At 43.7% G+C, this 286,549-nt stretch overlaps 14 protein-coding genes and 1 pseudogene across 19 annotated transcripts; 10 read left to right on the forward strand and 5 right to left on the reverse strand.

Annotated features, from left to right (window-relative positions):
- The first annotated feature begins 15,095 nt into the window (after positions 1–15,095).
- On the forward strand, positions 15,096–30,756 carry LOC121585097 (RING finger protein 122). 3 transcript variants are annotated; one of them, XM_041901456.2, is made up of 6 exons: positions 15,096–15,641; positions 22,623–22,723; positions 23,986–24,142; positions 27,700–27,787; positions 28,108–28,190; positions 29,906–30,756. In XM_041901456.2, exons 2-6 carry the CDS (start codon positions 22,711–22,713, stop codon positions 30,018–30,020), a joined length of 456 nt encoding a protein of 151 aa, XP_041757390.1. In that variant the 5' UTR covers positions 15,096–15,641; positions 22,623–22,710; the 3' UTR covers positions 30,021–30,756. The 3 variants fall into 3 exon arrangements, with proteins under 3 accessions (XP_041757390.1, XP_041757388.1, XP_041757389.1); XM_041901454.2 differs by lacking the exon at positions 22,623–22,723; XM_041901455.2 differs by lacking the exon at positions 22,623–22,723 and having other exon boundaries at positions 28,111–28,190.
- Positions 30,757–39,161: 8,405 nt separating this feature from the next.
- On the forward strand, positions 39,162–48,268 carry LOC121585099 (phospholipid phosphatase 1-like). Its single transcript, XM_041901457.1, has 7 exons — positions 39,162–39,309; positions 39,484–39,653; positions 45,307–45,458; positions 45,624–45,907; positions 46,067–46,124; positions 46,242–46,418; positions 47,446–48,268. The coding sequence occupies exons 1-7, from the start codon at positions 39,281–39,283 to the stop codon at positions 47,566–47,568; spliced, it is 993 nt and encodes a 330-aa protein (XP_041757391.1). The 5' UTR covers positions 39,162–39,280; the 3' UTR covers positions 47,569–48,268.
- Positions 48,269–52,459: 4,191 nt separating this feature from the next.
- LOC121585100 (ATP synthase subunit alpha, mitochondrial) lies at positions 52,460–63,959 on the reverse strand. The gene is made up of 11 exons (XM_041901458.2): positions 63,817–63,959; positions 63,014–63,092; positions 60,262–60,431; positions 59,961–60,134; positions 55,007–55,173; positions 54,363–54,663; positions 54,007–54,231; positions 53,784–53,891; positions 53,482–53,626; positions 53,216–53,366; positions 52,460–53,108 (listed from the first exon to the last, which is right to left on the reverse strand). Exons 1-11 carry the CDS (start codon positions 63,874–63,876, stop codon positions 53,030–53,032), a joined length of 1,659 nt encoding a protein of 552 aa, XP_041757392.1. The 5' UTR covers positions 63,877–63,959; the 3' UTR covers positions 52,460–53,029.
- An 87-nt stretch (positions 63,960–64,046) lies between these two features.
- Positions 64,047–73,554, forward strand: LOC121585101 (E3 ubiquitin-protein ligase RNF165-like). Of its 3 annotated transcripts, none has more exons than XM_045225781.1 (8): positions 64,047–64,358; positions 68,232–68,553; positions 68,816–68,947; positions 69,177–69,306; positions 69,584–69,688; positions 69,965–70,060; positions 70,622–70,725; positions 70,842–73,554. In XM_045225781.1, the coding sequence occupies exons 1-8, from the start codon at positions 64,298–64,300 to the stop codon at positions 70,957–70,959; spliced, it is 1,068 nt and encodes a 355-aa protein (XP_045081716.1). In that variant the 5' UTR covers positions 64,047–64,297; the 3' UTR covers positions 70,960–73,554. The 3 variants fall into 3 exon arrangements, with proteins under 3 accessions (XP_045081716.1, XP_041757393.1, XP_045081717.1); XM_041901459.2 differs by having other exon boundaries at positions 68,819–68,947; XM_045225782.1 differs by having other exon boundaries at positions 64,277–64,358; positions 65,224–68,553.
- Positions 73,555–75,628: 2,074 nt separating this feature from the next.
- On the reverse strand, positions 75,629–146,145 carry LOC121584004 (lipoxygenase homology domain-containing protein 1-like). Its single transcript, XM_041899839.2, has 42 exons — positions 145,860–146,145; positions 145,063–145,177; positions 141,548–141,628; positions 138,597–138,781; positions 138,342–138,440; positions 138,036–138,184; positions 127,065–127,188; positions 117,875–117,984; positions 117,594–117,734; positions 117,305–117,440; positions 116,762–116,922; positions 116,479–116,565; positions 116,193–116,328; positions 115,950–116,104; positions 115,596–115,756; positions 115,316–115,392; positions 114,796–114,992; positions 112,667–112,859; positions 112,238–112,398; positions 96,871–97,267; positions 96,559–96,710; positions 95,416–95,549; positions 86,927–87,075; positions 86,642–86,746; positions 86,353–86,481; positions 86,063–86,227; positions 85,599–85,780; positions 85,314–85,430; positions 84,894–85,056; positions 84,639–84,793; positions 82,949–83,161; positions 82,677–82,797; positions 82,376–82,584; positions 81,980–82,165; positions 81,667–81,794; positions 80,401–80,518; positions 77,920–78,097; positions 77,607–77,792; positions 77,178–77,348; positions 76,722–76,860; positions 76,331–76,486; positions 75,629–76,239 (listed from the first exon to the last, which is right to left on the reverse strand). Exons 1-42 carry the CDS (start codon positions 146,143–146,145, stop codon positions 75,759–75,761), a joined length of 6,888 nt encoding a protein of 2,295 aa, XP_041755773.2. The 3' UTR covers positions 75,629–75,758.
- A 1,442-nt stretch (positions 146,146–147,587) lies between these two features.
- LOC121585102 (60S ribosomal protein L37) lies at positions 147,588–149,799 on the forward strand. Its single transcript, XM_041901460.1, has 4 exons — positions 147,588–147,671; positions 148,150–148,285; positions 148,644–148,728; positions 149,693–149,799. Exons 1-4 carry the CDS (start codon positions 147,669–147,671, stop codon positions 149,760–149,762), a joined length of 294 nt encoding a protein of 97 aa, XP_041757394.1. The 5' UTR covers positions 147,588–147,668; the 3' UTR covers positions 149,763–149,799.
- A 20,481-nt stretch (positions 149,800–170,280) lies between these two features.
- On the reverse strand, positions 170,281–172,405 carry LOC121584225 (prostaglandin E2 receptor EP4 subtype-like). Its single transcript, XM_041900054.1, has 2 exons — positions 171,536–172,405; positions 170,281–170,986 (listed from the first exon to the last, which is right to left on the reverse strand). Exons 1-2 carry the CDS (start codon positions 172,313–172,315, stop codon positions 170,402–170,404), a joined length of 1,365 nt encoding a protein of 454 aa, XP_041755988.1. The 5' UTR covers positions 172,316–172,405; the 3' UTR covers positions 170,281–170,401.
- Positions 172,406–189,926: 17,521 nt separating this feature from the next.
- Positions 189,927–195,405, reverse strand: LOC121585103 (28S ribosomal protein S27, mitochondrial). The gene is made up of 11 exons (XM_041901461.2): positions 195,299–195,405; positions 194,890–194,967; positions 194,427–194,497; positions 194,157–194,215; positions 193,656–193,770; positions 193,122–193,200; positions 192,857–192,972; positions 192,254–192,356; positions 191,878–192,020; positions 191,106–191,270; positions 189,927–190,512 (listed from the first exon to the last, which is right to left on the reverse strand). Exons 1-11 carry the CDS (start codon positions 195,372–195,374, stop codon positions 190,264–190,266), a joined length of 1,254 nt encoding a protein of 417 aa, XP_041757395.1. The 5' UTR covers positions 195,375–195,405; the 3' UTR covers positions 189,927–190,263.
- An 8,905-nt stretch (positions 195,406–204,310) lies between these two features.
- LOC121584226 (zinc finger protein 366-like) lies at positions 204,311–212,421 on the reverse strand. The gene is made up of 7 exons (XM_041900055.1): positions 212,285–212,421; positions 209,925–210,968; positions 209,315–209,482; positions 208,033–208,183; positions 207,119–207,310; positions 205,754–205,928; positions 204,311–205,618 (listed from the first exon to the last, which is right to left on the reverse strand). The coding sequence occupies exons 2-7, from the start codon at positions 210,962–210,964 to the stop codon at positions 204,777–204,779; spliced, it is 2,568 nt and encodes an 855-aa protein (XP_041755989.1). The 5' UTR covers positions 210,965–210,968; positions 212,285–212,421; the 3' UTR covers positions 204,311–204,776.
- A 2,169-nt stretch (positions 212,422–214,590) lies between these two features.
- On the forward strand, positions 214,591–216,106 carry LOC121584227 (isotocin-neurophysin IT 2). 2 transcript variants are annotated; one of them, XM_041900057.1, is made up of 4 exons: positions 214,591–214,654; positions 214,885–215,006; positions 215,257–215,461; positions 215,600–216,106. In XM_041900057.1, the coding sequence occupies exons 2-4, from the start codon at positions 214,887–214,889 to the stop codon at positions 215,743–215,745; spliced, it is 471 nt and encodes a 156-aa protein (XP_041755991.1). In that variant the 5' UTR covers positions 214,591–214,654; positions 214,885–214,886; the 3' UTR covers positions 215,746–216,106. The 2 variants fall into 2 exon arrangements, with proteins under 2 accessions (XP_041755991.1, XP_041755990.1); XM_041900056.1 differs by having other exon boundaries at positions 214,592–214,654; positions 214,882–215,006.
- Positions 216,107–226,652: 10,546 nt separating this feature from the next.
- On the forward strand, positions 226,653–228,352 carry LOC121585117 (fatty acid-binding protein, liver-type-like). The gene is made up of 4 exons (XM_041901473.2): positions 226,653–226,757; positions 227,500–227,672; positions 228,058–228,150; positions 228,259–228,352. Exons 1-4 carry the CDS (start codon positions 226,691–226,693, stop codon positions 228,307–228,309), a joined length of 384 nt encoding a protein of 127 aa, XP_041757407.2. The 5' UTR covers positions 226,653–226,690; the 3' UTR covers positions 228,310–228,352.
- Positions 228,353–244,008: 15,656 nt separating this feature from the next.
- On the forward strand, positions 244,009–245,502 carry LOC121585108 (fatty acid binding protein 1-B.1-like). The gene is made up of 2 exons (XM_041901466.2): positions 244,009–244,101; positions 244,941–245,502. Exons 1-2 carry the CDS (start codon positions 244,035–244,037, stop codon positions 245,138–245,140), a joined length of 267 nt encoding a protein of 88 aa, XP_041757400.2. The 5' UTR covers positions 244,009–244,034; the 3' UTR covers positions 245,141–245,502.
- A 3,308-nt stretch (positions 245,503–248,810) lies between these two features.
- Positions 248,811–250,519, forward strand: LOC121585107 (fatty acid-binding protein, liver-type). The gene is made up of 4 exons (XM_041901465.2): positions 248,811–248,916; positions 249,657–249,829; positions 250,230–250,322; positions 250,431–250,519. The coding sequence occupies exons 1-4, from the start codon at positions 248,850–248,852 to the stop codon at positions 250,479–250,481; spliced, it is 384 nt and encodes a 127-aa protein (XP_041757399.1). The 5' UTR covers positions 248,811–248,849; the 3' UTR covers positions 250,482–250,519.
- Positions 250,520–258,609: 8,090 nt separating this feature from the next.
- Positions 258,610–259,469, forward strand: LOC121585110 (annotated as a pseudogene).
- A 4,535-nt stretch (positions 259,470–264,004) lies between these two features.
- LOC121585111 (fatty acid-binding protein, liver-type) lies at positions 264,005–265,696 on the forward strand. Its single transcript, XM_041901468.1, has 4 exons — positions 264,005–264,104; positions 264,850–265,022; positions 265,409–265,501; positions 265,608–265,696. Exons 1-4 carry the CDS (start codon positions 264,038–264,040, stop codon positions 265,656–265,658), a joined length of 384 nt encoding a protein of 127 aa, XP_041757402.1. The 5' UTR covers positions 264,005–264,037; the 3' UTR covers positions 265,659–265,696.
- The last annotated feature ends 20,853 nt before the right edge of the window (positions 265,697–286,549 follow it).

The following is a 286,549-nucleotide window of genomic DNA, read 5'->3' on the forward strand; positions in this document are numbered from 1 at the left end:
ATGCCAGTGTAATGTAGTGTCACCACGTTCCTTTCAAAGTAGGTAGATATTGCCCCTTAATCACTGATACAGGGTCAGATATATTTTCGGTTAGGATTCGGGGTAGGCTGATCTGATCCTAGATCTGCGGTCAAAGGCCACTTCTACCATGAGTGTTCCATTCACCATGTTTTCTTACATAATGTGAACCAATGGCAGTGCCATGAGATTTCCCCTTTATCACTCAGCCTAACATTTTCACCCACTTGTCATTGCAAGCAGAATGCAAGCAGGGTGCATTCACACACAGCCTTCCAAATCGGTACTGGGTAATGTTACACTGTATTCTGTTTATTTGACACTTTCCTTCAGTATATACAAAGGTAGGGTCAATAGCTTTTCAATGCAGTTGATGAAATATATTTATTGAAATTCTGTTAATGAATTGAAAAGTTGCTCAGTGAAAATATTTAGCAAGTTTCAATTCACATTCTGAATAGATGGAATTGATCCCAACCCTGGTATGTACTGTTTAGTAGTTGGTCTACAACTCCTTCACAATGCGATTGCCATTGACTGGTGGTAGACATTGTCCGTAAGTGCAGATCTAGGATCAGATTTTAGATGGATGAAAAGGAAAACTGACCTTAGATCCTGTCCCAGTCCTTCCTTCCTTTGGAGTAATCTCTGACCATTCTACCACATAGTTTGACCAATCCAGTCTCAGACCAGTGACTATTTTGAAGGAAGGATGCATTGTCAAAGTATTGGAAGAGGAGGTTGGATCAACAATTTCCTAGACTGTGATCAGTTCTTATAAATCACAAGTGCCATAATATCGGCAGGTGCTTTTTAAAATCGTAAAAAAATAAACAATCTCTAAAGCTTTGCATGGAACAAAATCTTATGTTTGTCATATATATATATTTTTTTTTTCGTGTGCTGGTTTGTTTTGTGTTAAAAGAGAGCATTGCATATTAGTTCATGATTGACATTTGTGTGTAACAGAAGACCGGTAACAAATACAGGGACCAAGGTCATGTCATGTTTCCAACACTAGATGGAAATATTTGCCTGACTGATTTAGAAATGACTTTGCTTATATACAGTGCCTTGCAAAAGTATTCATCCCCCTTGGCGTTTTTCCTATTTTGTTGCATTACAACCTGTAATTTAAATTGATTTTTATTTGGATTTCATATGATGGACATACACAAAATAGTCCAAATTGGTGAAGTGAAATGAAAAAAAAAACTTGTTTCAAAAAAATTAATAACGGAAAAGTGGTGCGTGCATATGTATTCACCACCTTTGCTATGAAGCTCCTAAATAAGATCTGGTGCAACCAATTACCTTCAGAAGTCACAGAATTAGTTAAATGAAGTCTACTTGGGTACAATCTAAGTGTCACATGATCTGTCACATGATCTCAGTGTATATATATACACCTGTTCTGAAAGGCCCCAGAGTCTGCAACACCACTAAGCAAGGGGCACCACGAAGCAAGCGGCACCATGAAGACCAAGCAGGTCAGGGTAAAAGTTGTGGAGAAGTACAGATCAGGGTTGGGTTACAAAATATAAAACAAATAACCGAAACTTTGAACATCCCACGGAACACCATTAAATCCATTATTAAAAAATGGAAAGAATATGGCACCACAACAAACCTGCCAAGAGAGGGCCGCCCACCAAAACTCACGGACCAGGCAAGGAGGGCATTAATCAGAGAGGCAACAAAGAGACCAAAGGTAACCCTGAAGGAGCTGCAAAGCTCCACAGTGGAGATTGGAGTATCTGTCCATAGGACCACTTTAAGCCGTATACTCCACAGAGCTGGGCTTTACGGAACAGTGGCCAGAAAAAAGCCATTGCTTAAAGAAAAAAATAAGCAAACACGTTTGGTGTTCGCCAAAATGCATGTAGGAGACTCCCCAAACGTATGGAAGAAGGTACTCTGGTCAGATGAGACTAAAACTGAGCTTTTTGGCCATCAAGGAAAACGCTATGTCTGGCGCAAACCCAACACCTCTCATCAACGTGAGAACACCATCCCCACAGTGAAGCATGGTGGTGGCAGCATTATGCTGTGGGGATGTTTTTCATTGGCAGGGACTGGGAAACTGGTCAGAATTGAAAGAATGATGGATGGCGCTAAATATACAGGGAAATTCTTGAGGAAAAACTGTTTCAGTCTTCCAGAGATTTGAGACTGGGACGGAGGTTCACCTTCCAGTAGGACAATGACCCTAAGCATACTGCTAAAGTAACACTCGAGTGGTTTAAGGGGAACCATTTAAATGTCTTGGAATGGCCTAGTCAAAGCCCAGACCTCAATCCAATTGAGAATCTGTGGTATGACTTAAAGGTTTCTGTACACCAGCGGAACCCATCCAACTTGAAGGAGCTGGAGCAGTTTTGCCTTGAAGAATGGGCATAAATCCCAGTGGCTTTTTTGTCTTTTTTTAAATTATTTTGTTTCACAAGAAAAAATATTCTGCATCTTCAAAGTGGTAGGCATGTTGTGTAAATCAAATGATACAAACCCCCCAAAAATTCATTTTAATTCCAGGTTCTAAGGCAACAAAATAGGAAAAATGCCAAGGGGGGTGAATACTTTTGCAAGCCACTGTAGCTCAAACTGAGGCCTTGCATTAAATGTCAGGACATTTTTTAAATATTTTGTATTCATACAATTGTAGTCTTTTAGGAAAAAATGCCATAAACACTCACAATTAACAAGAGTTCGTCATATGATAAAAATACCATAAACACTCACAATTAACAAGAGTTCGTCAAATGATAGGTGGGAGAGAGAAAATTAAAAGGTTTGAATGAAGTAAAGGGTGCTGATAGTGAGACAATCAGAACACTCACTGAATTTGATTTGTGGGACAGCGTCAGAAGGCTTTGAAGACTCACTGGAGCGAACAACTTTATTAATCCTACACCTGTTCATTCAATCCCTCTTCAGGATTCCTGTGAAACTAATCAACAATCAATCACTTTGCTGCTCTAAAGTATGGAGATATACAGTAGGCAGTCTGTGTCCCTTGCATGGTGATAGACAAGGGACCAGTTTCCCAAAAGCATAGGATCCTATGGTTCTAACGATGAACTTAGCCCTAAGATGCTTTTGGGAAACCAGGCCCTGATTCTTCATACAGTAGGGCTCATTTACACTACCCTTTCCAAAACCGGTTCCAGTGAAAGGCGGCAGCAGCAGCTGCAAAAAAGTGTCTAAACTGTCGGACCGGGCTTCAAACCACCAACTGATTTCTACGTAACCTACGGAGGTATTGTAGCAGAGATTTACCAGATATTTTAAAAGCAAAACAAATGTATTTTACCTCAACTTCCCCCGTCCTGGAACGGCAGACCCCCTCCTCGTAAGGTGGAGATTGACCTGAGTTCACCATGGCTGGCAGTGTTTGAGTTGGAATGACTGCTCTTCACTGGGAAAGCCATCATCTCCCATGCAGACGAAGTGTGGCGCAGACTTTAAATTGGAGACCAGTAAGTGCAGTGACACTACTTTTCCTTTTATATTGGTTGACACTGAAAAATATGGTCCAGATAAATGGACAAGAATTGTGTACATCAAGGGAACCACAGAGATTAATCCAAGGCATGTTTTGGACAAGGCTGAGGTGTGAGTGAGGGGAGCTGATTTGTAAATCAGTTTTTAAATGCCAGGGCCCTAAAGTAAAGTGTACTCTGAAGCAGAGTTCTGTATCGGGAAAGTGTATAGGTTAATCTGGTCACAGTTCCCAATGTAGGTCTAGCATCAACTTCAGGCTTCAGTGTCCAGAACTTCAAGTTTGTACACAACCCTGGAAATGACTTGTCCATTGTAGACTGCATTTATTTGTTTATTCTAGACCTGTCCTCAACATGTATAAACATCTACAGTATTTTCATAGTTGTGCGATATTATGTTTTTTTATACTTGAAACGTGTGGTTTTCATAGGGACAGTGCTATGAACGTCGCCCAGCTGACAAACCATCGTGTCACCCATGTCTTGGATGCAAACCAGAGTAAATGACGAGACTGGGCGGAGACATACCAGGGCACGAACATCAAGTACCTTGGCATCGAGGCCCACCACTCCTGTATATTTTACATGATTGTCAACTTCCAGACTGCTCTGAATTCATCCACTGGGCCCTCAGTGTTCAGCAAAGTGGAACGTTGCAAAAAAAGTGAGTTCAATAGTGATAAGTACTCTATCATTGTATGTACTAGCTTGTTACAGAGTAATACGTTGTTACACTAGGGAATGCCTGTATAATGTTAAGTGTGTTATGGCCAAGTGTATGATGAAATGTATATTGAAGAGTTGTTTCCTTTCCAAACATGACATTTCTAGCTGCAACGCACTGAAAGGTCACACTAAAAGGAGGCAAGTTAACACACTGCTTAGTGTGCAAAATCCATGTTCTCTCTCTCCCCCCCTCCCTCTTTCTACCCTCTACCCCCACCTTTCCCTCAGGTATAGTGCTGGTGCACTGTGCGGTGGGGGTGAGCCATTCAGCCACCCTGATTCTGGCCTACCTGATGCTGAAACAGAACCTGACCCGGTGGATGCCATCTGTGCCGTGAAGGACACCCATGGTGTGATCCCCAACAGAGGCTTCCTCAGACAGCTCATCAACTTGGACACCAAACTTTATGGCTGCCTCCGCAAAACCTCCTACACCTAGAAGTCTCTGATTATATCAGGTTCTGTTTTATTCAGTTCTTTTTGTGGGTCATACACTGAACAAAAATATAAATGCAACATGTAAAGTGTTGGTCCCATGTTTCATGAGCTGAAATAAGATCCAATACATTTTCCATATGCACAAAAAGCTTATTTCTCTCAAATTTTGTGCATACATTTGTTTACATCCCTGTTAATGAGCATTTCTCCTTTGACAAGATAATCCATCCACCTGACAGGTATGGCATATCAAGAAGCTGAATAAACAGCATGATTATTACACAGGTGCACCTTGTGCTGGGGACAATAAAAGGCCAGATGAATCACGTTTTAAGGGAGCGTGCAATTGGCATGCTGACTGCAGGAATGTCCACCAGAGCTGTTGCCAGATAATTTAATGTTAATTTCTCTACCATAAGCCGCCTCCAATGTCATTTTAGAGAATTTGGCAGTACGTCCAACCGGCCTCACAACCGCAAACCACAAGTATCGCGTCGTGTGGGTGAGCAGTTTGCTGATGTCAACGTTGTGTACAGAGTGCCCCACGGTGGCTGTGAGGTTATGGTATGGGCAGATACAGTGAGGGAAAAAAATATTTGATCCCCTGCCGATTTTGTACGTTTGCCCACTGACAAAGAAATGATCAGTCTATAATTTTAATGGTAGGTTTATTTGAACAGTGAGAGACAGAATAACAACAACAAAATCCAGAAAAACGCATGTCAAAAATGTTATAAATTGATTTGCATTTTAATGAGGGAAATAAGTATTTGACCCCTCTGCAAAACATGACTAAGTACTTGGTGGCAAAACCCTTGTTGGCAATCACAGAGGTGAGACGTTTCTTGTAGTTGGCCACCAGGTTTGCACACATCTCAGGAGGGATTTTGTCCCACTCCGCTTTGCAGATCTTCTCCAAGTCATTAAGGTTTCGAGGCTGACGTTTGGCAACTCGAACCTTCAGCTCCCTCCACAGATTTGTTATATATTTTTTTTCCTATGGGATTAAGGTCTGGAGACTGGCTAGGCCACTCCAGGACCTTAATGTGCTTCTTCTTGAGCCACTCCTTTGTTGCCTTGGCCGTGTGTTTTGGGTCATTGTCATGCTGGAATACCCATCCACGACCCATTTTCAATGCCCTGGCTGAGGGAAGGAGGTTCTCACCCAAGATTTGACGGTACATGGCCCTGTCCATCGTCCCTTTGATGCGGTGAAGTTGTCCTGTCCCCTTAGCAGAAAAACACCCCCAAAGCATAATGTTTCCACCTCCATGTTTGACGGTGGGGATGGTGTTCTTGGGGTCATAGGCAGCATTCCTCCTCCTTGAGTTGAGTTGATGCCAAAGAGCTCCATTTTGGTCTCATCTGACCACAACACTTTCACCCAGTTCTCCTCTGAATCATTCAGATGTTCATTGGCAAATTTCAGTAGGGCATGTATATGTGCTTTCTTGAGCAGGGGGACCTTGCGGGCGCTGCAGGATTTCAGTCCTTCATGGCGTAGTGTGTTACCAATTGTTTTCTTGGTGACTATGGTCCCAGCTGCCTTGAGATCATTGACAAGATCCTCCCGTGTAGTTCTGGGCTGATTCCTCACCGTTCTCATGATCATTGCAACTCCACGAGGTGAGATCTTGCATGGAGCCCCAGGCCGAGGGAGATTGACAGTCATTTTCTGTTTCTTCCATTTGCGATGAATCGCACCAACTGTTGTCACCTTCTCACCAAACTGCTTGGCGATGGTCTTGTAGCCCATTCCAGCCTTGTGTAGGTCTACAATCTTGTCCCTGACATCCTTGGAGAGCTCTTTGGTCTTGGCTATGGTGGAGAGTTTGGAATCTGATTGATTGATTGCTTCTGTGGACAGGTGTCTTTTATACAGGTAACAAACTGAGATTAGGAGCACTCCCTTTAAGAGTGTGCTCCTAATCTCAGCTCGTTAACTGTATAAAAGACACCTGGGAGCCAGAAATCTTTCTGATTGAGAGGGGGTCAAATACTTATTTCCCTCATTAAAATGCAAATCAATTTATAACATTTTTGACATGCGTTTTTCTGGATTTGTTTGTTGTTATTCTGTCTCTCACTGTTCAAATAAACCTACCATTAAAATTATAGACTGATCATTTCTTTGTCAGTGGGCAAACGTACAAAATCAGCAGGGGATCAAATATTTTTTTCCCTCACTGTATAAGCTACAGACAACGAACACAATTGTGTTTTATCTATGGTAATTTTAATGCACAGAAATACCGTGACAAGATCCCAAGGCCCATTTATTTTAAGGTATCTGTGACCAACAGATGCATATCTGTATTCCTAGTCATGTGAAATCCATAGATTAGGGCCTAATGTATTTATTTCAATTGTCTGATTTCCTCATATGAACTGTAACTCATTAAAATCTTTGATCATTTTTATTTGTACATCAATCAAATGTATTTATAAAGCCCTTTTTACATCGGCAGATGTAACAGCAAGCAATGCAGATGTTGAAGCATGGTGGCTAGGAAAAACTCACTGGAAAGGCAGGAACCTAGGAAGAAACCTAGAGGGACCAGGCTCTGAGGGGTGGCCAGTCCTCTTCTGGATGTGCCCGGGTGGAGATAGTACATGGCCATTAAGGCCAGATTGTTCTTCAAGATGTTCATACATTCCTAGATGACCAGCTGGGTGGGTGAGTGAGTGAGAGCCAAAAACATCAGGTCCGGGACAAGGTAGCACATCCGGTGAACAGGTCAGGGTTCCATAGCCGTAGAACAGTTGAACATCCCTTCAGGGATCTGAGACATCACTGATGGTTCGGAGGTCAAACTTCAGAAATCTGTCTTATTGGGAAGTAAATGACAATATGAAAGAGAGGGTGAAAAGCTTCAAGTGCCTCGGCATGCACATCACTGACAACCTGAAATGGTCCATCCACACAGACGGTGTGGTGAAGAAGGCGCAACAGCGCCTCTTCAACCTCAGGAGGCTGAAGAAATTCGTCTTGGCCCCTAAGAGCATCACAAACTTCTACAGGTGCACCATTGAGAGCATCCTGTCAGGCTGTATCAAGGCCTTGTACGGCAACTGCACCGTTCGCAAACGCAGGGCTCTCCAGATGGTGGTGCGGTCAACACAACGCATCACTGGGGGCTGACTGCCTGCCCTCCAGGACATCTACAGTACCCTGTGTCACAGGAAGGTCAAGAAGATGATCAAGGACATCAGCCACCCAAGCCATGGCCTTTTCACCCCGCTACCATCTAGAAGGCAGAGACAGTACAGGTGCATCAAAGCTCGGACCGAGAGACTGAAAAACAGCTTCTTTCTCCAGGCGACCAGACTGTTAAATAGTCACCACTAGCCGGCCTCCGCCCAGTACCCTTCCCTGAACTTTAGTCACTGTTACTAGCTGGCTACCACCCGGTTTTCAACCCTGCACCTTAGAGACTGCTGCCCTATGTACATAGTCATTGAACACTGGTCACTTTAATAATGTTTACATACAGTTTTACCCACTTCATATTAGAGCCCTTTACGGGCATGACATTTTTGCCTGAGCCCTACCCATGCCGTCGTGGTTCAGGCCCTACCCTACCCAGGCACAATTTGCTTCTGCCAAATTGAAGGCCTGGAATGACCGAAATCAGAAATAACTTCCTCCGTTGGAGAGGAGCAGCTAATGGATTTACTGTCTGTAACTCGCTCTCTGCGCACAGCTCGCTCTGCATGCGTTCTGCTCAGAGTCTGTGAGTATCCATAGGAATGGCTTCCGCTTGGGCTGCTCTTCTCAATGAAGAGACATGAGAGAGCAGTTAGCTGTTAGCTACTTTTCGTCACCTAATTCCGACAAAACTCAAGGAACCTTATTATTTTCTGTGAAATAATCTCTCCTGTCTTATATTTGCAGAGGTTGAAGCACATCTGCCACCATGTTATGATCTTAGTCAGATATGACTGTACTGGGCCTCCCGAGTGGCGCAGTGGTCTAAGGCACTGCATCGTAGTGCTAGCTGTGCCACTAGAGATCCTGGTTCGAGTCCAGGCTCTGTCGCAGCCAGCCGCGACCGGGAGACCCATGGGGCGGCGCACAATTGGCCTTGCGTCGTCCAGCAGGGATGTTCTTGTCCCATCGCGCACTAGCGACTCCTGTGGCGGCCCGGGCGCAGTGCACGCTGACACGGTCGCCAGGTGTACGGTGTTTCCTCTGACACATTGGTGCGGCTGGCTTCCGGGTTAAGCGGGCAAGAATCAGTGCGGCTTGGTTGGGTTGTGTTTCGGAGGACGCACGGCTCTCGACCTTCGCCTCTCCCGAGTCCGTACGGGAGTTGCAGCGATGGGACAAGACTGTAACTACCAATTGGATACCACGAAATTGGGGAGAAAAAGGGGTAAAAAAAAATTTATACAAAAAAAAGACATGACCGTACTGCGCAGCAGAGCACGAACAAATGGCTAAGCTTCAAAATGTTAGTGATCAATTTAGTGATACCTGAGTCCTGCCCGTATCCTATTTATTGATTAAAAAAAAGGTCCTACCCGGCCCTAACCCGATGTATAATGTCAGGGCCCATCGGGGTCAGGTAGCTGAGCTCTACTTCATATGTGTGTGTATATACTGTATTCTAGTCAAGACTCATACTATATAACTACTGCTGTACAGACTTGTTCTATTCATATACTGTCCATAATGTCTATACACACCATCATACATGCACACTCAGTAGAAGTCGGAAGTTTACATACACCTTAGCCAAATACATTTAAACTCAGTTTTTCAGAATTCCTGACATTTAATCCTAGTAAAAATTCCATGTCTTAGGTCAGTTAAGATCACCACTTTATTTTAAGAATGTGAAATGACAGAATAATAGTAAAGAGAATGATTTATTTCAGCTTTTATTTATTTCATCACATTCCCAGTGGGTCAGAAGTTTACATACTCAATTAGTATTTGGTAGCATTGCCTTTAAATTGTTTAACTTAGGTCAAACGTTTCGGGTAGCCTTCCATAAGCTTCCCCACAATAAGTTGGGTGAATTTTGGCCCATTCCTCCTGGCAGAGCTGGTGTATCTGAGTCAGGTTTGTAGGCCTCCTTGCTCGCACACGCTTTTTCAGTTCTACCCACAAATTCTCAATAGGATTGAGGTCAGGGCTTTGTGATGGCCACTCCAATACCTTGACTTTGTTGTCCTTAAACCATTTTGCCACAACTTTGGAAGTATGCTTTGGGTCATTGTCCATTTGAAAGACCCATTTGCGACCAAGCTTTAACTTCCTGACTAATGTCTTGAGATTTTGTGAAGTGCACCAGTCCCACCTGCAGCAAAGCACCCCCACAGCATGATGCTGCCACCCCTGTGCTTCACGGTTGGGATGGTGTTCCCACGGCTTGCAAGTCCCCCCTTTTTCCTCCAAACATAACGATGGTCATTATGGCCAAACAGTTCTATTTTTGTTTCATCAGACCAGAGGACATTTCTCCAAAAAGTATGCTTTGTCCCCATGTACAGTTGTAAACCATAGTCTGTATTTTTTATGGCGGTTTTGGAGCAGTGGCTTCTTCCTTGCTGAGCGGCCTTTCAGGTTATGTCGATATAGGACTCGTTTTACTGTGGATATAGATACTTTTGTACCTGTTTCCTCCAGCATCTTCACAAGGTCCTTTGCTGTTGTTCTGGGATTGATTTGCACTTTTCGCACCGAAGTACGTTAATCTCTAGGAGACAGAACGCATCTCCTTCCTGAGCGGTATGACGGCTGCGTGGTCCCATGGTGTTTATACTTCCGTACTGTTGTTCGTACAGATGAACGTGGTACCTTCAGGCATTTGGAAATTGCTCCCAAGGATGAACCAGACTTGTGGAGGTCTACAATTTATTTTCTGAGGTCTTGGCTGATTTCTTTTGATTTTCCCATGATGTCAAGCAAAGAGGCACTGAGTTTGAAGGTAGGCCTTGAAATACATCCACAGGTACACCTCCAGTTGACTCAAATGATGTCAATTAGCCTATCAGAAGCTTCTAAAACCATTACATCATTTTCTGGAATTTTCCAAGCTGTTTAAAGGCACAGTCAACTTAGTGTATGTAAACTTCTGACCCACTGGAATTGTGATACAGTGAATTATAAGTGAAATAATCTGTCTGTAAACAATTGTTGGAAAAATGACTTGTGTCATGCACAAAGTAGATGTCCTAACCGACTTGCCAAAACTATAGTTTGTTAACAAGAAATGTGTGGAGTGGTTGAAAAGCGAGTTTTAATGACTCCAACCTAAGTGTATGTAAACATCCGACATCAACTATATATAAAGCAGGCAGACGGGCATCGAGGCATTCAGTTACTGTTCGATTGAACGTTAGAATGGGCAAAATAAGTGACTTAAGCGACGTTGAGCATGGTATGATCCTCGGTGCCAGGCGCGCCGAATCTAGAAATGGCCGCCCTCCTGGGCTTTTCACGCACGACAGTGTCTAGGGTTTTACAAGAATGGTGCAACAAACAAAAATATCCAGTCAGCGGCAGACCTGTGGGGGCAAAAACAGCTCGTTGATGAGAGAGGTCAAAGGAGAATGGCAAGAATCTTGCAAGCTAACAGGTAGGCCACAAACAGAAAAATAACGGCGCAGTACAACAGTGGTGTGCAGAACAGCATCTCAGAAGTTACAACTTGTTGATCCTTGTCACGGATGGGCTATTGCAGCAGACGACCACATCGGGTTCCACCCCTATCAGCTAAAAACAGCAGCTCCAGTGGGCACACGATCACCAACCCTGGACAATTAAGGAGTGGAGAAACATCGCCTGGAATATGATAGAGAATTCAGTTTACTTGAGTGGCCTGTGCAGTCCCCAGACCTCAACCCAATACAGCGTATTTGGGATGAGATGGAACAGGCTGAATGTACCGCCATCCAATCTGTAGCAACTGCGGATGCCATCACTTCAGCATGGACCAACATCCCATTCCGACACCTTGTAAGATTCCCAAAATAATTTAAGGAAGTTCTGGAGGCAAAGTAGATGGGTGTACCTAATAAACTGTCCAGTGAGTGTTTACTGAATATACCAAACATTAGGAACACCTTCCTAATATTGAGTTGCAAGTGACATCAGTAAGGGATCATAGCTTTCACCTGGTCAGTCTATCATTTAAAGAGCAGGTGTCCTTAATGTTTTGTATACCAGTCCCCTTCTGGCTGTGCTGGGTGGAGATTATAACAGTACATTAAGGCAAGATTTTCCTCCAAGATGTTCAAACGTTCATAGATGACCAGCAGAGTCAAATAATAATCACAGTGGTTGTAGAGGTTGCAACAGGTCAGTACATCAGGAGTAAACGTCACTTGGCTTTTCATAGCCAGGCATTTAGAGGTTGAAATAGCAGGTGCGGTAGAGAGAGTTGAAAACAGCAGGTCTGGGACAAGGTAACACGTCCGGTGAACAGGTCAGGGTTCCATAGCCGCAGGCAGAAGAGTTGAAACTGGAGCAGCAGCACGACCAGGTGGACTGGGGACAGCAAGGAGTCATCAGGCCAGGTAGTCCTGAGGCATGATCCTAGGACTCAGGTCCTCTGGGAGGAGAGCGAGAGAGAATTAGAGGGAGCATACTTAAATTCACACAGGACACCGGAAAAGACAGGAGAATAACACCAGATATAACGGACTGACCCTAGCCCCCTGGCACATAGACTATTGCAGCATAGATACTGGAGGCTGGGGGGGGTCGGGAGACACTGTGGCCCCAGCCGTCGATACCCCTGGACAGGGCCAACCAGGCAGGTTTTAACCCCACCCACTTTGCCAAAGCACAGCCCCCATACCACCAGAGGGATATCAACAGACAACCAACCTACTACCCTGAGACAAGGCTGAGTATAGCCCACGATCTCCTCCACTGCCCGAGCCCGAGGGAGGCGACAAACCGGAGTCAAGGCATAAGGTCAAGGATACGGTTTGGGACTGGGTCTGAAGACTTCCACATGCTGCCCATTCTAAAATCCACCAATGGAGGGCAGGGAATACAAGCTTCAAGTTTAGATACGCTTGTGATCAAGACAGAACAAATAGTGGTTTTATGCCACAATCTCAGTGAAGCTCTTGAGGTAAACTACACCTTGACAACTCCCAACACTCATTGCAAAACAGTTTCCATCTTCATAAAGTGCATTTAGGACTGATGAATTCGCTCCCCATGGTTGTAACAAAAAAACTATATTGGAATGTCTCTTTCCCTGCAGAGGCCCATTCCAGTCGAATGTACAAGGGGTTCCCCAGTGATGTCAGAAAGGCATTATCCCAGGAAGCTTTGACAGAGAATCTTCACCATTATGGAGTGACCATGAAGGTGCAATTACATTTTAGTCAATTATCAGACGATCTTATCCAGAGCGACTTACAGTTAGTGAGTGCATACATTTTCATACTGGCCCCCCGTGGGAAACGAACCCACAACCCTGGCGTTGCAAGCGCCATGCTCTACCAACTGAGCTACAGGGGACTTCAAATGAATATTTCTAAGCGTACAGCTCTTTTGAATACAATATGACTGGTTTTGACTATCAACTCCCTTGCTTATGGCCTTTACTTACAGACATTCAAGGAAAATGAGAAGATGCAACATTTCTTGTCCACAAACACAGCTAAGAATGGTGCCATCTTTGTCTCAACCATGGGCCTTTAACGGATCATACATTGATTGACGTAGTTTTTTACATAAAGCAATGTGGGCTGCATAATCTGTACCAACTATGCTGTACAAGTTAATTGTTAGTATTACAATATTATAATAGTTTTATAATAGTGTAATAATATTATTGCTCTAATGGCTCACAAGGAAGGACATCTAAAGAAATAAGGTGTAGTCTGCTCACTGTCTTAAGCAGCCAGTTCACCCGTGATACAAATCAGTATTCGATGTCCATCCATGTCTGAGGACGTCGGGAGATGTGGAAAGCTGCCACTAGGGGCAACCGTGAGCGCTGTTACCTTCAAGTATTTTTCGGTTTTGCTGGGGCATTGTGGACAGGGATGGCGGATGGGCTTAAGCATCAAGGGCAGGACTGCCCAACCCTGTTCCTGGAGAGCTACCGTCCTGTAGGTTTTTGCTCCAACCCTAATCTAGCACACCTGATTCTAATAATTAGCAGGTTGATAAGATGAATCAGGTTAGTAAGACCTGGGGTTGGAGTGAAAACCTACAGGAGGGTAGCTCTCCAGGAACAGGGTTGGGCAACCCTGATCTAGGGTGTTGGGAATGGCGGATGGGCGTAAGCATCTGCCTCTGATTCCAAAGGTTGCAAGTTTGAATCCAGCAATAGAAAGTTGTTTTTGAGATTTTTGTTTTTAGCTTATCCCAAACCGTAACCCTTACCTTAACCATTCGGAGTTAATGCCTAACATCAAGATTTCAGAGTTGATGCGTAAACTTAACCTTAAACACTTTGAAATTTGACATTTGGAACAACTTTGAAGTTTGACGTTTCAGAAACATGGCTGAACGTCTAATTCTGACGTGAGACCGTGAGAGCTTGTTGGTCATAAGGTAATGTGAGCTCCTGTGTTGTTTGGACTGTGTTTCTCCCACCATTCTATGGGATCCAGTGGCATCCTGAGGTGAACCGTTTCCAGTGGGACCCCAACCTCAACTTCCCCACTCCTCAGACGCTGTATGCGTGGCCTCCTTCGTCAATGAAGGTGGGTAATCACACCTAATGAAGTTGTCTTTTACAGTCAGCCAGATACAGTGTATTGCACATGTTATTTCACGATAGTGTAGTTTTATCTTCTGAAGTGTAGTAAATAGCAAAATGTCGCCTTTGGATGCACAATAAAGTTATATTCTATGTTAAAGGCAGGAGAAGTTTGCATCACTTCCACCAGCCTGAGGAAGATGCCATGTCTTTCATATACAACTTAACACCAACCTACGCTGGCAACAGGATGAAAAATGTATGCACTCACTAACTGTAAGTCTCTCTGGATAAGAGCGTCTGCTAAATGACTAAAATGTGAACTTCACTGGATAAGAGCAGATCTACTTCTGAGATGTTGAAGTTCTGCCCTTACAACTGTATCATTAATCTAAATGTTATGGGATGTTAAAGAGAAGTTTACCATGTGCATGTGCTGTGACATGTTCATATATAGAGTTTTAGACGTGTCAAGTGATCCTTGCAATTTTCCTTTTGTATTTGCGTAATTGCACGGCATGAAATTATGATTTTCCTGTAGGCATAATAAAGCCCTAGCCTCAGGAATTCACTCACTGCATGGTGGTTTGTTTCACTTTTGGGAGGTAGGCTTACTTTGACATGAGATTGCTGACGGGAGTAATTGATCTTATTGTTGAAATTAATGCAACCTCCTGGCACAATCTTATAACATAGCATGTGAGCCTGCGATCCCATCCACCGTCACACAACACAACGACGCCAACAGACTGGGTTCAAACCGTGGTTCCCAACGGGACCAGGACATGTAGCGATTGGACCATCTGGATGTCTATCGCGTTTGGGTGGGGGTGTAGGAATAAATGATCCAGTGTTCTCTTCGCCACAGATGCTGGATCAGATTGAAGCCGCTTGCCAATAGATCCAATTCATGAAGGATACATCAGTGTTAGACTATTTAATTGAACTGTGGAAGGGTGGAATTTATTTTCGTAGATGGCAACAACACCATCTCAATGATGAACCGCCGCGTAAATTTTTTTTTAAATTTTTTTTTTTACGTCAACAACATTACAGATAGCCGGCATTTAGCGCAATAATGTGTTTTTTTGGATCTAGGTTAAATTGTCAATTTTTGCCTGAATACCGAATCATAAGGTGATTTGAAAACAGCTAACTGCAGATACTGCGGACAGGCCCCACGGCCACTGTAATATCAACCGTTTGTTGATGAACACGAATCCTTTCTCATCCAGGACCCCCTCCTGTGCATTAATGCACCCGTTTCAGTGGTGTAACGGTGAGCGTTCATTTCATTATGTAGCCTATCACTGGGCATCTGATGTTGACCGAACTCTGTGTTTAATGCGAATACCTAGGTATGCCACTGTTATTTCAAGGGTTTATTAGACCATTTTGGAAAATGAGATGAAAAAAAAAAATGCATTCTATTTGGGGTAGGTATTTGGATTTGACAAGAATGAATGAGATTGCAATATTATTTTGCAATACAAGGCATTGTCGTTTTCTTTCATTGTATTAGCCTACATGCAGGGGCGTCATTTCAGCTAAACCTATGGTATGGCAAAGTGACGGGAGTTGAGGGGGCAAGGAATTTGTATAAAATTTAAGCTCATTTACTGCATTTCTACACAATTTAAAAACATCAAAAATGCAATTTGGAGAACAGCAAAAACAAGAAAACTGTCCTCCAGCCATGATCACCTTGTTGCTGTAGCTTCATTCACCTCAGTCAATAGGGGATGTAACATTCTACAAACACCTCATACAGGAATGAGCTACTATGCACTAGCTCAGCCCATGGATTAAAACTAGTTTAATTTCCTGTCAAGTCAAAGAGTAGTTACCTAGCCAAAGCCATCTACTACAGTCATCTTTACCTCTGTACTGTTTTGAGAAGAAGTTACACTGTTCCCTGCAGCTGTGTAGATTCGCACTCCCTTCCCTCCCACTCCCAGGCTTCCTCATGGTCCCAAAACCTTAATCTGGATTGGAATTATTTTAGCAGCCTATTTTAAATTGTTGGTATTGAGATAGGGTATGGCCTGACATAACCAACTGACGCCCTGGCCCACAGTAGGCTATAGGCTGAATGGAAGATAGGCTATTTGTGTCACAATGGAATCCTATTGCTTCCAGTGGGATTGGTTCAATTTAAATGGCAAAATGTAAAGGTGCACTATGTAGAAATCGCTCCGCCATTTCCTGGTTGTAGTTCACCTAATTTCAGGTTATTTGACAAAACAAGCAAGTATAGTGTAGAGAATCATTATACCATTTTAAACCGCTGTGAAATATATTTTCCATAACCAAAGATATTGTATTTTCAGCTGTTTGAAGCTGGTGTACAAAACTGAAAGTAAAATACGCAAAAATGAAACTTAAGAATGGGAAGCATAGAAATAGCACACATAAAACAGATCTACTGCTTCTTAGACTTGCTTTCAATGACAATGAAACTGTGGTGGTCAGTGCCGTTTAAGATGAGGGAGGACGATTTTTTTTTCATGAGCATGGCCTTATTTCTATCACAGCATATTGGATGACTCTCATTCATATTCCATTCACCCAGTTCAATGTAACACCAATAGGTTTAGACTACTACATGATACTCAAATTTTCCCTATACCCATCATGAGGTTGCTACAACCTGGCCTATACAACGTAGGTGCACACAGGTCGAGAGACAAATTTGAGGTCACAGACAGTGACACATGGACAGACCGTGACATTCAATACCACCTTGCACACTCTTGCCTGCATCTAGCTGATATAGGGTGTGATCATTAGTCCAACATTGTAAACAGGAGTTTCTATTGGAAAATTTCAGGTATGTTTACCCACGTTTTGTTCCGTTTGCTTCCGTTTTAAGATTTTTTTTTCAACGGAATCGGTTGATCACACCCCTGATCACGCATAAACACAGTTCACTTTCATAGCAGCCACATTGTATTCCTTGTCGCATCTATGCGCTCTCCTCCTCCCACCTCTTCCCTTTGCTTGTCGACTTCAATGCACAACACATCAGCTGTATGTGACCAGGCGAAAAAACCTTTCCAAGCCAAACCGCTACACACAGCCTACATTGTTGTCACCATATTAGCTAAGGTAAAGTCATAGTCAACATAGCTATTATATCTAACGCGTTAGTAAACCTGCTACAATCATGCAGTAAGCAGTTACACCGGCGGACCCCGGTGGCAATAAATTAGTAATACCAAAAGCTTACCTTGGAAGAGTTCCAGTGTTGTGTTGGAAAGTCATAGCCAGCTAGCTATCATAGCATCCCTCTGTTTGAGCAGGGTGTTTCAGTAGGCTAAACTAGCTAGCTGCATTTGCTAGCTAAGTAGGTGAAACTGAAAGTGAAAATAAATGACTTTCTCTCTTGCTTTCCCTTTGTTTTGGAATAAATTAATTTGTTCAAAACTGTTAACTATTGTCTTTCTCTCTCTTTGAGTCAACTACTCACCACATTTTATACACTGCAGCACTAGCTAGCTGTAGTTTATGCTTTCAGTACTAGATTCATTCTCTGATCCTTTGATTGGGTGGACAACATGTCAGTTCATGCTGAAAGAGCTCTGATAGGCTGGAGGACGTCCTCTGGAAGTTGTCACAATTACTGTGTAAGTCTATGGAAGGGGGTGAGAACCATGGTGTTACCCTACGGAGTGCTGTTGAGGCTACTGTAGACCTTTGCAAAATAGTGTTTTCTAATCAATTATTTGGTGACGTGATTATATTTAGTATAGTTTTATCTAAAAAGGATCACTTTTTAAATGTTTTACAATTTTAATTTTTTGGAAATTCACTGAGGAGGATGGTCCTCCCCTTCCTCCTCTGAGGAGCCTCCACTGGAATGACAGATCTATAACTCACATTTCTATGTGAATTTGGTCAGGTCGCCCAAAAGGTTACATATTGCGGCTTTAAACTGGTAGTCATTTTACATGTTTAATCTATCAATCAATTATTTATTCACACACTCATATTATATTTATGCAGTGCACTTGCTATCGACTAAAGCTCTTACGGGGCAACTCAAGTTGGGTTTGACCTGCTATTGCTTTTTCAATAATTAACCCCTTCATTATGTGTCATGTAATCTCATTGCTTTCTTAATGCTGTTTGCTTGCTTATTCATGATCCTTGCCATAGCTCTGCAACTTTCATGTAATCTCCTTGATGCTCTTAGAAATAACTATCGTGGTGAAATTGAAAGTGGTTTGGTTGGAGAATGAAGATGCTTGGAATTCACACCCTTTCTTTAGACTCTCAGTGGTCCAGTGTTTGGCTAGTTCAAGTATTTGTACATTTTTTACATAAAATGTGCATTCTATTTTTTTGAATTTATAAAATATGTAACTATAGGTGTGCACATGTTATTCTGAGATATCTTGACTTAGACTGAATGTCATGCCTAGTTTGCCTACCAGACACTTGTTGGAAGTTTGGAAATGTTTTTTTTTTTCTTTAAAAAACAAACATGATTCTGATGTAAAGGCTCCATCAGGATGCAGACTAAGACAAGGTATGCCAGACCATTTGGCCTGCTCTGAATATAATGCCAAACACTCCTGACAATATCAGAGTTGTTTCACATGGCCTTGACATTACTTTAAGTGACGTTTACTGATGATTGAATTGCTGGAGGCGAATCTCCACACTCAGTAAGAGCTCCAGTTAAGGACTGTGATTGACTATCTTTTCAGGACACTATACAGTGGAGATTTGTATTCCTGGAGAGGTACTGTATTAGCCTGGCAGACGCGACACAGGGGGTATACAGCAAGAGAGAAGTCAGAGGACGTCGAGTTTGGTATCATCCAGACTAGTACTGTATCTCCAGAGCCATAATAACATGGCAATGCCAAAGAGCTGGAAGTGAAAACAGACTTGCAACGAGGCTAGTATATCCTCATTCTGTAGGTCAGGAGATCAGAATGACATGCAACTACAGGCCTACATTGCATCTGTGCACAAAATGTTACATGTGACCAGGAACGATAGGATACAGGAAAAACATATGCTATTAAATTGACGGCTACCATTACACATAGCTACTAGTATTCACCATCAGTAAATTATATATGTGGCGGTATACAGCTGGTTTAGAAATTCTAACATGCCCCTGAATTGAGAATACTTATGATCTGAAGATTTCTAAGAGCGGGTGCAGAGGGTGGACCTTTAGCATCCACCTTGTGTCTATGCTTGTGTCTGTATAGTGTCTAACGTACTCTACACAGACTGACCTGCATGTGGTTATTGATGTTTGGTGTCGTCCTTTTATTTTTCTTGACAACCAGCAGCTCAGATGAGTGCTTGTGTTCATGTGAGCTGATTAATATTTGATAGAAGCTTTGATTGTAAAAGGAGGCAGCAGTACAGGCTTTGTGTGAGCGTAGTCCTTAAACCTCTCCTTAAATGTACAAAAGCCATTACTACCCAGTACCCAAGCTTTTACCCTTTATGAAAATGTTAATGGTGTCTTGCACACTTACGGTTAATTGAGAAATCCGCTCAGTTCAGAATGAGAACATTAGTGCCAACGAGGGCACAGTTCTAGATTTAGAATGTTAGAATAGAGGAGTAGTTCTGGACTGTTGGAGCAGGGGGACAGTTTTAGAATGAGACTGTTCAAGCAGAGTTCTCTCTGCATCCGCTGGCTCTGGTGCCATGGCAATGGGGTGCCTCTGGAGAGTGGCAATATAGGTCAGTGATCATGGGGGGCTCCTCTCATAAAACAGTCATTTAGCTAGTGTGTACACACACACACACACACAGAGAGGCATTCATATGACCCACATTCAAGTCTGCGGAGGCGTCGCAGGTGATGTCATCAACTGTGAACAGATATGAATACACAGAAGAACTCTCTCTCTCTGTGAAGAGCTTTATCTCTCTCTCGCCCTTCATGAAACAACCTCTGTTACACACACACACACGCACACACAAACACGCACACACACACAGAGGGCCATGTCTAATAGACGTCCCCTAAACAGAGGAATAAGACCTTAGCCCTGTATTCACAGCCTTCTCTCTCCACACACACACTAATGATAGATGCTCTCATTCTCTGTTAGTAATGTGTGTGTGTCATCATTATACAGTTGAAGTCGGAAGTTTACATACACCTTAGCCAAATACATTTAAACTCAGTTTTTCACAATTCCTGACATTTAATCCTAGTAAAAATTCCCTGTCTTAGGTCAGTTAGGATCACCACTTTATTTTAAGAATGTGAAATGTCGGAATAATAGTAGAGAGAATTATTTATTTCAGCTTTTATTTATTTCACATTCCCAGTGGGTCAGAAGTTTACATACACTCAATTAGTATTTGGTAGCATTGCCTTTAAATTGTTTGACTTGGGTCAAACGTTTCGGGTAGCCTTCCACAAGTTTCCCACAATAAGTTGGGTGAATTTTGGCCCATTCTTCCTGACAGAGCTGGTGTAACTGAGTCAGGTTTGTAGGACTCCTTGCTCGCACACGCTTTTTCAGTTCTGCCCACACGCTTTTTCAGTTCTGCCCAGAGGACATTTCTCCAAAAAGTACGATCTTTGTCACCATGTGCAGTTGCAAACCATAGTCTGGCTTTTTTATGGCGGTTTTGGAGCAGTGGCTTCTTCCTTGCTGAGCGGCCTTTCAGGTTATGTCAATATAGGACTCGTTTTACTGTGGATATAGATACTTTTGTACCTGTTTCCTCCAGCATCTTCACAAGGTACTTTGCTGTTGTTCTGGGATTGATTTGCACTTTTCGCACCAAAGTACTTTCATCTCTAGGAGACAGAACGCGTCTCCTTCCTGAGCAGTATGACGGCTGCGTGGTCCCATGGTGTTTATACTTGCATACTATTGTTTGTACAGATGAACGTGGTACCTTCAGGCGTTTGGAAATTGCTCCCAAGGATGAACAAGACTTGTGGAGGTCTACCATTTTTTTTCTGAGGTCTTGGCTGATTTCTTTTGATTTTCCCATGATGTCAAGCAAAGAGGCACTGAGTTTGAAGGTAGGCCTTGAAATATATTCCACAGGTACACCTCCAATTGACTCAAATGATGTCAATTAGCCTATCAGAAGCTTCTAAATCCATGACATCATTTTCTGGATTTTTCCAAGCTGTTTAAAGGCACAGTCAACTTAGTTTATGTAAACTTCTGACCCACTTGCATTGTGATACAGTGAATTCTGAGTTAAATAATCTGTCTGTAAACAATTGTTGGAAAAATTATTTGTGTCATGCAGAAAGTAGATGTCCTAACCGACTTGCCAAAACTATAGTTTGTTAACAAGAAATGTGTGGAGTGGTTGAACAATGAGTTTTAATGACTCCAACCTAAGTGTATGTAAACTTACGACTTCAACTGTACATAGAGATGTAATGTATGATGGCTGGATGAGTCACTTTGTGTCTGTTCAGAACTAGAGCAACCTATAATTATCTCTATCCAGTTTATCATTGTTCCCTAACATTCTCCACTCTCCTTTTGACATGTCCACTCATGATGAGACTGCTATGACTACACAGAAACATTGTCACGAGACTAACCAAAAACAAAGACAATCAACCTGGTCTCATTCACGACACTAAGCCTAGTCCACCTAGAGTTCAGCTGTAGAGGAGTTACTGGAGCTGGTGTGCGAGTGAGTGAGTGAGTAAGGGAATGTGTGTGTGTGTGTGTGTGTGTGTGTGTGTGGAGGATTAGACAGACATCAGAGTGTCTGGTATTGATTGCTTCCAGCAGAGTCGAGTAATCTGACAGGAGGAAACAAACCTGAAACATCAAGCCTCTCAGTAAATGGAGGATCGCCTCTCATTCTGACTAAATGAAGCGAAGAGGCATGGATATTGATTCCTATCCATGGAAGTACTCTGAGGAAGAGAGGGGTAGAGAGAGAGATTTCATTGTTGTTTTATTTCGTTGATGAGTTATTAGAAATATCAGAGGTCAATTTTGTTCAAATTCAAGGAACAAAATGAAATCCCTGATTTAATTAAACTGCTAAAAATGATTCTGCACACAATTATGCTGAATGAATATGTACCTATTACATACTGACTTGAAATGGCTGTAGTTCAGACTTGCAGGCAGTGGTCATGTGACCTGGCTCACACAAAGACCTCTCTGTCAGCCTGCCCGTGTCTTATTCATTCTCCATGGTCAACCTTCCTCTCTCCCCCACAGTTACTCCTGTCTCCGCCTTCCTACTGTCTAACTCCCCCACCTCTCACCCCTCTACCTTTCAGCTGGTCATCGACTGGCTTGAATGCTACATACAACACACATTTTAGAAGCTGCAGAGAACACATACATGGGTGGACCAACCTTCTCTGCATGGATTTAACTGGTGAGAAGATGTGCATAAAAATATAATCAAAAAATCTCATTACTCTATTTCTATGTAGATGTGTGTCTTTGATGAGCAGGTGTGTAAGTAGTGATGGGTTATTGTGAGGAATGGGGGCATTGTAAAGGTCTTTGTGTTTCGTTAAAGGAAACCCCACTGTAGCAATTAACGGGGAAAGGCCAGAGCAGTTACCGGGCAAGCGCCATACATCCTCATTTGTTTTGAGCAAATTCATATTTTCCTTCGTCCTCTTGACATTCGTGTCTGGCAAGACTCATTTTTCATTGTTGATAAATCAGATTGTATATTTGCTTATTATATGGTTTATAATACTCGTCCTCCCGAGTGGCGCAGTGGTCTAAGGTTCGAATCCAGGCTCTGTTGTAGCCGGCCGCGACCGGGAGACCCATGGGGCGGCGTACAATTGGCCCAGGGTAGGGGAGGGAATGGCCGGCAGGGATGTAGCTCAATTGGTAGAGCAAGGCATTTGCAACGCCAGGGTTGTGGGTTCGATTCCAGTATAAAAAATGTAAAAAATGTATGCACTCACTAACTGTAAGTCGCTCTGGATAAGAGCGTCTGCTAGATGACTAAAATGTAATGTAAAAATGTTTATTTTATGGCAAAACAAGAAATGAATTTAAATTAATTGAGCAGCCTAAATTGCCTTTTCATCAATGCCATTATCTCTTCTGTTCTCTGTTTTTATCAAATGATCTGTTGTGAGTCTTAGAAATTAGGTTATGCCTTGTATAAAATAGACCAGTTGCCTAGATACCACTGTGTTGTGTATTATCTATGTAGTTATGTAGCCAGTCTCTTAACTTTGCCTCCAATAAAAACTTAGTAGAAAAACCTTGTTTCAGTCAGGGAATGGAACAGCTCAAGGTCTACTGTACCATTATATTGCAGCAGAGATGTCAGGAAACTGTTTGTCATGTTTTAGCCATGGTCTTTCTTGGAGCTGAGATGTGTTTCATTGTACTTCATTTGAGAGACAGTGAGGTGTGTGTGTACGTGCGTGCATGTGTGTATCTGTAGTTTCTCTGCTTGGCTTGTATCAGAGGCGGACACAGCTGCAACACTGGCAACCCTGACCCTCAGCTGGGATGGCAGGGTCTTCCGTGGGGGGGGGGGGGGTAGTCTAAACCCTGTGTTTATTCCCTCTTCAACATGCCTCTGAACTCTTGGCACTGTACATGTCACCTCTTAATCCTGAAAGTGCTTCTATGTTCTAAACCCTGTTCCCGTCCCCTGTGTAGGGTGCTTCTGTGGTCTGGGCCTGGTCTACTCCAACAAGTCGTGCACCATGCCTCCCATCACCTTCCAGGACCTGCCCCTCAACATCTACATGGTCATCTTCGGAACAGGCATCTTTGTCTTCATCCTCAGCCTCATCTTCTGCTGCTACTTCATCAGGTGAACTTGGTACAGAGGGGGATAGAATAGATCAGAATAGAATAGAATAGTGGGTCAGAGAGCCTGTTGGCAGCTAACAGCAGATGGGGGTAAGAGTGGGAGTCCAGATATGTACACAGACATGCTGCAGCTGCACAGAGCAGTCCACATGCTCACCTCTGTGATACCCTTTGAGAGAGAGAGAGAGAGAGGTGACAAGGACATTAAGGGAATACAGGGTTGAATACAGAGAGAGAGTGTGACCTTTTCTTCTGTTGACAATGAACTCCCTGATTTTTGAGCTGAGGGGACGATTGTGTCCGAAGGACAGGAAATAAGGTGGCAGGAAGCTGCCTGCCACAGTGTAAGGAAATACGTCACTGGAGCAAGGGGAGCAGGGTTCAACATAACGGTATTGTATTTTCTGTATTGTTTTATGGTGGTAGGCTAAAGTATATTACTGCCCAAATTAGCTTAATGGCTAACTCTGGTGCAGCAACACACAATAACAAATCAAATCAAATGTTATTGGCCACATGCGCCGAATACATCAGGTGCAGACATTACAGTGAAATGCTTACTTACAGCCCTTAACCAACAGTGCATTTATTTTTTATAAAAAAGTAAAATAAAACAAAAAAGTGTTGAGAAAAAAAGAGCAGAAGTAAAATAAAATAACAGTAGGGAGACTATATATACAGTGGGGTACTGGTGCAGAGTCAATGTGCGGGGGAACCGGCTAGTTGAGGTAGTTGAAGTAATATGTACATGTGGGTAGAGTTAAAGTGACTATGCATAAATAATTAACAGAGTAGTAGCAGCGTAAAAAGATGGGGGTGGGGGGGCAGTGCAAATAGTCCGGGTAGCCATGATTAGCTGTTCAGGAGTCTTATGGCTTGGGGGTAGAAGCTGTTGAGAAGTCTTTTGGACCTAGACTTGGCACTCCGGTACCGCTTGCCATGCGGTAGCAGAGAGAACAGTCTATGACTAGGGTGGCTGGAGTCTTTGACAATTTTGAGGGCCTTCCTCTGACACCGCCTGGTATAGAGGTCCTGGATGGCCTGCTTAAAAGTCTTACTCACATCGGCTACGGAGAGCGTGATCACATAGTCATCCGGAACAGCTGGTGCTCTCATGCATGCTTCAGTGTTGCTTGACTCGAAGCGAGCATAGAAGTGGTTTAGCTCGTCTGGAAGTCTTGTCACTGGGCAGCTCGCGGCTGTGCTTCCCTTTGTAGTCTGTAATAGTTTTCAAGCCCTGCCACATCCGACGAGCGTCAGAGCCGGTGTAGTACGATTCAATCTTAGTCCTGTATTGACTCTTTGCCTGTTTGATGGTTCATCGGAGGGCATAGCAGGATTTCTTATAAGCGTCCGGGTTAGAGTCCCGATCCTTGAAAGCGGCAGCTCTACCCTTTAGCTCAGTGCGGATGTTTCCTGTAATCCATGGCTTCTGGTTGGGGTATGTACGTACGGTCACTGTGGGGACGACATCATCAACGCACTTATAGATGAAGCCAGTGACTGATGTGGTGTACTCCTCAATGCTATCTGAAGAATCCCGGAACATGTTCCAGTCTGTGCTAGCAAAACAGTCCTGTAGCTTAGCATTTGCTGGTGTAAGTGCTGGGTCAGAATAAAAGCCTTAGAGAAAGAGAGGGAGAAGGAGAGAGAACATTCTCCACAGTGTCATCTAACACGAATGCTGCATGGCATCCAGGCTGAGGGTCCATCGTTATAAAAGCTGGGGTTCATTTAACAGCAAAACCAAATAGCTCTGACTGGAAGAATCAAGGGAGAATCATATACACTAGTTCCAGACTAATCACAGATATGGTATCTGTGGCATGGTATTTCATTTCACTTATGGTTGTAAATATACTGAACAAAATATAAATGCTACATGCAACAATTTCAACCATTTTAATGAGTTACAGATATCTAAGGAAATCAGTCAATTGAAATAAATCCATTAGGCCCTAATCTATGTATTTCACATGAATGGGCAGGAGCGCAGCCATGGGTGGGCCTGGGAAGGCATAGGCCCACCCACTGGCGAGCCAGGCCCACCCAATGGGGAGCCAGGCCCAGCCAATCAGAATTCGTTTTTCCCCCCAAAAGGGCTTTATTACAGACAGAAATACTCCTCAGTTTCATCAGCTGTCCGGGTGGCTGGTCTCAGATAATCCTGCAGGTGAAGAAGCCGGATGTGGAGGTCCTGGGCTGGTGTGGTTACACGTGGTCTGTGGTTGTCAGGCCGGTTGGACGTACTGCCAAATTCTCTAAAATGACGTTGGAGGCGGCTTATGGTAGAGAAATTAACATTCAATTCTTTGGCAACAGCTCTGGTGAACATTCCTGCAGTCAGCATGCCAATTGCATGCTCTCTCAAAACTTGAGACATCTGTGGCATTGTGTTGTGTGACAAAACTGCACCTTTTAGAGTGGCCTTTTATTATACCCAGCACAAGGTTAACCTGTGTAATGATCATGCTGTTTAATCAGCTTCTTGATATGCCACACCTGTCAGGTGGATGGATTATCTTGGCAAAGGAGAAATGTTCACTAACAGGGATGTAAACAATTGTGTGCACAAAATTTGAGCGAAATAAGCTTTTTGTGCGTATGGAAAGATTATGGGATCTTTTCATTCAGCTCATGAAACATGGGACCAACACTTTATATGTTGCTTTTATATTTTGTTCAGTATAGTTTGTAGATCTATTCATCAGAGGAGAAAGTGAGGGAGAGAGGGTAGTCAATAGAGAAGTGGTGATATTGTTATGAAAACGGTGTTAAAAATGTTGAGAACGTGTGAGCGATACTGTTAATTAACTGCCATTTTTAATATGAACTCAGAAGAATTCACATTGGGTATGTGATACTATGTATGGCCATGTAAATATTGACCTGTAGATATTGAATCACATTGTCAAAGCCAAATTGTTTACCACACACACACACACTTTTTCCAAACAGATCTTTATCATTTAGATTAACTGTGTCTGTTATGGTGGTTATTTTGTGGGTCCTTGTTATGGCTGTGTTTTTTTACACTTGTGCACGTGCCTGCATGTACATGTACAGCCCAGCGAAACACTAGTTGTTGTTTTGAGCAGTTTATTGTTATTGTTGATTACTGCTAACATTGTGCCATATAGAACAATGTGAGGATACTTGCGTTATCTGCATGGAGTTATCCCAAAATAATGTAGTGAACTGGGGGAAAGGGTGCATGAGGGGTCTTAGATATTTCTCAGGACCTAATTTACCTTCATGGCTAGAGTGTAAAGCCATACAGTCAAACCACAGGATGCATGGACCAGTGTTGTCCTTAGGTGGGATGCAAAGGCCTCAAGGCTACATTCAGGGATACCAATACCATCATTTGAAATGAAAACCAATTTAATTAATGTTCTATAGTGGGATTTAACCTTTACTGCTCCAACCAATAAAAGCACAGTGATTGATTTTAGTTCTGTGTCTTAAGGGGACTGGGACTGCTTGCGAAAAAGACTATTGCTAATTACATACAGTCATCCCTAAATGGTTGGTCATTGTGTGTTTGTTCACCCACAGTAAACTAAGACACCAAGCCCAGAGTGAGAGGTTTGGCTACAGAGAGGTTGTTTTAAAAGGAGATCCAAAGAAGTTGAATCTCCATGGGGTAAGAATACTATATCTAACTTATGTTATTGATTGTGACTATGTATGATGAAGTTTGTCTAAATCTTAGTAGTGGGACATAATCAAACATATCTTATGCCACCTCAACCTCTATACCGCTCCACCTCTCTTCTCTCACCATTTTTTTCTCTCTCACTCTCTCTTTCTCTCGCTCTCTGCCTCAATCTATCCTTTTTTCTGTCTCCTCTTTCTTCCCATTGTGCCACTCTCATTCTCTTGTTCTCTCTCTTGCTTTCTAAACCTATCCTTCCCTGTCTATTCTCTCCTCCGCCCGTGTCCCCCTCTCTGTCACTCTCACAGCAGACGTGTGCTGTCTGCCTGGAAGACTTCAAAGTCAAAGACGAGCTGGGTGTGTTGCCATGCCAACATGCCTTTCACAGGAAGTGAGTACCAAATTAGGAGGCAGGAGGTCACCACCATTCATTTCTACAGTCAGCACACAGATCTTGGGGGTTTTGAATGGAGTGATTTCACTGACATACCCACAGTTGTTAAATGTTTCCAGTTCACAGAATGACAGTACTTGCCTGACTGGAGAGGTATCTCTGGTAAAGATCGCTTTAGTGCAGGGATGGGCAACTGGCGGCCCGCCCCTTTTGAAGGTCCCTCGGATCAATTTCCCTAAAATGTGGAACTCAGTCGGAGTGTCAACTTACTGTTGCGAATTAGAATAGTAGAATACACAAGGTGCAATTTAGAAATTTGGTTGTGCATCAGTAGTTTTTATCTTCTTATGTCAGTCACTGATAGTCAGTCAATTAGCCCATGTCAGCTAACATTTTTAAGACTGCTAAGTTAGTTTAGCGGCCAGCTATCTAAACTTGTTATCATGGTCGAATTACCGGCTGGGGGGGCCCGCATTAATTTTGTTTGTCAGTCTCACTCAGATATCGTGCAAATGATGATGTGGGTACGCAGATCCGCGAGCAACTGCGGCCCCTCATAATGAGTTCAGATTGTTTGTGGCCCCCACCCCCGGCAAAGTTGCCCATCCCTGTTTTAGTGTATCCCATTTCAAGCCCTTTGATGTGAAACATTGTTTTTCTTTGACAGATATTCTCTATTTTTCTGGGATTCCCTTTGTGATGATCAGCTGCAACCTTTGTTGTGTAATTAATTACACAGAATTTTTCAAATGCACCCTTTGTGATGTCATCAATTAGACTGAATTTTACAGATGCAGCCTAGTCTCATAGACTAGACATAACGTTTTACATTTACATTTTAGTCATTCAGCAGACGCTCTTATCCAGAGCGACTTACAGTTAGTGAGTGCATATATTTTCATACTGGCCCCCCGTGGGAAAAGAACCCACAACCCTGGCATTGCAAGCGGCATGCTCTACCAACTGAGCTACAGGGGATTACATAACATAGTAAATGTAAATCCGGGACACTCAAATTAGTATGATATGTTACGTTTGGTATGGTTACATAAGACAGATGATTACTTAAGGCAAAAAACGAAAGTAGGGTGGTTGGTCAGGGTGGATGGGGGGGGCTTATAACGTGAACGTCTAGCAACCCAAAGTTTGCATATTCGATTCTCATTACGGACAACTTTTCAACTACTTACTACTTTTTAGCTACTTTGAAACTACTTAGAATGTTAGCTAACCCTTCCCCTAACCCTAACCTTAACCCTAACTCCTAAACTTAACCGTAACCTTAACCCTAACCCCTAGCCTAGCTAACGTTAGCCAGCTAGCTAACGTTAGCCACCTGGCTGGAATTCGTAACATAACATACGTCTAGCAAATTCATAACATATAGTAAGTTTTGCATATTCATAACATATTGTACGTTTTGCAAATTCGTAACATATAATACAAATTGTAATTCATACGAAATACGTGATGGAAATCCATAGATTTTATAGATATTATACTAAATGGAGTGTCTCGGATTTACGTACAGAATAATATGAAAAGCTCTGAGACCAGGTTGCTGTGTGATGTCATCAATTAGACTCAATATTATATATGTATCCTTTGTGATGTCATCGATTGTACTGACTTTTACAGATGTATCCTTTGTGATGTCAACAATTAGAATTACTTGGAATGTTTAACAAATACAATTTCGGTGTGTTTCTCAGGTGTCTGGTGAAATGGCTGGAGGTGCGATGTGTGTGCCCCATGTGTAACAAACTTATCGCAGGACCCCCAGAACAGCGCCACAGCATAGGAACACTACTGGACGAACTGGTGTAACCATAGCATCCAGCACGGAGGTGGCTCCGCGAGCCGGTGTAACCTAGCAACCAACAGGAAGAGGACACTGTTATCTGGTGTAACCTAGCAACCAACAGAAAGTGGACACTTATCTGGTGTATCCTAGAAACCATCCACAGATGACTGTGAAATGGTGTAACCTAGCTACCACCTGGAGAGGACTATAAGAACTGCTGTTACCTAGCAACCAACACAGAGCTACAGACAGGAGTCTACACCACACTAATCTAATCTCGTTCCCAGACACTTCCTCCTTAATGCGCGAAGAGTCTGGTGGACCAACGCGTCAAACTTAGCAAATAGAAAGGCCAGGAGAAACTCCCAGTGCATAGGCATTCGCTTAATCAGCTTAATCTACCAACCAATCATCTCCCACAGCACCTTCCCCCTAAACCTCCCTTGTATGTCTCTTCCATACGTGTCTTGCCTCCATTTGGAGTCACGCCTCGCAGTCGTGTGAATTGCTAAAATGAAATGATGACAAATACTTTACTCAGTAAGGTCACTCCCATAGAATTCTATGTCCACTCCCGCTAAGGCCGACTTTGAATCATTGATATCCGAGGCTTATATGCATTGTGCGCAATAGCCTGGGGACGAGGTTATACTCTCTGACATAATATCTCCATACCCACATGTCACTTTCTTTCTTTCTCTTTGTCTCTGACTCTCACTCTTCCTCCCTCTCCCTTTTTCTCTCACTCACCCTCTGTCTTTCTTTCTCCCTCTCTACTGTTGTCTCTATGCTCTCTCTCACTCTCACTCACTCACTCTCACTCTTTCTCACCTTCTCTCTTTCTCTCTTTTACTGCCTCAGAGGTGCATGCTAGTTCCAAAGTCAGAAAGAAGGAAAACCTCCAGACTCTCCACTTTGAAGAGGGGAGGAACAGGCAGTTGATATGAATGTGTGAAGACGAGTGGAACTATAAGAACCATGGGGTTGAGAAAATACACAGTGATGTTGTGTTTACCTGTGTGTTGTGTGTGTATTCTATGTCGCACAGAGGAGTCTGTTTGGATCACTTGCTATAGTTCTTGTTTATAACATATGTATACCATGTTTGTTTTCTATTGTTGTACGTGGATCGAGGGAATGTGAATAATGTGTATCACTCTCACACATTTTGTTTTGTTTAATGACTGAAACTTGTTATTTTTTGGTATGTAGACATGTTTTGCACTCTAACACTCTGACAAGTTTTTTTGTAAACCTATTACCATTCTACAGTACAGCAAATGTAGTAAAATACTATTCTCAACAACATATCTGTGGAGCGCAGGTTGTTTGGTGAACCATGCTCACATGTTTTATAACCGCCTGAAGACTTGTTTTAGCTCCCAGCATTAACACCTAAACTTTAGCTCAGTAGTCTATTGTGGTCCTGAGATATGCAGACAGCCTGGTTTTGATACCTAACCAATCACATTGATGGATTGAGGCATCTAAGAAATCAAAGGCACTATACCTGCTGTTTTCTTTCGTATTACTAGTGTAGTAAACCTGTAATGTGACTTTCATAAAGCAAAGGGTTCTTCACATTTCAATCAAGTTACAGTAGTTTAGAGAGTTTCATTGTTTTTGTGTGATTATATCTCAAGAACAGCTCAATCAGATGGAATACAGTGTATACTTTTGAATAATATGTTTTTACATTTCTTGATGGTGGCGTTCAATGGCTCCTTTTCACATATTTCTGTGGAGTAATCTGTATTTTAAAACTGTTTTACCAGTCGAACACAGACCAAGTAAGCACTGCCTACATTGAGCACAAAAGCACATTAACACTCCCCTGAAGTCTCTATTAAGAATGGACTGAAACATCGCTTTGTTTGATTGCACTTATGTAATGTGTGACTGTGCCAATGAAGTACAGCACAGTATTGACCAGGGGATAAAGAAAATGATAAACCGGGTAGTTTGGGTCCTGGATGCTGATTGGCTGAAACAGTATTTTAGCCATGTGTATATCAGACAATATGCCACAGGTATGACGCAAAAATACTTGTTTACTCTTCTATTTATGTTGGTAACCAGTTTATAATAGCAATAATGCACCGCAGGGTTTGTGATATATGGCCAATATACCAGGCTAACGGCTGTATCAAGGCACTCCGCTTCATGCCCAAGAACAGCAGTGGTATATTGGCAAATATACTACACCCCCTCAGACATTATTGCTTAAATATACCACACCCCATCGGGCCTTATTGCTTAAAGCTGGAATCCTTAATGGTGAAACTGCCCAAGTCCGTTTGGGATATTACAACGTGGAACACTTTTTTCCCCCCTCTCGGACATCATTGCACGCGCGATAGAACAGCAGAATAAGTACTGCCATTTTTTTTACCACACTGCTCGACACTTCTAACCTCCGTTTCATCCACAAAACAAAAACGAGAACAAAGGTGCTGGGGCGGACAGTGGCGCTGTTTCCCTGATGCGGATTCCATCTTTAACTATAGTACCCACTACAGCACCTACAGAGGTTTGCTTTTTCCCACACCAGCCACATTCCACGTTTTTGGTGTACATAAATATGACTTTAATAAATGGAGGGGTTTCCCCTTCATCTCAGTTTACTACTTTACAAGTTGTTTATTTCTTGACTACTTTGTGTGGTGTTGTCTGTGTGTGGGGACTGAGCACCACCCTCTGGTAAAACGGAAGAGTAACATCTGAAGTCTTATTTCTGTAGGCCACTCATGGCAACATGCAGTTCTGCTACTTTCCTATCCTACATGTAATCTCCAAATCTGAATATGTCTTTATTTGAACAAAAACTCTCTAATAATGGTCTTATCAAAATTAAACACATCTGTTGGACAAATATGTTTAATCCGGTAGAGCTCAATTGGAATGTAGATACTGCATGTAAGTTTTCATCCCACTTGATCCTACAGCTACCAATTATCTAGTAACGATTTTAGTATAGGGTGTCAGAACATTCTGAAGTCATTTCCCCATTTCCCACTACTAATTAGACTTCACAGTCAGAAAGACTGAATATTTATAAAGGGGGGTTTCAAAATGAAGAGTTGTGTCCAAATAGTCCTCTCTCCTCATCTCCTTTCCCAATCTCCTTTCATTCAGTACCATTATGGTGAGGTGAATTAACTGGGTAGGAAAGGAAGCCACTTCAGACTATTGATACACCCCCACACTAAAAAAACCCTGGCTCATGGTGAGAACGAGAGAGGAGAGGGAGGCTGAGACAGAGGGTGCACTCAGCAGCAGTGAGCTCAGCCAGACAGGGCCATTTCAGCTCACTCTTTCTCTCTCTCTCCCTCTCTCAGGGGTCCTAATGAGAGAGAGAGAGACAGAGTATGAGCAAGGGAGAGAGAGAGAAAGCTCTGCTGCAGGCTAATATGTGTTATTGAGGGTTTGTAGATTGCAGACTTGTTTGTCAGTTTCTCTGAGTAAAATCCGAAAGTTAATGTCAAACTGTGAATCTGAGACATATGTTAGTTAAATATGAATCTCAGTATCATTTTACTTATACGTGAGTAGATATGGTATTTCAGTTAAGATCCTTTCATTGGATAAAGATGCATATCTTCATTTAAATTAGAACCATTGTTCAGCTCTCTGGTAGCTGTCCTGCAACAGGATCAAAGCCAATTTCACTTCATTTACTAATTGTTATAGTGTTTTAATGCAAAGCTCAGCTCAACAAGATTGCAAGCATAAGCATAATAACTACAGCTTTTTATTCATAAATGCAGTGCACTGCACAGTACCAGCATAACAAGAGTATTCAGTAGCAGGTGTGACCACCATTTGCTTCATGCAGTGCAAATGGTCGGGCACTGATGTTGAACGAAACACAGTTCAACTGATGACCGAAGTCAGCCTGCAGGCGCCCAGCCCGCCACAAGGAGTCGCTAGAGCACGATGAGCCAAGTAAAGCCCCCCGGCCAAACCCTCCCCTAACCCAGACGACGCTTGGGCCAATTGTGCACTTCCCTATGGGACTCCTGGTCACAGCCGGTAATGACACAGCCTGAACACCAGGCTGTAGTGACGCCACAACACTGCGATGCAGTGCCTTAGACCGCTGCGCCACTCGGGAGGCCATTTGTTTGTTTTTCTAACTTTTGGTGACAAAGTCTTCTACCCACTGCTCTTCAGCCAGTACAATCACAGTCCCCTCTCTTCTATTCAACAACAACTGGTCAGTCCCCTTACCGCACATGTGTGTGGAAATCCCGTCAAAGGCTGTGTTTACACAAGCTACCTGTGTAAATGCAGCCAAAAAGGCATAATACATTACATTGTGTTCTTTATATGATACTTATATGTTATGTCTTTCTGCAACAAGTGATAACGAAGGATGCTGGATTCTGGAGAGATTTTGGGTTTGGAAAGTATAGGTCGGATTTAATCAACATAGGTAATATAACAATATGTTTTTTCATTGACCGACTGACTGACTGATTGATTTAATGATTGCTTTTGTCAATTTGTATTGCTGATCTGCATGGATGGGTTTGACCAGAACACCAAAGTTCTAAAAAAATTAATAACGGAAAAGTGGTGCGTGCATCTGTATTCACCCCCTTTGCTATGAAGCCCCTAAATAAGATCTGGTGCATACAATTACCTTCAGAAATCGCATAATTAGTTAGATTGCACACAGGTGGACTTTATTTAAGTGTCACATGATCTCAGTATATATACACCTGTTCTGAAAGGCCCCAGAGTCTGCAACACCACTAAGCAAGGGGCACCACCAAGCAAGCGGCACCATGAAGACCAAGGAGCTCTCCAAACAGGTCAGGGACAAAGTTGTGGAGAAGTACAGATCAGGGTTGGGTTATGTGACGTGTTTTTCTTTCTCCCCATTTTCCTGTGTGGTGTGTTTGTGTGTTCTGGGCATTACAGGTGTGCTGAGTTGCGGCTGACGATGGTGGGTGTGGCTTCGGTCCAGAGTCCTGGTAGCTGTAGCTGATTGACGAGAGTATACCTGTTTGTCGTGTGAGCTCGAAGAGGGAGGGAGAGGACACTTGTTGTTTGGGTATTGGTTGTGTTCATTTATCTTTGTTTGTGTTCCAGCCTGTCCTCCTGATGTACTCCACCCTACCTAGGTCCTGGAGAAGGGAAAGGTAGATATGCCCATGGGTGTACATTCCCACGTAGATAACCCATTGATTTATACACTAGGTTAGCCGGGCGGGTGTCACCCCTGTATTTTTTGGTAAACAGGCAGGAAAGTGGGTTAGGGTTAGAGTGTGATAGGAAGGATTAGGTGTGTAGAAGAGGAGGGACCTTTTGTTTATTTTCATTAATTGGACCCCGTTCCCAAATATTCCCTTCTCTTACCTTCCCTGGTTTGTTTGATTGATTTTTGTTTCATTACTGTTTCTTTAAGGGTGTTATATATTTTTAGTACCTTATTAAACGTCCCCCGAGGGCTAACCTTGAGATCTGGTTATTTTAGTTCATTACACCCCACATTTCTTCCCCATCCATCTAGTTTACCTTGTGTGTGCAGACACAGGCATTTACATCTCCTCCTCAGGCGAACTACACCCGAGGGGAGAACGTAACAGGTTATAAAAAAATATCAGAAACTTTGAACATCCCACAGAGCACCATTAAATCCATTATTGAAAGAATATGGCACCACAACAAACCTGCCAAGAGAGGGCCGCCCACCAAAACTCACGGACCAGGCAAGGAGGGCATTAATCAAAGAGACCAAAGTTAACCCTGAAGGAGCTGCAAAGCTCCACAGTGGAGATTGGAGTATCTGTCCATAGGACCACTTCAAGCCACAGAGCTGGGCTTTACGGAAGAGTGGCCAGAAAAAAAGCCATTCCTTAAAGGAAAAAAATAAGCAAACACGTTTGGTGTTTGCCAAAATCCATGTGAGAGACTCCCCAAACATATGGAAGAAGGTACTCTGGTCAGATGAGACTAAAATTGAGCTTTTTGGCCATCAAGGAAAATGTCTGGCACAAACCCAACACCTCTCATCACCTTGAGAACACCATCCACAGTGAAGCGTGGTGGCAGCATCATGCTGTGGGGATGTTTTTCATCAGCAGGGACTGGGAAACTGGTCAGAATTGAAGGAATGATAGTTGGCACTAAATACAGGGAAATTCTTGAGGGGAAACCTGTTTCAGTCTTCCAGAGATTTGAGACTGGGACGGAGGTTCACCTTCCAGTAGGACAATGACCCTAAGCATACTGCTAAAGCAACACTCGAGTGGTTTAAGGGGAAACATTTGAATGGCCTAGCCAAAGCCCAGACCTCAATCCAATTGAGAATCTGTGGTATGACTTAAAGATTGCTGTACACCAGCGGAACCCATCCAACTTGAAGGAGCTGGAGCAGTTTTGCCTTGAAGAATGGGCAAAAATCCCAGAGACTAGATGTGCCAAGCTTATAGAGACATACCTCAAGTATTGACTTTAGGGGGGTGAATAGTGCACGCTCAGGTTTTCAGTTTTTTTGTTTGTTTCACAAAAAAAAATATTTTGCATCTTCAAAGTGGTAGGCATGTTGTGTAAATCAAATGATACAAACCCCAAAAAAATCCATTTAAATTCCAGGTTGTAAGGCAACAAAATAGGAAAAATGCCAAGGGGGGTGAATACTTTTGCAAGCCACTGTATAAATGGAGGATGTTTTTGTTTTTGTGTTTATAACTGTATCTGAATATGTAATACCAGGTCATATTGCTTTAAAGGTTTTAGTTATATGAATTGAAATATGAATTATGAGAAACAGACTGTCGAAGCATATTCATATTTAGGCCTATGGTACTTCCCTCTTCTTCAAACTGGTAGACACTGTGTTACCCATCTAATAGATAAAACCATGTATGTAGCCACAACCCAAACTTTACCCACAAACCAAGAGGAACTGGCTGGGACCCAACCAACCGACCTGGAGCCCATAACTTGGATAGAAGGATCAAGTAGTTAAAATAATGCTGATTGCATGTACAGTGGGGGAAAAAAGTATTTAGTCAGCCACCAATTGTGCAAGTTCTCCCACTTAAAAAGATGAGAGAGGCCTGTAATTTTCATCATAGGTACACGTCAACTATGACAGACAAATTGAGAAAAAATAATCCAGAAAATCACATTGTAGGGTTTTTTATGAATTTATTTGCAAATTATGGTGGAAAATAAGTATTTGGTCACCTACAAACAAGCAAGATTTCTGGCTCTCACAGACCTGTAACTTCTTCTTTAAGAGGCTCCTCTGTCCTACACTCGTTACCTGTATTAATGGCACCTGTTTGAACTTGTTATCAGTATAAAAGACACCTGTCCACAACCTCAAACAGTCACACTCCAAACTCCACTATGGCCAAGACCAAAGAGCTGTCAAAGGACACCAGAAACAAAATTGTAGACCTGCACCAGGCTGGGATGACTGAATCTGCAATAGGTAAGCAGCTTGGTTTGAAGAAATCAACGGTGGGAGCAATTATTAGGAAATGGAAGACATACAAGACCACTGATAATCTCCTTCGATCTGGTGCTCCACGCAAGATCTCACCCCGTGGGGTCAAAATGGTCACATGAACGGTGAGCAAAAATCCCAGAACCACACGGGGGGACCTAGTGAATGACCTGCAGAGAGCTGGGACCAAAGTAACAAAGCCTACCATCAGTAACACACTACGCCGCCAGGGACTCAAATCCTGCAGTGCCAGACGTGTCCCCCTGCTTAAGCCAGTACATGTCCAGGCCCGTCTGAAGTTTGCTAGAGTGCATTTGGATGATCCAGAAGAGGATTGGGAGAATGTCATATGGTCAGATGAAACCAAAATAGAACATTTTGGTAAAAACTCAACTCGTCGTGTTTGGAGGACAAAGAATGCTGAGTTGCATCCAAAGAACACCATACCTACTGTGAAGCATGGGAGTGGAAACATCATGCTTTGGGGCTGTTTTTCTGCAAAGGGACCGGGACGACTGATGCATGTAAAGGAAAGAATGAATGGGGCCATGTATCATGAGATTTTGAGTGAAAACCTCCTTCCATCAGCAAGGGCATTGAAGATGAAACGTGGCTGGGTCTTTCAGCATGACAATGATCCCAAACACACCGCCCGGGCAACGAAGGAGTGGCTTCGTAAGAAGCATTTCAAGGTCCTGGAGTGGCCTAGCCAGTCTCCAGATCTCAACCCCATAGAAAATCTTTGGAGGGAGTTGAAAGTCCGTGTTGCCCAGCGACAGCCCCAAAACATCACTGCTCTAGAGGAGATCTGCATGGAGGAATGGGCCAAAATACCAGCAACAGTGTGTGAAAACCTTGTGAAGACTTACAGAAAACGTTTGACCTGTGTCATTGCCAACAAAGAGTATATAACAAAGTATTGAGAAACTTTTGTTATTGACCAAATACTTATTTTCCACCATAATTTGCAAATTAATTCATTAAAAATCCTACAATGTGATTTTCTGGATTTTTTTTCCTCATTTTGTCTGTCAGTTGACGTGTACCTATGATGAAAATTACAGGCCTCTCATCTTTTTAAGTGGGAGAACTTGCACAATTGGTGGCTGACTAAATACTTTTTTTCCCCACTGTATCATCATATCCTTTTATATGATTTGGGCGTAGATGAGCAATTGCAGGTATGTCAATATTTGTGGTCTTTCTGGTCTTGCATTAATAAATTGGGAGAGTCAATATTTCAAAACCATCTCTCTCTGTCTCTCCCTGTGTGTGTGTGCGTGTGTTGCTTCTTGCCCTGAGAGTGTTTTTGCAGGATGCACAGACATAACTACAGGGTGTGTACTCACCACTGCCAGTGTTCCATGGCCAGACATGTTTCGACAAAGGATAGAAGAAACACTGGCTTGGTAGAACCTCTATAAGAATGTATACTTGCCACATAGGCTATTGATAGATTGTTGCATCTCTATTGTCACCTTTATTGTCCTCTTCCTTCTAAGTGTCAATATAATCAGAGTAAATTAATTGATAATAGTTAGTGCTATTCCATTGAACACTTTCCCTACCCTCTAGCAGTGCAGTTTCCTGCAGTGACGTAACCTCAACATTGCATAGCGAGGATGAGGGGTGGAGCGTGTCGAGCATCGGGCGACGGCTGTCGTATTTCCTAGCAAGCACGCGATAGGCTCTTCACCTGAGCCCACCTCCCTATCATAATCACAACGCGAGGCCTGCCTGTTTTATTACTGGTGTATTTTACGGGAAGGGCCAGGAGATTATGAGTATCTTTTTTTTTGCTGAAGAATCAGTTATATTATGAAGTTGGGTTGTGCCAATTCTAAAGGGTAATGGGATTAAAACGTAGTGGTTTTAGGTATAGGCCTAGTTTGTTGACTAGACAGTAGCCCCCTTGATAAATAAAAAAAAAACACAAAAAACGTTGTTTTTTTGGTTTAGGCTTAGTAAGACCTACAATATTGATCGTTTTTGTATATATTTGTGTTGTTTTGAACAAATAGCGAGGCATGTTCCACCGATAGGCTTTCTCTCATCTCGCCGAAAAATAGCCGACCGCAGCTGGACGCTCCGGAGTCTACGGATTTGTCAAAAACAGAAGTCCAGAGACGCAACATGTTTGAGACTGGGGGAATCCCTCTCGTCCTTCTCGACGTAACCTGCCTTATCCTCGGTATGTAACCTACGTACTTACCATGTTGTTGGCAGTGTCAAGTCCTATAGAGTTCCTGTTCTGTGAGAAGTTATTCTGCACTAGTCTACTGTAGCCTATACACCAGTTCTATTGGAGGTATCTCTTTATTACGACTATTGTAGTCAGGCTACATTATGCCAATAGATGCATGGGTTACTTTTATCTAACAGTAAGTGTCTAAGTCTGTGAATGAATGGGTGTTATATTCCACTGCTGACCTATTCCACTGCTCACCCACTACTAGAGATGTTGTGGTCAATAACACTGTTATAATTAAGCAATAAGGCACGAGGGGGTGTGGTATATGGCCAATGTAGTACGGCTAGGGCTGTTCTTTAACACGACGCAACGCTGAGTGCCTGGATACAGCCCTTAGCCGTGGTATATTAGCCATACACCACAAACCCCCGAAGTGCCTTATTGCTATTATAAACTGGTTAACAACGTAATTAGAACAGACAGTAAAAATGACTTTTTTGTCATACCAAGGCTTTCAGCCAGTCAGCATTAGGGCTCTAACCACCCGGTTTATAATAGCATACAACACACAGTATGGATGTATATTATAAGAACTAGGGCCACAAGTTTTTCCTGACCATGTCTTGACCAGGTAATAACTTTGTGTTCTAGTTTTAGCTACAGTTGAAGTCGGAAGTTTACATACACCTTAGCCAAATACATTTAAACTCAGTTTTTCACAATTCCTGACATTTAATCCTAGTAAGAATTCCCTGTCTTAGGTCAGTTAGGATCACCACTTTATTTTAAGAATGTGAAATGTCAGAATAATAGTAGAGATAATGATTTATTTCAGTTTTTATTTCTTTTATCACATTCTCAGCGGGTCAGATGTTTACATACACTCAATTCGTATTTGGTAGCATTGCCTTTAAATTGTTTAAATTGGGTCAAACGTTTTGGGTAGCCTTCCACAAGCTTCCCACAATAAGTTGGGTGAATTTTGGCCCATTCCTCCTGACAGAGCTGGTGTAACTTAGTCAGGTTTGTAGGCCTCCTTGCTCGCACACGTTTTTTCAGTTCTGCCCACACATTTTCTATAGGATTGAGGTCAGGGCTATGTGATGGCCACTCCAATACCTTGACTTTGTTGTCCTTAAGCCATTTTGCCACAACTTTGGAAGTATGCTTGGGGTCATTGTCCATTTGGAAGACCCATTTGCGACCAAGCTTTAACTTCCTGACTGATGTCTTGAGATGTTGCTTCAATATATCCACATAATTTTCCTTCCTCATGATGCCATCTATTTTGTGAAGTGCACCAGTCCCTCCTGCAGCCAAGCACCCCCACAGCATGATGCTGCCACCCCCGTGCTTCACGGTTGGGATGGTGTTCTTCGGCTTGCAAGCCCCCCCCTTTTTCCTCCAAACATAACAATGGTCATTATGGCCAAACAGTTATATTTTTGTTTCATCAGACCAGAGGACATTTCTCCCAAAAGTACAATCTTTGTCCCCATGTGCAGTTGCAAACCGCAGTCTGGCTTTTTTATGGCGGTTTTGGAGCAGTGGCTTCTTCCTTGCCGAGCGGCCTTTCAGGTTATGTCGATATAGGACTCGTTTTACTGTGAATATAGATACATTTGTACCTGTTTCCTCCAGCATCTTCACAAGGTCCTTTGCTGTTGTATTGGGATTGATTTGCACTTTTCAAACCAAAGTACGTTCATCTCTAGGAGACAGAACGCGTCTCCTTCCTGAGCGGTATGACGGCTGCGTGGTCCCATGGTGTTTATACTTGCATACTATTGTTTGTACAGATGAACGTGGTACCTTCAGGCATTTGGAAATTGCTCCCAAGGATGAACAAGACTTGTGGAGGTCTACCATTTTTGTTTTGAGGTCTTGGCTGATTTCTTTTGATTTTCCCATGATGTCAAGCAAAGAGGCACTGAGTTTGAAGGTAGGCCTTGAAATATATTCCACAGGTACACCTCCAATTGACTCAAATGATGTCAATTAGCCTATCAGAAGCTTCTAAATCCATGACATCATTTTCTGGATTTTTCCAAGCTGTTTAAAGGCACAGTCAACTTAGTTTATGTAAACTTCTGACCCACTTGCATTGTGATACAGTGAATTCTGAGTTAAATAATCTGTCTGTAAACAATTGTTGGAAAAATTATTTGTGTCATGCAGAAAGTAGATGTCCTAACCGACTTGCCAAAACTATAGTTTGTTAACATTTACATTTTAGTCATTTAGCAGACGCTCTTATCCAGAGCGACTTACAGGAGCAATTAGGGTTAAGTGCCTTGCTTAAGGGCACATCGACAGATTTTTCACCTAGTCGGCTCGGGGATTAGAACCAGCAACCTTTCGGTTACTGGCACAACGCTCTTACCCACTAAGCTACCTGCCGCCCGTTAACAAGAAATGTGTGGAGTGGTTGAAAAACTAGTTTTAATGACTCCAACCTAAGTGTATGTAAACTTACGACTTCAGCTGTATAAGCTTATAACCTGTATCCTATATTGTATTTGATCATTCAGGCCCACAAGGTTTATTGTTGATTTGAATATAGCCTTCTGGTTGCATATTAAACAAGAGAGTCAGAGGGGTAGATATTGGGTTCAGTTATTACATTTTACCACAACATGATCATGCCATTATCCATAGTGTGTTTTCTAAAGTGTATGTGAGTAATTCTCAAATTGGGGTACATTTCCTATCCCTTGACAGCAGAGATGGAGTCTTGATCTCGTGGTCTTGATCTAAACGCAGTCTGGATCTGGGTCTGAATAGGCTTACTCTCAATGTAGGGATTTGACGAAAGGGTCATCACACCAAAGCACAGGGTTTTGGAGGTTTGGGTTGTTTTTGCCAATTTTTTTAGTGTAACTAAAGATGGTGCAGGATTTTGTGATTTTGTGTGATGAAAGACACAGGCAGGCTACAGTCGAGCAACGATGGAGTCAAAACCGGAACTCTGTGAAAAAAACAAGACCCAGACTAGACTCAGGCCAACCATCTTAAAACGTCATAAAAATGATTTTGTCCCTCCGGCTTCCATATTTTAAAAAGCAAGGTTCTCTAGCACTTTTGTGTTGTCTCACCTCTACTTAGTCAGATAACTCAGACAAGTCTTGTCAAGACATGGTACTCAGTGGCATTAACCACGTGAGTTGCCAGACCAAGACCCTGACCTAAATCAGGGTTTTAAGACTAACGCTAAACTGATCCTTATTCTGCCTAAGCGCAACTTGGAGTAAGTGTCTAGTGTAGCATATCCCACCTTTTGTGATCAATTAGAAGCAGTCAGAATGTTCAACAAAGGATGGCACATGGTGTCCATACTCCCCAACATGACAGGCTCTAATCAAAGACCTGTGACTGCTACACTCTTAGAAAAAAGGGTTCCACAAGGGTTCTTCAGATTTCACCATTGGATAACCATGTTTGGTTCCAGATAGAACCCTTTTTGGTTCTAGGAAGAACCCTTTTGGGTTCCATGTAGAACCCACTGTAGAAATAGTTCTATATGGATGCCAAAAGGGTTCTAGTATTGGGAGAGCCAAAGAACCCTTTAAGGTTCTAGAGAGCACCTTTTTTTCTAAGAGTGTAGTTAACTCATTTAGGCTGGAATCTGCCGACAGGGGTTGAATGTGCTTTACTGGCCAGAATCAAGATAGAGCAAGTCTGGTCGTGTAACCTGAGTGATTCAAATAGCAAATGAAGTTACAGTAGCTGTGAAGAGAGGAAGTGGGTTGAATAGAAGGGGAATTTAACAAACAACAAACCTAGTTCCAACTTACAACAAATGTAGTTGAACTTTGAAGCTGATGAAGACTAACACTGTACATTGGGAATAGTGGGTCATAGTATATGTAGCCTTCTGCTAGGCAGTGGTGTAAAGTACTTAAGTAAAAATACTTTCAAGTACTACTTAAGTTGTTTTTTGGGGTATCTGTACTTTACTTTACTATTTATATTTTTGACAACTTTTACTTTTACTCCACTACATTCTTAAAGAAAATCATGTACTTTTTACTCCATACATTTTCCCTGACACCCAAAAGTAGTCGTTACATTTTGAATGCTTAGCAGGACAGGAAAATTGTCCAATTCACGCAATCATCAAGAGAACATCCCTGGTCATCCCTACTGCCTCTGATCTGGCGGACTCACTAAACACAAATGCTTTGTTTGTAAATGATGTCTGAGTGTTGGAGTGTGCCGCTGGCTATCCGTAAATAAAAAATCATGCCATCTGGTTTGCTTAATATAAGGAATTTGAAATAATTTGTACTTTTACCTCTACTTTTGATACTTAAGTATATTTGAGCAATTACATTTACTTTTGATACTTAAGTATATTTAAAACCAAATACTGTTTGACTTTTACTCAAGTATTATTTTACTGGGTGACTTTCACTTTTACTTGAGTCATTTTCTATTAAGGTATCTTTACTTTTGCTCAAGTATGGAAATGGTGTACTTTTTCCACCATTGCTGCTAGGAGAGACTGAATGAGATATCAGGACACGGAATTCTACTGCCACACTTTTAAACTATTTATTTTAGCATTTGCTTTCACTGACCTGCATTCACTACTCCTGGGCCACAGCAGCACCCCCACATACTCTTCTATATCTTTCTGTTAGTGTTGTTGAGAATACCAGGCTTCTGACATTTTTTACCAATTGGTAATATCCCATTGGTATCCTATTGTATAGTTAGGCCTAGGTTTTCCATATTTCTCTTGGTAAAGGCCTAATTGTTGTGGACATGTTGTGGAGTGTGAGATAGACAGAAATCAGATGAGAGCAGAATAGCGTAAGAGAGAAATCCACTCTGTTACAGGTGAATTGGACTGTGTGCCTGAGTGAGTCAGACTGAGTGGCAGAAGCATTTAGACATCCATGCCAATGTAGCACATAGGGATGTGTGAAACTTACTCCTCAGCTTGAAGTGTCCCCACTTGTGCCACCGAATAGCTAGCTTTTCGCCAGCTGCCGACTGGTAAGACGCTTCAGGAACGCAGTCACGTGTGCTAGCAAGGCAGAGCTCCTGGGTTCGAGACTCGGTGTGAGCTGAATCAGGAGGAAGGGGTACTCGCTAAGCAAGCAGCGTGACATCTTTTACACCAGCATCTCCATCAAATCATGTTATCGCTAGTTAGATCAGCTAACCGACTAGCCTGGTTGCCAGTCTGTTTCAGAGAAGTAAGGCACGGCTCTCATTAATTTTAGAAACAGGTGTTGTCTGATTTTCCTATTGTTTTTGGCCACTTATGGTGGTTGATGTGCTGTCCACTTACTTCCTGGACTCTTATTATTTAGTAAATTGTTGTGTCCCTCCTTTATTGTATTGACTTTTACCTTTATTTGTTACCTTGGCCATGAGTGGGCTATTTGGGAAGGTGAGAGGGAGGTCAGGGCAGGAGAGAATGGTATAACCAAATCAAGTGAAAGCATGAACAAGCATGCCTTATTTGCATATTGATTTGTATCAGGTTTTGCCTACCAAGTTCCTTTCTCCTGTGAAGGTTTGGTCAACAGCGTGTTTTAAAGAATTACAGCAGAACCTTCAAAGTATGTTTACAAAAGCTAGTTTGAACTAGGAGACTATTGCTGATTATCTCTATCTTTTCTTTGTCTATCTCTCTCTCCAGTTGGACTTCCCTTTGTGATCCTCACCCCTCAGCACAATCCCTTCAAAAGGGGTTTCTTCTGTAATGATGAGTCCATCAGATACCCCCTGAAAGAGGACACTATATCCTACCAGTTACTGGGGGGAGTCATGATCCCTTTCACACTGATTGTGGTAAGTCATTACTTCTGCCCTTTTCTCAGATGTTCTCTTCAAAATATCATCGGAATATCAGGTAATTGTGTTTTAAATGTTTATGGTAAAAGTACAATTATATGAGACAATATGTAAGTATATTCGATTGACCTCAGTTAAAGATGACTTCTCTTGCTTTTACAGGTAGTCAGTGGTGAGTGCCTTGGCGTCTATATGAGTCGTATCAAGACCAAATCATCCTTGGGGACTAACTACGTGGCGCGCATCTACAAAGCAGTGGGCAGCTTCCTGTTCGGGGCTGCTGCTAGCCAATCACTGACGGACATTGCCAAGTACTCGATTGGTCGTCTGCGTCCCCACTTCCTGGCTGTGTGTAAGCCTGTGTGGGACCGTATCAACTGCATGGCTGGAGGCTACATCGAGAACTTCACCTGTACCGGGGACAAGAACATGGTGGATGAGGCCAGGTACAGTAGAGGGTTCCTAGAGTTACATCCCAAGAGAAGATATTGCTGCAAAATTGAGACTGAAAAACTCTAAACTCAACTGGGAAATGCAAACTCGAAAGATGTTTGTGATGCTGTAAACCCAGTTTCCCCTAATCTTTTTTGTCTTTTGTTTTACAGACTTTCTTTTTTTTCTGGTCACTCATCCTTCTCTATGTACTGTATGCTGTTCCTTGCAGTAAGTATAGCAGAGGGTATAGTGTGCTCATTGTTACAATAGTTCAGTTCTCTCTCTGTCCCTAAGCAATAGCTCCCTTTCATGATGTTGATGGTGTCCTTCTGCCCACTCTTGTAGCTGTACATCCAGGCCAGACTGCAGACAGAGTGGGCCAGGCTCCTGAGACCCACCATCCAGTTCTTCCTGATCGCAGCGTCCATCTATGTGGGGCTGTCGCGCGTCTCAGACTACAAACACCACTGGAATGACGTACTTACTGGCCTCCTGCAGGGGGCGATAGTTGCAATACTCACGGTGGGTAGCTAGCTATAGGCTATTGGTTCCAAACCAGTGTGCCATGAGGAACTCTCATGTGTGCCGCAAAACTTTTCCTAATCTGGATAGTTTTTTTAACACTCACTTATAAACGTGACCTGTGGAATGCACATGGAATTTTGATTTGGGAGCACTAGTGCCTGTCAGACAATACATTAAATGGCACATGGTTACGTCTGTATCGTTGTTTCAAGTCCAGTGCGCTCAGGCTGGTGTTACATTTGTATTATTTGAGGGGCGCACATCACGAGCAAAGTCATCTGTATAATTTTACTTTGTCTGTGAAAACCATTAGCACAGGCAAGTCTGATTAAGCTTAGCCAAAGGCATTTAGTTCTTAATATATGGCTCTGGGTATAGCTATACCACAGCCTCTGCCATAGAAACAAACAGAGCATGGCTTTCAGTCCATGACTGCACCTTTACAATGCAAAAAAACGCTTGTCTGTAGCCCAAACTGTTCAAATCTGAAGAACTATTTTACCAGAGCTACATTATTTTCTTTCTGGCACAGATTCGCTATTTCATCTATAAAAAAATGTTGCCACAGAAAATAGATGATTTGCAGTATGGATCAGAGGAGATGGCAGTCATTACCACTAAATACATTAATAGGAACATTTTAGGTGTGCCGCAAAATTGTATATCCCATCAAGGTGTGTCACTGTTCAAAAAAGGTTGGGAACCACTGCTATAGGCTATAGACACAGGTGGGCCTGGGCACTGGCCCAGCCAGATTGACAACCGGCCCAGCCAATTAAGGTAAACACGTAAAACAAATTGATAGTCATTGTTGTAGTTCATTATTCACATTGACACAGGTAGCTAGTTAAATGCATAAGAGTGGGCACCTTATGTTTCTGCATGGAAGTATATATGATCAAACCATGTATTACCATTCCCTTAGAGACAACATCATTCATGTTTATACTGTTCACTGCAAGTCGTTTTCTCCGTTTCAGTCTCCATTGTATTAGAAATGCTGTCCTCTCCTCTCCCAACACAGGTGTTCTATGTGTCCGATTTCTTCAAGACGCCTGTTGATCCAGTAGAGATACCAGTGGAGATGTCCCACCCCAGTCTACAGGACAACCCTGCTAATGGGAACCACTACGGAAGCACAGAGTGAAGCTTTGGCTACAACATGGACAATGCATTGAGGACAAGTAGCATGTTAAGCTAGCTACAACTACCTGCCATCTGCTACAGAGGACTATGGTTATTTATTTAAATGCATTTCAGGTCATTGGCATTGACTGTCGTGGAAATATCATGTTGCCTGACCCCTGAAGACAGATGTTAAGTCCTCTCAGAGCCAATGATCTTGCCTATGTGTGTTGAGCTAACGGTCCTTGTATTCAATTCCTGGTCTTTGTGTGCAATTGCGCTGTGAGGTCTGAGCTTGTTGGAACGGTTGTGATTGCATTGGTTTGAGGATTGTGTTTGAAATGAATGAAATTCAAGATTGTTACAGTGAGTAATGAGTGTCCGTGTGTATCCTGGCCAATAATAAGTATTACACCTGTGAATGAAATACCACGACTGTCCTAAAGCTTAAATGAAAGTCAGGAGACTTACTGAACTCTGAAATTATGTACTGTATATTTTTTTGAATACTGCCATAGCCAGATTGTTGCTGACACTTGCTCAAAGCTCCCTGGAAACTCCTTACAAATGTGTCCAAGAATAGAAATCATAGTGGCAAATACACAAATTAATTTTTGCCGTTTGTATGCAGACGTACTGTTGTAAAAACTGTGTTTTGAGCTTTTCGGAAAACAAGATGCTAGCTATTGTGACACGAATAAAGATGGAATTCCATTTTGGTACTTCGGGACAGGGAATAGTAGTGTGTCTGAGACACATTGTGTGAACTGTAGAAGTGTGTGCGTTGTTTAGTGAGATCATGAGAAACTACCCATACAGAAAGTCCAAAACTATACCGCAAAAAGCCTGGGTAGGCTTCTTTTGTTATTTATTCAACCTTTATTTAACCAGGATGTCCCATTGACATAAAGGATCTCTTTTTGAAGTAAGAGTTAGGTGGGGCCCAGAGGCCCAGGAGGTAAGGCAGGGTGGGCTCTAAACACAAGGATCATATTCCTTTTCCTAATGCTCCTCAAGAGCCACAGTACAGACTTCAGACAAAAATATAGAGGCGTACTCACCACAAGTCTGGAACTACATATTTGTGTTCTGTCTCACGCTCAGCTGTTGTGGGTGGGTCCTCATCTTTCAGCCACACCCATAGACATAATGGACATGCAAATGGTAATTAAATAATCTTCAAATCAAACACATTCTTATGTAACATGCACCATAGTCCTTTCACTAACAACTGCTGTCAGTGCTTAGTTGCTGTCCAGCAACTGCTCAAACAGTGAGGTACTACCATTTCTAATATCTGTGTAAGCTAAAGGCTTTCAGTATGCCGGCCTGCTCTCTCCAACTTTTACCTGTTGAGTACTCAGAGAAGGATGTTATTGCATGGATTGGATACCAGCCTGATCCCCTGCAGAGGATCTGTTTTAACCAGAGAGAGTAAATCTCTCAATGCCATGTCTAATTACAGAGAGTTATAAGGTTAAGAGGGATTTCGCCTTTAGGGCTCTCCTCTACCCAGTACACAACTTTCAAGTCCCATTACTGGGGCCAGGAGTTTTCCCGACCGTGTGATCTCACCAGGAAAACTCTGGGCCCTAGTTATGGGACATAATTGAAGCTCAGATTTTCTCCATTGTGATTCTCCATCACTTCTATTTTGTGTGACAGGAGGAGCCATTTTGTTCCTTCCAACGATGTTCTATTCCTCTATGAATCAGCATCTGATGTTCTAGAGGACAGCATCTCTTACAAAGCTACAGCTTTATACTAAATAATAATGGGTGACCTATCAGAGAATGACAACAAAGAGATGATATTCATCATATTCAAAGAAAGGGGCAATCCGCAGTTGCTTCAATAATTTTTGTACTTATAAATGAATGATAAATACCCATTTATTCTTGAAGAATATAACTTATAAATGCCTCATGAGCTTAGTTTAACTGTTGTTCCCCATCAGAACCAAAAATATAAAGTTGTTTTACTCCAATGTTTGTAAACACCATACATTTAAACAAACTGTATAGCCTCAAAACATGGTTAAAACTATGATTTTGATATCATCGATGGTCAGTCCTTGTATCAATAGCTCTGTCTATGAATTTGAGAGTGGTTACATTTCTCCAGCCCCCTTGATCAGCTTTTTACCAAAACAGTTGTGGTGTCGCCACTTTATTGTTTCAACTGCAGATTGGTCCTTTAATTTCTCTGATTCAAAGTTATCATGCAACTACAAAGGGTGAGATACTGCATACAAAATCTATTGGATAGAAGGAAATGTAATGTTCCCCGTATGATGTTCATGTGAAATGATTACATGACAAATACATTTATGTTCATGTGACTTTTGAATTTGGAAGCTGACTATAAAAGCTGGTATTGTTTAATTGATTTAATAAAGGGTCAAAACTGCTGATCTCATGCCTCAGCTGATACCGGAGAAAGGAGATCTTTACAACACTACTATCTCTCTACTAGATGAACCAGTTGTTATGGTTAAGCAAGTACAGTGGGGAAAAAAGGATTTAGTCAGCCACCAATTGTGCAAGTTCTCCCACTTAAAAAGATGAGAGAGGCCTGTAATTTTCATCATAGGTACACGTCAACTATGTCAGACAAAATGAGAAGAAAAAAAATCCAGAATATCACATTGTAGGATTTTTAATGAATTGATTTGCAAATTATGGTGGAAAATAAGTATTTGGTCAATAACAAAAGTTTCTCAATACTTAGGTATATACCCTTTGTTGGCAATGACACAGGTCAAACGTTTTCTGTAAGTCTTCACAAGGTTTTCACACACTGTTGCTGGTATTTTGGCCCATTCCTCCATGCAGATCTCCTCTAGAGCAGTGATGTTTTGGGGCTGTCGCTGGGCAACACGGACTTTCAACTCCCTCCAAAGATTTTCTATGGGGTTGAGATCTGGAGACTGGCTAGGCCACTCCAGGACCTTGAAATGCTTCTTACGAAGCCACTCCTTCGTTGCCCGGGCGGTGTGTTTGGGATCATTGTCATGCTGAAAGACCCAGCCACGTTTCATCTTCAATGCCCTTGCTGATGGAAGGAGGTTTTCACTCAAAATCTCACGATACATGACCCCATTCATTCTTTCCTTTACACGGATCAGTCGTCCTGGTCCCTTTGCAGAAAAACAGCCCCAAAGCATGATGTTTCCACCCCCATGCTTCACAGTAGGTATGGCATTCTTTGTCCTCCAAACACGACAAGTTGAGTTTTTACAAAAAAATTCTATTTTGGTTTCATCTGACCATATGACATTCTCCCAATCCTCTTCTGGATCATCCAAATGCACTCTAGCAAACTTCAGATGGGCCTGGACATGTACTGGCTTAAGCAGGGGGACACGTCTTGCACTGTAGGATTTGAGTCCCTGGCGGCGTAGTGTGTTACTGATGGTAGGCTTTGTTACTTTGGTCCCAGCTCTCTGCAGGTCATTCACTAGGTCCGCCCGTGTGGTTCTGGGATTTTTGCTCACCGTTCTTGTGATCATTTTGACCCCACGGGGTGAGATCTTGCATGGAGCCCCAGATCGAGGGAGATTATCAGTGGTCTTGTATGTCTTCCATTTCCTAATAATTGCTCCCAAAGTTGATTTCTTCAAACCAAGCTGCTTACCTATTGCAGATTCAGTCTTCCCAGCCTGGTGCAGGTCTACAATTTTGTTTCTGGTGTCCTTTGACAGCTCTTTGGTCTTGGCCATAGTGGAGTTTGGAGTGTGACTGTTTGAGGTTGTGGACAGGTGTCTTTTATACTGATAACAAGTTCAAACAGGTGCCATTAATACAGGTAACGAGTGGAGGACAGATGAGCTTCTTAAAGAAGAAGTTATAGGTCTGTGAGAGCCAGAAATCTTGCTTGTTTGTAGGTGATGAAATACTTATTTTCCACCATAATTTGCAAATACATTCATTAAAAATCCTACAATGTGATTTTCTGGATTTCTTTTCTCAATTTGTCTGTCATAGTTGACGTGTACCTATGATGAAATTTACAGGCCTCTCTCATCTTTTTAAGTGGGAGAACTTGCACAATTGGTGGCTGACTAAATACTTTTTTCCCCCACTGTATGCATGAAATGTGCAAAGTGGTCAAATGTGGTTTTGAATACCATAAACAGGCAGCTACTAAAAGGGTACTAATTGTTTATTTAACCAGTCAATTTCCACTTGCTGTTTTGAGTTCTCAAACTTGCTGAAGATCTCATGATTTTTCTGTTCAGGTTGGACTTACTCAGTTTCAAATTGATCAGACAAGTGTTTCACCTTGATATAAAATGTAACCATATCTTTATCACTGGGCTTGTTGTTCTGACCCTAGCCCTTCTCACGAGGCTAGGAAAGAGACAATTTTGACCCAGACAAGTCTTCATTGACAGAAGCCCCATTCAAACTCTGTCAGGTTGCTCTCACGCTTGCCAAGCAATGCACTCGACAATAGTGTTTAAATGAATTAGCTGGGAAAATGCTGTCATATACACTAAATGTTTATTAGTGCAAAAACCTACTAAAGATATCTCATGTAATTCAGATGACATTGTCTGCTCTCCTGATGTGGTCAACCAGATCAACTACCACCCTCTGGTGGAAAAACTTTAATTGCAGTGGGGAGGTAAATGGATGGTGAGTCTAGAGAGACTGACCTTAGCAAAGGATTTGACAAGAGTAAAACTAATTCCAAATTAAAATACAATTATGAATAACCCCTCATTTTCAGAGCTCAGTCTTATATGGAATCCAAATCAAATTGTATTACTAAGAGTAATACAACTTTGACAATCATGTGCTGAGTTACTAGGGCTTATGTCATTGTATCAAAACGCAAAGGGCAGTATTGGTCCAGATTTATGGGTGAGAAGCTGTACTAGGTAAAAACATGATCGCAAGAGTTTTACATTAAGTGTGGATACCTTTATTTCCATCATAAACGAGTTACAGCCAACATTCCAGCTTTACAGAAACTGGTCACTCATGAGCCCCAACAGCGAGAAAGGAATTTTCCAACAGACATTGCAACAGTTGCTAAATACAATCAATGCCATACATTTATTTTAAGTCAATTAAACGCTTTATGGTTGACTGAATGTGCTGCATTTTTGTGATGCAAAATTAACTGTTTTGATATCCTATTATTCTGTATATTTTGAGACCACTAAGTTGTTTTTTTGGTCACGTGAAATTCATGAACAGTCACAAGATATTTAGAGTAGTATATAAAGACCCACCGTGGGAGAAACACTTACTGCATTAATTATTTTTCATTCCCTTCAACTGGAAAATCTGCTGGACTGGCACTGTCTACCACGAACAGTCAAATTTTACCACAGCTCTTCTAGGGTTGTACAATTTTATTTCTTCTTAGGAGAAATCTGTACATGGAGGTTCTGGCCTTCAATGTTTGACATACATATAATAATAGGACAATGGGACAGACAGTAAGCACTGAAGGAACAGGAGCAGTTTCACTCAATCAAAGCTTGACAGGAAGGTCAACACAATCTCCTTCAGTTTGGCGTCAGCTGTCGGTGAGATCATGCCATCGGTCCTGGAATAAAACAAGAGTCATTACTTCAGATGAAATGTATATCAACGTTCATAATGATTTCAACATCAACCATTGGTTTTGACCGATAGCTCAGACAGTCCTGTTACCTGATTGTGGTGAGCAGGTCCTGGTGCTGGCTGAGGACGTGCCCAAGGAAGGCCTTCTCAAACCTGGTGATCTTGGAAGGGTCCAGCTTGTCCAAATGACCTCGGACACCAGCGTAGATGACTGTCACCTGCTCCTCAATGGCCATGGGGCCTGGGGGAGGGAGAGACAGTAAAATAAAAATATGTTGCCCCAAATGAAGGAGTGGGCCTGGTTGACAACATACAAAATGTTAAACTTTATTAGCACACTGGGTGGTGACACTCACAGTACTGTCCCTGTTTGAGCAACTCAGTGAGGCGCACTCCCCTGTTGAGCAGCTGCTGGGTGGCAGCGTCCAGGTCAGAGCCAAACTGGGCAAAGGCAGCCACCTCTCGGTACTGGGCCAACTCGAGCTTCATGGTACCAGCCACCTACACAGTCAAGACCACAATCATATTACAGATTTAGGAGACTGATTCCAAGTGAGAAAATACTCTAGGGTAAATCACAAACTGCAATGAACTAAAAATGTTTATCTGCATTTATCTGATGTATAATATCAGTCTCCTAAGGAGCCCCAGGTCACACCTGCTTCATGGCCTTGGTCTGGGCAGCTGATCCGACTCTGGACACAGACAGACCCACGTTGATGGCTGGGCGGATACCTTTGTAGAACAACTCAGTCTCCAAGAAGATCTGCAGGGGAGAGAGCACACTTCTGTTTAGGGATTACATTCATCTTTGACATGTCCCCTGGAAAAAAGTTAAGTGGGGCCTTCAATGAAATGACGTCTCTCCACACCGCACCCACCTGTCCGTCAGTGATGGAGATGACATTGGTGGGGATGTAGGCAGACACGTCTCCGGCCTGGGTCTCAATGACGGGCAGAGCGGTCAGGGAGCCGCCTCCGAAGTTGTCGTGCATCTTAGCGGCTCTTTCCAGCAGACGGGAGTGCAGGTAGAACACATCACCGGGGTAGGCCTCGCGACCGGGGGGACGACGCAACAGCAGGGACATCTGACGGTAGGCTACAGCCTGGAGAGGAAGGAGGGATGCGAATACAGCTACTAAACATGGGTAGATTAACAGAGCCTGGTTTCATTCTTTTTTCATGAAGCAGCATCACACGCAAGACTCTCCACTCAGCCCCGACTTCCCCTTCTCACCTGCTTGGACAAATCATCATAGATGATGAGGCCGTGCTTGCCGTTGTCTCTGAAGAACTCTCCCATGGAGCAGCCAGAGTAGGGGGCCAGGTACTGCAGGGGAGCAGCATCAGAGGCTGTAGCAGACACCACAATGGTGTATTTCATTGCATCAGCATCAGTCAGCCTCTTCACAAGCTGGGCCACAGTGGATCTCTTCTGGCCAATGGCAACGTAGATACAGTACAGCTTCTTCTTCTCATCTTTGCCTTCGTTGAAACGCTTCTGGTTGATAATGGTGTCAATGGCAATAGCAGTTTTGCTGTTAGAATAGAAGAGGGAATTTGTATTAGATTACAGTTCTAGTATACTTGGGCTCCAGAGTGTCAGAGAAATCAAATCTCAAAAGAGGCAAAAGTTGACTGGAAGAATTACTCATCTCATAGCTAATAATTACTACAAATATAACTGCATGGTTTAAAGTTGAATGAGAGGCAATAGAAAATGGTTGAAGCGCTGTCTACTACCCTCCAGGAAATTGCAAGTTAAGTTAGCATAGTAGAACATTAACACCTTAACAATTGTTTATTACACATTGAACATGCAGATTAGTAATCCTCAAATAGACCGACTGAGGGATAGATGGCATCTGGCCATCTGTTTACCCAGTCTGCCGGTCACCGATGATCAGTTCACGCTGGCCACGGCCAATGGGCACCAGGCTGTCCACGGCCTTGATACCAGTCTGCATGGGCTCCTTCACAGAGATACGGGGGATGATGCCAGGGGCCTTCAGACCCACACGCCTACGGATGCTAGACCCAAGAGGACCCTGAGGGACAAGGAAAGGTTTACAATATTCTGATCAGACCAGATATGCCCAGGCCGTAGTACACCTCTAGTCACAACCCAAATACCCTAGATCTGAAAGGAACAGGTTTGGGTATAATATACAGTGCCTTCCACATTTTGTTGCGTTACTGCCTGAATTCAAAATAGATTAAATTGATTTTTCACCCTCACTCATCTACACACAATACCCCACAACGACAAAGTGAAACCATGTTTAGAAATGCTGGCAAATTTATAAAAAATGAAATTCAGAAATCTAATTTATGTAAGTATTCTCACCCGAGTTAATAGCTGTGGTCAATAGCGGTGTTCGAATACTCATACTATTGCACTATTTGTGACGTAAATTGAGTATGTAGTATGCTTATTGGTCATAGTATGGATATAGTTAGTATGCCAAAAGTTCCTGGATGTCGTACTACATTCGCCAAAATACAAAGTATACAAGCAGTGGACACCATTTCTGTGCTTTTAGGGTCCATAATGCAATTCAGCAAATGTTGGCTTCAACATTTTCAGATAAAAGAAAATTGATGAAAACGTGCAGCCGAAGCCCGACGAGAGCAGATACAAATGTATTGCTTTAACAAATGACAAATGGTTAAAAAAAATGTTTTGCTATGTAATAAAGTAATTACTTTACACATTATGTCGCCTGACAATTTGTTAGCTACGCTAGCCTTACGAACCGCATAGCATATCATTACAGCAATTGCATGTACTGGTATGTTAGCTAGCTACCTAACGTTAGATGGCTACTAATACATCAAACTTAATAATAAAATAATATTATGCCATTTAGCAGACACTTTTATCCAAAGCGACACAGTCATGTGTGCATACATTTTTACGTATGGGTGGTCCCGGGGATCAAACCCACTACCCTGGCGTTACAAGCGCCATGCTCTACCAATTGAGCTACAGTATATTAACTATATGCTAACTACCCAACGTGTATGGACTTGATTATTAATGTCATTCTTAGCGGTATAGTTGTGCGTTCTCAACGGACATTGTGAAGTCGTAAGATGTCTAGCTAGTAATTTGTTATGCCAACAAGCTAGCAAGAAGTTGCATAGCAACAGCATCAACATCCGGTAGACAGGCGAAGCGCTAGTAAACTCAACTGAAAGGATACAGTTCGTTTACAGTATACTAAAATTAACTAATAGTATATACTCATTAAGTATGTAGTATGTTATTATGGGTATTCAAACACAGCTAAATGTTAGAATAATCTTTGGCAGTGATTACAGCTGTCAGTCTTTCTGGGTAAGTCTCCATGATTTTGGCATACCTGGATTGTACAATATTTGCACATTTCTTTTAAGAATTCTTCAAGCTCTGTCAAGTCGGTTGTTGATCATTTCTAGACTTCCATTTTCAAGTCTAGCCATACATTTTCAAGCCGATTTAAGTCAAAACTGTAACTTGGCCACTCAGGAACATTCAATGTCATCTTGGTAAACAACTCCAGTATATATACACTGCTCAAAAAAATAAAGGGAACACTTAAACAACACAATGTAACTCCAAGTCAATCACTTCTGTGAAATCAAACTGTCCACCTAGGTAGCAACACTGATTGACAATAAATGTCACATGCGGTTGTGCAAATGGAATAGACAACAGGTGGAAATTATAGGCAATTAGCAAGACACCCCCAATAAAGGACTGGTTTTGCAGGTGGTGACCACAGACCACTTCTCAGTTCCTATGCTTCCTGGCTGATGTTTTGGTCACTTTTGAATGCTGGCGGTGCTTTCACTCTAGTGGTAGCATGAGACGGAGTCTACAACCCACACAAGTGGCTCAGGTAGTGCAGCTCATCCAGGATGGCACATCAATGCGAGCTGTGGCAAGGTGGTTTGCTGTGTCTGTCAGCGTAGTGTCCAGAGCATGGAGGCGCTACCAGGAGACAGGCCAGTACATCAGGAGTCCGTAGGAGGGCAACAACCCAGCAGCAGGACTTTTACCTCCGCCTTTGTGCAAGGAGGAGCAGGAGGAGCACTGCCAGAGCCCTGCAAAATGACCTCCAGCAGGCCACAAATGTGCACGTGTCTGCTCAAACGGTCAGAAACAGACTCCATGAGGGTGGTATCAGGGCCCGACATCCACAGGTGGGGGTTGTGCTTACAGCCCAACACCGTGCAGGACGTTTGGCATTTGCCAGAGAACACCAAGATTGGCAAATTCGCCACTGGCGCCCTGTGCTCTTCACAGATGAAAGCAGGTTCACACTGAGCACGTGACAGAGTCTGGAGACGCCGTGGAGAACGTTCTGCTGCCTGCAACATCCTCCAGCATGACCGGTTTGGCGGTGGGTCAGTCATGGTGTGGGGTGGCATTTCTTTGGGGGGGCCGCACAGCCCTCCATGTGCTCGCCAGAGGTAGCCTGACTGCCATTAGGTACCGAGATGAGATCCTCAGACCCCTTGTGAGACCATATGCTGGTGCGGTTGGCCCTGGGTTCATCCTAATGCAAGACAATGCTAGACCTCATGTGGATGGAGTGTGTCAGCAGTTCCTGCAAGAGGAAGGCATTGATGCTATGGACTGGCCCGCCTGTTCCCCAGACCTGAATCCAATTGAGCACATCTGGGACATCATGTCTCGCTCCATCCACCAACGCCACGTTGCACCACAGAATGTCCAGGAGTTGGCGGATGCTTTAGTCCAGGTCTGGGAGGAGATCCTTCAGGAGACCATCCGCCACCTCATCAGGAGCATGCCCAGGCGTTGTAGGGAGGTCATACAGGCACGTGGAGGCCACACACACTACTGAGCCTCATTTTGACTTGTTTTAAAGGACATTACATCAAAGTTGGATCAGCCTGTAGTGTGGTTTTCCACTTTAATTTTGAGGGTTGATAAATTTGATTTCCATTGATAATTTGTGTGTGATTTTGTTGTCAGCACATTCAACTATGTAAAGAAAAAAGTATTTAATAAGATTATTTCATTCATTCAGATCTAGGATGTGTTATTTTAGTGTTCCCTTTATTTTTTTGAGCAGTGTATTTGGCCTTGTGTTTTAGGTTATTGTCCTGCTGAAAGGTGAATTTGTCTCCCAATGTCTGGTGGAAGGCCGACAACCAGGTTTTCCTCTAGAATTTTGCCTGTGCTTATCTATATTCAGTGTTTTTTATTATTATTTTTTAACAATCTTAAACTCCCTAGTCCTTGCCGATGACAAGACAAGCACACCCATAACATGATGCAGCCACCACCATGCTTGAAAATATGAAGAGTGGTACTCAGTGCTGAGTTGGATTTGCCCCAAACATAACGCTTTGCATTCATGACAAAAGGTAATTTATTTAGGGCCTCCCGAGTGGCGCAGCGGTCTAAGGCACTGATCAGTGATAGAGGCATCACTACAGATCCGGTTTCGATCCCGGGCTGTGTCGCAGCCGGTCATGACCGGGAGACCCATGAGGCGGTGCACAATTGGCCCAGTGTCGTCCGGGTTAGGGGAGGGTTTGGCCGGCTGGGATGTCCTTGTCCCATCGCGCTCTAGCAACTCCTTGTGGAGGCCAGGCGCATGCACGCTGGCTTCGGTTGCCAGCTGTACGTTGTTTCCTTCGACACATTGGCTTCCAGGTTAAGCGAGCAGTGTGTCAAGAAGCAGTAAAGCTTGGCTGGGTCGTGTTTCGGAGGACGCATGGCTCTCGACCGTCGACTCTCCCGAGTCCGCACGGGAGTTACAGCGATGGAACAAGACTAACTACCAATTGGATATCACGAAATTGGGGAGAAAAAAAAGGGGTAAAAAGTTTAATAAAAACATTTGGCAGTTTTACATTAGTGCCTTATTGCAAACAGGATGTATGTTTTGGAATATTTTTTTATTCTGCACAGGCTTCCTTCTTTTCACTCTCATTTAGGTTAGTATTGTGGAGTAACTACAATGTTGTTGATCCATCCTTCATTTTCTCCTATCACAGCTATTAAAACTGTAACGGTTTTAAAGTCACCATTGGCCTCATTGTGAAATCCCTGAGCGGTTTCCTTCCTCTCCAGCAACTGAGTTAGGAAGGACAGCTGTATATTTGTAGTGTGTGTATTGATGCACCATCCAAAGTGTAATTAATACATTTACCATGCTCAAAAGGGATATTCAATGTCCGTATTTTTATTTTTACCCATCCACCAATAGGTGCCCTTTGCGAGGTATTGGAATACCTCCCTGGTCTTTGTGGATGAACCAGTGTTTGAAATTCACTGCTCGACTGAGTGACCTTACAGATATTTGTATGGTCTGGGGTACAGAGATGAGGTAGTCAGTAAACAAGCATGTTAAACACTATTGCACACAGAGCGAGTCATTTTTTTTTTTTTTAACTGCTGAAGTTATTTAGGCTTGCCATAACAAAGAGGTTGAATACTTATTGACTCAAGACAATACAGCTTTTCATTTAATTGATTTGTAACAATGTCTAAAAACATTTGACATTATGGGGTATTGTCTGTAGGCGATGACCAAAAAAATCAAATTTTATCCATTTTAATTTCAGGATGTAACAAAATGGGGAAAAAGTAAAGGGGAGTGAATACTTTCTGAAGGCACCATATCTATTCCAGACGGACATTGCTCGTTCTGATATTTATTTTCATACACAAAAATCACTACAATTGTTAGGTATTACTGCACTGTTGGAGCTAGAAACATAAGCATTTCGTGGCACCTGCGATAACATCTGCAATATGTGTACGCGACCAATAATATTTGATGACTGGCAATTAACTACATAAATCTGCCCTCACCTTTCCGTCGATGGCATTGCCCAGAGCGTCCACCACGCGACCCAGCAGCTCCTCACCTACTGGCACGTCCACGATGGCACCAGTCCTCTTCACGATGTCGCCCTCTTTGATCAGCTTGTCATTACCGAACACCACAACACCAACATTGTCAGGCTCCAAGTTCAGAGACATACCCTAGAAAAGAGGATAGATTACGTTTTGTTAAAATATGCTGATTGACAACAGTAGTAGATTGAACAGAAGAAGCATTTCAACATGGTTCAGTTAGGATACATAAACTAAATTGCTCCTAGATCTGCACCTTGAGCCCAGAGGAGAACTCCACCATCTCCTCAGCCTGAACATTCCTGAGACCGTACACTCTGGCGATACCATCACCGATGGACAGCACACGGCCAGTCTCTTCCAGATCAGCACTGGTGTCAGCCCCCAGGATCTTCTCCTCCAAGATGGAGGACACCTCAGCCGTACCTAAAAAACAAAAAAAAATACTCAACATTAAAACTGGGCGAGCTGCCCAGTGACAAGCCTACCAGACGAGCTAAATGACTATGCGCGTGTCAAGGCAAGCAACCCTGAAGCATGCATGAGATCATGCTCTCCGTAGCCAATGTGAGCAAGACCTTTAAACAGGTCAACATTCACAAGCAGATTACCAGGACGTGTACTCCTGAGCATGCTCTGACCAACTGGCAAGTGTCCTCACTGACATTTTCAACCTGTCCCAGGCCGAGTCTAATACCTACATGCTTCAAGCAGCCCACCATAGTCCCTGTGCCCAAGAAAACCAAGGTAACCTGCCTAAATGACTACCGACCCATAGCACTCATGTCTGTAGCCATGAAGTGCTTTGAAAGGCTGGTCATGGCTCACAACACCATCATTACATTTTACATTTACATTTTAGTCATTTAGCAGACGCTCTTATCCAGAGCGACTTACAGTTAGTGAGTGCATACATTATTTTATATTTTTTTCATACTGGCCCCCCGTGGGAATCGAACCCACAACCCTGGTGTTGCAAACACCATGCTCTACCAACTGAGCTACATCCCTGCCAGCAATTCCCTCCCCTACCCTGGACGACGCTGGGCCAATTGTGCGCCGCCCCTAGACCCACTCAAATTTGCATACTACCCCAACAGATCCACAGATCTATTGCACTCAACTCTGCCCTTTCCCACCTGGACAAAAGGAACACCTACGTGAGAATGCTGTTCATTGACTACAGCTCAGCATTCAACACCATAGTGCCCTCAAAGCTCATCAATAAGCTAAGGACCCTGGGACTAAACACCTCCCTCTGCAACTGGATCCTGGACTTCCTGATGGGCCGCCCCCAGGTGGTAAGGGTAGGCAACACCACATCTGCCATGCTGATCCTCAACAAGGGGGCATGCTTAGTCCCCTCCTGTACTCCCTGTTCACCCATGACTACAGCTCAGCATTCAACACCATAGTGCCCTCAAAGCTCATCAATAAGCTAAGGACCCTGGGACTAAACACCTCCCTCTGCAACTGGATCCTGGACTTCCTGATGGGCCGCCCCCAGGTGGTAAGGGTAGGCAACACCACATCTGCCATGCTGATCCTCAACAAGGGGGCATGCTTAGTCCCCTCCTGTACTCCCTGTTCACCCATGACTACGTGGCCAAGCACGACTCAAACACCATCATTAAGTTTGCCGACGACACAACGGTGGTAGGCCCGATCACCGACAACGATGAGACAGCCTATAGGGAGGAGGTCAGAGACCTGGAAGTGTGGTACCAGGACAACACCCTCTCCCTCAACGTGATCAAGACAAAGGAGATGATCGTAGACTACAGGAAAAGGAGGGCCAAGCACGTCCCCTTTCTTATCGACGGGGCTGTAGTGGAGCAGGTTGAGAGCCTCAAGTTCCTTGGTGTCCACATCACTAACAAACTATAATGGTCCAAACACACCAAGACAGCCTATTCCCCCTCAGGAGACTGAAAAGATTTGGCATTGGTCCTCAGATCCTCAAAAAGTTCTACAGCTGCACCATCGAGAGCATCCTGACTGGTTGCATCGCCGCCTGGTATGTCAACGGCTCGGTCTCAGACTGCAAGGCGCTACAGTGGGTAATGCGTATGGCCCATTACATCACTTGAGCCAATCTTCCTGCCACCCAGGACGTCTATACCAGGCAGTGTCAAAGGAAGGCCCTAAAAATTGCCAAAGACTCTAGCCACCCTAGTCATAGACTTCTCCGTGCTACCGCACGGCAAGCGGTACCAGAGCAACAAGTCTAGGTCCAAAAGGCTTCTTAACAGCTTCTACCCCCAAGCCATAAGAATGCTTTACAGCTAATTTTACATTTTTTACATTTTAGTCATTTAGCAGACGCTCTTATCCAGAGCGACTTACAGGAGCAATTAGGGTTAAGTGCCTTGCTCAAGGGCACATCGACAGATTTTTCACCTAGTCGGCTCGGGGATTAGAACCAGCGACCTTTCGGTTACTGGCACAACGCTCTTAACCACTAAGCTACCTGCCGCCCCGCCCCGCTAATCAAATGGCTACCCGGAATATTTGTATTGTCCCCCCACCCCCTCTTTTTACGCCGATGCTACTCTGTTTATTATCTATGCATAGGCACTAACTCCACCCACATGTACATATTACCTTGACTAACCTGTGCCCCCGCACATTGACTCTGTACTGGTACCCCCTGTATATAGCCTCCCTACTGTTATTTTACTGCAGCTCTTCAATTATTTTTAACTTAACACTTATTTTTCTTCAAACTGCATTGTTGGTTCAGGACTTGTAAGTAAGCGTTTCACGGTAAGGTCTACACCTGTTGTATTTGATGCATGTGGCAAATAACATTTGATATCCTTGTTTTTGTTAGTATAATAATATAGCCATAGAGGAATCTCTGTTTATACAGGGGCAAATTATGATAGCAACATTATGTTATTGTTTTCAAATGTCATCTAAACCTAATGTCTCCTGCTCATAACAAGAGGATTTCTGACCCAAGTTCAAAAGGTCATTCCTTGAGTCCCCATTCTCTCTATACTTACCTGTCTTCGCAGCAAGACATGGTCTGTGTGTGTGGAGGTGATTCACTCCTACGCAGGCGGCGGCAACATTTTTAGACACCTAGAATTAATTAAAGTATGATAGGTTATTCTTCAAAATAAGTGTAATTGAACTGATGGAATGGCAAAGAAATCGCCCAATATATGTTGGAATACGTTACAATCAAAACACGGCATACGCTCTAGGCTAGGCGTTAGCCCAAGTAACGTTGGCTAATAGCTAACTAGGTTGTGCGCAAGTAGTCCTTTCTTATTTGACAGCAGGCCTATGAAAAATATAAATCCAATTAAACAACCAATAAAATAAAAAAATCGACAATTTCAAAGCATATGCTAGACACTATAACTAAATATATTTAGAGAGACTTGTAGTGTGTGCGCGCGAGGGGAGCATTCTACATGTAGAGAGATCCTGACCTTCAGAGTTTACCTAGCTAGCGGATAGCATGCTAAACTAGTTAGCTAGCTAACACAGCCATTTTATGGGGCCGTAACGTTAGTGTAGTTCAAGTGCGCATTGAAAGTGGAAATCTAAACGAAATGTTCAATGAACGAGTTATAAAAACGGTAAACCTAGCGAATTAACGTTACCAAATAAAAATCTACAAAGTAACGTTACGTCGAGTGCCATGCGTTGCCTTTCTTGGACATGACGTTCTGGGACGAGCGCGTGAAGGTGGAGGCCTGTATGTACCCTTCACACACCGACTGCATTCACATTTACATTTTAAATCGTGCAATGCTAAATGTCTTCTATTCAACATCCAAATCAATGCAATACTCACAAATCCAGCCCGTCTGGGCAAGCTTCTGGCCAGAGCCGCTGCAACTCGCACAGATAACATCTCTAATGGGCGAATGTGACTTGTCCTCCACTACCTGCAAAGACCAGCTTGCTGTACTTGGAGAGTGTGCGAATGGCCGAAAACGAGTCCCTTCTTCTTCGTTTTATGTCATCCGTGATGACAGGCTGTCATTTCAAAGCATTACTGCCATCTACTGCAGCGGAGTTCACTTATCTATGAATGAATCTGGCTGAAAAACATTATGCTGGGGGTTATGGCGCAACCTAGTGGCTATTTGTGGTACTTTACATTTCCTAAATGTTCCTTCAGAAAACGCCGAGCCATCGACGCTTTGTCACCGAAGCAGCTGCCTGCCAGCCCAGTACTTGCTAGATCCGCTTGAATGTAGAAAGATTGAAACGGATCATCCGCATGGGCTATTTGTCTCTCAAAAACCCAGCGGCAAGAAAAGGATCCAAGGATGGTTTTAGTGCATGTCGGATATTTGGTTCTTCCTGTATTTGGCTCAGTAAGAAATAGAGGTATTTATATGTATTTATATTTAACACTTACATGTGCCCTGTTCATCTTAATACCACCGGAGCTGCTCGCTAACCTGGTCGAAAATCTCTTTAGAATCCATTCCAACGTTAGCTAGCATTAGCAAGCAAGTATGTTGTTGACCAGCGCTACATTTTATTAACAATTGCAGGACCATACTACACATTCTGGTAGTATGGGTCCTATTTACCTATAAATATGTTTTATTTATTTTTTCTCAAATCGAGATACGTTAGTTGTTGACAGCTAACTACTGTAGCTAGTTAGCGCGTTGACCGACGCTATTTAGCTAATGCTAGCTAAACGTTAAGCTTTTTTTGGACATTATATATTGTAGCTAGCTAGTCAGTTCCATTTTAAGAAATACTTTACCAATTGACATTAATGGCAGTGGTGTAATATCAGACCACAGAGAGTAATGCGTGAAACATGTTTGAAGGTTAGCTAGCGCGGTCTCGTTAGGTTAGTGGAGAACCTATTTAATCCCAGGATGATGTCATTTGGAGATAATCTTTACTGCTTGCCGAGAGGGTCTTACGACAAATTCAATCACCTACGTTAATCGATACAATTGTATATCACAACTAGAAGCTTACAAACAGACTAAATTGACATATTTCAGGAAGTCCTTTAAACACGTCGTAGCTAGGTAGGTTGTTTTTCCAATATTTAAAACAAGCTATCCACCAGGTGATTTTACGCTAGTCATTTCCCGTTGATTCAGTACCAAACATACCGTTGCATAAACCATTTAGGCTACAGTGTAGCGTATCAACTAAATTCATACAGTGGCATCAATGATTTCACATTGTGCATTTATTTCTGTTCTTATTTCCTGTTTCATAGTATCGAGGCTGGCTCTACATTCTGCATTTATCAGATCTTTGTCCCCCCATTGTGTAGCTAATGATCATCTGCTGTGGTGTGGCGTGGCCTGTTCTCTGTATTTAGCTGTATCGTGAATCCCTTCTTCATTTCCTCTTTCCATCAGAAGACATTGCTATTATTTTATTTAAACGCCCCCAAGAATGTACCATTCACCCATAATTCATTGTTGTGAAAAAACAAAAATTGCTAACACCTGTTGTCTTTTTCTGTGAAGTTGCTGTATTGTTAACATATTTTAGCTCTTTAGAGAATCAAATAAATGTCACTGTGTACCTCCCATCCAGTATTGATATACAACATGCTGTAAATTCCTGTAAAGTGGATACATTTTGCATGGGTTCGACTTCAGCACTGCTTTAATGAAGACCAGAATTTGGCTAATTTTCTCCATGGAAGGTGCATTGTACAAATGTGGCTAAGTAGCGGTAGCTAATGCTCCAATTGGCATTCTTACATGATATGTAAAAGCTATACTAGGATTATCCCTAGTGTGGTCATCTGAGTGATAAAAAAATGGAAAACACATAAAAATTGATTAAATACAGGTACACTGCACCTCTTCCCAACAACCTGTCATAACTGTAATACTTTGTTCTTCTTGAAAAGAAGCCAAAACCAAATTCTATAAGTAGTAGATTCACTCACTGGTGGTTCATCACTTCCTAATGATCCACTAACAAAAGTACAAAATGCTATCCATTTCACAGGGATGCTTATCTCCTGCACTGCTACAGTAAATCCTCTAGTAGAGTAATAACGTCTTTTATTGTTTGGTTGTGGTTGCTCTTTACCCTTTGTTCTGGTAATAGTACTTTCAATGCATGGTCATGTTATGATTCATATTATTTAGTTTTTACGTTTAATAGTAAATTCCAATGTAATTTTTCTGTAGTAAAGATGTACCCTGCTGCACTGTACTGTAGCCAACCACGTCTGCTCATTGGATGCTGCTTTTGTTCTTTTTAACACTTTTATGGAGCATGGTGGGCTTTGCCTTCAGTCTATGTTGTTTATTTTTGTTGCATGGTATTTATATTATTATTATTATTATTACAACCAAAACACAAATTCCACATATACTAATATTTTCCAATAAAGAATATAGTATTTTTCCTAACCTTCAGTGTGCTTCTTGCTGATGTCCATTTGTTGTCTTTATCCCTTCCCTCGTCCCTACCTGCCCAACTCCACCCCACCCGCCTCCACTCCCGCTGTGACAAAGATAGACGATTCCCTCGCTTTTCTCATCACAAGGCCTGAATGAGTCTATCCCCTGTCATTCATGGAGATTCTACTACTGAGACAATTGAAAGTGCAGTGCGCCACTGTTGATCCTGGGATCAAATGCTACTTTAGTAGGCCTAACTCATTCTGATTAATTAGTGACTGGTTATGAACTGAATGTGACATTTAAAAAACCCACCACCACAATCGGATGTTTCTGAAAGTTGTCGAGATTAGTCTCATTACTATTTTCCTAGGCATTTTGTAGCACTGCACCTTCAAATCTACTACAACTTAATGATCCAAATGCAATGTAGACATTTGCCTATTTCTCAATTGTAGGGGTTTCACCTGTTTTCATCTGAATGTGTTATCCACTCTTCCACAAACACTTTAGCATGTACATGTAAGAAAAGAGCCTAGCAACTACATTCACAAAAGCCTAGATGTAGGTTCGTCCCTAAATGTTTGTGCTAGGCTGCATATATCTCAGTGGATAGATTTAGTTCGATGGTCTTTTTCCACGACTTCTCTTGCTGCTCGAGTCCAAACTAAATTTTTCCGCCATGGAAAACATATCACAGACTATGAAGTCTTGTCCTATAAATTGTGTTCTCCCCTTTTCAAATATAATATTTAGTCATATTGGCATCAATGTCACGATGTAGCCTAGGCCTACTTCATGTAAATTGAAAGCCATTCCTATTCACAATCAATGTTATTTCCATTAGAATTGTCAGCCCTATCTATCTACACACACACAGTATTAAAACCTAGACAGTGCACTATAGTACAGTGGTAGTATCTGGTTCTCCCTCTCGAGCCTCAACAGCAGCCTGTTCTTTTCAGCTGCCAAATAGCTGTGGTTAGGAAGAGGGGAAAAGTACTGAGCTGGTATGCAATGCATTCAAGCTATTTCCCCTGAACCAAGGAATCTACATATGGGAAAGCTTTGGCTAGCACTGTGTCTGAGTGAGAGAAAGAGCGATATAGGCAGTATGTAAATCGATACTGATTTCTGGTTGGAGATAGACGTTGTAGGCTTAACATTTTGCTGATAGAGACATATGGGTAGTGATAGATAAACATTCAGTTTTGTTGTACTATATAATATAGCCTTATGTTACCCACAGTTCAACAGGTGAGAGAGTTCTCAGAAAAAGGACTCACTCACAGCAATGTCATCACATTGGTAAAATCCTCTGATTATAATGGAGAAACAGTTTCTTTACAAAAAAACATCTCTTAGGAATAGATGTTCTCTGTTTTTTTGTCCTTCTGTGGATGAATGATGTGATTGATCAGCAGAATGTCATACAGTAGATCTAGAAACACTTCTGACAGCAGTTGTGCACTTCTATCAAATGGATTCATGGTCAATCACATATATTGCACACAGCTTTTAAAACTAGCCTAATTTGGAAACCACTTGAATACACAATTTAAATGCACAGTCCTGGCTGCGCCCATTGCCGAAGAGTCAGATGCCCAGAGGTGAGAATCCAAACAGAGGGTCAAATGTGACATGATGCCATAAAAGACCATTAATGTTTGGAAAAATTAACATTTTCTATGTTACTTCACCATATCTCCCTATCCCCTCCTCTTCACCATAGGTAAGAGTTAGGGCTTTTATAAAGATCATCCTACAGAAATACAATTACAACACAGAAACACACACTGTTAATTCTAACCTACCATTTCTCTCTCAGGTGTCTGACTCCCTCTTGATGTTTCCACAGGATCCCACTTTAACCGGCAGCAGCAGCAGCATAGCCATGCTACCTCTTGCCGGCACTTCCAGCTAGGCCCCCATGCCGCGCTGCCCATTGACTTCCCCATGCCCCACCCAGTTCAGCCCCAGTCGGGCATAAACCCCCACCTGCCTCCCTCTGGCCACCAGCATCCTCCCCAGCTCCACTCGCCCCTCAACCCCCTACCCCCCGTACCCCAGTTCCAGGACCTCTTGGTCCCCCCTTTCCTACCTCAGGCCTTACACCAGCAATACCTCCTCCAACAGCAGATCCTAGAAGCCCAGCACCGCCGCATCATGCCACCTTCCAGGTATGGGGACTTGGTTTCTGGCTATGCACGGCACTACCGTAATAACTAGGGTACCTCCATAAGCTTTAGTAATGTCATGGTCTGTACGAACAACTATATTTTGATGCACCCCCCAAAATCTGTACAGTTTAATAATGTGCCCCTGATAAAGGGGTAGTTAACCCCAAAGTTTGGCATGTGTTTTCATACTTCAAAAGTGCCACACAACAGATTGCATGGAATTTAATGTGTACAGAAACCTTTTTTGGTTGTCCTCTGTCAGCAGACGCACCCCAGAGAGAATGCCCCACCAGCCCCACAGACTGCGGCTGGGGTACGAGTTTGCTCCTGCCCTCCATGTCCCCCCACAGCCTGTTGGCCAGCAGCCTCGCTACCTGGCCGAAGGCACAGACTGGTAAATAACACACCAGCTTGCACTCCTACAATAATGTGGCTTCATAGTTAAGTCTAATACATTACTCCTGAACTATGGATTATCTTCATTTCAAATTTGAGTCCCCTCCCACGGGCATTATGTAATCCAATGATAATCAATGTTGATGATGTTGATGGGTCTGTGAAATGGGCCCAGTGTTTAACTGGTTCTTCTCTCCTCTCTCCTCCTGTCCTGTGTGGTTGGTCAGGGACCTGAGTGTGGACGCGGGGCTTCCCCCCCACCAGTACCACGTCCGCCCACTGCCCCAGCACTTTCAACACTACCTGACCTCTCCCAGGATGCATCACTTCCCCAGGAACAACGCCTCCACCCAAGTGGTGAGGACATCACAACTCCTTTTGCCATGGAATTTAAATGTTCAGAATGGACAGTCCCATTTAAAGCAATATTTCATGATCTGCACTGCTGGCGTCCATATTAGCTGAACCACCTGGAGTGTTTGATTTGGTATTCACACCATAGGTCATTGTAGAGACAGGGTTCAGGGATGGCAGGCAGGAAGCAGTATGAAACGCAAATATGTTTTCTCAAAGATGAGTTGAGGAGAATGTATCCAGATTACTCCCTTACTGTCTCTCTGTATGTTCTCCCCAGGTTGTCCATGAGATCAGAAACTACCCGTATCCTCAGTTACACCTGCTGGCCCTGCAGGGCCTCAACCCCTCCCGCCATGCATCCGCTGTGAGAGAGAGCTACGAGGTACAGTCATCTCAGTCACACGGCCAAGTCCCATCAACCCCATCACACTGTCACCCTGTCACACACACACTCCCTCCTCTCACCTCTCACACATCCGTCCCTGCCTCTGAGTGACAAATGCTGTGGACAGCCTCATGTGGGACTGATCTTCTAATTTCCGCTAGTTCTGTGCTCCAGATGCTTCCGAATCCAAAAGCCAGTGTTTTATTTTGTTTTGTTCTTTTTATCGTACTGAAATAAGATATTTAATGGTCTTTCCCCATGTGTTGCCATTAGGAGCTCCTGCAGCTGGAGGACAGGCTGGGCAGTGTGAACCGAGGGGCCATCCAGACCACTATTGAAAGGTTCACCTTCCCTCACAAATACAAGAAGGTAAGACTATGCCCTCATAAGTTGTGTCGGTAACGGATGTACAGAGGTAGAAAACGGAACAGATTCGAATGACACCGATGAGCATTGCCATCTCATTTTAGGTCATTGTTAGCCACATTATCTCTCCAAAGAATACGGTCTGCTTCCACTCCAAACTGACTTATTTAGATGGTCTGGTCTGGAGTGTACCCAATTTAAGACCAAGGATGACTCATCTTGTAGGTGAAAGGACCAATTATTATAAAGCTGTGTAAGTCATATGAGTATGATTTAAATATACTGTACAGTATGTGAAGGAATCATAAGCATTACATTTTAATGAGACAGGAACCCGAAGGACACTTTTTTAATTGTGTCTTCTGCAGTATACTGTATGCCATGTTAGGACAATGGTTCTAAACAGGGTTTTTCAGGACAGCCGTTAGTCATATATTATAACTACATTATGAGGACTTCAAGCATGACTATTTTCATGTGAACTATCAAAACTTTGCAAATGAAAATGAGAGATGCATTGCTTATGGTAATTGTCGCTGTATTTGTATATTTTTCTATTTCCAGAGAATACCCCAGGACCTGAAGCTAGGGCTGGAGGATGAGGAACTGGATACAGATGAGAAGTGTACTATCTGTTTATCAATGCTGGAGGATGGAGAGGATGTCAGGTGAGTCAAAATGCTAATGACAATGTTATTGTGCCAACACAGAGTACAGTTTGCAGATCTCTGTGTATCTATGGTCATTCATATTAACACTCTCCTACATCTTCCTCCACCAACAGGAGATTACCCTGCATGCACCTCTTCCACCAGGCGTGTGTAGACCAATGGCTGGCCACCAGTAGGAAATGCCCCATATGCAGGGTGGACATTGAGACCCAGCTGACACCAGACAGCTGATGCTTCCTCTCCCTGCCCCTTCCTGTAATACCCCATAGCATCCCTAGGAGGAGCTCTGCCAAACGTCCACCTTCCCATCCGCATCACTTATGAGCCTGCCTTCTGAGCCAGTCGAAGAAGACAATGAATGGAAGGGGACGAGAGAGCGGGGGAGGGAGGGATTAAGAAACCACACTGATCAAACAATAGAGAAACAAAACAGGCCGATAGATGGATGGAGAAGAGAGGCAGAAGGATGGCAGAATGTATAGACAGGTGCTGGGGCTTGATGAGTCTCCATTGGGTTGTGCACAGTAGCATTCGCTTCTCCATACACCTACTCAAAGATGATTCTCAATCAAACCCCCTAGCTTGTGTGTGTATTGTGTTGCTGAGGGTTTATATATAGGTCTGTTCTCGACCGCTGATGTGTATTGGTCTCCCTCCGTGTGATGAAACCCAAACGCTGAGCTCTAACTACAGCACATCTGTGCAATCATGACAAGATATGAAATCAGCAAGGGAATGTTTCTTGAAATGAGCTTCTGTGGCCTAATGCTTAGGGTGTTATGGAGTGTAGTAGTCTTGTAATTGATTGCCAGTATTTACAACAGAGTGACAGTGTTGTGTAGCAAGCAAAAATCCCACTTTGAGAAATAAGGTGGGGGAAAAAATAGGGAAAATACTCCTATTTAACAAAGGAGAATAGGCGTACAGACAGACTTTAGACAATGAGGAAGTGCTAGCTATGTACAAAGGCCAAACATTTTGTGGGTTTCCAGTACAGTAGATCTCTGCCATCACAGTGGATGCTAGAGATGCTAACCAGGCATGGCTTTAGTGGTCTGCATTGTGCTGTAGTGGGGCCTCTATAGTCTAAAACAGAGGCCCCAGATATGCATGCTCTATGGCAGGCTTGGGCTGTCTTGTGATTGTGGAGCAGTAGAAAGTCTGCAGTCTCTCTGCATGTGAACCATAAATAGTATGACTCTTTTACTCATCCATGGAGCAGGATGACATTTCCCCTAGACGCTGATCTTCTGTCACTGTTGCGTCTCCCCTCCTAATGATTAAGATTAGGATTGGGGGAGGGGTAAATTGATTTAAAGAACTGTGCTTATGGGCAATTTCTACTCACAGCCTCATCCATAGCACGATCTTAAAGGCTGGCATGGGCTGGAGGATGCAGTGTCTGTGTCTTGTCTTTAGAGTAAATACAATGTAATCCTTTTCTAACATATACCAGTACCTTATTGCCTACAGAACAAGCACATGTGAGTTATACAGTGCATAGCAAACAACCTCTGTTTCGGTTCCCTTCATTTCAATCTCAGTTGCTCCCGTTGTTCGATACAGGAATACAGCTGGTGTTCCTAGGAGATATCCAACTAGTAGGCCTTTGTTCTGTGTCCTAGAATGTGTAAGATGGTCCCCCATGATGGTAGTTGTGTATGGTATTGCTAGAACATCTGTAAACTGTTCAGTGATGGAAGCTGTTTTCTCTATATCGTGCATTAATCATGTTGGTGTAGTTCACTTGAAAGAGGGTTAAAGGGAGAAAAAGCCATTCGTTTGAAAATACCAAACAATTATTCTTACTATTTACATTTCTTTGATTTTTAAAAATTGTTTTCTTCATTTTGGTTTCCTTACTATTCATTTGTTTTGAGCGCTCATGCCAATTTGGACATTGGACCAAGTAAAGCCAAGTCCTTGTCCATTTTTTTTTACAATTTTGAAGAAATGGTTCCAATGCTGCAAAAAAACATATTTATTAATGTAGCTTGTGTTTTGTAAATGCACTAAAATATGGGGTTGCCTGAAGTAGATTTGGTGGTGTGGGGTCTCCTTGTTCTAGCTTATGCGTCTGTGTTCGGTTACACGTATCTTCATGCTTCCTTGTGTACTCTTGGAGGTTGACTTGACTGTGTTGCGTTTTTCCTTTGTCCAAACCCTCCATCCAAAAAAACTAAAGACAGATAAACAAGGAGGGTTGCTACTTCACATAGGATGCTGTGAGTTGAAATGCCTTAAGTATTTAACAATCATAATTTATTACTAACCGTAGCTATTGTGGTGGCATATTTCATGTCTTTTCTCTCTTGACTTTGCAATTGAATCAATCTATTTATTTAGAAATAACACAATGTAAAAAAATAAATAATAATACCTCATTATGCATTGGTTGGTGGGGATGCTTTGCATGCAAGTTGTGTTTTTCATAAGGAGACAGTGTCATTTGGAAGGGTGACTAGGGTGTAATGTGAGCTGTCTCTAGCCAACGTGGTGCTGTTGATCTTGATTTACATTCCATTCAATGTCATATCGAAGATTCCCCCCTCTGCTTTGATCGAGTGGACAGACTGTGACTAGGTGCAAATGTTTTAGCATGTAAACCTCCTAGCATGGCTATACCCCTTGCTGGAAATATGATACTATTTTATTTTTCATATTTATCCCTGATCATTACCAGTTGCTCAGTTTGTTTTCATTTGTTTTGATTTACCTCGATTGTATATTTCACCATATCTGGATGTTGGGTGTCTCATTTTTACATTTTAGTCATTTAGCAGACGCTCTTATCCAGAGCGACTTACAGTTAGTGAGTGCATACATTTATTTTTTTCATACTGGTCCCCCGTGGGAAACAAACCCACAACCCTGGCGTTGAAAACACCATGCTCTACCAACTGAGCTACACGGGACCATTCTTACCATACGTTTCTCTGGCCCAGCTATATTAACTCTTTCCTTATGAATGAATAACTGCATTATTAGGTACTTTGTATTGCTGGCAAATGCAGTGTTTGTGTAGTTAGGTTCGGGAGGTGGCTAACATGATAAACTTGAGCTATTGGGTCTTATTTTTTTCTGGTGTAATACTCTTGATAGTGTGGTTTTACCCCTGGGTATAATAAGCTAACCACCTGTTTTCTGTGTTTATTTTCTCAATAATAACAATTTATAAATCCTACATATATCCAATTGGAATGAAGCTGACTGGTCTTATTTTTATTTTTCCTGCTGTCACTGGCCTTACCCCATGTCTAGGGCCTAGAGTTTTTGCTGGTCAGGTCACCTGGTCAGGAAAAACTCCTGCCTTGCCTCTGTCCTCCACAGACAGTATACTGCGTTATTACTCCAGAAGAAAACTGGACAGTAGCCATAGTATTATAACTCATGCTGGTGAAGGGGAATAAAAAGTAGAATCCTAAAGCACAAGCTTTCTAATGCATGTCCTTCTCAGGTTTTCATATGTGTACATGGGCGTAGCTGTAGACGTGTTTAATATAAGGCTGTACCTTCTTGAATATTACAGATGTTTCTTTGCTGCTGACAAACTGTTGATTAAACTAACCTGCCAGTGATTAAAGGGAAGTGGCCATCTTTGTACAACACACTGCTGTTTTGCTGTAACCGCGCAATGTTTTATGAGCTGGAGTATTTTATAGACAAAGTATGTATCAATAATATGAAAAGCAATAGCTAAATGATAATGAAGAATAACATGGATCAGTGAATATTGTGGAAAATCTTTAGATTCACTTTTGGTGGATTTTGTACTGTATTTATTACTAATGATGATGCAAAAAGTTGCATAGCTTAACCCAAACTGTTCTGTCTCCTTTTTTTATTTATTGTCTTCTATATGATGTTTTTCTATGTGTTTTTCAAATAAACTGCCTAAAATGCTGAAAATACCTGGTTAAGGATTATTCAATTTTTCTAGTAAATAATTAACTTCATGACACGAATCGGTACAAAGTTTATAAACACAAAGCAAGTATAAAATCATAGAATGATTATTTTTTTCAAAATATCAGCAATAATCACTGACAATTAGGCTAGATGGACACACAGGGCCTGTGCATGAAATACATGTCGACAGTGGTGTATCTAGTCCAGCATGAGTGAATACAATCACATGCTATGAATCTGCTTCTAAGCAGATTTGTTTCTATATAGTTATCACCTATGTTCTCTGTTTATGTTTCACAAAGTAAAATACTCAAACATACAAAAATGGTTTCAGATTGAAAAGTACTCCAGAAAAAAAAAAAAACTCCAAACATAAATAGCTGGTCCCAAGTTCCGCTGCCATGGGAAATCGAATTAGCATAATACAAAAATCCCCATCAAAATCTGTCTGTTTAAACTAGAGATATGTTTTTGCATGCGCTGATAAACTCAAACCACCGCATCTGACAATGGCGACCTTCCGCATCTGTGGTGGAAGGTGGCCAAGCTACAGCTGTGTTTGTCAGACAATGAGACATCCCGAAAATAGGTATTCTCACGAAAACCTCTGTAGCATCCGAACGGTTTGGCATCCAAACTAATATGACCACTCTATGGAAAGATGAGACTCTCATGAACACAACGGTCACGTGACTCGTCTGAAGTCGGTACTGCCGATCTGCCAACTTCTGTCTGTATCTTCCGAACAGTTTGGCTAGGACACCCACAAGCATCACAAGACTTGTCTGAAGGTAGCCCAGTACCAGTTAAAACAATTAATGGTAGTACAGTATTTATGGAAGTAGTTTAGTGTAAAAACAGACACTTTAAAACAAACTTCATTTCGATTTATTTTTTCACTATCTGTTTTTCCATGGATGAATCTCTTATTCAATGTGTTTCTATGGGCTAATAGCAGTAAGGCCAAATTCAATGTTTCATCAAATAATTGTTGTAATTTTCTTTATATATACCTAAAGGGGTCCTAAAATTCAAAATGAAATAGCTAAATGGTCCTCGGTATGACAATCTTAAAACAATCCTCCCTCCCCCCGGCTCTTAAGGGTTAACATGGGTACTTGTCAGTATTTGGGGTAGAGCACTCTTTGTATCTGCCCATCTGCCTTCTGAGGGTCCAACCACTTCCCACACAGGAAGATAGTGGTCACCGAGTTGGCTGTGTTGGTGACCTCTACACACTCCAGGTACCAACCAGAGTTGTGGCTTGAGCCATCATGCTCCACTTTGACCCTCAGCAGCTCCCCTAAATCCAACATCTCCAGAGTAAAATGATCTGTTTGTCCCCGCTCAAAAAGGTTTCGGAACTTCTGCTTTAAGGCACGTCTTCCGGAATCCCCATTGGAGCCATATATGGTGATGTAAACGTTAGAGTCAGTTCCGGCCCTTTTGACGTCGCCGGTGATGACGATTATCTCGTACTTGACGGGCACGAGGCTGCGGACCTTGCTGGCAAAGCTCTCGATGGTCTTAAAGCATTCGAAGGTCAGGAACTTGTCCCGTTTGGCTGCTAGAGGGATCTGGGCATCGCAGTGGAATAAATACCTGGACAGGAACAGAAAGAGAAGCATGATGACATGAGTTTAGACATGATGAGAAAAAGACCTGTCTTTGTTCCCCAGAAGTTTTCACTCACTTGTTTCCCAGTCCCTTCTCTGTCACCACAACTTCCAGGACGTGCCAGAAGGCCTCACCCTTCACCTTCTTGCTGTCTTTAGTCGTGTGCCCCACGCAGATGCCAGCTATCTCACCCACATTCTTGGAGGAAAACTCAAATGTGTCTGTGGCTCCACTGAAAAGAGACATCCACAGGAGATAAGTTGATTTACTCTCCCTTCTTTTATATCTGTAAAATAATGATTATTCTAAGCACAGTATGGACTTAACTGTCCTGAAATTAATGGCCTGCTGAAAACAGTAAGATCAAGAGAAAAGGTAGAACGCCAGAGCACTTGAAAGAGAAGAGAATATTCTTTAGGGGCACCAATAACAAGAGAATGGCTTGAAGTGTTTCTTTGAGAACCTACCAAAGGAACCTCTTTTTCTTTGAACTATTCTCCAGCACAAACTCCTTTGAACGTCCCTTCTTTCCTTCCAGCACGATCCACACATTCTCCTTGGTGTCTGCGTCATCAGTGTTAGCTGTTGTAGTGGCAATTTCATATTCTGGAGAAAGAATAAAAAATGCAACCTCATAAATTCTAACTTCATTTATTCAGAACATAAGTGCCTGCCGTGTAAAAAAATTAATAGATCTACAACCCCTAGTCTAGATGTTAGTTGTGAGGATTGAAAGGAAATGTAAACTGACCTGGTAGACTACATTAATTTATATGGTGATATTCATTTATATGGAGTATCAATTAATCGAACATTCCAAATGGTACATCTAATATAGCGGCCATCCACTTATCATGGAACAATCTATTTCTCTGGAGTTTTCTTGGCTCACTAGTCTACATCAGGGTCAGTGGTGAACTAACTGGTCTTATCACTGAAGTCTAGGATGTCGTTGTTGGCACAGGCCAGCTCTGTCATGATCTGCCTGTCTTCCACATTCTTGGCCAGCCAGCGGTCACATGGGAAACGGAAATTCTTGTCCATGGTCTCATCTTTCACATCGATGTACTCCAGGTGCCAACCCGGGGCAGGACCTGAGAGAAACACAGGTTTATGGCTTATATTCTTGCCTCTCCTCCAATCATCACCAATCAGCCACTTCAAGACTTAGTTTAGTTTTCCCTTGCTGTAAATCCTGTGTACAGAACTGCAGTTGCCAAGAAATCAATCAATCAAAAGCCAGAAAGAAAGCCCTCCTGTGTCCTTTCTCAGTCTGTTTGGCCACCGCCATCACCGTCATTACCGTTTGTGATACAACTACGTGGCATGGCACATGAAGACCTGTTCCTCACCCTTGTTGTCGTGCCATACGCGGAGCTTGGAAAGCTCTCCCAGGCTGAGGATGTCTGGGAAGCGGAACACGTCTTTTGACTTCCGCTCAAACTTGTTTCTGCTACCGCCCTCCTTCAGTGCCAGCGTACCAGTGTCCCCGTTCTCCCCAAACACTATCAGGAACACGTTGGCATCAGTGCCCGCTCCTGGAAGAAAGGAGGAAAAGGTAGATTAAAGATGGTGAAAATAAAGGTAGAACTAGGGGGTGCCTAGTGGGTGCAGGAGTTTTTCCCATGTGGATTTCTGTTCCCATGTGGAGCTGTTGTGACCCACCTCCGATGTCGCTGGTCTGGACCTGGATGATGTAGGTGGTCCTCTCCACCATCTCCTCCTCATCCACCACCGCTGCCAGCTCACAGATCTTAGTCCTTTTGGGCCCTTTGGTCTTTGACAGCCAGTTCTCATAGGTAAACACAGACACCTCCTCTGTAGTCAGGTTATGCATCATGATCTAGAGGACACATATCCCATGCATACCAGACATTTACATTAACATTTTAGTCCATTAGCAGACTCTCAGAGCAACTTACTGTTTTGAGATTAGAGGGCTGAAATAAACATAATACAGTATGGGGGGAAATCCGACCCGAGTTAAGCATGCGTAAATGGAGTGTAATTCCCTTTTAACGCACCTTTCTCTCTATGCATATTCTGACCTTGAACATAAGCATGAGAATAGGATGCTATTCACCTGCTATTCGTTTGGGGTGGAGATCGAATAAATTAAGGTGTGGCGGAAGTGTGTCTACGGCAGTGTTTCCCTAACTTGGTCCTCGGGATCCCAAGGGGTGCACGTTTTGGTTTTTGCCCTAGCACTACACAGCTGATTCAAATAATCAACTAATCATCAAGCTTTGATTATTTGAATCAGCTGTGTAGTGCTAGGGCAAAAAACTAAACGTGCACTCCTTGGGATCCCCAGGACCGAGTTTGGGAAAAGCTGGTCTACGGATATGCCTTCTGATCGTGACTTAATTCCCTCATAATTCCACCACCTTTACGCGTGAGGAAACCATGAACAAGGTCTAGCGAACCTACCGGTTCCAAGTGGAAAAAGCATCTACTTGATTTTTCCAGATAGAAATCCAACATGATAAGAACTATTGATAAGAGCTAGGCAAATTAGTAATCTGTTTGGATAAGGGAATTGTAAATATAAATGACACTTGTTTTAGATCTATTTGTTGCACCCTCTACAACCACTGTGATTATTATTTGACCATGCTGGTCATCTATGAACGTTTGTAGATCTTGAAGAACGATCTGGCCTTAATGGCCATGTACTTGTATAATCTCCACCCAGCACAGCCAGAAGAGGACTGGCCACCCCTCAGAGCCTGGTTCCTCTCTAGGTTTCTTTCTAGGTTCCTGCCTTTCTAGGTTTTTTTTCCTAGCCACCGTGCTTCTACATCTGCGTTGCTTGCTGTTTGGGGTTTCTGTATAATCACTTTGTGACATCTGCTGATGTAAAAAGGGCTTTATAAATATATTTGATTGATTGATTGATTGAATGATTGATTGATTTTACCGTATAGTTGCTGGAGGAGACAAATGTGAAACCAGTCATATGGCAGCAAACTGAAGCACATCAACATATCAACCTTATCACAGTAAAGGTTTTGAAATGCTGTGCCTTTATGCATAATTTAAATTGTACAGCCTTTTAACTTGCAGAGATGTATACTCTCTAATGTCTTAATTATAGGCTACCCCAACTTTCTGTGTTTCCTATTTCTATCATGTTAAATATGATCCACTATCAGTATCGATCTGTTTCCTATTTCTATCATGTTAAATATGATCTACTATCAGTATTGATCTGTTTCCTATTTCTATCATGTTAAATATGATCCACTATCAGTATCGATCTGTTTCCTATTTCTATCATGTTAAATATGATCTACTATCAGTATTGATCTGTTTCCTATTTCTATCATGTTAAATATGATCTACTATCAGTATTGATCTGTATCCTATTTATATCATGTTAAATATGATCTACTATCAGTATCGATCTGTTTCCTATTTCTATCATGTTAAATATGAACCACTATCAGTATCGATCTGTTTCCTATTTCTATGATATTAAATATGATCTACTATCAGTATCGACTGTCAGTAGGCCTAATAACCACACATATTTAACAGCCAATTTACTGTCAGTTCCCTTCAGCTGGTATAGTCTACATTATCATTCCATTGAATTACATTGTTTTGTTTACCTTCATTTGCTGAGGATCACATGTAGGCTAATTAAATCGTTATGGAGTGGAGCGCAGACCAAGCTGTAACAGTTAAACCTAAATGATCTACAAGATCAGACTATTTTGAAATCTACCAATTGGTGCTGAAACGGAGATGAATATGCATATATTTAGATGGCTTTCTTTCATTGATCCCTAATATTCTGAACATGTTCTCTCAATATATTCTAGTGAGTCTGTTGATAAAATTCAAACTATAAGGTACACCGTATTTAAATAGATGGCTTAAGATAAATGTACTGAAAACCCTATTGAATGAAAACTCCACGAGAAAATCTGTTGACCAGCAAGTGGGAGGGTTTTCAGCGGTCGAATGTAATTTATTCAGAGCGTGCAAGGTAGCCACACCTGCAGAGTGCGATACACGACTGAATAAGGTAAGTCTGAATACGAAATCCTGAGAAGTGCATAGGAAAGGCATGCATAGGAAAAACTTAAATTTCCTAAGTCTGAATCGGCCCCTTTGAGCACAGTAAGTTTGAGTGCCAACCCTGTCAAGGAACCAGTCAGGTCGACTCCCAGAGCCGTCGATTCGAACCCTGATCTTCTTCAGAGGAGCGATGTCATCTATCTCCAGGTTAAACGTGTCCTCTTGACCTCTCTCAAACCTGTGGAGGAAGACATGGCTAGATAAGGACAATGGCTCCAAGGGTTCGAATAATCGTGGTGCCAATAACAAACTAGCCTCTTAAACTCTGACCCCCTCTGGTGGTGTTTTCTAAACAACGCATAATACTATATACTACCCTCACAAAGTACATTTCGGTTTCAAAACTATAAGTCCTACAAACACATGGTTAGTACTGTTAGAAAGGTGATAAAGGTGTCAGAAACAATGTGACAAAAAAAAACTGAAATGTACAGTTATTTTTGTACAGTTCCCCCCAATTGTCCCCATGTTGGAGAATAAGAGATTTGAAAGTCTAGGTTTTAAATAAAATATGTCACCAATTAATGTTCCAAAAGTATTTTTTTTATATAAAGAAAAAACATTTGTCTGATCTTTTGTGCTCTAAACATGCGCAAATTCCCATAGGAACACGGCCATTTTAAAAGTGCAGGGCTTGTGCAACGTGCCATGCTTTCACAAAGCTGAAGTCTACCTATCCATTGATGTAAATACATCCCCTGTCTGATTCCCAGTTCGTCCACTAGATTGCAGTAGGAGATCGCATGACGTCTCTTGGCCACTTGAAACCAGTTGCGTCTGGTTTGGGTAGTGTGTCACTGTGCCAAAATGGCTGAACGGATTTTCAAGCCTGACATCTTAAAATTACCTTAACAATCAAGGCTTTCAAGTTTTTTTGTTGAATTAAGACACAGACGGGTGAGGAACCTTTAAACGTATTTTCCCATTCACGTTTCCTATTGTAAACGATGAGCTAGATCAACAGTGCATGTGGAGGATGCATACAAGGAAATGTGATTGGAGAAGGAAATGCATTGCTTTACAATGACTACCAGGGTGTACCCTTTCCATGCATACTAAATGGTGACATGACTTTTTGGTGACTTGACCTACATTGCATACTCTATGAATATGACCATAGCGCATGATTTATGACCTTTATGTGAGGCGGTGAAAAAACTTGCCGGGCCCAGTACAGGGCCCAAAACAACTGTTCAGAGTTTAACAGGCTAGGGTAGGGTACCTCATAAAATCATCACATGGACATCCCCCGATGTTGGCCCAGCCCAATACGAGTCAACCCAGTCAACACTAGATTCACTCTATTGAATGACAGTGTGATGTCACCTGTCCTCATTCTTGGGCAGCAGCATCTCCTCTGTGCTCCCATTGGCTCCAAACACAGACAGGAAAATGTTGGTGTCCGTCCCTGCATCCTGGGTGTCGCCTGTGATGACCGTGGCCACATAGATGATCTGGAGGGTAAACATACATGTGTCCTGTATTTAAGCCCCATTGAGATAGCAGAATCTCTTTCAAGGAAGCCCTCACCACGAAGGAGCATCCCAAGCACAAGTATGCATATAACCATCCATTCATATTGAAAATACCTCTCTGTCACATAGTGCTTTTCAGTGTGTTATTGTCCCAACAAACTTACCTTCCGGACGATATTGATACTGTTGGCATCCAGTACGTTGAACAGTCTGCTGGTGAGACCGTCGCCTCTGTCCTTGGCCAACCAGCACTTACACTGGAAGATGTACTTGATGCCTTTGGTCGGCACGTCAACCGACAGCTCGTCCACCAACCAGCAGCTCTCTGGGGTTGCCCCATTATGACCCAGCTGGAGGGGGGAGAGAAAGAGCGAGAAAAATAGATAAATATAGGAAGCGAGGTAGAGCGAGAGGTAGAGGCAACCACAAAAGCTGGTAACCTACTAAAATCTAATATCAGCCTTATTCTTAGCTTAATCCTAACCCTTCATGGGTAATGAACAGCTCATGTACTTCCATTCTAGCATGATAAGCCTAGTGAGTAGTGTCCTCATCCTTACCTCCACCCTCTTGATCTCTCCCACGTCAGTTCCGTAACACTGGAAGTTCTCCATGCTCCCTGCAGCGAAGCTTTTCTTCCCCTCAGGCAGGTCCAGCCACAGACGCTCCGTCTCAATGTCATTAGGTCCCATGACGATGACATAGACCCTGGCTGTGGTGCTAGCGTCAGGGTCCATAGCAGTAGACACAGTGAAGTGGTAGGGGATGACTGGCCAGCAGGAAGGAAGGAGAACACCCACACATTGTTTACATGCTCACAGAGTTTAATGAAGCAACGTTGCAACCAATGTGCTCGCTTACCTGGACCCTCCTCTACGACCGCCTTTTTCTTCTTCTTCTTCTTGTTTGCATTCCTGTCCAGCCCTATCTTGGCCTGGGTGCTCTTCTTGTTTGGATCAATGTTCCTCTCACCCTCATAACCCTGGGAAGGGCCAAAACAATCCACTAAAGAACATCACAATGATGCCAACAGTTCTGATGAGATTAGAATAATGCCAGAAGCTCTGGATATTGCTTTGGGGGGCTTTACATTCCGCCTGTGAAACAATCTAAGATAAACCCTATTACTGTACCTTGATGTAGAAGGTTCTCTCGATGCGTTTGTCCTCCTTCGTCTTGGAGAGCCAACGCTCACACAGGAACAAATATACCTCTTCTGTTTCCATGTCCACCACCTCTACCTGGTCCAGGTACCAGTCTGCCCCCATAAATTCTGAGTTGTCGTGGCGGATACGGATCTTAAACACCTGACCAAGATCCACCGCCTCAACTGAGAACTTATCCACCTGGGAGAGAGAAGAAGAAAGGAACCCATGTAGTGTAGACAAATAAACCTGTCTGCTCTTAGTGACTACGATGGTCTGAGAGAGGCTTGAGGGAATTAGGGACCAGTCCTCCATTACATTAATTAGTTACCCTTAATACACAGTGTTAGTATCCCATGAAACTACATGGTAAACTACACAGAACAAAAATATAAACGCAACATGCAACAATTTCAAATATTTTACTGAGTTACAGTTCACATAAGGAAACCAATCAATAGAAATAAATAAATTAGGCCCTAATCTATGGATTTCACATTACTGGGAATACAAATATGCATTTGTTAGTTACAGGGCCGTGGATCAGAAAACCAGTCAGTATCTGGTGTGACCACCATTTGCCTTATGCAGCGCGACACATCTCCTTCGCATAGAGTTGATCAGGCTGTTAATTGTGGGCTGTGGAATGTTGTTCCACTCCACTTGCTGGATATTGGCGGGAACTGGAACACGCTGTCGTACACGTCGATCCAGAGCATCCCAAACATGCTCAATGGGTGAAATGTCTGGATCTCGTCACGGTATCTCTGTGCATTCAAATTGCCATCAATAAAATGCAATGGTGTTCATTGTCCTTAGCTTATGCCTGCCCATACCATAACCCCACCACCGCCATGGGCCACTCTGTTCACAAGTTGACATCAGCAAACCGCTTGCCCACACGACGCCATACACGCTGTTTGCCATCTGCCCGGTACAGTTGAAACCGGGATTCATCCGTGAAGAGCATACTTCTCCAGCGTGCCAGTGGCCATCAAAGCTGAGCATTTGCCCACTGAAGTCAGTTACGATGAGCTTCCCTGAGACGGTTTCTGACAGTTTGTGCAGAAATCTTTTGGTTGTGCAAACCCACAGTTTCATCAGCTGTCCGGGTGACTGGTCTCAGACGATCCCACAGGTGAAGAAGCCACATGTGGAGGTCCTGGGCTGGCGTGGTTACACGTGATCTGCGGTTGTGAGGCCAAATTCTCTAAAACAACGTTCAAGGTGGCTTATGGTAGAGAAATGAACATTAAATTATCTGGCAACAGCTCTGGTGGACATTCATGCAGTCAGCATGCCAATTGCACGCTCCCTCAAAACTTGACACATCTGTGGGATTGTGGTGTGTGACAAAACTGCACATTTTAGAGTGGCCTTTTATTGTCCCCAGTACAAGGTGCACCTGTGTAATGATTTTGCTGTTTAATCAGCTCCTTGATATGCCACACCTGTCAGGTGGATGGATTATTTTGGCCAAGGAGAAATGCTCACTAACAGGGATGTAAACAAATTTGTACACAAAATTTGAGAGAAATAAGCTTTTTGTGCGTATGGATCTTTTATTTCTCATGAAACATGGGACCAACACTTTACATGTTGCGTTTATATTTTTGTTCAGTATATATGGTATCTTTGCAACTTAATGTAAAGTGTTACCAAATAATAATACACATACCGCCCCTCTTTCAAACTTGTTGCTGTTGCTCTCAGACTTGCTGAGTTTGCGTTCCCCCGTGTCTCCCAGGTCTCCGTAGATGGTGAGAAACACGTTGGCATCGGTCCCTCCTCCGTACATGTCACCCGTTCTCACAGACACCGTATAGGTGTGAGCTGGAGAACATCAAAGATAGTAATTAATGTAAATTCAATGTAACAGAACAGGAGGGAGGATATCTCTCATGTGACCATGTATAGGCAGCTAGGGACCTACTTTCAAGGGCGTCCTCCACCTCCATCTCTGTGTGTTTCAGTTTTCCTTCCTTCAGCAGTTTCTCTGTGATGATATCAGAGGGGACGAGCTCTCTCACCGTCTCCCCATCGTCCTCTGACTTAGCCAACCAGCGCTCACACGGAAAGATGGTCGTCTCCGAACCCTGAGGGGGCAGCCATGTTGGAAGGGTTTTTGATTAGTTTAATAAATTATACTTTGATTATCTGATAGGACTGAATAGATTAACACAATGTGGGTACAGATTACTGTAGGTGAAGCTATTGCTTAAACCTTTTCATCAGAGATGAGAAGCAGAAAGAGTGAACAGGGTAAAGGGGACAATGTTTTTTAAATAAGACACAGCCCATTCATGAGTGAATGAGGCCAGGAGAGAAGGAATGAGACGCAGTGCTTCAGTACCTTTCCCTTCCTGAGTAGGCGTCTGATCTCCACTCTGTCTAGGTGCCAGCCCGGGTTGGTGCCCCTGTTGTCGTGGCCAATACGGATCTTCTCAATGACGTCACCCACATCCTCCAACTACAGGCACATATATCAGATAGCACATTAGATTAAATGCCATCCACTTTCACATTTCATTCTGTAGTCTTGGCATATACTGTATGGGAACATGTATTTTCTTAAAGGTAAAAGTATATCATTTGTATGGTTTAAGACATGAACAGTCATATACGCTCGCACACACACCTCCACGATAAACATATCGTATGCTCCTCTCTCGAAGAACAGCCTTCTCTCTCTCTTGTTGACACACAGGTGTTTCTGCTGGGTGCAGAGGCCCTTCCAGCCGTAAAGAACTATAAACACGTCTGCATCTGTCCCAGCACCAAACACATCACTTGTGTATATCTTGATCTCATAGGGGACAACTGAAAAGCGAGATGAGATGGTTTCACTATGATAGATCAGTAGTCACCAACTCCGGTCCTAAAGTGCCACAGCTACAGAGCATAGGGGTTATCAATGTCCTCCTGATGAACAGTGGATTAGCTGAATACTGTAGGTGTTTTAGTGCTGAGCACTGGAACAATAGCCTGTACACCAAACCAAACAATTCTTGAGCAAGGTACATTGTAAGGATCCTTGGAAAGTGTTGTAAAAACATAGTATCATACTCCATACCTGTTTAAATGTTAAAGAGCATGACTTACATGGCATGTAGAGTTCAGTCTGGAGTTCGTTGGGGTACAGGTCTCTCACTATGGCCCCATCATCCTCTCTGTTATCTAGCCAACGGCCACATGGGAAACGGAGTCTCTGGCCCTGAGAGGGGGCGTCGATCTCCACCCAGTCCAGAAACCAACCAGGAGAGCCACCTTGGCACCACACACAGACACGGTGGTCATGAGATCAGGGGTTTCATAGCATGGGGATGTTTATTTTCTTTTGAACGTTGTTAATTGGTAGATATGAGTGGATGGATGAACCCCTGTGGTCTCACCTGAGTTGTCATGGCCGATGCGTAGCTTTTCCAGCTCTCCCAGGTCCACAGCCTCCACAGTGAATTCACCCACCATGCCCTGCTCAAACTTGTTCTTATGGGTCTTACATGCCTTCAGGTTGATTATCCCTGGAATAGACACAGTCATGAGTTTAGGGATAGGAATATTAGTAGTTCACAAACATGTTTACATTTTGACACATGTAATGCCTTTTTGAAATATGCATTTAAATTAGCCAAAAAAAAGTATATAACACTGGCCCACATTAATGCCACTATAATGGAGCACCTGTATCATCTTTTTCTCCATAAAGGATAGCAAAAACATTGGCATCCGTTCCAGCACGTTTCTTCTCTCCTGTCTTTATTTTCAGGGTTAGAGTTGTGGACATAGCTGTAAGAAAACAAGCAAACATAATTAGAGTAATATCTGCTATTGACTGTTCATAATACGGTTATTAAAGTTGTTATAGACACTAATGACACTAATAATATGAATAATCAAAACAACTTGCATGTTAACCACTGAGGAGTTGTCAACAGCAGAAACACCCACACTGGTCGAGGCTCTTACCTTTCTGCTCAAGCCCCAGAGCGGCTGCTCCTGTCTCCTCCTCATCCTCGTCCCTCTTCATGAAGGCCTCATCCACGGGCACCAGCTCCCTGGCGATCTGTCCATCATCCTCATCCACTGCCAGCCAGCGGTTACATGGGAAGTAGTACCTGTCTCACCACAGGGACTTAACATTACTTGCGTAACTCCAGTTCTATGATAACAGAGTGAGGTATCTCATATGGGAATTCGCTCAATAGCTAATTCACTACGGAAGAATCCAATCACACAACGTCTCTCGCAGACAGAGGTCGAATGGCCAATGAGGGGAGCCCCTCTCTCATTATAAGTGGCCACGCGCCCGCCCTCTGGTCATTCTCACTCTCTTCCTTGCGAAGATCTCTACGCTCTCTAAGCTCTCCTCAGCACGACTTGATCCCTGTCTTGCTGCTTAACTGTTCTCAGGCGAATCTACTCGGTTGTAGCTAGCGTCACACACCTAGCTACTGAGACTTGGCTAGCTCCTGCCGCAAGGCTTAGCTAACCCGGCTAGCTCGCTGCAAAGCCAGCTAACCACCACTAGCTCTTCCTATCTGCCCAGACAGTAGGAATGTTAGCTTTCCTCTCTGGTTTAGTTCAACCTACGTTTACTCTTAATGTTGACTAGACTGACCGACAGACCGAGCTTCACAGCTGGACGGTCAAGAGAGGCTCTTTGTTCGCCGAAGGACTACGCTGCACACACTTTTCTTTGGCTAACATTGTGCTAACTAGCTAGGTTATTAACCCACGAGGCATACGCTAGCTAGCTTAAGCTTTGCCCGAGTACACAACCTTTGTGTTCTTTCTTGTGGCAAGGAACCCGCTACCCCTTCACAGGGTGAACCGAGCAGGGCTCCTGCCCCAGCACCGGCACACCCGTGTCCATGTGGGGCCATGATAGCAGGCAAGGATACACACTCCTCGTGTATCGCCAGCTTGGGGGTGAAACATGCCCAGGCAGCACTCACTGAACCTGAGTCCTGCGTGCATTGTAGGGAGTTGCCGAGAACCGGCCTCAAACGAAGACTGCGCAGAGAAGGCCCTCCACGAGACATCTCTTCCTCACAGCCTTCGGGCGAGGAGGCGGTTCCACAACCCCAATTCCATCCCTTCTGGGCCGAGGTTATGGACGGTTTCCCCGCAGACCTTCAGCTGCTGTTTGACGACCTAGCAGCGGGGGAGGGGGACCTCGTTAACAACGAGAAAGATGGCTACAGCATTAGCCGTCTCTTCCCCGACGAGGAAGAAGGGGACGAGGAAGCCCAAGCCCAGGGCTCGAGGCCCTCCAACGCCCTGAGCGGAGCATCTTCGCCAGATGAGAAATACAGGCTTATCGATGTCTGCAGGCAGGAAGCAGCCAAGCTCAATATTGAGTGGTCTGTGTCTGAGGGGATGGCAACGCCAAAAGGGACTGGTTTGATAGGAAGAGACTCTCGCACATTCCCGGGGAAGCAACTCCTCCCGGCGGTCCCAGCTTGTTTGATGGAAGCCAAAACGCAACTGGGGCATACCCCTGTTCAACAAGGTCCTGACTACGGAGTTCGCTACTATGGACATGCAGGGCATGGAGGAACTGGGTTTCAGCAAGCCTCCGGCGGTCGAGCCATCACTGGCCAACCACCTCAACCCCAGCCGTGCCTTGACTGGGACGACTCTCCCTGTTCGATCATGATGGGGTGAGATGGGGTGAGCTTTGAGGCTCTGGGTGGTGTTGGGAACGCCGTCGGTCTCTCAACATGTCGTCAAGACGAATGGACGTGGCAATGAGGGTATCAAGGTCCATCTCATCGTCCCGACATGCGAGTTCTGTCGTGATGTCCTCCCATAAGCCTCTCCTGAAGGCCGTGCGCAGTGCACGCTCATTCCAGCCAGAAGACGCAGCCACCGAGCGAAAGCTCAGGGCGTACTCGAACATGGCCTCCTCTCCCTGTTGTAGCCGGAGGAGACGCTCACCCCCGTCCTTTCCCTCCGTGGAATGATCGAACACCGCCCTGAACCGAGCGAGGAAGGTGGAGTAGGGAAGCGCCGCAGCCTCACCTCCTTCCCAGACTGCCGTGGCCCAATCCAGCGCCTTTCCCTTCAGTAGCGAAATCAACAGCGCTATCCTGGCTTGGTCCGATTGAGATGCCCCACGCTGACGCGCCAGATACAGTGAGACCTGTAGCAGGAAGCCTCTACATTTCGTCATTTTCCCGTCATAGCGCTCCGGCAGGGCAAGGGGTCCCTCAGACGTTGGTGATAGCACGGGAGGAGGTGGACTGGGTGCACTCGCCGCTCCCTGAGGTGGAACTGGAGCAATGATCAGTTTATGCAGCATTTGGAGCACTTCCTGCATGGCCGCGTTCAGCTGGGCAATCTACTGCTGGTGCTGGTCGAGGCGCTAGGAAACTCCTGGAGGATTACCTGCTGCATCCATCTTTGTGATAGGTGTGTGATTCTGTGACGAGTACTGAGGATACGAAGAGGCAGGACGCAGACGCAGGAATCAACAATGTAAAGGTTTACTTAACACTGAGCAAGAGAACAACAAAGAGCGAGTACACGACATGACACTAACAATCACACACAACACAATACTGAACAGTCCAGGGCTACATAGGGGTGGTGATGAGATGATGAGGTGCAGATGCGCTGGAGGTGATTAGGGTGCGTTTGGTTTCCATTCCGGTGTTGCCGAGGTGGTGCGTTCAGACCAGTGGCTCAGTAGACCGGCGAATTAGAGCCCCGGAGGGGAGCAACGGGAGGAGACATGACACCCCCTTTGTTTAGGCAAGCCTAAATTAGGTCAGGAGTAAAATGTGGCTTAACAAATCACATAATAAGTTACATGAACTCACTCTGAGAAATAATAGCGGTTGACATGATGAATAGCCAGATGAGAAATACAGGCTTATCGATGTCTGCAGGCGGGAAGCAGCCAAGCTCAATATTGAATGGTATGTGTCTGAGGGGATGGCAACGCCAAAAGGGACTGGTTTGATAGGAAGAGACTCTCGCACATTCCCGGGGAAGCAACTCCTCCCGGCGGTCCCAGCTTGTTTGATGGAAGCCAAAACGCAACTGGGGCATACCCCTGTTCAACAAGGTCCTGACTACGGAGTTCGCTACTATGGACATGCAGGGCATGGAGGAACTGGGTTTCAGCAAGCCTCCGGCGGTCGAGCCATCACTGGCCAACCACCTCAACCCTAGCCGTGCCTTGACTGGGACGACTCACCCTGGAAAGACAGAGCGCTTCTCCACCTCTAACTTCCAGAAGGTCTACGTGTCTGCAGCACGTTCAGTATGGGCGCTGAATGTTAAGTCCCTACTGAAGGCGTACCAGGCAGAGCTGTTACAGGAGATGGGCAACCTCCTGGACATCGGTACGGTCAAACCCGACCTCTGGGAGGAAATCTGCGTCATCGCAGATCTGAACCTCCGAGCCTCCAGAGACGCTATACAAGGCTGTGGGCCCGCCATGAGTATTGCCTGTCAGACAAGGAGAAAGCAGACTTCCTTGATGCTCCTGTTGAGCCAAAGGAACTGTTTGGGCTGACGGTCGCCCCATGCGTCAGAAGTGGGAACTTCACAAGAAGGAAGGCGAAGCCTTCAACTTCTGCCTTCCCCGCAGACCCAGGTAACGTGGCAACCCTATCTCCCCTTCAATGAGCCAAGGCTTCGCGGCAGGGAGAGGGCAGCACGCTGGCGCCAGGGGTGCGAAAACCCCAGCGATGCAGCAGGTGGCGAACCCACAGTCTAAGTCTCAGAACAGAGGCAGACAGTGGGAGAAGCGGTGGCCACGCGCCCACTCTCTGGTCATTCTCAAGCATGTCTCTCTTCCTTGTGCTCTTGCGAGCAGGGAAATGCGGTGAGACACCTCACTCTATTATTAGATAACCGGGGTTACAAAAGTATCCTTAAGTTCTCTTTCAAATAATAATTCAGTGTCTCACTATGGGATATAGCAAACTCCAGTAACATAGACATGCTCTCCAAAGCCAGGACAGTTCCAACAGTATCACCCATCAGAGGCCCCGACACTGAGGACCGTACAGTGGGTCTCATATGTATTCATCCCACTTGGATTTATTTACATTTTGTTCCATTACAAAGTGGGATTGAAATAGATTTAATTGTGATTTTTGTGAAAATAAAATTCTACCAATTTTTACAAATTAATAAAAATTAAACAACTACAATATAGTTGTTGCATAAGTATTCACCCCCTGTGACGAGTACTGAGGATACAAAGAGGCAGGACGCAGATGCAGGAATCAACAATGTAAAGGTTTACTTAACACTGAGCAAGAGAACAACAAAGAGCGAGTACACGACATGACACTAACAATCACACACAACACAATACTGAACAGTCCAGGGCTATATAGGGGTGGTGATGAGATTATGAGGTGCAGGTTCGCTGGAGGTGATTAGGGTGTGTTGGGTTTTCATTCTGGTGTTGCCGAGGTGGTGCATTCAGACCGGTGGCTCAGTAGACCGGCGAATCAGAGCGCCAGAGGGGAGCAATAGGAGGAGACGTGACAGTACCCCCCCCAGATGTTGGTGATAGCACGGGATGAGGTGGACTGGGTGCACTCGCCGCTCCCTGAGGTGGAACCGGAGCAATGATCAGGTCAATGGCGCAGTCCCAGGGCCTGTGAGGAGGGAGACACTTAGCCTTGGAGGCAGAGAAGACATCAGAGAGATCTGCGTACTCAGGTGGAATGTTCGGCTGGAGGGCGGACTCCGGACTCTCCACTAACATGGAACAACAAACCACCGGCAGGCAGGTCCTCCGGCATGAGAGGGACCAGGCTGTGATCCTCTTGGTGATCCAATTGATGGTGGGGTTGTGTAGTCTGAGCCAGGGCAATCCCAAGACGATCCGGTAGTGTGAAAATGGTGATGGGGAGAGTGATGTGTATAATGTTGCCTGATCCAAGTGGTTTATTGTCCAGCGAGGTGACGTGTAGCGGAGAAGGCAGTGGCACAGTGGGCAACCCCCATTCAGAGACCAGCTCCCTATCGATAAGGTTCCCCGCTGATCCGGAATCTATCATTGCCGTGGAAAGCGAAGAGAAGGAAGAACCATTCACCGTTAGGGGAACTAAAAACAATGTTTTGGTGACAGGTGATGACGGAACACTCACGGAGCGGCGACAGGAGTCATACCGCCTAGATAGGGAGCCGCCAGGAGATCTGTGGTCCGTGGTGGTGTAGGGGGTGCTGCCCACCTCCATGGGTGAGGACTCGGAGGCAGGGCGGCTTCCATAGCTCAGATGGGGTGAGCTTCGAGGCTCTGGGTGGTGTTGGGAACGCCGTCGGTCTCTCAACATGTCGTCAAGACGAATGGACGTGGCAATGAGGGTATCAAGGTCCATCTCGTCGTCCCGACATGCGAATTCTGTCGTGATGTCCTCCCATAAGCCTCTCCTGAAGGCCGTGCGCAGCGCACGCTCATTCCAGCCAGAAGACGCCGCCACCGAGCGAAAGCTCAGGGCGTACTCGAACATGGCCTCCTCTCCCTGTTGTAGCCGGAGGAGACGCTCACCCCCGTCCTTTCCCTCCGTGGAATGATCGAACACCGCCCTGAACCGAGTGAGGAAGGTGGAGTAGGGAAGCGCCGCGGCCTCACCTCCTTCCCAGACTGCCGTGGCCCAATCCAGCGCCTTTCCCTTCAGTAGCGAAATCAACAGCGCTATCCTGGCTTGGTCCGATTGAGATGCCCCACGATGACGCGCCAGATACAGTGAGACCTGTAGCAGGAAGCCTCTACATTTAGTCGTTTTCCCGTCATAGCGCTCCGGCAGGGCAAGGGGTCCCTCAGACGTTGGTGATAGCACGGGAGGAGGTGGACTGGGTGCACTCGCCACTCCCTGAGGTGGAACCGGAGCAATGATCAGTTTATGCAGCGTTTGGAGCACTTCCTGCATGGCAGCGTTCAGCTGGGAAATCTACTGCTGGTGCTGGTCGAGGCGCTAGGAAACTCCTGGAGGATTACCTGCTGCATCCATCTTTGTGATAGGTGTGTGATTCTGTGACGAGTACTGAGGATACGAAGAGGCAGGACGCAGACGCAGATGCAGGAATCAACAATGTAAAGGTTTACTTAACACTGAGCAAGAGAACAACAAAGAGCGAGTACACGACATGACACTAACAATCACACACAACACAACACTGAACAGTCCAGGGCTATATAAGGGTGGTGATGAGATGATGAGGTACAGATGCGCTGGAGGTGATTAGGGTGCGTTTGGTTTCCATTCCGGTGTTGCCGAGGTGGTGCGTTCAGACCGGTGGCTCAGTAGACCGGCGAATCAGAGCGCCGGAGGGGAGCAACGGGAGGAGACATGACACCCCCTTTGTTTAGGCAAGCCTAAATTAGGTCAGGAGTAAAATGTGGCTTAACAAATCACATAATAAGTTACATGGACTCACTCTGAGAAATAATAGCGGTTGACATTATTTTAAAATGACTATCCCTTCCTCTTTCACCCATACAGTATATACAATATCTGTAAGGTCCCTCAGTCAAGTATTCAAGCACAGATTCAACTACAAAGACCAGAGAGCTTTTCGAAAGCCTCATAAAGAAGGGCAGTGATTGGTAGATGGGTAACAATAACAAATCAGACATTGAATATATCTTTAAGCATTGTCAAGTTAATAATTATGCTGTGTATGATGTATTAAACCACCCAGACACATCAAAGATACAGTCATCCTTCTGATCTGAGCTGCAGGACAGGAAGGTAACTGCTCAGGGATGTCACCATGAGGCCATTGGTGATTTTAAAACAGCTACGGAGTTCAATGGCTGTGATGGGAGAAAGATTAGGATCGATCAACAACATTGTAGTGACTCCACAATAATGAACTACATTTGTGAAATGAAAAGAAAAATATAAAGAAGAAAAATATTCCAAAACATGCATCCTGTATGCAACAAGACACTAAAGTCACACTGAAAAAAAACAGCAAAGGAAAACTATTTTTGGCCTAAATGCAACGCCTTATGTTTGGGGCAAATCCAACACAACACATCACTGAATCATCACTCAACCTCCGGAGGCTTGCTGAAACCCAGCTTGTCTATGCCCTGCATGTCCATAGTGGCGAAGTCCCTAGTCAGGACAGGGGCTTGGCCCAGTTGCGTCTGGCTTTCCCCAAACAAGCTGGGACCGCCGGAAGGAGTTGCTTCCCTGGGACGTTGCGAAAGGGGAGTCTCATCCCATCAAACCAGTCCCTTTTGGCGTTGCCACCCCCCACAGGCGCAGGCCACTCGATATTGAGCTTGGCCACTCCTCTTCTGGGATTGGGGTTGTGGGGTCGCCTCCTCGTCTCTGTTGAGGCCGGTCCTCGGCAACCCCCTACAATGCACGAAGGACTCAGGGTCAGTGAGCGCTGCATGAGCATGTTTCACCCCCAAGCAGGTGATACACAAGGAGTGTGTATCCTTGCCTGCTATCATGGCCCCACATGGACACAGGTGTGCCGGTGCTGGGGCAGGAGCCTTGCTTGGTCCTCCCTGTGAAGGAGTAGTGGGTTCCATGTCTCTGAGAAAAAGAACACAAAGATTGTGTACTCGGGCAGAGCGTAAGCTAGCTAGTGTTCGCCTCGTGGGCTAATAGCCAAAGAAAAGCGTGTGCAGTGTAGTCCTTCTGCAAACAAAGAGCCTCTCTAGATCGTCGAGCTGTTAAGCTGGGTCGGTCAGTCTAGTCAACACAAAACAAGTTAACGTAGGTTAAACTAAAGCAGAGAGGAGAGCAAGCAATTCTACCGTCCGGGCAGGTAGGAAGAGCTAATGGTGGTTAGCTTGCCTTGCGCCATGAGCTAGCCAAGTCTCAGTAGCTAGCTGTGTGACACTAGCTACAACCAGAAACTTAGAGCAAGTAGAAAAGGGCAAAAAGCTAATTCTACTCGAAGCAAATACTTTCCTTCCGGTCATTACTTAACACAAAGAGCTGACATCCTGCGTTCAGTAGCGTTTACCTTTGCGGCGCGCCTGAGAACAGTTAAGCAGGGAGACAGGGATCAAGTGGTGCTGAGGAGAGCTTAGAGAGCGTAGTGATCTTTGCAAGTAAGAGAACGAGAATGACCAGAGGGCTGGCGCGTAGCCACTTATATTGAGGGAGGGGCTCCCCTCATTGGCCACTCGACCTGTCTGTCTGCGACAGATGTTGTGTGATTGGATTCTTCTGTAGTGAATTAGCTATTGAGCAAATTCCCATAGCGAGACACCAAACTATTTTTTGAAAGAGAACCATATTCAGTCACACACTTTGTTGTTGCACACAGATACACTTTATGTTCAACCATGAGAGTGAGTATTCTGTAATATCTAGGATAGTGACAAGATCATTTGTGAGTGTAGCTACAATATGGAATGAACGAGAGGAAGTGACTCCTGTCTGGGTGAATCTCAACAGTTTAAAGTAGCCTCCTCTCCTTAGACTATTAGGATGCACCCAAAAGTGACCTACGTGGTGTCATCCTTGGTGTCCACTATCTCCACGCGATCCAGGTACCAGGAGGAGTAAGACGCGGTGTTGTCCTGACGAATGCGTAACTTCCTCAGGGGGCCCAGCTCAATGGCTGTTATGGTGAACACATCCTCCTGTATGACAACAGCAACATTGACAGAGAGCCTTTTGGGGATACTTTACTCCTACTACAGATAATTATTTGAAACCTAGAACCATAAAGGGTTCTTCAGCTGTCCCTGTACTGTTTTAGTAAGAAGGGGTTTGTAACATGTGTACACCAGATGATTAAAGGTGCCAAAACAGCAGCCTTGAATAAAAGTCTGTCATTTTCCAAACAAAGAGTCTCAAAACGGTCTCATATTTCCCCCATAGCACACTATCTACTCATTTGGTAAATAAGGTCTTATAAAGTGTGTCACTGATTCATGACAAGAGGTCCCTCTCTAGGCTGATACAATAAATAAAACTCATTGTTTGTGGACGTGTATTTCTTCTTGATCCAAAGAGCCAAAACTTTAGCTCAATAATTCACTGGTTCACATTAAGTGATGAGTAAATGTATACCTACGCTACATCTACTTTGAATAACAGGATGCACGCTATCAGGTTTGTCAATGTTGCGACAGACAGGGTGACAGGTTCAGTGACTTTGGCGACTGCTTCCAGCTCCTCTCAGTCACAGATGGCCTATTGGACCTAATGTAATCCTAGAGAAACAGTCAGAGCAACAGTCTGCATGGAAGCTCATATTGCTGAATATGTGTTTTGTGTCAAGTGAGGGTCTGATTATTGATTTCCCAGGGGATATGTAAAGCTAATGAGGGCATTGTGGGCATTCCACCTACAAGAGCACTTGCCTGGATGACAGTTTATTAAAGCAACACTGTAGCATTGCAGAATGCACACAAAGTCAGGTACCCAAGCTACAACAACACCTGGAATCCTGGAGAAGTAGGCCCAAGTCAGGTCTCCCCATACCAACTACAGTATATACTTTCTAGACCAGTGTTTGCTAAGTAAAGCACTGCTTGACTTCAACGGACACATTGTTTTCCTGTAAGACCCATTGTTTTCCTGTAAGACCCATTGGTTTCCTGTAAGTGTTTATTTTCTCCCCATGTAGTGTGACTCCTCTCTCACCTGCCCTGCCTCAAATTTGTTGAGGTTGCCAGACTTCCGGAGGAGGCGCTGCCCTGTGTCCCCGTTCTCCCCATAAATATTGATGTAGACGTTGGCGTCGGTCCCAGCCCCCAGCATGTCCCCGGTGAAGATGCACACTTCATAGGTGTTCTCTGTCAGACAATACAAAGGATAGGTAAGTCAGACTTAGTTTGATCCATAAGTTAATGGGTTTGTTTGTGACTGTATTATATGTCTACTTGCTGCAAAACAACAACAAATATATACTCTTCTCTCCTCTCCCCTCCCCACCCATCCTCCCCTCTCCAGTACCTTCCAGCTCGTCTGTATCCTCAGGAAGCAGTTCCACCACCAGCTCCCCGTCCTCCTCCCCCCGGGCCAGCCAGCGGGAGCAGGGGAACGCATACATCTGCACTATCTCCTGCATCACCTCCTCTGTCTCCTCCTCCTCCTCCTGAGAATAGAATAGAGCGTTGTTGAGAAAGTCTGACATTACAAAGTACACGATTTCCAGGAAACAAAAAATATTGGATTGACTTTCCTTCTTTTTCTTCTTCTTCTTTTTGTCATCCTTTTTCTTCACCTTGGTCACCATGCCCATGATCAGGTGTTTGATGTCCACCTTCTCTAGGAACCAGCCGGAGCCGATCCCCACCCCGTCATGGCCGATACGCACCTTGAAGATCTTTCCTACGTCGCTGGCTTCTATCTACAGTACAGTGGTCAGGACAGAAGCCAGACTTAGTTACACTGTGGCCTCTCAGTATGTAACCTCTCGGTATCCGCCCTCTACCAATATGGCTACACCTTTATAGCAGAAAAAACTTGCCATGTAACTGCACGGTTGCTTATCCTGTACACTCTCAGAAAAAAAGGTTAATATTTGTTCCTAAAGGGGTACAAACGCTTGTCACTGGGGTGGTACCCTATAAGGTACTTCAATTGTACCTTTAGTTATAGGTACATAATTGTACCCCAGTTCATACCTCAGATACCTTAAAGTACCTTTCTTACATATAGTCCACAAGTACAAAAGGGTGCTTTTAGAAAAGGTCAATTTATAGGGAACCACCACAGTGACAAAGCCATTTCTGGTACAACACTTCCACTCATGGGTGGCCAAAAATTACTAACTGAAAACCACGTCCCCACTAAGCCACGCAAATATAATTTCCCAGTGTGCCTTTGAGTGAATTCTAAAGTTACCACCCATGACTGTATTTGTTAGTGACAGACACATGGTTGTTAAATTCTTTCATTTTCAGTCCTGTGACCTTCACCAAGTGAGTTCCTAGACAAATGTTATCATTACAAATCAACTCTTTATGACAATACATTACATATCACATAAGGCCTTATTTTAAACCTCATGGTTTACAGGCCACATCAGGCCTACAAGTAGGGTTGCAAAATTCTGTTAACTTTCCCAGAATTCCCAGATTTTCCAGAAATTCTGGTACAAGGATTCTGGATTTCCTGCTTATACCCTCCCTTTTCCATGAATCTGCATGTCCTTCGTAAGGGAGTTCAAAGATACAATCGTTGACAAAGGCCATGCAGCCGAAACGTGTTTAAATATTTGGTCCTTTGAACATGACTTACAAATAAAGGCATTACAATTAATTATATGAAGAGTGCCTTGGTCCTCCTTTCTTTTTGATGACCAATTTACCCATTTTACCAAAAAGCACCTTCTATCTACAAAGACCTACTACTGTGTAACCTAGCAGCGCTTCCCTTCCTTATTTTTTCTGCAGTAGATCATGCTGGGAAATATGATAATGATAATGATTATGGTACAAATTTGCCTTTTTAGGATACCACCCCAGTGACAAAGCCGTTAGTTCATTTTAGGTGGCATCATTGTACATTATGGTGTGTACAAATATGTACCTTTCTTCAATACATTGCTTTTCTGCTAAGCAAAGGTACAGATCAGTACCATCAAGAGTTGAAGGTACACAAAATAAGTTTGTACCCTGGGAAACAGAAATGTATCTTCACCGTACGTTGAGAGTGAGAGTGTGATGATTGTACCTTTATATTCCAAATATTGGGTACACAAATGTACCATTTTACTATTTCTTCGCACATGTACCCTAAAAGGTACCGAACAGTACCATGTGAGATCATATTAGTAATGGGGAGAAAAATCGAAAAAGTTACATATCAGGATATTATTTTTGACGATATATCGGATAGGATCGTTTTGACAATATCACAATATAACTTTTGTGCTAGTTGGCTGTACCTGCATCAAAACTCCAAGATCTTTCCTACATAGCGTGTTCTCCATCTTCTTTTTAAATAGAGAGCCAATTTGTATTCAGCACTTTTATTTCCATGACTGATCAAAACTAGTTTTCTCATGGCTCTCTCTTGTCCCTCTGCAGCAGACATATGGTTAGCAATACATTTGGACCATGGAATCGCAATAAAATCATAGTATTGAATCGCAATAAATATCGTATTGGCACCTACAGTAGCTTGCGAAAGTATTCATCCCCCTTGGCATTTTTCCTATTTTGTTGCCTTACAACCTGGAATTAAAATAGATTTTTGGGGGGTTTGTATAATTTGATTTATACAACATGCCTACCACTTTGAAGATGCAAAATATTTTTTCTTGTGAAACAAACATGAAATAAGACAAAAAAAAAACAGAAAACTTGAGCGTGCATAACTATTCAACCCCCTAAAGTCAATACTTTGTAGAGCCACCTTTTGGAAGCAATTACAGCTGCAAGTCTCTTGGGGTATGTCTCTGGGATTTTGGCCCATTCTTCAAGGCAAAACTGCTCCAGCTCCTTCAAGTTGGATGGGTTCCGCTGGTGTACAGCAATCTTTATGTTATACCAAAGATTCTCAATTGGATTGAGGTCTGGGCTTTAACTAGGCCATTCCAAGACATTTAAATGTTTCCCCTTAAACCACTCGAGTGTCGCTTTAGCAGTATGCTTAGGGTCATTGTCCTGCTGGAAGGTAAACCTCCGTCCCGGTCTCAAATCTCTGGAAGACTGAAACAGGTTTCCCTCAAGAATTTCCCTGTATTTAGCACCATCCATCATTCCTTCAATTCTGACCAGTTTCCCAGTCCCTGCCAATTAAAAACATCCCCACAGCATGATGCTGCCACCACCATGCTTCACTGTGGGGATGGTGTTCTCTGGGTGATGAGAGGTGTTGGATTTGCGCCAGACATAGTGTTTTCCTTGATGGACAAAAAGCTAAATTTTAGTCTCATCTGACCAGAGTACCTTCTTCCATATGTTTGGGGAGTCTCCCAGATGCCTTTTGGTGAACACCAAACATCTTTGCTTATTATTTTCTTTAAGCAATGGCTTTTTTCTGGCCAGTCTTCCGTAAAGCCCAGCTCTGTGGAGTGTATGGTTTAAAGTGGTCCTATGGACAGATACTCCTATCTCCACTGTGGAGCTTTGCAGCTCCTTCAGGGTTATATTTGGTCTCTTTGTTGCCTCTCTGATTAATGCCCTCCTTGCCTGGTCTGTGAGTTTTGGTGGGCGGCCCTCTCTTGGCAGGTTTGTTGTGGTGCCATATTCTTTCAATTTTTTAATAATGGATTTAATAGTGCGCCGTGGGATGTTCAAAGTTTCAGATATTTTTTTATAACCCAACCCTGATCTGTACTTCTCCACAACTTCATCCCTGACCTGTTTGTAGAGCTCCTTGGTCTTAATGGTGCCGCTTGTGTAATGAATACTCAGGGAGAAAAAGGTGTATATTACGCCTTCGTAGAAGGCAGGAATCTTGGTCACAGGCAGGCAATGGTCATACACAGGTAGGCAAACAGGCAGGTGAAACAAAACTAGGACTGAAGGCTAAAACTGGTTCTCACAAACGAGCTAGGAAAAGGCTTAGTAGAGTCAAAACGAACAGTACCTCACAAGGCACAAACAGAAAGAACTGAACTAAATAAGAACACAAGGTGAACTAAGAAAACAAATACAGAACCTTACAGTACCCCCCAAGGGAGGCTCCTGACGACCCAACGGCACCGGAGGGTGGAGTGGGCGGGCGGGCGGGGGAGCAGAGGCGGCTGCCTACCTCGGGGGCGAGGTCCGGCAGGCTGGTTCGACACGGTCGTGGACTGACGCAATGTTCTGCATCGAGGCTGATGTCCAGTGGGTCTGTTCGGGGGTCGACCCCGAGGTCGGAGTGCGGGACGATCCGGACGGTTACGGTGGATTGCCTGAATCATCTCTGGGTCGAGGATGTCCTGGTCGGGGACCCAGGACCAGTCTTCAGGCCCATAACCTTACCAGTCCACTAGATAGTGGATGCGACCTGTCAGGCATTTGGAATCAAGGATGGGCTGAATGGCGTAGGCAGGTTCCCCTCCGACATCCAACGGTGGGGGCGCACTGTGGGTTGAGACTGGAGGATGAAGAGGACTGTAGGTGACCGGTTTTAACAGAGACACATGGAAGGACGAGGAGATCTTATACTGACGGGGTAACTGGAGGCGGTACGTGACAGGGTTGATGCGATGGGTTATCTTGAAGGGACCAATGAAGCGAGGACAGAACTTTTTGCAGGGGAGGCAGAGCCGGATGTCTCTGGTAGAGAGCCACACAAGCTGTCTGGGGTGAAAGAGTGGCGTAGGTCGGCGGCGTCTGTCTGCAAAGCGTTTCTGTGTATTAGAGGCTTCCTGCAGATGCCGGTGAGCAGTCTCCCATACCCGCTCACTATGCCGAAACCAGTCGTCGACAGCTGGGACAGTACCAGGCTCCGCCTCCCAGGGAAACATGGGGGGGTTGGATCTCGTGATCCAAGATGGCGGAGTAGTGCAGTTGTGTTTTTATCGTATGTCTGTAAATGTCTGTAAATAGCCTGTAAATACCCTATTTTTCGTACATATTTCCCTATCAGACTTTTCATCCTTCTACAAGATATACTTTCCTGCAACCCGCCTCACTCAATGTGGAACGGATTCTATTATTGACTTACCTTTATCTACAATCTAGAATCTCCAGTTGAAACTAGCTAGCCAGCTAACTAGCTACTTGCTATTAGCCACAGCTAGCGGTGTTTCACCCAGAACATTGGATTTTTTCTGCGGGATTAATTTTAATCACTGGACATTGATCACCGGATATTCGGCCAGTCTGCACAGCGCGTTATCGACCCAGAACATATCAGTTTTTCCGCCGGAATCACTGAATCACTGGACCTTTAACTCCGGATTCGTCGCTACCAGCTAGCTACAACAAAACGGACGCTGTGGTCTGGCTAATCATCCTGAGCTAGGCCCATCTCCCGGCTATCTACCTCTCTGTCAACCGGACGGGACCACCTAGTGTTGACACGGAGCCCCGCCCGATCCTACACGACTGGTCTGCCGACGAAATGCGTCTGATGTGGTTACGACGTTAACCCACGAAGATTCCATCCATCTGCTAGCCCTGGCCCGCTAGCACACGCTAGCCGTGGCCTCTTAGTCACTAGTACTTCACCACCGGACCTTATGATAACTCAGCTATACAGCTGATATCTGCTGGACTGTTCCTTTTACGACCCCCAGCCTAGCTAAACCTGCCAGCTAGCTACAACAAAAACGGACGCTGTGGTCTGGCTAATCATCCTGAGCTAGGCCCATCTCCCGGCTATCTACCTCTCTGTCAACCGGACGGGACCACCTAGTGTTGACACGGAGCCCCGCCGATCCTACACGACTGGTCTGCCGGCGAAATCGTCTGATGTGGTTACGGCGTTAACCACGAAGATTCCATCCATCTGCTAGCCCTGGCCCGCTAGCACACGCTAGCCGTGGCCTCTTACTCACTAGTACTTCACCACCGGACCTTATGATAACTCAGCTATACAGCTGATATCTGCTGGACTGTTCCTTTTTACGGTACTACATCCTGTTTATGTTTAGCCTCAGCCCAAACATGGTTAGTTTATTGTTGTTTCGGTTATTTCTAATTGTACTATATCACTGTAGACCCCCAGCCTAGCTAAACCTGCCTTAGATAGCTCCTTTGCCCCTCCCCCAATACACGCGGAGACCGACTCAATTGATGCCACCAGCGATGCTATCTCTTTCATTGTTACCCAACGCTTAGGTTTACCTCCACTTTACTCATATCCTTCCATATCCTTGTCTGTACATAATGCCCTGAATCTTTTCTATAACACCCGGAAATCTGCCCCCTTTATTCTATGTACCCAACGCACTAGAAGACCAGTTCTTAAAGCCTTTAGCCGTATCCTTATTCTAGTCCTCCTCTGTTCCTCTGGTGATGTAGAGGCTAACCCAGGCCCTGCAGCCCTCAGTATCACTCCTACTCCCCAGGCGCTATCATTTGATGACTTCTGTAATCGCAAAAGTCTTGGTTTCTTGCACATAAATATCAGAAGTCTACTTCCTAAGTTTGAGTTACTCTGCCAACCCTGATGTTCTAGCAGTGTCTGAATCCTGGCTCAGGAAGGCCACCAAAAATTCTGAAATTTCCATCCCCAACTATAACATTTTCCGTCTAGATAGAACTGCCAAAGGGGGTGGAGTTGCAATCTACTGTAGAGATAGCCTGCAGAGCTCTATCATACTATCCAGGTCTGTGCCCAAACAGTTTGAGCTTCTACTTCTAAAAATCCACCTTTCCAGAAATAAGTCTCTCACTGTTGCCGCTTGCTACAGACCCCCCTCAGCCCCCAGCTGTGCCCTGGACACCATATGTGAATTGATTGCCCCCCATTTATCCTCAGAGTTTGTACTGCTTGGTGACCTAAATTGGGATATGCTTAATACCCCAGCCATCCTACAATCCAAGCTAGATGCCCTCAACCTCACGCAAATTATCAACGAACCTACCAGGTACAACCCTAAATCCGTAAACATGGGTACCCTCATAGATATCATCCTGACTAACATACCGTCTAAATACACCTCAGCTGTCTTCAACCAGGATCTCAGCGATCACTGCCTTATTGCCTGCGTCCGTAACGGGTCCGCGGTCAAACGACCACCCCTCATCACTGTCAAACGCTCCCTAAAACACTTTAGCGAGGAGGCCTTCCTAATTGACCTGGCCCAGGTATCCTGGATGGATATAGATCTCATTCCGTCAGTAGAGGATGCCTGGTTGTTCCTTAAAAGTAATTTCCTCTCAATCTTAAATAAACATGCCCCCATTCAAAAAATACAGAACTAAGAACCGATATAGCCCCTGGTTCTCCTCAGACTTGACTGCCCTTGACCAGCACAAAAACATCCTGTGGCGTACAGCATTAGCATCAAATAGCCCCCGCGATATGCAACTTTTCAGGGAAGTTAGGAACCAATATACACAAGCAGTCAGGAAAGCAAAGGCTAACTTTTTCAAACAGAAATTTGCATCCTGTAGCACTAACTCCAAAAAGTTTTGGGACACTGTAAAGTCCATGGAGAATAAGAGCACTTCCTCCCAGCTGCCCACTGCACTGAGGCTAGGAAACACTATCACCACCGATAAATCTACAATAATCGAGAATTTCAACAAGCATTTTGCTACAGCTGGCCATGCTAACCCGGCCATCTGGCTACCACTAACCCGGCCACCAACTCTGCACCCTCTGCTGCAACTTGCCCATGCCCCCCCCGCTTCTCCTTCACACAAATTCAGACAGCTGATGTTTTGAAAGCGCTGCAAAATCTGGACCCCTACAAATCAGCTGGGCTAGACAATCTGGACCCTTTCTTTCTAAAACTAGCCGCCGAAATTGTCACTACCCCTATTACTAGTCTGTTCAACCTCTCTTTCATAACGTCTGAGATCCCCAGAGATTGGAAAGCTGCCGCGGTCATCCCCCTCTTCAAAGGGGGTGACACTCTAGATCCAAACTGCTACAGACCTATATCCATCCTGCCCTGCCTTTCGAAAGTATTCGAAAGCCAAGTTAACAAACAGATCATCGACCATTTCGAATACCACCGTACCTTCTCCGCTATGCAATCCGGTTTCCGAGCTGGTCACGGGTGCACTTCAGCCACGCTCAAGGTCCTAAACGATATTATAACCGCGATTGATAATAGACAGTACTGTGCAGCCGTCTTCATCGACCTGGCCAAGGCTTTCGACTCTGTCAACCACCGCATTCTTATTGGCAGACTAAATAGCCTTGGTTTCTCAAATGACTGCCTCGCCTGGTTCACCAACTACTTCTCAGATAGAGTTCAGTGTGTCAAATCGGAGGGCCTGTTGTCTGGACCTATGGCAGTCTCTATGGGGGTGCCACAGGGTTCAATTCTTGGGCCGACACTTTTCTCCGTGTATATCAATGATGTCGCTCTTGCTGCTGGTGACTCTCAGATCCACCTCTACGCAGACGACACCATTTTGTATACATCTGGCCCTTCATTGGACACTGTGTTAACAAACCTCCAAACGAGCTTCAATGCCATACAACAATCCTTCAGTAGCCTCCAACTGCTCTTAAACACTAGTAAAACTAAATGCATGCTTTTCAATCGAACGCTGCTGGCACCCGCCCACCCGACTAGAATCACCACTCTCGACGGGTCTGACCTAGAGTATGTGGACAACTACAAATACCTAGGTGTCTGGTTAGACTGTAAACTCAACTTCCAGACTCACATAAAGAATCTCCAATCCAAAGTTAAATCTAGAATCGGCTTCCTATTTCGCAATAAAGCCTCCTTCACTCATGCTGCCAAACATGCCCTCGTAAAACTGACTATCCTACCGATCCTTGACTTCGGCGATGTAATTTACAAAATAGCCTCCAACACTCTACTCAGCAAATTGGATGTAGTCTATCACAGTGCCATCCGTTTTGTCTCCAAAGCCCCATACACTACCCACCACTGTGACCTGTACGCTCTTGTTGGCTGGTCCTCACTACATGTTCGTCGTCAAACCCACTGGCTCCAGGCCATCTATAAATCACTGCTAGGCAAATCCCCGCCTTATCTTAGCTCATTGGTCACCATAGCAGCACCCACCCGTAGTCTGCGCTCCAGCAGGTATATCTCACTGGTCATTCCCAAAGCCAACACCTCCTTTGGCTGCCATTCCTTCCAGTTCTCTGCTGCCAATGACTGGAACGAATTGCAAAAATCTCTGAAGCTGGAGACTCTTATCTCCCTCACTAACTTTAAGCATCAGTTGTCAGAGCAGCTAACCGATCACTGCACCTGTACACAGCCCATCTGAAATTAGCCCACCCAACTACCTCATCCCTATATTGTTATTTATTTTGCTCTTTTGCACCCCAGTATCTCTATTTGCACATAATCTCTTGCACATCTAGCATTCCAGTGTTAATACTATTGTAATTATTCTGCACTATAGCCTATTTATTGCCTTACCTCCATAACTTGCTACATTTGCACACACTGTATATATATTTTCTGTTGTATTTCTGACTTTATGTTTTTTACCCCATATGTAACTCTGTGTTGTTTTTATTGCACTACTTTGCTTTATCTTGGCCAGGTCGCAGTTGTAAATGAGAACCTGTTCTCAACTGGCTTACCTGGTTAAATAAAGGTGAAATAAAAAAAAATAAAAAAAACAACGACACACTAAAATGGAGTAAGGCGGAGGGATGAATGCATGAGTGAGTTCTGAGCGTATTCGGCCCAGGCCATATACCGACTCCAGTTGTGAGGAGAGGCAGAACATTGTTGGCAGAGGTACTTTCCTATTTCTTGGTTCAGGCGTTCCGTCTGCCCGTTGGTCTGGGGATGGTACCCGGAGGAGAGGCTGAGGGCGACCCCGAGTCGGTCACAGAAGGCTCGCCACACCAGGGAGACAAACTGGGGCCCGCGGTCAGAGACGATGTCCTCCGGAATCCCATACAGTCGGAACACCTATTGGAACATACACTCAGCCAATTCCATGGCGTTAGGTAAATAAGGAAGAGGAACCAGACGACACATTTTTGAAAAACTGTCTACTATGACAAGGATGGTGGTGTTACCAGAGGATTCAGGAAGGTCTGTGATGAAGTCAACAGCTATGTGGGACCAGGGTCTGTGAGGGATTGGCAAAGGTTGAAGCTTACCGGAAGGGAGATGACGAGGGCTTTTGGTTTGGGTGCAGACTGGACAGGAGAGTACGTAATCCCTGACGTCGGATGCCAGTGAGAACCACCAGAACTTACGGGCTAGAAGTTTGGTGGTTCGTGTAATGGCCAGATGTCCTGACCCCAAGGACGTGTGACACCATTGCATCAGTTGAGGTCTATCAGCTGCTGGTACGTAACTCTTCCCTGCTGGTGTCTCAGGAGGAGCCGGGTCTGAGGTTAGGGATTCTTGTATGGCAGAGTGAACCTCTCACTTTTCCGGTCCCATAATGCAAGAGGAAGGAAGAATGGGTGTAGGGTCTGAGTTATTGGTTGGAAGGTCAAACTGGCGGGAGAGAGCATCAGCTTTTATGTTTTTCTTTCCAGGGATGTAAGTAACATGAAAATGGAAGCGTGTGAAGAAGAGAGCTCAGCGGGCTTGTCTGGAGTTTAACCTCTTGGCCCCTCTGATATATTCCAGATTACGATGATCTTTTAGGACGAGAAAGGGATGTTGTGCACCCTCCAACCAGTGGCGCCACACCTCGAGGGCCAGCTTGATGGCGAGGAGTTCTCTGTTCTACACATCGTAATTCCTCTCAGCGGGGGATAACTTCCTGGAGAAGAAGGCACAAGGATGTGATTTTGGAGGTGTTCCCACCCGCTGAGCGAGTATGGCTCCTACTCCTACTTCGGCGGCATCCACCTCCAGGGTGAAAGGAAGGGTCGGATCAGGTTGGCGAAGGACAGGAGCTGAGGTGAAGAGGCGTTTGAAGGTGTTGAAAGCAGTCAGTGCGGTATCAGTACATTGAAGGGTCCGGGTCTTTTGGCTGGTAAGGGCAGTGAGGGGAGCGGCAGTAGAACTGAAGTTCCGAATGAACCGGCGATAGAAGTTGGAGAACCCAATGAAACGTTGGAGTTCCTTAACGGTGGTGGGTTTGGGCCAGTTACTGACGGCGATTACTTTGTTCTCATCCATGCTGACCCCTCCAGGTGTCAGTATGAAACCTTGGAAGTTTACTGAGGTTACATGGAAGGTGCTCTTTTCAGTCTTCACATAAAGGTTATGGTCAAGGAGCCGTTGAAGAACCCTTTGTACATGCTGTATGTGTTCCTTCAGGGAGTGGGAGTAAATCAGGATGTCATCAATGTAGATGATGAAAAAGCGGTTGATCATATCCTGGAAAACCTCGTTCATAAAGGACTGGAAGATGGCGGGGCATTATTAAGGCCGTAGGGCATGACCAGGTATTCATAGTGCCCTTGTGCGGTGATAAAGGCCATCTTCCATTCGTCACCTTCACGTATACGGACAAGGTTATAAGCACTCCACAGGTCAAGTTTTGTATAGATGTTGGCATGGCCCACTTGTTCAAGGGTCGCTGGGATCAGAGGAAGAGGGAAACGATTCTTGACCATAACGTCATTCAGGGAACGGCAATCAATACATGGACGAAGACCACCGTCCTTTTTTCCAACGAAGAAGAAGCTGGACGCAGCCGGGGAAGAAGAAGGACGAATGAAACCGTTTTCGAGTGCTTCATCAATGTAGTTCTCCATTGCCTCAATTTCCGGGATAGATAGGGGGTAAACACGGCCATTCGGTGGGGACACTCCAGGGAGTAAATCAATAGCAGAGTCCCCTGGGTGATGTGGTGGCAGAGTGGAGGCCTTGATTTTGCTGAAGACATTGCTGTACTGGGCGTATTCAGATGGTATGGTGGGTGGCACTGCAGAGGCAGAGTCCTCAATGGTGGTGGCTCTGCAAGGTAGGCTGAGACAACTGGTGAAGCAGGTAGAAGACCAGGACAGTGGTTTACCTTGTTGCCACGAGATGGCAGGGTCGTGACGACAAAGCCAGGGGTGTCCGAGGATGAGTTGCTGTTTGGGGGATGAGAGTTCCATGAGTTGAATGGTTTCGGTGTGGAAGACTCCAATCTGGAGGGTAACACACTGTGTCAGGTGCGTAATGAAGCCTGTGCCCAATGGCTGCCCGTCCAGGGTGTTAATCCTTAAGGGAGGGGTGACAAGTGTAAGATCAATGTCAAGCTCTTGTACTAGCTGGTGATCGATAAAACTACCTGCTGCTCCCAAATCTATCAAGCCCTCTACGTACTTCGTAACCCCATTCACGGTTATCAATACTGGGATGGAGAATTGCTTCTGGGAGATATTTAGAAATACGGACCCGCCTACCTGCATGGCAGCGGAGGGACCCTTCTCATCTATCCGTGGGGGGGCGAACAGGGCAATGGCTGAGTAGATGATCTTTCCCTCCACAGTATAGGCAGAGCCCTTCTTGTATCCACCTTTGACGTTCGATACACAGGAGAGGAGCATGACCCAACTGCATGGGCTCTGGAAGACTCGGACGGGATTACGGAATCATGGAAAGAGAAGGTTTCGGGTTCCTGGGTGGCAGAGTTCTTCGGTGGTCGGCGATGAGGTGGTCGATGGAGATGGACATACGAATGTATTGATTTAAATCCTGAAGGTCACCTCTACAGGCCAGCTCCGCCTGAAGTTCCCTGTTGAGCCATCTTCAGTAGACGGTAAGTAAAGCAGCCTCACTCCATCCACTCCCTGCAGCCATGGTGGGGAACTCGAGGGCATACTCGGCAGCTGAATTGCGTCCTTGTTGAAGATCTATGAGGAGGTCCCCTATAGGACGACCGGAAGGAGAGTGATCGAATACCTCTTTGAAGAGGGTGTGGAAATCGGTCTTGGATCCGAGTTCTGTGCTGTTAGCAGTTCATATGGCGGTGGCCCAATCCAGGGCTTTGCCTGTGAGTAGAGACATAACAAAATCCTCCCTGCTCTTGTCGGTGGCGAAGTTAGTGGGGTTGTGCTCAATGTATTTGCTGCATTGCGTCAGAAATCCCTGACATTTCCCAGGTGAACCTTCATATTTTCCAGGCATGGATATGAATGAAGGAGGGCTATGGGTTACGATACCTGGCATCGGAGGAGTAGGGATAGGCTGGCGGAGAAGATGGCCGATTACCTCCATACGCTACTCTTGCCGGGTTAGGTGCCACTGTAACTCCGCTGATATTCTGTAATGAATACTCAGTGAGAAAAAGGTGTAGATTCACGCGCAGAGCGCGGCAGGTGTTTATTATGCCTTCGCAGAAGGCAGGAATCGTGGTCACAGGCAGGCAATGGTCATACACAGGTAGGCAAACAGGCAGGTGAAAAAAACTAGGACTGAAGGCTAAAACTGGTTCTCACTAACGAGCTAGGAAAAGGCTTAGTAGAGTACCTCACAAAAAACTAACAGTACCTCACAAGGCACAAACAGAAAGAACTGAACTAAATAAGGAGCTGATGAGACCAGGTGAGTAACTAACACAGGTGAAATCAATTAACAAAAATTAAAGACAGGGCTACATTCAAGAACACAAAGAAACAGGGCTACGTACAAGAACACAAGGTGAACTAAGAAAAAAAATACAGAACCTTACAGCTTGCTTGGTGGTGCCCCTTGCTTAGTGGTGTTGCAGACTCTGGGGCCTTTCAGAACAGGTGTACAGTGAGGGAAAAAAGTATTTGATCCCCTGCTGATTTTGTACGTTTGCCCACTGACAAATAAATGATCAGTCTATAATTTTAATAGTAGGTTTATTTGAACAGTGAGAGACAGAATAACAACAACAAAATCCAGAAAAACGCATGTCAAAAATGTTATAAATTGATTTGCATTTTAATGAGGGAAATAAGTATTTGACCCCTCTGCAAAACATGACTTAGTACTTGGTGGCAAAACCCTTGTTGGCAATCACAGAGGTCAGACGTTTCTTGTAGTTGGCCACCAGGTTTGCACACATCTCAGGAGGGATTTTGTCCCACTCCTCTTTGCAGATCTTCTCCAAGTCATTAAGGTTTCGGGGCTGACGTTTGGCAACTCGAACCTTCAGCTCCCTCCACAGATTTTCTATGGGATTAAGGTCTGGAGACTGGCTAGGCCACTGCAGGACCTTAATGTGCTTCTTCTTGAGCCACTCCTTTGTTGCCTTGGCCGTGTGTTTTGGGTCATTGTCATGCTGGAATACCCATCCACGACCCATTTTCAATGCCCTGGCTGAGGGAAGGAGGTTCTCACCCAAGATTTGACGGTACATGGCGCCGTCCATCGTCCTTTTGATGCGGTGAAGTTGTCCTGTCCCCTTAGTAGAAAAACACCCCCAAAGCATAATGTTTCCACCTCCATGTTTGATGGTGGGGATGGTGTTCTTGGGGTCATAGGCAGCATTCCTCCTCCTCCAAACACGGCGAGTTGAGTTGATGCCAAAGAGCTCGATTTTGGTCTCATCTGACCACAACACTTTCACCCAGTTCTCCTCTGAATCATTCAGATGTTCATTGGCAAACTTCAGACGGGCCTGTATATGTGCTTTCTTGAGCAGGGGGACCTTGCGGGCGCTGCAGGATTTCAGTCCTTCACGGCGTAGTGTGTTACCAATTGTTTTCTTGGTGACTATGGTCCCAGCCTCCTTGAGATCTTTTGCAAGATCCTCCCGTGTAGTTCTGGGCTGATTCCTCACCGTTCTCATGATCATTGCAACTCCACGAGGTGAGATCTTGCATGGAGCCCCAGGCCGAGGAAGATTGACAGTTATTTTGTGTTTCTTCCATTTGCGAATAATCACACCAACTGTTGTCACCTTCTCACCAAGCTGCTTGGCGATGGTCTTGTAGCCCATTCCAGCCTTGTATAGGTCTACAATCTTGTCCCTGACATCCTTGGAGAGCTCTTTGGTCTTGGCCATGGTGGAGAGTTTGGAATCTGATTGATTGATTGCTTCTGTGGAAAGGTGTCTTTTATACAGGTAACAAACTGAGATTAGGAGCACTCCCTTTAAGAGTGTGCTCCTAATCTCAGCTCGTTACCTGTATAAAAGACACCTGGGAGCCAGAAATCTTTCTGATTGAGAGGGGGTCAAATACTTATTTCCCTCATTAAAATGCAAATCAATTTATAACATTTTTGACATGCGTTTTTCTGGATTTTGTTGTTGTTATTCTGTCTCTCACTGTTCAAATAAACCTACCATTAAAATTATAGACTGATAATTTCTTTGTCAGTGGGCAAACGTACAAAATCAGCAGGGGATCAAATACTTTTTTCCCTCACTGTATATATCCTGAGATCATGTGACTTCACCAATTTTGACTATTTTGTGTATGTCCATTACATGAAATCCAAATAAAAATCCATTTAAATTACAGGTTGTAATGCAACAAAATAGGAAAAACGCCAAGGGGGATGAATACTTTTGCAAGGCACTATAAGTATCATGATAATGTTGTATCGTGAGGTCCCTGGCAATTCCCAGCCCTAGATCATATGTGTACCTCTGAAGGTACAATGTGTGTATTTTTTACTTTTTGTACCCCAGGGAACAATACCGTACCCTTATTTCTAAGAGTGTACCCTCATCCCTATCAGACTGTAATATTTAATACTATCTCCAGTGAAGACACACACTTCATAGGTGTTATCTTTTCATATTTTCAAACAATTTACTTACCCGTTTCTAATATTACTGTGTCTATAACACTACTGTATGCTATTTAATAATGTCAGTATGTCTCAAGCAACATAGATTCTCAGAAAAAAAGGCTTGACATGAAATATGACAATAATGACCTTGAATATCTCAGTAGTTGCTCTCTCATAGTTGTTGGACCTGCTGGCCAGAGTGATGACCTCTGTCTTGCCCTTATCACCGTAGATCTGGATGAAAACATTAGCGTTGGTTCCAGCAAAGCTCACATCACCCGTCACAACTGTTATCTCATAGTTCATCACTGCAAGACAAGATTAAACAAACATAATGGTATTACAGAAGAACACAACAAATATATACAGTATAGCCTCTATGCTCCCCAATCAAAATCTTCGGATTCAAGTTAGTTCAATTTACAATATCTGTGTGGATAGCCTTTGAGATTGATTGGATTCCCTGTACAGTATATTAAACAATAAAGCAGGAAACATCTATAGGTGTGTGTCTGTTTATAATTATATGGGTGTGTATAAGTGTGTATAAGGGTGTATTGTAATAGGTGTGTTTACATTGTTTAATGTCCAGGATCTCGCTAGGGTAGATCTCCACCTCGGTCTTGCCATCTGCCTCGTCCTTACAGAGCCAGCGGTGGCTGGGGAACATGTACTGACTCCCATTGGACGGCACAATGATCTGGACACTGTCCAGGAACCAACCAGCATTCATCCCCTCGTTGTTGTGGCCAATCATCAGACGGTTGATCTGGTGTACACATTTTTTATTGTATTTTTTTCTACTCATATTCACCAAATATTCAATTTTGTACGAATCTCGGGTCAACATGAATGCATAATTTAAATGAAAGTCTGACTTATGTGCATGTATCTCAAGGATTCAGCTTTGTATGAATAAGGTATACAATGCTTGTGTACATACATCTTTCATTTTTGAGAGATTACACTTCGGCAGAAATAAAGACATCGCCTCTAGGCTTGGGCGATATTCCGTTTATATCGTATTTTTTCAATACCTTTAAATTGTACAAAAAAATCATCTAAATAAATGATATCTAGCTCAGGGCTCCAGCTATGCATTTGGTTTGCTAACTTGCTAGCTACAGTGAGGGAAAAAAGTATTTGATCCCCTGCTGATTTTGTAAGTTTGCCCACTGACAAAGAAATTATCAGTCTATAATTGTAATGGTAGGTTTATTTGAACAGTGAGAGACAGAATAACAACAAAATAATCCAGAAAAACGCATGTCAAAAATGTTATAAATTGATTTGCATTTTAATGAGGGAAATAAGTATTTGACCCCTCTGCAAAACATGACTTAGTACTTGGTGGCAAAACCCTTGTTGGCAATCACCACAGAGGTCAGACGTTTCTTGTAGTTGGCCACCAGGTTTGTACACATCTCAGGAGGGATTTTGTCCCACTCCTCTTTTCAGATCTTCTCCAAGTCATTAAGGTTTCGAGGCTGACGTTTGGCAACTCGAACCTTCAGCTCCCTCCACAGATTTTCTATGGGATTAAGGTCTGGAGACTGGCTAGGCCACTGCAGGACCTTAATGTGCTTCTTCTTGAGCCACTCCTTTGTTGCCTTGGCCGTGTGTTTTGGGTCATTGTCATGCTGGAATACCCACCCACAACCCATTTTCAATGCCCTGGCTGAGGGAAGGAGGTTCTCACCCAAGATTTAACGGTACATGGCCCCGTCCATCGTCCCTTTGATGCGGTGAAGTTGTCCTGTCCCCTTAGCAGAAAAACACCCCCAAAGCATTATGTTTCCACCTCCATGTTTGACGGTGGCGATGGTGTTCTTGGGGTCATAGGCAGCATTCCTCCTCCTTCAAACACGGCAAGTTGAGTTGATGCCAAAGAGCTCGATTTTGGTCTCATCTGACCACAACACTTTCACCCAGTTCTCCTCTGAATCATTCAGATGTTCATTGGCAAACCTCAGACGGGCATGTATATGTGCTTTCTTGCCAAGAAAGCACATGTCTGTCACCTTCTCACCAAGCTGCTTGGCGATGGTCTTGTAGCCCATTCCAGCCTTGTGTAGGTCTACATTCTTGTCCCTGACATCCTTGGAGAGCTCTTTGGTCTTGGCCATGGTGGAGAGTTTGGAATCTGATTGATTGATTGCTTCTGTGGACAGGTGTCTTTTATACAGGTAACAAACTGAGATTAGGAGCACTCCCTTTAAGAGTGTGCTCCTAATCTCAGCTCGTTACCTGTATAAAAGACACCTGGGAGCCAGAAATCTTTCTGATTGAGAGGGGGTCAAATACTTATTTCCCTCATTAAAAAACATTTTTGACATGCGTTTTTCTGGATTTTTTTGTTGTTATTCCGTCTCTCACTGTTCAAATAAACCTACCATTAAAATTATAGGCTGATCATTTCTTTGTCAGTGGGCAAACGTACAAAATCAGCAGGGGATCAAATACTTTTTTCCTTCACTGTAAGTGGCTAGATGTCAAGATCAAGCTTCTTGGTTCCAGCAGAGATATTCAATCCCCTCCTGGATCAAGATCCCTGTTTCCTTTTTTTGGGGGGTAGCGCCCCTTGTGTGCACATTCGTTAATACCGTATACCCCAGTATGGTACAGAAACAGTAAATCTGGATACCGTCCAACCCTAGTAGCCTCTAACCCTAACACTAAAACCAATAATTCTACTGCTACTGTACCTGTCCAATGTCAAACGTCTCCACTGTGAACACATCCACCCGGCCCACCTCAAAGTAGTTGCGAAGGTTGTTGTCAGAGACAACCAGCATCATCTTACTGGTGTCTCCCTTCTCCCCGTACAGCTTCACAAAAACTGTGGAGTTCGAGCTGCCTCCACTGACGCTGCCTGTCTTCACCGACACATGATAGCTCACATCTGAAAGGCACAAATACAAGTTGTAGTTCAGGTGTGTTTATTCACTCATGTGGCAGTGAAAAAAATATAGTAAATACAGTATAATTCAATTAAGTGTAGTCTCCGTACAACAACTTCAACAAACTTCTCAGTGAGTTGACAGCTCCCGTGTGCCTCAGTTGGTAGAGCATGGCGCTTGCAACGGCAGGGTTGTTGGTCCGATTCCCACGGGGGACCAGTACAAAAAAGTATGAAAGTGTATGCACTCACTACTGGAAGTCGCTCTGGATAAAAGCGTCTGCTAAATGACTAAAATATAAATATATTTTCCCACAAACACTTACTGTAAAGACGCTGTCCGTCTGAAAATGGAACTAACTCCCGAACAATCTGCCCGTCGTCCTCATTCCGATCTAGCCACCTGAGATGGTCAGGGAAAACATGACCGTCTTAACTCAAATGACCTGCTGTTATCTCAGCCTGACCCTACTCTCTGATCACCTGGCACCTATTCGATTATCTTCCCCAAGGTCATACATGTTACACACATTCCATACCTGTCCTAGGAGATACCTGGCTGTCCCTAAATCATCAGTTCCACACACTTCCTGTCCCATGTCTCACCTGCCGCAGGGGAACTCTACAACCTGAGACTCAGCCTGTCCCTCTTCCCTGACCATCACTTTCTCCAAGTACCAGCCACAACCTCCACCCCGCCCGTCATGCCCGATACGAACTCGCCGCACCTGCCCGATTGACACCGCCTCAATAATGAACTCATCCATCTGAATCAGAGAGAGAGAGAGAGAGAGAAAGAGAGAGAGATCTATGAGGAAGACATTTATGTAAACTGTCTTGGTGAATCAATTACAGCTAAGGTATGTGGAAAATCCTGTTAATTTATCATTTGAGTAAACAGCCTATAGTGCAGTCCTTAGATATGTTCCATGAGGCCTAGCGTGGGTCTCCTGGACTCACGTTGCCTTTCTCAAACTTGTTGACGTTGTTTTTGCAGTTGACCAGCGTACGTTCGCCTGTGTCCCCCAGGTCACCAATCAGATTGAGGAAGACAGTGGCATCTGTCCCGCTGCCGCCAAACTTCCCCGTGCACACGGTCACACGGTACTTTATCACTACAACAACACAACAACATTCACTTAACAATGCTAGTATGTTTGCATAGGGTGAAACAATGCAGTAGATTATCCTTTGTGAACTTACAGGGCAGGGGTTCAGCAATCAGGTCTCCAGTGGCAGGCAGCTCTCGAACTAGCTCGTTGTCATCCTCGTTAGTATCCAGCCAGCGCTCACAGGGGAACTTAAACTTCTCCTTCGTCAAAGTCTTCATCAGAGATGCCTGCAGAAACACCAAGACAGTCAAGAGGGCAAATATCTTATCACATGTGCTCTTGCCAAATGTAGCGCATTATATGGGGAATTTGTGACACAGATAGAGAATCTGAACCTTATTTGTGGATTTTTTTTCTTTATGTTTTCATTTGCTCACCTTGCTCAAATGCCAACCTGCAAAAGGGCTTCTCTTTTCATGCCAAATGCGAAATTTAGTAAGCTTCCCCAAGTCAGGTAGCTCAACCTGTGTTGAATAATAAGAACAGTACACATCCATCATTGCACAGTAATTAATCTGTCTGTCTGTCTTTCTGCCTGCCCTTCTTTCTGTCTGTCTGTCTGTCTGTCTTTCTGCCTGCCTGCCCTTCTGTCCGTCTGTCTTTCTTTTTAGTCCATCCGTCTGTCAGTCCATCCATCTATCCTAAATACATCATACACACCATGAACTTATCCAGCTGGCCTTGTTCAAAGTTGTCTGCTTTGTTGTCCAGTCTCATCTCGTCTGACTTGCCCTTCTCCCCATAGATCTGGAAGTAAACGGATGCGTCTGTTCCTGCGCCAGGCAGATCTGACGTCCAGATCCATAGAGACCAGGGCTGCTCTGAAGGGGACCAGACAAACTGAGAATTATCCTCCACATTCAACAGACACATACTCTGTAAAAACACCCCAAACCACAGATACAGATTATATAGAATTTGTTTAGCTAACTCAGTTTGAGATTCAGGATTTTAACGGTTTCCATGTTAGAAACAAAAGTTAAAAGATATTTACATTCCACTGATATGAGAATGGAAATGGAACTCTGTATATTTGCGGCCCTGGAGCACCCTTCTCACATTTCTCCAAGACATACAGTACCATAAGCAGCTTTTTTCAATCTATTACACATGGAACGGGATAAAAGGTTTAAGAATAGCTAGGCGAGAGTATTACAGATATCACATCCAAGATGTAATGAGAATTCAAATAATGTTGCTTACTCTTCTGTTTCCTCTGCCTTAGTGAGACCATCTCATAGAGCTCTCTCTCTATCAGTCCATCTCCTTCATCCTCATCCAGCCATTTACTGCATGGGAAGGTCTGCTCGATCCCTGTGAACGGGCAGAACACCACTATCTGGAACATAGACACACACACGAGACTCACTGCCATATGTTTACTGGAAATAGATTGGGATGTTAAACATGTAAGGAAGTAATTCATTTGTATTATTGTGTGTGTGTGTGTGTGTGTGTTTGTGTATGTGTGTGTGTATGTGTGTACTCGTACCTTCTCGCAGTACCAGCCAGCGTTGACGCCTCCATTGTCGTGTCCGATGGTGACTCGGCTGAGGGGGCTGAGGAGGGCAGATATCTCCACGTTAAAGATGTCTGTCAGTCCACGCTCAAACTTACCCCCCTGCAGGAAGATCTGTGGAAGAGACTGGGTACAATCATTATACAGACAAACATCATGTTGCTTTCACCTATGACTTCTAATGAATATGAATGAAGAAAAGGAGGGAAGTATCTACTTTATAAAATGACATGCTACTTGATGTATGACTATACCTTGCCGCTGTTCTTCAGGCCCTTGGAGCCGTGCATCAGCATGTGGATGTTGGAGTTGGTGCCAGCTCCTCGGACCTTCCCTGTCACCACCTGGACGTGGTACACAATACCTGGCGGGTACAGTTACGTGTCAGCCGAACAGACACTCTGCCAACTCACGTCTCCGCTTCAGAACACCCACTCAGAGAGGAGTGAACGGGAAAATTAACCAAATCAAAACATTGATAGTGTGGAAACTAGAATGAATGTCAGGAGGGTCTGAGATATTGTACATTTACTGTGTGTTTCCTGTTTGAAATAATGAATCATTGCAGATGTCATTACACTAAATGTGGAGACAACTGCACTGTGAATGTCTACACGCACCTCCTATAGCCAGAGGAATTTGATTATGATCCTTAATTTTATGTTGTTGCTGCTCAGCCCCCTTTTACTTGTTACATAAAGTAAATATACACTGCTCAAAAAAATAAAGGGAACACTTAAACAACACATCCTAGATCTGAATGAATGAAATAATATTATTAAATACTTTTTTCTTTACATAGTTGAATGTGCTGACAACAAAATCACACAAAAATTATCAATGGAAATCAAATGTATCAACCCATGGAGGTCTGGATTTGGAGTCACCCTCAAAATTAAAGTGGAAAACCACACTACAGGCTGATCCAACTTTGATGTAATGTCCTTAAAACAAGTCAAAATGAGGCTCAGTAGTGTGTGTGGCCTCCACGTGCCTGTATGACCTCCCTACAACGCCTGGGCATGCTCCTGATGAGGTGGCGGATGGTCTCCTGAGGGATCTCCTCCCAGACCTGGACTAAAGCATCCGCCAACTCCTGGACAGTCTGTGGTGCAATGTGGCGTTGGTGGATGGGAGCGAGATATGATGTCCCAGATGTGCTCAATTGGATTCAGGTCTGGGGAGCAGGCGGGCCAGTCCATAGCATCAATGCCTTCCTCTTGCAGGAACTGCTGACACACTCCAGCCACATGAGGTCTAGCATTGTCTTGCATTAGGAGGAACCCAGGGCCAACCGCACCAGCATATGGTCTCACAAGGGGTCTGAGGATCTCATCTCGGTACCTAATGGCAGTCAGGCTACCTCTGGCGAGCACATGGAGGGCTGTGCGGCCCCCCAGAAAATGCCATCCCACACCATGACTGACCCACCGCCAAACCGGTCATGCTGGAGGATGTTGCAGGCAGCAGAACGTTCTCCACGGCGTCTCCAGACTCTGTCACGTCTGTCACATGTGCTCAGTGTGAACCTGCTTTCATCTGTGAAGAGCACAGGGCGCCAGTGGCGAATTTGCCAATCTTGGTGTTCTCTGGCAAATGCCAAACGTCCTGCACGGTGTTGGGCTGTAAGCACAACCCCCACCTGTTGTAACGATCCCGGCAGTCTGAGTCAGGTCCTGTCTGTGGACTTGTTTTTCTGCTCGTGATCTCCAGTTTCGCGAGGGTTCTGGAACGCTCCGGGGAGCTCTCTTGATTTCCGCACCTGCATCCCATCAGCAATCTGCACACCTGGTCCTGATCATCACCCTTCTTAGGCTCTGGCCTAACATCCATTCCCTGCCGGATCGTTAGCCATGAACAGTAGGTTTACCAGAGTATCAGTCTTAGAGCCTTTAGCGTTAGTTTTGTTGTTTTGCACCTTGTTGGTTTGTTGTTTACTTACCTCCGTTTTGTTCCATCTGCAGTCACTCGTCCGAACCTTCATCCAACCTCTGCCTGGTGGTCGGCGGCTGCCGAGCCATGATTGGATCAACCACTGCACCCCTAACAACTAATCAACGCCGCCCGCTCTGTTCCCTGGATTATTCAGCATCACTCTTGAATTTGTAAATAAACACTCACCTTCGTTTCAACTTACCTTGTCCTGGTCTGCTTCTGGGTTCTGGCTTTGCAACTTCGTGACAGAACGATCCGGCCAGTAATGAACCCAGCGGACCTGGACTCTGTTCGCCATGCCATTACCCATCAGGAGAAGATGTTGGGCCATCATAGCACGGAGCTACAGGAGATCGCGTTGGCAGTTCGGAACCTTTCTACCGGTCTGACGGAGGTCCAGAACCAGCGCAAGTTTCCGGTGGAGGATCCACTACCGGTTTCACCCATCTCGCCTGCCGCGTCTGGAGCGGTGTCCTTCCGTGAGCCCAAGGTTCCGGCGCCGGATAAATATGAGGGGGAGCTGGGAAGATGCCGTTCTTTCCTTATGCAGTGTGGGTTAGTGTTCGATCTACAGCCCTACTCTTATGCCACAGACAAGGCTAGGATAGCCTTTGTGATTGAGTTGCTGCGTGGTCGAGCGCTGGAGTGGGCTTCAGCCGTTTGGGAACGACAAGACCCCTGCATGGCTTCATACCAGGGGTTCACGGCCGAGATGAGGAAGCTTTTCGACCATTCCGTCCGAGGGAGGGACGCAGCTAGGCGCCTGTTTTCGCTTCACCAAGGAACTCGCAGCGTGGCCGACTTCGTGATCGAGTTCAAGACGTTGGCTGTGGAGAGTGGGTGGAATGAGAGTCTCTGCAAGCGGCCTTTTACCAGGGTCTGTCGGAGCAGCTCAAGGATGAGTTGATCTCCTATCCGGAGCCTAGTGACCTGGACAGCTTGGTAGCCTTGTCTATTCGGGTGGATAATCGAGTCCGAGAGCGAAGGAGGAGAAGCAATGGGGTCCGTCCAATCGATCAGCTTCTCAGGTTCCAGTCGGGTCGGGGATTGGACCAGAATACGTCGATCATCGTCCACCACACAGGATTAGTGGAGAGGTCCTGTCTCCCGATTCGGAACCAATGCAAGTAGGGCGGCACGGGTTAACCAAGGAGGAACGCCAACTCAGACGTAGGACTAACTGTTGCCTCTACTGTGGTGGTTCGGGACATTACCTCGCCACCTGTTCCCGGCGGTCGTCAAACTGCGCGGCTCGCTAAAGTTGGGAGGACTTTTAGCGAGCCAGTTTCGACCTCTCAATACCTCTGTCAGACCCCGTTTCCCGGCTACCCTTGTGAACAGGAATCAGAGCTTAGCGATTAACGCTTTTATCGATTCAGGTGCCGATGGAAGCTTTCTTGATGCCGAGTTGGTGGAACAGCTGGGGCTTTCCAAGGAGCAATTGCCGGAAGCCATTGAAGCGACCACTCTGAACGGCAGTAGTCTGGCACGTATCACGATGAGGACTGAACCGGTTAAGATGCTGTTGTCGGGGAATCATTCGGAGATGATTTCATTCTTCATTCTGCCGTCTTCCCATGTTCCTCTGGTCCTTGGATACCCCTGGCTGAAGGAACACAATCCCACGTTCGATTGGGTGACGGGCAAGGTAACGAGTTGGAGCCTTGATTGTCATGCTAACTGTCTCAAGACTGCCTGTCCCCATTCGGTTCCCAGTCAGGTGATTGAGGCTAAACCCCCAGATTTGTCCCTGGTTCCCGAGACATATCACGATTTGGGGGAAGTGTTCAGTAAGCAGAAGGCTCTGTCACTCCCTCCCCCACCGACCATATGATTGTGCCATCAACCTGTTCCCTGGAGCGGTCTACCCCAAGGGAAGGTTATACAGCATCTCCCGCCCTGAACGTGAGGCTTTGGAGACCTACATCAAGGAGTCCCTAGCTGCTGGTCTCGTTCGTCCCTCGTCATCACCCCTGGGGGCAGGATTCTTCTTTGTGGGTAAGAAGGATGGCTCTCTTCGACCGTGTATTGATTATCGGGGGTTGAATGACATCACGGTCAAGAACAAGTATCCCCTGCCCTTGATGAGTTCTGCCTTCGACTCCTTACAGGGTGTTTCGGTGTTCACCAAGCTAGACCTACGCAATGCGTATCACATGGTCCGGATCAGAGAGGGAGACGAGTGGTTGACGGGTTTCAATACACCGATGGGTCACTTCGGAGTATCAGGTGATGCCGTTTGGACTGACCAATGCTCCAGCGGTATTCCAGAGTATGGTGAACGGCGTCCTGAGAGATATGATCGGTCTCTTTGTGTTTGTTTATCTGGATGACATTCTGATCTTCTCGAAGGAACCTTCCGACCACGTCCAGCATGTCCGGCAGGTTCTGCAGCGATTGTTGGAGAATCGCCTGTTCGTGAAGGCCGAGAAGTGCGAAGTTTCACGCCCACACGACATCCTTTCTCGGGTACATCATCTCCAGGGGAGAGATTAGGATGGACCAGGAGAAGGTTAGAGCGGTTCTGGAATGGGCCCAGCCCGGTACGAGATTGCAGCTCCAGAGATTTTTGGGGTTTGCGAATTTCTACCGCAGATTCATCCGGGATTACAGCCGTGTGGCCGCTCCGTTAACTGCCTTGACTTCCAGTATCAGGAGCTTCAAGTGGAATCCGGAGGCGGATCGAGCGTTTCTGGATTTGAAGAGGCGATTCACCAACGCACCGATTCTCTCTCAACCGGACACGGCCCGTCAGTTCGTCGTTGAAGTGGACGCGTCTGATGTGGGAGTTGGCGCCATCCTGTCGCAGCGATGCTCCACGGACAGTAAACTCCATCCCTGCGCCTACTACTCTCGTCGCCTTTCGCCTGCGGAGAGGAATTACGATGTGGTAACCGGGAGCTGCTCGCGGTGAAACTTGCCTTGGAGGAGTGGCGCCACTGGTTGAGAGGCGGAGCAACCGTTTATTGTCTGGACTGACCACAAGAATCTTGCTTACGTGCAATCGGCTAGACGTCTCAACTCCCGTCCAGGCCAGGTGGTCGTTGTTTTTCGGACGATTCAATTTTTCCCTGACGTTCCGACCTGGATCTAAGAACGGCAAGGCGGACGCCTTGTCTCGGATGTTCTCCAAGACGGAGGAGAGTGGGTCCAAGACCGAGACAATTCTCCCCCGGAACTGCGTCGTGGGAGCTGTTAGGTGGAAGATTGAGGAGGAGGTGATGGCGGCCCTTCGGACGCAGCCCGGTCCCGGTAACGGTCCACCCGGTCGGTTGTTTGTGCCTGAGTCGGTTCGTCCTGCGGTCCTCAAATGGTCCCACGCCAGCAAGATGGCTTGTCACCCTGGCGTGGCTCGGACGATGGCGTTTCTTCGCAGACGTTTTTGGTGGCCTGCCATGGCCGAGGATACTCGGGGTTATGTTGCTGCCTGTCCAGTGTGTGCGCAGAATAAGAGTACCAATCGGCCCAGCTCTGGACTACTTCACCCCCTTCCTATTCCCCGGCGACCATGGTCGCATCTGGCCCTGGACTTTGTCACTGGGTTGCCCGCTTCTGAGGGGAACACGGTCGTTCTGACTATCGTGGACAGATTCAGCAAGTTCGCCCACTTTGTGCCAATTGCCAAGCTTCCCTCTGCCTCGGGGACGTCCGAGATCCTGGTTAGGGAGGTTTTCAGGGTCCACGGTTTGCCCAGTGATATCGTTTCCGACCGTGGCCCTCAGTTTACCTCTGCTGTCTGGAAGTCCTTCTGTTTGGCCATTGGAGCTACAGTCAGTCTCACATCTGGTTTTCACCCCCAATCTAATGGTCAGGCGGAGAGAGCCAACCAGAAGATGGAATCCACGCTACGCTGCCTGGCCTCTTCCAACCCCACCTCCTGGGTCTCTCAGTTGCCTTGGGTTGAGTATGCCCACAATACTCTCCCTACATCTGCCACTGGGATGTCTCCCTTCCAGTGCCTGTATGGCTACCAACCTCCCTTGTTCCCTTCTCAGGAGAAGGAGCTCTCAGTGCCTTCTGTTCAGGCCCATATTCGTCGTTGCCACCGGACCTGGCATCGGGCCAGAAAGGCACTCCTTAGAGTTTCGGACCGGTATCAGCTCCAGGCGAATCGTCGCCGGATCCCCGCTCCCACCTATACCATCGGAGATAGGGTCTGGTTGGCCACACGGGATCTTCCTTTACGGACTGAGTCTAGGAAGTTGTTACCGAAGTTCATTGGTCCGTTTGTGGTGGAGAAGGTGATCAATCCGGTGGCAGTTCGACTCAAACTCCCGAGGACGCTCAGAGTCCATCCCACCTTTCATGTCTCCTGCCTCAAGCCTGTTTTCCTCAGTCCTCTGTTGCCTCCTCCGCCTCCTCCTCCTCCTCCTCGGATGATCGGAGGTGGTCCTGCCACACGGTGCGACGCATCATGGATTCCAGACGGCGGGCCGGGGGTTCCAGTATCTCGTGGACTGGGAGGGGTATGGTCCTGAAGAGAGGAGTTGGATTCCGCGGCGACAGATCCTAGATGCTGACCTCATCCGTGACTTCTACCGCCTCCATCCTGGCGCTCCGGGAGTCCGCCCGGTGGCGTTCGATCGGAGGGGGGTACTGTAACGATCCCGGCAGTCTGAGTCAGGTCCTGTCTGTGGACTTGTTTTTCTGCTCGTGATCTCCAGTTTCCCGAGGGTTCTGGAACGCTCCGGGGAGCTCTCTTGATTTCCGCACCTGCATCCCATCAGCAATCTGCACACCTGGTCCTGATCATCACCCTTCTTAGGCTCTGGCCTAACATCCATTCCCTGCCGGATCGTTAGCCATGAACAGTAGGTTTACCAGAGTATCAGTCTTAGAGCCTTTAGCGTTAGTTTTGTTGTTTTGCACCTTGTTGGTTTGTTGTTTACTTACCTCCGTTTTGTTCCATCTGCAGTCACTCGTCCGGAACCTTCATCCAACCTCTGCCTGGTGGTCGGCGGCTGCCGAGCCATGATTGGATCAACCACTGCACCCCTAACAACTAATCAACGCCGCCCGCTCTGTTCCCTGGATTATTCAGCATCACTCTTGAATTTGTAAATAAACACTCACCTTCGTTTCAACTTACCTTGTCCTGGTCTGCTTCTGGGTTCTGGCTTTGCAACTCGTGACACCTGTGGACGTCGGGCCCTCATACCACCCTCATGGAGTCTGTTTCTGACCGTTTGAGCAGACACATGCACATTTGTGGCCTGCTGGAGGTCATTTTGCAGGGCTCTGGCAGTGCTCCTCCTGCTCCTCCTTGCACAAAGGCGGAGGTAGTGGTCCAGCTGCTGGGTTGTTGCCCTCCTACGGCCTCCTCCACGTCTCCTGATGTACTGGCCTGTCTCCTGGTAGCGCCTCCATGCTCTGGACACTACGCTGACAGACACAGCAAACCTTCTTGCCACAGCTCGCATTGATGTGCCATCCTGGATGAGCTGCACTACCTGAGCCACTTGTGTGGGTTGTAGACTCCGTCTCATGCTACCACTAGAGTGAAAGCACCGCCAGCATTCAAAAGTGACCAAAACATCAGCCAGGAAGCATAGGAACTGAGAAGTGGTCTGTGGTCACCACCTGCAGAACCACTTCTTTATTGGGGGTGTCTTGCTAATTGCCTATAATTTCCACCTGTTGTCTATTCCATTTGCACAACAGCATGTGAAATGTTCTGTCAATCAGTGTTGCTTCCTAAGTGGACAGTTTGATTTCACAGAAGTGTGATTGACTTGGAGTTACATTGTGTTGTTTAAGTGTTCCCTTTATTTTTTTGAGCAGTGTAGACAGTGGGGGAAAAAAGTATTTAGTCAGCCACCAATTGTGCAAGTTCTCCCACTTAAAAAGATGAGAGAGGCCTGTAATTTTCATCATAGGTACACGTCAACTATGACAGACAAAATGAGAAAAGAAATTCCAGAAAATCACATTGTAGGATTTTTTATGAATTTATTTGCAAATTATGGTGGAAAATAAGTATTTGGTCAATAACAAAAGTTTCTCAATACTTTGTTATATACCCTTTGTTGGCAATGACACAGGTCAAACGTTTTCTGTAAGTCTTCACAAGGTTTTCACACACTGTTGCTGGTATTTTGGCCCATTCCTCCATGCAGATCTCCTCTAGAGCAGTGATGTTTTGGGGCTGTCGCTGGGCAACACCGACTTTCAACTCCCTCCAAAGATTTTCTATGGGGTTGAGATCTGGAGACTGGCTAGGCCACTCCAGGTCCTTGAAATGCTTCTTACGAAGCCACTCCTTCATTGCCCGGGCGGTGTGTTTGGGATCATTGTCATGCTGAAAGACCCAGCCACGTTTCATCTTCAATGCCCTTGCTGATGGAAGGAGGTTTTCACTCAAGATCTCACGATACATGGCCCCATTCATTCTTTCCTTTACACGGATCAGTCGTCCTGGTCCCTTTGCAGAAAAACAGCCCCAAAGCATGATGTTTCCACCCCCATGCTTCACAGTAGGTATGGTGTTCTTTGGATGCAACTCAGCATTCTTTGTCCTCCAAACACGACGAGTTGAGTTTTTACCAAAAAGTTATATTTTGGTTTCATCTGACCATATGACATTCTCCCAATCCTCTTCTGGATCATCCAAATGCACTCTAGCAAACTTCAGACGGGCCTGGACATGTACTGGCTTAAGCAGGGGGACACGTCTGGCACTGCAGGATTTGAGTCCCTGGCGGCGTAGTGTGTTACTGATGGTAGGCTTTGTTACTTTGGTCCGAGGTCTCTGCAGGTCATTCACTAGGTCCCCCCGTGTGGTTCTGGGATTTTTGCTCACCGTTCTTGTGATCATTTTGACCCCACGGGGTGAGATCTTGCTTGGAGCCCCAGATCGAGGGAGATTATCAGTGGTCTTGTATGTCTTCCATTTCCTAATAATTGCTCCCACAGTTGATTTCTTCAAACCAAGCTGCTTATCTATTGCAGATTCAGTCTTCCCAGCCTGGTGCAGGTCTACAATTTTGTTTCTGGTGTCCTTTGACAGCTCTTTGGTCTTGGCCATAGTGGAGTTTGGAGTGTGACTGTTTGAGGTTGTGGACAGGTGTCTTTTATACTGATAACAAGTTCAAACAGGTGCCATTAATACAGGTAACGAGTGGAGGACAGAGGAGCCTCTTAAAGAATAAGTTACAGGTCTGTGAGAGCCAGAAATCTTGCTTGTTTGTAGGTGACCAAATACTTATTTTCCACCATAATTTGCAAATAAATTCATGAAAAATCCTACAATGTGATTTTCTGGATTTTTTTTCTTCTCAATTTGTCTGTCATAGTTGACGTGTACCTATGATGAAAATTACAGGCCTCTCTCATCTTTTTAAGTGGGAGAACTTGCACAATTGGTGGCTGACTAAATACTTTTTTCCCCCACTGTATATAAGAATATCTGCTGAAAGAAGCGAATACTGAATATACTGTAATGTAATAGTGTAATGTGTCTTCTTGCTGTTTCGGGGGTCATATACAGATTGTTGTTTGGTCTTTCCCCACCTGTGGGCTCACTGCCTCCAACTAGGATGTCCCTCTGAATCTTCCCATCATCCTCGTCGATGGCAAACCAGCGGTTGATGGGGAACTCATACAGAGACTTGTTTCCCATGTCATCCAGGAGTACCTGTAGGGACAGGACCAGGGGCAATATACAGTTTGTGTTTAAGCCCCATTCCTGGCCTCCCTCGCGTCTGCCAAGGTGTCGAACCCTATTGGCACAGTGTCTGTAACTGCATGATTCCTGGTTCAAAGCCCCTCCTGGTTACCCCTGGTCAAAACCTTGACACTTGACAAATGTCCTTCTGGGAAGGAGGAGGATCAACAAGCAACATCAACCCTCCATTTCAGCAGTCAACAGGGTGACACATTCATGGGTCTGAATACAGGATATAAACAGGACCATAAATTAAAAGAACACATTTTCAAGGTGTAAGATATGGTTTCTTGAATTAGCACTGAGTAAAATCATGTCTATCTTGGTGATCTTTGGTGTCAGTGTGTGTGGCAATCACCAGCACATCTACAGACTGTCCCTCCACTGGAAATGTAATCCCTTAATGGGGCCTGGTGTCCCTTTACTACAGGTTGGGTAGGATGTCCCTCTGGCCTGTGCGTGTATGTTTGTGTGTGTGTGTATGTGTGTGTGTGTGTGTGAACTCATCTCATGGTTCCACACTGTAACTGTATTGTTGGAGGTGATGGGACACCAGTCTCAGATGAGAGGACAGGGAGGGGAGGAGGTGATGAGGATCACATGTCTTAAATACCTCTCCAGAGACAACAGGGGCTCACATACAGTAAAACATAGAGTAGGGCAGGTTATGGAATTATATGGATGGATCGTTCCCTCATCTTGCATTTCAGCAGCCTCCGTCTAAAACAAACATTGTCTTAACAGTTCTGGCAACCAGATCTGGGTTCAAATACATGTGTATTTGATTATTTGTTATTTAAAATAATTGTTCTGTGTATTTGACAGTGGGATGTATTCATAAAATAATGTATCTTAATTTATCTTTCGTCTCTGTGTTTTCATAATATATCTTCAATTCGCAAGAGTCTGAATGTACTGTATCTCACCGTAGAAAGCATCCGATCGAGCGAAACAGCGCCCCTCTGTCTCTGTATGTGTAGGTCATTTATCTGATGCTGTCTGGTCATAAAGAGTATGCCATTGTTGCCGCAAGTAGCATTGAATGCAAGGGAAGCCAGCGAGCATTTGGCTAAACAGAGTGAGCTCAACTGTGTATGGTCCTGGTGCACCAAAAGAAAGTGTTAAGGGAAGCCAGTTTGGATTTGGCTTCACTCCTATCACAGAGAAATACGTCATTGACAGAAACAACTTGAATTGTTGCATCTCGTTGTGTTGTTGTCCTCCGGTGGCTAGCTAGCTAGCTAAAATTCCCCCTTTCCTAAATTAGCCATGGATGGAGATAGGGATTTGGACTTGTGGTTTTACTTAATTCTCCGTACTTGCGAATGATTATAATGGCGATTCCGATCCAACCACAAAATACATTGTGCCCCTGGACTGAGAGGATGGAAGTTTAATATGTAGCCAGATGTAGAAGGCTAATGTTAACTAGCTAACGTTGCCCATGAAAGGAAGTTAGACTAGCGAGCAAGCATCAAAACTAAAAGCGTGTACTATATGACAGTCATAGACTGCTTCTTCAACATGAAAGAGAGGAGGATGGCATTGGCGTTTCTCTACAAGCAGGGTGAGTCAACATGTTTTTTCTACTTGCAGGAATGCACACACACACACAAATCAGAACCATGGACAGCCAAATCATATTTAGCTTACGTTGATTGGACTAAATTGTTTTTGGTATCTTTTAGTTGTCATTGTATTAGACTAAGCATAGGTGATTTGATGATGTTGAAGTTGAAATGGTGATGGAATAGTGGAGGCAGCTCCTGTTTTCTTTCCGACTTACGGTAACTCTCTGTGGTTCTAAATCAATAGTTGTTTAGTGGTCCGAAAATGTCGGAAACATTAACTTTCTTGACCATGCTGTAGGTCATGTGACTGTTTGATAGGTGCAATATGCTTTGTGAACTTCACCGGACAGAGGTTGCTCTCTGGTTTTGTGATGAAACAAAGGTGTGGTTGAATTTATTCTGCCACTGTGTCTTCTTATTGTCTCGGCCTTAGGCATATATCACGGTTGCAAGGCATATGAACTAACAGGTTATAGAGCAAACAAGGTAATTATCACAACACACTTCCGGACTTGTCTCCGTGCTGTTGTGCTGTTTGTTGCTACTTGGATATCTGCCAAACTTTTCTTTTTTTTCTTTTAATACATTTACCAACGTCTTAGTTTTTTCCTCGCTCGACTTTTTTCATTCAACTTTTTCACCCCAGATGCTTTATCTGGACATGGTTTTACAGGACCTCCACCAGCCGAAAAAGCTAATTAGTAACATTAACACTATGCCATCTAATTGCAGTCGATGTACTCATAATATACAGCAGAACTATCGCCTTATGGTGAGGATAGCCGTGTTGCAAGTGTAACCGGTGTGAAATGGCTAGCTAGTTAGCGGTGCGCGCTAGTAGCATTTCAATCGGTGACGTCACTCGCTCTGAGACATTGAAGTAGTTGTTTCCCTTGCTCTGCAAGGGCCGCGGCTTTTGTGGAGCGACGGGTAACGGTGCTTCGAGGGTGACTGTTGTCGATGTGTGCAGAGGGTCCCTGGTTCAAGCCCAGGTAGGGGCGAGGAGAGGGACGGAAGCAACACTGTTACATTGATGCTGTTGACCCGGATCACTGGTTGCTGCGGAAAAGGAGGAGGTCAAAAGGGGGGTGAGTGTAACCGGTGTGAAATGGCTAGCTAGTTAGCGGTGCGCACTAGTAGCATTTCAATCGGTGACGTCACTCGCTCTGAGACATTGAAGTAGTTGTTTCCCTTGCTCTGCAAGGGCGGCGGCTTTTGTGGAGCGACGGGTAACGGTGCTTCGAGGGTGACTGTTGTCGATGTGTGCAGAGGGTCCCTGGTTCGAGCCCAGGTAGGGACGAGGAGAGGGACGGAAGAAACACTGTTAAACAAGCACAGCTTCAGATGCAATCATTAGGCAAGGGCAATTTAAGTGTAGGAAAGGATGAAACAGTGTCTGTGCCACCATTAAGTACAGATAGTAGTATAAATCCCCCTGCACAGTCCCCGCAGCCGGTCAATTTTCTCAAAGCTTCTGGAAAGAAATGCTGGTTCTCCCCATTAAGCAACGAGTCGGAGTCAGAGGCCGAGCCATCTCAGGTCCCTCCTCCACCCATTCCGGGGTCTGAACCGCCGAAGCCTCCCACCATTAACTTGGACAAATTGAAAACCCTAGTCATTGGTGACTCCATTACCCGCAATATTAGACTTAAAATGAATAATCCAGCGATCATACACTGTTTACCAGGGGGCAGGGCTACCAACGTAAAGGCTAATCTGAAGATGGTGCTTGCTAAGGCTAAAACTGGCGAGTATAGGGATATTTCTATCCACGTCGGCACCAACGATGTTAGGATGAAACAGTCAGAGGTCACCAAGCGCAACATAGCTAAAGCGTATAAATCAGCTAGAAAGATGTGTCAGCATCGAGTAATTGTCTCGGGCCCCCTCCCAGTTATGGGGAGTGATGAGCTCTTCAGCAAAGTCTCACAACTCAATCGCTGGTTGAAAACTGTTTTCTGCCCCTGGGACTAACCCACAAACAGGACCAAACCTGGCCTGCTGAGGAGTGACGGACTCCATCCTAGCTGGAGGGGTGCTCTCATCTCATCTATGAACATAGACAGGGCTCTAACTCCTCTAGCTCCACAATGAGATAGGGCGCAGGCCAGGCAGCAGGCTGTTAGCCAGCCTGCCAGCTTAGTGGAGTCCGCCAATAGCACAGTCAGTGTAGTCAGCTCAGCTATCCCCATTGAGACCATGTCTGTGCCTCCATCTAGGTTGAGCAAAACAAAACATGGCAGTGTTTGCCTTAGCAATCTCACTGGAATAAAGACCTCCTCCATTCCTGTCATTATTGAAAGAGATTGTGATATCTCACGTCTCAAAATAGGGTTACTTAATGTTAGATCCCTCACTTCCAAGGCAGTCATAGTCAATGAACTAATCACTGATCATAATCTTGATGTGAATGGCCTGACTGAAACATGGCTCAAGCCTGATGGATTTACTGTGTTAAATGAGGCCTCTCCTCCTGGTTACACTAGTGACCATATCCCCGTGCATCCCGCAAAGGTTGGAGGTGTAGTGCTAACATTTATGATAGCAAATTAAAATTTACACAAAAAAAATGACAGCATTTTCGTCTTTTGAGGTTTTAGTCATGAAATCTATGCAGCCTACTCAATCACTTTTTATAGCTACTGTTTACAGGCATCCTGGGCCATATACAGCATTCCTCATGGAGTTCCCTGAATTCCTATCGGACATTGTAGTCATGGCAGGTAATATTCAAATTTTTGGTGACTTTAATATTCACATGGAAAAGTCCACAGACCCACTCCAAAAGGCTTTTGGAGCCATCATCGACTCACTGGGTTGGGTTTTGTCCAACATGTCTCCAGACCAACTCATTGCCACAGATACCCTGGATCTAGTTTTGTCCCGTGGAATAAATATTGTGGATCTAACTGTTTTCCCTCATAACCCTGGACTATCGGACCACCATCTTTTTACATTTGCAATCGCAACAAATAATCTGCTCAGACCCCAACCAAGGATCTTCAAAAGCCATGCTATAAATTCTCGGACAACCCAAAGATTCCTAGATGCCCTTCCAGACTCCCTCCACCTACCCAAGGACGTCGGAGTACAAAAATCGGTTAACCACCTAACCGAGGATCTAAATTTAACCTTGCGTAATACCCTAGATGGAGTCGCACCCCTAAAAACAAAAAACATTTGTCACAAGAAATTTGCTCCCTGGTATCTAAAAATACACGAGCCCTGAAGCAAGCTTCCAGAAAATTGGAATGGAAATGGCGCTCCACCAAACTGGAAGTCTTCCGACTAGCTTGGCAAGACAGTACCGTGCAATATCGAAGAGCCCTCACTGCTGCTTGATCATTCTATTTTTCCAACCTAATTGAGGAGAATAAGAACAATCCTAAATTTATTTTGGATACTGTCGCAAAGCTAACTACAAATCAGCATTCAACAAGAGAGGATAGCCTTCACTTCAGCAGTGATAAATTAATGAACTTCTTCGATGAAAAGATCACGATCATTAGAAAGCAAATTACGGACTCCTCTTTGAATCTGCGTATTTCTCCAAAGGTCAGTTGTCCTGAGTCTGCACAGAACTGCCAGGACCTAGGATCAACGGAGACACTCAAGTTTTTTTATCCTGTATCTCTTGACACATTCATGAAAATAGTCATGGCCTCTAAACTGTAAAGCTGCATACTGGACCCTATTCCAACTAAACTACTGAAAGAGCTACTTCCTGTGCTTGGCCCTCCTATGTTGAACATAATAAATGGCTCCCTATCCACCAGATGTGTAGCAAACTCACTAAAAGTGGCAGTAATAAAGTCTCTCTTGACCGGGAAAATAAAAAAAACTATCGGCCTATATTGAATCTCCCATTCCTCTCAAGCATTTTAGAAAGAGCTGTTGCGCAGCAACTCACTGCCTTCCTGAAGACAGATAATGTATACGAAATGCTTCAGTCTGGTTTTAGACCCCATCATAGCACTGAGACTGCACTCGTGAAGGCGGTAAATTACCTTTTAATGGCGTCAGACCAAGGCTCTGCATCTGTCCTCATGGTCCTAGACCTTAGTGCTGCTTTTGACACCATCGATCACCACATTCTTCTGGAGAGATTAGAAACCCTAATTGGTCTACACGGGCAAGTTCTTGCCTGGTTTAGATCTTATCTGTCGGAACGATATCAGTTTGTCTCTGTGGATGGTTTGTAATCTGACAAATCAATTGTAAGTTTCGGTGTTCCTCAAGGTTCCGTTTTAGGACCACTATTGTTTTCACTATATATTCTACCTCTTGGTGATGTCATTCGGAAACACAATGTAAACTTTCACTGCTATGCGGACGACACACAGCTGTACATTTCGATGAAATATGGTGAAGCCCCAAAATTGCCTACCCTGGAAGCCTGTGTTTCAGACATAAGGAAGTGGATGGCGGCACATCTGCTGTTGGATCTGACAATTAATCTTGATGGTTGAACAGTCGTCTCAAATAAAACTGTGAAGGAACTCGGCGTTACTCTGGACCATGATCTCTCTTTTGCCGAACATATCTTCGTAACATTGCAAAAATCAGAAACGTTTTGTCCAAAAATGATGCAGAAAAGCTTGCTTTTGTCACTTCTAGTTTAGACTACTGCAATGCTCTACTCTCCGGCTACCCGGATAAAGCACTAAATAAAATTCAGTTAGGTGCTAAACACAGCGGCTAGAATCCTGACTGCTAGCCTCTCTACATTGGCTTCCTGTTAAGGCTAGGGCTGATTTAAGGTTTTACTGCTAACCTACAAAGCATTACATGGGCTTGCTCCTACCTATCTCTCCGATTTGGTCCTGCCGTACATACCTACACGTACGCTACGGTCACAAGACGCAGGACTCCTTATTGTCCCTAGAATTTCTAAGCAAACAGCTGGAGGCAGGGCTTTCTCCTATTGAGCTCAATTTTTATGGAATGGTCTGCATATCCATGTGAGAGACGCAGACTCGGTCTCGACCTTTAAGTCATTACTGAAGACTCATCTCTTCAGTAGGTCCTATGATTGAGTGTAGTCTGGCCCAGGGGTGCGAAGGTGAACGGCAAGGCACTGGAGCGACGAACCGCCCTTGCTGTCTCTGCCTGGCCGGCTCCCCTCTCGCCACTGGGATTCTCTGCCTCTGACCCTATTATGGGGGCTGAGTCACTGGCTTACTAGTGCTCTTCCATGCCGTCCCTAGGAGGGGTGCATCACTTGAGTGGGTTGAGTCACAGACGTGATCTTCCTGTCTGGTTTTGCGCCCCCTCGGGCTCGTGCAGTGGAGGAGATCTTCGTGGGCTATACTCAGCCTTGTCTCAGGGTTCGTGGTCTGTTGATATCCCTCTAGTGGTGTGGGGGCTGTGCTTTGGCAAAGTGGGTGGGGTTATATCCTGTCTGGTTGGCCCTGTCTGGGGGTATCGTCGGACGGGACCAAAGTGTCCCCGACCCACCCGTCTCAGTCTCCAGTATCTATGCTGCAATAGTCTATGTGCAGGGGGCTAGGGTCAGTCTGTTATATGTGGTGTAATTCTCCTGTCTTATCTAGTGTCCTGTGTGAATTTAAGTATGCTCCCTCTAATTCTCTCTCTCTCCCTCCCCTCCCGGAAGACCTGAGCCCTAGGATCATGCCTCAGGACTACCTGGCCTAATGACTCCTGGCTGTCCCCAGCCCACCTGGTTGTGCTGCTGTTCCAGTTTCAACTGATAAGAGCGTCTGCTAAATGACGTAAATGTAAAATGTAACTGATCTGCCTGCGCCTAGGGAACCCTGACCTGTTCACCGGACGTGCTACCTTGTCCCGAACCTGCTGTTTTCGACTCTCTCTCTCTCTCTCTACCGCACCTGCTGTCTCGACCTCTGAATGCTCGGCTATGAAAAGCCAACTGACATTTACTCCTGAGGTACTGACCTGTTGCATCCTCTACAACCACTAATTATTATTTGACCCTGCTGGTCATCTTTGAACGTTTGAACATCTTGAAGAACAATCTGGCATTAAATGGCCATGTACTCTTATAATCTCCACCCAGCACAGCCAGAAGAGGACTGGCAACCTCTCGGAGACTGGTTCCTCTCTAGGTTTCTTCCTAGCTTCCTGCCTTTCTAGGGAGTTTTTCCTAGCCACGTGCTTCTACACCTGCATTGCTTGCTGTTTGGGGTTTTAAGCTGGGTTTCTGTATAGAACTTTGTGACATCTGCTGATGTAAAAAGGGCTTTATAAATACATTTGATTGATTGATTGACATAGGTTGTAATAATGCTTTATCTTCTGGCTAGGCTTCCCCAGTGATTTTACCCACGCACCAGTACTGGTATTTGAGTATTTTAAAATACACAGCCCAAAACAAATACTTTTATTTGAGTATTTGATGGTTATTTGTAAAAACCAAATAGTTTACCAAATAGTGTTTAAAACAACCTGGTTTAAATGCATGGGAGTGTATTTGAGTTAGTGTATTTTAGCATGTTCTAATATTTTCCATGTGTATTTCCAAATACATTCCAATATTCAACTACTTGTTTTTTCAAATAAAGGTTATCTGAATATGTCACGCCCTGGCTCTGGGGACACTGTTATGTTGAGCCAGGGTGTGTAGATCTATGTGTTGTTTTTCTATGTCGGGAGTCTAGGTATGGTATTTCTGTGTTGGCCAGAGTGGTTCCCAATCAGAGGCAACGAGTGTCAGCTGTGGCTGGTTGTCTCTGATTGGGAGCCATACTTATAGAGGCTGTTTTCCCACATTAGTTGTGGGATCTTGTTTCGAGTTGGTTTGTGTTAGACCGTGAACTGTCACGTTATCGTTTTGGTTATTTTGTCTATATATCGCTAAATAAAGAGTATGTTCGTCTGCAACGCTGCGCCTTGGTCCTCATCTGTTCCCGACGATCGTGACAGAAGAACCCACCATCACAGGACCAAGCAGCGTGTCCAGGAGCAGGCAGCCTGGACGTGGGAGCAGATCTTAGACGGGCAGGGGTCCTGGACCTGGGAGGAAATCCTGGCCGGGATGGATCGCCGGCCATGGAGTGAGACAGTAGAGAGGCGACGGAGAGAGGAGCAACGGCGTGATCAGTGTCGTCGTCGGGCTGACGAGAGGCAACCCCAAAAACATTTTAGGGGGGGGCACAGGGCATGGACGACGGGGCTGACGGAGGCAGAAAAGGGGCGTATTCAGAAGGCCACCAGGGTACGGGGGCCACTGGTCAAAGTAGGGAAAGAAGGTTTAGAGGCACGGCGAGAGGTACTGGGGTGTGTTACCAGTCCGGTCTGGCCCGTTCCAGATCCCGGGGTAGAGCCAGTGGTGTGTGTCCCCAGTACGGTCCGGCCTGTTACGGCCCCTCGCACCAAATGTACGGTGCGCGTCGCCAGCCCGGTCCGGCCTGTTCCTGCCTCTCGCACCAAGCCTAAGGTGTGCGTCGCCAGCCCGGTCCGGCCTGTTCCTGCCCCTCGCACCAAGCCTACGGTGTGCGTCGCCAGCCCGGCCCGTTCCTGCCACTCGCACCAAGTCTACGGTGTGCGTCGCCAGCCCGGCCCGACCTGTTCCTGCCACTCGCACCAAGTCTAGGGTGCGCGTCGCCAGCCCGGCCCGGCCTGTTCCTGCCACTCGCACCAAGTCTACGGTGTGCGTCGCCAGCCCGGCCCGGCCTGTTCCTGCCACTCGCACCAAATCTACGGTGCGCGTCGCCAGCCCGGCCCGGCCTGTTCCTGCCACTCGCACCAAGCCTACGGTGCGCGTCGCCAGCCCGGCCCGGCCTGTTCCTGCTCCTCGCACCAAACCTACGATATGCGTCGCCAGCCCGGCCCGGCCTGTTCCTGCCACTCGCACCAAGCCTACGGTGCGCGTCGCCAGCCCGGCCCGGCCTGTTCCTGCCACTCGCACCAAGCCAGGGGTGCGAGTCGTCAGCCTGGTCCAGCCTGTTCCTGCCACTCGCACCAAGCCAGGGGTGCGAGTCGTCAGCCTGGTCCAGCCCGTTCCTGCTACTCGCACCAAGCCAGGGGTGCGAGTCGTCAGCCTGGTAAAGCCCGTTGCTGCTCCACGCACCAAGCCAGGGGTGCGAGTCGTCAGCCCGGTAAAGCCCGTTCGGCTCCACGCACCAAGCCAGGGGTGCGCATCGTCAGCCCGGTCCGGCCCGTTGCTACTCCACGCACCAGCCAGGGGTGCGAGTCGTCCAGTCGGTGAGGCCCGTTCCGGCTCCACGCACCAAGCCAGGGGTGCGCATCGTCAGCCCGGTCCGGTCCGTTCCTGCTCCACGCACCAAGCCAGGGGTGCGAGTCGTCAGTCCGGTGAGGCCCGTTCCGGCTCTACGCACCAAGCCAGGGGTGCGTATCGTCAGCCCGTTCCGGTCCGTTCCTGCGCCACGCACCAAGCCAGGGGTGCGTATCGTCAGCCCGGTCCGGCCCGTTGCTGCTCCACGCACCAAGCCAGGGGTGCGCATCGTCAGCCCGGTCCGGTCCGTTCCTGCCTCACGCACCAAGCCAGGGGTGCGCGCCGTCAGTCCGGCACAACCAGTGCCTGGGTCACCGGTGCCTAATCAGGTACCGCTCAACTGCTCCACAACGGAGCTGAAGCTAACCGCTCCTGCTACGTCCAGTTCAGCTCCAGCCAGCGGGGCCAGACCGGACCAGGGGCGCTATGGGGGGAGTATTGGAGGGTGGTGGGCAAGCCCGGAGCCAGAACCGCCGCCGAGGAGGAATGCCCACCCAGCCCTCCCTGTTTTGCTCTAGTTGAGGCGCGGTCGCAGTCCGCGCCTTTAGGGGGGGGTACTGTCACACCCTGGCTCTGGGACTCTATATGTTGAGCCAGGGTGTGTTCATTCTATGTGTTATATTTCTATGTTGGGGGTTCTAGTTGTTCTGTTTCTATGTTGGCCTGAGTGACTCCCAATCAGAGGCAACGAGTGTCAGCTGTGGCTGGTTGTCTCTGATTGGGAGCCATATTTAAACTGTCTGTTTTTCCCTTTGTGTTTGTGGGTTCTTGTTCCGTGTTGGTCTATGTTACCTAGGACGTTACGAGTCGTTTTGTTCATTGTCAGTATTTATCACTAAAGGTAAATAAACATGTTCGTTCATCACGCTGCGCCTTGGTCTACTTCCTACGACGATCGTGACAGAATACTTGTTTTGAAATGTATTGAAAAGTTATTGAAATACCTGAAATAGTATTTGAACCCAGGTTTGAGCCTCCAGATTAATTAAAACTGTTAGTATAGCCATAGCATAGTCTTACTTTAACTGTACCTTGTCCACAAACCATCCTGCGGAAGAGCCTTTATTGTTGTGACCCAGGGTAATCTTCCTAATTTTGCCAAGGTGGGTAGCTTCTAAAGTGAACTTGTCCTCCGTGCCTTTCTCAAAGTTATCCTTCTTATTGTCCAGCCGCCTCTCACCTATGAAAAGAGTCAGACATAACACACAGAGCATGTTTGAGTACTATGGGCCCGAATCCTAAGATGTAAATCAGTAACCTACAAAATCTCACATTTTAGTTTCTCAATCACTCATAACTAACCATTAATATTACCTATTGTCTGGAACGAAACTCACCTGTGTCACCAAACTCTCCAAAGATGTTGATGAAGACATCAGCATCTGTTCCACTGCCTTTTACATCTGCTGTGAACACGCTCACTACATACTTATTATCTACCAGAGAAAAACACACGTTTGATTAACCATAATACAACTAAATCATATTGTAACTGGTTTTACACATATTAATTATGCAACAATCTCAGCCAAGGACCTTCCTCAGGCTGCATCCAACACAATCAAATCCAAGATGGCGGACATGGTACCTACATTTGGGCATGTCCATGGGGTCGAGGCTGCCCAGCAGGTCCCTGACAAACAGGTTGTCCCCCTCCACCTTACTGAGCCAGTTATTACAGGTGAAGTAGAACCTCATCTGAGGTCTGGTAATATCAGTCACCATCACTCTGTCCAAGAACCAGCTGGCATTCAGACCTGTGTTATCATGCTCTATCCTACAGGAGACATATCAATAAATAAATAAATAAATAAATTAACTAATTAATCAATGAAACATACAGTGCATTCGAAAAGTATTCAGACACCTTCCCTTTTTCCACATTTTGTTACGTTACAGCCTTATTCTAAAATTGATTAAATTAAAAAAAAATCCTCATCAATCCACACACAATACCCCATAATGACAAAGCCAAAACAGGTTTTTAGACATTTTTGCACATTTATAAAAAATGTAAAACAGAAAAACAGACCCTTTGCTATGAGACTAGAAATTGAGCTCAGGTGCATCCTGTTTCCATTGATCATCCTTGAGATGTTTCTACAACTTGATTGGAGTCCACCTGTGGTAAATTCAATTGATTGGACATGATTTGGAAAGGCAAACACCTGTCTATATAAGGTCCCACAGTTGACAGTGCATGTCAGAGCAAAAACCAAGCCATGAGGTTGAAGGAATTGTCCATAGAGCTCCGAGACAGGATTGTGTCGAGGCACAGATCTGAGGAAGGGTACCAAAAAATGTCTTCAGCATTGAAGGTCCCCAAGAACACAGTGGCCTCCATCATTCTTAAATGGAAGAAGTTTGGAACCACCAAGACTCTTCATAGAGCTGGCACATGACAGCCCGCTTGGAGTTTGCCAAAAGGCACCCAAAGGGAGAAACAATATTCTCTGGTCTGATGAAACCAAGATTTAACTCTTTGGCCTGAATGCCAAGCGTCACGTCTGGAGGAAACCTGGCACCATCCCTACGGTGAAGCATGGTGGTAGCAGCATCATGCTGTGGGGATGTTTTTCAGCGGCAGGGAAAGGGAGACTAGTCAGGATCGAGGGAAAGATGAAGGAGCAAAGTACAGAGAGATCCTTGATGAAAACCTGCTCTAGAGCGCTCAGGACCTCAGACTGGGGCGAAGGGTCACCTTCTTACAGGACAACGACCCTGAATGTCCTCGAGTGCCCCTGCCAGAGCCTGGACTTGAACCCGATCAAACATCTCTGGAGAGACCTGAAAATAACTGTGCAGCGACGCTCCCCATCCAACCTGACAGAGCTTGAGAGGATCTGCAGAGAAGAATGGGAGAAACTCCCCAAATACAGGTGTGCCAAGCTTGTAGCGTCATACCCAAGAAGACTCAAGGCTGTAATCACTGCCAAAGGTGCTTCAACAAAGTACTGAGTGAAGGGTCTGTATTCAGTTTTGTATTTTTTATTAATTTTTTGCTTTGTCATTATGGAGTATTGTATGTAGGTTAAAAACAATTTAATCCATTTTAGAATAAGACTGTAATGTAACAAAATGTGGAAAAAGTCAAGGGGTCTGAATACTTTCCGAATGCACTGTATACACTGAGTCTACAAAACATTAAGAACACCTGCTCTTTCCATGACATAGACTGACCAGGTGAATCCAGGTGAAAACTATGATCCCTTATTGATGTCACTTGTTAAATCCACTTCAATCAGCATAGATTAATGGGAGGAGACAGGTTAAAGAAGGATTTTTAAGCCTTGAGACAATTGAGACATGGATTGTGTATGTGTGCCATTCAGGTCCTCAACTGGCAGCTTCATTAAATAGTACCCGCAAAAACACCAGTCTCAACGTCAACAGTGAAGAGGCGACTCCGGGATGCTGACCCCTAGGCAGAGTTGCAAAGAAAAAGTCCAGTGTCTGTGTTCTTTTGCCCATCTTAATCTTTTCTTTTTATTGGCTAGTCTGAGATATGGCTTTTTCTTTGCAACTCTGCCTAGAAGGTCAGCATCCCGGAGTTGCCACTTCACTGTTGACGTTGAGACTGGTGTTTTGCGGGTACTATTTAATGAAGCTGCCAGTTGAGTACCTGTGAGGCGCCTGTTTCTCAAACTAGACACTAATGTATTTTTCCTCTTGCTCAGTTGTGCACCGAGGCCTCCCACTCCTCTTTCTATTCTGGTTAGAGCCAGTTTGCGCTGTTCTGTGAAGGGAGTAGTACACAGCGTTGTACGAGATCTTCAGTTTCTTGGCAATTTCTCGCATGGAATAGCCTTCATTTCTCAGAACAAGAATAGACTGACAAGTTTCAGAAGAAAGTTATTTGTTTCTGGCCATTGTGAGCCTGTAATCGAACCCACAATTGCTGATGCTCCAGAGACCCAACTAGTCTCAAGAAGGCCAGTTTTATTGCTTCTTTAATCAGCACAACAGTTTTCAGCTGTGCTAACATAATTGCAAAAGGGTTTTCTAATGATCAATTAGCCTTTTAAAATGATAAACTTGGATTAGCAAACACAACGTGCCATTGGAACACAGGACTGATGGTTGCTGATAATGGGCATCTGTACGCCTATGTAGATATTCCATTAAAAATCAGCCGTTTCCAGCTACAATAGCCATTTACAACATTAACAATGCCTACACTGTATTTCTGATCAATTTGATGTTATTTTAATGGGAGAAAAATGGCTTTTCTTTCGAAAACAAGGACATTTCTAAGTGACCCGAAACTTTTGAACGGTAGTGTATACTGTATCAAATTATACTAAATCCTGAAGGAAAGGTAAAAGTACTACAGTTCTCTAGAGCAGAGTTTCCCAAATGGTGGGTGATAGCAAGTCTCTATTAAGTTGCAACCTAAGTTAGGGTTTTGGCTAGAAATAATGGCTTTGTCTATTTGGTGGGTCACAAAAAATTTACAATTTCGAACCACTGCTCTACAGTAGTGTGGAAACTTTACATCTACACCCATGTCCAGTCATCTGTAAAGGCAGAGGAGCTGTCATACCGTATCTTCTTCAAAGGCCCAACGTTATGAGTTTTGATCCTAAAGATGTCTGTTTTGTTCTTCTCAAAGGCTGTTCTACTCCTGAAATGAGAATAGAAATAGGATATAAGGTATGAGTCTACACAGAAAATGTATAAAGAACTTCACAACTCCTCGCTGTATTTTAAGGCCTTATGCATAATGCATCAACTGAAATTAAGGTAGTAGAGAATTATTATTGAACAAAAACAGGCATAATGTTATCAAGTAAGCATCCTTAAGTAAAACTTTGGAAATAATACCATTTAGACACACAATTGGGTCAAATTCCATTTAAATTCCAAAATATTGAATTTTCACACCCAACAAAAACACTGAATGCAACATAAGAAGCAGGAGAAACACATGACTAATCATATTACCAAACACACTTGTCTTGCTATGTTTTCCTTACATTTACCTTATAGAAATGTTTTGCTGTTCAAACCAAACCTCTTCAATAAGTATGAGCCATAGAGTACCACAGTATAAGTCATAGTACCCATAAAACCTAGCAGTCAAATAAGGAAATTATTCCAATTGTTTTTCCATCATACATTTTTCCCATAGGGGATTTTAGAAACACTTAAAATAAGGGCTGTGTTTCGTGTAGGCTTACCATGGCGTGACGTTTTGAAAACCGTGTAAATCTCTCTAGGATAAGGTGACTTTGATCAACATATTCGCCTGTGTTTACCTGGAAAAAATGAAATGTGAATTAGCTGCTAATGTGGCTATCATAAATAACTACAAATACCATGGTGATCTAGACGAGACTGCCGAACTGATGAAAAGGTAAGAATCTCTGGATTAACTATCTAATGTTAGCTAAATGTAGTAATTTATAAATTGGCTACATTTCTTTAAATTGACAATTCTGTGAACTGTCTTGTGCAAGTTTTACATTGACACTACCTATTTAGCAAAGGTTTCAATTAGAGATGATGTGCAGGGATTTGTACTCTTTCATGATGTCTACTTTGATGCTAATTAGCATTTTCGAATATGAGAATAAATAGAGCCGAATATATTGATAAAAGTCACCCTATCTGAGAGAGATTTATATGGTTATCGAAACGTCACGCCAGGGTAAGCCTACATGAAACACAGCCCTTATTTTAAGTGTTTCTAAAATCACCTTTGGGAAAAATGGTGTAAAAACTATTGGAACCATTTCCCTGTTTGACTACTAGATTTTATGGGTATTATGACACCTCCATTGTGGGGCTCTCTATTGGTTCAAAGTGCAATACATTTTTTCCTGTTTTTCACATCCAACTGCACAGTTCCAATGCCTGCATTTAAAACCAGGATATCTGTCCTGGCTGGGGTATACATTATACACAACATTCCATCCATCTCCTCTGCTAGAAACTGGTATGAAATGGAATGCATATCAAACTGATTTAGTACGCAACCAATGCATGATATTTGTGTAAGGAAATAGCTAAGCATTGTAGTATTTTTCCACCTGTAAAATATCTACCACGCCATGTATTTCTTATGTACCCCACATGACAGATCTGCTCAAAATACTTATGATGTATGTTCAACAATCAAGAACACAGGATAAAATGTGACCCATGACGGATATCCTTTTAACCCCGAAAAGTTAAAGAATACCACTGAAATACCTCTTTTCCGTGCTGTGAAATTGGAGATAAAAGGATAAAGAACAGGTGTTAAACCTCAAACTAGCAGAATCAATCAATATAGGTTTTGCAATGTACTGTATGTCAGTGTAATGAGATGATTGGCTCTAATTAGATTACAGTGTATTGATTTATGTAGAGCTTTTCATGTTGTCTCAGTTAGGCTAACAAAATCAATGTTAATTAGATTAAAATACAATTGTTTATTTATTCAACGATCAAATTATACAGTGCCTTCGGAAAGTATTCAGACTCCTTGACTTTTTCCACATTTTGTTACGTTACAGCCTTATTCTAAAATAGATTAAATAAAACATTTTCCTTAGCAATCTACACACAATACCCCATAATGACAAAGCGAAAACAGGTTTTTAGATTATTTTGTAAATGTCTACTAAATTTAAAACAGAAATACCTTATTTACATAAGTATTCAGACCCTTTGCTATGAGACTCGAAATTGAGCTCAGGTGCATCCTGTTTCCATTGATAATCCTTGAGATGTTTCTACAACTTGATTGGAGTCCACCTGTGGTAAATTCAATTGATTGGACATGATTTGGAAAGGCACACACCTGTCTATATAAGGTCCCACAGTTGACAGTGCATGTCAGAGCAAAAACCAAGCCATGAGGTTGAAGGAATTGTCCGTAGAGCTCCGAGACAGGATTGTGTCGAGGCACAGATCTGGGGAAGGGTACCAAAAAATGTCTGCAGCATTGAAGGTCCCCAAGAACACAGTGGCCTCCATCATTCTTAAATGGAAGAAGTTTGGAACCACCAAGACTCTTCCTAGAGCTGGCCGCCCGGCCAAACTGAGCAATCGGGGGGGAAGGGCCTTGGTCAGGGAGATGACCAAGAACCCGATGGTCACTCTGACAGAGCTCCAGAGTTCCTTTGTGGAGATGGGAGAATCTTCCAGAAGGACAACCATCTCTGCAGCACTCCACCAATCAGGCCTTTATGGTAGAGTGGCCAGATGGAAGCCACTCCTCAGTAAAAGGCACATGACAGCCCGCTTGGAGTTTGCCAAAAGGCAGACCATGAGAAAAAAGATGCTCTGGTTTGATCAAACCAAGATTGAACTCTTTGGCCTGAATGCCAAGAGTCATGTATGGAGGAAACCTGGCACCATCCCTACGGTGAAGCATGGTGGTGGCAGCATCATGCTGTGGGGATGTTTTTCAGCGGCAGGGACTGGGAGACTAGTCAGGATCGAGGCAAACAGCAAAGTACAGAGAGATCCTTGATGAAATCCTGCTCCAGTGCGCTCAGGACCTCAGACTGGGGCGAAGGTTCACCTTTCAACAGGACAACGACACTAAGCACACAGCCAAGACAACGCAGGAGTGGCTTCGGGACAAGTCTCTGAATGTCCTTGAGTGGCCCAGCCAGAGCCTGGACTTGAACCCGATCGAACATCTCTGGAGTAAATAGCAGAGCAGCAATGCTCCCCATCCAACCTGACAGAGCTTGAGAGGATCTGCAGAGAAGAATAGGAGAAACTCCCCAAATACAGGTGTGCCAAGCTTGTAGCATCATACCCAAGAAGACTCTAGGCTGTAATCACTGCCAAAGGTGCTTCAACAAAGTACTGAGTAAAGGGTCTGAATACTTATGTAAATGTTATATTTCAGTTTTTTTATAAATTAGCAAACATTTCTAAAAACCTGTTTTTGCTTTGTCATTATGGGGTATTGTGTGTAGATTGATGAGGGAAAAAAACAATTTAATAAATATTAAAATAAGGCTGTAACGTAACAAAATTTGGAAAACGTCAAGGGGTTTGAATACTTTCCGAAGGCACTGTATATAATATCTAAGACAGCCCACAAAGGGGACTCACTTGCTAGCCAGATGCACCTTGGGAGTGATGCCATATTCCCCGAAGAGAGTGATAAACACATTGGCATCGGTGCCTGCCCCCCTCTCATCTCCAGTGATGGTCACCACCTCATACACTGCAGGGGTGTATGACATGGCAAAGAGAGAGTTAGAGGCACAGACAGACAGACAGACAGACAGACAGAGAAAGACAGACAGACAGACCGAGAATGAGATATGAGATATAGTGTGTGTGTGTGCAAGCTTGAGTGAGTGACTAAAACAGTACTGTAGAGTGAAAAATAAAGTAAGTCTACAACTAGTTGTAAGTATTCTAGGTAGACACCCAAAAAATTAATAGCATTGTGGGGTCCTTTTCATTAAGTTAAACAAGCCATTGTTATTGATAGGTATCATGTTACATTTGAGATACAGACATAGGCCTACCTCATACCTGTGAATACTTTAAGTGTTGTATTACCCAGACAATTAAGGTCAACAATGAAGCTATTACACCAGGAACCAGCAAAGATACAGCCATTGTATTAATCAAATGAAGTCAACCTATAAAGGGGGAGCTCATGCATTGAGAAATAGTTAAGCACTCAAATGTTTTCTGTGTGGTAGACCTATAACATTTCTGGCAATCACGCTTGAAGCTAGCCAGCCAATAATACTATGAGGTCTGTATTTTGTATGTTCTTCCATTGATTGTTTCTGTCCATTTATTACCGTTAAGTTTGATGCTGTGACCTGCTTCTGTCATATTATCTGTGTGTCACATTCTAGTTATACAATGTACAATATAATGTGTCATACCTTTCTTCTTGTGGTACTCATCCTCATAGTTCTCCATGGTATCTGGCTCATAGTTCCGTAGTTCATTCTCATAGATCTCCACGTAGTTCTCAACCAGTTTCTTCTTTTTGCCTTTGCCCTTTTTGGTGTCCTCATCACTGTCCCCCCCTGAGCCTTTCTTGACCTTTTTCTTCTTCTTTTTGCTATCCCCTTCTTCATCCCCCTGTTCGCGAGGTTGTTCCCCCTCTTTCTTGTCCTTTTTGGATTTTTTGTCGTCGTCTTTAGATTTTTTGTCCTTTGACCCCATGTCGTTCTCCTGGTGGTCTTTCTTCTTCTTGGTTCCCTTTCTGGTGGCCTCAATCACATCATTGAGCCTCTCTGCTCTCTTTTTCTTGTTATTGATGGTATCACTGTGATCTTCATCATCTGTACTTTTAGACTCACTGCTTCTCACCTCATACTCCTCATCGCTGTCCTCCTTAGCTTTCTTCTTATTTTTCTTTAATTTTCCTTTGTTCTCCCCCTTTTTCTTGCTGCTCCTTACATCAGGCTCAGAGGTGTCAGAGTGGTACCCTTCTTCTGGAGCTTTTGATTTCTTCTTCTTCCCCCTGCCAGCTCCAGCATCCTCTGTGCCAGTGATCCTCTTACTTTTCGTCTTGGGCTCTGGCTCCTGATCCTCTGAGCTCTCGTCATCCACCTCTTCGGTTCCACCACTGCCCTTGGCGTTGTTTTTTTTCTTTTTCGGGGACATCTTTAATTTATTTACTACCTTGTAACTGTAACTGATTCCAGTGTGTACCAGTGAAACACGATTCAACTGACCTGTAGTGCCACCGTAGTGACCAGCCGGTGCCGGCAGGATGGGGCCAAAGCCATACAGACTCCTGGGTAGAGCAGACTGCAGGGTGGCTTGAGGAGGCTGGCGCAGCCCTCTCCTGCTGTAGTTCCCCACCTGAAACCGCAAAAGCCACTGAGCTCATATAAAATTACTACCACTGCTGGGTTGTCACCTGATCAGACGAGAAAGCCCCTGGAAAAATCGAGAACATGCCAGAAAATTATAACCCACATTAGAAGCTGATGAGGGTTTTACAATTTAAAGAGGAGATCTGCAGTTCAAACAATAACAAAGCAGAGAACCTGACACTGTTTTGGTAAACCGCTGAGGGGTGGAGCTGGAGAAATGTATATAAAGTGTTTACAATTACTTTGTTTACAAACAATGGATTGAAACATGTTTATATTGTGTGTTGTGATGGGGTACGACAGTTGAACTAGAGGCATTTACGTCATATTCTTTAAGAGTCAATGGATATAATTTTTGATGAATCCTTGGTGACTATGTACGATAACTATTTAAAAAATGTACCTCCTAAATCGTTCTATCAACTTCATGTAGTCATGTTGAAAGTCCAGAGAAATATGCATAAAGAGAAACCAGTAGTAAACAAATTATAAACACGGGAGCAAGGGAGATTAAAAGTATAATAATGTCTGGATTTTCTGGACTCGAAATTGGCAGTAGCCTCGACAGACCGGTAGTGATCGCTGTTGTTTCTGTCTCTCGAGGCTAAATTGGCATCTGGCATGAATGGGTAATAATGTTATATCTAAAAATTTAAATAATTATACTTATAATACCATACATATTGTATTACAGTATTTCCTACTTAAATTGCAACTTACAATATTAATTTAGTGACGTTCCGTGCTAGTGATAGGAACACATTATTGGCTGCGCTTGTGTTGCTACAGCATACCGGTACGGACTGAATTTAGTGCAACACAAAACCCTTTTCCGGTCTCTATCGCGTGAACTTCGGCAAGAAGATGGTAAGCTTGGACGCAGTTTACACAGAAAATCTGAAATCATCTGCTTTAATGCATTTTCTCCCTTGTCATCTACATTATTGTTGTGAAGATGAAAGCAATGAAGTGTCACACACCCCAGTATTTCACGGGTTCCGTTTCATAATCCGTAGCTATCAACCCGATGAATTAACTGTAATGTAACAAGCACTTAACGTTAGTTAGCGAACCCAAACACAAGCTAGCTTCCAAATCATTCTCAAAATGAACGCAAACTTATTTTTGGCCCCCATAAAATAAACGATTTTAAAGACTGTATTTATTAGCATGTCCTTATTTTCATCCTGTAAAAAAGTGAAAGCCATGTCTAGGTTTCACTGGTTTTCACTAACATGTTAGCCAGCCAACTAACTAACCTAGCTAGTAACGTTATGCAGTTGTTTGGCATTAACTATACTGTCCAATTGTTCATGCGCATCATACATGTTTTTATGTTTCCCAGACGAAGGGAACGTCGTCATTTGGTAAACGTCGCAACAAGACGCACGCCCTGTGTCGTCGGTGCGGCTCCAAGGCATACCACCTCCAGAAGTCCTCATGCGGAAAGTGTGGCTACCCCGAAAAGCGCAAGAGGAAGTGTGAGTGGCTCATACTGTTCTTGCATGTCTGGCAGGTGGTTTAGCTAGTTGTTATTGATCAATAAGTGCATCCAGTGGTGTGACCAATAGGGACTCATCAGCGAGGCTAGATGGATGGATGTATGCTGCAGGTCATCATGCCAGGAGTCTTACCTGAGTTCAACCTGTCAGAAGTTTTCTGTGATGCATAACGTTATGTCAAAAAGAAAAGACGTTCGCACACGCAGCAGTGACTTTTTACACTTCCAGATTTGTTTTGGAAAGGTTTGGTCAAGCTGGCCTTGTCACATTTATGTCTGTCTGTTTAAAAGTTTTGCTCTTCATTGATTCTAACACGCTCATCCTTTCACCCGTGCAGATAACTGGAGTGCCAAGGCCAAGCGACGCAACACTACCGGGACTGGCCGTATCAGACACCTGAGGGTCGTCTACCGCAGGTTCAGGTGAGTCAAACATCCTCCCTGCAATGAATTTCAAGGCTGATTTGCAATTGTACATCAGATGCAGTCAGAAGGCAATGTTTCCCACAGAATTCAAAGAAGAGCTGTTCTTTAGGCAGGATTATGTACCTCCATTTCTCCATTGTTTGCTTGCATTTTTGTCTTTGACTGTGAGACTGGATTATACGTTTTGACTGTGCAGAGAAGCTCCTGATTTGCCCCCCTTTTCTGACCTGCAGAGTCACTTGAGACAGTGTCTGTCCTTACAGTAGGCCCTATGTAATGTAACAGGTGTGATATCACTAGCTAAGTTTGCCATGCTGGATTTGGTTGTTCTGCACAGATACATTTCAGTGCCGGGTTGAACCCTCAGTTTTGTTGATGTTGAGATAATATTAGGGGTTAATTGTTCTTTGATATACCAGGAGGTAGGTGGTGTTAGTTTTATTTGTTTTTGTTTGTTTAGTTAGTGACTGTTAGGTAAACTACTCGTCAAATGTGTTTTCTGCAATATAAACTGTAACTAGGCTGGCATGATTTGACAAGGCCATGGTAGTAAGAGACTTGAATGCTTGTTGACATCACATGATCACTGGAGATTTTTGATATCACCAAAGCCAAATTGGAAGGCATATTTCACTGTTCTTTTTTGCATGTTAACTGGCACGAACAGATATTGTTGCTATGTAGGTTGCTAGCGAAAGACCAGTCTCATATCACATACTCTGCTCTAAGATGTGATGTTAGATTAATTTCAGGTAGACTTAAGTAAGTAGCTATCACATTGTTCGTAGTGTTAACCCATACAGAAGTTGAACGTTCCAGAAAAGGGTATTTCTGTTATTTATAAGCATTTGAGAGGCACTATATAAATGTAGTTTACAAATCATTGTCCTCCTTCCTCATTAACACATTTAGTATTTACATTTACGTCATTTAGCAGACGCTCTTCTCTTGTCTTTTCCAGGAATGGATTCCGTGAGGGAACTGTCCCTAAGCCTAAGAGAGCAGCAGTGGCTGCCTCCAGCTCTTCCTAGGCTCTGAGTCTGAAATAAAGTCATCATAAAACGACAACTTCATGGCCTCTCGTCCTCTTCTTTGGTCAGTTTTAAGTTATACAATGAAGATAAAAAAAAACGTTGAAACATTATCTCTAACAAGAACCCTAGCAGCAACCAGTAAGTGTTGGGATCAGTGGAGGCTGCTGAGGGGAGAACGGCTCATAATAATGTCCAGAGCAAATGGAATGGGATCAAACACCTGGAAACCATGTGTTTGATGTATTTGATACCATTCCACTGATTCCGCTCCAGTCATTACCACGAGCCTGTTCACCCCAATTAAGGTGGCACCAACCTGTGGTTGGGATTCAGTTTTATCACTAAAACTTGTTTGAAGGAAGGTTTTTCCTGCAACCAGCAGAGGGACACATTTCTTCATGGTTGTTTCTAGAGGATCTGAAAAAATAATCTGAAATAACAGGGCTCTATTTTGCTGTGCGACCTGGAATTTTAATTCAGGAGCACTAGTGCGCCTAGAGAAATTAAGGATTCTAGCTTTAATATCTCAATTTAGGTGCACACGTGCTCCTTGTAAAAAAAGGTCAGCGTAGAGCCCTGAATAATCCACTATTTTATCCTCCAAAGTGGATGTGGCAGAAAAGGTTTAGGATTCTTTAGTCACAGTATTGTGATTTGACAAAAGAGACCTGGGGAGGGGGGAAAAGCATGTTTGAATAGATATTTAGCAGTTCTATAAATATATTTCCCACAACTCAAACTACTGGATGAGATGTGAAAATAACATGGGACTCAGTGACTCCATGGATACTAACTGCTATAGTAACCAGTAATTGGTTTCAATACAGCAACTACAAATCACATACAGTGGGGAAAAAAAGTATTTAGTCAGCCACCAATTGTGCAAGTTCTCCCACTTAAAAAGATGAGAGAGGCCTGTAATTTTCATCATATGTACACGTCAACTATGACACACAAAATGAGGGAAAAAAATCCAGAATATCACATTGTAGGATTTTTAATGAATTTATTTGCAAATTATGGTGGAAAATAAGTATTTGGTCAACTTCAAACAAGCAAGATTTCTGGCTCTCACAGACCTGTAACTTCTTCTTTAAGAGGCTCCTCTGTCCTCCACTCGTTACCTGTATTAATGGCACCTGTTTGAACTTGTTATCAGTATAAAAGACACCTGTACACAACCTCAAACAGTCACACTCCAAACTCCACTATGGCCAAGACCAAAGAGCTGTCAAAGGACACCAGAAACAAAATTGTAGACCTGCACCAGGCTGGGAAGACTGAATCTGCAATAGGTAAGCAGCTTGGTTTGAAAAAAATCTACTGTGGGAGCAATTATTAAGAAATGGAAGACATTCAAGACCACTGATAATCTCCCTCGATCTGGGGCTCCACGCAAGATCTCACCCCGTGGGGTCAAAATGATCACAAGAATGGTGAGCAAAAATCCCAGAACCACACGGGGGGACCTAGTGAATGACCTGCAGAGAGCTGGGACCAAAGTAACAAAGCCTACCATCAGTAACACACTACGCCGCCAGTGACTCAAATCCTGCAGTGTCAGACGTGTCCCCCTGCTTAAGCCAGTACATGTCCAGGCCCGTCTGAAGTTTGCTAGAGTGCATTTGGATGATCAAGAAGAGGATTGGGAGAATGTCATATGGTCAGATGAAACCAAAATATAACTTTTTTGGTAAAAACTCAACTCGTTGTGTTTGGAGGACAAAGAATGCTGAGTTGCATCCAAAGAACACCATACCTACTGTGAAGCATGGGGGTGGGAAACATCATGCTTTGGGGCTGTTTTTTCTGCAAAGGGACCAGGACGACTGATCCGTGTAAAGGAAAGAATGAATGGGGCCATGTATCGTGAGATTTTGAGTGAAAACCTCCTTCCATCAGCAAGGGCATTGAAGATGACACGTGGCTGGGTCTTTCAGCATGACAATGATCCCAAACACAACGCCCGGGCAACGAAGGAGTGGCTTCGTAAGAAGCATTTCAAGGTCCTGGAGTGGCCTAGCCAGTCTCCAGATCTCAATCCCATAGAAAATCTTTGGAGGGAGTTTAAAGTCTGTGTTGCCCAGCGACAGCCCCAAAACATCACTGCTCTAGAGGAGATCTGCATGGAGGAATGGGCCAAAATACCAGCAACAGTGTGTGAAAACCTTGTGAAGACTTACAGAAAACGTTTGACCTGTGTCATTGCCAACAAAGGGTATATAACAAAGTATTGAGAAACTTTTGTTATTGACCAAATACTTATTTTCCACCATCATTTGCAAATAAATTCATTAAAAATCCTACAATTTGATTTTCTGGATTTTTTTTTCTCATTTTGTCTGTCATAGTTGACGTGTACCTATGATTAAAATTACAGGCCTCTCTCATCTTTTTAAGTGGGAGAACTTGCACAATTGGTGGCTGACTAAATACTTTTTTTCCCCACTGTATGTTTGAATATAGATTCAAAGGGTTTCCCTAGGGCTGCTATACAGACAGTGATACTTGTGGAGAGCATCTCAAAGCTACATTGTGTATGGCCTCTTCCATTCGTTGAACATAACGTTTAGAAGTCCATGTAATAGGACATTTATCTAGCTTTCATTTATAATCGATGAAGCGAAACTCAGTGGCTCTTCTCATATCTACAGTTGAAGTCGGAAGTTTACATACACCTTAGCCAAATGCTTTTAAAATCAGTTTTTCACAACTCCTGACATTAAATCAGAGTAAAAATTCCCTGTCTTAGGTCAGTTAGATCACCACTTTATTTTAAGAATGTGAAATGTCAGAATAATAGTAGAGTGATTTATTTCAGCTTTTATTTCTTTCATCACATTCCCAGTGGGTCAGAAGTTTACATACACTCAATTAGTATCGGGTAGCCTTCCACAACCTTCCCACAATAAGTTGGATGAATTTTGGCACATTCCTCCTGACAGAGCTGGTGTAACTGAGTCAGGTTTGTAGGCCTCCTTGCTCGCACACGCTTTTTCAGTTCTGCCCACACATTTTCTATAGGATTGAGGTCAGGGCTTTGTGATGGGCACTCCAATACCCTGACTTTGTTGTCCTTAAGCCATTTAGGCACAACTTTGGAAGTATGCTTGGGGTCATTGTCCATTTGGAAGACCCATTTGCGACCAAGCTTTAACTTCCTGACTGATGTCTTGAGATGTTGCTTCAATATATCCACATAATTTTCCTTCCTCATGATGCCATCTATTTTGTGAAGTGCACCAGTCCCTCCTGCAGCAAAGCACCCCCACAGCATGATGCTGCCACCCCCGTGCTTCACGGTTGGGATGGTGTTCTTTGGCTTGCAAGCGTTCCCCTTTTTCCTCCAAACATAACGATGGTCATTATGGCCAAACAGTTCTATTTTTGTTTCATCAGAACAGAGGACATTTCTCCAAAAAGTATGATCTTTGTCCCCATGTGCAGTTGCAAACCGTAGTCTGGCTTTTTTATGGCGGTTTTGGAGCAGTCGCTTCTTCCTTGGTGAGCGGCCTTTCAGGTTATGTCGATATAGGACTCGTTTTACTGTGGATATAGATACTTTTGTACCCGTTTCCTCCAGCATCTTCACAGGGTCCTTTGCTGTTGATCTGGGATTGATTTGCACTTTTCGCAACAAATTACGTTCATCTCTAGGAGACGGAACATGTCTCCTTCCTGAGCAGTATGATGGCTGCGTGGTCCCATGGTGTTTATACTTGCGTACTATTGTTTGTACAGATGAACGTGGTACCTTCAGGCGTTTGGAAATTGCTCCCAAGGATGAACCAGACTTGTGGAGGTCAACAATTTTTTTTCTGAGGTCTTGGCTGATTTCTTTTGATTTTCCCATGATGTCAAGCAAAGAGAAACTGAGTTTGAAGGTAGGCCTTGAAATACATCCACAGGTACACCTCCAATTGACTCAAATGATGTCAATTAGCCTATCAGAAGCATCTAAATCCATGATATAATTTTCTGGAATTTCCAAGCTATTTAAAGGCACAGTCAACTTAGTGTATGTAAACTTCTGACCCAGTGGAATTGTGATACAGTGAATTATAAGTTAAATAATCTGTAAACAATTGTTGGAAAAAGTACTTGTGTCATGCAGAAAGTAGATGTCCTAACCGACTTGCCAAAACTATAGTTTGTTAACAAGAAATTTGTGGAGTGGTTGAAAAACAAGTTTTAATGACTCCAACCTAAGTGTATGTAAACTTCCCACTTCAACTGTACATGTCAACAGTGTTTTAGTGTAAAGGTATGTGATAGACTTGTTGTTACATGTGCATGACACTGTTTTGGAGATGTTTGACAACATGTAGAATTGGAATATAAGTAGCTGGCACACCATATACGGGTGGGAGTGGTGTTTTGCATTGCAGAGCAAGTTCTCTGTCTTCTCCAGTTTTCCATTAGTCCATAGATCTCCCAACTTAATTGGATTCCCATGGCTGTATATGCTTATTTTCTATCAGAATCCAGAAGGAGCTTTATCAAAACAAAGCCGCTGGTCGCTAAAAATACACAAAAAATAAACAAAATGGCAACTCCCACAGTCCATACAGGATGAAGTGGCGGAAATTAAGAGGAGATATTTTGTCACAGCAGGAAAGGAGAAGAACGTATCCACAGATGGTGTCTGTCAAAACTCAGGATGAACTTTACCTGTGTTTGTTTTCCTTACTGAAAATGTTGCAAGAAGACAAAGCTCTTTGAAAAACTTGATACTAAGTGCGCAAATGTGAGGAATTGTACTCCAATATAGTCCGAGTTGGCATGTCAGCATCAATAAGGTAAATAAGGTACTGGACTTTAGAAGTCCCTTTGTAGCAGGGTTATATAGCCTACCAATGGATCCATTTCAAACAGCCAGATATGTCCAAACTGAGAAGCAACCGCTGTTCCTTTATTTAGACTACTCCTTTAGTTTCTAACAACCAGATACTTTATATGTACTTCCTCATGGAAGATGTACTTTTGGTCAACTCTGATTCAAGTGCTCTGTGAGTGGTTATAGAACCTAATGGTTTAAACCCCAGTGTTCTACCCCAGCACAATTCCAGTAGAAACTCTGCTCGCAGTGCAATGAGTTCTATTTGAAATCTTCAAAAGATGGCTTATCTCTGAAGTTTGTGTGATTAAAAAAAAAAAGGGAGATGATGAGCCGACCACTCAGATACATAACAGCCAGACTGTTATTGTGGGACAGGTTCGTTGCGAATTGGAAAAGGAATTGGTCTGAAAGGAAATATACAGTGTATTCGGAAAGTATTAAGATCCGTTTACTTTTTCCACATTTTGTTACTTTACAGCCTTATTCTAACATTGATTAAATTGTTTTTTCCCCTCATCAATCTACACACAGTATCCCATAATGACAAAGCAAAAACAGGGTTTTAGAAAATGTTGCTAATGCATTAAAAATAAAAATCTGATATGACATTTACATAAGTATTCAGACCCTTTACTCAGTACTTTGTTGAAGCACCTTTGGCAGCGATTACAGCCTAGAGTCTTCTTGGGTATGACGCTACAAGCTTGGCACATGTATTTGGGGAGTTTCTCCCATTCTTCTCTGCAGATCCTCTCAAGCTCTGTCAGGTTGGATGGGGAGCGTTGCTGCACAGCTATTTTCAGGTCTCTCCTGAGATGTTCGATCGGGTTCAAGTCCGGGCTCTGGCTGGGCCAATCAAGGACATTCAGAGACTTGTCCCGAAGCCACTCCTGCGTTGTCTTGGCTGTGTGCTTAGTGTCGTTGTCTTGTTGGAAGGTGAACCTTCGCCCCAGTCTGGCTGTTTTTCTAACCTCATTATCTGAAGCGTTAACGTTAGGTAGTTAGTAGCTACTGTACTCGAAATGTAGCTACCTGGATAGCTAACTAAACAATAGCTGGAACGACCTAGCGTTAATATTTGGAGACGCTTTCTCTCCGTTGGGACAGACGCGAACTGGCTGAATCGATTCAGTGGCTAGCTTTGCACTTAACTGGCTAACAGTAGCTACTAAGGATAAGCTATAACCTACATTTATTTTTGTTTTGTTTTTACATACTGGTAACCAGAGTCGTTCAAGGGAATTCGGGACATGGGTGACTAGCTAACGTTAACTTGGCTCTCTGTGTGTTCGTGCTGTGGGAGGAGGGGTTAGTTCGTTGGCAGAGAGCAATGGCTAGCTAGTATGCTAACTATTCTAGCTAACTAACTGGCTGAATAAGTTGACGACGTACTCACTCAAACTGTCAAAACTACCCCAAAACTTTACACAACGTTAGACACGGACACAAATGATCTGCTGGGCGTGTTAACACACTGGTGGTTTGTTGTAACCGAGTATTGGTGCTAAACCGGACAACACCCTGTCGTTCTCTGCTAACATCAAAGCGGTGACCCGATCCTGCAGGTTCATGCTCTACAACATTCGCAGAGTACGACCCTACCTTACACAGAAAGCAGCACAGGTCCTAATCCAGGCACTTGTCATCTCCCGTCTGGATTACTGCAACTTGCTGTTGGCTGGGCTCCCTGCCTGTGCCATTAAACCCCTACAACTTATCCAGAACGCCGCAGCCCGTCTGGTGTTCGACCTTCCCAAGTTCTCTCATGTCACCCCGCTCCTCCGCACACTCCACTGGCTTCCAGTTGAGGCTCGCATCTACTACAAGACCATGGTGCTTGCCTACAGAGCTGTGAGGGGAAGGGCACCTCCTTACCTTCAGGCTCTGATCAGACCCTACACCCAAACGAGGGCACTACGTTCATCCACCTCTGGCCTGCTAGCTCCCCTACCTCTACAGAAGCACAGTTCCCGCTCAGCCCAGTCAAAGCTATTTACTGCTCTGGCACCCCAATGGTGGAACAAGCTCCCCCACGACGCCAGGACAGTGGAGTCACTGACCACCTTCCGGAGACACTTGAAACCCTACCTCTTTAAGGAATACCTGGAATAGTATCAAGTAATCCTTCTACCCCCCCTCCCCCACACCCCATTAAAAAAAAAAGAAGAAAAAAAAGTGGTTGTCCCACTTGCTATCATAAGTTGAATGCACCAATTTGTAAGTCGCTCTGGATAAGAGCGTCTGCTAAATGATGTAAATGTAAATCAGACCAGAGAATCTTGTTTCTCATGGTCTGAGAGTCTTTAGGTGGCTTTTTGGCAAACTCCAAGCGGGCTGTCATGTGCCTTTTACTGAGGAGTGGCTTCCGTCTGGCCACTCTACCATAAAGGCCTGATTGGTGGAGTGCTGCAGAGATGGTTGTCCATCTGGAAGGTTCTCCCATCTCCACAGAGGAACTTTAGAGCTCTGTCAGAGTGACCATCGGGTTCTTGGTCACCTCCCTGACCAAGGCCCTTCTCCCCTGATTGCTCAGTTTGGCCGGGCGGCTAGCTCTAGGAAGAGTATTGGTGGTTCCAAACATTTTCCATTTAAGAATGATGGAGACCACTATGTTCTTGGGGTCCTTCAATGCTGCAGACATTTTTTGGTACCCTTCCCCAGATGTGCTCCAAGATGGCGTAGCAGTGCGGTCGTGTACTCTGTAGTGTGTCCGTGTAAATAGCCAGTTTTTTTTTGTTGTCTTTTTCATATATATTTCCCTATCACACTTTTCATCCTTCTACTAAATATACTTTCCTGCAACTTGCCTCACTCAATGTGGAATGGATTCTATTATTTACTTACCTTTTATCTAGAATCTTCAATTGAAACTAGCTAGCCAGCTAACTAGCTACTTGCTATTAGCCACCGTTAGCGGTTTTCACCCAGAACATCAGATTTTCTGCTGGAATAACTGAATCACTGGACATTAACACCGGATCGCAACAAGCTAGCCGCAACCGAATGGATGTTGCTGTTGGCTAATCACCACTGCCCCCGAAGCAAGCACCAGTTAGCCTTGAGCTAGCCTCGAGCCAGGCCCATATCCCGGCTATCTACCTCTTTGTCTACCGGATGGGAGTAGCCAGCTAACTAGCTACTTGCTATTAGCCACCGTTAGCGGTTTTTCACCATTGTCCGTGGCCTGCACTACCTATCAGCCAGCTCTGGCCTGGACTATTATCGGCCAGTCTGCGCTGTCTGCACAGCGGGTTATCGACCCAGAACATATTGGATTTTCTGCCGGAATCACTGAACCTTTAACACCAGATCATCGCAACTAGCTAGTTGCAACCGAATGGATGTTGTTGTTGGCTAATCAGCCTTGAGCTAGCCTCGAGTCAGACCCATCTCCTGGCTATCTACCTCTGTCAACCGGACGGGACCTCCTAGTGTCAACACGGAGCCCTGATCCATCACGACTGGTCTGCCGACGTAGTCGCCTGATGTGGTTTCAATAGGCTTCCCGTTGCGACGACCACGAAGATCCATCTGCTAGTCCCGGCCCGCTAGCACACGCAATCAACAGCCGTGCTTCCTGCTCGCCTGTGCTGTAGCACCAATTCGAACTGCTCTCGGACTCACATATTGCTGTTCACTGGACCTTATGATCACTCAGCTACACAGCTGATGCCTGCTGGACTGTTCCTTTACACGGTATCCTGTCCTGTTTATCTGTTTAGCCTCAGCCCAAACTTTAATCGCCATTACCAGTTGTCTTAGCTCTCTCGAATAACACCTGTGATTGCTTTATGCCTCTCTCCCATGTCAATATGCCTTGCCTATTGCTGTTCCAGTTAGTTCTTATTATACAATTTCACTGTAGAGCCCCAAGTCCCTCTCAAACTGCCTCAAATAGCTTCTTTGTTCTACCCCCCATACACGCGGAGACCGGCTCAATCGGTGCCTCCAGTGATGCTATCTTTTTCATTGTTACCCAACGCTTAGGTTTACCTCCACTGTACTCATATCCTTCCATATCCTTGTCTGTACATAATGCCCTGAATCTATTCTACAACGCCCGGAAATCTGTCCCTTTTATTCTCTGTACCCAATGCACTAGAAGAACAGTTCTTAAAGCCTTTAGCCGTATCCTTATTATAGTCCTCCTCTGTTCCTCTGGTGATGTAGAGGTTAACCCAGGCCTTGCAGCCCCCAGTATCACTCCTACTCCCCAGGCGCTATCATTTGTTGACTTCTGTAACCGTAGAAGCCTCCTCCCTAAGTTTGAGTTATTCACTGCGTTAGCACACTCCGCCAACCCTGATGTTCTAGCAGTGTCTGAATCCTGGCTTAGGAAGGCCACCAAAAATTCAGAAATGTCTGTCCCCAACTACAACATTTTCCGTCTAGATAGAACTGCCAAAGTGGGTGGAGTTGCAATCTACTGTAGAGATAGCCTGCAGAGCTCTATCATACTATCCAGGTCTGTGCCCAAACAGTTTGAGCTCCTACTTAAAAAAATCCACCTTTCCAGAAATAAGTCTCTCACTGTTGCCGCTTGCTACAGACTCCCCTCAGCCCCCAGCTGTGCCCTGGACACCATATGTGAATTGATTGCCCCCCATCTATCCTCAGAGTTTGTACTGCTTGGTGACCTAAACTGGCATATGCTTAACACCCCGGCCATCCTACAATCCAATCTCACACAAATTATCAAGGAACCTACCATGTACAACCCTAAATCCGTAAACATGGGCACCCTCATAGATATCATCCTGACTAACTTACCCTCTAAATACACCTCCGCTGTCTTCAACCATGATCTCAGTGATCACTGCCTTATTGCCTGCGTCCGTAACGGGTCCGTGGTCAAACGACCACCCCTCATCACTGTCAAAAGCTCCCTAAAACACTTTAGCGAGCAGGCCTTCCTAATTGACCTGGCCCAGGTATCCTGGATGGATATCGGTCTCATTCCGTCAGTAGAGGATGCCTGGTTGTTCTTTAAAAGTGCTTTCCTCTCAATCTTAAATAAGCATGCCCCATTCAAAAAATACAGAACAAAGAACAGATATAGCCCCTGGTTCTCCTCAGACTTGACTGCCCTTGACCAGCACAAAAACATCCTGTAGTGTACTGCATTAGCATCAAATAGCCCCCGCGATATGCAACTTTTCAGGGAAGTTAGGAACCAATATACACAAGCAGTTAGGAAAGCAAAGGCTAGCTTTTTCAAACAGAAATTTGCATCCTGTAGCACTAACTCCAAAAAGTTTTGGGACATCCATTGAGAATAAGAGCACCTCCTCCCAGCTGCCCACTGCACTGAGGCTAGGAAACACTATCACCACTGATAAATCTACAATAATCGAGAATTTCAACAAGCATTTTGCTACGGCTGGCCATGCTTTCCACCTGGCTACCACTACCCAGGCCACCAGCTCTGCACCCTCCGCTGCAACTTGCCCATGCCCCCCCTGCTTCTCCTTCACACAAATTCAGACAGCTGATGTTCTGAAAGAGCTGCAAAATCTGGACCCCTACAAATCATCTGGGCTAGACAATCTGGACCCTTTTTTTTTGCCACCGAAATTGTCGCAACCCCTATTACTAGCCTGTTCAACCTCTCTTTCGTAACGTCTGAGATCCCCAGAGATTGGAAAGCTGCCGCGGTCATCCCCCTCTTCAAAGGGGGTGACACTCTAGATCCAAACTGTTACAGACCTACAGTGGGGAGAACAAGTATTTGATGCACTGCCGATTTTGCAGGTTTTCCTACTTACAAAGCATGTAGAGGTCTGTAATTTTTATCATATGTACACTTCAACTGTGAGAGACGGAATCTAAAACAAAAATCCAGAAAATCACATTGTATGATTTTTAAGTAATTAATTTGCATTTTATTGCATGACATAAGTATTTGATACATCAGAAAAGCAGAACTTAATATTTGGTACAGAAACCTTTGTTTGCAATTACAGAGATCATACGTTTCCTGTAGGACTTGACCAGGTTTGCACACACTGCAGCAGGGATTTTGGCCCACTCCTCCATACAGACCTTCTCCAGATCCTTCAGGTTTCGGGGCTGTCGCTGGGCAATACGGACTTTCAGCTCCCTCCAAAGATTTTCTATTGGGTTCAGGTCTGAAGACTGGCTAGGCCACTCCAGGACCTTGAGATGCTTCTTACGGAGCCACTCCTTAGTTGCCCTGGCTGTGTGTTTCGGGTCGTTGTCATGCTGGAAGACCCAGCCATGACCCATCTTCAATGCTCTTACTGAGGGAAGGAAGTTGTTGGCCAAGATCTTCGCGATACATGGCCCCATCCATCCTCCCCTCAATACGGTGCAGTCGTCATGTCCCCTTTGCAGAAAAGCATCCCCAAATAATGATGTTTCCACCTCCATGCTTCACGGTTGGGATGGTGTTCTTGGGGTTGTACTCATCCTTCTTCTTCCTCCAAACACGGCGATTTGAGTTTAGACCAAAAAGCTATATTTTTGTCTCATCAGACCACATGCCTTCTCCCATTCCTCCTCTGGATCATCCAGATGGTCATTGGCAAACTTCAGACGGGCCTGGACATGCGCTGGCTTGAGCAGGGGGACCTTGCGTGCGCTGCAGGATGTTAATCCATGACGGCGTAGTGTGTTACTAATGGTTTTCTTTGAGACTGTGGTCCCAGCTCTCTTCAGGTCATTGACCAGGTCCTGCCGTGTAATTCTGGGCTGATCCCTCACCTTCCTCATGATCATTGATGGCCCACGAGGTGAGATCTTGCATGGAGCCCCAGACCGAGGGTGATTGACCGTCATCTTTAACTTCTTCCATTTTCTAATAATTGCGCCAACAGTTGTTGCCTTCTCACCAAGCTGCTTGCCTATTGTCCTGTACCCATCCCAGCCTTGTGCAGGTCTACAATTTTATCCCTGATGTCCTTACACAGCTCTCTGGTCTTGGCCATTGTGGAGAGGTTGGAGTCTGTTTGATTGAGTGTGTGGACAGGTGTCTTTTATACAGGTAACAAGTTCAAACAGGTGCAGTTAATACAGGTAATGAGTGGAGAACAGGAGGGCTTCTTAAAGAAAAACTAACAGGTCTGTGAGAGCTGGAATTCTTACTGGTTGGTAGGTGATCAAATACTTATGTCATGCAATAAAATGCAAATTAACTACTTAAAAATCATACAATGTGATTTTCTGAATTTTTGTTTTAGATTCCGTCTCTCACAGTTGAAGTGTACCTATGATAAAAATTACAGACCTCTACATGCTTTGTAAGTAGGAAAACCTGCAAAATCGGCAGTGTATCAAATACTTGTTCTCCCCACTGTATATCCATCCTGCCCTGCCTTTCGAAAGTTTTTGAAAGCCAAGTTAACAAACAGATCACCGACCATTTCGAATCCCACCGTACCTTCTCCGCTATGCAATCTGGTTTCCGAGCTTGTCATGGGTGCACCTCAGCCACGCTCAAGGTCCTAAACGATATTATAACCGCAATCGATAATAGACAGTACTGTGCAGCCGTCTTCATCGACCTGGCCAAGGCTTTCGACTCTGTCAACCACTGCATTCTTATTGGCAGACTAAATAGCCTTGGTTTCTCAAATGACTGCCTCGCCTGGTTCACCAACTACTTCTCAGATAGAGTTCAATGTGTCAAATCGGAGGGCCTGTTGTCTGGACCTCTGGCAGTGTCTATGGGGATGCCACAGGGTTCAATTCTCGGGCCGACTCTTCTCTGTGTATATCAATGATGTCACTCTTGCTGCTGGTGACTCTCAGATCCACCTCTACGCAGACGACACTATTTTGTATACATCTGGCCCTTCATTGGACACTGTGTTAACAAACCTCCAAACGAACTTCAATGCCATACAACACTCCTTCCGTAGCCTCCAACTGCTCTTAAACACTAGTAAAACTAAATGCATGCTCTTCAATCGAACGCTGCTGGCACCCGCCCACCCGACTAGAATCACTACTCTCAGGAGGTCTGACCTAGAGTATGTGGACAACTACAAATACTTAGGTGTCTGGTTAGACTGTAAACTCTCCTTCCAGACTCACATTAAGCATCTCCAAGCCAAAGTTAAATCTAGAATCGGCTTCCTATTTCGCAACAAAGCCTCCTTCACTCATGCAGCCAAACATGCCCTCGTAAAACTGACTATCCTACCGATCCTTGACTTCGGCTATGTCATTTACAAAATAGCCTCCAACACTCTACTCAGCAAATTGGATGTAGTCTATCACAGTGCCATCCGTTTTGTCACCAAAGCCCCATATATTACCCACCACTGTGACCTGTACGCTCTTGTTGGCTGGTCCTCACTACATATTCGTCGCCAAACCCACTGGCTCCATGTAATCTATAAATCACTGCTAGGCAAATCCCTGCCTTATCTTAGCTCATTGGTCACCATAACAACACCCACCCGTAGTATGCACTCCAGCAGGTATATCTCACTGGTCATCCCCAAAGCCAACACCTCCTTTGGCCACCATTCCTTCCAGTTCTCTGCTGCCAATGACTGGAACGAACTGCAAAAATCTCTGAAGCTGGAGACTCTTATCTCCCTCACTAACTTTAAGCATCAGTTGTCAGAGCACCTTACCGATCACTGCACCTGTACACAGCCCATCTGAAATTAGCCCACCCAACTACCTCATCCCTATATTGTTATTTATTTTTCTCATTTGCACCCCAGTATCTCTATTTGCACATCATCTCTTGCACATCTATCATTCCAGTGTTAATACTAATTGTAATTATTTTGCACTATGGCCTATTTATTGCCTTACCTCCATAACTTGCTACATTTGCACACACTGTATATATATTTTCAGTTGTATTTTTGACTTTATGTTTTGTTTACCCCATATGTAACTCTGTGTTGTTGTTTTTATCGCACTGCTTTGCTTTATCTTGGCCAGGTCGCAGTTGTAAATGAGAGTTTACCTGGTTAAATAAAGGTGAAAAAAAATAAAATAATAATAATATACAAAAATCTGTGCCTTGACACAATCCTGTCTTGGAGCTCTACAGACAATTCCTTCAACCTCATGGCTTGGTTTTTTCTGACATGCACTGTCAACTGTGGGACCTTATATGGACAGGTGTGTGCCTTTCCAAATCATGTCCAATCAATTGAATTGACCACAGGTGGACTCCAATCAAGTTGTAGAAACATCTCAAGGATGATTAATGGAAAACAGGATGCACCTGAGCTCAATTTCGAGTCTCATAACAAAGGGTCTGTAATTAAGGTATTTCTGTTTAGTAAATACATTTGCAGAAACATTTAAAAACCTGTTTTCGCTTTGTTGTTATGGGGTATTGTGTGTAGATTGCTGAGGAAAAATATTTATTTAATCCATTTTAGAATAAGGCTGTAACGTAACAAAATGTGGAAAAAGTCAAGGGGTTAGAATACTTTCCGAACGTACTGTAAGTGAATGTACAAAGATTGTACATGTTTGCCCTTTGAAATGGTTGAACAAGGAAACAGCTGACACAGAAAGTGTGGTTGTTATTAGTGCAAAGTTCATAATGACTAAACCTTATTTTGTTTACATCATTATTGATGATCAAACCCTGGTTTGTTATAAATCAGCAAGGTTTTCATTTTTCATGTTCTTCACATCAGCTCAAATTGAGTTAACCTGATTGTCTCGTCCTATTGCATAATTTGCTCATCACATTCAGGTTGACTTATTTGTGGATTTGTTTATTTTCATTTCACATCCTAATGATAAATGCCTGATTAGCACACCTGAGCCCAGAGGATCTAAACATTGTTTTTTTTTTATAGTGTGTGTAGCACAAGTCTCAGCCTGTCTTTGTATGAGACCGCAATTTGTCAGACTCCAAAACCTGATCCTTAACCGGTGAATACTGAACAGGAAATATATTGAGGGTTCCGGGTGAAGTGAACTGTAACAGATATTCAACTGACAAATCTCAAAGTCCATTGCTGAGAAAGTACCTCTGAATGCATTATATAATTACCACGATAATACAATGTAAATATTTTTTCTCTCACAAATAAGTTACAATTCATCTATTCTAAGTTTATTTGACGAATTTAATTAAATGTATATCCTTATCATAGCAGCATGACCCCAGTATATTGTATTGCTCACTATCTGAGTGAAGGGTGAGGTTTCACTCACTGAGGATAGATGGATGCAATCTGAGAGGCAACCACCACATTGGAGGAGATCACAGTTCCTGTAAAACTCATTGTGACCAGAATCCTGGAAGAGAAGGAGAGAGAGGACACTAATAGGGCTCCTTTTAAAGGCTCTCCCTCGCCAGAAACCTTTTTGGCAAGGCCCTCATTGGAGGACTTCACTCCACATCTGCAGTCCCTTAGATCTTGACGCATTTGCAAGGCCCTGCTCCTCGCAAATACACTTAGTGGCGACATTGGATATAGTGTGTGTGTGAGTAAAAGCGCACTTGTCATCCGTTCCCAACCTCTGGTAAAGTACTTACATTTGTTTTGAGCCATGCCACTAACAATTAGAACCGGCCCAAACAGTGGAAAGGCATCACAGCTGGCTTCAGGCTAAGACCGAGACGCCAGAGCTGTCTCCAAATGATGACATTTGATCATATTAATAAAATAATGATTTCACAATAATTTAGTACATTTGCATTTTGCTACTTTACTGTACCAAGTTCACAAACAGCATATAGTGCATACAGTACATAAACACACCAGATTTATACATATTAAATTCAAATTCCCTGTTCTCATATTTGATTTTTTAAAAATCTGAAATGTTCTCTTTTGCTTATTGGTAAGTCACTGAGCATGTTAACTCTTAAACCAGGGTTCCCCAACTGGCTGGCTGAATTTGGCCTGTGGGTGGTTTTATTTGGCCCCCAAGTTTTCTGAGCCAATAAAAATAAAAACGTTAAAGAGTGTTGGACATGAAAGACTAAAAACACCAGGAAATCAGCTCCAAGTGATTTTAATTTAGGAAATCTGTTCCCAAGTATTCCCATCATAATAGAAAGATGTGATTGTATACAAATGTAAGCAAGGTTTGAAATTATTATGTTTTAGTCAACTATTATATCTGTTTGGGCTTCTTGCAGTCAATTTGCAGTCTACAAATTATTTGTAATTATGTTTCGGCCCCCCGACCATCCGCTCAAGAAAACAATCGACCCACGACTGAATCTAGTTGATGATCCCTGTCTTAAACAATTTCAGGGTGTCTGGAAGCTGCTGAATTTATGGCTATAGCTGTTGTTTTATCCTGTCTGTCAGGGGAACCCTTCTACCAGACCCAGTTCCGCATGTCCACTGTTTGTTGTAAGGTTCCTATGCTTCCCATTGGCTGAGAGACATTTACCTCACTCATTCAGTTACAGACCTGATGGGAGGGAAGCCATTTTGAATATGATTCCCATAACAAATACAGTTTCACATCTGTAAAACAGTTATTGTTCTTCTGGGGCACCGCAATTAAAAACAGAGCAAACGCACAGTTGGGATTTGGGAAGACTGGGGTCAGTGTTGGCTTGCCCTCGGCATGGCCAGGGTTTGTTATGGGATGCTGGGCACTCCCATATAGAGGATCAGGACACGCCCATAGGCACTAAGATATCGGTGGTGTTCCTACCTGACTACATTGCAGACTTTGCATTGCATCAACCAATGGTTGTGTGCCACGTCATCGACTGGCAGCAGGCAGGTTGCTATATCATATAATGTGGTTAGCTGATATGTTAAACATCTATCCAGGCGTTGTGAGAACTGGCAGGTGTCTGCAATGTAGTCAGGAACGCCACTATCAACATGATGAGTATTATTGACAAGGTTTCAACCATTGCCTGGTCTTCATCTCTCTACATTAGATTTGTCTTAGTTTTTTCTACCCACCACCTGCGAAAGAGGCCTTATGCACGTCACTAAAGGCTTATAATCTCTACCATCCCATAGTTTCTGGTCTCTGTCATGTATATTGCTATAATAATCATGACATGGTCTGGTGTCCTGTTCATCTATAGGTGACAGCAGACGTGCCCTGATGTTGAACAGCCAATTGGCCCCCAGGAGACACAGGACAGAATTCATGTTGATGTGAGTTGTGTTGACTTAAAGCAGTTTCACGTTTCTATATGTTACTGTAATGTATTGCACAGCACAGAACTGCATCTTATGGGAAGTTACTGACAGTATATGGCCATAATACAGTAGAATGAAAGGAAGTGTAGAATGGATGGAAGTGTGGCCACTAGCTCAAATCTAACCCTGAAACCTAATAGTTTATGAATTTGCTCGCCAACTATATACCTATTTTTGTCCATTAAGCGTCTAGTGGCTCTTTATCTTATGAAAGGAAGAGGCATAAACATGTTTGGTAAAAGTGCAATCAGACATGGGTCAAGTACAAGACAATTAGTGCAGTGAAGAAGCCCATAATGTCTTTGGAAGGACTCCATGCAACATGTTTTGATCAATTACAGTCTATCTGCCTTCTCCACCACCCTGTTGAGATTTCTCATGTTGAGGTTGGTTGCTCTCACACTCTCTGTGTTGATATCCCATTCTCTGCATATTTGCTTTAGCCACTGCATTGCTTGTTCAATCTTAATAACGTCAAATAGGAGCCATGTATGTTTGTGGTTTTATGATAGAAGCTGGCTCAGCTAGATTATATCCTGGGAAGTCTACTTTATGCCCATCACAATATATGTGTGTGTGTGTATGCGTGCGTGTCTGTCCACATGCGCGCGTGCAGTTACGTGTGCCGTTATGTGTACGTGTGTGTGTGTGCGCGCACTCATGTACTGTTACCAACAAGAAGATCTGGGATTATTTTGCTTGTTTGAACTTGAACTCATTGTTAACAGCCTTGGGCCCAAGTTCGTTAGGGATTGTTTACCCAATTATACTTGTGTAAACTTGGAAAGCAGTGGCCTCTACCTTTCAGTAGCATCTGTGTGCTAATAGGTGTCATAATATGACCTCTGAACTCTGTCACAAATCTGAATGTGAAAACCCTCCTGCTTACATAAATGATTTCCGCTTGTTCTTAGATGACATGTAGTTTAATAACACACACACACACACACACACACACACACTGCCTGAGACACTGACCTATGTGCGTGTTGGTTTGCACACATTCACGGTCTCATTGGTGGTCCAAAGGAAATGGAGTCATGCACTTATCTTTGAGGCCAAAATGTGGGTCTCAATAACTGTTAATCCATTTAATTCCTTTTCAGAATGTATTGCTTACATTAATATTCTATAGGGTGGATATAACGCAAGCACATTTAATTTATAATGAAAAACATCTGTAATTTTAAGCCTTTTACAGATATACCGGAACATAATAGTTTAGAACTGATATGCCATATTTATGTTATGCTAATGTAACATTTCATGACATGATTGAATAACTTGCATCTTCTCACAGAGAAGAAATTGCATAGGTCACAAAATTATGACAATGACAACACTGCGGTGGGTCACTGATAATCTGATCAACTTTCAAAACTGGCACCAGTTATAGAAATACATATACAGAGTTTGGCTAACTATCCTGCATGTTGGCACAACTCATTCCATGTTGGCACAACTCATTAGATGTTGGCACAACTCCTTCCATGTTGGCACAACTCATTCCATGACCAAGGCATGCTAAAAAGCATTCTAATTTGCAATTTGTCATACTTCTCACCTGAAGGACAAACACATGGATAATTTTTATTACACACATATTATTGTACTATAACTCTCTAAAGCTATTCTGTGATGCAAAACAGTCAAATTAAGTGTATCTCTCTGAACAGCAAAGCTTCTACAGACACAGGTGTTTGTGAGAGCTGATTTTTCCTTGGTGTTATCATGGCAATCATGGCACATTATTTCAGGCCCCATGCTACATTCCTTTCAATTAATCATAATAACGCAATTATTTTAGCTTACTGGAGACCTGGGCTTTAAATACAAAGTTTACTCAATTGTTGAAAGAAGCTAGTGATTAAACTGTTGAGCTATAGTGTACAGTCATGGGCCTTTAGGCCGTGGAGACAGCCTTCCACCAACCAAATAAGTCCCTTAGGAGAACAGAAGCTGTCTACCTCAGAGAAGGCATCTTAGGCAGTCTGAAGACAGTCCCTTCAATGTACACTACCAGTCAAAAGTTTTAGAACACCAACTCATTCAAGGGTTTTTATTTATTTTTACAATTTTCTACATTGTAGAATAATAGTGAAGACATCACAACTATGAAATAACACATATGGAATCATGTAGTAACCAAAAAAGTGTTAAACAAATCAAAATATATTTTATATTTGAGATTCTTCACATAGCCACCCTTTGCCTTGATGACAGCTTTGCACACTCTTGGCATTCTCTCAACCAGCTTCACCTGGAATGCTATTCCAACAGTCTTGAAGGAGTTCCCACATATGCTGAGCACTTGTTGGATGCTTTTCCTTCACTCTGCGGTCCGACTCATCCCAAACCATATCAATTTGGTTGAGGGCGGGGGATTGTAGTGGCCAGGTCATCTGATGCAGCACTCCATCACTCCCCTTCTTGGTAAAATAGCCCTTACACAGCCTGGAGGTGTGTTGGGTCATTGTCCTGTTGAAAAACAAATGATAGTCCCACTAAGCCCAAACCAGATAGGATGGCGTATTGCTGCAGAATGCTGTGGTAGCCATGCTGGTTAAGTGTGCCTTGAATTCTAAATAGATCACAGACAGTGTCACCAGCAAAGCACCCCCACACTATAACACCTCCTCCTCCATGCTTTACGGTGGGAAATACACATGCGGAGATAATCCGTTCACCCACACCACGTCTCACAAAGACACGGCGGTTGGAACCAAAAATCTCCAATCTGGACTCCAGACCAAAGGACACATTTTCACTGGTCTAATGTCCATTGCTCGTTTTTCTTGGCCCAAGCAAGTCTCTTCTTATTATTGGTGTCCTTTAGTAGTGGTTTCTTTGCAGCAAATCGACCATGAAGGCCTGATTCACACAGTCTCCTCTGAACAGTTGATGTTGAGATCTGTCTGTTACTTGAACTCTGTGAAGCATTTATTTGGTCTGCAATTTCTGAGGCTGGTAACTCTAATGAACTTATCCTCTGCAGTATAGGTAACTCTGGGTCTTCCATTCCTGTGGCGGTCCTCATGAGAGTTTCATAATAGTGCTTGATGTTTTTTGCGACTGCACTTGAATAAACTTTCAAAGTTCTTAAAATTTTCCGGATTGACTGACCTTCATGTCTTAAAGTAATGATGGACTGTCGTTTGTCTTTGCTTATTTGAGCTGTTCTTGCCATAATATGGACTTGGTCTTTTACCAAATAGGGCTATCTTCTGTATACCCCCCTACCTTATCACAACACAACTGATTGGCTCAAACGTATTAACAAGGCACACCTGTTAATTGAAATGCATTCCAGGTGACTACCTCATGAAGCTAGTTGAAAAGCAAAGCTGTCATCAAGGCAAAGGGTGACTATTTGAAGAATCTCAAATATAAAATATATTTTGATTTGTTGAACACTTTTTTGGTTACTACATGATTCCATATGTGTTATTTCATAGTTTTGATGTCTTCACTATTATTCTACAATGTAGAAAATAGTAAAAATAAATAAAAACCCTTGAATGAGTAGGTGTTCTAAAACTTTTGACCGGTAGTTTAAGTGTGGCATCCCTCTGACTCACAGAAACCTCACAATAATATGAGGACTGAGGAGTACTAGAGTAGCTGTTGAGGAAGTAACTGCTTATGGGAATCCAAATAAACAAGACTTATATGCATTTCTCCTGTACTGTCTCATTGCTTCGCGACACATGAAGAGCCTGGTCTTTCACACACAATTGAGTGGTCTTTCCTGTCGCACCAGAGAGGTCCCTGGTTAGATTTGGCGCCTCTCTGCTCCCGTCCTCTGTATTGCTCTGCTCTGATGAATAAGAACTTCGGGGGTCTTGGACAGAGGAAGTGCGGAACCCAAACTGCTCTCCTGTGTGATGGCAGCTTCCTGTGTACGTCTCACTTCCCTCGGCCAGGTAGAGAAGGGTCTGAGAGGTGCTGGAAACTTCCCTCAGCTCGCGGGACACCAGTGAGGGTGACTCTCTAGAGGAGATGAAGGAGGGGAGCTGGTGTGCATCCATGCAGTGGCAGTTCTGTCTCTGCTGCCTCGATGCTCCTATCTTACAGAACAGACACTTGATCTGCTCAATGAGCTTGAGGAGCATGGCCTTGCGGAGGAGGATGTAGATCCAGGGGTCCAGGATGGGGTTGAAGGAAGCGAAGCGGATTGCCCGCAGATCTGGGTTCTTTTCCAGTCTCAGCTCCACAGGAGTCTTATACAGCTGGTTCAGAAACACCTGCACCTGCAAGGGAGAGATAATTAATGGAATTGAATAACTTTATTTTGCCCAGCTGAATTGAATTGACATTGATATTTATGTTTTATACAGCTTGCTGACACCTGCAAGGTAAATTGAATTGAATCTGATTGAAGTGTGTGTGTGTGTGTGTGTGTGTGTGTGTGTGTACGTGTGGGCGTGCGCGCGTGCTTGTGCTCGTGATGCATTGCCAAATTGCTCAACAAATCATGACTAACCATTTTAAAGATCTAGTTGTCTAAATGCACACCTGTCCTTATGGAGACTGATTTGAGCAGTGTACAAAGCAGAATATGCAATATAGGCCTACACTACTATGCGCATAAGCTATGAGTAAACTATTCTAATGTCATGTTGGGACTATTAACAACTCATGGAGGAAACAACTAAATATTTTTTAAATTCACAACGATGTACAGGCGTAAAATATAAAATCGTGTGTAAATGTGAATATTGTGCGTAAATAATTAAAATGGTATTTGTGCTAATAGGAAAAGGAGTAAAATGTTTCACAAAGTGAGAAGACAAACGTACAACTAGTGGAATTGAGCATATGAGCACCACCGCTGAGGTGCAGATGAGTACAATCACCATCTGGATCTCCGCGCCTGCCAGATGCCCGAAGTTGCGTCTCCTTCTTGGGTCTGTGTTCCGCCCTGGGTCTGTCCCCAAGGACATCCTCCGAACGAACTGCCGGTGCATCCGGATCAAAGCCCCGCACACCAGAACGTTACAGATCACCGTGGCCAGAATTAGAATCGAACTGAACCCCGCGTACATGTAAGAAAAGGCGGCATCAGTACTCACGTTGCTCCGCCAATCTATGAAGCACCAGGTTTGTGGGTACTGCTTTTTGACTTGTCCCAGACCCATGCTAGGCAGAGCGCAGAAAAGCGCGTTTGAGATGTAGATAGCCAGAAGAGTCAACCCCGCCAGTCTCTGATCCACATAGTCGTTGTAAAAATACGCATGATTTATCGCCAAGTATCTCTCCACGGACATTGCGCATATTATGCTGAGCCCCGCTAAAGAGAAGAAGAGGAGGATGAATCCGAAATACTGGCAGAGTGGGTCCCCACCTGGCCAAGATCCTTTCACGTAAGTGGCGATGGTGACTGGACTGGCCAGGAGGGTCCCCAAAAGGTCCGTAACAGCCAGACCGCAAACCAGCGTGTAGAACGTGGTCTCCTTATGCTCTTTCCTGGACTTGCAGAGCACCACGATGGCGATGACATTTCCCACCACTCCGAAAATAAACATGATGGAAGGTATAGTCGGGACCATGGTCCTCCCGGTCACAGTATTGTTACTCATTTTAGTATGTCCAGAATTTTAAAATAGAAAATACTTCATTCACATTATAAGCTATCCTTCATTTTTTACAAGGAAAGAATACTGTAGATGCTTTAGGCCTATTATCTACATAAATTAAAGTTATCAAACATGATTGAAATATTCATGCTGAATGTGTGCTGAACCGATCTACTCACAACTGAAGTTAGAACGCCTTTAAAACGGTTGTTTAAGAGTTCAGTTGATTTTGCCGAAGTATCTGTAAGGGACAGTTCGAAAATTACTGTGGGGGGTGGGGGTGGGGGGGTGGGGGGTCTTAACTTTTCTTTGCTTTGGGGAGGGCTGTGTAGTTTATTTGGAGGCACAGGGGAGGGTAGTACGTTTTTTTCCTGGTTTACATTCACTCTTTTTCAGGTTTTACTATATTATTTATTCCATCCTAGACAAATTTCCTAATCTGCTTGCATGCGCCTCCCCTATCAAGGTGTTTTGGAACTTCCCATATGCACTATGCTTTTCCACTTGCTAACTATACGACAGGTCAATATAGTCTACCAATCTAACTGTCTATTCATTGTGACAATAGTGGTAGGTGGATCGTTTGTCCAGATCTGCAATAGGCTAACTAGCAATCATACCACACATAAAATCATTCAAAGATGCACCAATTTTCAATATAAATCCACAATAACAAGGGATAATAGCTGATAGGCAGTGAAGAGGCCAGGTGAGTCAATGCACATGAGACATGCAGTACAAAAAGCTCCCCTATTGATCTTGTTTAGGGACAATACAATTATCTAGACTAGCCTACAACACCACAATGCAATTAATAATTGCATTATTGTTTTTAAGTGAGTACAAAATGATATGTTAGGCTGTAAACTGCAGTGAAAATGTCATTTGAATAACGGTGCAAAAAATGGCAGAATGTGAAGTACAACATAGAACAAATTGCAGTGAACGTTTAAAAGGAGAGGAAGTGCAGTGAACGTTTAAAAGGAGAGAAAGTGCAGTGAACGTTTAAAAGGAGAGAAAGTGCAGTGAACGTTTAAAAGGAGAGGAAGTGCAGTGCGATGGTGTGATCAACTATGACGGATGATAATGAATCAATATATTATTGCACTGATGTATTGCGGACACAGGACAGGCAGAGAGATGAGCACATTGAAAAATACCATCCTAACATTGAGTCCTGCCCCCCGGCCCTGCCCCCTTCTTTTGCGCTCGGTCGGGACCACCATTTGGACTGGTCTAAATTGCTGGTTAGGGCATTGGGTGGGGGTATTCCGATGAGTTGGTTCTGGGGCTGTTGGAACCAAATCTGATTATTGTCTGTTGTATTTAATTTGAGCTTTAGAAGTAGTCAGTACCTCTTAGAAGTAGTTTGCTGCTTAAAGTAAAAATCCACAAAAAAACGACATATTAGTATTTTTTTTAAATTAGTCTTCTGTTGATACAGTCCAAAAATGTTTTGCATATGTCAGCAGTCAGGTTTTCAAGATATTGGACTTTCAAGAAGCAAAGTGTCACCTGCCACATAAATCAAATCAAATCAAATTGTATTGGTCACATACACGTGTTTAGCAGATGTTATTGCGGGTGTAGCGAAATGCTTGTTTCTAGCTCCAACAGTGCAGTATATCTAACAACTAATATCTACCAATTTCACAACATATACCCAATACAAAGGAGATGATTGTGGACTACAGGAAAAAAAAAGAGGACTGAGCACGCCCCCATTCTCATCGACGGGGCTGTAGTTGAACAGGTTGAGAGCTTCAAGTTCCTTGGTGTCCACATCACCAACGAACTATCATGGTCCAAACACACCAAGACAGTCGTGAAGAGGGCACGACAAAGCCTATTCCCCCTCAGGAGACTAAAAAGATTTGGCATGGGTCCTCAGATCCTCAAAAAATTCTACAGCTGCACCATCGAGAGCATCCTGACTGGTTGCATCACCGCCTGGTATGGCAACTGCTTGGCCTCCGACCGCAAGGCACTACAGAGGGTAGTGCGTACGGCCCAGTACATCACTGGGGCAAAGCTTCCTGCCATCCAGGACCTCTATACCAGGCGGTGTCAGAGGAAGGCCCTCAAAATTGTCAAAGACTCCAGCCACCCTAGTCATAGACTGTTCTCTCTGCTACCGCACGGCAAGCGGTACCGGAGTGCCAAGTCTAGGTCCAAAAGACTTCTCAACAGCTTCTACCCCCAAGCCATAAGACTCCTGAACAGCTAATCATGGCTACCCGGACTATTTGCACTGCCCCCCCACCCCATCCTTTTTACGCTGCTGCTACTCTGTTAAGTATTTATGCATAGTCACTTTAACTCTACCCACATGTACATATTACCTCAACTACCTCAACTAGCCGGTGCCCCCGCACATTGACTCTGCAACGGTACCCCCCTGTATATATAGCCTCCCTACTGTCACTTTATTTTACTTCTGCTCTCTTTTTTCTCAACACTTTTTTTGTTGTTGTTTTATTTTTACTTTTTTTGTTTAAAATAAATGCACTGTTGGTTAAGGGCTGTAAGTAAGCATTTCATTGTAATGTCTGCACCTGTTGTATTCGGCGCATGTGACCAATAAAATTTGATTTGATACACACAAATCTAAATAAAGCAATGGAATTAAGAATATATAAATAAATATATGGACGAGCAATGTCAGAGCGGCATCGACTAAGATGCAGTAGAATAGTATAGAATACAGTAATACAAGATATGTAAACATTATTAAAGTGACTAGTGTTCCATTTATTAAAGTGGCCAGTGATTTCTAATCTATGTATATAGGCAGCAGCCTCTAATGTGCTAGTGAAGGCTATTTAACAGTCTGATGGCCTTGAGATAGAAGCAGTTTTTCAGTCTCTCGGTCACAGCTTTGATGCACCTGTACTAACCTCGCCTTCTGGATGATAGCGGGGTGAACAGGCAGTGGCTCGTGTGGTTGTGGTCCTTGATTATATATTTGGCCTTCCTGTGACATCAGGTGCTGTAGGTGTCCTGGAGGGCTGGTAGTTTGCCCCCGGTGATGCGTTGGGCAGACCGCAACACCCTCTGGAGAGCCCTGCGGTTGCGGGCGGTGCAGTCGCCGTACCAGGCGGTGATATAGTTGAGGATCAGCGAAGTGGAGGTGTTGTTTCCTACCTTCACCACCTGGGGGCGGCCCGTCAGGAAGTCCAGGACCCAGTTGCACAAGGCGGGGTTCAAACCCAGGGCCTCAAGCTTAATGATGAGCTTGGAGGGTACTATGGTGTTGAATGCTGAGCTATAGGAAATGAACAGCATTCTTACATAGGTATTCCTCTTGTCCAGATGGGATAGGGCAGTGTGCAGTGTGATGGCGATTGCATCGTCTGTGGATCTATTGGGGTGGTAAGCAAATTGAAGTGGGTCTAGGGTGGCAGGTAAGGTAGAGGTGATATGATCCTTGACTAGTCTCTCAAAGCACTTCATGATGACAGACGTGAGTTCCATGGGCGATAGTCATTTAGTTCAGTTACCGTTGCTTTCTTGGGTACAGGGACAATGGTGGCCATCTTGAGCATGTGGGGACAGCAGACTGGGATAGGGAGAGATTTAATATGTCCGTAAACACACCAGCCAGCTGGTCTGCGCATGCTCTGAGGATGCGGCTAGGGATGCCATCTGGGCCGGCAGCCTTGCGAGGGTTAACACGCTTAAATGTCTTACTCACGTCGGCCACGGAGAAGGAGAGCCCACAGTCCTTGGTAGCGGGCCACGTCGGTGGCACTGTATTATCCTCAAAGTGGGCGAAGAAGGTGTTTGGCTTGTCCGGAAGCAAGATGTCGGTGTCTGCGACGTGGCTGGTTTTCCTTTTGTAGTCCGTGATTGTCTGTAGACCCTGACACATGCGTCTTGTGTCTGAGCCGTTGAATTGCGACTCCACTTTGTCCCTATACTGATGTTTTGCCTGTTTGATTGACATTTGATTGACAGAGGGAACAACTATACTGTTTGTATTCTGCCATATTCCCAGTCACCTTGCCATGGTTAAATTTGGGGGTTCACACTTTCAGTTTTGTGCGAATGCTGCCATCTATCCACGGTTTCTGGTTAGGGTAGGTTTTAATAGTCACAGTGGGCACAACATCTCCTATACACTTCCTGATAAACTCAGTCACCGTATCAGTATATACGTCAATGTTATTCTCTGAAGCTACCCGGAACACATCCCAGTCCGTGTGATCAAAACAATCTTGAAGCGTGGATTCCGATTGGTCAGACCAGCGTTGAATAGTCCTTCGCACGAGTACTTCCTGTTTGAGTTTCTTCCTATAGGAAGGGAGGAGAAAAATTGAGTCGTGGTCAGATTTGCCGAAAGGAGGGCGGGGGAGGGCCTTGTATGCATCCCGGAAGTTGGAGTAGCAGTGGTCGAGTGTTTTAGCAGCGCGAGTACTACAGTCGATGTGTTGATAGAACTTCGGGAGCCTTTTCCTCAAATTTGCTTTGTTAAAATCCCCAGCTACAATAAATGCAGCCTCAGGATATGTGGTTTCCAGTCTGCATAAAATCCAGTGAAGTTCTTTGAGGGCCGTCGTGGTATCAACTTGAGGGGGAATATACACGGCCGTGACTATAACCGAAGAAAATTCTCTTGGGAGATAATATGGTCGGCATTTGATTGTGAGGGATTCTAGGTCGGGTGAACAAAAGGACTTGAGTTCCTGTATGTTATCACAATTACACCATGAGTCGTTAATCATAAAACATACACCTCTGCCCTTCTGCTTCCCGGAGAGATATTTATTCCTGTCTGCGCGATGAACTGAGAACCCAACTGGCTGGACCGACTCGGACAGTATATCCCGAGAGAGCCATGTTTCCGTGAAACAGAGTATATTACAATCCCTGATGTCTCTCTGGAAAGAAACCCTCGCCCTGAGCTCGTCAACTTTATTATCCAGAGACTGAACATTATCGAGTAATATACTCGGAAGCGGTGGGTGGTGTGCACGCCTCCTAAGTCGGACTAGAAGACCGCTCAGAGTACCTCTCCTCCGGCATTGTTTTAGGTCGGCCTCTGGAATCAGTTCAATTGCCCAGGGGGGTGCAAACAAAGGATCCGCTTCGGGAAAGTCATATTCCTGGTCGTAATGCTGGTAGTGCTGGTGAGTTACCACCGCTCTGATATCCAATAGTTATTACCGGCTGTGTGTAATAACACAAACAATATTTTGGGCTAATAACATCAGAAATAATACATAAAAAAACAAAATACTGCAAAGTTTCCTAAGAGCTAGAAGCAAGGCAGCCCTCTCTGTCGGCACCCTTTTCGTTTACATGCTAGTCGGAACTAGGAAACTCTGAAATGTCTGACTCGTTAATAGGTTGTAGTTATACACGTGCCGTGTTCAACCAGTTAGCATGTTAGACATTTCAGAGTTCCGACTAGCACATGAATGCGGCAAAATACATCTACACAGTGGATTGCCTCAAGTGGTGAAATGAAAACTCATGAATTAGCAATAATAGTTTGATACATTTAATCAATTGCCTAGTATTAAATGTGCCCACCTAGGCAATTTACTTGTATGTTTTTGCAAAAAATATACATATTTTTAATATTAGTAGCCTAAGTCCAGCATGTAGCCTACCTTCCTTTCAGACTTTAGGTTACAGATTAAGGTTCCAGTGAATCCTTCCTGGAGAAATTAAGAAGTATTCTGGTCTCCGAATGGAGGCTTGGGTTCAAATCCAACTTCTGACAATGCTTTTCCCGATAAAAGTCGGCGTTAAACAATCTACACAGTGGATTCCCTCAAGTGGTGAAAGGAAAACACATGAACCAGGAATAATAGTTTGATACATTTCACCAATTCCTTGCTTTTCAATGGCATTGTCTTTTTAGTATTATTTTTTAAATTAGGTTGTAAATTAATAGCCTAAGTCTAGCATGTACAGTCGTGGTCAAAAGTTTTGAGAATGACACAAGTATTGGTCTCCACAAAGTTTGCTGCCTCAGTGTTCTTAGATCTTTATGTCAGTAGTTACTATGGTACACTGAAGTATAATTACAAGTATTCCATAAGTGTCAAAGGATTTCATTGACAATGACATTCAGTTTATGCAAAGAGTCAATATTTGCAGTGTTGACCCTGCTTTTTCAAGGCCTCTGTAATCCGCCCTGGCATGCTGTCAATTAACTTCTGGGCCACATCCTGACTGATGGCAGCCCATTCTTGCATAATCAATGCTTGGAGTTTGTCAGAAGATGTGGGTTTTTGTTTGTCCACCCGCCTCTTGAGGATCGACCACAAGTTCTCAATGGGATTAAGGTCTGGGGAGTTTCCTGGCCATGTCGATGATTTGTTCCCCGAGCCACTTAGTTATCACTTTTGCCTTATGGCAAGGTGCTCCATCATGCTGGAAAAGGCATTGGTCGTCACCAAACTGTTCTTGGATGGTTGGGAGAAGTTGCTCTCGGAGGATGTGTTGGTACCATTCTTTATTCATGGCTGTGTTCTTAGGCAAAATTGTGAGTGAGCCCACTCCCTTGGATGAGAAGCAACCCCACAGATGAATGGTCTCAGGATGCTTTACTGTTGGCATGATACAGGACTGATGGTAGCGCTCACCTTGTCTTCTCCGGACAAGGTGTTTTCCGGATGGCCCAAACAATCGGAAAGGGGATTAATCAGAGAAAATGACTCTACCCCAGTCCTCAGCAGTCCAATCCCTGTACCCTTTGCAGAATATCAGTCTGTCCCTGATGTTTTTCCTGGAGAGAAGTGGCTTCTTTGCTGCCCTTCTTGACATCAGGCCATCCTCCAAAAGTTTTAGCCTCACTGTGCGTGCAGATGCACTCACACTTGCCTGCACTCACACCTGCCTGCTGCCATTCCTGAACAAGCTCTGGACTGGTGGTGCCCCGATCCCGCAGCTGAATCAATTTAGGAGACGGTCCTGGCGCTTGCTGGACTTTCTTGGGCGCCCTGACGCCTTCTTCACAACAGTTGAACCTCTCTCCTTGAAGTTCTTGATGATCCGATAAATGGTTGATTTAGGTGCAATCTTACTAGCAGCAATATCCTTGCCTGTGAAGCCCTTTTTGTGCAAAGCAATGATGACGGCACGTGTTTCCTTGCAGGTAACCATGGTTGACAGAGGAAGAACAATGATTTCAAGCACCACCCTCCTTTTAAAGCTTCCAGTCTGTTATTCTGACTCAATCAGCATGACAGAGTGATCTCCAGCCTTGTCCTCGTCAACACGCTCACCTGTGTTAACGAGAGAATCACTGACATGATGGCAGCTGGTCCTTTTGTGGCAGGGCTGAAATGCAGTGGAAATGTTTTTGGGGGATTAAGTTCATTTTCATGGCAAAGAGGGACTTTGCAATTAATTGCAATTCATCTGATCACTCTTCATGACATTCTGGAGTATATGCAAATTGCCATCATCAACACTGAGGCAGCAAACTTTGTGGAGACCAATACTTGTGTCATTCTCAAAACTTTTGACCACGACTGTATTTTACTACATTTAAAACTTTAGTTTACAGAATATGAAAAAACTTCACAGTTGTCAGGATGTCTGAGCGGTCTAATGCACCAGTCTCAAAGAGGAAATTCTTCCTGAAGATAGGGGATTTCTGGTCTATGAATGTAGACGTGAGTTCAAACCCCACTTCTGACAATGCTTTTCCCTTTTTTTGTCCATTAAAATAACATCAAATTGATCAGAAATACAGTGCAGACATTGTTAATGTTGAAAATGGCTATTGTAGCTGGAAACGGCTGATTTGTAATGTAATATCTACATAGGCGTACAGAGGCCCATTATCAGCAACCATCAGTCCTGTGTTCCAATGGCATGTTGTGTTTGCTAATCCAAGTTTATCATTTTAAAAGGCTAATTGATCATTAGAAAACCCTTTTGCAATTATGTTAGCACAGCTGAAAACTGTTGTGCTGATTAAAGAAGCAATAAAACTGTCCTTCTTGAGACTAGTTGAGTATCTGGAGCATCAGCAATTGTGGGTTCGATTACAGGCTCAAAATGGCCAGAAACAAAGAACTTTCTTCTGAAACTCGTCAGTTTATTCTTGTTCTGAGAAAGGAAGGCTATTCTATGCGAGAAATAGCCAAGAAACTGAAGATCTCGTACAACGCTGTATACTACTCCCTTCACAGAACAGCGCAAACTGGCTCTAACCAAAATAGAAAGAGGAGTGGGAGGCCCCGGTGCACAACTGAGCACGAGGGCAAATACATTAGAGTGTCTAGTTTGAAAAACAGGCACCTCACAGGATCTCAACTGGCAGCTTCATTAAATAGTACCCGCAAAACACCAGTCTCAACGTCAACAGTGAAGAAGTGACTCCGGGATGCTGACATTCTAGGCAGAGTTGCAAAGAAAAAGCCACTTCACTGAAAAAATGGCTTTTCTTTAGAAAACAAGGACATTTTTAAGTGTCCCCAAACTTTTGAACGGTAGTGTAAGTATTCAGACCATTTACTCAGTACTTTGTTGAAGCACCTTTGGCAGCGATTACAGCCTCGAGTCTTCTTGGGTATTACGCTACAAGCTTTGCACACCTGTATTTGTGGAGTTTCTCCCATTCTTCTCTGCAGATCCTCTCAAGCTCTGTCAGGTTGGATGGGGGGCGTCGCTGCACAGCTATTTTCAGGTCTCCCCAGAGATGTTAGATCGGGTTCAAGTCCGGGTTCTAGCTGGACCACTCAAGGACATTCAGAGACTTGTCCCAAAGCCACTCCTGCATTGTCATAGCTGTGTGCTTAGGGTCATTGTCATGTTGGAAGGTGAACCTTCGCCCCAGTCTGAGGTCCTGAGCAGGTTTTCATCAAGGATCTCTCTATACTTTGCTCCATTCATCTTTCTCTCGATCCTGACTATTCTCCCAGTCCCTGCCGCTGAAAAATATCCCCACAGCATGATGCTGCCACCACCGTGCCTGGTTTCCTCCAGACGTGACGCTTGGCATTCAGGCCAAAGAGTTCAATCTTGGTTTCATCAGACCAGAGAATCTTGTTTCTCATGGTCTGAGTCCTTTAGGTGCCTTTTGGCAAACTCCAAGCAGGCTGTCATGTGTCTTTTACTAAGGAGTGGCTTCCGTCTGGCCACTCTACCATAAAGGCCTGATTGGTGGTGTGCTGCAGAGATGGTTGTCCTTCTGGAAGGTTCTCTCATCTCCACAAAGGAACTCTGGACCTCTGTCAGAGTGACCATCAGGTTCTTGGTCACCTCCCTGACCAAGGCCCTTCTCCCCCGATTGCTCAGTGGTTCCAGACTTCTTCCATTTAAGAATGATGGAGGCCACTGTGTTCTTGGGGACCTTCAATGCTGCAGAAATTTTTTGGTACCCTTCCCCAGATCTGTCCCTCGACACAATCCTGTCTCGGAGCTCTACGGACAATTGCTTTGACCTCATGGCTTGGTTTTTGCTTTGACATGCACTGTCAACTGTGGGACCTTATATAGACAGGTGTGTGCCTTTCCAAATCATGTCTAATCAATTGAATTTACCACAGGTGGACTCCAATCAAGTTGTAGAAACATCTCAAGGATGATTGATGGAAAAAGGATGCACCTGAGCTCAATTTCGAGTCTCATATCAAAGGGTCTGAATACTTGTGTAAATACGTTTTTTTATTTTTTGTTGCAAAGATTTCTAAAAAACAGTTTTTGTGTTGTCATTATGGGGAAATGTTTTATTTAATCAATTTTAGATTATGGCTGTAACGTAACAAAATGTGGAAAAAGTCAAGGGGTCTGAATACTTTCCGAATGCACTGTATACAGACAGACCGACCGACCGACCGACCGACAGACAGACAACCAGTTACATTACAACCAGAAGTTACATTATGATATAGTCAAGTTTTTTTAATGAATAGAAAAAAATAAGAGAAAAAATTATAATTTCACAATGTATTATAGTTCAACAGTATAACCATGAAAAATTTGAAAGGCCCAGCAACACTAAGTTACTGTAAGTAGATTTGAAAAGGGTTAGTCTTCTCATGAATGTACTTTTCCAGGATTTGTTTGTCGAAAGTCAGATAACCTCAAGTATGGACATGTCTAACATTATTAAGAATACTGTAGTGTTTGATTGGTGACGGTTAAAAGCTTGGCTAACAAATGACAGAGCAATAGCCACAATGTATTCTCAGATCATTATTCCCCAAGGACAGTTTACATTGACTTGACCTTGACTTTAAGGACAAGTAGGATAATTAGAGCGGGAAAAAACATGTGGCATGCACTGTGCACACCACCAGGGCTTCAGCTTAGCTCAGGGTGACATACATCCTTCAAAACTCTGTGCCTGTCTTTACCTTTAATGTTAGGGCCCTTCCATTTAAAAACACAACAGCTACCTATAGTAGAGAACCAGAATACAATGATTCCTTTCTCTGCATGAGTAGGTACAGGCACATTTGTTTGGGAGAGAAACCACTTGTTATCTCCATTCCAGACTAAATACTGTTGGATGTTCTCTAGGACTATGGAGTACACATACTTTTTAAGTGAGCATTAAAGCCATGTCTAAGGGTTGAAAATGTTTTGGTCTTCATCAACAGACTGCACTGTGCCACACAAACGCCCCAGGGCTATTATGTGAAGGTAGTTACGTTTATAAAGGAAAGGCATGCGGCTTGGTTCAGTGTATTGATGTATAATCAGTCTATGGGAATCCCCAGCCATCTTTGTCTACACAGCCCAAACTCCAGACAGACAGACAGAGAGATGAGGTGGAGGGTGTTGTCCTGGGTTCCACTCTCTACAACAGCTTTGTTTTCAACCTTAGTTTAGGAAGGCTTTGTGTATGTCTGTTCTACAGTTTGGTGAACTTGTAGATAACATCCGTAGAAGGTTTTGTGTGATGGCTCACGCAACATAACAAAGCTGGACACAGGGAGAATGAGAAGTAAACTGTTTGGGTTGGCACCAATGGGAGTTTGATAGATTATGCCAATGAGAAAGCAAAGGCCTCTGTTATCCCACCCACCACACTGTTTACCTTTGGAAACCTATAGGTTACATCCACACATCTGTCATATACAATCTTCTTCCATGATAGTGGCATGATAATGCCTCGTCCAGAGCTCTACATGTCAAGTTCCTTTTATTGAAGGGATGTTGCAGCCATTTCACTATTCACCTGGGTCTAAATTCTACCTTGAGTTATTCACAGGTAACAGGTAAATCATTCACTGACGTCAATGGGAGATTTACATAATCATTGAGTTTCACATGGGGATCACAACCTCTCCCTCAACGTGAGTGAGACAAAGGAGCTGATCGTGGACTACGGGAAAAGGAGGGCCGAGCACGCCCCCATTCACATTGACGGGGCTGTAGTGGAGCGGGTCGAGAGCTTCACGTTCCTTGTTGTCCACATCACTAAGGACCTATACTGGTCCAAACACACCAAGACAGTCATGAAGAGGGTACGACAACGCCTATTACCCCTCAGGAGGCTGAAAAGATTTGGCATGGGACCTCAGATCCTCAAAAAGTTGTACAGCTGCACCATCGAGAGCATCCTAACTGGTTGCATCACCGCTTGGTATGGCAACTGCTCGGCATCTGACAGCAAGGCGCTACAGAAGGTAGTGCCATCCAGGACCTCTATACCAGGCGGTCAGAGGAAGGCCCTAAAAATTGTCATAGACTCCAGCCACCCAAGTCATAGACTGTTCTCTCTGCTACCGCACGGCAAGCGGTGCCGGAGAGCCAAGTCTGGGACCAAAAGGCTCCTTAATAGCTTCTACCCCCAAGCCATAAGACTGCTGAACTGTTAATCAAATGGCTACCTGGACTTTTTGCATTGACCCCCTTATTTTATTATTATTTATAATTTTTTGCACTGACCCTCTTGCACAGGCTCGATGTACACTCACTGGACTCTAACCACACACTCACACATAGTACACTGATGCTCCAACACACACACACATATGGACACACACACAAAACACACGCACGTATATTGACGCCACACACACATACATTCACATTCCTTCACACTCTTCACATATGCTGGTGCTACTCTCCGTTTATTATCTATGCATAGTCACTTTACCCCTACCTACATGTACATATTACCTCAATTACCTCTACTAACCCATACCCCCGCACATTGACTCGGTACTGGTACCCCTTGTATACAGCCTCATTATTGTTCTTTTATTGTGTTACTAGTTTTTATTTAGTTGAGCAAATTTTTGTTACTTACTTTTTAAATTTCTGTATTGTTGGTTAAGGGCTCGTGAGTAAGCATTTCACGGTAAGGTCTGCACCTGTTGTATCCGGCGTAGGTGACAAATAGCATTTGATTTGATTTGATTTGAAGCTAGGATTCGGCCCCCTAGTTTATATTCTGAGGACTGAGTGCCCCTTTTGAGGATCATTAAACATGTAAACAAGTGCATGCAGCGTTAGCACGTCAGTAATTATTAACATGGATAGTGCCTTAGGACAGCCTTCCGGGAACATTTATGTCTCACTTGAACATGTTTAGATGTTCCAGACCACTCACTGGAACACAGTGGAAATAGGTGCTTATGGGATCAACCTGAGGACGCATATTAAGTCAGGTGGTTGGGTCAATGTACAAAATCCTGAAATTTGTCTGTAAAGTGCTTTGTTAAAGATGTTTGAGTTTAAAATGGACAATACTGTGAGATGGCCTAATTGTTGGGATTTCATATTGTGAATAAACATTTATGTACTCGGTACAGTGTAGATACATAGTCCTCCAAATGATACTGCTGAGTAATCCAGTCAGGCCATTGCCTGTACCTTGAGTCATAATGTGATTGTTAGGTTGGAAAGATGCAGAATGCATTGTATGTTGTCAAACATAACATGAAACCATTTCCTCTCAGTGGCATAGCATATGAATCATCTAGTTTAATAGACCCATGAATCAAGTTAAGTATGCCTTTTCAATAGGGTCTCTTCATTACACCCAGCTCTTACTTCCTTCCCTTTCAACCCAATACCTCACAGCTCGTATGTCCAATTTGTCTATAATACATTTTATGATTTTAATTAATCTTAACTATATTTGCTTGTTCCACTCTTTGTCAGGTTGAGTGCTGTGATTGCACTGTACTTCCTCAAATGTTAAAAGGTTAGTTTGTGCACATACTGCTACTGTATGCCTACTTCACTCCAAATGATGCACAGTGGGATCTGGTGACAGCTATTTCACTCCTACTGGGTTGCCAAGACCAGAAGTACGTCATTGCCACATCAGGAGGGCAGTAGGATCGCTGTGTCATGTTAAGTCTCATTCCCCCAGAGTCTGAGGTCAGCGGGGGCTACCTAGTCACTCATACTTACTGTAGGGCCACTCAGACAGTATCTAGAGCAAAGCTCTCTTCACAACCTTCGCAGCAGTGTTTGTGTATCCCAGTCATTAAAGCTGTAACTATACAGGTTTAGCAGCTGTAGGTTATTCTGTTTGATTTGAATGTACTTCACAGGTATGTGTTCTGTTCAAGTCATGTCTGGAGGCTAAAGGAACTTCTGTCAGGTCCTACTTAACCCACACAGGACAAGTCAGAAGATACTGTAGGTCTTCCATCATCATCATCACCACCATCATCATCTGAACATTGTCTCAGTGTTCTCTCCATGTCAGCGTTTTGTTCAGAGATAGTGTTTTAGGAGGCTGGGCTCTCGGGAAGAGAACTCCTCACAGACAGATGGGAGATTCTTCTCCTGGACAGTGCAACTCTCTAAAATGACCTCAATTTTAACTGAGCATTCCACTCACACCTCCTTCTTTCCCTAGTCTAACATAAAATATACAATAAAAGCAAGTTGTCCTTTGGGTTTGCATAATGTTTCTCACCTAAAACTATTGGCAAAGAGCAAAATGTTATTTTCACACACAGCACTTGTTGCAAGGGGCTTGTAGACTACTGTTTCTGGAAGAAGGGGAATAGGGAGAGAAATTAGAGAGCAATGAGAGTTCTCATTTGTAAATGCAGAGTTTATACAGTGGGGGAAAAAAGTATTTAGTCAGCCACCAATTGTGCAAGTTCTCCCACTTAAAAAGATGAGAGAGGCCTGTAATTTTCATCATAGGTACACGTCAACTATGACAGACAAAATTAGAAAAATAAATCCAGAAAATCACATTGTAGGATTTGTAATGAATTTATTTGCAAATTATGGTGGAAAATAAGTATTTGGTCAATAACAAAAGTTTCTCAATACTTGTGGGAGCAATTATTTGTTGGCAATGACACAGGTCAAACGTTTTCTGTAAGGTTTTCACACACTGTTGCTGGTATTTTGGCCCATTCCTCCATGCAGATCTCCTCTAGAGCAGTGATGTTTTGGGGCTGTCGCTGGGCAACACGGACTTTCAACTCCCTCCAAAGATTTTCTATGGGGTTGAGATCTGGAGACTGGCTAGGCCACTCCAGGACCTTGAAATGCTTCTTACGAAGCCACTCCTTCATTGCCCGGGCGGTGTGTTTGGGATCATTGTCATGCTGAAAGAACCAGCCACGTTTCATCTTCAATGCCCTTGCTGATGGAAGGAGGTTTTCACTCAAAATCTCACGATACATGGCCCCATTCATTCTTTCCTTTACACGGATCAGTCGTCCTGGTCCCTTTGCAGAAAAACAGCCCCAAAGCATGATGTTTCCACCCCCATGCTTCACAGTAGGTATGGTGTTCTTTGGATGCAACTCAGCATTCTTTGTCCTCCAAACAAGACGAGTTGAGTTTTTACCAAAAAGTTCTATTTTGGTTTCATCTGACCATATGACATTCTCCCAATCCTCTTCTGGATCATCCAAATGCACTCTAGCAAACTTCAGACGGGCCCGGACATGTACTGGCTTAAGCAGGGGGTCATGTCTGCACTGCAGGATTTGAGTCCCTGGCGGCGTAGTGTGTTACTGATGGTAGGCTTTGTTACTTTGATCCCAGCTCTCTGCAGGTCATTCACTAGGTCCCCCCGTGTGGTTCTGGGATTTTTGCTCACCGTTCTTGTGATCATTTTGACCCCACGGGGTGAGATCTTGCGTGGAGCCCCAGATCGAGGGAGATTATCAGTGGTCTTGTATGTCTTCCATTTCCTAATAATTGCTCCCACAGTTGATTTCTTCAAACCAAGCTGCTTACCTATTGCAGATTCAGTCTTCCCAGCCTGGTACAGGTCTACAATTTTGTTTCTGGTGTCCTTTGACAGCCCTTTGGTCTTGGCCATAGTGGAGTTTGGAGTGTGACTGTTTGAGGTTGTGGACAGGTGTCTTTTATACTGATAACAAGTTCAAACAGGTGCCATTAATACAGATAACGAGTGGAGGACAGAGGAGCCTCTTAAAGAAGAAGTTACAGGTCTGTGAGAGCCAGAAATCTTGCTTGTTTGTAGGTGACCAAATACTTATTTTCCACCATAATTTGCAAATAAATTCATAAAAAATGTGATTTTCTGGATTTATTTTTCTCAATCTGTCTGTCATAGTTGACGTGTACCTATGATGAAAATTACAGGCCTCTCTCATCTTTTTAAGTGGGAGAACTTGCACAATTGGTGGCTGACTAAATAATTTTTCCCCCCACTGTATGTGTACTACTGAGTGCAATATTCTGTAAAAACACACTGCAATATGCAGGTCCTCAAGCCCTCATGACAAATCAGTTTGATCTTATTTGCTTTCATTAATCTCTTATCAGGCTTTAAAATGTTAAACATGCAGCATTTTCTTTGATGAATTACTGAAGATTAAAAAACCCATTCTCCAGAGACACCAGTGCTGCCAGTTGCCGAGCCAACAAAAACACACCCTTATCCTATAATCTGTTTTAAAAAACTTAAGACACAGCACACAGAAACATACTGGGAAAAGTTGACATGTCACCAGCTGCAGAAAATGTTCCCTTCACATTACATCTGTATATCACATCTATAAATCGAGAGACAGAAGAGTTCCCGAAGAAGCAGCACAGGGGAGGAATAGAATAACATGAGTATTTGTTGATCAAGCATTTATGAGGACACAATGGTCATTTCACAGGGGTGATGGAACACTCTTCTTAAAGCCCCAGTGCAGTCAAAAATGTGATTTTCCTGTGTTTTATATATATTTCCATACTATGAGGTTGTAATTGTGAACATAATGATAATGCCATTTTAGTGTAAGAGCTGTTTGAAAAGACAGCCTGAAATTTCAGCCTGTTGTGGTGGGATGGAGTTTTGGCTTGTCTGGTGACATCACCAGGCGGTAAATTAGTAGACCAATAACAAAGACAGTTCCAAACCTCTCTGCCAATAACAGCTAGTTTTCAGTTTCCCCCTCCCCACTCAGACCACTCCCAGACAGTCCTAGCAAAAGTCTTGCTTAAGAAATTGATCTTTGCTAAGAAGCTATTTTTGTTTCTTTTTGACCATTTTAATTTAAAACAATCACAGTAAGGTACTTAATTGTTACCCAGAAATGATTTCATACGGCGATAAAAACTGCCGCATTGGACCTTTAAGTCAGACTCTCACAGTTTCTAAGTAGCCATCAATCTTTGATATGTCATATCAGAATACATGTTTCAATGGGATGACATACAACATTCCATCAGACAAGCAGTAACTGTATGTTTTATAAAATATAAACAGATCCGAGCCATGGGAATTTGCGAATGGCAGATCTAGTAGAATATAACTTGTTTTACCATATAAAGGTCATTCTGACTAGACATTCCAACTCTTAGGGAGTCAATATGGAGCCTCCACACAACAATGGCTCTTGTTTGTGACTTAAAAGTATTTGTGCTGTATATTCATCTTAGTCTACATACCAGGCAGTTTCCCAAGCCCATGCCATGAATGCTCAATAGTTGTAGCGTAATGTGGAATTGATGACTTATCTCCCCCAAATGAAAAAACAACAGGGATAGCTTAGCCAGAGATTTTTTCACCTGTGGTATTTGAGTAGCATGTTGCAGTTTACTAAAGTCTCATAATTCATACTTTACTGTTATGCCTCTGTTTTGATACACAAAACATTTTCCAGACGTCACATAAAGACCTCTCAACCTCTAAAACAGGGCCAAGCAATACACCTACAATCTGGATCTGTGATAGTGTGCTTTTCTTTGTGGTTGTGGCCTACAGATAAGGCTAAGAAATGCAACTGTATTCATGCCTACGTAAAGAACAAACGTTGTTTTCCCGAGATCATTCATCAGCTCCCCTTGGATTGTATAACATGGGATTCATTCTCCTGGGAGAAAACATACACGCGCACACACCAGCACACAGAGTCTTCATGTACGCTCACAAACACCTCATTCTGAGAGACGAGAGGAAAAGGAGTGGGAGGATTTCCCCCGCTTTCCTTACTTTCTGCTTACATGAGGTCATAGTGACCATCAGGCTTAACAATCACTAGACTGGAGCTAGACCAATAACATCATGTTGCTGTCCACAACAGGAAATACAACGTACTTTCAAGAAAACTAAAAAATGTCAAGAAAACAAAGCTAAGGATGAAATAGAGGTTATGAGTATTATGTGTAAAACCACTTAAAAGTTGTAACTACAAACTAAGTATTTGCTTTGTTAATATTTGAGTATGAAGAATCAAGTAAAGAATCATAATTATTTGAAGATCACAGTAATTTAATAGACAAACTTCCATTATGGGGAGTTTTGATCTTGTTTACAGTATATTGCTGAACTGCGAATGGTATTTGTACAAAAGACAAACAAAAAGGTTACATGAAATAAACTGATTTCAGGAGACAACATACAGATACTTCATTTTTAGCTTTTCACGTACAGATGATATTATTATTTCAAATATGACCCACGCTTCTTGTGAATGTTTCACTGAAGACGTTGTACAGACCCAACAGTTTATGAAAAAGCCAGTAATATGTATTGATGATTTGTGGTGGTAGAAACTGCAGTGGAAGGGGTCAATCCAGCTGTTTGTTCAGCCCTGTTTTGCAGCTGCTTTGGCTGCCTGATGGGCCAGTCTCTCCTCCTCAGCCCTCTTCCTCATCTCTTTCTCCCTTCTGATGAGCTGCTGCCTCTCTGCCTCCCACTCCCCCACCTTCCTCTGGTACTGCTCCATGTCAGGGCCCTCTGCTGAGGCCAGGCTCTGCTGGACCAGGCTGGAGACCAGCACCTGCAGGGGACTAGGGTCCACCTTACCCCCGGACTGGAGCTGCCCGCTCAGATCCTACGCAGGGCCAGAGGAGAGGTGGTGGTTAGAGATGGGGTGTATGGAAAAGGAGGGATTAAGGCCTAGATTCAATCAGATCAAGCGTTAACCGGCGATAGCAGACACCCGCATAGCTGATGTTTTGCCGGATTCGGAGGTGTAACTGCGTTGGAGCTATCAAACCGGTGAGCAGCTGCTCTTGTGATCGTCACAATGAGGATTTCTATCAGCCTAATCAAGGAGTAGGCCTAGATTACATCACACATTCCAGTGTTCAAGCTGGTAAGCACGGCTGCATAGGATTCCTACTAATGCGACTCGGTGCAGCCAATGGCAATGTCCGTGATAGTTATGCCGGAAGCCGCTTGTGGATTGAATAGTTCTAATGCGGTTCCACCTCTGACACCGTCAAAACACATGCTATGCGGTTGTCGGCTAGCGCAAATCTAATTGAATCGAGCCCTAAGTGTAACTGTTGTTGTAGATTATGAGTGCTTAATAGCAATTTATTCAACTGATCAAAACAAGAAATCTCTAACCATAACACAACATACATGCAGTCCATACACAGGCTCTTTCCTTGTTTGATTGATCTTCCCTTTGTCCAGTACCTTAAACCTGCTGGCATAGAAGGGTAGTTTATCTCTCTCTGCCTGGTCGTCCTCATCCACCTCCTCCTCTTTCTTCCCCTCCTCCTCTCCTCCTGACTCCTCCTCTCCAGAGGAGGAGTCTGAGGCAGAGGACAGGTCTTGCAACAGACCCTCCAGGTAATCCACCTAGGAGAAACACACACACAGCACAGGTGTAAGGAAACACACAGACGCAACTGGGACAGGCGGACGTGCACTGACAGACAGACACAATAACTCTGGAGCAATGAGCATTCCCTCATAGGGGTCCATCAGGACAAAAGACGGACACAAAAACAAACAAACACACGCAGACAATGACACACACACAATTAATATTTCCTGTCTGTCCTGATCTACACAGAGTCATCAGTTCTGACACTGTCCTGCTTTCTGGCAAACCTGGTTTGTGTTGATGTGCGTCTGGGTATAAATAACACAGATATGACAGTCTCAACACTAAGCCCTGGAGATAAACCCTCAGACTGTCATACACTGTACCTGGAAAGTAACAGCTATCTACTGCCACCAGGTTGGTGTCATATGCTCATTGTGTTATTTGTGGCATTTGATGAGTAAACTGAGATTGTAAACAATCAGCTAAACTGTACAGGCTTCTTATTCATGGTAACGCTTTTATAATGAGTTACTCTTATACTTGTATAATGTGTTACTAATTATCTTGTTAGTGTTAGACACTGATTTAGCAATTGTAGAAAGTACAGTACTGAGACAGGTATTGGTAAGTACATACAGCATCCTTTGCTAGTTTGCCATCTCCAGGAGCGGCAGCTACTCTCTCCATGACGGCCAGGGCCCGGCCCAGATACCCTGGGGTCCACATCAGAGGCATGCCCCTGAACACAGCATGGATCCCTGCCGCCATTTCCACCTTACCTAGAGACAGACAGAGAGAGAGAGGAGCAGGAAGAGGAAACTATCAGATGTGATCAGCACAACATGACAACCAGAGCAAAGATCCTGTGGTTTGGAGAGGTTGATTTAAATGTTTGACAAGAGGATAAAGCAGGGATTCCTGAGAAATCATCCTTCTGCTATCAACAAATGGTTAGGAAGGGCTATGGCTTGTTTTAGGACCAGGAGTATGGTCTGACTGGAGGAATACATACCTAGTAAAGCACAGCCCAGCAGTTGAGCGCTGAGGCCTATAGAGTTGTCCTGCTTCAGACCAGATATCAGCAGTGATGCTCCCAGAGCCCTCTCTTCTGACACCTGCACAGTCAACCAACACAAACACACACTTATGCTTCAGACAACATTTGCAAATAGCATAATGAATGACTTCCACAGAAATACAACTGTGGCTGCTAAATTTAAACTGCGAAATGTTGCACTCATCTTTTCCTACTAGCACTGACAGGTGATAAATACTTTGTTGAGGGAAAATCTACTTGCTGCGATTGTGATAAGTTGTTGTCTCACCTAGCTATCTTAAGATGAATGCACTAATGCAAGTCGCTCTGGATGAGAGCGTCTGCTAAATGACTCAAATGTAAAAAATGTCAATGTAAATATCCATATTTTTCTATGTGAATGATGTTGTGCTGGGACCAGACTGACCTTCTCTACACACATATGCCTATGCCCTCCTTACGTTTCCAACAATCCTTCATTTCTACACAATCCAGACACTCCATGTTCTTTGGCACGATAACTTCTCCAGACAAGTTGGTACACATAAATTACAGAGCAGTGAATGCTACTTTACTTACGCTGAGCTCTGGTTTGGTTGCTAGGTAATTGCTAAGTGCATACACGGACAGGATCTGTGTCGTGGGCAGATCAAAAGACTCCTGAAGCATCACCTCTTCCACGACAGAACAGGCACCTGCAGAAGAGGAACAGCCTAGTGAGGTTTGAAGCTACTTGTCATCTGTGTGTACATTGGTTTAGTTTAACTGAGGTTTTCCAAAGGGGGTCTTGGATAACTTTACAGTTTGACAGATATTACAGTTTCAGAAGTCAGAGACTCTTTACCTTTGAAGTCTTCATCTTTTATGAAGGAATCTATCAGAAGGTTGAACGTGAAATCATCTGGGAACATTCCATATTGCACCTAAATACAGAAACAGAGAATGGTTAAAAACTTTCCAAAAGAACAATATTATAGTCAACCTCAATTTCTGTGTGTGGAAAACATTTAATCACAGGTAAGACATTTAACTTGTTTAGTATAGTCTGTTTGTAACTCCAGTCACTACTTGTAGCTGTATAATCTGTTTGTGTTGTTGGTCTTGGGTAGCTTAATGTTCCGGTCGTTAGCTAGATAGCACTCACTCACGTGGCTGCTAGCACCGTCATGAAATGGGGCATAAGGGAAGCCCTACAATATTTTTTAGTAGTGAGAACGCACAGGAGCAGGCAATGTTGAAACGTTTTTTAACATGTACTTTTCTTAAATTTCAAGTTTTTTCTGTGAGCCAATGGGGTAACCATAGGTTGTTTTCACCATTCACATTCTATCTAATACCGAGTGGGACTATGGCTCTGCTTAGCATAATGTAGGCCTACCTTGTTCTTGAGGGTGTGCAGGGCCTTGTCTCTGGCCCCATATTTGAGACACTGTCTGACCCAGCTATGGACAGTCCAGTCTCTGAGGTACCAACAGTTTGGGCTGTGGCGAAATCTACAGGAGAGAGATGTTCAGACATAAAACACAACAACAAACAAGACATGAATGTTTACGACTTCTGTTATGTCATTATTATGACGCCTTTATGCAGCATGGGTCAAGTCAAGCGTAACCGCTTAACCCATAGGCTTGCAATGCAATATTCTTGTTAATCTTGTAATCACATAAGAAACAGATTCCTGAGGAGGGGAGAACAGGGAAGCTCTTAGACAGCACAGAAACACTGAACAAAGAAACATGCATGTGACTGAACATAAACACACCATAAAAAACTTTGGAAGAAAATAGAGGTCAGAACAGAGGTTTAGCCTGCGACTGAGGCCAGGAAGTGAACACCCTAACACAGAAAGAACATAACAGGGAATGCAAATTAGGCTTACTTATAAAGATAGTACTCTGCTTGATCAACCTCTTCTCTTGACGATATGTTGTCAACAAACTGAAAAAGAAAATACACAGATATGGTTATTATTTCATCCCGTTGCCTACAGTTTGATCAGAACATAAATCATACTAATCATGTTATTTCCATCTTAGCCAACATGCCATTGGTGTACCAGATATGACAATGAAATAGTTAGCTACAGCAGAAACAGGTTGACAGACAAGCTCCAAGGGTGAAATCTCTCGGTCCTCTAACATGCTCTTACCCGTGATATTGACAGGGAGCTGACGGGGAAGTTTCGGTCATACGTCCTATCCATCAAGGCGGCCAACAACGCTGTAGGATGACATGTTCATATTCAGCTTTACTTTCACAAGAGCTAGACTTGCTGAAACTTTCTGACATTTAAATGTTTTTACAGTACTAATGACACAGTACAGTATGTCAATGTGTAGCTAACACTGCCCCCCTGTGTTCATTTGGTGCAGACACTCACAGACATTGTCATTGACTTGGCAGTTACATCTTCAGGTAGCTACTTAAACACAGAATAACGAATATATTCACTCGTAGATCACTGGGTCTCCCAAAACTAAAATGTAACTGATGTCACGTCCACTTGACAGCTAATGTGTGACAGATGTGGTTGAGGCCCACCTTTCATTTGTTGTGATGGGTAGGGACAAAGAGAATTGTTAGCAATCAGTGTCTTTGGGTAGCTATCTTACCCAGATTTTGATGATCTTTCTCTCTTGCGTCCCATAATTTGGAGTCTGTGTATGCTGAGGAAAGTAGACATCTTTTGGCTGTAGGACATAAACAAGAATGACCACAAGTTACATAGAGTAGACAATGGACTCTGAAGGTAACATGCACAATGCAATTTATTGCGATTACAGTACAAGCAAATACTAAGTTAAATTTTGAACAAACGGGATAAGATGCATCTTATTTAGCTAGTTAAGAGTTAGGCTACGTCAGAATGGGTTCATATAGGTAGCTAGCTAGGTAGCCACCTGGCTAGCCTGCTAGCTACATGCCTGGCAAAACACAAATAGTTCGGATAAACAGTGAATCAATCAATGATAGAAAACGTTACTGACTTAAATACTTATTTTTTAGTATAAAAACATGTACCTATAAATCTGTGACTTCCACATTTATGGATAACTTTGACAGCTCCTAAACAACGTCGCAACGCGTAGGCTGCCATCTTGGGAAGATACCAATAAATGACAGAGGGGAGCAACAATGTTGATTGAGAGAGAGAGCCTTACTCAAATACATGTTTAATGCGAACCCTAACACCATGAAAAACAGCATATGTAATACTGAAATAGAAACGATGTTATTTTTTCTAAATACTATAATCATGTATGTTTAATAAAAAATATCAAACATAACATTAGAATGAACCCCTTTCTATCTATTGGTACGGCCTCAAGCGCCTTTTATGGTGAACATCCAATGTCAATTGTCCCAGTGGCAAATTCATTGGTAATATGATCAAATCCATCAATGACTGCAGAGTCCTTCAGACTGATGATGGCTCCGCTCCAGTTTAATTTATGGCTCTTCCAGTTCTTCCAGTAAAGGGCAACGCTGATCCATAAAACCCATAGAGATAGATAGAGGACTAATCTTTATATCTGTGCCATTATAGTGTCTGTGACCGCATGGGCAGCGCCATTGAGGCTACAACCCATAGGAATCCCACCAAGTTGACTACTTTGACTATTTTAAAATGACTCAGGCAAGCCCTGAATGGCGCTGCCCATGCTAAAACGGCCTTTTGGCCACTACAGGCCTCAATCATTCTCTATGATAAAACCACAATTTCTAAACCATATTTGATATAACCCTACTGAATCAAACGGAATGGGAAACACTGTAAACTTTGGTTTAAAATCATAAACACCATTGTAATGTTAGGATGGGAGATTATGATGAAGTTATCAGAGTCTTATTTATTAGGCACCAATAAGAAATTATTATTTCAAAACATTTATTTTTATTACGTTGTGCCTAATGAATACGACCCTGATGTCATACCCTGCTCTCTGTCAACTGTTCAGATACTGTGGCTGCGGATGAGCAGAAGAAACAACAGACTCGCGGATCTCAGCTGCCCTGGCAAGACTCTTTTGCTTCCTCTGCAAAAAAGGAGCCAAAAAGTAGTTGTGTAGGTATCAATACCAACTTATTTCAGTGCACCTTCCACCTCTCCACTAACCCAGAGCAAACAGAAGAGGGAGACAAACACATCCTCTTCCTGATTTTTTATCAGGCCACTGTAGGCTACAAATTCTGAAGTGCATTCTGCTGTGTATAGTGTATCATTATTTTGACTAATCACTGTGCTGCTCATACAGCCAGTGTAGGATATACTGCCCTAACTGTATTACAATTGACACAATAAGAGTTACTGTAACTAATAACAAAAAAAATGCATCCCACCCTGACTCCACCACTCAAATATAAGCTACCTCAAATTTAAGAGATAACGCCCCCTTTAATGGCCTAATCTTCTCTGAATCATTTAAATACTATAATTTACCAATACAAAGGTAATGCATAGGCCAGGCCTTTCTAACCAAAGACCATATGGCTACAAAAGTAGCTTCTAATGTATTTGTGTCAGATCATAGTCCTTCACCTTGAGCCAATGTTTTTATATTCAAAACATAGTGTAATCTATTTGTTTACTAGGGGACGCTCCTTGACCGTGATTATGTGAACTTCTTGGCCCAAGGTCTAGGGAGGTGATAGGCCATGTCCTGGGTGGGTCTCTGTTATTAAACAAAAGCGGGAAGAATTTCTGCACCCTTTAGTACACTGACCACCAAAACAGGAAGTCCTTACCTGAGAACCGTGCCAAAGAGAACACACAGGAAGTTAACCGTTTTAGCAACACTGGGGCTGCAGACAGAACTCTGTCTCTCATCCCGAGACAGACATTATGGCCTCTGTGAAACTTTAAAAGGAGAGCTTTGAGTTCCAGCTGTGTGTTCCTGGCAATAGTGAATGAATAGAGGAAGAGAGGCTACACTCCCCACTTAGTCTTACAACATTTACATAAAGGCCCTACAGCATCGTCTCTACACATTATGCATTGATTCAGGTAGACGTGATACGATTTATCCTTGCAGTTTGATATTCTACCAGGTTATGAGTATTTACCCTCTAAGTCTAAAAAGGTTTTATCTCAGTGACTGTGAGGTGGAGATAAAGAATCCAGAAGTAGTATTTTTCAGTACCAAAATTGTCTTTCATCCCGTAAACCAGTTCCTCTTTATTCTAAGATAGATTTAGCCTGATTTGTGTGTACACTGTACTGTAAAAAGTATTTAAATGTATGCATTCACTACTGTAATAAGAGCATCTGCTAAATGTAAAACTGCAAAGTTCAACTGAGCCAATCATGATGATTACAGATTAATACATTATTGTTACATTTTAGTAGACACTCTTATCCAGAGCGACATACATGAGCAGTTAGGGTTAAGTGTATTGCTCAAGGGCACATTGACTGATCGTTCACTTAGTCGGCTCTGGGATTCAAACCAGTGAACATTTGCTTACTGGCCCAACGCTCTTAATCTCTAGGCTACCTGCCGCACAGATTATAAATACATAATTCCGGGCTGCACACTGACACACACTCAGGATATGAGTCAATACTTCTAAGGTGTAGACCAAAAGGACACACTCATACATAACAAACAATATAAGGACTACAAAGACCTAGTTTATAGCCTGCAGGACTACAACCCAGTTTGGGGCTCTGATGACGGTTAAAACCGAGGTGCAAGGACACAAACATCCCCATGAGAACAGACAGACCTGGCCAGCAGAGAAGAAAGGAACTGTATAATTTACATTGAATAAGCAAGAGGAAGAGTCTGTGTTTGAAAAGAGAAGAGGTTGTATCAACCACTTCAGATAACATCCTAACCATAACACATTAGGTAGAGAGACACAACATGGTACTCTGTAGTAACTGCCTGCAGCTCTAGCTGTTGTGGTTCAATACATTCACCAAAATGTATCTGGCTTTGAAATCGAATTCAGCTTTGTTATGGTGATTGATCCTGGTTCATCATGAGATTAACACCATACTACCTGATTTGTAAAAGCGTAACCTTTACAGACCAATCACTAACGGCCACATCAACCTTTCTTCAGTCACAGGACACATTTTCCCATCAGAGTGAGTGCCTCATTTACCGGAGTCCCTTATTCCTGACTCCCCCAACGGTTTCACTTCAGCAGAACCTGTGTGAGAGTGAACACCACTACCTCATTGAGAGGTGTTCTCTCTGTGGTCTATCTGGAGCAGGTAGACGTTGCCCTTAACTGCTGATCTATAGTCAGTTTTTCATTTTCCCCTCTCATGACTAAGGTTCGGATTGGGGGAAGTTGAGCTGATCCTAGATCTGTGCCTAGTAGGGGTAACTTCTACACTTCTCTGTGTTTCCTTTCCATGTCATTTAGCCGGCGGTTTGGATCTAAACATTTAGGTGAGGATAGAAGAGAAAAAGAGGAGGATGTGAGAAGTTCCTCTTGCCGTTTGCAGTTTCATACATGGGATTTGGTGGTCTCTCTTGATAGAATAGGGAAGCATTGCTACTTTGTTTTCTTATTTTAAAAGTAATGTCTAGCACTTTACCGGAGATGACATAAATGGTGGGTTGGCTGATGCAAATGTCAAATTATCAACATATCAGTGATCAATAGCTGGCCTTGACCTTCAGGTCAAATAGCACAGTGGATGACAAATTGGTCTTTAATCGCAAAATAACACACTCCTCCTTTCCTACAAGCAACAATAAAATGCTTTATTCTGAATCACATGTGAGGGTTCTGGAGGCGGGTTGTCTGGGACACCCACAGAGTCTAGTGAACGATTGTTTGATCGGGATGTAAAAGAGGTATGGGGAGAGATGTTTTCTCTTCCTCTTCCTCTCCTTTGTGAGAGAAGCGAGAGATCTCTGTTCTCCAAGAAGAAAGGCAACTCGTTTGAAAGTCATTGTGATCATCTCTGATTCTGTATTGTGTGGTTTTGGAGAGGAGGAAACGTGGCAGGTGGATGATGCTGAGTCCCTGGGGGTAGAGGAGATCTGAGTCTTACACTCTTATACGTCTGTTATTAGTCTAGATTTTAAATTGGCTAAAGCTGAGACAGACTGGCCCCCATGTGAGGCCTAAAATTCAATTTTAATTATTCTAGTGTTAAGTTTCTCTCATCATCAGGCATACTGTAGTTGCTATAGAAGGCACATTTGGATGTATACAGTAGATCAAAGGCAATCATCATCAGGCCATTCAGCCATATACACAATTCTTTAGCACAGTCATACTGAGAGATGGCGTTGACAAGACAGGAATGGACTACGGACAGACTACTATACTCAACTCATTAGCCTTCATACCCTCCCAGTAAGCAAAATGGCGTATTTTCCAGACGTTGAAATTAGGTTAATTTTAGGCTCTGAATGAAAGTTGAAAAGACATCATTAACAGACATTGAAAATATAAAACCTTTTTGTCATTGATTCTGTGTTTACATTTCTACTACACATACATCCTCAATGAAGTAAGCATTATATCACAATAATATGTTTTATCCATTTAATATAGGAAAGAGGAGCTAAAGGAAAGAGGAGCCAATTGAAGATTGCAACATATAATATTTATTATTGTTCCCATCTGTTACATGCACTTATGGTAGCTTTCTCAAAAGTTTTAAAACTTGCAACAATGATTTTCTGAGTAATCCAGAAGAAACCAACAGACCACTTCAACTACAATAACATTTTCAGTAATGGTTACAGATGTTTAATTTTTTTGCTTTGACTGTAATATGTTGTTGTTTATCTACCTTAGTTGAATGCACTGACTGTAAGTCGCTCTGGATAAGAGCGTCTGCTGAATGACCAAAATGTAAATGTAAAAAAACAAACACTTGCAGAGCATGCTGGGTATTATTCTAATGAGCTTCACCCCCAAACAAGTACAAATCTGAACGAATCAAGGCTGGTCGAAATCTGAACGAATCATATACGTCTAGACTATGTTTCACAAATTTGAACAGCACAGTACAGTACGGCACAGTTCAGTACAGTAGAGCATGATTGGTTTAGTACTGGACCTAATCTGAACCAATCATAGATGTCTATGTTTGGGCCAAATCTAGTTCGGTCCGGACCGGACCAAAAATCTACGTCCGTGGATGTTGAAATCAAGTCCGATCCGGACCGCACCAAAAAAAGATGGCCTGCCCGGACAGGACCAAAAAAAGACGTCCAAAAAACGTCTGCGTCGGTCCGTGCTTAGTGGGCTGTGGTGTGCCTTCTCATTACTTTCCTCTATACATGTGACAACAAATCTCCCCCACAAAAATTATAAATACATATTACAGCACTTTTATTAATTTCAAAGTCTCTCATTAGATGAGATTACCTTTGTTTGCTCATTATATCACACAACAAAAACAATTTACAGACCTAATAAAGCATCCAGTAGAAGATAATTTAAAACTAGCATTAAAAAGAGAAATAACTGTTATCACATTGTAATCCCATGCTGATTAATTATAGATTGACATGATTGGGGGCGGTAGGTAGCTTAGTGGTTAAGAGTGTTGTGCCAGTAACCGAAAGGTCGCTGGTTCTAATCCCCGAGCCAACTAGGTGAAAAATCTGTCGATGTGCCCTTGAGCAAGGCACTTAACCCTAATTGCTCCTGTAAGTCGCTCTGGATAAGAGCGTTTGCTAAATGAGTAAAATAAAAGTACTAGTTAAAAAGTAACAATTAAAGAAAAATCTATTTTCAAAACAATTGCATTTTATTTACAGCACAATTTCACCGTGATATCAACTAAGCTTTTCTTAAAGACACATCTTTTCACATGCACATGTATTGTCCGTTCTATCAGCCTGAAATACAATACGCTTCACAGCTTATTCCAGTGCCGTAGCGCAGTTTCCACATTTTATTACGTTACAACCTTATTCTAAAATGTATTAAATTGTTTTTTCCCCCTCATCAAGCTACACACAATAGCCCATAATGACAAAGTGAAAACAGTTTTTTTTAGTTCTATTAAGTTTTTTCAAATGTATTCAAATAAAAAAACGGAAATATCAGATTTACATAAGTATTCAGACCCTTTACTCAGTACTTTGTTAAAGCACCTTTGGCAGCGATTACAGCCTCGAGTCTTCTTGGGTATGACACTACAAGCTTGGCACACCTGGATTTGGGGAGTTTCTCCCATTCTTACATTTACATTTTACATTTTAGTCATTTAGCAGACGCTCTTATCCAGAGCGACTTACAGGAGCAATTAGGGTTAAGTGCCTTGCTCAAGGGCACATTTACGTCATTTAGCAGACGCTCTTATCCAGAGCGACTTACAAATTGGTGCATTCACCCTATAGCCAGTGGGATAACCACTTTACAATTTTTTTTTTTTTTTTGGGGGGGGGTTGAAGGATTACTTTATCCTATCCCTGTTCTTCTCTGCAGATCCTCTCAAGCTCTGTCAGGTTGGATGGGGGGCGTCGCTGCACAGCTATTTTCAGGTCTCTCCAGAGACGTTAGATCGGGTTCAAGTCCGGGCTCTGGCTGGGCCACTCAAGGACATTCAGAGACTTGTCCCGAAGCCACTCCTGCATTGTCTTGGCTGTGTGCTTAGGGTCGTTGTCCTGTTGGAAGGTGAACCTTCGCCCCAGTCTGAGGTCCTGAGCACTAGAGCAGGTTTTCATCAAGGATCTCTCTGTACTTTTCTCCATTCATCTTTCCTTCGATCCTGACTATTCTCCCAGTCCCTGCCGCTGAAAAACACCCCACAGCATGATGCTGCCACCACCGTGCCTGGTTTCCTCCAGACGTGACGCTTGGCATTCAGGCCAAAGAGTTCAATCTTGGTTTCCTCAGACCAGAGAATCTTGTATCTCATTGGCTGAGAGTCCTTTAGGTGCCTTTTGGCAAACTGCGGGCTGTCATGTGCCTCTTATTGAGGAGTGGCTTCCGTCTGGCCACTCTACCATAAAGGCCTGATTGGTGGAGTGCTGCAGAGATGGTTGTCCTTCTGGAAGGTTCTCCCATCTCCACAGAGGAACTCTGGAGCTCTGTCAGAGTGACCGTCGGGTTCTTGGTCACCTCCCTGACCAAGGCCCTTCTCCCCTGATTGCTCAGTTTGGCCGGGCGGCCAGCTCTAGCAAGAGTCTTGGTGGTTCCAAACTTCTTCCATTTAAGAATGATGGAGGCCACTGTGTTCTTGGGGACCTTCAATGCTGCAGACATTTTTTGGTACCCTTCCCCAGATCTGTGCCTCAACACAATCCTGCAGCTGAGCTCGAGCCTCATAGCAAAGGGTCTGAATACTTATGTAAATAAGGTATTTCTGTTTTAGATTTTCTATACATTTTCTAACATTTCTAAAAACCTGTTTTCACTTTGTCATTATGGGGGTATTGTGTGTACAGTCATGGTCGAAAGAATGAGACAAATACTAATTTTCACAAAGTCTGCTGCCTCAGTTTTGATGATGGCAATTTGCATATACTCCAGAATGTCATGAAGACTGACCAGATGAATTGCAATTCATTGCAAAGTCCCTCTTTGCCATGAAAATGAACTTAATCCCCCAAAAACATTTCCACTGCATTTCAGCCCTGCCACAAAAGGACCAGCTGCCATCATGTCAGTGATTCTCTTGTTAACACAGGTGAGAGTGTTGACGAGGACAAGGCTGGAGATCACTCTGTCATGCTGATTGAGTTAGAATAACAGACTGGAAGCTTTAAAAGGAGGGTGGTGCTTGAAATCATTGTTCTTCCTCTGTTAACCATGGTTACCTGCAAGGAAACACGTGGCATCATCATTGCTTTGCATAAAAAGGGCGTCACAGGCAAGGATTTTGCTGCTACTAAGATTGCACCTAAATCAACCATTTATCGGATCATCAAGAACTTCAAGGAGAGAGGTTCAATTGTTGTGAAGAAGGCGTCAGGGCGCCCAAGAAAGTCCAGCAAGCACCAGGACTGTCTCCTAAAGTTGATTCAGCTGCGGGTTTGGGGCACCACCAGTGCAGAGCTTGCACAGGAATGGCAGCAGGCAGGTGTGAGTGCATCTGCACGCACAGTGAGACGAATACTTTTGGAGGATGGCCTGGTGTCAAGAAGGGCAGCAAAGAAGACACTTCTCTCCAGGAAAAACATCAGGGACAGACTGATATTCTGCAAAAGGTACAGGGATTGGACTGCTGAGGACTGGGGTAAAGTCATTTTCTCTGATGAATCCCCTTTCCGATTGTTTGGGGCATCCGGAAAACACCTTGTCCGGAGAAGACAAGGTGAGCGCTGCCATCAGTCCTGTGTCATGCCAACAGTAAAGCATCCTGAGACCATTCATGTGTGGGGTTGCTTCTCAGCCAAGGGAGTGGGCTCACTCACATTTTTGCCTAAGAACACAGCCATTAATAAAGAATGGTACCAACACATCCTCCGAGAGCAACTTCTCTCAACCATCCAAGAACAGTTTGGTGACGAACAACGCCTTTTCCAGCATGATGGAGCACCTTGCCATGAGGCAAAAGTGATAACTAAGTGGCTCGGGGAACAAAACATCGACATGGCCAGGAAACTCCCGAGACCTTAATCCCATTGAGAACTTGTGGTCAATCCTCAAGAGGGGGTGGACAAACAAAAACCCACAAATTCTGACAAACTCCAAGCATTGATTATGCAAGAACGGGCTGCCACCAGTCAGGATGTGGCCCAGACGTTAATTGACAGCATGCCAGGGCGGATTGCAGAGGTCTTGAAAAAGCAGGGTCAACACTGCAAATATTGACTCTTTGCATAAAGTTAATGTAATTGTCAATAAAAGCCTTTGACACAATGCTTGTAATTATACTTCAGTCTACCATAGTAACATCTGACAAAAATATCTCATAACACTGAAGCAGCGAACTTTGTGAAGACCAATACTTGTGTCATTCTCAAAACTTTTGACCACGACTGTAGATTGATGAGGAAAAAATTAATTTAATACATTTTAGAATAAGGCTATAACGTAACAAAATGTGGAAAAAGTTAAGGGGTGTGAATACTTTCCAAATGCACTGTATTTGTCTTAATATTAACAACATTTGAAATATATATTTTTATCACACCATGAAAGGAACAACCAATTTTGTTTATTTTTTCATAAAATGCAACTAACTGGATTTATGTCAACTGTGTCAGACACCATAAAAGGCATTTCATTTTTACAATTGTTGTCCCACAAGTGTTTAAAGGTCTTGATTGATTAATTCTAACATTAGATTATTAAAATATGTAATACAAATCTCCAAACTTCTTTTTGTTTGGTTATATAGCAATATTAAATGCTCCAGGGATAATTTCGTTAGCATTTTGGCATGTTTTTCTAGATTTAAAACAACATTTATAAAGCAAACATTATCTCTAAGGTCTTGCGGGAGTGTGCGCTACACCAGTGGCTTATTTGAGTTACTACTAAATTCTCTCCCCACCCTTTTAGAATAGCTCTCAACCCTCTTCTCTTCAGCACAGTAGCCTATTCACTAGTCCTACTCCTCATTTCACTGCTCTGTAGAAGAGGAACTGTTACTATCGTTATAACTCCTTACACGTCTGTATTCTTCCCTGCTAAAATAACGCCTAAACTGCTTTCTCTGTTCTTCCTCTACCCTGCTCCCAGCTCTCACCAAATCCTCCTCTTCCTCCTCATTAGGCCTTATGGTTTTTGTTAAGACCCCAGGGTCTGAGTGGTAGTCTTTTTCACATGGTTCAGGTGTGTCCATCATCTCCTCGCCTGGGTCAGAATGGTACATCTGGTCACCTATCTCTAGCTGGTCTGGGTCAGGCTGATACAACTGGTTACCTAACTCGGAATCTGAGTGGTACATATGTTCACCTGTATTACCTGACCGTGGGAAACACAGCTTGTCACCTATATGGTGTTCACCTGCCTCTGACTCCATTTCATATGGCTGGTCACCTAGCTCTGAGTCAGAGTCATACACCTGTCTACCTGTTACACACTGGTACAACTGTTTATTTGCATCACCTGGCTCTGACACAGGCTGATGGACCTCGTCACCTGCCCCAGGCGGGTACGCCTGTCCACTAGTCTCCATATCCTGTCTGTACATCTGTTTAGCTGTCTCAGACCTGTACACCTGTCCCCCAGTGTGGTGCTGGTAGACCTCAGGGCTGTACTGGCTCCTGCTGTACATGCTCTCCTCCTCATCCTCCTCCTGACAGGAGCTCCCCAGGACGCTCTCCCCGTCTGACTGGGAGAGGCGCAAGCTGGGCCGCGGCCGCCTGGGCTTCTGGGAGAGGTCAAAGGGCTCTTCCTGGCTGTAGCGGGTCAGGAGACCCAGAGGGGCCGACAGGCAGAAGCGCCCCCGCCGCCTGAACACTGAGGGACAGAGACTCATGTTACAAACTGACTGGCTGATTCTGATTTAGCTTCAGGGTAGGAATGTTGTAGGATGTTTCAATGCAGGAAGGGAGGAACCATAAAATTAATTCCTCCATAGCCTTTAGTAATTACCTCTTGCATCCAGGCCCCTATCCATGATTCCATGTTTGACTTTCATGTGGCGGGTGAGGTTTCCCTTCAGAGTGAACTTGCTGGGGCAGTAGAGGCACTTAAAGGGCCTACTGTCAGAGTGCAGGTGCATATGGCCCATCAGGTTATGCATTCTGTTGAACTCCTTCCCACACAGCTGAAAACAAGGAAAAACAAAAGAAAGAAGTCAAATATGTGCTCACGGACAAACCAATAAGTTTTTTTTTTTTAAACGAATATGGAACAGATTTATTTTCGGCCTAAAAATACTTAATCAGGGTTCTAGGAAAGAATTGTTAGTGCTTGAAAGCAACAGACAGATAAGTTGATAAACCAAAACCAGCATTTTGGCAAAGACATACTGTAATTATTCCTCAAATAAATCATTAAATAGCAACTATTGAAATAGTTTGTGTACACATTCCTTAATTACAATTTGGAAATTCCATTATTCCTTGAACCACATCCGTGGCAATTCATGGTGTAGTAAACACCATTCAAGGACAAAACTGCACGCCATGCAGTCTAAAACTGTGCTCATTGATTGAACTTTCCTTTTTATCCAACAACGAATGTGTTAGATGACTAATCCTCTCTGCACTCAGAGCTGTAATCGGAGCTAGATGTACTCATGAATGAACGTGCGTGTGCACACACACAAGCACACACAAGCACACACACACAGAGGAAGCTGAAGCGAGACAGGGCCAGAAGAGTAGGGCTGGCAACTCCTGCGCTGTCCTTCCTCTGCATTCTTTTTTTATTAGGGTGGTCCTTTCCTTCAGGAGGAGAGAGGGACTGTAAACTGTCCAAGAGGACCGTGAGAAAACAGGAAGCGTTCCCTCCAGCAACAGAGAAAGCGAGATGAAATCTATTTGCGTGGCCCATTCTCCCGGGAGGCTGGGGGCCATTGTTAGAGAGGCAGTTTGTGCAGCAATATCCTTCCTATGGACGAGGAGGGATCTCACTGCCAAATCCCCTCTCTATCTGCTATTTGCTCATCGTCTCAACCCTCCTACTGGAGAACAAGGTCACACAGTGTGGAGCTGCTTCAGAGTGTCTGTTGGCTTCATTAGTTTAAACGTGGTCCCACTTAACATTATAGTTCCCCAATGCTGGAAGGGGGGCCCCGAGTGAAAAAGTAACACATGTTACAACCCTCGTTCAAGTAATCAAGCAGGTAAAATTAGTCTGAGATGCAAAAAGACATGCAAGGCAGATAGCCTATAGTGGTACTATTGACATGTATCCACCAGATGTATTATCTTCAGATACCCTGGCTTTAAAAGGAGTTGTTGCATGTTGCAACTGAAATGTCATAAGAACGTTCACCATCAGAACACTCACCTTGCATTTGTAGGGTTTGATGTCAGAGTGGACGATCATGTGGGCCTTGAGGGTCTGTTTCTGGACAAAGCTCTTGAAGCAGAGGTGGCACTGGTAGGCCCGGATGTTAGTATGGATCAGGATGTGGCGCTTCATGTTGGCCAGGAGGGTGAACTCACGACCACAGATACGACACTTGTGCTCCTTCAGCCCCTGAGAGAAAGAGAGAGAGAGAGAGAGAGAAAGAAAGAAAGAAAGAAAGAAAGAAAGAAAGAAAGAAAGAAAGAAAGAAAGAAAGAAAGAAAGAAAGAAAGAAAGAAAGAAAGAAAGAAAGAAAGAAAGAAAGAAAGAAAGAAAGAGAGTAATTTATTGTTGTTTGTTTAAATAACCATCATAGTGGAACATTTTCTTACATCTTGACAAGCAAGTCCGTCAGGGACAAGAAAGACATTGCAGCAAAATGTGAGCATGACAACAAGAGAGGGGATGACTTGTATCATCTTTTTTGTTTTAATAATAGGATTCTCACAATATTACATGCCTGGACTACTGTTACTGTAACAAGCACTCACATGTGTCCTGGCTTCGCCATGTAGTACTAAAATACTGTTTGAAGCAGAAACAATGATATGCAATGATGCCCAGTAGTGTAAAAGCCATCATACTGTCATGAATATCCTATAGCAAATGAAAAACAATAACAACCAAAACCATTTCAAGTCAACAAATGGAAAGGCCCCTGATGTAGGCAAAGTGTCATGTCACCAATCAGCTGATGCTGTCAACAGGTAAAGCCTACCTTAACACCCACTGACCCACGCTTCATCTCCACAACACAACACAACCTAGCCCTGTAAAGACATTTTCATCCTAACATACGTTGACATTAGTGGACATTAGTACTTGGACAGTATGAAGACCCCACCCAGCCTTACCTTATGTGTAAGTGTGTGTTGTTTGAGGTGATGGGACTGTATGAACTCCATGCCACACTCGCTGCAGATGTATGGCCGGATGTCTTTATGCTTCATCATGTGGTTCTGCAGCTGACTGGGGTACTGGAAGCTCTTCTGGCACTCACTACACCTAGATAGAAAACAGACATTCACTACACCTGGACAGAAAAACAGACATTCACTACACCTGGACAGAAATCAGACATTCACTACACCTGGACAGAAAACAGACATTCACTACACCTGGACAGAAAACAGACATTCACTACGCCTAGACAGAAAACAGACATTCACTACGCCTAGACAGAAAACAGACATTCACTACGCCTAGACAGAAAACAGACATTCACTACGCCTAGACAGAAAACAGACATTCACTACGCCTAGACAGAAAACAGACATTCACTACGCCTAGACAGAAAACAGACATTCACTACGCCTAGACAGAAAACAGACATTCACTACGCCTAGACAGAAAACAGACATTCACTACGCCTAGACAGAAAACAGACATTCACTACGCCTAGACAGAAAACAGACACTACACCTAGACACAAAACACAAACTCACTACACCTGGACAGAAAACAGACATTCACTACACCTGGAAAGGAAACAGACATTCACTACACCTGGAAAGGAAACAGACACTCTAAAGTGGCTTGGATTTCCTCCCACTACCTTGGGAGTCAACAAAAAGTTGCATGCATTAAATATCAAGTTCAAGTTCAAACTGAATATTAAAGAGATATTCAGCCACTTGATGAAAATGGAGGTCCAGTAGTAACTGTACATCTTATTTATTAAAATCGGACACATTTTGGCATTAGAGCCTTCATCGGAGCGTTTGCTTATACCAGAGACCGTCAAAAACATTTACAGTTTTACTGTATAACTGTATAATCATACTGTATTAGGCGCATACCGTAGTAGACGTGTAGCCTTAGTTTTATAAGGACTTTTATTTTAGTGTTAGGTACTGTAGGTCTTTTGAGTCTTTGGGGACTTTTATTTTGAAAGCAATATTATACCCAGAGGCACCTGCGCATGCACGTGTCGGGAGAAATAGATGTCCCTGGCTGCTTGGTTGTCTTGGTCTGGAAACAACAAGTAATAGTTTCCTGTAATAATCCGCGTTTTATTTTTCGCTGCCGAGCCCACAACCAGAAATAAGGGTAACAGATGTATGAGGTAATGTGTTTAAACCAATTTTTGTACACTTTCTGGTTTAAAACCCATCTGGTGTTTCTGGGCATACGTACCTGTAGAGGGTGGGTCCTCTGTGGGCTGTCAGGTGTCTCTTGAGCTGGGCCAGAGTGGGGAAGTCCAGACCACACTCTACACACACGTTCTCCTGGCCTTTCTCATGCTTCAGCTCATGGGCCCGCAGCTCACTAGGATAGGCAAAGCCCCTCCCACACACCCCACAACTGGAGAGGAGAGATGAATAGATGTTTATTGTCCCAATATATTTTTTGTCTAGCAGAAAGTAGACACTAACTTGCATGCATGAATCAAGAGTAATGAATGATCATATTTATAACTATTCCTGAACTTTAGTCTATCTTCTTAAAAGAAAATTCCACCCAAAAACTATATTTGGGTATTTGTTTCATTAGTCCATTGTTGATACCGTCCCAACATGTTTTGCATGTCAGCAATCACATTTTCAGAAATACAGCCGGTATGATGCATTTTGCATCATATGGGTGGAGTTTTCCTTTAAGTTTGAGTCAAAGACTGAAGGCATGTAATGTAAGGTCCTTGTTAATTAAATAATTTTCTTAGTTCTCAACTAGACTAACTAAACAGTATATCCTGGATGTGTGAAATGGAACAGACAGTCTAGACAAAGATCATCCCAGTACTGACCTGTATGGCTTCACATCACTATGCTGCATCATGTGTCTCTTCAGGTGGCTGGTCTGGGTGAAGGCTTTGTGGCACACCTGGCACTTGTGTGGCCGTGTGCCCTGGTGAGTAAGCAGGTGTGTGTGCAGGTGGCTGAGCTGCTTGAACAGCTTCCCACACAGGTGGCAGCCGTGAGGCTTGATCCCGCTGTGGCCCAGGATGTGTGTGACCAGGTTATACTTGGAGGTGTATGACTTCTCACATACACGGCACTTCCAACGCTTCTGGTCTCCCCCTACATCTACGTAGTAGCTGTCGTCGATGTGGATGTTGAGACCCAGCTTCTGAGCGCTGGACATCCCACCTCGGGGGCCTCCGTCTGGGCCACGCCGACTAGGTCTGAGGGCCTCTCTGGGGTAGAAGGCTCCAGGAGAGAGGTGCATGACAGGCCCAGGCATGAAGAAGGGGAAGGGGAGGAGGCTGGGGTGGAGAGGGGGAAAGAACGGGGGAGGAGGGTGGTGCAGGAGGAGAGGAGAGGGAGGCCACACAGGTGAGGGGCTGATTGGTTCCTGTTTCACCTGCACTGGGAGGCCCATAGGTGGATCATACCTGGACAGAGCCCTGCTGTGCAGCTGGAGCCGGGTCAGGTCGATCATACCTGGGATGGGCATGGGAGAGGGAGAGAGACGCGGGTGAGGAGGGAGGGAGAACGGAAGGTGGGAGAGATCAACAGTCCTGGTGTTGCCTCGACGCTCCACCTCCTCCATGTCTCCAGGAGTTGGGGATTTGGAACCCTCCATTTTGAGTGGAGTTCTTTTATGTTTTTGGGAGCCTTCCCTCTGGGTGTAATGGATGCCCTCAGAGCCAATGGGTTGATGGTGAGTCAGAGGGCTGAAGGCGGCGCTGTAGGCCTCTCTGGTCTGGGAGAGGGAGTGTTTGGGGGGGTTCAGGTAGAATGGAGGTTGGCTCAGGTAAAGACTGTGGTGAGAGACAGGTCTCAGGTCTTCCCTAAGAGGACTCCTCTTGTCTGGTCTGAAACCTAGGACTTCTCTGTTCATCATTTACCTGCATGGGGAAATACAGAGAGGAAACCAGTTATTTATTTAAACTATTACAATATATTTACCATAGAAATGCTTCTTCAAGACCTGAAGAATAGGAAACAGCACTTAATCGAGAGTTATAGTGACACACCTATCGTGATGCACACCTACTGCACAGGTAGTAGTGACAACACAAATCGCTGTCCTCTGTTACACCTCTTTAATCTGTCACTTCTCTCATTTGTGCTGTCATCCCTTCTTCCTCTACCATCCATCCCTCTGAAATCAGGAACTAACGTTTACCTCTCCCTCCCGCTCACTTTTCGCTTCTCCCCCTCTATCTGCTCTCTGTTCATCTTTTTGCACGGATGGTTGGAAGGTTACTTCTCCTTTTGTCTTCCACTACTGCTCTACATATGATCTCTTACTGTGCTTTAGAGATCCACATGTTCCAAACAAATGGACAATTTGTAGGTCTGCATACTCTGCATTCTCTCTGAAGAGCCAATCAACTACATACACTAAAGAGTAGCCTATGTATGATCAGATTAATGTTGGAGTTTTTGTGGTTATGAACTGAAGACAGTTGGTGTGAGAGAGAAAGGAGATGAGTTGTGATAGAGTGAATCAGACAATGGAGATGAGTTGTGATAGAGTGAATCAGACAGGGAACTGTTCGACTTCTGCAGAGCAGCTAAAAGAGGAGGAGCAATACTGCTAATAATAAGGCTATTTATGTAAATATAGTGTGTGGGTTTCTGTGAACTGCTATCATTCTACAGCAGTGGAGGCTGCTGAGGGGAGGACGGCTCAGAATAATGGATGGAACAGAGCAAATGGAATGGCATCAAACACGTGTTTAATGTATTTGATACCATTCCACTAATTCCACTCCAGCCATTACCACGAGCCCGTCCTCCCCAATTTAGGTTTCACCAACCGCCTGTGTTCTACAGAGCAAAACCAGTGAGATCTTCCAATGTTGATAGGGCTAGGGAACCGGATGGTGATGGTAATCATAAAAGATAAAGATTAGGTCACAAATCAATTATTGTTCATAGAAAGAGACAACAAATAGTCTACTCTAAGCTTCAATGTGTTATTGCATTCAAAGTGTGAAAATAATATAATGATGTGAAGTATACAATATTACAGTATTATACACAGAACATGGTACAGTATGGAAAGACCCCTCTGTGGCTCTCCGTCTGTATGTCTGCCATGCTAGTGTGCATCCCCAGTGAATACAACACAACTCACACATTAAAACAAAAGCCCCTCCTCATCCCCCTGCCATACCCTACCCTGTTAGTCCTCTGTTGGATCTGAGGGACTCACCAGCTCAGTGTAGCTCAGCCTGTCTGTATTCTCCTCTGTACTGTGGCAGTAGTGCAGTAGCTGTGTACTAGGCTGAGGTACCAGCTCCTGTGCCTGTCTCTCTGGCCACTCTGCTCCGCTCTCGCCCTGCTGCTGTCCTGACAATGAGCCACCCGTCCACGGACAGCATTTGAAGTGACTTAAGAAAGAGAACAGGAACAATCACTTTGTTCTCATTTTTCAGATGAGTACCTTCGGAGAGAAGGAAGGAAGGGAGGGGAGAGGAAGTCAACAAGCCTAGTGCCTTCCTGCAGAAAAATAAGGAAACCCTAGATAGACATCTTCATTTCTCTACAAAATAAGGATTTTACTTTGGGGGTGACTGGATGAGGCTTGTTTTTAACAATTAAATAGTAGTACAATGCTGTTTCAATATTGTGCATTCATTAAAAGGCATGCAAGTCTAGGAGAGGAGTTTTAGACTGTCAACACCAACAGTTCTGGGAGTCACTTTCACATTCCTGCTTTTCCCATCATGCAGGGTTAAACATAATAACACTGTATGTAGCTATGACATTAGTTAGTGCAATAATGGCTTCAGGAAATGTGTTTTGTGAAGCTGATGAATGCTTTGTGAATGCTCATGGTTAGGTTATCATTTCTATTTAGAAAGTTTAAGTGCCATGCTGACATGTCTTCAGGATTCCAAGTCGTTTAGACACAAATCTAAATCAAAGTGAAGCTCTGTCTGATTTTACATATTTTATATTAGGGTATCAATGTAATGACTAGTAATATTAGAGTATTTCAAGGTATTCCTTTGTTCATCTGGTCTGCTTTACCCTCTTGGGTGATGGGGAGGTTTTCTGCAGCATAAACAGAAGGATTGAGTTGAATCATGTAGGACAGTGTAACATGTAGTGAGTCAATACAGCCACATGGCGTTGGAGAACCTCACTGCACCATGGGAGAAGAGCTCAGTTGTTGGCCAATATGTCTGACTGGTAGTCTACCAGGTGATAGAGCAGCAACACTATGAGTCTCTTCAAATCATCTTTAAAAGTGAGGAAGGATGCACATAAAACATATTTGAACTGGGCCATCATCAGTCTCTCAGTCAGGCCTATACTCAAGCATATAGACAGGTTTTTGGCAACAACACCCAGACTTTTCTTGTCTTACCTCACAATGATTCATCATACAAGAGGAGTGTTTACTATCTCTGAAAGGTTGCAAACGATGATGTCATCTTATGACACGTGTATGTACCAATCATCTGACGTAAACCAATTTGTATAAATCTTGACCCTGCCTTTCTCCATCAATAACAGGATTACTAATCCGGAAGGCACTAATTGAGCTCATCTCATTGGAAGAGTGAAAATCCTTTAATAGGAAGCTGATTACCATTGTCTGTGTTAATGGACTCATTAAATCAATTAACCTAAGACCTCGACAATGTGTACTAAATCCTTTTAGATATTAGCAAGTTTATCAAGGTGACATATCAGGTATATCAGGAGTGTGTGTATGTGTGTGTGTGTGTGTGTGTGTGTGTGTGTGTGTGTGTGTGTGTGCATGCGTGTGTGTGTGTGTGTGCGTGTGTGTATACATTTGACCATGATTGTGTAATCATATTTATGTAATTATGGACTACGATAGCTGCATATTGTTGCTTTTTAATTAGCAAACCAAACAAATCTGAAAAACAAATCTGAATTTGATTTGAAGATTAAGTGATGCTTCTTGTTTCATAGCCAATAAGATCATAAAGTGCATTGATAAGAGATCCCCTAGTGGAGAATATCAGTAAGGTGTACAAATATGTCCAAATAGGTCTTATCCAACCACTTTATGATACTGCTTCCCAATCCTTGATCTGAAACCTATAGGATGTAGCCTGCCAGTCTGTCAGATAGTCCGCTGACACTGAAAAACACTGCTCACTGAAAAACACTGCTCACTGCTCTCCTCATCTTTCTTATAATAGGCCAAAGGTCTAGGTTCAACAAACCTCCCCAGCTACAAACTAAACACTTTCCCTCTGTCTCATTCTTAACCCCTCTCCTCTCTCACATGCATGGTCACGGACACAGGCCCTGCACTAATGACTGTCTCTGTGGCTTGGGCCGCGCCAGGCCACTATATGACTGTACCACTGGCCAGGCCTCTGCCCAGCCCAGCACTAGCAGGGGGAAGGGGGAGTAAGAGAGGCTCATTAATACACACCTTAAGTGGTTGTCAGGGGTCCGTGTCACTCCTGGAGAGACGGAAGAGGGTATATAAGAGGTCTGGGTGCCACTGAAGATATAGAACTTCAACATTCACCTGGGAGTCACTCCGAAACGAACAAACGCATTCGCCTTGTGCTGTACATCGGGAGATCAGCAAGTGAGCTTGTCTCTGTGGATATGTGTATAGGTGTTTGTGTGTCAGTCTGTCTCTGTGTTGTATGTCTTGTTTAGTTTGTTTAGATATCAGTGTTTCAGATTTGTACGATATTTCCATTTGACAGTGTAAGGGGAATGTTAGACATAATATTGGGACTCTTCTCCGTCAATGTCTGTGTCCTTCTCATCCCTTTCGCTCTTTCTATTCCTCATCTATCATTCTCTCAGTAGAGATGACTGGAGCCGCCGTGTCCGTGTGTCTACTTTACACCCTGTCTGTCTGTTCAGCCTGCTACATCTCCAACTGTCCCATCGGGGGCAAGAGGTCCATAATGGACGCTCCACAGCGCAAGGTGAGCCGCAACTGAATCTGTCTATATCTAGACTATTTAAATATAATGTGTAAATAACAGCTATGATTTGTCTTAGAGATGCATCAAGATGAGTAGAGGCAAAGTGGGGCTCTGTAAAAGTACTGAATTCTGAGATTTGACAATTAACCGTTATCTTCATGTAAAAGGGAGCAAGAATGTTGATAAGAATCTCTTTTTTTGGAATGATGGAACAACCTCATACCCGACTGTCCCTTCTCTCCCCCTGAAGTGCATGACATGTGGACCAGGGGACCAGGGCCGCTGCTTTGGCCCCAGTATCTGCTGTGGGGAAGGGCTGGGCTGCTGGATGGGCTCCCCAGAGACGGCACGCTGCATGGAGGAGAACTACCTGCCCACCCCCTGCCAGGCAGGAGGGAGACCCTGTGGATCTGATACAGGACGCTGCGCTGCACCGGGAGTCTGCTGTGACTCAGGTGAGGGCACATCAATCCTATATTTCTGTGATGATCCTTGTGGTTATATACCACTGAAATTGTTCTAATAGAGTGGTGGATACAATTCTGTGCTTTCTGACTTGTGTATCCTGCTCCATCCTTTATTTTGTATCTCAGAGGGCTGCAGTGTGGACCAATCTTGTCTGGCCGAGGAGGAAGGCAACAATCAAATCAGCCAATCAGAGGGCAACGACTCTGGTGACGTCATCCTCAGGCTCCTGCACTTGGCTGGCCACACCCCTCCTCATCGAGTCCACCAATGAGCTGCAAGTGACACCAGGGTTCCAATCACTTGAGAGATAGGTTGATAGGATTTGTAGTTCAAAGTTACCTAGTTGTAGTTCATTGTACAACCCACCTATTTCACCCACCCATTTACTGGCCTCCTTCTTCAGTATATTGGCAACCTCAGTGGATGGGACCTAGCTAAGAATTTAACATTTAATGTATTATCAAACACTGGAGTTAAATTCTTAGTTAGGACCCTGAGCACTCCTCTGTAGATTGCCTTTATATTGCATACTTAAATATTGTAGCTATGTACTGTATGTATAGAAATAGCTGTAATAATTATTACACGTGTAAAGAGTTCAAATGTGTATGTTAATAAAGCTTGTGATAGTATGCGTGGTGTATGTCTTTTTCTCTTTCATCTAACTCAAACAATTACCAGTTGTGCAATGACATCTACATCTGAAACATGAAATGAGTGGCTAAGTGCTGTGCATCATATAGTTATCATATTTACTGTAACATTAGGCTCAGTGTTTAGGCCTGTGCTTTTAAAAGCAACGTGTCTGTTCTACTAGTTTTAATTCAGTGGACTTTACTCTCCCTCACTGGCTGTCATTATTTTGGTCTCATATCACCCAAACATTTTGAGCGGATCTCCAGAAGGTAATTTAGAGTTTTTAATTTCCAATGATGAACCATAAACATAAAATGTAATTGCTGATTGTGATATGATATCCAAAATAGGTTGTAACCATAGGCATTGGGTGCGTTCGTAAATTGCCTCCAGTGTGTCAGAGTGCACTCTGGGTCATTCGTAAATTCAGAGCGTTTAGAGTGCACACTGGACGCTCTGGCCGAGGAGTAGGGTTGATCAGAGCGTTCTGACCTCACAACGGCTGTCAAGCACCCAAGCTAACTGGCTAAAGTTGGCTAGCTTGCTAGCTACTTCCAGACACAAATGAGAGAACACCTCACTCTGACCATTTTTTCTCGCCCTAGCAGAGCTGGTTAGGCTGTTTTCATGTTATCCAGAGCGTTAGTGACTGTAAATGTGCTGCTGGCAACAACTGAAATACTTTTCTTTGCCGACATTTACTGGCATCGGTCATGTTCAGCGGGTGTTGAGCGTTCGAAAATTCATTCTGTGCTCTGGCACAGTCAGACGAGAGTGCTCTGAAATCGGAGTAGCTAGCCAGAGTGAACTTACAAATGCACCCATCATGCTACATAGTAACCATTGACATCATGTTACATAGTAACTATAGACATCATGTTACATAGTAACCATATACATCATGTTACATAGTAACCATAGACATCATGTTACATAATTAGTAATCATGTAATTCTATAGAGAGGTATAGAGTATAACATCTAATCAGGGAATATATTAAAACGTTCCACCAAAAAAAAGGAAAAAATGAGCATAATTTAGATGCAATGAAATACTGATATGCTTTAATGTTTTGTGAATCAGCTTTTACTATTATTTGTTTGTTTATTTGAGGGGTTTTTTACATTCTGCACTACATCCTGCAACTGGTGTAAAGTGTCCTTAAGTCTAGTCCAGCAGCTGGATCTCTCTCTGTCTACTATGCAGTAGCAGTTAGTGTCACGGATTCTGCCGAGGCTGCTCCTCCTCCTTGCTCGGGCAGGCTTCGGCGTTCGCCGTCCCCGGAGTACTAGCTGCCACCGTTAGATGTTTCCATGTTTGATTGCTTTTGTCTGTCTGTTGCACCTGTGTCCGTTTGTGTCTGATTATGTGTCCTATAAGTTGCCTGTTTTGTGTTGGTTAGGTTGTGTGTTGTTATTTCGCCTGTCCGTCGGTGCTGCGTGTTTTCTCTGTTTATCGTTTTGTTGTTTACGCACAGTTTGCGTAATCGCTCGCCTCTGTTCATTGTTGAGGCCGTTGATTGATTTTGTGCTTTGTATTGCACTAGTAAACTTTGTTGGACTAAGCTTCGGTGTCCTGCGCCTGACTCCCACACCACATTTACCTCAGCTCTTGACAGAACAACACACCATATGGAGTCAGCAGGAGCAGCGGCGGCACCCAAGTCGCTGGAGGATCGGATCAGCGACCAAGACACCATGATCCGGCAACTTGGGGCCGCCATGAACGAGGTGTCCAACACTCTGCGCCGATTGGTTACGGGAGAGGTGCCCACGCCTTCGCACACCTTACCATCACCATCGGTCAGTCCTCCTCTCCCAGCACCGGAACCCAGTGGCATTCGGCTCTCGCTCCCGAGGGCATATGATGGTTCTGCAGCCGGGTGTCAGGGGTTCCTCCTGCAGGTGGAACTCTACCTGGCCACCATACACCCGGCGCCCTCGGGATACGAGAGCGTCTCCGCCCTCATCTCCTGTCTATCCGGCAAGGCGTTGGAGTGGGCCAACGCCGAATGGAGGGGAATAGACGCCGCCACCATCACCTACGCGGAGTTCTCCCGCCGCTTCAGGGCTGTGTTCGATCATCCACCTGAGGGGAAGGCGGCGGGGGAGCGTCTGTTCCACCTCCGACAGGGGAAGAGGAGTGCACAGCAGTTCGCCCTGGAGTTCCGGACTCTAGCGGTGGATGCGGGGTGGAATGAGAGGGCCCTCATCGACCATTACCGGTGTAGCCTACGAGAGGACGTTCATCGTGAGCTGGCCTGCAGGGACACCAACCTATCCTTCGATCAGTTGGTGGACATTTCCATCCGTCTCGACACCCTGCTGGCTACCCGCGGACGTCCCGAGTGGGGGTCGTCCATTCCACCCTCCAGCACCTCCGAGCCGATTCCCATGGAGCTCGGGGGTGCTGGCGCTAGGGAGAGGAGGAGAGAGAACCCGAGGGGGGCCGTCCCCTGCACCAACTGTGGCCGTGGAGGACACACTGCGGCTAGGTGCTGGGGAGGGTCTCCTAGGAGAGGGGACAACAGGTCACGCACTGGGGAGTCATTTCAGGTGAGTAGGCGCCCCACTTACCCAGAGCTCTCTGTTGGTCACTTGTGTATACCTGTGAGATTTCCACAGGTGGCACCTCATTCCCAGCATAAGGCGCTAGTAGATTCAGGCGCAGCTGGGAATTTTGTTGATCGTGAATTTTGTTATAGGTTAGGAATTCCCCTTCGGCCGGTAGAAGCCCCCTTTCCTGTTCATGCCCTAGACAGCCGGCAGCTGGGGTCGGGGTTGATCAGAGAAGTCACAGCACCACTTAAGATGACGACGCAGGGGGGTCATGAGGAGATCATTCAGTTTTATCTGATCGACTCTCCTGCGTATCCCGTGGTGCTGGGGCTTCCCTGGTTAAGCGCCCATGATCCTACCATTGCGTGGCAACAGAGGGCACTTATGGAGTGGTCTGCCCAGTGTGTAGGGAGATGTCTAGGTGTTTCCTTAGGGGCGACCTCGGTGGAGAGTCCGAACCAAGTGCCCGCAATGCGCATTCCCCCTGAATATGAGGATTTAGCACTTGTGTTCAGCAAAACGAGGGCAACATGGCTACCACCTCATAGACAGGGTGATTGTGCGATAGATCTCCAAACAGGAGCGGCACTTCCGCGGAGCCGTGTGTATCCCCTGTCTCAAGAGGAGACAGCGGCTATGGAGACTTACATAGCCGAGTCCTTGGCACAGGGATACATACGGTCCTCCACTTCCCCGGTTTCCTCGAGTTTCTTCTTTGTGAAGAAGAAGGACGGGGGTTTGCGCCCGTGTATTGATTACCGTAGTCTCAATCAGATCACGGTTAAGTACAGTTACCCTCTTCCTCTGATTGCGACTATGACGGAGTCATTACGCGGAGCGCGGTTCTTCACAAAGTTAGATCTCAGGAGCGCGTACAATCTGGTGCGCATTAGGGAGGGGGATGAATGGAAAACAGCATTTAGCACCACCTCGGGTCATTACGAGTATCTCGTCATGCCATACGGGTTAATGAATGCTCCTTCAGTCTTCCAATCCTTTGTTGACGAGATTTTCCGGGACATGCATGGGCAGGGTGTGGTAGTATACATCGACGACATCCTAGTGTACTCTTCTACACGAGCCGAGCATGTAGCCCTGGGTGCGCCGAGTGTTGAGGAGGCTGTTGGAGCATGACTTGTATGTCAAGGCAGAGAAATGCTTGTTTTTCCAGGAGTCCGTCTCCTTTTTGGGTTATCGATTGTCCGCGTCTGGTGTGAAGATAGAGGTTGACCGTGTGTCGGCCGTGCGTAATTGGCAAACTCCAACCACTGTAAAAGAGGTGCAGCAGTTTTGGGGGTTTGCTAATTACTACCGGAGGTTTATCCGGGGCTTTGGACAGGTGGCAGCTCCCATTACGTCCCTGCTAAAGGGTGGTCCGGTGCGTTTGCAGTGGTCAGCTGAAGCGGACAGGGCATTTGTTAAACTGAAGAACCTGTTCACTTCGGCTCCGGTGCTGGCGCATCCGGATCCCGCTTTACCATTCCAAGTTGAGGTAGACGCGTCCGAGGCCGGTATTGTTTTTAAGATCACATACATCCCAGGGTCCCAGAACGGTAAGGCAGACGCCCTGTCCCGGCGGTATGACACAGAGGAGAGGTCCATTGAGCCTACTCCCATACTGCCGGAGTCTTGTCTGGTGGCTCCGGTGGTGTGGGAGGTCGATGCGGAGATCGAGCGGGCACTGCGTACCGACCCTACTCCCCCAGAGTGTCCGGTGGGGCGGACGTACGTTCCGCTCGAGGTTCGTGACCGCCTTATTTATTGGGCTCATACATCACCCTCCTCTGGACATCCAGGTATTGGCCGGACAGTGCACTGCCTTAGCGTGAAATACTGGTGGCCAACGTTAGCTAGGGATGTGAGGGTTTATGTCTCCTCCAGTGTAAGGCGCCTAGACATTTGCCCAGGGGAAAGTTACATCCCCTGCCCGTTCCACAACGACCATGGTCCCACCTCTCGGTGGATTTCGTGACAGACCTTCCCCCCTCCCAGGGGAATACCACTATTTTGGTCGTTGTGGATCGGTTTTCCAAGGCCTGTCGTCTCCTCCCAATGCCGGGTCTCCCTACTGCCCTACAGACCGCTGAGGCCCTATTTACCCACGTTTTCCGGCACTATGGGGTGCCCGAGGATATAGTGTCTGACCGAGGTCCCCAGTTCACCTCCAGGGTCTGGGGGGCGTTCATGGAACGCTTGGGGGTCTCGGTGAGCCTTACCTCGGGTTACCACCCAGAGAGCAATGGGCAGGTAGAACGAGTCAACCAGGATGTGGGTAGGTTTCTGAGGTCCTATTGCCAGGGCCGGCCGGAGGAGTGGTCAAGGTATATCCCCTGGGCAGAGATGGCCCAGAACTCTCTCCGCCACTCCTCCACCAATCTAACACCTTTCCAGTGTGTTCTAGGGTATCAGCCGGTTCTGGCACCATGGCACGAGAGCCAGATCGAGGCGCCTGCGGTGGATGAGTGGATTCGGCGCTCTGAGGAGACGTGGGACGCTGCACATGTCCATCTGCAGCGGGCCATCCGTCGACAGAAGGCGAGCGCCGATCGCCACCGCAGTGAGGGACCGGTATACGCACCGGGAGATCGAGTCTGGCTCTCGCCTCGAAACCTGCCCCTCCGCCTGCCCTGCCGGAAGCTGGGTCGGCGGTTTGTGGGGCCCTTTAAAGTCCTGAGAAGATTGAACGAGGTGTGTTACAGGTTACAACTGCCTATTGATTATAAGAATATTAACCCCTCGTTCCATGTGTCTCTTCTCAGGCCGGTGGTAGCTGGTCCACTCCAAGAAGATGAGATAGGAGAGACCCCTCCGCCCCCATTGGACATCGAGGGGGCTCCGGCGTACAGGGTCCGGACCATCTTGGACTCGAGACGCCGGATGAGTGGTCTCCAGTATCTCGTGGAGTGGGAGGGGTACGGTCCGGAGGAACGGTGCTGGGTGCCTAGGAGGGATATCCTAGATCCATCCCTCCTGACTGAGTTCCACCGTGGTCATCCCACGCGCCCGGGTCCGCGTCCTCCTGGCCGTCCCTGAGGCCGGGGTCAGCGCACGGCTGGAGCCGCACGTCAAGGGGGGGGTACTGTCACGGATTCTGCCGAGGCTGCTCCTCCTCCTTGCTCGGGCAGGCTTCGGCGTTCGCCGTCCCCGGAGTACTAGCTGCCACCGTTAGATGTTTCCATGTTTGATTGCTTTTGTCTGTCTGTTGCACCTGTGTCTGTTTGTGTCTGATTATGTGTCCTATAAGTTGCCTGTTTTGTGTTGGTTAGGTTGTGTGTTGTTATTTCACCTGTCCGTTGGTGCTGCGTGTTTTCTCTGTTTATCGTTTTGTTGTTTACGCACAGTTTGCGAAATCGCTCGCCTCTGTTCATTGTTGAGGCCGTTGATTGATTTTGTGCTTTGTATTGCACTAGTAAACTTTGTTGGACTAAGCTTCGGTGTCCTGCGCCTGACTCCCACACCACATTTACCTCAGCTCTTGACAGTTAGCCTGGGACAGTGACCTTTAGTTTGATATAAAAACCTAGATAAAACCTTTTATAATTACTACTACCTTTTATCATTACTACATTGGTGTAGATATACAGTGAGGGAAAAACGTATTTGATTCCCTGCTGAATTTGTACATTTGCCCACTGACAAAGACATGATCAGTCTATAATTTTAATGGTAGGTTTATTTGAACAGTGAGAGACAGAATAACAACAAAAAAATCCAGAAAAGCGCATGTCAAAAATGTTATAAATTGATTTGCATTTTAATGAGGGAAATAAGTATTTGACCCCTCTGCAAAACATGACTTAGTACTTGGTGGCAAAACCCTTGTTGGCAATCACATAGGTCAGACGTTTCTTGTAGTTGGCCACCAGGTTTGCACACATCTCAGGAGGGATTTTGTCCCACTCCGCTTTGCAGATCTTCTCCAACTCATTAAGGTTTTGAGGCTGACGTTTGGCAACTCGAACCTTCAGCTCCCTTCACAGATTTTCTATGGGATTAAGGTCTGGAGACTGGCTAGGCCACTCCAGGACCTTAATGTGCCTCTTCTTGAGCCACTCCTTTGTTGCCTTGGCCATGTGTTTTGGGTCATTGTCATGCTGGAATACCCATCCACGACCCATTTTCAATGCCCTGGCTGAGGGAAGGTTCTCACCCAAGATTTGACGGTACATGGCGCCGTCCATCGTCCCTTTGATGCGGTGTAGTTGTCCTGTCCCCTTAGCAGAAAAACACCCCCAAAGCATAATGTTTCCACCTCCATGTTTGACGGTGGGGATGGTGTTCTTGGGGTCATAGGCAGCATTCCTCCTCCTCCAAACACGGCGAGTTGGGTTGATGCCAAAGAGCTCGATTTTGGTCTCATCTGACCACAACACTTTCACCCAGTTCTCCTCTGTATCATTCAGATGTTCATTGGCAAACTTCAGACGGGCCTGTATATGTGCTTTCTTGAGCAGGGGGACCTTGCTGGCGCTGCAGGATTTCAGTCCTTCACGGCGTAGTGTGTTACCAATTGTTTTCTTGGTGACTATGGTCCCAGCTGCCTTGAGATCATTGACAAGATCCTCCCGTGTAGTTCTGGGCTGATTCCTCACGATTCCTCCATTCTCATGATCATTGCAACTCCACGAGGTGAGATCTTGCATGGAGCCCCAGGCCGAGGGAGATTGACAGTTATTTTGTGTTTCGTCCATTTGCAAATGTCACCTTCTCACCAAGCTGCTTGGCGATGGTCTTGTAGCCCATTCCAGCCTTGTGTAGGTCTACAATCTTGGCCCTTACATCTTTGGAGAGCTTTTTGGTCTTGGCCATGGTGGAGAGTTTGGAATCTGATTGATTGATTGCTTATGTGGACAGGTGTCTTTTATACAGGTAACAAACTGAGATTAGAGTGTGCTCCTAATCTCAGCTTGTTACCTGTGTAAAAGACACCTGGGAGCCAGAAATCTTTCTGATTGAGAGGGGGTCAAATACTTATTTCCCTCATTAAAATGCAAATCCATTTATAACATTTTTGACATGCATTTTTCTGGATTTTTTTGTTGTTATTCTGTCTCTCACTGTTCAAATAAACCTACCATTAAAAATATAGACTGAACATTTCTTTGTCAGTGGGCAAACGTACAAAATCAGCAGGGGATCAAATACTTTTTTCCCTCACTGTATAATATTGATGTAATCTTTGTGTATTTCTATGTTAAACCGGTCTTTAACATGGAGAGGCAGAGCCCATGTTCTCAGGACTACAGGAGCTCTTATTGGTTCAGACTCAGCACACAGATAAAGATGAGATAGATCAGAGAACACACAGAGACATTTACCCTATTTAAGTGATAATGCCTGAGAACCCGGTGTTTGGAGGATATATTGGCACAGGTGTTGTTAGGCCCGAGACGAAGTCGAGTGCGGGCAAACCATGCCAATATATCCTCCAAATACCGGCTTCAAGGGCATTATCACTTTTATACAACAGGTTACCAACATATTCAAATAATTATTGACATATTTTCATTAAAAACAATATTTTGATGAATTTATTCATACTATTTCATCCTTCCACAGTATATAGTCCCGACACAAACCTAGGGTTGCTACCCAAGCCGGCTGGTCGTTTGTTCTATCGATTTGGTTGCCAGAGATGCGACCCAGTCGTTCAGTCTTTTTGTTCTGTATCTATGTGTCAGGTTCGAGCGTGGATGTGGTGTGGAATCAAGCGCAGGACAACAGAGGCTTCGTTCAACAGTCTTTAGTGAAGACACGAAAACAAGACACACGGCTAAATCCAAGCCGGAATGCAAGCGAACTTAACGCACACTGAGTACAGTTCAAAATACAAAACAAAATGCGCACACTGTGCGGACACTCTCTCCAAACAAACACGAGAGAGAGAAGTACTAGCAGCCCTTGCTGACATAAGAAACAATTACACACAACACATGACAAAACCCAAGAGAACTTATAGGACACATAATTAACACTAACAATGAACAGGTGTACAAACAGACCAAACCAAACAAACATCGAAACATAGAACGGTGGCAGCTAGTACTCCGGAGACGACGACCGCCGAAGCCTGCCCGAACAAGGAGGAGGAGCAGCCTCGGCCGAAACCGTGACACTATGGGCACGAACCCAGTCATTCGTTCTAAATGTTCCATTGCCATACTGGCTAGAAACATTCTTATCCCTTGCTTGCTAGCTAGCCAACTACGGCTAATTTACAGTCACGTCAAACAGTGCAACCAGAATAACAAAAGTAGCTGCATTTGCATTTGTTTAAACTGTTTTATTTATTTGGATGCATCCATAACAATGAGCTAATGAGGCGCGATTTTGCCTGGCATAGAAAATGTGCACTCTCGTCAGGACACTGTCGTTCAGAGGAGCTAGCCAACAACACAGCTAACACAATCACTTCAAACTGAAGCTGGAAAGACTGCAAACTAGCTGCACTTTGTTTTGTTTTACCTTTTTTCAATGGACATTTCTTTGTATATATCCATAAAAATGATGCCAGCTGATTCATGATTTCGACTGGCTGAGAAAAGCTGCCTGCCTGTCTGTCTCATCCCGACACGTTCATTACTATGGGACAGCTGGAGATCGAATTTGAATAATGAAACAATGTTGCAAAGACAGACAGCAAGGTTTATACATATTTACATTATTTAGCAGTTTTAGCAGACTTACAGTTAGTGAATACATATTTTTTTATACTGGCCCCCCGTGGGAATCGAACCCACAACCCTGGCGTTGCAAACGCCATGCTCTATCAACTGAGCTACATCCCTGCCGGCCATTCCCTCCCCTACCCTGGACGACACTGGGCCAATTGTGCGCCGCCCATGAGTCTCCCGTTCGCGGCCGGCTGCGACAGAGCCTGGATTCGAACCAGGATCTCTACTGGCACAGTGATGCAGTGCCTTAGACTGCGCCACTCAGGAGCTCACATATCTCCGCTGTTGAAAACTAAATGTTAGTGTAAAAGAAATGTGAGATAATGTCTAGATGCTTTTTATAGTGGAGATCAAGTTTATAAATTGCCTGGCTGGGCTGATGAGACAGTGGATTGCGCAGTCAAATGGAAAAGAGTAAATAGGCATTTTAACATCATAGATTTAGCTGCTGGTAACTTGTGGAATAGACACCGGCTGGAATGCGGTTTTAACCAATTCAGGATTAGACCCACCCATTGTATAATTTAAAGATAGTACATGATGCACACTGACATGCAAGGACAATACAAATGGTGCACACTGTAAAAAACCCAACTTAACCAATTGCTTAAGCAGCGTTATTCTGTGACTTGGGTGGACTTCAGAAGGACAAGAAATGTAGCTAATGGGTGAACGTTTGTTCACTCAACAAACTTTGCTCACAGTGAACTGAATGTATAAAAACTTGTTGAGTCTAATTACAATTGCATGTTTGCCTTTGGAAGGCAACGCTGTATATTGGTTCAGCTATATTCCCAAATGTAGAGATAACTTACAACCCTATAGCAGCTGGTTGCCTTACAATTGTACATTGATTAAACTTTTTTACAGTGCAGGGAGCCAAATACAGCTTTCAACTCAATCAACTCAAAGTGCAGGTGTAGCTTAGTTGAACTTCTACACAGGTGGATAGGGAGATAAAGTCAAGTTTATTTTGAAATGTGTTGATTGATCCATACGCTTGTATTAAAATGATGACACTGCTTATCATCTTTCTTATCAGGAGTCGAGGAGGCCTTGATTTTCAATACAGATCAATGATCAATCACACCGCCAAAGAAGAAGAAGAGATAATGGGGAGGAGGGGAGTACAATAAAGTTGACCATTGCAATCTAGATTAGTTGCCCTTGGCTGGGAAGCTGATCCTAGATCTGTGCCTATAGGTAAGTAGCAGGGAAGATATGAGGGGGAGGGGTTCTCAATTGTAGACACCTTTAGTTAGTTAACGATTGCAGGGCTGGATTGATGAGGGTATAAAGACAAGCAGGGAGCTGTGGCTGTCTTTACCTTCACTGCCTTATAGTCACCATGTCTTTCTCAGGGAAATACCAGCTGGAGACACATGAGAACTTTGAGCCTTTCATGAAGGCTATTGGTAAGTCTTGCTATTGTGTTTGTACATTTGTGATGTGATTAGACTTGGGGTGTTAATTTCAGAAGTTGTAGTCCTTTCAGTAATGATGTTCAATGGTGACTGCTGATACAGCGGTTACTCCTGCGTAACAAACTCAGCTAGCACCTTAAATGTTTTATATGTATTTTTTTAGGTTACAGGGAGTTTGAGGACATTGTTACTATGGTTCCCTGAGTTTTGTTGGGGGGCTTTTTAATGTTTTGAGAACATGACTTTAAATAGAACCAAGAACGTACAAAGAACATTTATATTGAGGTACTGAAATTCCCACAGGAGAATTTTAAGCTTTGCTGAACAATTTGAGGACATTCCCAATGTCAAATAAACTGAACATTACCTTAAATTAAAGGTTTGAACTTTCAGGAAATGTTCTGATAAAGTAATGTCAAGAAAATAACACTTTTTGTCGAGTTCCTTAAATGTGCTGAATGTTCTAAAGCCAGGCAACTCTCCTGCACCACTGCCAGAAAGTTGTGGGAAGGTTGTATGCAAAATAGTCAGACAACCACGCTCTACGGAACATATGGTTCTCAGAATGTTAGTTGCTAGCTGGAAATGCATTCAATGTTTGCATTCAGTATATTTTATTGCCATATTATATTGCGTTTTGCTGATGTAGAAATTATTCAGTGTTCATGTCCCACTTTACCAATTTTTTGTAGTACTAAAGAGCACAGTTCATGACTCTCCCTCATACATGTAGGTCTCACTGATGAGCTTATTCAGAAGGGCAAAGACATCAAGAGCATCTCTGAGATTGAGGAGACTGGGGACCACTTCAAGGTGACTGTCACCACGGGGACAAAGGTCCTCACCAACTGCTTCACCATTGGCCAGGAGGCAGAGCTCGAGACTCTGACCGGGGAGAAAGTCAAGGTGGGTGGCGCATGTTGCAACCCAACCATGAGATTCTTACATGTAGCCTAGATCTATCCATCTCCCTACAAATACAGCCAGTATCTAACTAAACTGATTTCAGCTGATGTGAGATGACGATGATTAGTTACTTCAGGTCCCAGTGATGATGGTTTAGTAGTTGCAGTATATCCACATCCAACAGCAGTCAAGTTCCCTTCCCCTGACGTGCTTTGGCAGAGACTCTGCTCTCCAGAGTTTACTGGGCTCACAATTTTAACTATCAGTTTACATCGCATAACCAACTAGCACACGTCCAAATTAGGCCCTGTTAAATTGGGCCCAGTTGATCGTGGTTGGTGACCACTGCTTTCAGATTTAACATTTGACCTCTACTGTTTTCCAGTCTATGGTGATGAGAGAAGGTAACAAGCTGAAGGTCTCCCTGAAGGGGATCGAATCGGTCACAGAACTGGCAGATGCAAACACCATCGTCAACGTGAGTCTGGGGCATATGGCTGGGGGGCTTCACTAAACGACACTATTTTAGGGTTCATTTCTATAGTAATAATTAAATGTGTCTACTAGATGCTCTTTCTATTTTCAGACCATGACTGTAGCTGGCATCGCATACAAGAGGATCAGCAAACGAATTTGATCTACTGTGCTGTTTTGCTTAATAAAATGTGAAAGGCATGGAATGGTCTGGTCTCAGCATTTTATTTACATGGGTAGAACTTCAGGGAAAATTGAGATTCTGCATTGAGACAACGTTTCCATTGTTTGAGTTGAAGAATGTGAAGATAGCTCGGTGGGATTCAATAATATAAAATGCAAGCCCAGCAGTGTAGAAATGAAGGCTTTAGTAGGTCTGTTACATTTTAAATCAATGCACCCATATTGTAAGTTGGTTAAGGCAATACGGTGGCTGTGTTTTGGACTTTGCTTTCACTAGTTTCCCAGCTACAGTATGGTTGTGAGGAGTCCTGGACGTTTGACTTGATTCTTCTGACGATCTGTGAATTGATATCAAAGTATGCAGTGTATACTATGCTATTGTGAGGTCACTACTTCTGCTTGCGGTTAGTTTCTTGCCGCCATGGGTTCGTTCATGCTCATTTGCTAGTTTTTCAGGGTCTCCTGCGTGTTCTCCTTAACTCCATCTAGGTCTGCAAATCAAAGAGGGATCATGTCATCAAGATGCGTTTTATTCTTGCAGGTCAGCCTGTGTGACTGTTTCATGTCTTACCTCCAGGTCTTTGATGGGTTGTGTGGTTTCTCTGCAGGATGGCATTTCAAACGCTGCATGATCTGTAAGGCCCATCTACCGCCTGCCAGTGGGTCACTCCTGCCTTCATGGTTGCCATCCCCAGGGCGGCGTGTTTCGGATGGTGTAGTTTACTATCGACGTGATATATTTACACCACCTTTAATCAATTCCACTCATCCATCCATAATTTTGCATGCATAGTCAGTGGTCTCGTCAAACTGCAGGTAGTCTAAGACCTCGCTGGCTGTGCTCCACATCCTCAGCTGTGTATAAGCCACCGCTGGCTCCTGTTTCTTTATGCACTCTGCATCTCTTAACCCGGGGGTGGGGGGGTAGATTTAGGCTTGGATTTGAGTATTGTATCTCATGGTAGTTCCCCTCAATGCAAGAGGAGCCCTGGTTTAGAGACCAACCGTCTGCTCCCACCAGACAACAAACTTACATCGGAAGGAGCACAATCAGCCGCAGTGCCCCTGGAGCTGGTCTAAATGTCTTGCTCAAGGGCACAACAGCATGAGATGACACTTGGATCTGAAATCAGCACCAGCAATAATCTTAATGCATTCAAGTCCATAGAGCTATAGAACAGTTCTGTTAAATACATCCTACCCTTTGTCTGTTGGGGTCATTGACTCTCTCCACCAGAATGGTATGCTATGAAGCAAGCTACTCAGGCTTTTATAAAGCTAGCAAGCTTCAGTTAGCGTCACATTCCAGGTTAGGCTTCATCCGTACGATGACAGTGGATATTGCTCGTCTGCCTGCCGCTAACTCTAGCAGGTTTGTAACATCGAGTGCATGTCGCACATGGCTAGTCGAACGATGAACTCTTCATTGAGACAATGCTGAAACGTCAGTCCATGGGTAAGTCGGTGCCACATTTTTCATTTGTGCCGAAATCAAAACGAAAGCGAAGTTGCAAATTCAGCAGGCTATTGACTGTCTAGATTGAATTAAGCTAAAGGGAAAGTTCTTCTGAAGAGGATATGTCAACGTGTTGCCCTCTGTTTCCCCCCTAATTGGAGACAGCCTGTTTTGTGGGTATTTATGACTTGAGTTTGCAGTGAACTTTATTCTATATCTTCATTGGCATGCATTATTGTTGCCTTTGCATTTCCTTGGTGTGCTGTGCTTTTCCTAATTAGTGTCCTCCCCTTTGGCTGGTCTCCATGGCGGTCAGCACACACCTGAGCCTAAAGCCCTTAACGAGCCATGTACCCTGTACAAAAAGGAGCTCCCAGCTCACTTTAGCTTTTCAGAGGGCAATCAATTTTTTCTGCAGCACCCCTTCACAAAAACTATGCCTCTACTGGGGTCACGCCGCTGTGCTCTTTTCCTGCTGGGGTAGCTGAGCACACCACCATGAGGAAAATGGCTTCCCTTGAGAGGGCAAGAACAAGATGTATGTCAGGAGAAGTGCAGTATTATGAGGTGAAGTGTACTTGGAATACGGGGGAGGAATGGAGGGGAGAGGAGGTCAGAGTGAGGAGGAGGGTGAGCTTGAATTAAAAATGGCGGGGAAAAAGGAGGATGGTTTGTTAAAGAAGAATGGTTGAAAGGAAGCCGAGTGAGCTTTATGCTGGATTGAAAACCAGAGGAGAAATGGAAGTGAGTGAGGGCAAGGTATCGGAGGGGGTAGGTTTGGTTAAGTTCTCGGAGCCCTTGCACCGAGGGTCAAGATAAAGATTCTCTGATGGTAGGAATTACATTGTTGGAGAAAGTGGACCCTTGCCTTTTTGAATGATCCATTTGTGGTTTCAGGGTGGGTGGAAACAGAGTTGGGTGCTGTGAAGGTCACCAGAAGTCGTCTGTTGATAATTGTTTCTGCTAGTCAGAGGGAGAAGGCGCTCCACGTTAAACAAGTGGGGACAAGAGATGTGAATTGTTTTGTTCTCAAGAAAAGGGCGCCATTGAAAGGAGTGATTACTGGGGTAGCGGGAAATGTGAAAATTGACCAACTGAAGGGAAAGATTCCCGGTGTTGGTGATGGTTGTCGTTTGGTGCGACGCAGACAGGGTGGCGTGAGTGGTGAAACAAGTCAGTCTGTTCTTTTGAGATTTGATGCGTCTTTGCCGGACAAAGTGATAGGATATATACTGTAAGTTATCCCGTACAAGCTTTTGTGCCGAATACATTAAGTTGTTACAGGAGGCAAGCTTATGGGCATGTGGCAGCAGTGTGTAGGAGGGAGGTTCCTAGGTGTGCAGAAGGGCATGAGACAAAGGAATATGTAGCATTGGTATGTGTTAATTGTAGGGGTGCCCATGGGGCTGGGGATCAGAAATGTCTGGTGCGAGAGAGGCAGGTTGAGGTTTCCAGTGTTTATAGTAGTGCAGAAGTTGTCGTATGCTGAGGCAGTGAAGAAAGTAGAGGAAGATGGGTCAAGAGGTAGGGATCCTGGAGTAGTAGATCTGTACCAGTACAGAGGGATAGGCCAACAAGTGTTATATGCTTCAGTAAGATTGGATTTTTAGCGTTTATAGCAATGGTTATCAACTGTACTACATGGATGGAACGTTAGTTGCAGAAAACTGAGGTTGTGGTGGCAGCTGCAGAGAGGTATTTGGGTGTACGAGACTTGACGTCAGCAGTTACAGGGTGTGTTGAGTGGTGGTGTCCTGTCTAGGTAGGACTAGATAATTTAAAATAGTGGAGTAGGTTGGGGGTTTTAATTTAGTGTACGGTTAGATTTAGGGTATTTTATTTTTTTTCAAGCAAAATAAGGGAGTTATCATCCAGTCTAGTATGCGGCGGTAATGCAACGTTTATTGGATGCCAACTGCCGTTAAACCTAATCGAAGAAGACTTTAGCTTTTCTTCTGGTGGTGAGAATAACCACTACTACAGAGGTCGGCGCTGCCATGCCACATGACCGCAATGCTACCGCTAGATGACTGCAACTTAGCCATGCTGCCACCTCGAGGGGGGTGGGTGGAGGACAGAGCCGAATGAACAAGTGCTGTGATGCACAAAGCTGGGACTGTCTATAGGGAACTGAGTGAGTGACGATGGTGTCCCCCTGACCCCTGCTCTGTTCTGTGCCAGAAGTGAGGTAGCATGTGCCAACGATGGACTGACGCGACATGCGATCGGACTGACAATCTATGGATGGACGGACAGCGGCGATGGCCATTTTGTTCTACCTCACCAGCAGCTGGGACTTATTCTTGGGACTGAGTATTTGTGTTAAACATTTGTACACCCCCGAGACCTCAAGTAAAAACATTGGCTGTGTTGGCCTGTCTCAACTTTTGAGGGAGCGTGCAATTGGCATGCTGACTGCAGGAATGTCCACCAGAGCTGATGCCAGAGAATTGAATGTCAATTTCTCTACAATTTCGTTTTAACCGCAGACCACGGGGAACCACGCCAGCCTAGGACCTCCACATCCGGCTTCTTCACCTGGGGGATCGTCTGAGACCAGCCAGCCGGACAGCTGATTAAAATGAGTATGTCTGTAATAAAGCCCTTTTGTGGGGAAATTGTTACATGTTGCGTTTATATTTTTGTTCAGTATAGATATTTGCCTCTTTATCGGTATTTACCACTCCTATGAACTAAAATTGGCTGTTTGGGCTATAATGACTATGCAGTACACTCACTCCCCACATCAGGGCTGTTGAGGTATTAGGCTGGGGGGCATCGGGATTGCAAACGTGGTATGTAAGGGACAGGTGGAGTATCATGCTCTCAGTGGTTAGAAAAGTGAAGGTGCAATTCAGGGAGGGAGTTGAAAGGGCCTTTCTCGGGTTAGGTGGGGGGATATACTAGGGGAGGGATAGAAGAAGGACAGTTAGAAACATATCTCAGGTACAGCTATGTCTAGCAGCCTGATCATGATGGTACTTTTTGGTATACATTTTATAGGCGTTAATTCTGGTAAGTACAGTCGTGGTCAAAAGTTTTGAGAATGACCCAAGTATTGGTCTTCACAAAGTTTACTGCTTCAGTGTTTTTAGAAAAAAAAATCACATGTTACTATGGTATACTGAAGTACAATTGCAAGCATTCCATAAGTGTCAAAGGCTTTAATTGACAATTACATTAAGTTTATGCAAAGAGTCAATATTTGCAGTGTTGACCCTTCTTTTTCAAGACCTTTGCAATCCGCCCTGGCATGCTGTCAATTAACGTCTGGGCCACATCCTGACTGATGGCAGTCCATTCTTGCATATTCAATGCTTGGAGTTTGTCAGAAGTTGTGGGTTTTTGTTTGTCCACCCACCTCTTGAGGATTGACCACAAGTTCTCAATGGGATTAAGGTCTGGGGAGTTTCCTGGCCATGTCAATGTTTTGTTCCCTGAGCCACTTAGTTATCACTTTTGCCTTATGGCAAGGTGATCCATCATGCTGGAAAGGCGTTGTTCATCACCAAACCGTTCTTGGATGGTTGGGAGAAGTTGCTCTCAGAGGATGTGTTGGTACCATTCTTTATTCATAGCTGTGTTCTTAGGCAAAATTGTGAGTGAGCCCACTCCCTTGGCTGAGAAGCAACCGCACACATGAATGGTCTCAGGATGTTTTACTGTTGGCATGACACAGGACTGATGGTAGCGCTCACCTTGTCTTCTCCGGACAAGGTGTTTTCCGGATGGCCCAAACAATCGGAAAGGGGATTCATCAGAGAAAATGACTTTACCCCAGTCCTCAGCAGTCCAATCCCTGTACCTTTTGCAGAATATCAGTCTGTCCCTGATGTTTTTCCTGGAGAGAAGTGTCTTCCTCGCTGCCCTTCTTGACACCAGGCCATCCTCCAAAAGTATTCGCCTCACTGTGCGTGCAGATGCACTCACACCTGCCTGCTGCCATTCCTGAGCAAGCTCTGCACTGGTGGTGCCCTGATCCTGCAGCTGAATCAACTTTAGGAGACGGTCCTGGTGCTTGCTGGACTTTCTTGGGCGCTCTGACGCCTTCTTCACAACAATTGAACCTCTCTCCTTGAAGTTCTTGATGATTCGATAAATGGTTGATTTAGGTGCAATCTTACTAGCAGCAATATCCTTGCCTGTGAAGCCCTTTTTGTGCAAAGCAATGATGACGGCACGTGTTTCCTTGCAGGTAACCATGGTTAACAGAGGAAGAACAATGATTTCAAGTACCACCCTCCTTTTTAAAGCTTCCAGTCTGTTATTCTAACTCAATCAGCATGACAGAGGGATCTCCAGCCTTGTCCTCGTCAACTCTCTCACCTGTGTTAACGAGAGAATCACTGACATGATGTCAGCTGGTCCTTTTGTGGCAGGGCTGAAATGCAGTGGAAATGTTGTTTTAGGATTAAGTTCATTTTCATGGCAAAGAGGGACATTGCAGTTAATTGCAATTCATCTGATCACTCTACATAACATTCTGGAGTATATGCAAATTGCCATCATAAAAACTGAGGCAGCAGACTTTGAAAATTAATATTTGTGTCATTCTCAAAACTTTTGACCACGACTGTATACTTGAAGCTTGTATCTCATTATGGTAAGTGGTGAAATACGTATAGCCGCTAATAATAGTAATAATAATGGCTTAGCAGATCAGTCTTTACCTGGCTAAAAGAGAAGTGCCTTCAGGAAGTGTATATATACCCGTTGACTTATTCCACATTTGTGTTACAGCCTGAATTCAAAATTGATAAAATTGCGATTTTTTTTGTCACTGGCCTATATGTAGTAGTGTGATGATGTTCCCTTAGATTATGCACCAAGTTCAACAGAAGGACAGTTCAAGTAGGCCAGGTCAAGAGGGGACCAATTCAATGTGGTTTCTTTATTTAATTACAGCTGCATAGCTAATGTTATTTTTTTGGTGTACAAACATTTTTATATATCTATATTGTAAATACACCTAATTGTAAAAGTTTTGTATATTTTGGTTTGGTCCATCGCGGGTTCTGTATTTACGTACCCTCTTATTGTTCTCTTTTGCCTGACCTTCAACTAGCAAGGTACGTTGTCCTTGGTGCCGTAATTTGTCAATATAAAAAATGTGGTAAAGTTACACAAAGTGCTGTTATGCAACTATATGTTTTGTTACAATGTGGACAATATAAAGATTTATGTTAACAACTTTCACCGAGCTCGCTAATTAGGGTACCTATTTTAACTCGGGAGTATTTGGGGCAGTGTTTGAGTGAGTTTCTATGTGCTCACGCAGGTGCCCGAGAGCTTTGACTGCACCAAGGGCTAACATATTGTGTGTTGTCTCTTCGTGTGCAGGTCGAATAAAAATTATCCAACCATCAGAATTCCAGTTGTGGCAGTGTCCTAATTGAAAGTACACAACGCAGAACGAACCACGCTACATACAGTGGGGAGAACAAGTATTTGATACACTGCCAATTTTGCAGGTTTTCCAACTTACAAAGCATGTAGAGGTCTGTAATTCTTTTATCATAGCTACACTTCAACTGTGAGAGACGGAATCTAAAACAAAAATCCAGAAAATCACATTGTATGATTTTTAAGTAATTAATTTGCATTTTATTGCATGACAAGTATTTGATCACCTACCAACCAGTAAGAATTCCAGCTCTTACAGACCTGCTAGTTTACTAGTTGTGCAATGACATCCACATCTGAAACATGAAATGAGTGGCTAAGTGCTGTGCATCATATAGTTATCATATTTACTGTAACATTAGGCTCAGTGTTTAGGCCTGTGCTTTTAAAAGCAACGTGTCTGTTCTACTAGTTTTAATTCAGTGGACTTTACTCTCCCTCACTGGCTGTCATTATTTTGTTCTCATATCACCCAAACATTTTGAGCGGATCTCCAGAAGGTAATTTAGAGTTTTTAATTTCCAATGATGAACCATAAACATAAAATATAATTGCTGATTGTGATATGATATCCAAAATAGGTTGTAACCATAGGCATTGGGTGCGTTTGTAAATTGCCTCCAGTGTGTCAGAGTGCACTCTGTGTCATTCGTAAATTCAGAGCGTTGTCAGATTGTCTGTCCATAAATTCAGAGTCTTTCGCTCTCGGAGCGTTTAGAGTGCACACTGGACGCTCTGGCCGAGGAGTAGGGTTGATCAGAGCGTTCTGACCTCACAACGGCTGTCAAGCACCCAAGCTAACTGGCTAAAGTTGGCTAGCTTGCTAGCTACTTCCAGACACAAATGAGAGAACACCTCACTCTGACCATTTTACTCGCCCTAGCAGAGCTGGTTAGGCTGTTTTCATGTTATCCAGAGTGTTAGTGACTGTAAATGTGCTGCTGGCAACAACTGAAATACTTTTCTTTGCCGACATTTACTGGCATCGGTCATGTTCAGCGGGTGTTGAGCGTTCGAAAATTCATTCTGTGCTCTGGCACAGTCAGACGAGAGTGCTCTGAAATCGGAGTAGCTAGCCAGAGTGAATTTACAAATGCACCCATCATGTTACATAGTAACCATAGACATCATGTTACATAGTAACCATAGACATCATGTTACATAGTAACCATAGACATCATGTTACATAATTAGGCATAATTTAGATGCGATGAAATACTGATATTGAAATACTGATATGCTTTAATGTTTTGTGAATCAGCTTTTACTATTATTTGTTTGTTTATTTGAGTTTTTTTTTTACATTCTGCACTACATACCTGCAACTGGTGTAAAGTGTCCTTAAGTCTAGTCCACCAGCTGGATCTCTCTCTGTCTACTATGCAGTAGCAGTTAGCCTGGGACAGTGACCTTTAGTTTGATATAAAAACCTAGATAAAACCTTTTATAATTACTACAGTGGTGTAGATATACAGTGAGGGGAAAAAAATATTTGATTCCCTGCTGATTTTGTACATTTGCCCACTGACAAAGACATGATCAGTCTATAATTTTAATGGTAGGTTTATTTGAACAGTGAGAGACAGAATAACAACAACAAAATCCAGAAAAACGCATGTCAAAAATGTTATAAATTGATTTGCATTTTAATGAGGGAAATAAGCATTTGACCCCTCTGCAAAACATGACTTAGTACTTGGTGGCAAAACCCTTGTTGGCAATCACATAGGTCAGACGTTTCTTGTAGTTGGCCACCAGCTTTGCACACATCTAAGGAGGGATTTTGTCCCACTCCTCTTTGCAGATCTTCTCCAAGTCATTAAGGTTTCGAGCCTGACGTTTGGCAACTCAAACCTTCAGCTCCCTCCACAGATTTTCTATGGGATTAAGGTCTGGAGACTGACTAGGCCACTCCAGGACCTTAATGTTCCTCTTCTTGAGCCACTCCTTTGTTGCCTTGGCCATGTGTTTTGGGTCATTGTCATGCTGGAATACCCATCCACGACCCATTTTCAATGCCCTGGCTGAGGGAAGGTTCTCACCCAAGATTTGACGGTACATGGCGCCGTCCATCGTCCCTTTGATGCGGTGTAGTTGTCCTGTCCCCTTAGCAGAAAAACACCCCCAAAGCATAATGTTTCCACCTCCATATTTGACGGTGGGGATGGTGTTCTTGGGGTCATAGGCAGCATTCCTCCTCCTCCAAACACGGCGAGTTGAGTTGATGCCAAAGAGCTCGATTTTGGTCTCATCTCACCACAACACTTTCACCCAGTTCTCCTCTGAATCATTTAGATGTTCATTGGCAAACTTCAGACGGGCCTGTATATGTGCTTTCTTGAGCAGGGGGACCTTGCTGGCGCTGCAGGATTTCAGTCCTTCACGGCGTAGTGTGTTACCAATTGTTTTCTTGGTGACTATGGTCCCAGCTGCCTTGAGATCATTGACAAGATCCTCCCGTGTAGTTCTGGGCTGATTCCTCACCATTCTCATGATCATTGCAACTCCACGAGGTGAGATCTTGCATGGAGCCCCAGGCCGAGGGAGATTGACAGTTCTTTTGTGTTTCTTCCATTTGTGAATGTCACCTTCTCACCAAGCTGCTTGGCGATGGTCTTGTAGCCCATTCCAGCCTTGTGTAGGTCTACAATCTTGTCCCTGACATCCTCGGAGAGCTCTTTGGTCTTGGCCATGGTGGAGAGTTTGGAATCTGATTGATTGCTTCTGTGGACAGGTGTCTTTTTATACAGGTAACAAACTGAGATTAGGAGCACTCCCTTTAAGAGTGTGCTCCTAATCTCAGCTTGTTACCTGTATAAAAGACACCTGGAAGCCAGAAATCTTTCTAATTGAGAGGGGGTCAAATACTTATTTCCCTCATTAAAATGCAAATCCATTTATAACATTTTTGACATGCATTTTTCTGGATTTTTTTGTTGTTATTCTGTCTCTCACTGTTCAAATAAACCTACCATTAAAAATATAGACTGAACATTTCTTTGTCAGTGGGCAAACGTACAAAATCATCATCAGGGGATCAAATACTTTTTTCCCTCACTGTATAATATTGATGTAATCTTTGTGTATTTCTATGTTAAACCGGTCTTTAACATAGAGAGGCAGAGTCCATATTCTCAGGACTACAGGAGCTCTTATTGGTTCAGACTCAGCACACAGATAAAGATGAGATAGATCAGAGAACACACAGATACATTTACCCTATTTAAGTGATAATGCCCGAGAACCCGGTGTTTGGAGGATATATTGGCACAGGTGTTGTTAGGCCCGAGATGAAGTCGAGTGCGGGCAATCCATGCCAATATATCCTCCAAACACCGGCTTCAAGGGCATTATCACTTTTATACAACAGGTTACCAACATATTCAAATAATTATTGACATATTTTCATTAAAAACAATATTTTGATTAATTTATTCATACTATTTCATCCTTCCACAGTATATAGTCCCGACACAAACCTAGGGTTGCTACCCAAGCCGGCTGGTCGTTTGTTCTATCGATTTGGTTGCCAGAGATGCGACCCAGTCGTTCAGTCTTTTTGTTCTGTATCTATGGGCGCGAACCCAGTCATTCGTTCTAAATGTTCCATTGCCATACTGGCTAGCAACATTCTTATCCCTTGCTTGCTAGCTAGCCAACTACGGCTAATTCACAGTCATGTCAAACAGTGCAACCAGAATAACAAAAGTAGCTGCATTTGCATTTGTTTAAACTGTTTTTATATATTTATTTATTTGGATGCATCCATAACAATGAGCTAATGAGGTGCGATTTTGCCTGGCATAGAAAATGTGCACTCTCGTCAGGACACAGAGGAGCTAGCCAACAACACAGCTAACACAATCACTTCAAACACGGAGCCCCGCAGATCCATCACGACTGGTCTGCCGACGTAATCGCCTGATGTGGTTTCAACAGGCTTCCCGTTGCGACGACCACGAAGATCCATCTGCTAGCCCCGGCCTGCTAGCACACGCAATCAACAGCCATACCTCCTGCTCGCCTGTGCCATAGCAGCCATCGAACTGCAGCCATCGAACTGCTCCCAGACTCACCTATTACTGTTCACTGGACCTTATGATCACTCAGCTACACAGCTGATGCCTGCTGGACTGTTCCTTTACACGGTACCCCATCCTGTTTTATCTGTCCTGTTTATCTGTTTAGCCTCAGCCCAAACTTTTGTCGCCATTACCAGTTGTTGTCTTAGCTCTCTCGAATAACACCTGTCATTGCTTTATGCCTCTCTCCCATGTCAATGTGCCTTGCCTATTGCTGTTTCGGTTAGTTCTTATTATACAATTTCACTGTAGAGCCCCCAGTCCCGCTCAACCTGCCTCAGATAGCTCCTTTGTCCCACCCCCCATACACACGGAGACCGGCTCAATCGGTGCCTCCAGTGACGCTATCTCTTTCGTTGTTACCCAACGCTTAAGTTTACCTCCACTGTACTCATATCCTTCCATATCCTTGTCTGTACATAATGCCCTGAATCTATTCTACAACGCCCGGAAATCTGCCCCTTTTATTCTCTGTACCCAACGCACTAGAAGACCAGTTCTTAAAGCCTTTAGCCATATCCTTATTCTACTCCTACTCTGTTCCTCTGGTGATGTAGAGGTTAACCCAGGCCCTGTAGCACCCAGTATCACTCCTACTCCCCAGGCGCTATCACTGTTGTCTTCTGTAACCGTAAAAGCCTTGGTTTCTTGCATGTTAACATCAGAAGTCTCCTCCCTAAGTTTGAGTTATTCACTGCGTTAGCACACTCCATCAACTCTGATGTTCTAGCATTGTCTGAATCCTGTCTTAGGAAGGCCACCAAAAACTCTGACATTTCCATCCCCAACTACAACATTTTCCGTCTAGATAGAACTGCCAAAGGGGGCGGAGTTGCAATCTACTGTAGAGATAGCCTGCAGAGCTCTATCATACTATCCAAAGTGATGTGTAATTCCTATTGGAATCCAGCCAGAGAGCATTAATCAGGTCTGTGCCCAAACAGTTTGAGCTTCTACTTCTAAAAATCCACCTTTCCAGAAATAAGTCTCTCACTGTTGCCGCTTGCTACAGCCCCCCCTCAGGCCCCAGCTATGCCCTGGACACCATATGTAAATTGATTGCCCCCCATCTATCCTCAGAGTTCGTACTGCTTGGTGACCTAAACTGGGATATGCTTAACTCCCCGGCTGTCCTACAATCTAAACTAGATGCCCTCAATCTCACACAAATTATCAAGGAACCTACCAGGTACAAACATAAATCCGTAAACATGGGCACTCTCATAGATATCATCCTGACTAATTTACCCTCTAAATACACCTCCGCTGTCTTCAACCAGGATCTCAGCGATCATTGCCTCATTGCCTGCGTCCGTAATGGGTCCGCGGTCAAACGACTATCATCACTGTCAAATGCTCCCTAAAACACTTCAGCGAGCAGGCCTTTCTAATTGACCTGGCCTGGGTATCCTGGACGGATATTGACCTCATTCCGTCAGTAGAGGATGCATGGTTGTTCTTTATATGTGCTTTCCTCTCCATCTTAAATAAGAATGCCCCATTCAAAAAAAATTCTGAACTAGGAACAGATATAGCCCCTGGTTCACCCCAGACTTGACTGCCCTTGACCAGCACAAAAACATCCTGTGGCGTACTGCATTAGCATCGAACAGCCCCCGCGATATGCAACTTTTCAGGGAAGTCAGGATCAAATATACACAATCATTTAGGAAAGCAAAGGCTAGCTTTTTCAAACAGAAATGTGCATCCTGTAGCACTGTAAAGTCTATGGAGAATAAGAGCACCTCCTCCCAGCTGTCCATTGCACTGAGGTTAGGAAACACTGTCACCACCGATAAATCTACGATAATCGAGAATTTCAAGAAGTATTTTGCTACGGCCACCAGCTCTGCACCCTCCGCTGCAACTTGCCCATGCCCCCTCCGCTTCTCCTTCACCCAAATTCAGATAGCTGATGTTCTGAAAGAGCTGAAAAATCTGGACCCCTATAAATCAGCTGGGCTAGACAATCTGGACTCTTTCTTTCTAAAATGATCTGCCGAAATTGTAGCAACCCCTGTTACTAGCCTGTTCAACCTCTCTTTCGTATCATCAGAGATTGGAAAGCTTCCGCGGTCATCCCCCTCTTCAACGGGGGTGACACTCTAGATCCAAACTGTTACAGACCTATATCCATCCTGCCCTGCCTTTCGAAAGTATTTGAAAGACAAGTTAACAAACAGATCACCGACCATTTCGAATCCCACCGTACCTTCTCCGCTATGCAATCTGGTTTCCGAGCTGGTCATGGGTGCACCTCAGCCACGCTCAAGGTCCTAAATGATATTATAACCGCAATCGGTGAAAGACAGTACTGTGCAGCAGTCTTCATCGACCTGGCCAAGGCTTTCGACTCTGTCAATCACCACATTCTTATTGGCAGACTAAATAGCCTTGGTTTCTCAAATGACTGACTCGCCTGGTTCACCAACTACTTCTCAGATAGAGTTCAATGTGTCAAATCGGAGGGCCTGTTGTCTGGACCTCTGGCAGTCTCTATGGGGGTGCCATAGGGTTCAATTCTCGGGCTGGCTCTATTCTCTGTGTATATCAATGATGTCGCTCTTGCTGCTGGTGACTCTCAGATCCACCTCTATGCAGACGACACCATTTTGTATACATCTGGCCCTTCATTGGACACTGTGTTAATAAATGCCATACAACACTCCTTCCGTAGCCTCCAACTGCTCTTAAACATTTACATTTTAGTCATTTAGCAGTTAGTGAGTGCATACATTATTTTTTATACTGGCCCCCCGTGGGAAATGAACTCACAACCCTGGCGTTGCAAACGCCATGCTCTACCAACTGAGCTACATCCCTGCCGGCCATTCCCTCCCCTACCCTGGACGACGCTGGGCCAATTGTGCGCCGCCCCATGGGTCTCCTGGTCGCGGCCAGCTATGACAGAGCCTGGATTTGAACCAGGATCTCTAGTGGCCTTAGACCACTGCGCCACTCGGGAGGTTAAACGCTAGTAAAACTAAATGCATGCTCTTCAATCGAACGCTGCTTACACCCGCCCGCCCGACTAGAATCACTACTCTCGGCGGGTCTGACTTAGAATATGTGGACAACTACAAATACCTAGGTGTCTGTTTAGACCGTAAACTCTCCCTCCAGACTCACATTAAGCATCTCCAATCAAAAGTTAAATCTAGAATCAGCGTCCTATTTCGCAACAAAGCCTCCTTCACTCATGCTGCCAAACATGCCCTCGTAAAACTGACTATCCTACCGATCCTAAACTTTGGCGATGTCATTTACAAAATAGCCTCCAACACTCTACTCAGCAAATTGGATGTAGTCTATCACAGTGCCATCCGTTTTGTCACCAAAGCCCCATATACTACCCACGCTCTCGTTGGCTGGCCCTCACTACATATTCGTCACCAATCTCACTGGCTCCAGGTCATCTATAAATCTCTGCTAGGCAAATCCCAGCCTTATCTTAGTCATTGGTCACCATAGCAACACCCACCCGTAGTATGCGTTCCAGCGGGTATATCTCACTGGTCATCCCCAAAGCCAACACCTCCTTTGGCCGCCATTCCTTCCAGTTCTCTGCTGCTAATGACTGGAACGAACTGCAAAAATCTCTGAAGCTGGAGACTCTTATCTCCCTCACTAACTTTAAGCATCAGTTGTCAGAGCACCTTACCGATCACTGCACCTGTACACAGCCCATCTGAAATTAGCCCACCCAACTACCTCATCCCCATATTGTTATTTATTTTGCTCATTTGCACCCCAGTATCTCTATTTGCACATCATCTTCTGCACATCTATCACTCCAGTGTTAATACTAAATTGTAATTATTTGGCTAACTCTGTGTTGTTTTTGTTTTTATCGCACAGCTTTGCTTTATCTTGGCCAGGTCGCAGTTGTAAATGAGAACTTGTTCTCAACTGGCCTACCTGGTTAAAAAATACAAATAAAAAATAAAAAAAGATCAAGTTTAATTTGACATGTGTTGATCGATCCATACGCTTGTATTACAATGATGACACTGCTTATCATTATTCTTATCAGGAGTCGAAGAGGCCTTGTTTTTCAATACAGATCAATGATCACTCACACCGTCAAAGAAGAAGAAGAGAGGATGAGGAGGGAGGAGGGGAGTACCATAAAGTTGACCATTGCAATCTAGATTAGTTGCCCTTGGCTGGGATTCTGATCCTAGAAAAGGGCACCATTGAAAGGAGTGATTACTGGAGTAGCAGTAAATGTAAAAGTGGACCAACTGAAGGGGAAGATTCCCGGTGTTTGTGATGCTCGTCGTTTGGGGGTGAGTGTAGCAGTGCAGAGGGATAGGCCAACAAGTGATATATGTTTCAGTAAGATTGGATTTTTAGCGTTTATAGCTATGGTTATTAATTGTTCTGCAGGTATGGAATGTAAGTCAAATAAAATTGAGTTTGTGGTGGCAGCTGCAGAGAGGTATTTGGGTGTGTGAAACTTGACATCAGAAGAGTTACAGGGAGTGTGAAGTGGTGATGTCCCATCATTTCAGGTTGAGGGCATGAGGTAGGAATGAATATATTTAAATAGTGCAGAAGGGTGGTGTTAATTATTATTAATAATTTTGAAGTTGAGTGTAGTGTTCGATGGTAGGTTATTTCTTTATTTTATTTTTCAAGCGAAAATATAAGGGAGTTGTACTCCAGTCTAGTAGGTGGCGGTAATGCAACAAATTGGATGCCAACCGCCGTTAAACCTCATTGAAGAAGCAGACTCTCTACCGTCACTGGTTTATAGTCGCCATGTCCTTCTCAGGGAAATACCAGCTGGAGACACATGACCGCTTTGAGCCGTTCATGAAGGCTATTGGTAAGTCTTGCTGTTGTGTTTGTGCATGTGTGAATTAAGACTGTTCTGGGAATGTTCTTTATTTTTTTTGGTTCCAGGGAGGTTCTGAGATCATCTTACTATGTTTTCCTGGGAGGTTTTCGTTTTGTTTTAAGAACAAATTATAGGTTATTTGGCTGTTTGAATAACTTTCACTGAATAGTTCGATAAGACTTTTAATAACAACGCTAGTTTGGGTAAACCGTTTTGAACTTCAAGCACAGATGTGACCCATGAAAATTTGCATAGGCATTAATTATCTTATTTTTTTATTGTGGCACGGCGTCAGATTCAAACCTATGCTCTTCTGTCCTCTATCATGGATTAATCCACTGTGCCACCAGGATGGAGTTGGCATGCAATTGTTTTAACTATTTCAAAGCGTTTCAATTGAGTGTATTCAGACACAGTTTCAAAGGGAACAATCACTCATTTAAGATCAGGGGTGGTCAACACACTTAATAGAGGATGGAGTTTTTGTTGATGCTGAACAGAAAACAGAAAATAACTTTGTCAAATTCCTTAAATGTGCTGAGTGTTCCAAAGCCAAGCAACTATCCTGCACAATTGCCAGAACATGTAGTGAAGGTTGTATGCGAAATAACCAAGCTCTAAGAAATGTATGGTTCTCAGAACGTTATGTGCTATTTGGGAATGCATTCAATGTTTCCAGTCAGTTCATTTTGTTGCCATATTGCGTCAGAGTTGTGCTTCAATACACTTCAGTAGTAATAATTCAGTGTTCATGTCCCACTTCACGAACTTCTTGTAGTACTAAAGAGCACAGTTCATGACGCTCTCTCACTGCCTCATACATGTAGGTCTCTCTGATGAGTTTATCCAGGAGGGCAAAGACATCAAGAGCATCTCTGAGATTGAGGAGACTGGGGACCACTTCAAGGTGACTGTAACGACCGGGACAAAGATCCTCACCAACTCCTTCACCATTGGCCAGGAGGCGGAGCTTGAGACGCTGACAGGGGAGAAGGTCACAACCCAGCCTAAGTTTCATACCATGTAGTAACTGTCTAGATTTCATCCATCTCTCTACATGTACAGCCAGTATCTAACTAAACTGAGTTCAGCTGATGTGGGATGACTATGGTTAGTTACTTCAGGTCCCAGTGATGTTGGGTTAGTAGTTGCAGTATATCCATATCCAACAACACTATTGTAGGGTTAATTTATACCCTTAAGAAATGTGGTATTTATTTTTTATAGTTCAACCCTTTGCTGCCACCTATGTTCTAATTACAGCCTAAGCCTACTGTACTGGCATGGAATTACTGCGTGTAATGATTAAATGTATCCACTAGATCAGGGCTGCCCAACCCTCTTCCTGGAGATCTAAAGTCCTGTGGGTTTTCAGTCCAACCATAATTTAACACACCTGATTCTAAACTTATTAGCTGCTCAACTATACTTTACTAGCTGAATCAGATATGCTAAATTAGAGTTGGACTGAACCTACAGGACAGTAGATCTCCAGGAAGAGGGTTGGGCAGCCCTGCACTAGATGGGCTTTCTCTTTTCAGACCATGACTGTAGCTGGCATTGCATACAAGAGGCTCAGCAAACGATTGTGAAGATCTACTGCACTGCTTGGATTAATAAAATGTGAAAGGCATGGAATGGTCTGGTCTCAGCATTTTATATAAATGGTAGGACTTCAGGGTAAATTGACTCTCATCTAACTCAAACAATTACCAGTTGTGCAATGACATCCACATCTGAAACATGAAATGAGTGGCTAAGTGCTGTGCGTCATATAGTTATCATATTTACTGTAAATTAGGCTCAGTGTTTAGGCCTCTGCGTTTAAAAGCAACGTGTCTGTTCTACTAGTTTTAATTCAGTGGACTTTACTCTCCCTCAATGGCTGTCATTATTTTGGTCTCATATCACACAAACCTTTGAGCGGATCTCCAGTAATTGCTGATTGTGATATGATATCCAAAATAGGTTATAACCATAGACATCATGTTACATAAGTAATTACTGTATGTAATTCGATAGCGAGGTATAGAGTATAACATCTAATCAAGGAATATATTCAAATGTTCCACTAAAATAGGAGATGCAATGATATACTTATATGCTTTTGATATTATTTGTTTATTTTAGTGTTTTACATCCTGCAACTGGTGTAAAGTGTCCCGCAAGAATCCTCGTATGTCTTAATGTTAATTATACCATGCATCAGTCAAGTCTCTCTGAATAACCTCCACAAGGTTCAACCATGTCCATTCTGCTTTGTGTATTTCTATGTTAAACCGGTCTTTAACATGGAGAGGCAGAGTCCATGTTCTCAGGACTACAGGAGCTCTTATTGGTTCAGACTCAGCACACAGATACAGATGAGATAGATCAGAGAACACACAGAGACATCTACTGTATGTACCCTAGTTCAAAGATAGTACATGATGCACACACTGACATACAGCCAGATATAAGCAAGGATAATACAAGTGGTGCACACTGTACAAAAGTCAACTTAACCAATTGCTTAATCAGCGTTATTCTGTGAGTTGGGTGGACTTCAGAAGGACAAGAAATTTAGCAAATGGGTGAATGTTTGTTCACTCAACAAACTTTGCTCACAGTGAGCTGAATGTATAAAAACTTGTTGAGTCGAATTACAATTTAATGTTTGCCTTTGGAAGGCAAGACTCTATGTTGGTTCAGCTATGTTTCCAAATGTGGATTAGTGACATGCATTATTTTACATAACCACTGTTGTGCCTGTTGAAGTAACACACGCACAAGTTCCAGTATTGCACCAATGTGCCTCAAACAAGCAACACAGTAACGGACTCCTACAACGACCACTGCCCAAATGTGCCTTTCAACACGAAAAACCTGTTTTGCACTCTTCTGTTTACTTTATCCTTATGTCATATGGAAATCTGAGAAGAAAATTATGAATAATTGTATATAATATAATACATTTATATAATTTAATTGTATACATTTATATATACCATTATATATACAAATAAAATTAGCACTTTTTTGGGGGGGACACAACTTTTTAATTCCGTATTGGTTATGTTGTAATACATAGAAAGAGGAAATGAATATATTAAAGATAATTATAATGAAATATGTTGTTTGAAACATGTTATTGTCAAAGTATCATTCTTGTGAATGAAAAATAGCCCTAAATGCTTATCATCCTCATTACCAGTTAGTCTCGCGATTAGAGTGTTGGGCCAATAACTGATGGGTCGCTGGTTCGAATACGAGAGCCGACAAGGTGAAAATCTGCCTCTATGCCCTTGAGCAAGGCACTTAACCCCAATTGCTCCAGGGGTGCTGGACCATGTTGACCCTGGCCGTGACGACACTCCCTGCAGGTGTCTCAGAAGGAGTTGGGATATGCAAGAAAAACATTTCCATTACATACTTGTGTGTAACAGGACAAATATATGCACCCCCCAAATTATTATTATTATCATAAATCCTCATCACGTTTTATTTTAGTAGAGCCACCACGACCAGTGAAGGTTTCTCATCAAACGAGGGCTAGTGAAATGCAACATGTTAAAAAGGTGGACTTTGTTTCTCATCAAACGAGGGATAGTGAAATGCTACATGTTAAAAAAGTGGACTTTGTATTTTTTATTGCAATGCTCATAAACTGTACAGTGGCGCAGTGGTCTAAGGCACTGCATCGCAGTGCTAGCTGTGCCACTAGAGATCCTGGTTCGAATCCAATTGGCCCGGTGATGTCCAGGGTAGGGGAGGGAATGGCCGGCAGGGATGTAGCTCAGTTGGTAGAGCATGGTGTTTGCAACGCCAGGGTTGTGGGTTCGATTCCCACGTGTGGCCAGTATGAAAAATAAAAAAGTAATGTATGCACTCACTAACTAAGTCGCTCTGGATAAGAGCATCTGCTAAATGACTAAGAAGTAAAAGAAAATTGGAATTATTGTGATTGAGGCTGAAAGTTTTTGAGTTTTTCGTGATTTCACAGCCGAGGCCGTGCAAGAAATCCTGTCTGTGAATGCACCGCCATCACAGACCCCTGAGGCTGCGTAGGGATGTATTTTGGAGTGGACTGTGATTGAAGAAGTGGGATGGGTTTTGTTAGTTGACGTGTCTAATTTGATATTTTATATGAAACAGTATGAAAAAAAAAATGTTATGTCGCTCTGGATAAGAGCGTCTGCTAAATGACTAAAATGTAAAAATGTAAATGGAGCAACCTCACAATCCTATAGCAGCTAGTTGCCTTACAATTGTACATTGATTAAACTTTTTTACAGTGCAGGGAGCCAAATACAGCTCTCAACTCAATCAACTTAAAGTGCAGGTACAGCCTAGTTGAATTTCTAAAGTCAAGTTAAATTTGAAATGTGTTGATTGATCCATACGCTTGTATTACAATGATGACACTGCTTATCATCTTTCTTATCAGGAGTCGAGGAGGCCTTGATTTTCAATACAGATCAATGATCACTCACACCGCCAAAGAAGAAGAAGAGAGGATGAGGAGGGAGGAGGGGAGTACAATAAAGTTTACCATTGCAATCTAGATTAGTTGCCCTTGGCTGAAGAGCTGATCCTAGATCTGTGCCTATAGGTAAGTAGCAGGGAAGCTAGGAGGGGGAGGGGTTCTCAATTGTAGACACCTTTAGTTAGTTAACGATTGCAGGGCTGGATAGATGAGGGTATAAAGACAAGCAGGGAGCTGTGGTTGTCTTTACTGTCACTGCCTTATAGTCACCATGTCTTTCTCAGGGAAATACCAGCTGGAGACACATGAGAACTTTGAGCCTTTCATGAAGGCTATTGGTAAGTCTTGCTATTGTGTTTGTACATTTGTGATGTGATTAGACTTGGGGTGTTAATTTCAGAAGTTGTAGTCCTTTCAGTAATGATGTTCAATGGTGACTGCTGATAGTGGTTACTCCTGAGTAACAAACTCAGCTAGCACCTTAGATTTTTTATATATATATATTTTTAGGTTACAGGGAGTTTGAGAACATTGTTACTATGGTTCCCTGAGTTTTGTTGGGAGGCTTTTAATGTTTTGAGAACATGACTTTAAATAGAACCAAGAACGTACAAAGAACATTATATTGAGGTACTGAAATTCCCACAGGAGAATTTTAAGCTTTGCTGAACAATTTGAGAACATTCCCAATGTCAAATGAACTGAACATTACCTTAAATTAAAGGTTTGAACTTTCAGGAAACGTTCTGATAAAGTAATGTCAAGAAAATAATGTTTTTTGTCGAGTTCCTTAAATGTGCTGAATGTTCTAAAGCCAGGCAACTCTCCTGCACCACTGCCAGAAAGTTGTGGGAAGGTTGTATGCAAAATAGTCAGACAACCACGCTCTACGGAACATATGGTTCTCAGAACGTTAGTTGCTAGCTGGAAATGCATTCAATGTTTGCATTCAGTATATTTTATTGCCTTATTATATTGCATTTTGCTGAAGTAGTAATAATTCAGTGTTCATGTCCCACTTTACTTACTTTTTGTAGTACTAAAGAGCACAGTTCATGACTCTCCCTCATACATGTAGGTCTCACTGATGAGCTTATTCAGAAGGGCAAAGACATCAAGAGCATCTCTGAGATTGAGGAGACTGGGGACCACTTCAAGGTGACTGTCACCACGGGGACAAAGGTCCTCACCAACTGCTTCACCATTGGCCAGGAGGCGGAGCTCGAGACTCTGACCGGGGAGAAAGTCAAGGTGGGTGGCGCATGTTGCAACCCAACCATGAGATTCTTACATGTAGCCTAGATCTATCCATCTCCCTACAAATACAGCCAGTATCTAACTAAACTATGAGTTCAGCTGATGTGGGATGACGATGATTAGTTACTTCAGGTCCCAGTGATGTTGGGTTAGTAGTTGCAGTATATCCACAGCCAACAGCAGTCAAGTTCCCTTCCCCTGACGTTCTTTGGCAGAGACTCTGCTCTCCAGAGTGACTGGGCTCACAATTTTAACTTTATCAGTTTACATCGCATAACCAACTAGCACACGGTCAAATGGCCATCCAAATTAGACCCTGTTAAATTGGGCCTAGTTGATCGTGGTTGGTGACCACTGCTTTCAGATTTAACATTTGACCTCTACTGTTTTCCAGTCTATGGTGATGAGAGAAGGTAACAAGCTGAAGGTCTCCCTGAAGGGGATCGAATCTGTCACAGAACTGGCAGATGCAAACACCATCGTCAAATTGAGTCTGGGGCATATGGCTGGGGGGGTTCACTAAACTACACTATTTTAGGTTTCATTTATATAGTAATAATTGAATGTATCTACTAGATGCTCTTTCTATTTTCAGACCATGACTGTAGATGGCATTGCATACAAGAGGATCAGCAAACGAATTTGATCTACTGTGATGTTTTGCCTAATAAAATGTGAAAAGCATGGAATGGTCTGGTCTCAGCATTTTATTTACATGGGTAGAACTTGAGGGACAATGTAGATTCTGCATTGAGACAACGTTTCCATTGTTTGAGTTGAAGAATGTGACGATAGCTCAGTGGGATTCAATACATAATATAAAATGCAAGCCCAGCAGTGTAGAAATGAAGGCTTTAGTAGGTCTGGGGGGGTAGATTTAGGCTTGGATTTGATTGTTGTATCTCATGGTAGTTCCCCTCCATGCAAGAGGAGCCCTGGTTTAGAGACCAACCGTCTGCTCCCACCAGACTACAAACTTACATCGGAAGGAGCACAATCAGCCGCAGTGTCCCTGGAGCTTGTCTAAATGTCTTGCTCAAGGGCACAACGGCATGAGATGACACTTGGATCTGAAATCAGCACCAGCAATAATCTTAATGCATTCAAGTCCATAGAGCTATAGAACAGTTCTGTTAAATACATCCTACCATTTGTCTGTTGGGGTCATTGACTCTCCACCAGAATGGTATACTATGAAGCAAGCTACTCAGGCTTTTATAAAGCTAGCAAACTTCAGTTAGCGTCACATTCCGGGTTAGGCTTCATCCGTACGATGACAGTGGATATTGCTCGTTTGCCTGCCGCTAACTCTAGCAGGTTTGTAACATCGAGTGCATGTCGCACATGGCTAGTCGAACTCTTCATCGAGACAATGCTGAAACGTCAATCCATGGGTAAGTCGGTGCCACATTTTTCGTTTGTGCCGAAATCAAAACGAACACGAAGCTGCAAATTCAGCAGGCTATTGACTGTCTAGATTGAATTAAGCTAAAGGGAATGTTCTTCTGAAGAGGATATGTCAACGTGTTGCCCTCTGTTTTCCCCCCTAATTGGAGACGGCCTGTTTTGTGGGTATTTAGGACTTGAGTTTGCAGTGATCTTTATTCTATATTGATCTCCATTGGCATGCATTATTGTTGCCTTTGCATTTCCTTGGTTTGCTGTACTTTTCCTAATTAGTGTCCTCCCCTTTGGCTGGTCTCCATGGCGGTCAGCACACACCTGAGCCTAAAGCCCTTAACGAGCCATGTACCCTGTACAGAAAGGAGCTCCCAGCTCACTTGAGCTTTTCAGAGGGCAATCATTTTTTCTGCAGCACCCCTTCACAAAAACTATGCCTCTCCTGGAGTCACGCCGCTGTGCTCTTTTGAGGCAGACCGTCTAGGGTGTAGGTTTTCCTGCTGGTTGCTGGGGTAGCTGAGCACACCACCATGAGGAAAATGGCTTCCCTTGAGAGGGCAAGAACAAGATGTATGTCAGGAGAAGTGCAGTATTATAAGGTGAAGTGTACTTGGAATACAGGGGAGGAATGGAGGGGAGAGGTCAGAGTGAGGAGGGTGAGCTTGAATTAAAAATTGCGGGGAAAAAGGAGGATGGTTGAAAGTAAGCCGAGTGAGCTGTATGCCGGATCGAAAACCAGAGGAGAAATGGAAGTGAGTGAGGGCAAGGTATCGGAGGGGGAAGGTGTGGTAAAGTTCTCGGAGCCCTTGCACCGAGGGTCAAGATAAAGATGATTCTCTGATGGTAGGAATTGCATTGTTGGAGAAAGTGGACCCTTGCCTTTTTGAATGATCCATTTGTGGTTTCGGGGTGGGTGGAAACCGAGTTGGGTGCTGTGAAGGTCACCAGAAGTCGTCTGTTGATGATTGTTTCTGCTAGTCAGAGGGAGAAGGCGCTCCACGTTAAACAAGTGGGGACAAGAGATGTGAATTGTTTTGTTCTCAAGAAAAGGGTGCCATTGAAAGGAGTGATTACTGGGGTAGTGGGAAATGTGAAAATTGGATTTTTAGCGTTTATAGCAATGGTTATCAACTGTACTACATGGATGGAACGTTAGTCGCAGAAAACTGAGGTTGTGGTGGCAGCTGCAGAGAGGTATTTGGGTGTACGAGACGTGACGTCAGCAGTTACAGGGTGTGTTGATTGGTGGTGTCCTGTCTAGGTAGGAGTAGATAATTTAAAATAGTGGAGTAGGTTGGGGGTTTTTAATTGAGTGTACGGTTAGATTTAGGGTATTTTCATTTTTTTTTCGAGCAAAATAAGGGAGTTATCATCCAGTCTAGTATGCGGCGGTAATGCAACGTTTATTGGATGCCAACCGCCGTTAAAACCTAATCGAAGAAGACTTTAGCTTTTCTTCTGGTGGTGAGAACAACCACTACTACAGAGGTCGCCGCTGCCATGCCACATGACCGCAATGCTACCTCTAGATGACTGCAACTTAGCCATGCTGCCACCTCGAGGGGGGTGGGGTGGAGGACAGAGCCGAACGAACAAGTGCTGTGATGCACAAAGCTGGGACTGTCTATAGGGAGCTGAGTGACTGACGATGGTGTCCCCCTGACCCCTGCTCTGTTCTGTGCCAGTAGTGAGGTAGCATGTGCCAACGATGGACTGACGCGACAAGCGATCGGACTGACAATCTATGGATGGACGGACAGCGGCGATGGCCATTTTGTTCTAGCTCACCAGCAGCCGGGACTTATTCTTGGGACTGAGTATTTGTGTTAAACATTTGTACACCCCCGAGACCTCAAGTAAAAACATTGGCTGTGTTGGCCTGGGAACGTACTTACCTGTGTCTGACAGATACATGATCTATTCTGTCCTATATTATTTTTCCTCTTTCTGGGTATTACTGTCAACTAAGGGTTTGCTGATATTGAATGCCTTGGTTGGGTTCTGTCTTTATTCCTTTATATTTTTATACCTAGAACTGTTAGTGCTTTTTTCTAGCCAGTATCGTTTCTCTCATTTTGTTATCTTGCTATACTGAACAAAAATATAAACGTAACATGTAAAGTGTTTGGCCCATGTTTAATGAGCTGAAATAAAAGATCCCAGAAATGTTCCATACGCACAAAACGTATTTCACTAAAATGTTTTCCACAAATTTGTTTACATCCCTGTTACTGAGCATTTCTCCTTTACCAAAATAATCATCCACCTGACAGGTGTGGCATATCAAGAAGCTGAATAAACAGCATTATCATTACACAGGTGCACCCTGCTGGGGCAATTAAAGGCCGCTCTAAAATGTGTAGTTTTGTCACACAGTACAATGTCACAGATGTCTCAACTTTTGAGGGAGCGTGCAATTGGCATGCTGACTGCAGGAATGTCCACCAGAGCTGATGCCAGAGAATTGAATGTCAATTTCTCTACAATTTCGTTTTAACCGCAGACCACGGGTAACCACGCCAGCCTAGGACCTCCACATCCGGCTTCTTCACCTGGGGGATCGTCTGAGACCAGCCAGCCGGACAGCTGATTAAAATGAGTATGTCTGTAATAAAGCCCTTTTGTGGGGAAATTGTTACATGTTGCGTTTATATTTTTGTTCAGTATAGTTATTTGCCTCTATCGGTATTTACCACTCCTATGAACTAAAAATGGCTGTTTGGGCTATAATGACTATGCAGTACACTCACTCCCCGCATCAGGGATGTTGAGGTATTAGGCTGGGGGGCATCGGGATTGCAAACGTGGTATGTAAGGTATCATGCTCTCAGTGGTTAGAAAAGTGAAGGTGCAATTCAGGGAGGGAGTTGAAAGGGCCTTTCTCGGGTTAGGTGGGGGGATACACTAGGGGAGGGACAGAAGAAGGACAGTTAGAAACATATCTCAGGTACAGCTATGTCTAGCAGCCTGATCATGATGGTACTTTTTGGTATACATTTTATAGGCGTTAATTCTGGTAAGTACAGTCGTGGTCAAAAGTTTTGAGAATGACCCAAGTATTGGTCTTCACAAAGTTTACTGCTTCAGTGTTTTTAGATATTTTTGTCACATGTTACTATGGTATACTGAAGTATAATTGCAAGCATTCCATAAGTGTCAAAGGCTTTAATTGACAATTACATTAAGTTTATGCAAAGAGTCAATATTTGCAGTGTTGACCCTTCTTTTTCAAGACCTTTGCAATCCGCCCTGGCATGCTGTCAATTAACGTCTGGGCCACATCCTGACTGATGGCAGCCCATTCTTGCATAATCAATGCTTGGAGTTTGTCAGAAGTTGTGGGTTTTTGTTTGTCCACCCGCCTCCTTGAGGATTGACCACAAGTTCTCAATCGGATTAAGGTCTGGGGAGTTTCCTGGCCATGTCGATGTTTTGTTCCCCGAGCCACTTAGTTATCACTTTTGCCTTATGGCAAGGTGCTCCATCATGCTGGAAAAGGCGTTGTTCATCACCAAACTGTTCTTGGATGGTTGGGAGAAGTTGCTCTCGGAGGATGTGTTGGTACCATTCTTTATTCAAGGCTGTGTTCTTAGGCAAAATTGTGAGTGAGCCCACTCCCTTGGCTGAGAAGCAACCCCACACATGAATGGTCTCAGGATGTTTTACTGTTGGCATGACACAGGACTGATGGTAGCGCTCACCTCGTCTTCTCCGGACAAGGTGTTTTCCGGATGGCCCAAACAATCGGAAAGGGGATTCATCAGAGAAAATGACTTTACCCCAGTCCTTAGCAGTCCAATCCCTGTACCTTTTGCAGAATATCAGTCTGTCCCTGATGTTTTTCCTGGAGAGAAGTGGCTTCCTCCCTGCCTTTCTTGACACCAGGCCATCCTTCAAAAGTATTCGCCTCACTGTGCGTGCAGATGCACTCACACCTGCATGCTCCCATTCATGAGCAAGCTCTGCACTGGTGGTGCCCCGATCCCGCAGCTGAATCAACTTTAGGAGACGGTCCTGGTGCTTGCTGGACTTTCTTGGGCACTCTGACGCCTTCTTCACAACAATTGAACCTCTCCCCTTGAAGTTCTTGATGATTCGATAAATGGTTGATTTAGGTGCAATCTTACTAGCAGCAATATCCTTGCCTGTGAAGCCCTTTTTGTGCAAAGCAATGATGACGGCACGTGTTTCCTTGCAGGCAACCATGGTTAACAGAGGAAGAACAATGATTTCAAGCACCACCCTCCTTTTTAAAGCTTCCAGTCTGTTATTCTAGCTCAATCAGCATGACAGAGGGATCTCCAGCCTTGTCCTCGTCAACTCTCTCACCTGTGTTAACGAGAGAATCACTGACATGATGTCAGCTGGTCCTTTTGTGACAGGGCTGAAATGCAGTGGAAATGTTTTTTTTTTGGATTAAGTTCATTTTCATGGCAAAGAGGGACTTTGCAATTAATTGCAATTCATCTGATCACTCTACATAACATTCTGGAGTATATGCAAATTGCCATCATAAAAACTGAGGCAGCAGACTTTGTGAAAATTAATATTTGTGTCATTCTCAACTTTTGACCACGACTGTATACTTGAAGCTTGTATCTCATTATGGTAAGTGGTGAAATACGTATAGCCGCTAATAATAGTAATAATAATGGCTTAGCAGATCAGTCTTTACCTGGCTAAAAGAGAAGTGCCTTCAGGAAGTATATATACCCGTTGACTTATTCCACATTTGTGTTACAGCCTGAATTCAAAATTGATAAAATTGAGATTTTTTGTCACTGGCCTATATGTAGTAGTGTGATGATGTTCCCCTACATTATGCACCAAGTTGCACACAAGGACAGTTCAAGTAGGCCAGGTCAAGAGGGGACCAATTCAATGTGGTTTCTTTATTTAATTACAGCTGCATAGCTAATGTAATTTTTTGGTGTACAAACATTTTTATATATCTATATTGTAAATACACCTAATTGTAAAAGTTTTGTATATTTTGGTTTGGTCCATCACGGGTTATCTGTATTTACGTACCCTCTTATTGTTCTCTTTTGCCTGACCTTCAACTAGCAAGGTACGTTGTCCTTGGTGCCGTAATTTGTCAATATAAAAAATGTGGTAAAGTTACACAAAGTGCTGTTATGCAACTATATGTTTTGTTACAATGTGGACAATATAAAGATTTATGTTAACAACTTTCACCGAGCTCGCTAATTAGGGTACCTATTGTAACTCGGGAGTATTTGGGGCAGTGTTTGAGTGAGTTTCTATGTGCTCTCGCAGGTGCCCGAGAGCTGTGACTGCACCAAGGGCTAACATATTGTGTGTTGTCTCTTCGTGTGCAGGTGGAATAAAAATTATCCAACCATCAGAATTCCAGTTGTGGCAGTGTCCTAATTAAAAGTACACAACGCAGAACGAACCACGCTACAAACAGTGGGAAGAACAAGTATTTGATACACTGCCAATTTTGCAGGTTTTCCTACTTACAAAGCATGTAGAGGTCTGTAATTTTTTATCATAGCTACACTTCAACTGTGAGAGACGGAATCTAAAACAAAAATCCAGAAAATCACATTGTATGATTTTTTAAAGTAATTAATTTGCATTTTATTGCATGACATAAGTATTTGATCACCTACCAACCAGTAAGAATTCCAGCTCTCACAGACCTGCTAGTTTTCTTTAAGAAGCCCTCCTGTTCTCCACTCATTACCTGTATTAACTGCACCTGTTTGAACTCGTTATCTGTATAAAAGACACCTGTCCACACACTCAATCAAACAGACTCCAACCTCTCCACAATGGCCAAGACCAGAGAGCTGTGTAAGGACATTAGGGATCAAATTGTACACCTGCACAAGGCTGGGATGGGCTACCGGACAATAGGCAAGCAGCTTGGTGAGAAGGCAACAACTGTTGGCGCAATTGTTAGAAAATGGAAGAAGTTCAAGATGACGGTCAATCACCCTCGGTCTGGGGCTCCATGCAAGATCTCACCTCGTGGGGCATCAATGATCATGAGGAAGGTGAGGGATCAGCCCAGAACTACACGAAAGGACCTGGTCAATGACCTGAAGAGAGCTGGGACCACAGTCTCAATGAAAACCATTAGTAACACACTACGCCGTCATGGATTAAAATCCTGCAGCGCACGCAAGGTCCCCCTGCTCAAGCCAGCGCATGTCCAGGCCCATCTGAAGTTTGCCAATGACCATCTGGATGATCCAGAGGAGGAATGGGAGAAGGTCATGTGGTCTGATGAGACAAAAATAGAGCTTTTTGGTCTAAACTCCACTCGCCGTATTTGGAGGAAGAAGAAGGATGAGTACAACCCCAAGAACACCATCCCAAACGTGAAGCATGGAGGTGAAAACATCATTCTTTGGGGATGCTTTTCTGCAAAGGAGACAGGACGACTGCACCCGTATTGAGGGGGAGGATGGATGGGGCCATGTATCTTGGCCAACAACCTCCTTCCTCAGTAAGAGCATTGAAGATGGGTCGTGGCTGGGTCTTCCAGCATGACAACGACCGAAAACACACAGCCAGGGCAACTAAGGAGTGGCTCCGTAAGAAGCATCTCAAGGTCCTGGAGTGGCCTAGCCAGTCTCCAGACCTGAACCCAATAGAAAATCTTTGGAGGGAGCTGAAAGTCTGTGTTGCCCAGCGACAGCCCCGAAACCTGAAGGATCTGGAGAAGGTCTGTATGGAGTAGTGGGCCGAAATCCCTGCTGCAGTGTGTGCAAACCTGGTCAAGACCTACAGGAAACGTATGATCTCTGTAATTGCAAACAAAGGTTTCTGTACCAAATATTAAGTTCTGCTTTTCTGATGTATCAAATACATATATCATGCAATAAAATGCAAATTAATTACTTAAAAATCATACAATGTGATTTTCTGGATTTTTGTTTTAGATTCCGTCTCTCACAGTTGAAGTGTAGCTATGATAAAAATTACAGACCTCTACATGCTTTGTAAGTAGGAAAACCTGCAAAATTGGCAGTGTATCAAATACTTGTTCTCCCCACTGTATACACAATACCATATTATGTTAAAGTGGAATAGTTTTTTGAAATGCTGAAATGTCTTGAGTCAAGTATTCAACCCCTTTATGTCAAGGGCAATGATGTTGGTACGCAGACCCGCCAGCAACTGCGGCCTCTCATGACTTACAATTTTTGTGGCCCCCGACCCCAATCAAAGTTGCCCATCCATGGATTATATATCAGTGTTTCAGATTTGTACGATATTTCCATTTGACAGTGTAAGGGAATGTTAGACATAATATTGGGACTCTTCTCCGTCAATGTCTGTGTCCTTCTCATCCCTTTCGCTCTTTCTATTCCTCATCTATCATTCTCTCAGTAGAGATGACTGGAGCCGCCGTGTCCGTGTGTCTACTTTACACCCTGTCTGTCTGTTCAGCCTGCTACATCTCCAACTGTCCCATCGGGGGCAAGAGGTCCATAATGGACGCTCCACAGCGCAAGGTGAGCCGCAACTGAATCTGTCTATGTCTAGACTATTTAAATATAATGTGTAAATAACAGCTATGATTTGTCTTAGAGATGCATCAAGATGAGTAGGAGCGAAGTGGGGCTCTGTAAAAGCACTGAATTCTGAGATTTGACAATGAACCGTTATCTTCATGTAAAAGGGAGCAAGAATGTTGATAAGAATCTCTTTTTTTGGAATGATGGAACAACCTCATACCCGACTGTCCCTTCTCTCCCCCTGAAGTGCATGACATGTGGACCAGGGGCTTAGGGCCGCTGCTTTGGCCCCAGTATCTGCTGTGGGGAAGGGCTGGGCTGCTGGATGGGCTCCCCAGAGACAGCATGCTGCATGGAGGAGAACTACCTGCCCACCCCCTGCCAGGCAGGAGGGAGACCCTGTGGATCTGATACAGGACGCTGCGCTGCACCGGGAGTCTGCTGTGACTCAGGTGAGGGCACATCAATCCTATATTTCTGTGATGATTCTTGTGGTTATATACCACTGAAATTGTTCTAATAGAGTGGTGGATACAATTCTGTGCTTTCTGACTTGTGTATCCTGCTCCATCCTTTATTTTGTATCTCAGAGGGCTGCAGTGTGGACCGATCTTGTCTGGCCGAGGAGGAAGGCCGACAATCAAATCAGCCAATCAGAGGGCAACGACTCTGGTGACATCATCCTCAGGCTCCTGCACTTGGCTGGCCACACCCCTCCTCATCAAGTCCACCAATGAGCTGCAAGTGACACCAGGTTTCCAATCACTTGAGAGATAGGTTGATAGGATTTGTAGTTCAAAGTTACCTAGTTGTAGTTCATTTTACAACCCACCTATTTCACCCACCCATTTACTGGCCTCCTTCTTCAGTATATTGGCAACCTCACTGGATGGGACCTAGCTAAGAATTTAACATTTAATGTATTATCAAACACTGGAGTTAAATTCTTAGTTAGGACCCTGAGCACTCCTCTGTAGATTGCCTTTATATTGCATACTTAAATATTGTAGCTATGTACTGTATGTATAGAAATAGCTGTAATAATTATTACACGTGTAAAGAGTCCAAATGTGTATGTTAATAAAGCTTGTGATAGTATGCGTGGTGTATGTCTTTTTCTCTCTCATCTAACTCAAACAATTACCAGTTGTGCAATGACATCTACATCTGAAACATGAAATGAGTGGCTAAGTGCTGTGCGTCATATAGTTATCATATTTACTGTAACATTAGGCTCAGTGTTTAGGCCTCTGCGTTTAAAAGCAACGTGTCTGTTCTACTAGTTTTAATTCAGTGGACTTTACTCTCCCTCACTGGCTGTCATTATTTTGGTCTCATATCACACAAACATTTTGAGCGGATCTCCAGAAGGTAATTTAGAGTTTTTAATGTCCAATGATGAACCATAAACATAAAATGTAATTGCTGATTGTGATATGATATCCAAAATAGGTTGTAACCATAGGCACTCAGGTGCGTTCAGTAAATTGCCTCCAGTGTGTCAGAGTGCACTCTGGGTCATTCAGAAATTCAGAGCGTTTAGAGTGCACACTGGACGCTCTGGCCGAAGAGTAGGGTTGATCAGAGCGTTCTGACCTCACAATGGCAGTCAAGCACCCAAGCTAACTGGCTAAATTTGGCTAGCTTGCTAGCTACTTCCAGACACAAATGAGAAAACACCTCACTCTGACCATTTTACTCGCCCTAGCAGAGCTGGTTAGGCTGTTTTCATGTTATCCAGAGCGTTAGTGACTGTAAATGTGCTGCTGGCAACAACTGAAATAAGTTTATTTGCTGACATTTACTGGCATCGGTCATGTTCAGCGGGTGTTGAGCGTTCGAAAATTCATTCTGTGCTCTGGCACAGTCAGACGAGAGTGCTCTGAAATCGGAGTAGATAGCCAGAGTGAATTTACGAATGCACCCATCATGCTACATAGTAACCATAGACATCACGTTACAGAATTCGTAATCATGTAATTCTATAGAGGTATAGGACACTTTAAATCACTGCTAGGCAAATCCCCGCCTTATCTTAGCTCATTGGTCACCATAGCAACACCCACCCGTAGTATGCGCTCCAGCAGGTATATCTCACTGGTCATCCCCAAAGCCAACACCTCCTTTGGCCGCCATTCCTTCCAGTTCTCTGCTGCCAATGACTGGAACGAATTGCAAAAATCTCTGAAGCTGGAGACTCTTATCTCCCTCACTAACTTTAAGCCTCAGTTGTCAGAGCACCTTACCGATCACTGCACCTGTACACAGCCGATCTGAAATTAGCCCACCCAACTACCTCATCCCTATATTGTTATTTATTTTTCTCATTTGCACCCCAGTATCTCTATTTGCACAACATCTCTTGCACATCTATCATTCCAGTGTTAATACTAATTGTAATTATTTTGCACTATAGCCTATTTATTGCCTTACCTCCATAACTTGCTACATTTGCACACACTGTATATATATTTTCTGTTGAATTTTTTGACTTTATGTTTTGTTTTACCCCATATGTAACTCTGTGTTGTTGTTTTTATCGCACTGCTTTGCTTTATCTTGGCCAGGTTGCAGTTTTAAATGAGAACTTGTTCTCAACTGGCTTACCTGGTTAAATAAAGGTGAAATAAAAATAAAAATAAAAAATAGAGTATAACATCTAATCAGGGAATATATTCAAATGTTCCACCAAAAAAAATGGAAAAAATGAGCATAATTTAGATGCAATGAAATACTGATATGCTTTAATGTTTTGTGAATCAGTTTTTACTATTATTTGTTTGTTTATTAGAGTTTTTTTTTTACATTCTGCACTACATCCTGCAACTGGTGTAAAGTGTCCTTAAGTCTAGTCCAGCAGCTGGATCTCTCTCTGTCTACTATGCAGTAGCAGTTAGCCTGGGACAGTGACCTTTAGTTTGATATAAAAACCTAGATAAAACCTTTTGTCATTACTGCTACCTTTTATCATTACTACATTGGTGTAGATATCTAATATTAATGTAATCTTGATGTAACCTGGTCAGAATCATAGAAATATAATTTATAGAACATATGTTTACATTTGTACATTTTAGTCATTTAGCAGATGCTCTTATCTAGAGCGACTTAAAATTAGTGTGTCAAAACGCTCTTGTAACGTATAAAAGCCAAAAAGCCAAAGGGACGTGACACATACATGCCACAAGACATCATAAATAGACTATAGACTTCAGAATTAATATTTTCTTTCTACTCGTGTCTTAATGTTAATTATGCCATGCATTAGTCAATTCTCTCTGAATAACCTCAAGAAGGTTCAACCATGTCCATTCTGCTTTGTGTATTTCTATGTTAAACCAGTCTTTAATATGGAGAGGCAGAGTCCATGTTCTCAGGACTACAGGAGATCTTATTGGTTCAGACTCAGCACACAGATAAAGATGAGATAGATCAGAGAACACACAGAGACATTTACCCTATTTAAGTGATAATGCCCGAGAACCCGGTGTTTGGAGGATATATTGGCACAGGTGTTGTTAGGCCCGAGACGAAGTCGAGTGCGGGCAAACCTTGCCAATATATCCTCCAAACACCGGCTTCAAGGGCATTATCACTTTTATTCAACAGGTTACCGACATATTCAAATAATGATTGACATATTTTCATTAAAAACTATATTTTGATGAATTTATTCATACTATTTCATCCTTCCACAATATATAGTCCCGACACAAACCTAGGGTTGCTACCCAAGCCGGCTGGTCGTTCGTTCTATCGATTTGGTTGCCAGAGATGCGACCCAGACTTTTTGTTCTGTATCTATGGGCGCGAACCCAGTCATTCGTTCTAAATGTTCCATTGCCATACTGGCTGGCAACGTTCTTATCCCTTGCTTGCTAGCTAGCTAACTACGGCTAATTTACAGTCACGTCAAACAGTGCAACCAGAATAACAAAAGTAGCTGCATTTGCTTTTGTTTAAACTGTTTTATTTATTTATTTGGATGCATCCATAACAATGAGCTAATGAGGTGCGATTTTGCCTTTTTTTCAATGGACATTTCTTTGTATATATCCATAAAAATGATGCCAGCTGATTCATGATTTCGACTGGCTGAGAAAAGCTGCGTGCCTGTCTGTCTCATCCCGACTCCCGACACATTCATTACTATGGGACAGCTGGAGATCGAATTTGAATAATGAAACAATGTTGCAAATGTTGGAGAGACAGACAGCAAGGTTTATACATATCTCCGCTGTTGAAAACTAAATGTTAGTCTAAAAGAAATGTGAGATAATGTCTAGATGCTTTTTATAGTGGAGATCAAGTTTATAAATTGCCTGGCTGGGCTGATGAGACAGTGGATTGCGCAGTCAAATGGAAAAGAGTAAATAGGCATTTTAACATCATAGATTTAGCTGCTGGTAACTTGTGGAATATACACCGGCTGGAATGCGGTTTTAACCAATTCAGGATTAGACCCACCCATTGTATAATTTAAAGATAGTACATGATGCACACACTGACATGCAAGGACAATACAAATGGTGCACACTGTAAAAAACCCAACTTAACCAATTGCTTAAGCAGCGTTATTCTGTGAGTTGGGTGGACTTCAGAAGGACAAGAAATGTAGCTAATGGGTGAACGTTTGTTCACTCAACAAACTTTGCTCACAGTGAACTGAATGTATAAAAACTTGTTGAGTCTAATTACAATTTCATGTTTGCCTTTGGAAGGCAACGCTGTATATTGGTTAAGCTATATTCCCAAATGTGGAGATAACTTACAACCCTATAGCAGCTGGTTGCCTTACAATTGTACATTGATTAAACTTTTTTACAGTGCAGGGAGCCAAATACAGCTTTCAACTCAATCAACTCAAAGTGCAGGTGTAGCCTAGTTGAACTTCTACACAGGTGGATAGGGAGATAAAGTCAAGTTTATTTTGAAATGTGTTGATTGATCCATACGCTTGTATTACAATGATGACACTGCTTATCATCTTTCTTATCAGGAGTCGAGGAGGTCTTGATTTTCAATACAGATCAATGATCAATCACACCGCCAAAGAAGAAGAAGAGATAATGGGGAGGAGGGGAGTACAATAAAGTTGACCATTGCAATCTAGATTAGTTGCCCTTGGCTGGGATGCTGATCCTAGATCTGTGCCTATAGGTAAGTAGCAGGGAAGATATGAGGGGGAGGGGTTCTCAATTGTAGACACCTTTAGTTAGTTAACGATTGCAGGGCTGGATTGATGAGGGTATAAAGACAAGCAGGGAGCTGTGGCTGTCTTTACCTTCACTGCCTTATAGTCACCATGTCTTTCTCAGGGAAATACCAGCTGGAGACACATGAGAACTTTGAGCCTTTCATGAATGCTATTGGTAAGTCTTGCTATTGTGTTTGTACATTTGTGATGTGATTAGACTTGGGGTGTTAATTTCAGAAGTTGTAGTCCTTTCAGTAATGATGTTCAGTGGTGACTGCTGATACAGTGGTTACTCCTGAGTAACAAACTCAGCTAGCACCTTAAAAATGTTTTATATATTTTTTTTAGGTTACAGGGAGTTTGAGGACATTGTTACTATGGTTCCCTGAGTTTTGTTGGGAGGCTTTTTAATGTTTTGAGAACATGACTTTAAATAGAACCAAGAACGTACAAAGAATATTATATTGAGGTACTAAAATTCCCACAGGAGAATTTTAAGCTTTGCTGAACAATTTGAGAACATTCCCAATGTCAAATGATCTGAACATTACCTTAAATTAAAGGTTTGAACTTTCAGGAAACGTTCTGATAAAGTAATGTCAAGAAAATAACACTTTTTTGTCGAGTTCCTTAAATGTGCTGAATGTTCTAAAGCCAGGCAACTCTCCTGCACCACTGCCAGAAAGTTGTGGGAAGGTTGTATGCAAAATAGTCAAAGACAACCACGCTCTACGGAACATATGGTTCTCAGAACGTTAATTGCTAGCTGGAAATGCATTCAATGTTTGCATTCAGTATATTTTATTGCCATATTATATTGCGTTTTGCTGAAGTAGAAATAATTCAGTGTTCATGTCCCACTTTACCAATTTTTTGTAGTACTAAAGAGCACAGTTCATGACTCTCCCTCATACATGTAGGTCTCACTGATGAGCTTATTCAGAAGGGCAAAGACATCAAGAGCATCTCTGAGATTGAGGAGACTGGGGACCACTTCAAGGTGACTGTCACCACGGGGACAAAGGTCCTCACCAACTGCTTCACCATTGGCCAGGAGGCAGAGCTCGAGACTCTGACCGGGGAGAAAGTCAAGGTGGGTGGCGCATGTTGCAACCCAACCATGAGATTCTTACATGTAGCCTAGATCTATCCATCTCCCTACAAATACAGCCAGTATCTACCTAAACTGAGTTCAGCTGATGTGGGATGACGATGATTAGTTACTTCAGGTCCCAGTGATGATGGTTTAGTAGTTGCAGTATATCCACAGCCAACAGCAGTCAAGTTCCCGTCCCCTGACGTGCTTTGGCAGAGACTCTGCTCTCCAGAGTGACTGGGCTCACAATTTTAACTTTATCAGTTTACATTGCATAACCAACTAGCACACATCCAAATTAGGCCCTGTTAAATTGGGCCTAGTTGATCGTGGTTGGTGACCACTGCTTTCAGATATAACATTTGACCTCTACTGTTTTCCAGTCTATGGTGATGAGAGAAGGTAACAAGCTGAAGGTCTCCCTGAAGGGGATCGAATCGGTCACAGAACTGGCAGATGCAAACACCATCGTCAACGTGAGTCTGGGGCATATGGCTGGGGGGGTTCACTAAACTACACTATTTTAGGGTTCATTTATATAGTAATAATTGAATGTATCTACTAGATGCTTTCTATTTTCAGACCATGACTGTAGCTGGCATCACATACAAGAGGATCAGCAAACGAATTTGATCTACTGTGCTGTTTTGCTTAATAAAATGTGAAAGGCATGGAATGGTCTGGTCTCAGCATTTTATTTACATGGGTAGAACTTCAGGGAAAATTGAGATTCTGCATTGAGACTTTTCCATTGTTGAGTTGAATGTGACGATGGCTCAGTGGGATTGAACACATAATATAAAATGCAAGCCAGCAGTGTAGAAATGAAAGCTTTAGTAGGTCTGTTACATTTTAAACCGATGCACCCATATTGTAAGTTGGTTAAGGAAATACGGTGGCTGTGTTTTGGACTTTGCTTTCTCTAGTTTCCCAGCTACAGTATGGTTGTGAGGAGTCCTGGACGTTTGACTTGATTCTTCTGACGATCTGTGAATTGATATCAAAGTATGCAGTGTATGCGATTGTGAGGTCACTACTTCTGCTAGCGGTTAGTTTCTTGCCGCCATGGGTTCGTTCATGCTCATTTGCTAGTTTTTCAGGGTCTCCTGCATGTTGTTCTCCTTAACTCCATCTAGGTCTGCAAATCATAGAGGGATCATGTCATCAAGATGCGTTTTAATCTTGCAGGTCATCCTGTGTGACTGTTTCTTGTCTTCCCTCCAGGTCTTTGGTGATGGGTTGTGTGGGTTCTCTGCAGGATGGCACTTCAAACGCTGCATGATCTGTAAGGCCCATCTACCGCCTGCCAGTGGGTCACTCCTGCCTTCATGGTTGCCATCCCCAGGACGGCGTGTTTCGGATGGTGTAGTTTACTGTTGACTTGATATATTTACACTTTCTTCTTTGATCAATTCCACTCATCATCCACCATTTTGCATGCATAGTCAGTGGTCTTGTCAAACTGCAGGTAGTCTAAGACCTCGCTGGCTGTGCTCCACATCCTCAGCTGTGTATAAGCCACCGCTGGCTCCTGTTTCTTTATGCACTCTGCATCTCTTAACCTGGGCGGGGGGGGGCATATTTAGTCTTGGATTTGAGTGTATCTCATGTAGTTCCCCTCCATGCAAGAGGAGCCCTGGTTTAGAGATCAACCGTCTGCTCCCACCAGACAATGAACTTACATCGGAAGGAGCACAATCAGCCGCAGTGCCCCTGGAGCTTGTCTAAATGTCTTGCTCAAGGGCACAACAGCATGAGATGACACTTGGATCTGAAATCAGCACCAGCAATAATTTTAATGCATTCAAGTCCATAGAGCTATAGAATAGTTATGTTAAATACATCCTACCCTTTGTCTGTTGGGGTCATTGACTCTCCACCAGAGTGGTATACTATGAAGCAAGCTCCTCAGGCTTTTATAAAGCTAGCACGCTTCAGTTAGCGTCACATTCCAGGTTTCATCCGTATGATGACAGTGGATATTGCTCGTCTGCCTGCCGCTAACTCTAGCAGGTTTGTAACATCGAGTGCATGTCGCACATGGCTAGTTGAACGATGAACTCTTCATTGAGACAATGCTGGAACGTCAATCCATGGGTAAGTCGGTGCCACATTTTTCATTTGTGCCGAAATCAAAATGAACGCGAAGCTGCAAATTCAGCAGGCTATCGACTGTCTAGATAAAATTAAGCTAAAGGAACAGTTCTTCTGAAGAGGATATGTCAACGTGTTGCCCTCTGTTTTCCCCCTAATTGGAGACAGCCTGTTTTGTGGGTATTTATGACTTGAGTTTGCAGTGAACTTTATTATATATTGATCTCCATTGGTATGCATTATTGTTGCCTTTGCCTTTCCTTGGTTTGCTGTGCTTTTCCTAAGTAGTGTCCTCCCCTTTGGCTGGTCTCCATGGCGGTCAGCACACACCTGAGCCTAAAGCCCTTAACGAGCCATGTACCCTGTACAAAAAGGAGCTCCTAGCTCACATTAGCTTTTCAGAGGGCAATTACTATTTTTTCTGCAGCACCCCTTCACAAAAACTATGCCTCTACTGGGGTCGCACCACTGTGCTCTTTGGAGGCAGACAGTCTGGGTGTAGGTGTTCCTGCTGGTTGCTGGGGTAGCTGAGCACACCACCATGAGGAAAATGGCTTCACTTGAGAGGGCAAGAACAAGATGTATGTCAGGAGAAGTGCAGTATTATAAGGTGAAGTGTACTTGGAATACGGGGGAGGAATGGAGGGGAGAGGAGGTCAGAGTGAGGAAGAGGGTGAGTTTGAATTAAAAATGGCGGGGTAAAAAAGGAAGCTGGTTTGTTAAAGAAGAATGGTTGAAAGTAAGCCGAGTGAGCTGTATGCCGGATCGAAAACCAGAGGAGAAATGGAAGTGAGTGAGGGCAAGGTGTCGGAGGGGGTAGGTTTGGTAAAGTTCTCGGAGCCCTTGCACCAAGGGTCAACATAAAGATGATTCTCTGATGGTAGGAATTACATTTTTGGAGAAAGTGGACCCTTGCCTTTTTGAATAATCCATTTGTGGTTTCAGGGTGGGTGGAAACAGAGTTGGGTGCTGTAAAGGTCACCAGAAGTCGTCTGTTGATAATTGTTTCTGCTAGTCAGAGGGAGAAGGCGCTCCACGTTAAACTAGTGGGGACGAGATGTGAATTGTTTTGCTCTCAAGAAAAGGGCGCCATTGAAAGGAGGTATTACTGGGGTAGCGGGAAATGTGAAAATTGACCAACTGAAGGGAAAGATTCCCGGTGTTTGATGGTTGTTGTTCGGTGCGACGCAGACAGGGTGGCGTTAGTGGTGAAACAGAAGTAATTGTCTGTTCTTTTGAGTTTTGATGACTCTTTGCCGGACAAAGTGATGTTAGGATATATACTGTAAGTTATCCCGTACAAGCTTTTGTGCCGAATACATTACGTTATTACAGGAGTCAAGCTTATGGGCATGTGGCAGTGTGTAGGAGGCAGGTTCCTAGGTGTGAGAAGTGTGCAGAAGGGCATGAGACAAAGGAATATGTAGCATTGGGGAAAGTAGTGGTATGTGTTAATTGTAGGGGTGCCCATGGGGCTGGGGATCAGAAATGTCTGGTGCGAGAGAGGCAGGTTGAGGTTTCCAGTGTTATAGTAGTGCAGAAGTTGTCGTATGCTGAGGCAGTGAAGAAAGTAGAGGAAGATGGGTCAAGGGATAGGGATCCTGGAGTAGTGGTGAGTAGTAGATATGTACCAGTACAGAGGGATAGGCCAACAAGTGTTATATGCTTCAGTAAGATTGGATTTTTAGCGTTTTATAGCAATGGTTATCAACTGTACTACATGGATGGAACGTTAGTCGCAGAAAGTTGAGATTGTGGTGGCAGCTGCAGAGAGGTATTATGGTATTATTTTATGTATCATTAAGGCAAATGTAGGGAGAGGTCAAATGTAAAATAATAATATTAGTAATAAGCATGGATATGTTGTAAAATTAAAAACCTATATGCCTTAAAATGTTTATGGATTGAGAACCAGTTTTTCATAAAACTCCCTGCAGCTGGTCTGGGAATGTCAATGACGTGATGGCTGTGTGTAGATTGAAGTAACAATGGAACTAGTGTTATCATTTCTTTATGCTTATGACCTTATGACCTGACACATGGCCACATGCACATAATCTCAGGGGCCGGGGAGGATGATGAATGATAAATGTTTTAAAATGTGTTATGAAATGATAATGGTGAAACAGAATGAACATGTTTGATATTTTATAATCCAGATACATGCTTAAATAAGGAATATAGACATGGAGTATATGCTGTGTTTTAAATGAGTGCATGTGTTCTTTCACAGGGGCTCTTAAACTGTGGCCATGGGCTTGTTATAGACACATGGTATGCATTACATTAGTTTTTTTAAGAAGGGGCTTTTAAGAAGGGGCCTAAGCACGCAGCCAATAGAATGAGAGGGGTGGTACAGAACTAAAAAAAGTTAGGAATGTACGCATGTTTTTTTTCATTTGTGTGGATATAAGAGATCTTTAAGCCAGAAAGGGACAGTTTGTTCCATGGATCAAGCTGGGCTTTGTTATGCAATAAAGTCTAATTCTTGAATTCACAAGCTCCGGTGTCTTGAGAGATATTTTTTGAGTTGATTATCTATTAGTCAAATTTCTACCACGACATAATTGGCGAGCCTTTGCCAGGAGTTGACAATAGGGGCCAGTGACGGTGTACATCTGCAATTATGAAACGGCTTGGACGGACCATACAAACAAAAGCGGCCGCTTTTAAAAGGTAAGCCAAGTTCTTACTTATATAGTATAACGTTTGTGTGGTCCGATCCGGGGCACGGTATCAGCAGCAGAAATACCAAAGTAGGTCTCTCCAAATTTAAGAACCAGAAAATTAGAGACTAGGGGCTTTTGAATTTAAGAATACATGTCGCTGTTGTTTGTCTGAACCGTTTGTTCAATTGATTTGATTCATTAGATTCATCTTGCTGATCGCTTTGTCTGGGTCATTTCGACACGGGCAGGTGGCTAGCTAAATTTGGGACCTACAGATACTGCTTTAGACGTGAATCGTCTTGAGGACTGCTTAGGTAGGCAGAAATCCTGTGTAATACCGCTCCTTTTTCTGTGTTGAGAAAGTGTAACAGAAGAAATAGGGCAGAATTGACAGGTCGCTTAGGAAAGCGTAGTAGAAGTCCAGGTGTGTTGAGGAAGTGTAATACCTAGGGGGCTAAATAAATATAAATCCTGTGGATACCGCTTTGGAGAGCTAAAATTCCAGGGGACTGAACGGGCAGGAAGGGAATCATCCTGTGTTGTGGTGATGCCAAAATTAGGTAGGGTCGATCAGGTAAAAAAGTTAGGTCATCCGGCGTAGGTGACACCGTAAATTGGAGTAACACCGGTCATCCTGAGTAGGTGAACGGGTTAAATAGCTACAAGGGCTTCAAAATGTTGATAAAGTGTTATATATATATATATATATATAGAGTAGGTCTGCTCATCTCATATGGGGAATGGGTTGCTGGGGCGGCTGTGAGTCATTCAACTGTCTGATTCATTTGGGCACAAGTGGCTGCTCATCTGTGTGAGTGAGAATAAGATATCCTGCAAGTAAATAGCCTTTCTGTAAGGAAAGGAAATATATTTGAGGTTGTTTGAAGCTTCTGTCTGATGGAGAAAGGGTGTGCCCAATCTCACATTAGGAAAGAGAAGAATAAATGGTGCGTGGATATTCATTGACCAACTGAGTGTAGAAAATTCATGTTACCAGGAGGGGTAGAATAAATCCTGTTGGAGGAACAGGTCACGTGTACCGGTGTGGTCATATGACGTCTATGCATTGTATTTTGATAAATCTGTTAGGGTATGTTTCTGACATTATATTTAGAAACTTTAGAGGTGATGCAGTATTATGATAAATTGACTACAGTAAAATAATAACTAGGATAGGGTTAACATTCCAAATTTGGGCCCTTTGATAGAATAAAATATTCCTGTAGGTTATACAAAGTAATTAAGGGCGTTTAAGAACAACATTGTATAAATATGGAATAAGAGTGGTATAATGATGTAAATTAGTCGCACTCTGAAGTTTGAATGATGAGATATAGAGGTGTGTTTGATAATTATATATACATTGAAATAATAAGCTTTTCTTGTAAATTATATCTTGGAGTCTCGTACAACAATGCCTGTCATAGAATTTTGTAAGATCAGGGAATAGTGACCAGCATACAGTGGGGAAAAAAAAGTATTTAGTCAGCCACCAATTGTGCAAGTTCTCCCACTTAAAAAGATGAGAGAGGCCTGTAATTTTCATCATAGGTACACGTCAACTATGACAGACAAAAAGAGTTTTTTTTCCAGAAAATCACATTGTAGGATTTTTAATGAATTTATTTGCAAATTATGGTGGAAAATAAGTATTTGGTCAATAACAAAAGTTTCTCAATACTTTGTTATATACCCTTTGCTGGCAATGACACAGGTCAAACGTTTTCTGTAAGTCTTCACAAGGTTTTCACACACTGTTGCTGGTATTTTGGCCCATTCCTCCATGCAGATCTCCTCTAGAGCAGTGATGTTTTGGGGCTGTCGCTGGGCAACACAGACTTTCAACTCCCTCCAAAGATTTTCTATGGGGTTGAGATCTGGAGGCTGGCTAGGCCACTCCAGGACCTTGAAATGCTTCTTACGAAGCCACTCCTTCGTTGCCCGGGCAGTGTGTTTGGGATCATTGTCATGCTGAAAGACCCAGCCACGTTTCATCTTCAATGCCCTTGCTGATGGAAGGAGGTTTTCACTCAAAATCTCACGATACATGGCCCCATTCATTCTTTCCTTTACACGGATCAGTCGTCCTGGTCCCTTTGCAGAAAAACAGCCCCAAAGCATGATATTTCCGCCCCCATGCTTCACAGTAGGTATGGTGTTCTTGGGATGAAACTCAGCATTCTTTGTCCTCCAAACACGACGAGTTGAGTTTTTACCAAAAAGTTCTATTTTGGTTTCATCTGACCATAAGACATTCTCCCAATCCTCTTCTGGATCATCCAAATGCACTCTAGCAAACTTCAGATGGGCCTGGACATGTACTGGCTTAAGCAGGGGGACACGTCTAGCACTGCAGGATTTGAGTCCCTGGCGGCGTAGTGTGTTACTGATGGTAGGCTTTGTTACTTTGGTCCCAGCTCTCTGCAGGTCATTCACTAGGTCCCCCGTGTGGTTCTGGGATTTTTGCTCACCGTTCTTGTGATAATTTTGACCCCACGGGGTGAGATCTTGCGTGGAGCCCCAGATCGAGGGGAGATTATCAGTGGTCTTGTATGTCTTCCATTTCCTAATAATTGCTCCCACAGTTGATTTCTTCAAACCAAGCTGCTTACCTATTGCAGATTCAGTCTTCCCAGCCTGGTGCAGGTCTACAATTTTGTTTCTGGTGTCCTTTGACCTTTGGTCTTGGCCATAGTGGAGTTTGGAGTGTGACTGTTTGAGGTTGTGGACAGGTGTCTTTTATACTGATAACAAGTTCAAACAGGTGCCATTAATACAGGTAACGAGTGGAGGACAGAGGGCCCTCTTAAAGAAGAAGTTACAGGTCTGTGAGAGCCAGAAATCTTGCTTGTTTGTAGGTGACCAAATACTTATTTTCCACCATAATTTGCAAATAAATTCATAAAAAATCCTACAATGTGATTTTCTGGAAAGAAAATTCTCAATTTGTCTGTCATAGTTGACATGTACCTATGATGAAAATTACAGGCCTCTCTCATCTTTTTAAGTGGGAGAACTTGCACAATTGGTGGCTGACTAAATACTTTTTTTCCCCACTGTATATGATTCTAGGAGGATTCTATGACTGAGGGAAAGGATTTAGGTAATTTGTTGTTTGTTCCGCTGAGACTAGATGGTGATTAACTGTTTTGTGGCAATAAAGAATAATTATAAACATGAATGGTTTGGTAGATATGAATATATTGGAATATAATGAATTTTATGTGAGTGTGATTTAATACGAGGGATTGGATAAAATTATAGGTGTTGACTTGCCCAAACACGTAGACGTACGTGGAAATGGGAGAGAGTACATAGGACATGTGGTAGAATTAAGCATTATAATAAACTATCTATTATTTCAGAAGCAGATATATAATTCATTTGGTTAGGTCGTTAGATCTGTTTCCAAATCAATGAATGTGGGGTTTGACTTGTTGACTGCTAAATTGATTACGTTGAGCGTGTGAGATCTGTGTCCTTCAAAGTTATTTTCTGATAAAGTGTGGTATGTGCCAGATACTAAAACTACTGACCATTATCATTGGAATAAAGGAGGATTAACTTGTCATTTCGATAAAGCATAGATTCTGCATCGCTGAACAGAGTCTAGGTTTTCTAAGTATAGTTTAGCTACAGTTGTGGGTTGCTTAGATTGAAGGAACAGTCAGGATTATTAGTTATTGTTGGGATGTGAATAGATTTTACTAATGCCATGAATTAGTTTCCGGTAAAAAGAGAGTCATACTTGTTTGATTGTATCGAGCTGAAAGAGTTATTTAAAGAAAGTTTGAATAGTTGGATGGAAAACATTTATTTGACAAAATTCTAATTGTTATTACTTTATTCTATGGTTTGCGTGACATCAGTAATGTATGCGAATAGTTGAATTCTAGAATGATAATGTATTTTCGTTATGTGAATTAGGGGATGCAAGAAGCTTTGGCTATTATGCTATAGTGGGTTCTAGATTTGTTGAATAAACAAACTACTTAAACTAAAGTAATGCAATAGGCTACAATTATAATATTATCAGAAAAAGGCACTATACGCTCATCTGTGGTCCTCTGTAGCTCAGTTGGTAGAGCACGGTGCTTGAAAAGCCAGGGTTGGGTGTTCGATTCCCAAGGGGGGCTAGTATAAGTATAATAATGTATGAGCACACTAATTGTGAGTCACTTGGAATAAGAGCATCTGCTAAAGGACTAAAATGTTAACGGAGAGGAGAGTACGTGGTAGTAATTTTTAGTCATTGAATGAGGTTTTGCTAGATTAAACGAGTGACAATGGTGGAATATGTCTATAAATAAATTGGATTGTGATAAATGGATGATTTCAATATATGATGGTAAACTACAGCAAGTGTTTGGTGTTACTTGTAGCTTACTTAGAAAGGATAGTTAATTCATTCTGTAATGGTGGGGTGATGGTTTAATTGCGTGGCTATGATTTTAGTTGATTACAAGAGAAATAGGATATAGTTTACGACGCATGGAGAAGTGAATGTCTTTTATGGTAATAGATCAACTGAACCAAACATGACGTTACTACGGCAATTTAGGATGGTTAATGTTGTTAAGTTCGTTTTTAAACCCTATGATAGAGGTAAATGCAGAACGCTGTTTGAAAGTGTTTTATTGGGTCTGCTAGGAAAAATTGAAGAATTTCCATTTTTCTCTGTGGATGTTAAACTTGCTGAAACGTGAGAGCGCTATAAGGGACATTATGGGTTACGTTAGGTGTACGGGGATCGCGTGTTTTGTGGGAGGTCGTGAAAGGTTGAATGTTATCGGCAGGAGATTGCTAGCTAGTTAGCGGTGAGAGCTAGTGTGGTTTTCGTTGGGTGACGTCACTTGCTCTATGAACTGGAAGTAGATGCTTTGTGTGGCACTGGTGGAGCGACGGGTAACGGTGCTTCGATGGTGAATGTTGTCAATGTGTGCAGAGGGTCCCTGGTTCGAATCCAGTAGGGGACAGAAAGCAAATCTTTTACATTGATGTTATTGATGTGAATTACTGGTTTCATTGATAACATTATAGGAAAGATGTTGTTCTACCAATCCATGTCGGATAGGATAACATAGTAATTAAAATTGCATATTGGTGAATTGGATGTTTTATTGGTTTTTACTATAAATATAAAATAATTTGTCAGCTGTTGAGGTACCGTTATGAGGGAAATTAGCGGTAGAGTATGATAGATATTGTAGAAGGTTTAAAAAATAAGTTAATTGGGTGATGAGACAGGTTGACTTGATGTTGAATGGGATTGTTTAATAGAAGTAATTATTTTTACTTAGGAGAATGAGAATATGTTATTAGGTAGTATTGCTTTGTGGAGACGATTAACTAATGAAGAACATGTCTCGATAGTTGAATAAGGAACGATATTTGATAATTGATCATTTTATTATGACATTATATAGTTTGTTTAAACAGCAGTGAGTTATGATGATGTTTTATTACTTCAGATAACGATAATTTGTTTATAGTACGTTGAACCTTGGGAGGTAGTTGTTGCTGTTGACTCGATGGATTAAGTAGACATCTTTTTATGGGTTTTGGATTATGAAACAATACGTTTATATTTGGAGAAAAAATTAATAAAATAAAACATCAATGCAACAGTTTGCGACGTTTAAATTACTAAAAAGGGGCTATAGGTTTATAGTGGAAGGTTTAGTTAACTTAATAAAATGTGTTATTATCTAGTGTCTTCTAAGTGGAAGTTTTCTTTTAAGGATTGATGGGAGTCTCCTATAATATTATGTTAGGGGTGAGATAGGACTGGGGAGATATGTATGAAGTTGTGTGTAATTACTATCTTTGGATTGTTGATTATATGTTAACGACATGTATACTTTCTCTTCCAGGAACATGGGGATTTCTTTATTGGGAGGTTAAAAAAGTCTGTCGGCTAGGGTGGAACTAGTTAGTAAAATTAAGTAGTTTTATTTTTAGGTTGTCATAGGGAGCTACCAAAATAAATAAGGCCTGGCCATTTTGTTTGTTTATTGTTTTACTATATGGTGTTCAAATAACCACAAACAAACTACTTAGTATGAAATGTTAGTTGTATAGGATTTTTATTTCTATTTGGGGTTTTTTGACAGGATGGAAGTGAAATATCTTAAAGGGCATACGCATGTAATTTGGGTTTTATTTACTGAGGGATAAGTAAATATGTATGATTTATTTTGAAAAGAGCTGTACTAAGGAATTACAACATTTATGAAAGGGTTTGATGGTTGTTAGAAGTAGTATACTATAGGATGAAACAATTCATTGAATGATTTCAATGACCTCTGAAATCTGTCCTGGCTTTATAGTGCGACCTGATCACCCGCACTATGAATTCTAGAGGCATGCTGAATTAGGGGGTTAGATAAAATAAGGATAATTGTGAAGAAGTTTATAATTTGGAAAAATCCTATATATAAATTAGTCTAAACAGGACAAGGATGAAGTGAGAGAGTTAGTCCTGAAGGAGAAGTATTCCTTGAATAGTGTTATGGAATACAGTTAAGTAAAGATATGCTCAAGGGTTGTCATTTTAAGGTTAGTTATTATTTTAGGTTTGATAGGCAATATTGTTTTGTTTTGTTTTTTGTACACATGAATCACGATGTGATGCATGTGTCCAAGGGGGGAAGTTGGGATTACAGAGGTTTTAATGTTTTATAATGGTTTTGTGGGGAAATATGCAAGGTGTATTAAGGATATGAGCAGTAGTAATAATGTGTTATGGGTTAGGTTAAATCTTTTTTTGTTTTTGTGATAGGAGGCATGAAATAAGTGGACTACAACAAGCTGGAAGCAGGTGTGCTTCATAATCTCAAGGCTTCTCTTGACGGATGAGAGGACATGAATAGCATATTTTGTCTCACCTAACCTAACAATGTTCTTAAGATTTTCTTTTCATGGGTGAAGATAACTATGCCCAACTGAGTAGGATAATCTGAGTATTTTCTGTGCCCTGGAGACTGTGATGGCAAAAGACTACAGAAGAAAGAGCTGGAAAGACCCTATGTGGAGGGGCCTGTACCAGGTGTGGTTGGCTACCTTAATGATGGTAAAAGTGGTGGAGACAGATACTTAGATTCATGTTTCCCACTATAGGAGTGTTCCAACCTCAGCCATTGGGTAGCATTGTTGTCTTTTGTGTGTGTCTGTGCTTGTGTCGTTGCAGCAGTAACTCTGAGCTTCCCTATGGGTAGGCTGATTGAAGGACACTTTTCACAGACCGATGTCGATAGATTGAGAGGGACTCTGGCTGATCCGGAGACCCTAGTGACGGGGAAGGTTAACAACTGAAGTGACCATACACATCGTTGTCCAGGTTATACCAACGATGGTACGGATAGAGGGGAGTATCGGGTATCATCTTAACCATTGTACCAGAGTGAGGGAACTGATGATTAAGAGACTTTAAGGACCTTCCAGACCACCGAGAGATTCCAGACCACTGAGAGATTCCAGACCTCCAAGATGCACCAGATATCCTTATCATTGATTTCTCTACACTTGACTAGTTACCTGATAATAAGGGGAATGGAGTACTGATAATAATAAAGAGCAGAAGAACAAGACATAGAAGGGATATAGACAGGATTAGAATGTATATTCTTGCACAGGCAGGAACCATAACAAAAAAAAACAGGAAGGGATCACTATTAAAATACAAGGGTTAAAATATTATTGGTGTGTGAGAAACCAGCACAAAGAGTATGGGGAAGTCACATGGGGTAGTGTGACCTTAAGATAATGAAAGAAAGAGACAGGTGAATCATAGACATAAGGAAAACAGTCCAAGACTTAGATAAACAATTTGATGTAGTTTTTGGTGTTAGATTTCCAGGGGAAAGTGTTATTAGAAGAGAGAAGTGTAAGCAATTGTTAGAATAGGAACAAGGAAAGGGAAACACCAGAGTAATGTCAAATAGAGTATGAGCAAAAATATAGGAATGTTACAATAAAACAATTGGGTTATATAATTTGGGAGAATTCAAGGGAGAATGTGAAACATAATGATTTGTCATGTAGACAATGTTAATAGGGGATGTTTTGGATTGGAAATTAACTCAATTGAACTGTTATGATCTGTCCTTTCCTGAGGTTGCTACGGATGGTGTCGTAATGCATTGCAGAGATCATTTGGCCCAGAACGGTGTAAACCTCAATAAAAACCAAAAATCCTCTATTCGGCTGAAGAGGAACAACAAAGGCGTTGAAGACGTTCCTGTCTGACCCACCTCTGCCAGGAGACCTGAATCCAGCATCAAATCAAAGCAATCAAATGCCTTCTCTTTTGTGCTTTTTCTTTCAAGAATGTGAGGAAAGAGGTCTATGCAAATGCATTGTTCTTCCTAGTTTGGGTATACTGGTTTGCACATGGACAAAACAGGATGATGGTGGAGGTGTGGCGGTTCAGGTGTGACATTGGAATTGGGACATTGCTATGGGTAATCCAAGATGAACTATGAAGCTATCTGAAGAACATAATGAAGACGCCGGAAGATTGAGTGCCGGTCGAGGAAGGGAGTATTAGTTGAGGTAGTATGTTGATTAAGGAGGTATTATACACTACTAAATTTATAGTAATTTGGACAATGCATTAAGGTACTGATCTGTTGTAATTCTTGTTATGAGGAAGTTAATGCTAGAATTAGTATAATATAAATATACATTCGGCCAGAATCAATATGTGCCAAGGTGAGAGTTTTAACTTTGAATGATGGAACAAAGGTGACTAATTAAGAATTGTCATTCTAAAGTTGTTTTGGGTAATTAATTTGATTATGATTATAAATTACAAGTTGACTGACTGATCTGAATAACTTATTAATATTAATGCTTAGTGATGTCGACATGGCAATTACTTGATTAGATATGGATATTGATTATTTTGATTGTTATAATACTTGTGATATTGGTGATTAATCTTTGTATTGATGGGACATTGGTGGAATGTCCCATAGGGGGGATTATATGGTATTATTTTATGTATCATTAAGGCAAATGTAGGGAGAGGTCAAAGGTAAAATAATAATATTAGTAATAAGCATGGATATGTTGTAAAATTAAAAACCTATATGCCTTAAAATGTTTATGGATTGAGAACCAGTTTTTCATAAAACTCCCTGCAGCTGGTCTGGGAATGTCAATGACGTGATGGCTGTGTGTAGATTGAAGTAACAATGGAACTAGTGTTATCATTTCTTTATGCTTATGACCTTATGACCTGACACATGGCCACATGCACATAATCTCAGGGGCCGGGAGGATGATGAATGATAAATGTTTTATAATGTGTTATGAAATGATAATGGTGAAACAGAATGAACATGTTTGATATTTTATAATCCAGATACATGCTTAAATAAGGAATATAGACATGGAGTATATGCTGTGTTTTAAATGAATGCATGTGTTCTTTCACAGGGGCTCTTAAACTGTGGCCATGGGCTTGTTATAGACACATGGTATGCATTACATTAGTTTTTTTAAGAAGGGGCTTTTAAGAAGGGGCCTAAGCACGCAGCCAATAGAATGATAGAATGAGAGGGGTGGTACAGAACTAAAAAAAGTTAGGAATGTACGCATGTTTTTTTTCATTTGTGTGGATATAAGAGATCTTTAAGCCAGAAAGGGGCAGTTTGTTCCATGGATCAAGCTGGGCTTTGTTATAAAATAAAGTCTAATTCTTGAATTCACAAGCTCCGGTGTCTTGAGAGATATTTTTTGAGTTGATTATCTTTTAGTCAAAAATTTCTACCACGACAGTATTTGGATGTACGAGACTTGACGTCAGAGGAGTTATAGGGTGTGATGAGTGGTGGTGTCCTGTCTAGGTAGGACTAGATAATTAAAATAGTGGAGTAGGTTGGGGGTTTTAATTGAGTGTACAGTCAGATTTAGGGTATTTTCTTTTTTCCCCCAGCAAAATAAGGGAGTTATCATCCAGTCTAGTATGTGGCGGTAATGCAACGTTTATTGGATGCCAACCGCCGTTAAACCTCATCGAAGAAGACTTTAGCTTTTCTTCTGGTGGTGAAAACAACCACTACTACAGAGGTCGCCGCTGCCATGCCACATGACCGCAATACTACCGCTAGATGACTGCAACTTAGCCATGCTGCCACCTCGAGGGGGGTGGAGGACAGAGCCGAACGAACAAGTGCTGTGATGCACAAAGCTGGGACTGTCTATAGGGAAGTGAGTGACGATTGTGTCCCCCTGACCCCTGCTCTGTTCTCTGCCAGTAGTGAGGTAGCATGTGCCAACGATGGACTGACGCGACAAGCGATCGGACTGACAATCTATGGATGGACGGGCAGCGGCGATGGCCATTTTGTTCTACCTCACCAGCAGCCGGGACTTATTCTTGGGACTGAGTATTTGTGTTAAACATTTGTACACCCCCGAGACCTCAAGTAAAAACATTGGCTGTGTTGGCCTGGGATCGTACTTACCTGTGTCTGACAGATACATGATCTATTCTGTCCTATATTATTTTTCCTCTTTCTGGGTATTACTGTCAACTAAGGGTTTGCTGATATTGAATGCCTTGGTTGGGTTCTGTCTTTATTCCTTTATATTTTTATACCTAGAACTGTTAGTGCTTTTTTTCTAGCCAGTATAATTTCTCTCATTTTGTTATCTTGCTATACTGAACAAAAATATAAACGTAACATGTAAAGTGTTTGGCCCATGTTTCATGAGCTGAAATAAAAGATCCCAGAAATGTTCCATACGCACAAAACGTATTTCTCTAAAATGTTTTCCACAAATTTGTTTACCAGGGATGTACTGACCATTTCTCCTTTACCAAAATAATCATCCACCTGACAGGTGTGGCATATCAAGAAGCTGAATAAACAGCATTATCATTACATAGGTGCACCTTGCTGGGGCAATTAAAGGCCGCTCTAAAATGTGCCGTTTTGTCACACAACACAATGCCACAGATGTCTCAACTTTTGAGGGAGCATGCAATTGGCATGCTGACAGCAGGAATGTCCACCAGAGCTGATGCCAGAGAATTGAATGTCAATTAATCTACAATTTCGTTTCAATTAATCTACACGTGTAACCACGCCAGCCTAGGACCTCCACATCCGGCTTCTTCACCTGGGGGATAGTCTGAGACCAGCCAGCCGGACAGCTGATTAAAATGAGTATGTCTGTAATAAAGCCCTTTTGTGGGGAAATTGTTACATGTTGCGTTTATATTTTTGTTCAGTATAGTTATTTGCCTCTTTATCGGTATTTACCACTCCTATGAACTAAAATTGGCTGTTTGGGCTATAATGACTATGCAGTACACTCACTCCCCACATCAGGGCTGTTGAGGTATTAGGCTGGGGGGCATCGGGATTGCAAACGTGGTATGTAAGGGACAGGTGGAGTATCATGCTCTCAGTGGTTAGAAAAGTGAAGGTGCAATTCAGGGAGGGAGTTGAAAGGGCCTTTCTCGGGTTGGGTGGGGGGATATATTAAGGGAGGGACAGAAGGAGGACAGTTAGAAACATATCTCAGGTACAGCTATGTCTAGCAGCCTGATCATGATGGTACTTTTTGGTATACATTTTATAGGTGTTAATTCTGGTAAGTACAGTCATGGTTAAAAGTTTTGAGAATGACCCAAGTATTGGTCTTCACAAAGTTTGCTGCTTCAGTGTTTTTAGATATTTTTGTCAGATGTTACTATGCTATACTGAAGTATAATTGCAAGCATTCCATAAGTGTCAAATGCTTTTATTGACAATTACATTAAGTTTATGCAAAGAGTCAATATTTGCAGTGTTGACCCTTCTTTTTCAAGACCTCTGCAATCCGCCCTTGCATGCTGTCAATAAACTTCTGGGCCACATCCTGACTGATGGCAGCCCATTCTTGCATAATCAATGCTTGGAGTTTGTCAGAAATTGTGGGTTTTTGTTTGTCCACCCGCCTCTTGAGGATTGACCACAAGTTCTCAATGGGATTAAGGTCTGGGGAGTTTCCTGATCATGGACCCAAAATGTCAATGTTTTGTTCCCCGAGCCACTTAGTTATCACTTTTGCCTTATGGTAAGGTGCTCCATCATGCTGGAAAAGGCGTTGTTCGTCACCAAACTGTTCTTGGATGATTGGGAGAAGTTGCTCTCGGAGGATGTGTTGGTACCATTCTTTATTCATGGCTGTGTTCTTAGGCAATGTAGTATCTGAAGAGTCTAGGATTGTGCTGACGTTTACAAAATTGTGTAACAGCTGAACGTGGCTCTTTTTGCTGAAACATCTGGAAAGCATTACTAAATTCCTGGAAAAGAGGATATGTAATGGGCAGGGATTGGATGTTAGAATCACGCCATGCTCTGGCCATGTAGGATATAAAAGCATGTCTTGAACAATAGAATGGGAAATAGCTAATCAGATTGGCTCGGGCTATCTCCAGACATCTGCAGGTGTTGGTCAAAATTCGATGCTGTAAACTCTTTGTTATAATAAACCTTTGAAAACAGAGTACAGTGTCGGCGGATTCCTTTATCATCACAAGCATGGACCAGCAAAAGTGTTTCTTTTAGGCACTACATTAATGGCGACGAGGTAGTTTTATTTTATTTTTATTCTTTTTGGGACGTGCTGCGTCTCTTCTTTGCATTCCATTCCTGGGCTACAAAACGACTACCGCTCAAAGACGCCGGCAAAAATAAGGTGAGTTTAATCCCTTACATTGGACGCTGGCCGTTTTGTGAGTCCAGAGAGTGTGTGCGTTAGAGATGTACCGTTAAATTACTTATGCGTGCATTTTGCTGGTTCTTTTTGCTGTGTGGTAGGAGTTCCGTTCTAAATTTTCTGAATTAGTTTGCGTTGAGAACAACGCAAACAGTGGGGAGTGTCTGTAGGGCACACCGATTTGGACACACATATTTTGCCTTGAATAAAAGTGAAAGGAGTGTCCAATGAAAGGCTTAGAGGATAACGCGTGATATGAGTCAACAGTATACTTTTAGGGCGCCGTTAATTTAAGGAAGCCCTTGTGAGACCAAGGCATCCATATGATGGCCGTAAAACCAGGGGAGTTGTTAGATTGACTCTCTGGTCTGTTCTGGGAACAGTGAGTTTGTACGACATATATTAAATTGTATGTAACCTCTTGGGATATAGTTGACGAATTGTATATCCAATGTCGCCTCTCATTTAATGTCGTCAACTTAAGGTAGCAGAAATTTAGCAAAACAATTTAAAAGACAAAGAAACGGCGATGGGCATGCCTTGTGCGAACGGATCCTGTATGTGACAGAAACGTAGCCTGTGTGTGTGTGTGTGTGTGTGTTTGGGTGAAACGGAGTGAGTTTGGCTGCGTGCTTGATGACTTCCAGATGTGTGTCGACTAAGATTTTGAGCAGAGTTTTTAGTCTCTTGTAAATAAATGTGTTAGGTATCTTGGTTTTCAAATGTTAAGCCCCTAGAGTAAAAAGTTGAAACACCTACAACACAGTTAAGGTTAAATATCTTATGAGTCTCTGTTTGTGAGAACGTTTGTAATTCTTAAACTATATAAACTATGAGCCCCCTGGAAGGACTATAAGTTTAAAGATCTTATGAGTCTCTATAAAAAGAGAACGTTTACTAACTAATCATGAGCCTACAGGGAGGACTTTTTAAGAGTGTATAGAGATGTTTTGTAATTGATAACAGCATAACTATAAATCTGCAGATAAGTGAAAGATAACAAGCTTGGTAGTGGGTTTATGTTCTGTGTTCTGTATGTTCTATGTGTTCAGTTTGTGAGCTCTGTTAAAGTCTAAACAGTTATTGTCTATGGGAGAAGAGAACGGAGCAACTTTTTATAGCTCCTACCACTCTGAAATCACATTGGTGACTGAACTGCGCACGCGTAGGATTCATGAGTTTAGCCACTCCCCTGCACTGAACTGGAGAGAGAACGGGAGAGTCCGTTTTCAGTGCAGACAAAATAGAAAACGGGAGGGGGAATTTTGCACACAAGTGAAATCTTCTCTTGAATTAACTATTGCTTGACTGTAAAACTGTTTGGTTGATAATCGGTTGAGTTGGTGAATGACTGATATATTGACGGATTAATAATAATAATAATAATATAAATGAATAAAATAAAAATGTTATTGAGCTATTTATAATATTCCTGAATTAAGCTGTTTGCTTATTTCTTAGCGTGAATGTGGAAAAAGTATAAACTAAACTCTTCTTTGTTCTTTTGTCTTTCTGTCATACGAGAGACGAGAAGGAGGAGACAGAGAGAGAGAGAGAAAGAGGAGGGGCTGACATCAACTGACACCATTGACGGCAACCCAGTCCAAATCAAGGCCAGTGCTGTCATTATTCACAAATCTACTTTCCCTTACAGGATATAATTGATACATTGTGTTTACATAGAATATTTCATGTTGTGACCATTTCGCAAGAGCTTGGCAACAGACTGATGACTTTATGTAATTGATAATTGCACATTACAGTTTCCGTGAATGACTTGTATTGATTAGAGTTGTCTTGGAAATCCAGCATTAACATTATTCTGTAAAATTAAGGTAATTAGGTGCTTATTAAGCAATTGGGTTGTGAGTTGGTACAGATCTTTTATTTTTAATTGCTCTGGAGTTGACTACTTTCCTTTACCTTTCCTGATCGGATGTGGTAAGACTGCCACCAATCAATAATTTGGTAAAATAGAATTCACAAACAAATTGATATATTGATTGAATTGATGGATTGAATTGGTTGATTTAGTTGGTTGGTTGATTGATTGATTTAGTTAATTGGTTGATTGATGTGGTTAATTAATTAATTGATTGATTGATTTAGTTAATTGGTTGATTGATGTGGTTAATTAATTGATTGATTGATTGATTTATTGATTGAGTTGGTTGATTGATTTTATTTTTAATTAATTAATTGATTGATTGATTTATTGATTGAATTGGTTGATTGATTTTATTTTTAATTAATTAATTGATTGATTGATTTGGTTTAATTAGTTGATTGATCGATTTCATTGGTAATCGATTCGTTGATTGATTGATTGGTAATTGATTGATTGATTGGTTTAATTGGTTGATTGATTGATTTGATTGGTGATTGATTGATTGATTGATTTATTGATTGATTAGTTGACTGATTGATTAGTAATTCATTGATTTGATTGATTAGTTGATTGATTGACTTGATTAGTAATTGATTGATTGATTTTGTTTAGTTAGTGATTGATTGATTGGTTAATTGATTGATTGGATTAATTGATTAAATATTTTTTAATTAAAAAAAAAAAAAAAAAAAAAAAAGGAGGGAAACAAGAGGGAAACACATAACATAGTCATTTACAATGGGGAAAAAGGACATCAAAACTACAAAAGCAATTACTCCTCTTCATGTAGTACAGAATAGTAATCCTCTAGTTAATGGTATAGCAAAACTATCTGAGAAATGGAATAAACGTTGGCCTGACATTGAACAACCATGGCCATTGGAAGGCACTTTTAATCCAGACGTCATCAAGATAATGCAAGTGCTTGTATCCACGTATAAGGCAGAACAAAAGAAGGGGAAGAAGGGAAAACTTCGAAAGAAAAAAGACAAAGAGAGCTGGATGTTCTTAAGCTGTTTGAAAATGAAGGACAAAAACTGATAAAAGATACAAAAGACAGGAGAGACAGAGATACAGAGAAAATGGCAAAAGAGGTGAAGGTGACAGAAAAACTGATTGCAGAAGTCAATACACCTTTCTCATATATGGATTCAGCAAAAACACCCCCACCTTATGAGAAAGAAGCCAAGTTGAAGGACGTTTATCCTCAGCTTCCAGTGATCATTCAGGAAGGTGATTATTGCATCAGAGATGAGGATGAACGAATAATAGAGAGGGGACAAGCAGAAACGACCATAAAGATGAATCCAAACTCCAAAGGCAGGAAAACAACGAGATGTCTGGAGACTAAGGGTAGAGTGAGATCAAGGAGGATGGAACTTGATGATGATGATGATGATGATGATCAGAGTGATTCAGAAGAGATCATGGGTGGATATGACCCTGTCATCAGACAGAGGTTGGCCAGAGCGGAAAGAAGGGGTGATGGAAGTTGGAAGAAGAAGAATACAAGCGATTCAAGCCCTGATGAAAATGAAGATGGAGACAGCGATGAAGATTTGGAGACTAAAGGTGCTTCATATTCAAGAGGATTTTATCCTCCAATGACTAACACAGAAGAAGTACAAAGAGATATAGACCGATGCGTATCATTCCTGCATAAGGCCAATAATTTAGAAGAAGTAAAAGAACTGGAAGAACGACTCGAGAAGCTGAAGATGAAGGAAAGGAAGCTGCTGAGAAAAGAATCCCAAAAATCTGAGAAGAGATATACATTGAGGCCAAGGAAAGATGGCACTAGTAAGAAAATTATGCCGGTGATCATTCGAGGACAAAACCTAGAATATAAGCCTTTGCAGAATACCGATATGTCAGATATACTTGAGAAGCTGCCTACTCTTCAAGATGGAGCATATCCTTGGATTTCAAAGTTGGAAGAAATTACGGTGGGAACACAGTCTGCCATAGGAGACATCAAGAGACTTTTGGCTAATCTCCTTGGGATTCCAGGCATGGAAGAAATTTTTCAGAGAGCTGGACTTCATAGATATGTGGGGACTGCAGTGAACGATCCTGAATTGTTGGCTGCAAGTAGGAATCGGCTGTGGAGAGCACTGAGAGATACGTTTCCAACAAATGTGCATCCTGACAACATT

The sequence above is a fragment of the Coregonus clupeaformis genome, chromosome 16 (assembly GCF_020615455.1).
Source record: "Coregonus clupeaformis isolate EN_2021a chromosome 16, ASM2061545v1, whole genome shotgun sequence".
NCBI lineage: Eukaryota > Metazoa > Chordata > Actinopteri > Salmoniformes > Salmonidae > Coregonus > Coregonus clupeaformis.

What these genes read in the sequence shown, in the direction of transcription:
- LOC121585097 (XM_041901454.2), top strand. Translation starts at nt 15,572, where the DNA reads ATGAACACGAATCCTTTCTCATCCAGGACCCCCTCCTGTGCATTAATG. An exon ending in TTCTGCTGCTACTTCATCAG is followed by an intron (nt 24,143 to 27,699) that starts GTGAACTTGGTA and finishes GTTCACCCACAG; the next exon opens with TAAACTAAGACACCAAGCCC. An exon ending in CAACATGCCTTTCACAGGAA is followed by an intron (nt 28,191 to 29,905) that starts GTGAGTACCAAA and finishes TGTGTTTCTCAG; the next exon opens with GTGTCTGGTGAAATGGCTGG.
- LOC121585099 (XM_041901457.1), top strand. Translation starts at nt 39,281, where the DNA reads ATGAAGTTGGGTTGTGCCAATTCTAAAGG. An exon ending in GGTTGTGCCAATTCTAAAGG is followed by an intron (nt 39,310 to 39,483) that starts GTAATGGGATTA and finishes TTGAACAAATAG; the next exon opens with CGAGGCATGTTCCACCGATA. An exon ending in TCCCTTTCACACTGATTGTG is followed by an intron (nt 45,459 to 45,623) that starts GTAAGTCATTAC and finishes TTGCTTTTACAG; the next exon opens with GTAGTCAGTGGTGAGTGCCT.
- LOC121585100 (XM_041901458.2), bottom strand. Translation starts at nt 63,876, where the DNA reads ATGTTATCTGTGCGAGTTGCAGCGGCTCTGGCCAGAAGCTTGCCCAGA. An exon ending in GCAATGCCATCGACGGAAAG is followed by an intron (nt 55,174 to 59,960) that starts GTGAGGGCAGAT and finishes CTTGTCCCTCAG; the next exon opens with GGTCCTCTTGGGTCTAGCAT. An exon ending in AGACCAAGGCCATGAAGCAG is followed by an intron (nt 53,627 to 53,783) that starts GTGTGACCTGGG and finishes TTGACTGTGTAG; the next exon opens with GTGGCTGGTACCATGAAGCT.
- LOC121585101 (XM_045225781.1), top strand. Translation starts at nt 64,298, where the DNA reads ATGGTTTTAGTGCATGTCGGATATTTGGTTCTTCCTGTATTTGGCTCA. An exon ending in CTGGCCGAAGGCACAGACTG is followed by an intron (nt 68,948 to 69,176) that starts GTAAATAACACA and finishes GTGGTTGGTCAG; the next exon opens with GGACCTGAGTGTGGACGCGG. An exon ending in ACAACGCCTCCACCCAAGTG is followed by an intron (nt 69,307 to 69,583) that starts GTGAGGACATCA and finishes TGTTCTCCCCAG; the next exon opens with GTTGTCCATGAGATCAGAAA.
- LOC121584004 (XM_041899839.2), bottom strand. Translation starts at nt 146,145, where the DNA reads ATGGGGTCAAAGGACAAAAAATCTAAAGACGACGACAAAAAATCCAAA. An exon ending in AGAGAACCTTCTACATCAAG is followed by an intron (nt 82,798 to 82,948) that starts GTACAGTAATAG and finishes GGCCCTTCCCAG; the next exon opens with GGTTATGAGGGTGAGAGGAA. An exon ending in GTATCAATATCGTCCGGAAG is followed by an intron (nt 81,795 to 81,979) that starts GTAAGTTTGTTG and finishes TTTACCCTCCAG; the next exon opens with ATCATCTATGTGGCCACGGT.
- LOC121585102 (XM_041901460.1), top strand. An exon ending in CGAAAAGCGCAAGAGGAAGT is followed by an intron (nt 148,286 to 148,643) that starts GTGAGTGGCTCA and finishes TCACCCGTGCAG; the next exon opens with ATAACTGGAGTGCCAAGGCC. An exon ending in GTCGTCTACCGCAGGTTCAG is followed by an intron (nt 148,729 to 149,692) that starts GTGAGTCAAACA and finishes TGTCTTTTCCAG; the next exon opens with GAATGGATTCCGTGAGGGAA.
- LOC121584225 (XM_041900054.1), bottom strand. Translation starts at nt 172,315, where the DNA reads ATGAGTAACAATACTGTGACCGGGAGGACCATGGTCCCGACTATACCT. An exon ending in TATGCTCAATTCCACTAGTT is followed by an intron (nt 170,987 to 171,535) that starts GTACGTTTGTCT and finishes TCTCCCTTGCAG; the next exon opens with GTGCAGGTGTTTCTGAACCA.
- LOC121585103 (XM_041901461.2), bottom strand. Translation starts at nt 195,374, where the DNA reads ATGGCAGCCTACGCGTTGCGACGTTGTTTAGGAGCTGTCAAAGTTATC. An exon ending in CAACCAAACCAGAGCTCAGC is followed by an intron (nt 192,357 to 192,856) that starts GTAAGTAAAGTA and finishes TTGACTGTGCAG; the next exon opens with GTGTCAGAAGAGAGGGCTCT. An exon ending in TCTATGCCAGCAGGTTTAAG is followed by an intron (nt 190,513 to 191,105) that starts GTACTGGACAAA and finishes GGCCCTGCGTAG; the next exon opens with GATCTGAGCGGGCAGCTCCA.
- LOC121584226 (XM_041900055.1), bottom strand. Translation starts at nt 210,964, where the DNA reads ATGATGAACAGAGAAGTCCTAGGTTTCAGACCAGACAAGAGGAGTCCT. An exon ending in AGTGATGTGAAGCCATACAG is followed by an intron (nt 209,483 to 209,924) that starts GTCAGTACTGGG and finishes TCTCCTCTCCAG; the next exon opens with TTGTGGGGTGTGTGGGAGGG. An exon ending in TAGGGGCCTGGATGCAAGAG is followed by an intron (nt 205,619 to 205,753) that starts GTAATTACTAAA and finishes TCTGTCCCTCAG; the next exon opens with TGTTCAGGCGGCGGGGGCGC.
- LOC121584227 (XM_041900057.1), top strand. Translation starts at nt 214,887, where the DNA reads ATGACTGGAGCCGCCGTGTCCGTGTGTCTACTTTACACCCTGTCTGTC. An exon ending in TGGACGCTCCACAGCGCAAG is followed by an intron (nt 215,007 to 215,256) that starts GTGAGCCGCAAC and finishes CTCCCCCTGAAG; the next exon opens with TGCATGACATGTGGACCAGG. An exon ending in GGGAGTCTGCTGTGACTCAG is followed by an intron (nt 215,462 to 215,599) that starts GTGAGGGCACAT and finishes TTTGTATCTCAG; the next exon opens with AGGGCTGCAGTGTGGACCAA.
- LOC121585117 (XM_041901473.2), top strand. Translation starts at nt 226,691, where the DNA reads ATGTCTTTCTCAGGGAAATACCAGCTGGAGACACATGAGAACTTTGAG. An exon ending in GCCTTTCATGAAGGCTATTG is followed by an intron (nt 226,758 to 227,499) that starts GTAAGTCTTGCT and finishes TCATACATGTAG; the next exon opens with GTCTCACTGATGAGCTTATT. An exon ending in ATGCAAACACCATCGTCAAC is followed by an intron (nt 228,151 to 228,258) that starts GTGAGTCTGGGG and finishes TTCTATTTTCAG; the next exon opens with ACCATGACTGTAGCTGGCAT.
- LOC121585108 (XM_041901466.2), top strand. Translation starts at nt 244,035, where the DNA reads ATGTCCTTCTCAGGGAAATACCAGCTGGAGACACATGACCGCTTTGAG. An exon ending in GCCGTTCATGAAGGCTATTG is followed by an intron (nt 244,102 to 244,940) that starts GTAAGTCTTGCT and finishes TCATACATGTAG; the next exon opens with GTCTCTCTGATGAGTTTATC.
- LOC121585107 (XM_041901465.2), top strand. Translation starts at nt 248,850, where the DNA reads ATGTCTTTCTCAGGGAAATACCAGCTGGAGACACATGAGAACTTTGAG. An exon ending in GCCTTTCATGAAGGCTATTG is followed by an intron (nt 248,917 to 249,656) that starts GTAAGTCTTGCT and finishes TCATACATGTAG; the next exon opens with GTCTCACTGATGAGCTTATT. An exon ending in ATGCAAACACCATCGTCAAA is followed by an intron (nt 250,323 to 250,430) that starts TTGAGTCTGGGG and finishes TTCTATTTTCAG; the next exon opens with ACCATGACTGTAGATGGCAT.
- LOC121585111 (XM_041901468.1), top strand. Translation starts at nt 264,038, where the DNA reads ATGTCTTTCTCAGGGAAATACCAGCTGGAGACACATGAGAACTTTGAG. An exon ending in GCCTTTCATGAATGCTATTG is followed by an intron (nt 264,105 to 264,849) that starts GTAAGTCTTGCT and finishes TCATACATGTAG; the next exon opens with GTCTCACTGATGAGCTTATT. An exon ending in TGACCGGGGAGAAAGTCAAG is followed by an intron (nt 265,023 to 265,408) that starts GTGGGTGGCGCA and finishes ACTGTTTTCCAG; the next exon opens with TCTATGGTGATGAGAGAAGG.